This window comes from Narcine bancroftii, chromosome 7 (assembly GCF_036971445.1).
Source record: "Narcine bancroftii isolate sNarBan1 chromosome 7, sNarBan1.hap1, whole genome shotgun sequence".
Classification (NCBI taxonomy): Eukaryota; Metazoa; Chordata; class Chondrichthyes; order Torpediniformes; family Narcinidae; genus Narcine; species Narcine bancroftii.
The window spans coordinates 11,206,123-11,464,366 of record NC_091475.1 but is presented as its reverse complement, the minus strand read 5'-3'; the positions used below and the strand labels follow the sequence as shown (position 1 = coordinate 11,464,366).

Below are 258,244 nucleotides of genomic sequence, written 5' to 3'. Positions count from 1 at the left end.
CTATTTCCAAAAGGTGAGCTGCAAACAAACCATTCTTTCCCCAGTTGTGAATCAATTAATACACTGCCCAATTTCAAAGCAAATAATGCCACAGAGTCTTTTGTACTCACTTGAAAAAGTAAATTAGGCTCTAATACTTCTGCCAGAACAGAGACCTCTTGATGGTTTGACAACATGAGAAAAAGATATCTGAAATTTCAAATTTACTCCCAAGATGAAATAAATTGGTGAAAAAATGGCCAGCAAGGAACGAGAACAACATATCTCAAACAAATGGGATTCATTTTTGGAATTGGAGGAAAATCTTCCCCACAATCATTTTGATTTGTTGTTCTTTAGGTGAAGGGTCAAATGCTAAGGATCTAGTTCCGATGGTACCTTGGACCATCCAATTTGAAGGTGGTCACCTTCAAAAAAACATGCAAACCTCAAATAGAAACAGAAACACAGAGATAAAAGATGGGTCAAAACTTGAGCTGCTGAACTTGTACCAGAAGCATAAAGGAATACCAAACTTCAGCTCATCTCACCATGTTTAAATTTAAATTTAGACACAGAGCACGGAAACAGGCCCTTTCGGCCCATGAGCTCGTGCTACCCAATAACACCCAAATGACCTACAACCCCCACCCAGTATGCTTTGAAGGGTGGGAGGATACTGAAGCTTCCGGGGAAAACCCACGCCAGCATGTGGAGAACATGTAAACTCCTTACAGACCGTGCAGGATTCGAACCCCGGTCCTGATAGCTGACACTGTAAAAGCTTTGCACTAGCCACTACGCCAACCATGTCGCGCCTACTGTCTAGTTCAAGTGTGTTTTCTTTTAACTTGATAAAGTCAGAAAGACACGCTTGTTTAGTCTTGCTATCTGTCACTTTTTTTTCTCTTATCGCCAATGCTCGGACGTTTGATAGGGGCTGATAGGTGTCATTTATTTTTCTTCTGACCTCATTCTTCAGGTGTTGGCTGGTAGAGCAAAAAAGCTTTTTTTTTAAATAAAAGCATCCCCTTCTTACACTGATACCAAACCCTCAGATCCCAGGCTTGCCTTCTTCTTTAATTATTTTTTAACCAAGCTTCTAGGTTTATATTTGAAACCATTGTGTCAGGCTCATAATTAAGCCATGAGTCAGTAGGCCGCAGGCATAACCACTGGTGCCAGACATGTTCTGCTGAGCTTCTTTACCACCTGTTAACATTAGTTTTTGTGTGGGTGGAAAGACAGTGAGGTGCAGTAAGATTCACTGGAATGACATAAACATCCCAAGGAAGCTCGAAGCACACTGGAGAGAATTGTACATAATTACTTTCAGCTGCTGATGTGTAAGGACCAGACAGTTCACCACTGGCAACTTACCAGTGCTGATCAAATTAAGATTTGCTTTTATTGTACATTTTTTCCCATACAAAAGAGGTTATTCAGTTTGTTTTTGAAGTCCTTCAGTTCCCTCCTCTCGTGAAGGCACTTACATCTTTGCTATGGTAAGTTCTCACAGAGGTGGATTTCCCTCCAGTATTTAACCTCAGCTTCACAAAGGCGACAATGCAAATGCTGGAGGATTTTAGAACTCGAGGAACATCACAGGCTGTGCCTAGAATGGCCCTCAACCATAGAGCTGTACACCTGCACAAATCAGAGTTTCAACTTGTGCATTGGTACAGAACTATTGTTTAGACTTGCTCAAGTATCTCGACCATTTTTACCCTTGGAGAGTGCCTGACTCATCAACTCCCTCCAGTTTCTCTGCATTTGCAGATCAATTCATTATTTATTTCATGGATGTTGCTCTGGTCAAACAACTCTGTGAAATCCATTTTACTGGGCTTGGTGAAATGTTTGTGATGAGCTGATTACCTCTGTAATCCCTGGTAAACATTTATTGGCCAATTAGAAATTAAGCAATTGAGGCTGCAATTAAAGGTTCTTTCTACTACCTCCTTTGCACATTCTTGTTCAGTCTGTGCTCTGTTCCCTCCCTCCCACCTCCAGGCCTTGCCCCAATCAGAAAAGAATGTGCACCAGTCGGAAAATTCTGAGTCTATGAATGATAACTCTTACATAACACAAACTATTTAACATTCTTTCCAAGTGAGGCAACGCTTTGCTTATGTATATGCAGGAGTGATCTACTGCATCCAGTGCTCCCTTTGTGGTCTTCTCTACATGGGAGAGACTGGGTGCAGACTGGGAAGATCGCCTCGCTGAGCACCTTTGCTCGGCCTGTATCAGTGACAGGGATCTCCCAGTGGTCAACCACTTCAATTCCGTGCCCTACTCCCATGGTCTGTCCATGGCCTCATGTACGATCCCACCAAGACCACAACAACATTTGATTTTCCATCTGAGCACTCTCAAACCGGATGGCATTAACATCGACTTCTGCTGTTTCTGCTGGCCTACTCTCCACTCTCCCTCCCTCCCCTTTACCTTTGTCTTCTTTCCTCAGCTCTCCACCCCCTTGTTTCTCCATTCACAGAGCCATCCCTCCTCCCCCTGCTTGCTGCTGTGTTCTCCCTTCTTCCCTTATCCACCTATTACCTCCTGCCTTTGGGACTGTGCTCCTCCACCTGATCCTCCCCCCCCCCCCCACCCCACCATTTTGTTTTGGGCGCTTGACAACATTTGTCCATACCTTGATGAAGGATTCAAGCCCGGGACGTTGGTTATGTATTGTTACCTTTATTACATAAAGTAAACTGTTTGACCTGCTAAATTTCTCCAGCATTGTTTTTACTTCAACCAAGGTGACCGCAGACTTATGTGTTTTACAACTATTTTATTTTACATAGCTAACTTGGAAAGTAAAAGGGCGTCAATCAAACTACAGTGAAAATAATTTAATTTTTAACTTAGACATACAGCATGGTAACAGGCTCTTTTAACCCACAAGCCTGTGCCACCCATTGACTTGCAACCCCCAGAATATTTTGAACGGTGGGTGGAAACCTCTAGGAAACCCATGCAGACACAGGGAGAACGTGCAAACTCCTAAGACAACAGGGGATTTGAATTGAACCCTGGTCCTGATCGCTCGATCTGTACCAGTGTTGTACTAACCATACTGCCCTACACTAACCATGGTACCCCTATGAACTGGCAACTATTGATTAGACTTCATTACCGTGCCTGTCTGTCCCGCATCGGACTTGTCAGTCACCAACGAGCCTGCAGCAGACGTGGACATACCCCTCCATAAATCTTCGTCCGCGAAGCCAAGCCAAAGAAAAGAAGAAGAATCACAAAAATGGAAAATAAATGGTCACAACAATTAAAAGCACTGATTATTGTCTGGGAATGCTCCTTGCAATTTGACCTTGTCCTCAGTTGAGATGTCTATAAATTCTATATCCTGACAGTGGGCATTTTTTCTGCAACCGGCACTTCCAATCAATAAGCAGAAGAGCAAAGCAAGTGTGGTGATATGCTTATACTGCTACGCATATGTGACTGGCCTGCCCACTGATGACCCGCTCCGCAGTAGCCTCTCCTTGTGACCTGGTCATAAAGGTCCCTCCCTATCCATTCATTCGAGCACATGGAGTCGGGCCAGCTACAATCTAAAGTGTATTAAAGCCTATCGTCTCCCTCTCAGTCTTTGGAGTCATTGATAGAGCGTATCGGGAAGACTGTTACTGATATTACACAGGAGCTTTGGTTTAAAATCAATGGCTTTAAAGTGTTCTTGTGCAGCTGTCACTCCCTCTCCCGCTGTCCCAGTTGACCTGTACCAGGCAGCAACCCAAAGACAGAAGGCACTGCTCAGTAACCCAGCCCAATTCAGGAAGTGAGTTACAGGGAAAAGTTATTCCCTAGAGCGCCGAAAAATCAGGGGAGATTTGGTAGAAGTGTTTAAAATGATGAGGGGTATAAGCAGAGTAGATGTCGGTAGGTTTTTTTTCCAAACCAAAGGACCTTGGTTAAGGGTGAAAGGGGAAAAGTTTAGGGAAACATTAAGGGGAACTTCTACACAAGAGAGTGGTGGGAGTGTGGGCCGAGCTGCCAACTGAAGTGGTGAATACAGGCTCAATTTTATCATTAAAGAAGAATTTGGACAATTACATGGAAAGCAGGGGTATGGAGGGCTACGGACTGGGTGCAGGTCAGTGGGACAAGGCAGAATAATAGCCAGCACAGACTAGAAGGGCCAAAAGGTCTGTTTCTGTGCTGTACTATTCTGTGGTTCTATGGCTGTATTTCAGAACTGCTACCTCGGAAGAAAGGATAATCCTACGTGAGACTGGGATAAACTCTGAAGAGAGCAGGCCAAGGCAAAAATGGAGAGAAACAATTCTTCTTACCTTGCTAATTGTTTGACTCATAAGAAAAAAGTTCAGATGCTATCAGACCATTTTCCTCATCCTGCTTTTCACTCCTTCCTCCAGTCCTGCAGCTGAGTTGAGGAGCCAGTCGGTTGCTTGCTGGGGGCCTATGTTGAGTCAATGCTTTCAGTGGGTCTCATTAACAAAGCCTTTGATGTGTCTCCTCTTGATCTGGGCAAGTTAAATCATGAGCCTGATGGTGAACTTATACCAGTAATGGCACGAGTCATCCAATTCAATGAGTAACAGCTACACAAATAAACGGATGGCTGCAATCAAAGGTTGAGTTAGAAAATGAGGCTTAGGTTCAGTAACGAGTGATAATGTTGAAGAAAGCCAGGTAGAGACTGGCAAGGTTCCAAGGGAATTTTGTCAACATAAAAATGCAGAATCAGTTAAAGGTACATAAAAGAATAGAAAGCATTTCGTCTTAATTTTTGAAGTTGAAGATTTAAGTCGAAGAGAAAGAACGTATGACTTGAAAATGAGGAAACCTTAACTGGAGATACAATGAAAAAGGGAATGGAATGGAAACAGTCAATTGTCTGGAATATCAAAGTATTTCAGTGAAGTTAAAGTAATTCTCACCCTCTTCCTGGGAACAGATAAATCATTTGACTTCAATTCCTTCTTGTTCAATTAGCTTCAATTCCTTCTTGTAGCTTTGATGCCAAATTCCCAACATGAGTTCAAATCCAATGCTTAATATCCTGACCACCATGCGAAAAGGTGGACTTTGCCATGCAAGGGTCCCCATCGTCCAACCCTTTGTGCTGGCTAGACAATCCCCCTCAGCAATCATCAGAAAGAAATTGAACAAAACCACTTGTATTTACGCATCACTCTTAACAAATGGCCTCAAGGAGCGTCGCAGGAGCATAGGTAAAGAATACTTGCTACTGAGCTGGAGATATTAGAAAATATGACCAAAAACATGACCAAACAGCCCTTTAACCCTACACATTCCTGATTTAATTGCTCCAGCCCTAAATTTGTGTAATTTATCTCCTGAACCTCTCCTTCTCGCTAATTCTCTTTCCTCCTTGAGTGAGTTTTAAAATCGAGGCATAAAATACAAACATCTGCAGATGCTGTGATTGAAGTAAAAACACAATGCTGGAGAAACTCAGCAGTGTCCTTTATATAGCAAAGATAAAGATGCAGAACCAACGTTTTTGGCTTGAGCCCCTCATCAAGATGTGAGCAAAATTTAAAATCAAGGCAATGTTTAAACAGCTAATCTACAATGCCTTCTTTTCAGGTTCTGTACCTCTTGTGCCAGCCAGTCTCATGCCTTTCTCCTACTTTCCAAATGTACATTGCTGACCTGTGCCATTATCTATAAACAAACCCTTAGTTTCCCCATGTACACTTAAGAGAAGGTTGGATGAGTGCATGGATGTGAAGGTTATGGACAGGGAGCAGGTCGGTGGGACTAGAGGAGATCACTTAAATTGGTGCGGACTAGAGGGGCCAAGATGGCCTGTTTCGGTACTGTAATTGTTATGTGGTTATACACTTGAATCCCACCACCATCTCTTTCACCCCATCCTGAGGAAGTGGTAGAGATGTGTAGAATATGGCATGTAAAAGCAGATATATAGGAAAGGTTTAGAGGGTTACAGATGAACCAAACACAGGCAAATTGGACATCTTGGTCAGCAAGGATAAATTAAACTGAAGGGCCTACTTCAGTGTTATTACAACTCTAAGACACTTATGGTTAACTTATTGCAGAAATGCCCAGATTGGGTACAGAAGAGAGTTCCAGCAAGTCAAGGAATTCATGATTGTTTCAAAGCTGTATTAATTTAATCTTTAATGACTTGATGGTTTAGGAAAGTGCCCACCAGCCTTTGTATGAAAAGCCTCCCTTTAGGACTCCTAGAAATTGTTTCCCTCTCATCTTAAAGTTATGTTTAGTTTTGGAATATGATATTGGGAGGATACAATCTGTGACAATCCACCTTATCAATACTCCTCATTACTTTATAAACCATTGACAGGTCCTTTACACCAGAGAGAACTGTCTGAACTTATCCAATCTCTCCTTATATCCTGAAACATCCTCCTGAATCTTTTCTGCATGCTCTCCAGCTTAATCACATTCCTCCTACAGGACAGTGATCAAAACTACATATTGGACACAACTTTATACACAATATGGTTTCACCTATACCCTGTACAACTGTAACATTTCATCATAACCTTTATACATTTAATAGGGCAGCACGGTTAGCATAGGGGTTAGTGCAACGCTGTTACAGCGGTAGTGACTGTGACTAGGGTTTGAATCCCACGTTGTCTGTAAGGGGTTTGTAGGTTCTCCCAGTATCTGTGTGGGTTTCCTCCAAGTGCTCCAGTTTCCTTCCACCGTTCAAAAATGGTGTAGGTCAATTGGGTATATTTGGGCAGTACAGGCTGGTGGGCCGAAAGGGCCTGTTATTGTGATGTATGTCTACATTTAAAATACTCAGTACCCCACCCCGTCTATGACAGTAAGCAAGCTAATTGCCTTCCACACTGACCTATCAACTTGTGGTGCTATTTTCAGTGAGCTACGAACTTGCACCCCAGTGTCCTTTTGGACATCTATTGTAAATGACAATAAACACAGAAGGAATATTCAAAGTTATCCAAGTGCACAAAAAGGTGGCATTACAATACTGCTGATAGTTCTCCTGTGGTATCAGAGTGGTCCAGAATGCGTGTAACAACGGGTGGTTTATGCCTGAAACCTGCTGGAAAGAAACTCTTCTTGAACCTAGAGGTGCTGGTTTTCAGGTTCCTTTACCTCTACCCGAAGGTAGCAGTGAGAAGAGGCTGTGAGCAGGGTGATGGGGGTACCTCACGATGTTGTCTACCTTCTTGAGGCCCCGACTCACACAGACGTCTTCAATGGATGGGAGGCCAGAGGCTCTGATGACTCTGTCTATGCTTTCTACCTTCTGCATTCCTGAGCATTTACCGAAAATTACCGAACCAGGCTGTGATGCAATCATTATCTCATGCTTGTCTGGATTAAATCTGCCTCTGCTCCCTGTAATTTTCCAGCAGATCTATGTCCCTCTGTATCCTAAGGCAGCAATCCTCACTATCTACAACTCTATCAATCTTCATCTCATCAGCAACTTACTGTTCAGACGTCACCTAAGTCATTTTATATATATGACATATAACAAAAGTCTCAGCAACAATCCCTGTGCTACATCACTGATTCTAGACACACTCTCCTCCACCACTACTCCCTGTCTCCTATCGGCAATCCAACTTTGGATCCAACTTTGCTAAAACACCTCAATCACCATGTGGAATGAAGTACTACCATACAGTAACATGGTGATGTTTGGTCAAGCCCTGCCGTGAGGAAATCCAATAGACAGAATCCATGCAAGGTAGCAATGTTTGTAACCATGGCAGAAAACAATGAAAGGGGAAACACAATTCCAGTGAAATTTCTTGGATTTAGTTTACTGAAAGAAAAAGGCATTGGTTTAGAGCTAGGCCTCTTAGCTAAAAATAAATCCTCTTTTAAGTAATGTGATTTTGCTAGGGTGGCCATTCCAAAAGGAGGACATGGTCATAGGTTACCATATTTCTTTGCATTTGTTGTTTTTTTCAATACAGTTTACATTTTATTAAAAATTGTATAATTTTTGTTGAAACACTCTGTCTATATGGTAACCTATGACCATGTCCTCCTTTTTAGAAATTTGGAAATAGCCACCCTAGATTTTGCTCATCTTACTTATCTTTATTCTTCCTTTCAAAATGTTTTGTCCATATTCTTTTGCACAAAATGTTGCCATATACCTGTCTACTTCATCACTTTATCTCCTCCTAAAGGCTGTTCAATCTTCTTGCTGTTTGATACATTTCTAGACTCTGTGTCACATTTTAAACCTGGAAAATATGCCCACTTTCCTTGAGTGCAAGTTGGTGATATAAATCAAAAAGAGCATTGGCACCAGGTTGAGAAACAACCATTGATGATCGCTCTCTGCAAGTTGTCTCTCTTTTGATTTCATCCCCACACTGGCCCTGTCATGCCAGGAGTTTCCAATTTGTTAATGTGTGGCACATTATCAACCGTAATATGACAGTCCATGTACACAGCATCAACTACACTACATGTGTCAATTAGTCAATCAATGGTTCCCCTTTCCCCATTACAAAAGGAGGGAGTCAAATGAACAAAGTAAAAAGCATAGATGTCACTTGCATCTGTATTTTAATGATATCGAGCAAATAAAAACTGCATCTGGCGGTGCTTTGAAAATAATGAATAACTATCCACCAGAGGATATTGAGAAAAGAGCTGGCTGAACCTGTTTAAAACTTTAGAAAGTATTTGTGGTTAAAATGTCTGTATTTACTTCCTAATTATGGCTATTAGTGGGGTTGACCAAGTGATGTAATTAGGGATTATGCATCCCCACAGGCTGACTGCACAAAGCTACAATATCTGAGGTTATTTGAAGGCACGTGCACCTAATTCAGAGAAAAATCCCTTCAATAATAAGGGCTAATTCTGGTTTAATAAGTATTGCTTCTTCATTTATGGGCTCACTCTTGCTCTGTACAATTAAAGTGTGTTCTGCTTGTATTAAAACACCAAAGTGTGAAAACCATGAACCCTGCTCAGCTTGCTAAGTCCTCCCTTTGGAATTGGTGTGTCTTTAAAACCCACCTGACCACAGATTTTTGATTCAGCTCGTGCTGGGGTAGGGAAGATTCGCAATACCAAGGTGGACGGGACAGTACAATTTTGCAAATACTGTGGGAGACACAAGTACACATTCCAACTCCTGGATCCACGTTCATACTCTCTGGAGAAGAAACATGGAAAATACAAAGCTTCTTTCCAATTGCACATGGCTCCCTGAGAGACTATTTAAAAACCACAAAGTATTTTTTTTAAAAAGTTGCACAACAAATATAATTACAGCGTCTGAACAGACTGGCTGAGTACCTCAGTATAATTAGACATCAGCTCTTCCTTAGTGGCAACATTCTTAATTCTGACTCAGAGACTGTGCATTTCCTTGCATTTCAGTCTCCAGACTAACACCTCAATGCAATCTAGTGGGAGAGAGTCAGTGGTGGGGCTGGATTTTAGACGAGAAATTAGGTAGAAGTAGTTTGTTTTTTTTGCAGATGAAAGTAAAATCTTATATCAAGTGAGAGAGAAAGTATGCGCAAGGTCCCTCATTCAGACGACAAAGCCTCCTCCTTGATGCAAGAGAAGGGGAGAAGCACATGATCCTGAATTCTGGTGTCATCACACCTTGGAGTCTTTTAATTCAAGCAGATGATTTTCAACTGCCTGAAGATATTCAAGATTTTTTTCGTTGTCATCTAATACACAAAATTGCATTTGGTCTGCCATAAGTCAGACAAAGGTTCGCCATTCCAAGAAATTGCCCAGCGCCCTTTACAGTCGGAGAAAGAGAAGCAAAAGAGACTCCCTTCAGAGTCACTGAGTGTCTGTGGATTTGTCTCCAGCGCTCCCGCAGCCTCTGCAGCCGCACAAGACTTCTGCCCAAACCATCGGTAACCCGAGCTTCAGATCCAAACCTCAGACACGATCAGGAAGCCTTTTAAAGAAGGTTGCTGCTGGGTGCCTTCTTGCTGCATTATCTCTGCCAGCTTTATTTTGGCTGATTGCCTTAGTAGTTGCACGGTGGTGCAGTGAGTCGAGCCACTGCCTCAAAGCAGCAGGGGCCCGTGCGCTGTCTGTGTGGAGATTACACATTCTCCCTGGGATTGCGTGGGTTTCCTTTGGTGCTCCCACATCCCAAAGATGCGTGGGTTGGTAGGTCAATTGGCCCCTGTAAATTGCTCCTTGTTGGGTGAGAGTAGAATCTGGCGGAAGTTGTTTCAACGTGGAGAGCAAAAGTACAAGATATATATTGGATAAGTGTAAATGGGTGATTAATAGTTGATAGTGGGTCCTAAGGATTTCTATGCCAGATCACTCCATGACTTTATGAGAGATGTACAATGACCTTGTCACAACTGACCAGATGCTTAACTGGATGAGTCCTGCAAACATCAAGGCTATGGGGGTGTCATGTGTGAATAAACAAGTTTGACGAGTCCTAAAAGCAATGAGTCTGAACATAGGATGGCTGAACAGTGGGCTTTATTTACACACGCAGGGGTGTCTCAACAGGAATAAAACACAAACACACTCAATGGATTATATGACACACTTGCCACCACTTGGAGACAGAAAGCTTAATAATCAAGTTACAACATACAATATCCGCCACCCCTTGGCACAGCTCTTAACTAAACTAGGGATAGTGATTTCTCGACACACAATGCACAGCTCCCAACCCTTTGTCTGCGCACACCTTGTCATCACCTTTCCAGGGTCACCCACGATTCATCTCAGGAAAGAAAGATGCAGATGGTCCACACATGGTGGGCTTTTTATCGGATAGAGAGTCCACTCCAGGCATTGATGAGGTAAAACGGGCCAATGATCAGGTGTCTGCTGACCTGTGGGTGGGGTTTGACCTTGACTGGCAGGTGAGGTGACTTCCGGCTAGGTTCCAGCTGGAGAGGTCACATGACCCTCCACAATCCACATTCCGACCAGGTTCCAGTTGGAGAGATCACATTACCCTCCACAATCCCCACTACTGGGAGTATGTCAGATGCTGGGTATCCTTCGGCAAGTTCTGCAACTCCTGATACCCTGAGGCCTACAGATCAGCTACAGAACAGGGCAGGGTTGTAATAGAATGCTCTCCATTTGCTTAGGTTTAAATATGTCTCTGATAACTCTCGGTAAAAATCAAGACAATTCAGGAAAAGTTAGGTGTTTCCCCATCAAAATTCCCAAATATTAACTCCTTCCACCACCAACACATTAACAGTAATGTGTACGTACCATCAATAAAATGCATTCCAGTTACTCAACCAGGCTAATGTGATCCTCCACCCAATTTGGCAACCTCGTCCACCATTAATTTTAAGGGTAACATGGTGCCTGGAAACACTTCCACTTGCAAATCAGTCTCAAATGGAAACATATTGTCAGTCCTTCACCCTCAACGGGACTAACCCTCAAACTCCCTACGCCACAACCCCTTAACCAGAAAATCAATAGTAATTAAATCACCACCATTTGTCAAAGGAAATTAGTGATGGGGAACATGTCAGCAATGGCCACACACTCCGCCCAGCCCAAAAAAGAAACAATGCAGGGTATGACAAGAGAGAATGGTGGTGCTAACTGAGGGTGTGGAAGATCTGTTGATCACCATTGCTCCATCTGAATAAAATGTAAATAGGAGACGAATGAAGCAGTAGAAAAGGTGTGATGAAGGAGTTAAACATAAAATTGTGCAGATGCTTGAACTCTGAAATAAAATACTGGAAATACTCAGCTGGTTAGGAAGGCTCTGGGAAGATTTTTTTAAAGTTAACATTACCACTTGACAACCTTTTATCAATAATAGCCAATTCCGGCACGAACTGGAAAAGCGGGTTATCGGAATATTATGGGCTTCAAGACCCTTAGATATTCGGAACCTGTTAGATGGGGAACAGAGGAAGATGTCATATAGAGTGGGAGTAGGTTGGAGAATTAAGGTACAAACTGTAAGCTCAGTGTCACCATTGAGGAAGCAAGTCATATGCTGCACCGCCAACTAAGTGTGCTGGGAAACTGTGCATGAGATCTGGTGATTTAATTTCTAAAAATAAAATGACAATACCCCTCCCTACTCAAAATGATGTGGATAGGTGCACCTCGCCTTGGAATATCTCAAGTCCAGTTTATTGTCATGTGATTGCATAAGTACAACGGATGAAACAGTGTTCTCCAGCCCTCAGTGCAAAAACACGCAGACACACAACCAGACTTAACACACATACAGACAAGCAACACATATGCAGGACAAATGCAAATAAATAAATATTGTCTGGGATGGTTCCTGAAAGCAATTCCTCTGCTCATCTGACAGGGAATGTCACTCAACCCCAGAGTTGATCGATTCCAAAGGAGATTGATGGTTAATTAAGAGAGGGAATGGGAAAAGGGAAGAGAGGGGTGGGGGCTTGTGGATGAGCTTTTTGCTTAGTCGTTTCCCTTCACTTATCTTCCATTGCGACATATCTGTCTCTATATGAACTCAACAGCTGCAGCAAGGCTTGGACGTCCCCCCACACCTATACATTTCAGCCACCATCATCAACATGGACGGGCGGTAGGAGAGAGGTTCAGATTTCGGCACCGGCCCCGCAGTCCGCTCTGCCCTTCCATCCGGGAGCACCCCTCGCCGCTAAACCTGCGGGGGAGTGCGCGACGGGGCCAGTCTTCATCCCTCGTCAGTCATCCAGCCGGCTCCTCCCCATTGAAGATCGGACCCCGGGAGAGGTGGCGTGCCGGCTCCTCCCCAGTGAAGATCGGACCCCGGGAGAGGTGGCGTGCCGGCTCCTCCCCAGTGAAGATCGGACCCCGGGAGAGGTGGCGTGCCGGCTCCTCCCCAGTGAAGATCGGACCCCGGGAGAGGTGGCGTGCCGGCTCCTCCCCAGTGAAGATCGGACCCCGGGAGAGGTGGCGTGCCGGCTCCTCCCCAGTGAAGATCGGACCCCGGGAGAGGTGGCGTGCCGGCTCCTCCCCAGTGAAGATCGGACCCCGGGAGAGGTGGCGTGCCGGCTCCTCCCCAGTGAAGATCGGACCCCGGGAGAGGTGGCGTGCCGGCTCCTCCCCAGTGAAGATCGGACCCCGGGAGAGGTGGCGTGCCGGCTCCTCCCCAGTGAAGATCGGACCCTGGGAGAGGTGGCGTGCGGCTCCAGATTCCACACGCTCGCCCGTCTGCTGCCTTCGGAACTCGGCACGGAGCCAAGGTTGCAAGACCACCCTGCAGGCAGCGATCCTATTGCAAGGGATGGCCTGCATTTCAAAGCCAGGGAAATGCTATACAGTCGCTGCACGCTTTTATCCCCTGGAGGTCCTGTAATAGACCTTTATAGGTTGTTCGAACATGATTTGCCAGTCGGATAGTTGCAGATGGCACGAATTAATTGACGACCCCGCACGGAGACGTCTGTGTGATGTGCCTGCTTGCTTTCAAGATCCACCTATTTTTCATGAGCTTCTCATTGCTGTGGGGGGTGGGGGGGGGGGGGGGGGTGTAGAATTCCACGGCTTTATGATTTGAAACTCTGCACTCATTCCCAGGCACTTCCTTGGAGGGATGATTTACTTCCACTTAAACATCTACCCCCTTTTCAAATTCTCTCATGCCCTCCACTCACTCCGCCCCCTTCTTTATCCCTCTTTCTGACCTACTTCTAATTTCCCCTTTTGATCTTCCACCTCCTTCCATCTGACCTCCCTTTCCTGCTCTCCCTCTACTGGCCTGTTCATTCTTCAGCTGTCGGCTGCTACCTCCCTCCCACTACTCTTTCTCCTTCCCCAGTCCTGTAGCCTCAACTAAATTTGAATGCCTTGACTACATTTTCTTAATGTTATCTGCTCCAACGTTTTCATAGGATTAATCATCTGAAGCCCAGTTGGGAGCTCCCATAATATCTCACTGGGCTAGACTGCTACAACAGTGAGGCCCATAAGGCCACAAAAGGTCAGTGTGGCCACGAAAATTCTACATCCGAATGCAGTGAGTGATCCAGTAAAATCCAATAAAATAGTTTGATTTAATTCAATAAACGGACATCTTTTTAAGATGATCTAAGGGAGAGCTTATTGACGCAGTGATGAGACCTGGAATACATTGCCTGAGAGACAGGTAGATGCATAGAATCTGCTTGGCATAGAAGTTGATTCAGCTTCAGATTTTAGGTTTATTGTCAGAGTACGTGCATAACATCACATACAACCCTGAGATTCTTTCATCAGTGGGCAAGGTAGTGCAAAAAAATGTACACAACATATAAATGAAAACAAATAAAGAAATGCAAACAAACTGACTGCAATGCAGAGATGAAGAAAAATCAATAAAGTGCTCAAGTAAGAGTCCTTAAATGAGTCCCTGATCGAGTTTATTGTTGAGGAGTCTGATTGTGGAGGGGGAGCAGCTGATCCTGAACCTGGTGGTGCAGGTCCTGTGACACCTGGACCTCTCTCCTGATGGCAGCAGCGAGAACAGAACGTATGCTGGGTGGTGTGGATCCTAGTTGATTGCTGCTGCCCTCTGACGGTAGCGTTCCCTGTCGATGTTCTCAAAAGTGGGGAGGGTTTTGCCTGTGATATCCTGGGCTGCATCCACTACATTTTGCAGGGCTTTACACTCTGGGGGGGGGGGGGGTTTTGGTGTTCCCATATCAGACCGTGATGCAGTCTGTCAGCACACTTTCCACCACACATCTATGGAACTTGGCCAGGGTTTCCGATGTCATACCGAACTCCTGCCAGCTCCTGATGAAGTAGAGGCACTGACGTGCCTTCTTCACAATACCAATAGTGTGTTGGGTCTAGGAAAATTTGCTCACCCTCCCCACCTCTGATCTCCCAATGATCACTGGAATGATCCATGGTGGATTTATATGGATGGGTGACCACTGATTGTGATTTGCCAAACAGACTGTTTCCATGTTGGATGACTCGATGTAGATATGACTATTAAAAAAATGACTTCTTGAGTTCAATAAACTGCTATTCTACTTCAAATACTCTACAGGAAGGCAAGCCATTGTGCTTCTGCTTGTTTCACAACATTAACCACAAAAAAACTAGTATGTCACTGTGGCCAATTGGTTTCCTCTGGCATCATGCAAAAGTAGATCCAAAGGGTAGTGGTTTCTGAAAAAAAGTTACCCTAAATGTGACTTGAAGTCACTGAATACCAGTATCTATCTGACTCCTTCAACCTGAACATGCATTTTGGGATTGGGAGAAACAGAGTGTAAATATTGAAAAATGTTACACCCATGACTATGTCAGAAGAGTAAGTCTAAAGTTTTGCTTCTAACAATCCCAAGTTCATTGTTCATTCCCAAGGGAGAGAGTGTTAACAAGATGTGACCCTTCTGATCATTTGGAACTTTGATCCTTGAGTGAATCATTCTGCGTGAGAGTTCAGCCTAGTATTGGGGGTTGCTGCTCAATGGGACTCCAGCACCTACTGTCTACTGTCTAATTTCCTGGGACTTTCTAAAGAGGCAAGAGACCCACAGCTTGTTATTATTGCATTGATGTTTTGAAATGCTCCTAGTAAAGTTGTGACCTGAGAGTAATCCAGGGGGATTTCAGAGATCGTGACAGAGGCTCGGTCCTGTAGGTCACCGGGACCAAGGGGGGAGATCGCGTTGGAGGCTCAGTCCAGTAGGTTGCCAGGGCCAGGATGGAGACCCGTGTCAGATGTCACAGGGGCAGCAGTCTCCAGGGAGGCCAACTTCATGAAAAAGGCCTCGGGGCCCGAAACATCGTTCATATATCTTTACCTCCTATGGGCATTGCGAGGCCTGCTAAGTTCCTTCAGCATTTCTGTGATTTTACCCTGAGAATAATTCACCAGCCAGGCGTCACATGGGGAGGTATGCCAATCCAGAATCAAATATTTTGCAACAGCCCCTTTACAGCACTGACTCTTTATAGTCTTGAAGTGACAAACCAAACAAACACGAGTAGAAATGTTTATTTCAGTGTTACACAATTGAAACATTCTTTTCCCAGAGTGAAATCCAATTACAAATTTTAAAATTAAGCATTCGGCACAGTAATAGCCCCTTCTGGCCCATAAGCCTATTGTATGGTTTGAAAGGTGGGAGGAAACCAGAGCAACCTGGGAAAACCCAAGCATCACAAGGAAGAATATACAAACTCCTTACAGAGAGCCCATGTCGCTAGCTCTGTCATGCCTTATTTCCCTACACACAAGGAACATTTTTAACATTGGCTCAACTGTGTTTGAGGTCTTTTACTGAGTTGTTCGTTGGCATGCCTTGTAATGACCATGTGTGGTGAAACGACTTCAAGGTCACTGCACAATTACCATTAAACAACACGGGAGAATAGATTCTCTGATCAGCTATTACAACGCATTACTAAAGACTCTCGAACATTTCTACAGGCGTATCGTGGAGAGCATTCTGACTGGTTGCATCACTGTCTGGTACGGAGGTGCCAATACGCAGAAGAGGAAAAATCTACAGAGAGATGATAACACGACCAACAGCATCAAGGGCACCAGTCTTCAGTCCCTCGAGGACATCTACAAGAGGCACTGTCTTGAGTGCCCCCACCACCCAGGCCATGCCCTCTTCACACTGCTACCATCGGGAGAAAGATACGTGAGCCTAAAGACGAGCACAAGGACAGCTTCTTCCCCTCTGTCATCAGATTTCTGAATGGCCAATTAACCTCAGACACTACCTCACTTTCTCCTATTATCTTGCACTATTTATTTATTTTAAAATGTCATTTATAGCAATATTTGCACTGTAAAGTGACCCCAAAACATTTTGTGACACGTTCATGACAATAAATTCGGATTTCTGATATTGGCAGCAGATTGGTGAAACCTCAGCAGTGCAGAGGGAAAGCACCCAGTGTGAGCAAAGGTTGATCTCCATGTGGTTTCTTTGATGATGGTTTGCATAAGTAATTGTTTTTGATATGTAAGATAATGCAGGAGCATTCTGAATCACCCCCGGTCAAAACAAAAATGATACTGAACCATTACTCAAAATCCCCCTCTGAGTTTGGGACTGTCTAGATCATTACTTCAGAACAGAATTTTTTAAGATTTCCTGCTATTTAAATTCCTTGAAATATCACGAGTTACTGATTTTCTGCTTTGTCACTTTGTAAAATCCAGTCTGTTTGCTAAAAAGAGAAATAAAGTTGCAGCCAGTACATGTCCCTTCTACCCAATCTCTTCCTGCTTCATTGGAAATGTCTCCTTGCCTTGAAACGTAAAAGTAGGAGAGCCTGATCTTCCACTTTCTGAGGCAACATTAAAATAAGAGATTGGGGAAATACTCTTTTTTAAAAACAATTTACATTCTACAATGTCGGGGATTTTAGTCTTTAGATCGGATCATTGCACAGATGACGTTTGTGGTTAAACCTCAGAGTTTAGTGTCATATTTTCCAGAAATGGGCCTGATATCCGATTACAGTTCAGTGGGAGATACCAGTTAGGAAAAAGACAGTACTCAGATAGGAAGACTGCGGGCCTAGGGAGTATTAGTAGGGGATGGGTGTCGTGGTGGCAATAGTACAATTGTGGGCAGAGGTTTGAGGTCAGCACTTGGTCTTGCAGAGTGGTTGCTGAGGTCAGGAGATTGCAATAGGAGTGGGATCAGCCATGATAGCAATTTTGGAAAGTTCTTTGCTCTGTAGATACAGGACTAGTGTTGCAGATGTTTGGATCAGCAGACAAGCAGGGTGCATTTCAAGATTCTTTCCAACAATAAGAGATAGGAGATGGACCAAGCATGCTTTGTTCACTTTTCCTGTATTTGCTGTTGTTTCGCCAACCACAGTAAACTTTTTTAATTCAAAACTAATGACTGAACAATTAAGATTTTGCTTCCTGAATACTTTTGTGTGTATTTTCTGGAAATTGGGAAGCTAATCATAAAAAATCACCTTAAATTTTTTGTATTGTGTACTTTTTTTTTAAAAAAAGTATAAACTACTTTTGTGAATTCCAGTCATATTTTAGGTCTACTTCAAGCATGCAAAACCATGAAGTGTCACATGCCATTGAAAATCCATTTTCTGCATTCACACTTGGACGTCTTCCCTCCCAATCTTGGTGCAGTCAGTGATGAACAGGGTGAAATGTTTCACCCGAATATTGCGAATATGGAAAAGCAGCATCAGGGCAACTGGAATCCATCAATGGTGGTCAACTATTGTTGGACACTGACATGAGAGGCATCAGATGTTGAGTACAAACAAAAACCAGCAGGAAAACATTTTTATGTCAGTTGAACTAATGCAATGCTTTCGATTGATACATAGCTCTCCACTGATATATACTACAACCCTCCAACTCCCACAACTACCTGGACTACACTTCCTCTCACCCTACTCCCTGCTAGGTTTCCATCCCCTTCTCTCACAAGGCCCCCCCCAACTCTTCCTCCAGTATTCGGACAACTACATCGGGGCTGCCTCATGCACCCATGATGAGCTTATCAACTTCATCCACTTTGCGTCCAACTTTCAGCCCAATCTCAAACTCACCTGGCCCATCTCTGATAACACTCTCCCCTTCCAGGATCACTTTGTCGCCACTTCAGGAGACAAGCTTTCCACTGATGTATGCTATAGGTGACACTTCCCTTATTCTAATATATCCTAATTTCAAAGTGTCATCTTCCAAAGCATGAGCTCCAATATCCCACATTTAGATCTCTTTAATCTAATAAATCATACTCTGTGGCTGTTACTTTATGTAGTTTTAATTCATTGATAGGACGGATTAACATTTTGCATAGCTTCGCCACAAGACTTGCATACCGATGAATAACAAAGCATTTACTGTATGATAGAGATACAAAAGGTATTTAAAGGTACAAAAAGAGATGCAAAAATTCAAAGAAAATATTCTCATTCTCACGCTTTCTTCCTATCTTGAAGAATGAAAGGCAAATCGTTAGCCTGAGCAGATATTACGACATATTACATCATAGTCACTAAGGTAACTCGACAAACAATAGTTCTCTTAAAGAGACAGGCACAAAATTAACTAAGAATCGAAAACACAAGGTTTTAACATATATACTACAAACCCTCCAACTCCCACAACTAACACTTCCTCTCAACCTGCTCCCTACAAAGATTCCATCCCCTTCTCCCATATGACCATGGACTAACCCAATGTGTCAGCATTATTAGACAATTAAACATGTTAAATTCAATTAAATTTAATTTAATGGTTCTCCAACATCCTACGTGATGCACCAAATCTGAAATTATCTTTGTGTTCAGCTTGAAGTTGTCTATCATGATCCCCATTTTTTTTTCAAGAAGCAAACATTTTGAAAGAAAAAAAAATCAATGTTATTCATTCAAGTTAACAGCTGGTCTTACCATAACAGCCTGCTGGTGTTGAAATCTGCCGCCTTTACCCAGTCTGCTCTGGATTTGACCACACACCTGCATCAACAAGGTTAGTTCTGACCTCTTCTGCAGATAAGGATGCATAGAAAATGATGGCCTCGTTGCCGATCATCCCCTCCTGAAAATAAGTGAAAAAAATTGGCTTCAAAGATGAGTCCATGCGGTTGCTAATTCCTTTTTTCTCAGGTTGAGAAAACACACACAAATTGTGACACCTGCGGCTCAGAGGAAAATATACTGTATATTGTTATGGAAATGTGCAAACATGTAGCTATCTAAAGACAGGACAAGTGTGGATATGCATAAACCACAACGTATTCAACATTTCATGTTGTGGTTTTGTTTTTTTTATATATATATATATATATACACATTTTCTACAAAAGTAAATTACCTTATGTCAATGAAACGGAACAGGTAAAAAAAAAATTGGAGCCTATGCCCTTTGCTTTTCTAGCAGAGTTTGGTGGATTCAATGACTAATTTCCTGAGGCTGTGTTCAATTTTGTCAGTTACCATGAGGTGATTCTGTCTCCCTATTTCACTTGCAACATTCAGGCTAATAAAATAGCCATCGGATTCCTTGCAAGTGTCACTTTTGAAACCAAGGCATTTTTCAAGATCCTCCCCTACAAAGGAGGGCAGGAGATGGGCTAGGCATTACACCACCGGTTCTCCACCTTTTTCTTTCCACTCACATACCAGTGAGTGGAAAGTAATCTCTATGCCATCAGTGCTCTGTGAGTAGCAAGGGATTACTCACGGTGGTATGTGAATGTGAAGGGAAGACTGAGAATCATTGCTTGAGACCCAAATGTTACTGAAATATTTTGCTTGAGAAAAAAATGCTATTGGTCCATTTCCTTTGGAGTTAGGAAACCATGCACATAACGAGTCAATCGGGTACAATTAAAACAGTGGTTTTCAAACGTTTTCTTTCCACCCACGTACCACCTTAAGCAATCCCTTATTAATCACAGAGCACCTATGGCATAGGGAATACTTAAAGTGGTAGGTGAGTGGAAAGTAAAAGGTTGAGAACCACTGATTACACAGTGCACATTTTCTGGTGTTTTTTGCAGCCTCACCAATAGCAGTCACCTAAATTAAGGTAGTGGTATCAAAATGTCTGACAATGTCACTGAGAAAGAGATCACTGGAAATAGACCCACAATGTCTATTTCGAATTTGTGGATGGGCACTTTGTGGCCAGTGCAGATTGGTGGGCTGAAGGACCTATTTTCAACTTGCATGACTGTTTTATTCAGTAATTCTATGACTCTCAAGGTCTGAGACCAGTCATTTAATCTCCTCGTTAATAATGGACTTCCATCACTCTCGGTTAGGTTGTTAGCTGTAAGGTTACTGGACTAGTAGCCAGAAATGATTTTATCAAGCTTGATTGTAATTAAATAAACTGGATTTTTATTGTTTTTTTTTTAAAAACTGCATGGAATGACTCTCCAGTTATTCAAAAACTTTCTGCTTTATGTCATAACTCCAGAACCGGTAATATTCTCGTCTTGTAACTGCTTCTAGTTCAGGAGCGATAAGGAATGGATGATAAATTTCAACATGGGTAGTGACTTCTCCATACTATAAATGTCAATCCATCTCCAGCCATGATTTGCACATTTTTCTAGGCCATGGTACATTATTTAAGACACATCTGCTGGTTTGATTTATCAAAGTATCAAAAGTAAGTGCATTTCAGGCTCAGACAGAAGAGCTAAATGTTATCTATAAACAATATGTAAAGTTTTACCAAGACATTATTTTATTGCTAGCTTCAGTGCCTTTGGGCTTTGCTTCCATTTTGTTTTATTTCGATGTGACAATCTGTTATTTTTTATTTTCCTTAACTCTTGTTTTGTAAGAACAACTTTGAAATCTCATAATCCTTGAGTAGAATCATATGTTCCATCTGTCTTATCAAGAGATCCATCTGATAAAAATGCCTGTGATAGGTTGCAGATCAAAATTGTCAAGGAAACAATTAATCTAAATGCCAACAGTGAGAGAAAGGAAATAAGGCACAAGGAAACAAATTGAACCTGAACTATATCACAACGAAAAAGGGCAGGTACGTGAAATCGTTGGACAAAGGCAACAAAGTCATAGAGTGTGGAAGATGGGAGACGATACTGTAGACTCATCAGGTCACCCATCTCACTGCTCCTGGTACCATGTTACCCAGTAATACCTGTCACATGGTGGGTGGTCGGCTTGCCTGGTGCAGAGGGTGGGCTAGACACCCTGCAGGATGAAAAACAAGACTTGTCAAAGGATTGAAGAACCCTCTCGTAGGAAAAACAACCATCTATCAAACACGCGGTGTGAAGTATGGAAATGGCAGCTCTTGCATCGAAGCTTGGCCTGGCCATTCACTGCAACAGAACTTCCCCCAGCCGTCTTGGACCTCACTCTGCTGCTTGATCTGGGAGGGGATGTCAAGAGGGTAGGTCTGGACCTGTGCAACCCCCCCTACTCACCTAAATCCATTCACACACATGCTGTTCCTTTCTGAAGAGAGGGGTATCCTCATATCAAACCCCACAAACTGACTGAAAAGAACCATCATCATCCTTTGGGATGGATGGCCAGAAGCAGAAGATACTGGGGAATTCATGTCTTGAATAACAGAGGAATGGAAGAAGATTTCAGCAAATCAGCTGAGACAGGAGTGATGTGAAAGGTGTTATTTGCGATATCTTCCTGTATTGAATGTGGCTGCCATTAGTTTTTTTTTTAAATTACAGCTGCGCCCACAGTTCAAACATACGTTATTAAATGCTGACCCTTTTGAGTTCTGTTCTTTTTTACCCCCCCCCCCCCCAAAACTTTATTCCTTATTCTCTTTGGGTTTCTGTCCAATAAAGGTTCCAAAACACAATTAAAATCTCCAACTAAAATATTTTCATTAGCTCAAGTTAACAATAAAAAAGCTTCTGAAATTATCATCTATTTTAGGCGCATAAAGATTAAGCAAAGTCGAAGATTCAGCAAAAATTTTACAATTCACCCATAAAACTCTACCTACATTTCCCTCTGAAGATTCCAATTCAAATGGTAAATTTTTATGAATTAAAATCGCCACCCCTCTTGCCTTAGAATTAAAAGAAATTAAAAAAAAAACATGTCCAACCCAATGTCTTTTCAATTTCAAATGTTCCTTTTTGGTCAAATGTGTTTCTTGTAAAAAGGCAATATCAATTTTCATTTTTTAAAATATATAAGCCAATACCCTCTATTGCTTAATTGGATTATTTAATCCGTGAACATTAAAAGTTGCAAAATTCAAAGTAGACATTTTAACAAACTACTAATATATTTACACTCTAAAATAATGCTCCCCTTTATAATTCTTCAAAAACAAAAAAAAACACCCCTCAATAAACAAAAAAATTTTTTTAAATAACCCAAAAAATTTAAAAACCAACCAGAGGTAGTAACACCCTAAAAATCTGGATATGGTAAACCCACTAGTGGTAGATGACAGTTAAAGCTTTCAGTGTCATCCCCCCCAGCCAGATACATATTATGTAATTAAGAAAAATCAAATATAGTAAATATATTCAACCCAATGATTGTTCCAGATCTTCAATGTTAAGAAGACTTTGTGTCAACTCTCCTTTCTTTCCATACCCATTCCCATTTCCCCTCCTCTTAGGAGACAATGGTGAAGACTGCCCATTTCTTCGCAATTCTGGCAATGAATTAGCAAAAACCAAGGCATCGTGATCTTGAGTTCTGTTCACGTTTATTGCCATGAGTGCCAAGGAACAGTGAGAAACTTTATTTTGCATGCAAACCAGCAAGTCAACCCATACATAGTACACCAATTAAAAACAATTTAAAAAGATCAGTCAGAACAGAGTAAAGGCTACAATAGTTTACATATTTCATTCTGGAGTCTGTTAATGGTGGGAAATTAACTGCCCTTGAACTGATTTTGGATGAATCATTGATAAAGATTGAATTCTAACAGTAATGTTGATCCTGTATTAGGTCAAATGTGAGCTTATTTGTGCCCATATTTGTGTTATTGTGTGATCAAATGTGATCTCACAGCTCCCAATTTTTTTGATAAATTTGTCAAATTAAAGGAAAATAGATTGCCATTGTGATACATCTGCAAGTTTTCAGTGAACAATATTCTGGGTGGTGATCCACGGATTTCTGACAGCAGTTCATTGAACCTTACAAAAGAGATTTCGGCAGGTTATAGGCAAATCTGTCTACTCTCTCTGCTTGGACCCCCTCTTTACCTTTAATCAAGGTAATTTCCCCCCAATTAAAAACTCAATGCTTGTCTTTTATGCACATATTCTGCATCTTTTATGATCTTCACAAGTCTCAAATTATTTTAGAGCCAAATCAATTCTTCCTGAAGTGCAGTCCCTGGTATAATATATAGATGCAGAGGCCATTTTTAGCAGGGCAAGATCCCACCTACAGTAACACCATCATACCTAGATTGGATGTTCTACACATTAACCAGGAGAATGAGGAGAACCCCACCCCGACTCTTCCTTGAATTGTGCCATGAGATGTTTTATATCCTTCTCAGTAAGAAGACTGGGCATTTGTTAAATATGTGATATAAAAAATGCACACAACCACCCCCCCTCCTCCGCCAAACACGCACTCAGTACTGTGTAGCTCTGTCAGTTTAGGTTTTCAGATTTATTCTCAGGGTACATATGCAACATCACATACAACCCTGAGATTCTATTTTCTGTGGGCCCGGCAGAGTTACCACTTATTGGTTGTGCAAATAAAACGATATGCAGTGTAAAGTGGCTCCCAAGCACTTACATTTGCTCACCCTCTCCATCTCTGATCCTCCAACTTCCGACCAAAGCCACTATATTATGGAATGACTGGATTGTGTGACCCATTGACTGTTGGAGGAATAATTTCCAGTCTTCACCTTTGGCTTTGGTCAGATCAATGGCGGGATTTGCTGGCCATCTCCTGACCATCACCTCTCTGGTACAATTGGTCTCTCATTGCACCAGAGTGAAATGCAACACCCCCCAACCCCCCACATACACACACCAAGACTTTGAATTAGTAGGCAGCCCTAGCCATCCAGCAGTCTAGATTGGGTGTAATATCTCAGTGCAAACAGACAAGTGGGTGACAGGAGTAACCTGATGCCTCTGGCTCACTCTGGGATTCCAGGAAGATTTGGGGAATTGTTAACCCAAATTACAAGCCAACATAATAGAAACTGTCCTTAAACATGTTTTTGCCCAAGATTTTTGTATTATTCCTGTTGAATAATTGACATTGGGACCCCAGTGACATTTCTCAGTTCTGTCCTTCCATTGGTTGGGTGCTGTGTATTTGCCATCTCCGATCAGAGTTCAAACACCATATCACCAAGAGTTTCCATGACAACCATCTGTGAAGAGAAGGAGGGTGCACGAGAGCCAGTTATTTGACAATGCATCCCTGGGCACTAATGGTCAAAGATGGCCTGTGGTGGGGGGGTATTATTGCTGATGTTGCCCAAGTGGCCTACATTGCAACTACAGGAGTAGTGAAGAGACATTAAAGTTGAAGGATCCAGCCCATTGTTCTCCCTCTATATTGGTGAAGAAGAAGTCGACTGTGTTTTGAAAGTATGTACGGTTTTTATCAGGAGTGCATGATTCAGAAGGAAAATTAGACAGAAGCAGGCTACTGGACAGATTGTGACTTGGTTGAAATTTTGTTAGGAGGAATCTAAAACCGATGCAATTCTGTGTGCTTTCCCCACTGCCCCTGCCTTCCTCTGAGAATTATCCAGCGTTTCCATAAGTGATGCTATGGTCTCTGCCTCAGTCATTCCCCATGTAAATGCATGTGTTTATTTTTAAGTAGTGTTTAGTTTTAAATAACTCCAGAAGGAATAAGGGCGAGACGGTATCATTGGAACTAAGTTGTGATGAAAGATCACATAAACATCAAAGACTCTGGCTTAATCCAGACCACCATGTGTGGATGATACGAGGTGGACTGGGTGGAAGATGTGGCTGCGGGAGGGGTGGGGAGTGCAGGCAAATCTAACGAGAGCAGTGTTGAAACTCCTCAATTCGTCCAGTGCTCCTGCTCTCTACTTATTTCGCTCATTTTTTAGGAATTTGGAGGTTGCCCGTCAGAGGGGGTCGACTTGTTGGCATTAGATTTATTAAATATGTGTGCTCACATTTAATGTGGGCACCAGTCTCCAGACCATCGAGTTGGGCCAGGGATCTCCTGTTAGGTACCTCAAACACCCATTGCAATATTTACATAAACATCAAGAGATTTTCAACTGCTAAATGTAGTTGGCTGCTCATTTTGGCCATCTTGAAGTTCATAATTCTGCTTCCTGTTCCCCATGACCTTTGAACACTGAAGGTATTCAGCAGCAGGCAGGTCCCTTTCATTTAATCAATTCCCTCCCCACTCCCTGTTGTTGCCTTCTAAAATACACACATTAGCCCTTTATGTGATATAGTCCAACTCACTGTTATGGAATATAGAACAATGGTTGCTTTCTTTATTACTACACGCAAGATTCTGGGCATGTCAGAATGAAACAATCTCAAAGATATAATGCATGCTGTATTCTGTGAGTAAATGAGATTAGTGTGGACAGGTAAAAAGGGTAGCATTTACAGAGTGGGCAAAATGGCCTGTTTCTGTGCATTATGATTCCATGTCTCATCTTACTAATATTACAAATCTGTATTCTCACATTAATTAATAACCATTCAAAACCTTTGAGTCTTCATACAATTTCAGAACAGAGGCACTTCGATATGAAGGTTTCCACTTGTTCTTACCTGAGCTGAAGTCATTCACTGTTGCATCAACTGAGGTTTCTCAGATTCTTCCTCTCTTCATGCCCCTCCCATCCATGGACCTGCTCAAATTATTGTTAAATGTTAAAATTGGGCCTGCATCCACCACTTCAACTGGCAGCTCATTGCATGCTCCCACCATTTGGTTTGAAGAAATTTACCCCTCAATTTCCTCGAAAACTTCTCACCTTTCACCCGCAACCCACGTCCTCTGGTTTATATCTCACCTAACCTCAGTGGAAAACACCTACTTGCATTTACTTTATCTGTACCCTTCATAATTTTGCATACCTCTGTCAAATCTCCCCTCATTCTTCTATGCTCCAGGGAAAAAAAAGTCTTCATCTGTTTACAGCATATCCTGTAGCTCAGTTCCTCAAGGTCCAAATAAATCCTCTGATTTTGTGGTGGTAACAAACTGCATCATGTGGCATTTACCCACTTGCCAAATGGTTGTTGCACTTCATTAAGGATCTTGATCCCAAAATAGATCTGACTTTAGATGGACCTGTCTCCTATATATGTTTGTGATGCCTTGATCACATTCACATAAAATGTTGACTGTCTAACCTATGGGGGAAGAGGGGGGGGGGGGGGTGACAGAATGATAATGATTAGTTGAGGAATATTTTTAACATATTAGATTTAGTGTCCAAAGTATAATATGTCATAGCCTGTGATCTGAAGTATATGGTGAATTTTATACAAATCTTACAAAGTTATACAATATGACTAGGAAAGGCATCTGTGACTCATTTTATTTGGGACAACTAGTTGAAGATGCTGCATAATATGAATGTACATCTCGCTGATGCACAAATGGTTGTTATGTCAAAACCTAGAATAATTTTTACAATCATCTGGGATTACAAAATGCTACTTCTGGAATTGAACGTCAGTTGCGACAAAAACTTTTCTAGAACAGCCAAAGCTGTAGTACGATTGCAAACAATCCTCCTGACAATTCTTCACCGAGTTGGAGAGAGCCAACCTAAAAAAATGATTAAAGGTTTTTTCACTCATCATGTTGAGATGCGCAAATAGTGGGAAGTTAGTTGGATTCGGTGAGTCAGATAGTATCCAGGGAGAGTCAATTTCTTGATAAAAGGTTCCCAACTCAAAAGGTTGATTCACCATTTCTCTATGGATGCTGCCTGACCTCCAGCTTTTCTGTTTGCTGAAGCTTCCAACATCTGCAGGGCCATTTATTTATTTATTTATTTTTAAGGATGGTAACAGGCCATTTTGGCCCACACATCGGTGCTGCCCAATTTATACCAAGTTAACTTACACCCCCAGTACATTTCAAGCAATGGGAGGAAACCAGAGCCCCCCCAGGGAAAACCCATGCAGACACAGGGAGAACTCCTTTCAGATAGCACAGGATTTGAACCCAGGTCCTGGTTGCTGGCACCAAAAAGGCATTGCACTAACCACGACACCAACACGGTCATGCTTGTTTATCATGTTGATACATACATCTATATCAACTGATATTGATTTACTGGCTCCTAACATTCACTTCCATGGATTTAAGAGCCCTTGATAAAGGTAATGAATAACAAAAGATTTATGATTGTCAGAATTGTCAATGTTTTTGCATCGACTTCAAAACTTGCCATGATGAATTTTAAATTTGCCAAACAACCAAGTTTTCTGAAGTATTAGAATTTTTCGCACAATTTCTTCCAATGGGATTTCAGATTTATTGTCAGAGTACATACATTACATACAACCCTGCAATTCTTTCCCCACAAGTGAAGTAGAACTGCCACTTGGATAGTGCAAACACAACTATACATTTCTATATCTGTTTACATATACATTGTGTAAACAAATTAACTTTTACACTTGGTTATTTTTCTGTATTGTACAGTCAAAGGAGTCCCTGATTGAGTTTGTCATTGAGGAGTCTGATGGTGGAGGGGTAGCAGTTGTTCCTGAACCTGGTGGTGCGAGTCTTGTGCCACCTAAACCTCTCTCCTGATGGAAGCAGCGAGAACAGAGCGTGTGCTGGGTGATGTGGATCCTTGATGATTGCTCCTGCTCTACAGGGAACAAGCACTGTCAAAGAGGTTCTCGATGGTGGGGAGGGACATTCCCCGGTGTGAGGAGAGCTGCCACCACAGGAAGAAACACCATTCAGTGTTCAAAAATTCCAGTGATCATTCTGTATTGTCAATTTTGAGTCAAAAGTTCAGTCTTTGGGTATCTTTCTAATACTTTGCACAATGATAACTCTTCCCAATGTCAATTTCTGAAAGATAAAGCAGTTGAGAATGATTTTCCTAACTCAACCAGTTGGAAATCTTTTCCTAAAGGTCAGAAAATTTGCATTTGCCTGCAAGTCATCTGGGACTTGCAACTTTGATCAACTGTACTTCTTGCATCTTATCCATTTGACCACAAATGGAGGAGTTGTCGCATTCTGCTCTGGAGTGAAATAGGCTGTCAGTGAATCTCCAGCTTTATTGGAGTTAACAATTGTGTATGATATTGTTTCATAAATATCTCATAGTATCAGTGCTGTTTGACAGATGTACATCTTTTCTTATATCATCTTAGATTCCAAACCTTGCTGTTTCCCCAAACTCACCACATTGCTTTTCCCAGCAAGATAGACATGTCAATGTTCTAGAAAGTACATTAGAAAGCATGTTAGGCATGGCTCTTGCTACCTTAGATGTATCAGAATCCAATATTGCTGCACTGAATGCATCACACCTCGTTACTTATATGGGCACTGATTAATTCCCAGTCTCAGTGGCTGCAGGATTAAATGGCAGCAGATTTATTTGAATACATGAACTTACAAACTTGCATTTTGGGCAGTAGGCATACAGGCAAAATGTTCAGATATTAGAAGTAGCATTTTGTTTGATCATTCTTCTTGTTAGTGCAAACAGATAAGTTTGATGCTTGAGATTCATTATCTACACTCACTGCCAGAACGACATAGAATAAAGGCTTTCTTCATTACCAAAGCCAATATATTGGACCAGCTTGGATCAACACTGCATTTAAAAGGAAATATACATTGTATTCCTGAAAAGGAAATGTACTCTGATTTATAATGTCCTCTTGGGACACTCATCCGATCCAATTATCCTATCCCAAATCACTGCATTTCAAGTTCAATACTTCACCAGAAACAATTGCATCCATGCCTCTCTGCCAACATTTTCATTACCATGAAACCCTTAATCGCACATGACCCATGGCCCACAAGGTTTTCACTCATTTGCTCCACAATTTTACAGTCTCCTTTCATCCAAATTTCAAAACTAATTGCTGAATGTTTCCAACATTTTCTCTAGCATCCTGCTGGGTGACCTCTGTCCTCTCTCCCTTCTCACCCTCATTTGATAGCCTGTGAACATTTTTAAGCAACTTTTTCCCTTGGGTCCATCTGCTTCACAAGACCAACCTGGTTCACTATAGCCTATACTTCTCAATGAATGAGGTAGGGCAGACCAGTGTGAGCACTGAATTCCAGTAATTTAGCAGTTTTAAATCTGCAATATTTGCTTGGAAAGTTTTAAAACTGACCTCAGATGGGATAAGTGTGGGACAATGCTACCAAGCCTGAATCATGGTATAGGGTTCCTCTAACATGAGGAAAACAAATACTATGGATGCTGGAGTTAAACAGGTTTGGTGCAAGTACTCAGCGGACCTGGCTGTATCTGTGATGAGGAAGGAGGCTGAACATTATGGATTTTCAACATTCTGATTTCAAGCAAAAGTCTTTTCAAACTCACCAATAACACAAGGGTAAATGATGCAAGTTGAACATGCCTATAGAGTCAGCACCCAATTACTTTACTTTAATTGGGATGCAAACAAAATCTTTGTAAAATGATTGCACAGTAAAGGCTTCCTGCACAATGCCAATTCTTGTCACACAACAGCTTCTGTGAACTGACCAGAAAAGACAAAGGTGAAACCATTTTGGGTGGTGCCATAAAAAGCCTTTTCTGTCAGTGAATATTGTAGACTTTCGTTTTTCACACCTGTCAAACAGTCATAAAAGCACACAAATGGGTGGAGGAACTCAGTCTCACAAAGTCCATAGGAGGTAAGGATATAATACTGATGTTTCAGGCCTGAGCCCTTCCTCAAGATAGAAGCAAAAAACAGGGTTCAAAGTATAGGCAAAAAGCCGATCTGGTTTTTGCTTCTACCTTGAGGAAGAATGTCAGTAAAATATCATTACCTCTTATGGACACTGCATGACTGGTTGAGTTCCTCCAACAGGTGTTTTTTTTTTAAAAAACTAAATACTCACTGAAGCAATCCTCTTGCCTATCTCCCTGTGTGGTTAGTTGGTACTATTGGTCCATTAAAGGAGAAAAAAGTTTTAATAGTTTGCAAGCTTGACAGAAGGAGAATGTAAACCCTTGACCCTAGAATATCAACACCACCATAATGCAACTTTGTTTGTAATTCAAAGCCAAGAAATCAATTGCTGTCCCTTCTTTCAGTCAAGCCTCATCAAGTAATACAACGACTCCACTAAAAGGAAGCATTATTGAGCCTTGAAATCTAGTAGGGATTTTGAATGCCAACGTTTCTGTTTTTAATGCTCGTTTCTATTCAATGCAAGGCAGCAGGAATTCAATAACAGTGCATTGCAGGGTTTGATTCATTTTTTTGTCAAATATTAGCTTGCAAATTGAATCATAACATGCATTAATGACAAACCCTTGTTTCTTGGAGCCCATTGTGCCTGAACAGACTGCTGCATTTTTCTACAACATCTCACGTGCCTCAGTGGCTGTGAAATGCTTTGGGGCATCCAAAGGCAGTTGTGATACAAAAGCATTTCTAATTTCTTTCATTCTGACGCCTTTCCACACCGGTTATTTACCAAGTTGAAACAAGGGAGCAACATAAACAGCATTCAACTCCTCGAACATTCCTTAGGCTTGAGGTCGGGTTACTTCCACTCTGGTTTTGAAAAGCCCAATGATCCCAAAGTGGGAACGGAAAGCTCTTCCATGGATGGGACAGGTGAGTAGGAGGTTTAAGGTGGCAACTGTTGCTTATCTGTCTATACACAGTCCCATGGTTCAGAATAACAAAGGCCAGAACTCAGTGAGCTTGCTGTATTTCTAAGGAGGCTTTCAGCATGGCTTTGTTTTTCCCATCATTTTCTTACTTCAATATTTTTATTGAAATTCCACATTGAAAATACAGGACATAAAGATACATATTAAAAGTCAAAAAATGATGCATTACACTTGGATCATCCCATTTCATCCAAGGTTCCCTCCATTCTCAAACAAATTATAAAAAATCTAATCCACTTCCAAAAACAAAGTTGTTGGAAAAGAGAAAAAAATCCTCTGCATTAATTCCAAATCAAAGATTTTAAAAAGTAATTCACAGTGTTTGAAAATTTTAAGTCGGAAATTGAGCATCGAATCTTTAAATTTAAAGATGATATAACATTGCTATGTAGCCATTGAGCAATGTCCTTCTATCATTTTCCGATGCAATAGCAGACCATTTAACCCATGCTTGCGTTCAAAACTTTTCCATCAGCTCCATTCCTCCAGTCATTTCTCTAACATTCTCTCTCATGACCACACAGATTTTCAGCCACCCAGCTATATCTGGGTGTTTACAGGAGCCCATGCCACCCAATTAGCCTACAGCCCTGGTATGGGTTTTGATGGTTGGAGGAAACCAGAGCACCTGGAGGAAACCCACAGACATTGGGAGAACATACAAACTCCTTACAGTACTGTGATTTGAACCCCATTCTCTAGCGCTGCATTGCACTAACCGTTCTGCTAACCATGTCACTCTTCTTTGGGATATGAGAAAAATGAAACAAGTGGGGAAACGGTGCTAGCCATGCAGAAGCTGAGGTCCAGCCAGAGTCCTAACTGCTGAGGGAGAGGGGTTTGGGGAAGGAATTCCTTAGTTTTGCAAAACAATCTGCTGGAGGAACGCCGTGGGTCAACCAGCATCAGGGAAAGATAATAATTCTCAATGTTTAGGGCTGAAACTCTAACAAGGTAATTATTTTTTTCAGTGATGCAGCAGACTGTTTTGCACAGGATTCTGGGACCTCCATTCCTGAGCTTAGGTCAGTATAACCCATAGATGGCACTTTTTAAGTTCTAGTATTTCCCAATTTCAAAACTGGTCATCTTCAAAGAAATGTAAGTATTGATATTCCTAATTACTATTTCCAATAAACCAAACTTTAGAGGGTTTAATTAGTTGATAAAAATGGATAAACATTTTACATAACTTTGCACCAATGAATAAACAAAGCATATGGCTACATTTAAAGACACAACTATATACAAATTTAAACAGATAAAAAGAAATTAAGACAAAATAAGATGAATTCAAAGTATCGAGCTTACATCTGTCATGAATCTTCAAAGAACAAGATACAAACTCTAGGTCAGCTCGGATATTATGACATATGATGACATAGTAACACTACAAAAACAATTTTTCTTAAAGGGATAGACACAAAATATAAAGCAAAAACACAAGGTTTTAACCTTTACATAACCAAAAGCATGGGCAATAAGATTGGAGCGCAAGTAAGCAATATTATCCAGAAGGCAAAGTTGCCAGGAACATTGCCCAGGGTCCCCAACAAGAGGAAAAAGAAACAAAAGAAAGTCCCTTCAGAGACATGGAGTGCCTGTGGATTCATTTCTAGTGCTAAATCAGCCAATTCAGCTACACAGGCTCCAGCTTAAACCATCAGTATCCCAAGCTCCAGATCCAAACCTCTGATATGATCAGGAAGCCCTCAGCACCTGAGGCCTTTTGGGAGCTCTTCATGCCTTCAGCACCTTAAATCCAGGTTCTGACACCTGGTTCCAGAAGCCCACAGCCTTCAGCCAGTATGACTCCTTTGACTGCAAGTTGCCAGCAGCTCAGCTGCTTAGCCCACCCGCCCGCCCGCCCACCCACCCCCCAGGCCTATTGCCGTAGTCACTCTCCTGTAGGGTTGTCTCTTAGGAGACTCCTGCTCACTGGGGGAAGAGGGGTTGTTCTCCCTGTTGCTGGTCCCCTGGACCAATCTGCATTTCCCCTGGAGTTTGCAATCCCTTGTGGCAGGATGCCCAGACTCAGTGGTTGCAGGATTTAAAATGACAGCGTCGGTTAATTTAACAGGGCATGTGGAGCCATGTCACCACTCCCCTCCCTCTCTGGTCCACACCAGCAGTAGAGCTGCCATTACAGCAGTTCCAATGGTACCTTCATTTTTCTTTTTGGACTCAGAAGGGGCTGTTACTGTGCTGTATATTTTGATTAAATTAAACCAAATGGACATGAGAATTTTCTGTGGCGAGTTGATACGTGCCTTTGAGAAGTGGGTGGAAACCGAAGGACCTGGAGCAAACCCATGTGTTGATATGGAAAATGCCCACAGTTAGCACTGGGGGTTAGGATTGAACCAAGATCACTGGAACTATGAGCTGGAGGTTCTGTTGGTGATGCCACAGTACCATCACAAATCTTAACTTAAAATGTTCTTAAAACCTGGCTGCTGTAAAGGAAGGTAATATCCAATGGAAGAAAAAAAGACCCATGAAGCCAACCATTAATCTTTCCCAGCTATCACTGATAGTCCCATTGATCTCTGACAGGTTGCCTTGGGATTGTAGAGCCTTTGCTGTGAGGAGGTTCCTGGTCAGAGACAGCAAGGGAAGATTCCCACCCTGCCATAGATTATATCACACAATGCAATACATTCACAGTTTGGCGGGCAGCAACCTCCTTTGAAGAAGACCGCAGAGCCCACCTCACTGACAAAAGGCAAAAGAGGAAAAACCCAACACCCAACCCCAACCAACCAATTTTCCCCTGCAATCGTGTCTGCCTGTCCCACATCGGACTTGTCAGCCACAAACGAGCCTGCAGCTGACGTGGACTTTTTACCCCCTCCATAAATCTTTGTCCACGAAGCCAAGCCAAAGAATACATTTATATGAAACCTATTTCTTATGGCCAGAGGGGGAAAAGAAATCTTGCTCTCATCATGTGCAAGACCACGAGACAGGAATAGACAAAAGAGGTGTACCATTTAATCTTGCAAGCTTCATTGAAATTGACCAGGTGTCCCTTTTGTCTTAGCCAGATACCAATGACTAGATTGCTGCATTAGGGAGAGTGTAGCAGGAAGGTGTGGCTAGAAGCCTCCAGGAGCACTCCTTGGCAAGGTAGGCAAAGGGAAATACCATGTATTCCAGGACAATGTCAAAGGACTCTTCTGATCCAGGATGTGGCCATGTGGCTTCACCTGGTACCGCAGAGGGAATAATTTATAAAAATCAAAATTACTCTTCCTTTCCCATTTTCCCATCCGGCTGGTACTTGGTTTCCATAGCAATATGGGTGTTAATGTCATTTGCCACAGATTGAAATGCAGAATGTACAACCCCATCATTTTCAAGTCTGAAATATCCTTGTTTAAAATAGTGTGGTGTGCTGCAAAACTCTGGAGAGAATCAGGCTGCTGGTATTTTATACCCTCCTCCAAATCTCCCCAGTGGATGCAAAGGATTAAAACTAAAGCTCTGCTTCACGGAATGTCATTGTTGGCCAATCCCTCCACTCCAAGTCAAGATGACACTCCCAGCATCATGCCCTTTGATTTACTTAAGCTGCTGCATAGTAGTGCTGAGATCACTGAGGAGCAGCCTACAACAGGTGTTGAGGGTGGATTGGAGGAGATCAGTGGTGCCAGCACGGCCGGGTTAAGCAGACAGGTGCCAGCACCAACTCGGCATGCTGACTCAGTGTTTAACAGGATGACTCAATGCAATTTAAATTCATCCCTTGTGTAGCTCTGATACTCACACGGAGGTCAGCTGGTTCTGTTCTGGATAATCCTGCTGTCCACAACTGAAAGCCACGGACATGAGGGGTTTGCTCATAGTCTGTTAAATGATTGTTTGTTCTTCCTCATACTGTATGGTTTCCTTTTTACAAACTACTAACCAATGGAGATGTTGGTGGTTGAATAAAATTGGTCCTCAGTAGTGGAGAAGGCAGATATTCTATTGCTTCTTAGAGTTTCTCAGGGTTTAAAGTCTTTCAGGCTCTGCTGGATGGAACAGATAGTAAAGGACAACTATTAAAAAGTGTACTGAATTTTTTTGATAGATTAGAGCACAGCAGATACAGGCTTGACAAGTCCATAGTGGTATTTCTTCTTTGGCTTGGCTTCGCGGATGAAGATTTATGGAGGGGTAATGTCCACGTCAGCTGCAGGCTCGTTTGTGGCTGACAAGTCCGATGTGGGACAGGCAGACACGGTTGCAGCGGTTGCAAGGGAAAATTGGTTGGTTGGGTGTTGGGCTTTTCCTCCTTTGTCTTTTGTCAGTGAGGTGGGCTCTGCGGTCTTCTTCAAAGGAGGTTGCTGCCCGCCGAACTGTGAGGCGCCAAGATGCACGGTTTGAGGCGAGATCAGCCCACTGGCGGTGGCCAATGTGGCAGGCACCAAGAGATTTCTTTAGGCAGTCCTTGTACCTCTTCTTTGGTGCACCTCTGTCACGGTGGCCAGCGGAGAGCTCGCCATATAACACGATCTTGGGAAGGCGATGTTCCTCCATTCTGGAGACGTGACCTACCCAGCGCAGTTGGATCTTCAACAGCGTGGATTCGATGCTGTCGGCCTCTGCCATCTCAAGTACTTCAATGTTAGGGATGAAGTCGCTGCAATGAATGTTGAGGATGGAGCAGAGACAACGCTGGTGGAAGCGTTCTAGGAGCCATAGGTGATACCGGTAGAGGACCCATGATTCAGAGCCGAACAGGAGTGTGGGTATGACAACGGCTCTGTATACGCTTATCTTTGAGGTTTTTCAGTTGGTTGTTTTTCCAGACTCTTTTGTGTAGTCTTCCAAAGGCACTATTTGCCTTGGCGAGTCTGTTGTCTATCTCGTTGTCGATCCTTGCATCCGATGAAATGGTGCAGCAGAGATAGGTAAACTGGTTGACTGTTTTGAGTTTTGTGTGCCCGATGGAGATGTGGGGGGGGGGGGCTGGTAGTCATGGTGGGGAGCTGGCTGATGGAGGACCTCAGTTTTCTTCAGGCTGACTTCCAGGCCAAACATTTTGGCAGTTTCCGCAAAACAGGACGTCAAGCGCTGAAGAGCTGGCTCTGAATGGGCAACTAAAGCGGCATCGTCTGCAAAGAGTAGTTCACGGACAAGTTGCTCTTGTCTTGGTGTGAGCTTGCAGGCGCCTCAGATTGAAGAGGCTGCCATCCGTGCGGTACCGGATGTAAACAGCGTCTTCATTGTTGAGGTCTTTCATGGCTTGTTTCAGCATCATGCTGAAGATTGAAAAGAGGGTTGGTGCGAGAACGCAGCCTTGCTTCACGCCATTGTTAATGGAGAAGGGTTCAGAGAGCTCATTGCTGTATCTGACCCGACCTTGTTGGTTTTCGTGCAGTTGGATAACCATGTTGAGGAACTTTGGGGGGGGCATCCGAGGCGCTCTAGTATTTGCCAAAGCCCTTTCCTGCTCACGGTGTCAAAGGCTTTGGTGAGGTCAACAAAGGTGATGTAGAGTCCTTTGTTTTGTTCTCTGCATCCCAAGGTAAACAACTGCCTGCACCACCTCTCTTCCCACACCCTATCAACACATTCCCTTCTTGTCTAGTATTTATCCACAATGAAACAATTGGCAAGCTCCCTTCACATAGCACACATTTCTTCACCTGGTCTGAGTGGCGACATTCAGCCTGGTCCCTTACTGTAGCAAGTACTCTCACCAGGAACTCAGAAATATGGCAGTGAGAAAGAACTGCCAAGTTTTAGGTCATCAGCATTAAAGCTGCCATCTCCCTGGTGAGCTTGGATCCAGTCAGGATCTTTTGATCTCCAGCCATGTGCACTACTGGCCAATATCATTGGGAAGGCTGTTGTTGTGACTGAACAGAGACTGGGGTAATGGTTCAGTGCAATTTTTTTTTTTTTTTTTTTTTTTTAAATTATTCTCCAAGTACAGATATTCATTTAAGTATACAAAAGTTCCTTTGGTGTCAACTTAGACTTTTAGTAATGGGTATGTTTGATATGACATCATTGCATTTGTAATCAAATGCCTGCAGCTTTTCTCACTTTACAAGTCAATTAAATACCATGGAAACTCAACATTCTCTCAAACGGACTCTAACTGGTAAAATTCTCACAACCTGAAAATTCCAGAAAATAAAAACCCTGCAAATCATTTGTATATAAACAATACAGAAGATACTCAGCAGCTGTGGAAAAGGAAACTGACATTTCAGGTTAGAGATGCACAGGACACTCCGTGTCCCTTTGGCTTCTCGTGCCCCTCTCTCCCCTCGACTGGCACCTGCCAATCTCCTGCCTCTATCCATCATCCTTTGCCTCTCTCTGGTCCATCAATCTCACGTGGGTCCTTGTCTTGCTCCTCCCATCCTGTCCTCTTTGCACTGGCTTCTAATCTCTGCACACCCAGTCTCGATGAAGAGTTTCAGCCCAAAACATTGACCATTCTTTTTCTCCCACCAACATTGCTTGACCGCTGAGTTCGAGTGGATTGGGTTACCCCTCCATCACAACTGATCAGATCAAGTTCAAGTGTATTGTTCAAATCTGTGTGCAATCCAGCTAGTCAACCCAGATATAGTTAGAACAGAGGAAAGAATATTTTACTCATGTGAGATCAATTCACATTTCAGGAAAGAAGCAATCTTTGAATCTGATGGCATATCTCACACTCATGAATCTTCTTCTCAATAAGACATAAGACAGGAGCAGAAATAGGCTATTCAGCCCATTGTGTCTGCCCTGCCACTTAATCACTAATTGATCCATTTTCCCCCACTCAGCCCCACTGCCCATCCCTCTCCCCATAACCTTTGATGCCCTGGCTAATCAACAACCTCTCAATTTCTGCCTTAAATACACCCAATGAGCTAGCCTCCACAACTGTCTGGCAACAAATTCCATTGATTTACACCCTCTGGCTGAAGAAATTCCAATACATTACTGATCCAAGTTGTCACCCTCCAATCCTGAAGTTGTGCCCTCTTGTCCTGGACTCTCCCACCACGGGAAACCACCTTTTTACATTATCCATGCCTCAATGTTTCAATGAGATCACCCCTCATTCTCTTAATCCAACACTTCACATTTCATTCTGGAATCATCCTAGTGAACCTCCTCTGAACCTTCTTCAATGTTAGCACTTAAATAAGAAGCCTCAAACTGTTCACAATACTCCAAGTGAGGTCCTACCAGTGCCTTAAAAAGGCACCGGATGAGGAGATAAGAATATGGCCAGGGTGAGAGGAGTCATTAAATATATTGGCTGCTGTTCCAATGCAGGGGAAGTGTACATCAAGTTGAAGGGCGGGGGGGGGCCAGGTGGTTTGTATGATGGTCAGAGCTGTGTTCACAACTCTCTGCAGTTTCTTATAGTCTTAGTAGAACATTCCTGTATCACATGGCAATTCATCCCAACAGGATACTTTTGATGGTGCATCTGTTGAAAATGTTGAGGGATGCCGATGACATGCCACATTTTCACAGGCATCTGTGGCAGTTGAGGCACTGGTGTGCTTTCTTGGCCACCACATTGGTGTTGTTGGATCTGACAGGTCATAGGTCCACACCCAAGAACTTAAAGCTGTCTACTTTCTCCATCTCAGTGCTGTTGATGCAGACAGAGGAACATGCTCCACCCCTCTTTAGCACATTAACAGCTTGTTCCTTGGTGACATTGAAGGAGAGATTGTTGTCCTGGCACCAACCCACGAGTCCCCCTCTCTCCCCCTTTGTTCATGTGAACTCTGAAGGAGTCAAATTTGATCTGCTATCTTCTTCCAATAACCTGATCTGACCCAATCCTTCTGCTGGTCAGTGGCATTCATGGCAATACAAATATGGGTGAGCACTGGGTGATACAGGATTGAATTGAAGAAACCCATTGTGGTTGACTTTCCATTTAAACTAGAATAGGAGTTTGGAGGTTTGGTAAAACATCAAACCCTGGCAAATGTCTTCAGATGAAGGGTGGAAAGTCTGCTGACCAGCTGCATTACAGTCTGATATGGGGACACCAATATGCTGAGCAGAAAACCCTGCAAAAGGTCGCGACACAGCCCAGCACACAGACAAAACACTTCCACCAACAACATCTACAGGGAATACTGCTATCAAAGAGAGCAGTACTCATCAAGGATCCAGACCACCCAGCACACACACTGTTCTCACTGCTGTCATCAGGAAAGAGGCATCAGTGCCACAACACCCACATCAGGAATAGCTGTTATCCCTCCACCACACAAACTCATTCAAGGACCAACTTTTGGATTTTATTGTTTTCCCCCTCTCTATGGCACAGAGAGTTTGTTTACATTTCTTTATTTGTTTGCGTGTGTACAGTATTGCACAACCAGTGTGGTAATTCTGCCTTATCCACAGGAAAAAGAATCTCAAGGTTGTATGTGATGTCATCTAAACTTAGATCTTTGAATATGCAGAATGAAAGTGCAGAACACTGGCCAGGCACCCTGGAACAAAATCCCAGGACTACTACGCCTCGACAAAGGGCTGCAGCCCACTTTTCTTCCTAAAGATGTTGCATGACCCACTGAGTTTCTCCAGCACCTTTTTGTATTGCCCCAGAAATACTTCAGTGCTTACCCCAGAGGAATGGCAGAATGCTGGAGATGCAAAGTCAGAGGACAACATGGACTACTTTGGATAATCTTACTAGTGAAAATACCACTTGCCAAAACAGCAGAAACTGGGCTAAAAGTATGTTCAATCCTGTCACACCATTGTTTTCCCAATGTGTGAGAGCTGTTTATAGGCTCCAAAACTCAGCAGCAATAGAAATTCACCAAGACAAATGGTTACTTAAAAGTTCAGAAAATTTCTTTGAATCCAATCTCATTCCTCCAAGTTCACTGGTTGCAGGCAATTCTTATACTGTGCATATAATTTAACAGTTTATAAAGTTCACCAAGCTTTGGTGCTTCAAAGATAAATGGTTACCACTGAAGGTTCTTGTCAGTTTTCAGAGAGATTTGTTACTCATTGGACACCCACAACTAATTCCTTCTGATCATCCATTTCAGGGTCTCGCTGAAGAAACTTGCTCCATCAGGGTTTTCCAAATGATAACCTCCTCCTTTCTGTCACCACTGAGTGCCTTTTTGTTTCTCTTATTCCAAGTGAAACATTATATAGACAGCCATCTCCTCTTGTATGGACCACAAGGGCTTTGAACAGCCTGAACCAAGAACTCACAAGCCATCTTCAAAATGGGGTTTTCTCCCCCAAACTTGCCATGTTCCAGGCCCTGCTGCTGCAGCTGAAGAACTGAATTCTCAGGTTTTCCTCTCCCTCACGATCCTCAGACAGACTGCAGCACCAGACCTAATCTTCCGAGTTTGTTCATCTGTTGCTTTCCAACACAATAGGACATGCTGTGGAGTAATGGATTATCAACACCTACTTGCGAAGTCCTTATAGGCTTTCTACAAAGTTTTTGCAAAGGCACTCGGAGCCTGGACTGTCTGGCTTGAGCAGAGCTCCAGCATTTTAAATGAGATCTGTTTTAAAGTGTTTGCATCTTTGCGACCCAACTAAAAAAACAATTCATCTCCTTCAAAATATAACAATCTGTCACAGAGAATTGTGGTCAATTTACTGGGCCAGGCTCCATATAGGGCTAATGATTTGTTGAATTGTTCAAGACTCAGACAACTTGGGAACTTAAATTCAGATCATTCAATAAACTCAGCATTTTGTATATCTACAAAAAGGCCATTACCAGTAATAATGATATACAAAAAAAAAACTACGGAAAGTGGTGAACTCAACCAGTGCCATCACAAGCATCGGTCTCTACTCCCTTCAGGACAGTGTCTTAAAAAAGCAATTTCTGTTCTCCAGGACCTCCACTACCCCGGCCATGCCCACTTCACACTGCTACCATCAAGATCCCAAGGATGAACATTCAGCGACACAAGGAGAACGTGCCCCGAGATTTCTGAACAGGCAATGAGCCACAAGACTACCTCATTTTCTCACTTATTTGTTCTTAAATGTAATTTTATAGCAATATTTGCTCTGTAATGAATGACATGTTCACAACAATAAATTTTGGGTTTTTTTTAAACTAAAAATTGTAATTTAAAAACCACGGGGTTGTATTAATATCTTGGTTTTTCCAAGAACTTCCTTCAGAGAAAGTTTTCATATATAACCCTACAGTTTATTCTTTCTCACATGGCCACTAACTTCCCCTTTACATTCAAGATCAAGATTCAATTTATTGTCACAGTAATAAAACAGCATTGTATTACATGAAATTTCTTTTCGCCTACTGTAAGGCGGACAGATTCGCCACTGGCAGCAATTGCCGAAAATGCTTCTTACAGTCAGACTTAGTCAGAGAAGCAAAAGGGTCTCCCCACCCCACCCCCCCATCCCGAGTGTCCGCAGCCACAAAGAGTCCAGTCCATAGCATTAGCAACCATGCTCCAGACCCAAACCGCCAACAGTCAGGAACTCCAGCTACCACCCCCCCTCACATCCTAGTTCTGATACCTGGTAGCCCTCCAGCCAGTCTGCAGCAGCCCACAGCCTAGCGCGACTTCCTCTGGTGCCCTGCTCTGGTCTTCCACTTACCCAGAGTGCAGCCCCTCGTGGCTGCTGCCGATTAATGGGTGCTGCCATCTTGGGCGCAGACCCGTGGCCGCAGGATTTCAAATGAAAAACTCCTGTCAGCTCCCTTAATGGGTCATTCAATGCCCAGATAGAGCCGACAGCAGTTGACTAGGCAGCTGGACCCCCATGGGAGCACTGCATCTCTTCCCGCTTGCTCCCCAGGTGTTGGCCCCAGTGGCAGCTCCGCCATCTTGAATTAGCATAGAGTTTTAGCCTTATTGATATCTACAAGATGGGCTTACAAAACAAACATTTGTTGTAATAACTAACTACAGGGATATTTTTACAAAAATAATAAATTTCTGCTGAAACTGTACAATTTTTATATACAAATGTGTGGTCCTAACCCCCCTAGTGACGCCAGTGCATTAACAGCAACACCGGAACAAAACCCAAGCACACGTTTGGAACTTGGAAGACAAACTCCCAATGACCCATTGTCTCTTCTCTTACAGAAGACAAATGCTCTATATTTAATAGTTGCATGCCTTGTTCCTGGATTATTGTGTAATCCAGACAACAAGTGCACACATTCTGAAGGCATTTAGTCATTTTTCCATATCTTTAGATGCCTTTTCTGTTCAAGTATCACACCTGTACATTTTTCTCTTCCCACTCACAGCCAGAGTTGTATTCAGCACACATCCATTAATTTTGTTCAGCATTTAATACATCAAAAAGATAGTGTATTCTGGCTGGTCTCACATTACATAAAGAGGCAGTTACTGCTCAGATCTTTTTTCTTATTCAAGCAAAGTGCCTCTGGTCATTTGGGTAGGCTACTGACAGACTCCCGACTTTCAACATCTGCATTTTGAACGTGAACGTGCTGCCCCAGGGCTGTCTGCTGTAGGTAAATGGGAGCTAGCACCTGGTTTCTTTCACTGGCAGTCCATGCAATGCTATAGGTGCAGAGATGCCTTTTGTATGGAGTCATTATAAACTGTCAAGATTAATAAAGGTAAAATATAGAGGTTTAATCTCATGCAGATTAAAAACAAAGGTGTTGAATCAAATAAAAGTTTCTTTAAGGAGTATCTTCTAATGTTGGCTTTAATTCTGGAAGCTCATCCTGAGCACACTTTGCCCCAGGAATTTTGAGGCTATATTTCTTTCCAGTAAAAGTATTTTGTTCTGTGGAGCTTTGAACCTTTTAATAATCAACAGTGTTGATGAATTTATCCTTTAGAGTGTGGCCACGCTGAGAGCACTGGGCAGCCATCAGATACAACAAGGATTAGCTATTGATCAAGCAGCCTACGTTGGAGAAGGCAGCTGGGGAATAAACTTGCTTATTGTGTTGACTTGTTCCTGGAACCGGCATCAGAGAAACAAAGTGAACCCACTGTAGATTCTGCATCAAGATGTTTACAAAAATTAGAATTCCAACCTGTATGCTGAGGGAATTCAAGTAGTTTATTACAAATCTGCAGTAGGGACAAAACAGTTAGTTGACCCTTGCACCACATTGACAAGGAGCACAGCCCAGGGACTGTCAGGAAGCACATTATATACATTTCTGAAATTTATCATGTTATAGAAACAATATCAATAACAGAAAGCAATTCATATTGTTACAATTCTGGCTTTAAGGTAATTATAGACCACCTGTTCCCCAACACAAACCTCTCATCTGATCCATCTCATTCCCTAATAGGAGATCCAATACTGCCCCCTCTCAAGTCAGTTCTACATATTGATTAAGAAAACTTCCCTAAACACACAAACTCTAACCCATCCAGCACTCTGGGTGTCACAGTTAATGTTCAGAAAGTTGAAATCACCCACATCTACCATCTTGTGTTTATTACACAATCTCCTTACACATTTACTCCTCTAATTCCCTCAGCCCATTTGGTGGTCTATAATATACTCCTATTAATATATTCATGCCTCTGCCATTCCTCAATTCTACCCAAATAACCTCACTGGACAATCCTACTAGACCGTCCTGCCACAGAACTCGCTAATAAGCAATGCAACTCCTCCACCTTTTATCCCCCGATCTATCATGCGTAAAACAATAGAATCTTGAAATATTTAATTGCCAAACAGGTCCCTCCTGCAACCAAGTTTCAATGATGGCCACCATATTATATTTCCATGTGGCCATTCATGCCTTAAGTTCATCCTCTTTACCAGCAAGTCCTCAACTACAATAGCCCTACTCTTTTCCCCTTCCCTTCTCTTCTAAGCAAAGGCTCCAGCCCCTGTGCCAGAGACCCAACCTCCTTGATTTGTCCCCTGTAGATCATTTTCCCCAACAGTATACTTGTTGAAGGGAATGGCCACAGGGGTACTCTGCTCTCCCTCCCTTTCCTCACAGTCACCCAGTTCCTTGACTGTTGGGGGGGGGGGGTGACTGCCTCCCGATAACTCATATTCATTATCACCTCTACCTCCACAGTTCACCTAGCTGCAACTCCAGTTCCCTAACCCAATCTTCCATGAGTTGCATCTAGATGCAGGTGTAGCCATCAGGAACATCTGTGCTGGCAAGGACCTCCAACATCCTGCAATCAGGGCACTCAACTGCCCTAAATGCCTCCATCACCCACTCTTCAGTTTAAATTAGATAAACTTATAAAGAGACTGACCAAACCTTACCTCAGCTCCTGCACACTGAAACCTCTTGAGCAAAGCCTTGAAGTCCCACTCCTCCACTGAGCTACTCCTCACTGGCCACTCCTTTAGCAAGCCCTCCTTTTTATTGGTCCCTACTAATTTTCTTAATTACCCAATTAAACCCTCCCACAAAAAATAATTATTCACCTGGCTGAAGGCTCGTCACCAAGTGAACAGCAAGGTAAGCTGGCCTTCCCTTTTTAAATTCTCCCGTACTAGGCCCCCACCCAGTTTTCAAAATTGACCTGTAAATAAATAAATAGATGGATAAATAGATGACAAGCAATAAATAAACAAATAAATGGAGAGATAAATTATCTCTTAGAATTAAATAAATAAATATCAGTAAACACAATAACCAGTGAGTCTTGTAGCTGAAGAGTTCTCAGCAAGCTTTGATGGTAGACTACTGAATTGGACTGTACTTCTAAGGACCATGCATTGTTACCCACCATAGCCTAGTTGTGGTCTAGCCAGAACTTCTTAAAACAACAGCATTATTTTTATTCTTTACATTGTAACCATCAGCTTTTTAAAATATCTGTATATGTTAGAACTGTCTCTAGAGATTCAGATCCAGGAATCCCACCCTTACTTTCTTTAGAATTCTATCACCTCAGTTAAATAATAACGATTTTTCTTGGCTCAAAGAGCAATGCATGTGATCAGTCATAAGGCCCATGAGAGGAATGCCTTCCTGTAGACAGTGGTCATACCAGCACCATTTTAAGAAAATCAAATTCCTCAGCACACTAATGTTTCCTAGTATTTCATCTTTTGAAAAATATTTTGTTTTTCTTTCGACAAAAAATAAATACCTCCACCTGCCACCGCCTTGTCCATTGACCTAATCACTCGATATCCCTCTTGTCTGGCATCCTCCTTTTGGCTCATGGTTATAAACCCAGCTTATCTTTTTCTTCCCTCTTGGTCAACTGTATAGTATTTGATTAGCCGATTATTAATCCCAGCCCATTCTTCTGAAGTCATAGTAGAGGTTCAAGTTCAATTTCAAGTTTATTAATTTTGCAATTGCAAAGTGCAAATGGACGAAACTGTGTTGTTCAGTCCTTGGTGTAAAAAAAAAACCATACAAACACATCGATAAACATGGTGCACATAATTACAAAGAATTTAGAGGTAATGTGTCCGAATAAAAATGACCTGTTAACACTAAAATGTTTTAATACATTTTTAAAATTGTTGGCATGCAGTACGGTAGCAGACCATTTTTGCCCACGAGCCCGTGCCCCCCAATTGACCTACAGCCACAGTTACATTTTGAACAGTGAGAGGAAACAGGAGCACCCAGAGGAAACCCATGAGACACAGGGAGAATGTACAGACAGCGCGGGATTCGAACCCTGTTAGCTGGTGCTGTAATGGTGTTGCCCTAATCATGACACTAACTGTGCCACCCATGCACGCGACATGATCATCCTTGATAAGCTACCTGCCATGTGAACCTTTATTTATGTGACAACATTTTGTGTGATAACTTATCAAAGACAATCAAAGCTTTCTGCAAGTCCAGATATACCATATTCAATTATTTCTCTTTCACCACCATTAACTAGATTCTTTAGAGAATCAATTACATTTTTCATAATCTAATTAATTCTTTGTTTTATTAAAAAAGAAACATGTGGACTCTGCTTAATTATCTTTTTAAGTGACTTGTTACTCTTGTTGGAATGACGATGTCCAACTTTTCCTAAGGTCTGATGTCAGGTGAAATGGTTGATAGCTTTCTGTCTTCTCTCTTCCTCCTGTCTTGAATCAAAGAATGGGTGACTACTTCTTCCCAATCTGTTGGAACTGTTCCTGAGTCAAAGGGAGTTTCATTGATCATCATGAGTTCATCCACTATGTTGCCACTCCAATAAAGAGTCTAAGAATGGAAGCCAGCCCTAACCAAAAGCAATAATGACCTCTTTAGTCCCTTTGATTTTTTTTTCCCAGAATTCTTTATTAATATTTGGCATATAGGATCTTGGGTTGCATAAGTGAGCTGTTAAATCTGTAAAAAATGCCCATTGGTCCACAATGGGAACATTGTGTTTGATTCTGGACATTGCATCTTAGTAGTTAATGCCCTTGAGAAGGTACAGAAAAAAAAAATGACAGGCACAAGGATTTCGCCTTCAAAGTTGGACTGTCGAAACTTGGGGCAAACTGAGAGAATGTGCTTTCATTTGCGATTGTTCAATAACAGTTTGGGGGGGGGGAATAGGTGGAATCTGATGGAAGTCTCATAGCAGGGAATGGTTATGAAACTGTGTAAATGTGGTAGTAAAGATTGGAGGTCAACCTACAAAAGAGTGGCAGAGAGGGATCACTGGAGATCGTTCGTACCCACCCGCCCCCACCCCCCCAACATAGACATTATCTACTGGGATAGTTGTCTGAAGAGGGTGTGCAAAATAATTGAGGACCCCTTCCACCCTGCACACAGCATCTTTCAGCTGCTCCCATCGGGCAAGAGATACAGGAGGATCAGAGCCAGTACCGCCAGGTTGAGGAAGAGCTTCTTCCCAAGGGGAGTGAGAATGGTGAACGACCAAAGGAACTGCTCACACTGACCATCAGTGACTCATTTATTTATTTCTATAGATGAAATACTTGACCTACATATTTTTGTCTCTGTGTGTGCGTGTGATGTCTGGCTGTGGGTCTGCATGGTTGACATCAATTACTGGAGAAGGCTGTTTTGTCAGGTTGCATTTGTAGAAATCAGATGGCAATTAACCTTGACTTGTCTAGTTTGCCCCATTCAATGGGGTGAATAGCCTTACTCTTATTCTGGATGTGGCCTATAATTTAATTAGACTCTTAGTTTTCCACTGTTCCTAGTACATTCATTGCACCTTCAACATTCCTTAAAACACAATTGAAATCAACTTGTTCTCTAATGACTTCCATTGTCTGGGAAATTATCGTAATTAAATTACTCTCTAAAGAACATATTTTATGCAATCCAGATTTAACACCCTCCAATTGCACAGTTTACATTAAAATTAATTTAAATTACTCTCGCCAATGCTTTTGCATTCTGTAACCTTCACCCCAATCACTCGTGTGTTCTTTTATTCCGAATGACCATCGAGGACATCGACAAGAGGTGTCTTAAGAAAGCAGCCCTTATCCTCAAGGGCCCCCACCACCCAGGCCATGCCCACTTTACTCTGCTACCATCGGGGAAAAAGTTACAGGTGCGGTCGGTGTGCTGTGCAGCGAATGAAAGATAAACCACACGGAAGCTGTGAGTGAGCTGAACGACCCAACTTTACTGGAACTCTCCAAGAGCTTGTCACCATGACACCCGTGGTCCTTTGCAGCCCCCTCCCCGGGTCCGTTGTGACATCGGACCTGCACCTCGTGTGGCCTGGTTCACGGCGGATCAGTGCAGCTTGCTACGCAGTGACTCGAGTACTCAGTGGCATAAGGACAGATTCTTCCCCTCTGCCGCCAGATTCCGAAATAACCAATGAACCACCTTACTTAGACTTTTTCTTGCACTGATTTGTTTATTTCTTTTGCAAGGTCTAAATGTTTGCATTATGATGCTGTCGCAAAACAACAAATTTTGAGGCAATAAATTCTGATTCTGAATTATTCCACCTTAAGTATCATTCTTCAAGACTGACTAAGTTTTTGTAACAGTTATTTACTCATCTCCATTTTGTTAATTTTTTTCATTAATTATATTTTTATTGGGGAAGCTTAAAATATTCAAATGAAGCATCATTAACATTAATTTCTTCAGATTGTTCAGTTGTATGAAATGACAGTTTACTCTCTCTTTTCATTTCCCAAATTGCTCCTTTTATCCTTCTTCAACCTAACTTCCAGTTTGAAGCTTGATAAACTACCAGCTATCTGACTTGCCAAAACCTTGTCCTTGTTTGCTTTAAATAGAGCCAATGCCAAAGGATTGGCTCCTTTTCCCCTTGATTTAAAAGCCCTACCTCCCACATCAGTCTTTGAGCCAAACATTCAACTCTCTGCACTTTTGCTTCTGATATCCCCTTGGATTTTGCTCAGTCAGAGACCCCTTTAAATTCTGCATTATAATTTTAACCTTAACTCCTTAAACCTTCTCTGCATAAACTGGTTGCTTGCCTATCTCTGTTTTTTCTGAACTGCACTGTTTGATACACCTACAAAGTTCCTCTGTACTCTTTAAATTTCAATGGCATCAGGACAGAATGTTATGCTCCAATTGGAGCCTGCTTTTATAAAGACAACTGGCATCCAATTGGACAGTGGCAAAGATGCCAATTGTCATTCCCCTGTATCCTCATCACTGTTTACCTTATCTGCTCCATCATCCTGCCCCTCTGGTCATTGACAACATCCAGTCTTTTGATCAATCCATTACTTCCTAAATGCTTGATAATACCTGCAGCTCGTACTGTAACCCACCATATCAAAGGTTGTCTATGGGCATTTTTTTCACAGAAATTTTGAAATTATTAAAAAAAAGTAGCATACTTTCCTCCGATGTGGTCTTTTACACAAGAGCACTTTTGCATAGCCTTCCTGTGTGGCAGAGTTTGTCGGAGGGGGACCGTCGTATTCATTAGGCCTGTTCCTTATGGAGTGGCTGTGGTCAATTTACACTGCAGCTGCTCCGTAAAAATGTGTAAGGGTACGAGTGGGAAAAATTACAGGATGGAATTTACATTTTAAAAAAAATTCCATCCGACATTTTTACTCTTGTCACCGGAGCAGAAACTTTCCTGAAATTTTCTGTTGTTCGGTGGCTGTGTAAAATGTGCCCTACGGTTCAAGCATCTGAGGGAAACGTGGCTGTCATTTAATACAATCCAGACACGTCGTGCTCGTGAGGTCGGTGAAGGAATGATACCGACTGGCAAATTGTACGTGCTGGGGGGGAACACTGAGGTTTGGTTCAGCCAAGGAAAGAACTAGCCTAGGGTCCTTCCGTTACTGGGCATTGAGGGGCTGAGATCGAGGGGAAGCCCTTCAAACACAGAGGGGGAGGGGAGTAATGTCAAGGTGCTTCAGTGTTTGCGATGCTGTTGAACGGAGAATGAATGTTACAATGTACAGTGATGGAAATGTACGGATACGACGCGAAGGGTGTGAAGAGACTTTGAACGGTTTTCTTTTTGTAAATGATTGATTGTGAATAAAATATATCATCAAAATACCAAGTGGTTAAAAAGGAGCAGATTCACTTCAGATTTCAGAGCTACCCTGCAAAGTTGATTCTCATTGGTAGTAAGGGAAATTGGCCAGGAAATGGCTAGTGTAAGGGACAATACATTTTCATACATGATGTGGGTGCTCAGATGGGGCAGAGCAGAGTTTTAGACTGGACCTAACTGCCACAGAATAACCAGAGACCCCATTATGTTGTTATGAAGTCTCTCCTAGCATTGATGACCCACACCACTATGAAAAAGTATGCAACCCACCTACCTCCCCGTCACCCTTCAGCAATAAGGTGTTACCTTGCCACAAGCTCAGCAATAAGGAAATCCACACACCTGCACACAAACTCTGACCAAAGAGCAGAGATTCAAAGCATTGTGAATGAGACCTTTCCTGCCTTTGCTAATGAACTCCTGGTGGGAAATGTGTTTGCTTAAAAACAAAATCAAGTGCACTTTGGCTTTGACGCCTGATAACTTCCTCACACAGCATAGCAGCCAATGTAAAAGCAGGCACGGGGTGAGATCTAACCATGGAGGAGAGGAAAAGGTCACTCATCCACCAGATTCAATTGCATTGTCTGGGGGCTGCTGCAGCTCATCTGGTTGCAGTTCTGTTCAACATGTTCCTTCCGCTGTAAGGGTCTACGTTGGCAGGGACGTGTGTGTGTTATCCCCCTTTCTGGGCAAAGGGCCATTGCTGTGATGTTATGTGAGGTGGCCAGATGGATATGGATTGGTCTCTTATTATGTAACAGCCACATGCCTCGCATTAGAACTATTTAATCAGATCACTTCAAACAAGCGGCACAGAAAGGAAGAGAGAGAAAAAATTCCTAGAATGGTGCTGCTTTTTATTCTTCCCCAAACCACTTCTCTGTTTTGATTTTGGTTTGTGGTCATCCAAGTCTATAGCTGTCGTGTTTTAAAGATCGCCTTTGCAATGAGATGACCATTATGCCTCTCAATTATAAAGTTGCAAACATTTTCAGAATTTAGGTGAAAGAGCGGTTTCTTCACTGCTTCTGATGCATTTACAGGCAGCAAACAGAAGCAGGAAACAAAGCTGAATGATTGATCCTTAAAGAAAGGTTAAATGCAAAATATGAGGTCATTTGTTCACTGTTTAGTCTTCTCTCCTTTGTGTGACTAAGAATGGATCTCAGCCACTTCTCATTCCTTTGGGCAGATCATTCTTTGGACCTTATTAATGTTTTGCCATCTTGTTTGTGTTAAGAATGATTCATCTCCAGACTGAACACATCAATTTATAGACTTTTTTTAAAAAAAAGTGTCATTTTAATTCTTTCTGCAAAGTGACTCTCTCTGCAGTACTTAAAGGGGCTGGAGAAAATCGTCAGGGTCACTTGGGTGCTGCGTGACCTACTGAGTTTATCCAGCACATTTGCATGTTGCACTCGACCCCAGGATCTGTAGATTCTCCCTCCTCTCACGAGAAACATTTTGCTGTGAGTGTATCACTTGGTCTGTAATTACACTCGTTAGTTCCATCTCCTTTCTCTTACTCAGTGGCTTTCAAACATTTTCTTTCCACTCACATACCACCTTAAGTAATCCCTTATTAATCACAGAGCACCTGTGGCATAAGGAATACTTAAGGTGGTTTGTGAGTGGAAAGAAAAATGTTTGAAAATCACTGCTCTAAAATGATCTTTAATTTTGTTAAGACCCCTTCTTTTGGGTATATTTGTCAGACAGCAGGTTTCTGCCTATCTCTATTTCCATTTCTTTCTGTCTTTGTCTGGCTATTTCATTTATTCTTTCTCTCCTGCACTTTTTAAAAGTTTCTGCTGTTTTTCTCCCATCACTCTGTGGTTCTTGTAAATTAACTGCTAATTTGCTATTTAAAGGCACTCTTGGCCTTAATTTCCCCTTACTCCGAGAGAGATGAGTCAGGTGTGAAACAATGGGAGGGGTTAACAGAAGCACAGATCCCCAGTCCCTCGCACAAAAGGGGAAGAAATTCAAACTGGTAGAATAGAAAGTCTCAGCTGGATAAGGAAAGTTATTTATATGAAAATGCAAAATAAAGGATTCTAATTCTTATGCTGTTGTTTGGGCAGAAGGAAAATTGGTTTGAATCAACATGTGTGGAACATGGAAGATGCATGTGAGATCAACACTGCCTGTTCTTTTGTGTTGAGAAGATGGTGATTACAAATTAAATTAGACATACAGCACTGCAACAGGCCAACTCGGCCCTATGAGTCAGTACTGCCCAACTTGCACCCTATTGACCTACACCACCAGTATGTTTTGAAGGGTGGGAGGAAACTGGAGCCCCCGGAGAAAACCCACACAGACAGCGCCAGATTCGAACCCAGGTCCAGTCCTGATCGTTGGCGCTGTAAAGGCATTGCGCTAACTGCTACACCAACAGTGCCAACATTATTGTAGCCATCTGATGAGATATTAAACTCAGCTTCCTGAATTGAGGTCTGGAGTTGAGTGCAAGACAAACAGATTGGGTGGTTAACTGAGTGAGGTGTAACCTACTTGTGTGGCAAATTTCATTTTCTAAATTTCAAATGATCGCGCCAAGCAATCATTATCCACCATACACACTGTGACTCCCATGTTCATCTTCTTCTTCTTCTTTCTTCTTTGGCTTGGCTTCGCGGACGAAGATTTATGAAGGGGTAATGTCCACGTCAGTTGCAGGCTCGTTTGTGGCTGACAAGTCCGATGCGGGACAGGCAGACACGGTTGCAGCAGTTGCAAGGGAAAATTGGTGGGTTGGGGTTGGGTGTTGGGTTTAGATAGATACTGGAAGTGTGGTGCGTGACAGAGCGACGTTGTATTCATTAGCTCATTGGTCACGGAGTGCCTGCAATTCAGTTTAGACTGTAGGCATTCTGGGAAAATGACAAGGGGTCGAGGAGGTAAAAAGTTGGAACTGGAATAGCACCCTCATTGCCAATCTGAGCCATGCATTCTGGGAAAATGGGAATAATTTCCCAGAATGCAGCAGCTGTATATAAAAAAAACATAAAGGATATCTCTCCTTGACTGGTGGAGTACTTGATTGGATCCATCTTTTGTTCGGCACTCCTGCCTCACTATTTTCCACCCTCCAAGATCCAAAGTTAGGATCCTGTTGTGTTCATTTCCACACCATCAGTTTCTGTCGTATCATTCGGCATAAAGCCACCACTTCTCATTCCCTTTTGTCAATCTGAAGGGGCTATTTTATCCTTGACTATCTTTTCTCCCTTTCTCAATATCTGAAACTTTTCTCAGGCCACCCTCCCAGACATCACCCACCCACCTTTTCATTCACATTAGTACTGGAAACAAACCATCCTCAATCCTCAAGGAGTCTGCCTAAGAACAAGAAGTGGATATAGTTGAAATAGATAATGTGGTTGATTGGTGCTTGAGACAGAGACAGTTTAATGATGTAGATAATTGGACCATTGCTACGAAAAAGGAAAGTCGAGCAATATCCAAGTCATGCTGGAAGTTGGTTCCCTTTTAAAATATGTCATTTACTAACTAGGTTTTAAATTAAATGTTAACTTTAAATTTAATTTTAAAAATGTAAATTTAGACACTCAGCATGGTAACTGGTCATTTCAGCCCATGAGTCTGTGCCGTCCAATTTACACCCAATTAACCTACACCCCCAGTACGTTTTGAATGGTGGGAGAAAACCGGAGCCACGGGGAAAGCCCACGCAGACACAGGGAGAATGTACAAACTCCTGACAGACAGCGCGGGATTCGAAACCTGGTCCCGATCGCTGGAGCTGTAAAGACATTGTGCTAACTGCTACACTTTCTCAGCTTTCCAGCAAACTAAATTTTAGTGACTTAATCACTGAAGTCAATGTTTCAATACTTTTATTTTGCTACTCAATATTACAATAAAAATTTGTTAACCTTAATACAAGGGTCTACACATCTAGATGAACAGAACATTAACGTCTGGGAATCTTAGAACAAAAAATGAGGCCTTTTGACAAGAAACCATTGCTGTTGCATTTTCTACTGTTGCCATTTACAGCTCCTATAGACATGTTGATCATCCAATTTTTGTCTGCCATAAAGCAAAGTTGCCATGAACATTGTCCAGTGCCCCTCACAAAAGGAAAGGGAGAATCCCCTCAGAGACGTCGAGTGTCCGTGGATTTGGTTCCAGTGCTCCCTCAGCCTCTGCAGCTGCACGGATCTCCCATTCAAATCAGAACCAAATCTCTGATATAATCAGGAAGCCTTCAGTGCCCCAAGGCCTTTGGGAGCCCTTCCCGCCCTCAGCACCCTCTCAAATCCTAGTTCCAATACCTGATTCCATCAGCCTGTCTCCAGCAGCCTGCAGGCTGGTTACTTTTTAAACAGAATTCTGACAGAGGCCTTCAGGCATCATGCTGCTGTCCTTCCATTGTGGTCTCCTCTACATCAGAGTGACTGAGAGATCACCTGTTGAGCACCTTGGCTCAGTCCATCACAATAGTGTGGATCTCCTGGTGGCTGCCCATTTCCTTTCCTTGTCCCATTCCCTTACTGACATGTCTATCCATGAGACCTCCTGCAAATTGGATAACAAATGGTACCCGCCAACTGGATGGCATTAACATCAACTTCTCTGGTTTCTGTTAAATTTCCCCCCCCTCCCCCTTCTTCTCTCTGTTGCCTTTCCCCCAGCTCTGTCTCCATGTCTCTCTCTCTCTTCCCTTTTCCATGTGCCTCCTTTCATAGAGCCAAAATCAATTCTACATTTCCTCTTATCATATCTAATTAAGACTTTTTAGCTGTTGGTCTGGGCTCCTGCCCCATCCATTCTTCTGTCTTTATTCAGATACCTTGCTGTTTTTTGTTTATTCTTTGAAAAAAGGCTCAGGCCCAAAACATCCATAATATATCCTATGGCTTCTGCAAGACATAGAAACGTAGAAAAATAGGTGCAGGAGTCGGCCATTTGGCCCTTCAAGCCTACACTGCCATTCAATAGGATCATGGCTGATCAGTACCTGGTTCCTCCCTTCTCCATATACCCCTTGATCCCCTTAGCCACAAGGGCCAAATCTAACCTACTCTTAAATATTGACAAGGAACCAGCCTCAATTACTTCCTGTGGCAAAGAATTCCACAGATCCATCACTCTCTGAGAGAAGAAGTTTTTTTCTCATCTCAGTCCTAAAAAAAACTTTCCTCTTATCCTTATACTGTGACCCCTGTTTCTTGTTTTTCCCAGGACTGGAAACAACTTGCCTGCATCTAGTCTGCCTAAACCCTTAAGAATTTTATGTCTCTATAAGATTCCTCTCAATTGTCTAAGTTCCAGAGAATACAAGCCTAGTCTATGACTTGCTTTCTTCGTATGCAAGTCCTTCCATCCCTGGTATCAGTTTAGTGAACCTTCTCTGCACCCCCTCCATGGCAAGGATGTCCATCCTCAGATAAGGTGACCAAAACTGCACGCAGTACTCCAAATTGGTCTCACCAAGGCCCTGTACAGCTGTAGCAGGATCTCTGTACTCCTGTACTCAAATCTTCTCTCGATGAATGCCAATATAGCCATTTTTACCTGCGAAGCTACATTGGCTTAGCGAACCCTTGGTTTTAAAATGCTTGCCCCTGTTTTCAAATCCCTCCATAGTCTCACACCCTTTCTAATAATCTACAACTCCAAGACCCTACATTCGGTCTGAGCTTTTCCTGCAAAATGTAAACACTTCAGAATTGACTCAGAGATCATGTTTTCAATAATATTCCTTAAAGGTGCTATATAAATGTAGGAAAGTGGGATCTGGTTGTTGTTGCTTGAGATGTGTTTTATGATTCTTTAGAGGTAAGTACATAGTACTCTAAAGCTTTCATTGAAATCCCTTCTATCTCAGCCTCTACTGAGTTATCCTTGGAAATTCTGATGGATGATCAATTTTAGAAGTGATTTTTTTTTAAAAAAAAGCTCTTCCCAGATATTATTTTAATTTTTAAAAAAATTCTAGCTCTTAGAAAACACTGATTCAGCGAATGGAGGAAGTTCTGTTTCAGAAGCTATAAGAAAGATACAAAATATAGGCTTCAGTTCTTATATTTTATCAACTGCAAGTAATTTGTTGTTCAATAAATGGCACACGACGGAAATGGTTTATTTTTTCCAAAATGAGTTCCCCTTTTCACTTTGGAAATTGTGCAAGAACCTCACCATATGGCCTTGGGGATGCGAGTGGAGATTCTCATGTGTTCATCAGCAATGAAATCACATCTAAGGCCCAGACCATAAGCTCAAATGTGCCCTTTATCTTGAAAATGAGTCTGTATGTGCCTACAGCATTTTACCTGTTCCTGAAAATGCTTTTATTCAGAATGTTCTAACTTGTGAAAATAAAACAGACAGCAGTTTTATTGTGAAATTTTATTAATGAAGATTAGCAAGAATGGAAAAAAAATGATTTCAAAATATAGAGGGAGGATTCAGACGAAAATGACCAAATTCAGGCAAATGGTATGAGCCAGCATGGATAAGTGGGACTGAAGACTGTCTCTATGGCTCCCTGACTCCAATAAAAATCCAAACTGAATCATGAAGCATTTGACTGGGCAGTGTTTTGTCTGTTCAATTAAATCAACCAGGCAAAGAGAGAACTCTCTTTTGGCCAAGAGAGAACTCTGATTTATTAATCACACTTGCAAGAAAAGCTCTATTCCAAAATGTGCCCTGGTGGTCTCCTTCAGGAGTTCTCAGAGAATTCACGTCAGGGATATCAGTTCACTGTCATAAGCTTGATTCTCCAAGACCAGTGTAAGACCATCCATCACCCATAATATGGATCAGCGGCAGGACAGCATCAGAATAGCTGTGGCCCACATGTCTATGTTGAAAACGATACCCAAATCAAATTGAAACTCTGCTGCTTGAACTTGATAGATATCCCTCTATTCCTTTCATACCCATGTGCCTATCTAAAAGCCTCTTGAATACTATAATTGTATCTCGTTGCACCCTCTCAGCTCATCCTAGGCATCCTACACTCTGTATAAAAGAAAATACATTCTGCACATCTCGCTTCAACTTCCTCCCCCCTCATCCTAATCAGTGCATGGCACTTTTACATGGGGTGGGGGGGGGGGGGGGAATTCTGACTGTCCACCCTGTGATTTTCTGGACCTCTAACAAGTTTTGTAATGGATAAGTGCAGAATTAGAGATAACGAGACATGCTTTATGCATGCTGTTATCAGTTGTGAGGGAAATGGTTTCAGCAATTACAAATCAGGGACAATCCTTAAATTTAATTTGATTAATTTTAATTTTTCTTTACAAGTACCTGCCTGCAGCCAGTAAAAATTTTGGTCTATTGTATATTGTACAATATGTATGATAATAAATGTATCATTATCATTCAGAATCTTGGTGAAATAGGAAGCAATTTGGCACAATATTTTTGTTGTCTCTGGTCAATTTAATCCCACTCATTTGCTGCACAAAACAATTATTCTTTACAAACATGAAGCACATTCTTTATTGGCACAGGAAGTGAAAATTTCTCAAACTGCAACTGTTTGGAAACATGCTGAATTCCTCTATTGGCTGCAGGAGAATATATACTTAGAATCTCTGTGGTGGAAAATGAAAGCTCACAGTCATTTTTGAATTCTAGAAACAGAAAATGACAGCACAGAAAAAGGCTTTCAGCTCAGCTCAGCCTAGTATCATTGACCTGCATCTGGGCCAGAGCTCCCCATACCCCTCCCATCCATGTACCTATCCAAACTTAAATGTGAAAATCGAGCCACGTTCACCACTTTAGCTGAAATATTTTAATAGCTCATTCTGATTTCATTTGCCGCAGACCATGACCTTGATAAGATGTGCTGTTATATACACATATTATCTCACGAAGGTCCAAAAGGTCAAAGGAAGAAATGTTGTGAGAAAATATGAAGTTCAAAATGTTCCTCCATTTTTTCAGGCACTCTTGACAAAATAATATACCTTGTCAATTTGACGATAGCAATACTCATTTTAACCAATTGCAATTGATCTTGTTTAAAAAACCACAGCAACAAAAAAAATTCAAAATGGAAAGATGATTGTAAAGCAAATGAATTGAAATAAATCTGATAAAAAATGAAGGATCTGGGGGCATTTTGCAGTATATTTGGACATGGTCAAGCAACACTCTATAAAGTAAATGGAAACATTTAAGAAAACAAATGAAATCTGAAACAGTGGACAGAAGAATAATGAGTCTTGTGATTCTCAAATTTATCAACAAGTCCAAGATCAAAAGTTGAAGCCTCAGTTAATTATTTAAGAAAGTGATAGCTGCCAGACATTCCTTGTTGTAACATGGCAGCAAAGTTAGATTATGGAGCCAGTAATCCAGAGATTTGGGTTGAAAGTGTGGATATCCCTGTCACTACAGTAGAATTTCAATCTTGCAATTAAATATAGCTAAATGATAAAACAGTATTAATGATCTTGATCAAGAAGCAACTGAATTAATGTAAAATCCCAACTGTTTCACACACTTTCGAGGGGACACAAGTTTGTTGTCTAATCCTGGTCTCACCTGACATTCATCTCCAGGCTCACAGCAATACTCTTGACTTAACTGCCTCCCTGAAATACCACTGTGAGCCATTCAATTCAAGGACAAATCAGACTGAACAATCAGTACCACCCTTGCCAGGTGATGCCCAAATAATTTAGAAAATTTTTAAAAAATGTATATAATTTATCAAAAGATTAGAGATGCTTGAAATCTAAAATAAAAAATAAAATGCTGGGAACATTTGGGAGATCAGTCAGCATCTGTAGAAGGTGAAGCAGAGTTAGTATTTCATATCTGAGGCTTGTGGTCAGGGGAAGAATTCCAGCCCAAAATGTAGTCTGGGTTATTTTATGGCAGTAGAGCAGGAAGTTATGGTCTCAACGAAAAGCTTTGTGTCACTTCATCCTGCTAAACTGCTGGCCCTTCCCATTTTGGTGGAAACATTCTCTCATTTTTAATTTGCTTGTTGATTTATCTAGCATTTATTTGGCTGCAATTTTCAGTGAGTTTGCACCAATGTTAACACAAAAAGGCTATTTTTTAAGAGGACCATCATTTAGATGCCTCTGTAGATTAGTGTCAGACATGTCAGCTCTGACCATCTTAATGTCTACCTTTCCAAAAATCTTTGTTTTGGCAGAGTCGGAGTTTGGCACATGACACAAATCCTTGACAGGTAGCTTGCATGTTTTGGCACATTCTCTTAATGTCAACATCTATCACATTTTATTTCAAATTCCAGCCTGTCAAACCATACAAAACCAGGTCTTCCTTTTCAAGACAGGGACACCATGTAACATTTATTGAGATGTTGTCAATACTTCAGCCTAAATTTGTCCCAGGTTTTCATTTCCCCTTTCACTCTGACAATTTCTGCATATTAATATGCCATCTTCTGAAAGGATTTATAATGTAGTGAAGCTACTAAAAATATGCACATAATTAAAATAAAAGGAAGATAAATTCTTTAAAACTATTAATTACATAGAAATTGATTTACACTCTCTTTAATAGTCAGATACCCCTTTTACACAGAGATCCCACTAAATCAGTGTGCCAACGACCTGTGTTTAAGGCCAGGTTGGGTCGGATCAGAGCCTTCACACTGAACCATGAAAAGCCCGTTCAGTGAGACCTTTTATATAGGGACCCACCATCCTAGTGAAAAAGGAGGCGAGACCTGCAGCATTACAGCATTGGTGTCCCAGGAAGGCAGGTAAGTCTTTTACATTGGAGCCAATGCAAAATGCATCAGCTCTGAAACTACCTACATTGGAGAATAAGTACTGGGATGAAAATGACCCTACCCCACCCCCCCACCCCCACCACCATCCCTGTTTTGTCAGGTTCACACAGGTAAGTAAAGCAGTTAAAAGGCGGTCATTACAGTCTTTCAAGGGCAGTGTAAAAGGACCTAATGATTGAGGTATTAATAGTGTCCAATGGCATTATTGACAAGGGTATGTTCACACCTTAATGATGCTCAGTCCATTGAAGTACAGAAAGATCTTCTTGCATTGGATTTCCCAAGAATAACTGATTTTCTAACTTCAGATATCACTCAAGTCATTAGTTGAAAATTAGTTTACCCTCATACCATAAACCAAAACCAGAGATAGAATAACAGAGGCAACACTATTTGCTAGAATCAGAAATGATCAACACCTAATTATCTGAGAAAACTTAGCAAATAAAATATTGTTCAAAGTGTCAAAATCACTTCCTTTACAGTGTTCAAAGGTTATTGAAGACATCATGTCTACGGGTCACTTTTGCCCCAAATTCACCATAGAATGGACAATCCCACACATTTTAAGTGAACAGCATAAAAACACAAAAGCTATGAGCAGGAATAGGCCTCAAATCTGCTCCACCATCCAATGCTATGGCTGATCTTTTCTGGTCCTCAGCTCCACACTGCAGGACCAATTACTCTACTATAGATTAAACTCCAGGCAATGAGTCAACCGTCTGGGAGAGAGAACTGTTTTCACTGGGCCATCTTTAACTGGGACACTGACTGCTTTTCCACTGAACATAACTCATCCCCAGGGATCAGAGAGTCTACCTTCCAATGGAATGGATGGAAATTGTCCTTTTCCACTGGTTTAATCAACGGACGCTGGAGATATGAGTAGGGGTAGAGGTTGTCAATCCCCAGTTTGATTTGACACTGGCGCGCTGATTGTTTTCCCAATGTTGACACGTAGGCTTGAAATTGATACAATACAAGGGCTTTAAATGCATGAAACACTTAGGCCTTAGGTGGATGCAACACACAGGCTTTAGATGAAATGAGCAGTTCATGAAGTGGGTGAAAGAGACCAGGGGCGACAGAATGTTGATTAACTCACGAAACCCTTGTTGAGGTTCTTCCAATTAAATGTCCTTTCAAGACGAGTGCCAATCAAAACTCCCCTTTTCTTTGGCATAGGGAAACACAAAGCATGTGATGCTCAAAAAGCTTTCAGAACCATTTTTGTGGGTTAGCTGAGTGCAAGTGGCTCTCACTCTGGTTACCATCCAAGTGCAGTATTTCTTCTGCAAGTAGAACCCTTTTTGTGAGTCAGTCAAACAAAAGTGATCAACTATGAAAGAAATAGGGAGGCAAGTAGAATTAACAAGAATCCCTAAAGGTTTTCTCAGTACGTTAGAACCAAGAGAACAGCTGTGGAAAGAATTGGACTCCTCAAGGTCCAATAGGGAAATCACAGTGTGGAGCCAGGGTATACAGAATTATGATGGGTATAGACAGAATAAAGGTGAGCAGGCTTTTCCATTGAAGTGAAACACAAACCAGAGGGCATGGGTTAAGGTTGAAGGGGGAGAAGTTTGTGAGTATAGCGAGAGTGTGGAATGAGCTGCCACTGAGGTGGCAAATGCAGATTCAATTTTATAATTTGAAGAAAATGTGGCACAGGGCTCGGAGGATATGGAGGGATCCAGACTGGGTGCAGGTCAGTGGGACTGGGCAAAATAATGGTTCGGCACAGCCTATTTCTACGCTGTAATGTTTTATGGTTCTATGGAGACGAGTGAGGTCCTAGATGAGGACTTCTCATTAGTATTCACCTGGTGAAGGACAGAATTAGGAAAAGAGTGCACTGATATCCTGGAACATGTGAGTGTCAGCAAGGAGGAAGTGTTTTGAGATATTTGCACACATTGAGGTGAATGCATCCACAGGGTCTGACAGAATGCTTCGCAGAATGTCATCAGAAGCCAAGGAAGAGATTGCTGACCTCATAGAGAACTTTGCACCTTTGTTGGCCAAGGGTGAGAAACTGTAGAATTGCTAATTTTGTTTCTTTATTCAAAATGAGACAACCTAAGAAGTCTTATCTCAGCAGTAGAGAAATATTAGGAAAAATTCCAAGGAACAGACTTTGTCTACTTGGAAATGCAGCCTCCAGCCTCTTTTACACAGCACTTGAAAGCTGCATTTTATCCACCTTTCCAGCGATGTGTGAAACCATTGAAGGTGGATTGGAGGGAGGGGATCTAGACTTACCTGGCTTCGATCCACCAAGGTAAGTAGTTTCAGCGGAGGAGTGTATTGGACTCATGGAGCTGGCTTTTTTTCAGTTCTGTGTGAACAAGCAAGCAGCTTTCAGAGACTTTGGTCATGTACATGGCAATAACGTAGCTTTACACTGTTTAAAGGGCTAGCAATTAAAAGGAGTCAATATAGCCTTGTGCAGGGAAATAGTTGCACAAATCAAATGGAGCTTTTTGAGGTCATAATCAAGAAAATTGATGAAGGTGCTATGGTAGACATGGACTTTAGCAAGGCTTTTGACAAAGTCCTACATGGTGGTTTGGTCCAGAAGGTGAGGACATAAGGGAACAAAGATGTGTTGGCAAACTTGATCCAAAACTGGCTTGTTGATAGGAAGCAGAGGGTAGTGGTTGAGGGGTGTTTAACTAATTGTAATCAGTGGTGTATCACAGGAATCAGTACTGGAACCATTGTTGTTGGTCAAATCTGTATCAATGACCCAATAAGATTGTAGATGAATTGATTGGTAAATTTATTGACAACAAAAATATTGGTGGTGTGGTACATAATGAAGAAGCTGTGAAAGATTATGGAGGGATATAGAGAAATTGGAAAGTTGCTGAACTGTGGCAGATGGAATTTAATTCAGGCAAGTGATGGTATATGGGATTATCTGGTAGAGGAGGTGGAAGATCATTCCATATACAATGTTTACAAGATATTTGGCCAGGTATTTGGAAAGGAAAGTGTTGGTTGCACATGGGCCACATGCAGGCAATTAGGCAACTTGATTGGCATGGGTAACTTCGGTCAAAGGGCCAGTTCCCCTGTATCTATGTATCTGAGGTAAGCGTGAAAAAATATATTTGAGTGTGTCAAATACTAACAGGATATATATTAGAATAGTAGGGACATGTTGAACAGTGTTGATGTACAGAGGGACCTTGAGGTGCCAGTTTATCATTCACTCAAAATGGCAACACACAAGGCATTTGGCAGGCTTGCCCTCATTAGTTGGTGTACTGAGTACATGTGTTGGGACATGATGTTGCAGCTATATAAAGCGTTGGTCAGTTTGCACTTAGAGTATTGCGTACTGTTCTGGTTGCCACATTACAGGAAGGATGTGATGGCATTAGAAAGAGTGCAGAAAGGATTTACTAGACTGTTAGAGATTGGATAGGTTGGGTTTATTGTCCACATTAGACATGTATCTGTGACAGAATATATAGATATGTTTGTGGGAGATAAATTTGGAAAAGTTTGTTAGTGTAGGTCACATACAAACAAACACTTTAAAACAGATCTTATTTGAAATATTGGAGCTCTGCTAATGCTAGAGATATCTGCCCCAAGAGCTTTGGAGAGTGCTCAAGTGATTTCACTAATGGATGGTTGTTTAAAAAAAGGCAACAGATGAAAGAATGAAAGAGATTGTTGGAGCCGCATATTGTCTGGAAGAGAACTTGCTGTTCTAAGAGGATCAGGTGGTTTTGCAGAGAAAGTCAAAAAGACTTTGTGTGAGAGAGGAGGAGAGAGGAGAAGAGGAGGACAGAAGAGAGGAGAAAGAGAGAGGAGGAGGAGAGAGGAGGAGAGAGGAGGAGAAAGGAGGAGGAGAGAGGAGGAAGGAGGAGAGAGGAGGAGAGAGGAGGAGGAGGAGAGAGGAGGAGGAGGAGGAGAGAGGAGGAGAGAGGAGGAGGAGAGGAGGAGGGGGAGAGAGGAGGAGGAGAGAGGAGGAGAGAGGAGGAGGGGGAGAGAGGAGGAGAGAGGAGGAGGAGAGAGGAGGAGGAGAGGAGGAGGGGGAGAGAGGAGGAGAGAGGAGGAGGAGAGAGGAGGAGAGAGGAGGAGGAGAGAGGAGGAGGAGAGAGGAGGAGGAGAGAGGAGGAGGAGAGAGGAGGAGGAGAGAGGAGGAGGAGAGAGGAGGAGGAGAGAGAGAGGAGGAGGAGGAGGAGAGGAGGAGGAGGAGAGAGGAGGAGGAGGAGGAGAGAGGAGGAGGAGAGAGGAGGAGGAGGAGGAGGAGGAGGAGGAGGAGGAGAGGGAAACTGGAACAGGACAAGCTGGCAAGTTTGTGGAAAACCCCATTTGGAAGATAGGTTGTGAGTGCTTAGTTCAGCCTGGTCAAAGCCCTTGTGGGTCATGCAAGAGGAGAGGACTGGCTGTCTAATGTTTCACTTGGAATAAGAGAAGCAAGAAGAAACTCTGTGGTGATCTGAAAGGAGGTTATCATCTGGAAAACCCTGATGGGGCACGTTTCTTCGACAAGACACTGAAGTGGCTGATGGAAGAATCAGTCACGGGTGTTGCCGTACAACGAATCTCTCTCTGAAAACTGACAAGAGCCTTCCTGAGCGGTAACCATTTACCTTTCAAGCACCAATGCCTGGTGAACTTTATTAATGTTAAATTCTGTGCACAGTATAAGAATTGCCTGTAACCAGTGAACTTGGAGGAATGAGAAGTGAGATTGGACTGTGAATCAAGGAACTTTTCTGAACTTGCACACATGGGAATCGAATCTCTCTTTTGCTTCTCTTTCTCTTATTTGTTAGGGGTGTTGGGCCATGATCATGGCAATTCTGCCTTTTGGCAAATGAAAAGATGTACATGATAATACTTCAATTTATTTATTATTTCTTAACAATAAAAGGAACCTTTGTATCTGCCTCTGGCAACTCAGTCCAGACAATCATTTCATGAAAAAACTGCTCCAATGGGATGGAGGAGGTTGAAGGTGACATTTAGAGGTTTACAATTCCTGCAGATTGGATACAAGTTAGCTACTAATGATCTCAACTCCAGATGGGATTAAAACAAACAGTATCTGCCACCTCTACGCCAACAAGCAGGCATGGCACACCATTTGGCAAAGGTATACACGTCTAGCTACAATTTACAATGGGTGAGACACAACAGTCTGTCCTGGGTGTATGCCACAATAGCCCCTACCCTTTACTAGCACAAACTTTACAATTGATCACACGTGGCTTGCAATCTGGTGTGGAGCTCAGGAATAATCTAAATGGAGTGAACTAGCCCAAGTGCTGGATTTTTATCCTGTAGCCAGCTAAGAGGTTGGCCCAGGTATCCTTGGGTGAGGATGAGGACCAATTGGAAGGTGCCTTCATCTGTGAGTGGTAAATGGTTACCGCTCAGGAAGGCTCTTGTCAGTTTTCAGAGAGAGATTCGTTGTACGGCAACACCCGTGACTGATTCTTCCATCAGCCACTTCAGTGTCTTGTCGAAGAAAAGTGCCCCATCAGGATTTTCCAGATGATAACCTCCTTTCAGATCACCACAGAGTTTCTTCTTGCTTCTCTTAATCCAAGTGACTATGATTCACATGGGGAAATGACTTTTGACTTGCTTCCTGTCTGACTGGTCAGATGACCCTGCAGGAGCAAGCTCATGGAAATTCCTTTGTTTGGAGCAGTTTCCTGACTGACCTGTTGATAATCCTCCAGATAATGTGTCGGCATGGATGAGTTGGACCATAAAGCCCCTTTGGTACAGTTCCATGATTCTTTATTGGTGGAGATCTCCTACTCTTCCAAATATTCCATGGGACCATCTCCCTTTGTTTGGAAAATATTTCCTGGAGAAAGTGTAGTTGAAGTAATTTTGAAGTACAATCTGGAAGATTAGTTGCATTTTTGATAGAAGATAAGGATATATACTTAAACATTTTGAAAAAAAATGCAACACTCTTGATGCAGAGCATAGAAGTAGGCTGAGGAGACTAGTTGGGTTATCCTTCAGAGAGCTAGGATTGGGACACTAGGCCGAATGGTCTGTAATGATCAATAGCAAACTAGTCCTGCACCTTGATTACATCTTAAAGATGGGTTGTCAGTTCAGGGAAGCCTCACTGTACTAAAGCCAATGGTTACTAATTAACATTCTTGTAGCCAGTGCAACTCTTGTCAATCTTACTGAGGCAGCTTCAAGGCCCAAATTCCCCTTCTCTACAACAGCCCACATCACTGGATCACTATGAGCCATGGGCTTTCCTAAAATGTGCACGGCAGTGGGCAAAATTTTTATCCAAGGAAGACCTGTGCTCAGTTATCAGAATGAAACCACATTTGGTGAAAGGTTGCCTTTTTTCTTAGCTTACTCTTCCAACACAGTAGCAGTTAGCAACATCTGGGTTTTTTTCCCTCTTCAAATCCCATTACATCACAACTGAAACCAACTTAAATATCTGGCCAATCCCCTTTCCACTGTAAATAAAAGTGATTAAAGATCAGCCAGGTTTTTTTTTCTCTAGTATAGGATCAGGAATATTCTGACAGCAATTTATTTTCTATTAAAATGTGTTTTTTTTTAAAGTCCCTTCATAGCAAGAATTTTAATTATTATCATTAGGGCTGCTTGCAGCCCTGGGCAATCAACTAAAATGATCAGCGGCCCACATCCTCATCCTAATCAGCATCGCACCTTACAGTCATCTGTATAAATTTTCTAATTATGTTCTGGGTTTCAGAAGCAGAGCTTCATTATGGAAATAATTTGGAAGCCAAAAGTCTGGCAAACCATCGAGCCTTCTTTTCTTAAAACCTGGCTATGTGGCCGTAAAAGCACAGAAGTCATTCTCAGAATGTAGTTGCTCAGGGGTAAATCTCAAGTCGGCTACCATGTTACGGAGAAACAATCACCAAGAAAATTAGAATTGTTTCTGTCGATCTCCTCCATCCCTCGATTGGTCTTTTGTCTTGATATGCACTGCATAGTTTGAGGAACACAAACTGGTTCTTCTTTGCATCCAAGCCTGGGGAATGAAAATTTGGAAATGAACTCACTTGGTGAGGAACAGAAAAGCAGAATGGAGGAAGAACTCAGAGCTGTGCAGCATCTGTGGGCAACAGCTGTCAGTCAACCATTTGGGTTGCGATAAACGTTAAAGCACAATGCTGGAGAATCTCAGCAGGTCAAACTGTACTTAATACAGCAAAGATAAAGATATATAACCAATGTTTCAGGCTTGAGGTCTTCATCAAGGTATGAAAAAATGTTGGCAGGCACCCAAACAAAATGGTGAGGGTGTGTGGCAGGGGGAAGATAATTGCACCAAAGGTAGTGGCCCTGTAACAGTACACTGTAAGCAGCCAGAAACCATCTGAGTTTGGCCACAAGGTCATTCAACTCGCATTCCGGTTTTCACCAATGACTCTAACAGATAGAAGTGGACTTACCCAATAATTGCCAGACCCAATCCAGATCCTGCCTAATAATGTAGCAACAAGCCTTTCCCAATTTAGACTGAAGTGGGCAAGGCTGACAGCCACCATTATACCAACCTTCTACAGGAGCTCTATCAAGAGTGCCCTGTCCAGCTGTATCACTTGCTGTAGAAGAATAGATTGGAGGTCAATCCACAGGACCATAAGAGTCACTAGAGTCTTCCTTTCCCCCATCGACGTGATCTACTGGGATCATTGTCTGATAAGGGCATGATCATTTAGGACCCTACCACCCCGCAAACATCTTTCAGCTGAACCCAACGGGAAAGAGATGCAGGAGTATCAGAGCCAGCACCACCAGGCTGAGGAACAGCTTCTTCCCATGGCCAGTGAGAATGCTGAATAACCAAAGGAACTTCTCACACTAACCATCTGAGACTTTCATATTTACAAAACAATATTCATTTATTTGTTTGTATATATGAATACTTTTCCTACTTGCATATTATTTGCCTGTATGCATGTTAAGCCTGGTTATGTGTCTGCATGTTTTGCACTGAGGATCGGAGAATGCTGTTTCATTGGGTACAACCAAATGACCATAAACTTGACCATTTGATTTGAGGTCTTTGCCCTGAGACCTATGTTTATCCATAACTATCTGAAAACTTAGAGTTAAGATTACTGTTCCCCAGATATTCTTCCACCAAAACTCCAGTCACTGAAACTCCATACTTGTACTTTGGCCCTTTTCTTTCTTGGACTATCTACATTCTCTTTCACAAAACCCTCCTGGATGCACCTAAAATATCCTGCCCCATCTAAGCCACTGGTACTAAGGATATTGAAGGCATCCTCTGCAACAACCCTATTTCTTTTGCATCTTTCCATGATCCTATGACATATTTGTTCTTCTATTGCCCACTGGTTACACTGCAACCTGAACAAAGCGATTGCATCTTTGCTATTTTTGAGTTCTACCTTCCCTGATGTCCTCTCCAACAGTAGCTGTCACCTTCTCCCTAATTAGAAGTGCAACCCCCGGCCTCTTTGACATCCTTCTCCATCACATTGGAAACACCTAAACCTTGGAATGTTGAGCTGTCAGTCCAAATGTACATAATGGCCACAGCATCACAATTCCATTCACCAATCGAAGCTCCAGGTTCATCTGCCATGCCTTCAATATTCTTTGAAGTTTACACTTCAAAGCAGAAGTCCCACCATCTTCATTAACTTGGGGGCACCCTGTACTTCCTTCAGACTTAATAATGCCCAGCATCTTCCTTAATTTAACCACTCCTTTCCCCTCAATTCCTCCACTTGCTGACCTACAGCTCTGTTTCCCACCCCTACTACTGCTAGCTTAAACCTCCCAAGTATCACTAGAAAACCTCATTGCTAGGATATTGGAGGACCTCCAGTTTAGATGCAACTGTTCTCCTTGTCTTATCTGCACTGGAAGAGGGCTCAATGATCCATGCACCTAATCCATGAACCCTGTAACAGCTCTTAGCTATTCATTCAAATGTAATCAATAGCCTCTTTTAAACTGCAGCACCTGGGTCACCCTCCTGGGACCCGGGTGTGATTACTGGGGCAAGGTGCTGGAAGCACTTTTCAAATTGCAGGTGGATCAACCCATTAAATCGCCAACCCGGTGATTTAAGGGGGATCCCGCCCCCACAATGATGCATCATGCACTCACCAGAAGTACTGTCAGATGATCAGATGCTGACTTCCTGGTGACGCACGCACGCACCGCTGACATCACCGGAATAAGCGGGTCGGCCCTTTTCCTGTTCAAATCTCCTGTGGACGCAACCTAGGGAAGTTTAACTGGGTTCCCTGACTACTTCTGAGGTAGGTCAGGGACCCGGTTAGATTCTGACGGGATTGACTGGGTTGGATTCTTTCTAACTGCCATGTAAGTGGGGTGCTAACCGGGCAAACTGCCTGGTTAACCCCATTTTACATGGCAGTTTGAAAGGGCCTACTGAGTATCCTCTCAATCCATAAGCCCCATCCTATCATGCCCAGTAGATTCAAGATTCAATTTCATAGTAATAAAACAGTGTCCTAGTACATGAAATTCCTTTTGCCTGCTGCAAGGCAGACAGATTCTCCACTGGCAAAAATTGCCTAAGTGCCACTTACAGTCAGACTACCTGCAGGACAGTGAAATATCACAAAATTGAACCATCTTTTGTACACACACAATTACTTAAAAAGGTACATAAGAAAGCAATCCCATAATGCATTGATTTTCAGAGGACAGGCCATGGTTACAGAGAGACCGGTCAAAATGTGTCTTTAAGTGTTAAAATGTCCCCTAGAGACTGTTTACCTGATCCGAAAGGGCCATTGTCGTGTCGCCATCAAGGCCAGGTTTCCCGGCATCTGCTGGACTCTGGATGTTAAATTCATTCGCCAGCTTTTTTAAAGGGAAACCACCTCACAGTTCACCATCTCTCGAGGTCGAAGCCATGGCATCATCCCCACGAGGCCCCAGCAATCCTGGACAAGCATCTTCAGGACCCCCGAAACTGGCCTCGACTCCCACTCAGAACACCTCAGGACACCTCATCCAGCTCTGAACATCTTGAGACACCTCCTCTGACTGCACCACACCATCTCCATGACCTCCCGGCCACAGGCGCCAAAGTCTGAAGACCACGTCGCCCCATCAGAGGCCTCAATCCCCTCAGCCTTTCGAGTCTGTGCCGTAAGCTCCTGGTAGTCGAGTGTGCATTTTGCGGCCTTTGTCGGAGGTTTGCTCTTGCTTGACATTCCCCAAATTTCACCGTCTGACTCCCTGTGTTCCAGTCTCCATCCTAGCCAACTCAAAGATTGAACATGGCACCTACTTGGGGGTTGTGGGGTAGTGGCAAGGTGGTTCCTATAGCACCCAGTCCGTAGAGGCCACTGTGGGCTACAGCCATGCCCCCATCTTGGGTTTGTCTCTCTATTTTCCTTTATTTTAAACTTTATCATCTGTAAAATTGGCAGTACTCTTCGCTTCATCCACCCATTCTACTTAATGGTGAGTCACTGTCTCGAGGGTAATAAATTCTTCCAAGATTTTATTTGACTTGTTACTGCTCATGTTGTTGAAGTTCCCTTTGTCTGGATTCACACACAAGGTTTCTCCAAACCCACTCTAAAGAACATTTTCATCATATGAAAAAATCTTCTCCATCATGGGTTGCCAGAGGTGGTGTCAATTAGGAATGAAATTAGATCCAAGGGCTATCAGTGTGTTCAGATGGTTTAAGTGTGTATTAACATTCCTAGACCACTATTCAGCCTCTGAGTAATGATTATGCTTTTTAAAATCCCCATTTGAAAGTATGCATTCATTTCGGGGTCTTTATCAGTTTAGCAGTTGGCATGATGCATGTATCCCTTGGAAGGATTCTAAATGAGTTTCATCTGGGTGTCTATGAAATGCTTTATCATTTATTTTCTATCCATAAATGAGAAGAACAACATTTTACATTCCATCTTGGCATCAATATTGGCTTTCAATTTTCTGTTAACGCCCCCCCAACCCCCTTTCCGTTGGTCTCTCCCTTTCACTGTCCCCTTGTCTCCGTTCCTCCAGCTCCCCATCCCTCTCCCACCAGAGAGCTACTTTTCTGCCCTCCTTCCCCATCACTTCTCAGCTTCCTCTTGCCTGTATCTACCTAGTACCTCTCTCCTGTGCTCCCTCCTCTCATCTTCTCCTCCCCGGCTCTTATTATTTAGGTGTCTACCTGTTTGTTTTCACCTTCCCAATGAAGAGCATAGGCTCAAAATGTTGACTGCTTTTACTTCCGACGGATACCGCGTGACCTGCTGAGTTTCTCCAGCATTTCGGTGTTGCGCTTGGCCCCTGATATCTGCAGTTTTTGCTCAACTCCATTTGGCTGATTGAATATAGAAGGAACAAAATAAGATAATGCAACATATGATACAGAAATGATTGTCTGTTTACTAATTTGTCTAATTTTGTTTAGTTGTATGCAAAATTGGAGATGATTGCAGGTGCTAAATGCCTTGATAGTCAAACTACTCTAATGCATTTATCACAATATAATAAAGTCCTTCTATTGTTTCCACCTTTTATGAATACATTTTACATGTTTGATTCCTTCTCTTACAGATGCTACATTGTTTAACCTTCTGGCTTTGCCTCATTCTTTCTCTGTAACTCTCCATTCACCAAAAACCCCCTCCCGCCATTATCCAATCCCCCAAACTCTCAATTCATTTAACTCTGGATTCTTTGGCATCATTATCTGCTCCTCATATTCAGCCACTAAATTCATGGGCCTGTGGGACTCCTTTGACAGTAAATTGTTGATGACTTGCTTTCAGCGTTCCCGGAGTAAATCAGCTGCACCCTTCTTGTCAACAGAACTCACAGATTTGGTGCATGGATATAAGGAGTTGTCTAAAAGAGGCCAACAGCCAGACAATAGCCCCTTTTCCACTGGAACCTTGTCCCAGGAATTGACAGCCAATTTACTGGTTAAGGGTCCAATCAATTGGCACGCCAGCAACAAATCACTCCAGGGATTGACATCCTTGACCCCCTACTCACATCCCCAGCATCAGCTGATGTTGACGTGCCTATTAACCCAGTGTGAAAAGGACAAGTCACACGGGACATTTCTGGTTGAAGGTAGACTCTCCTATCCCAAGGGATGACTTGCGGCCAGTGTGAAAGCTGGTAGTGTCCCGGTTAAAAGTGGCCCAGTGTGAACAGCAAAAAAATATCTTCCTGAACCAGGACACTGAATGACTAACTAACTGGGATTCCAGTAAGAAAAGGCTTAGTGTCTCAGAAAGGCTTCATGCATTGTATCTCCCTAATTTATCTCCCTATCTTCTTCACTTTGATGACCCTGTTTCTTTGACAACATATCACAATGTAGCAGCAGAAGTAGGCCAATCACCCATCAAGTCATCTCTACCATTCCAATCGTGAGCTGATCCATTCTCCCACTCAGTCCCACTTCCCAGCCTTCTCCCGTAAATAATGGCCTAACTAATCAAATGCCTGTCGATCTCTGCCTTAAATATGCATCTCTGTTTTAAATTAACACCCTTTTAACCTGAAGTTGTGCCCTCCTTTCCTGGACTCCCCTACCTTGGGAAACAATCTTGCTATATCGATTCTGTCCAGGCCTTTCAACATTCAAAATGTCTCGGAGGTTCCCCCCTCTGCCCCCATCCTTCTGCACGAGCTGACAAACATTTCATTTCTGGTATTATTCGAGTCAATCTTCTCTGAACGCTTGCCAGTATCAGCACATCCTTTTTAAAATAAGGTGCCCAAAACTGTACACAGTACAGGCAGTCTCTGGGTTACAAAGCATCCGGGTTATGACCAACTCGTACTTACAAATGGGCTGTTCCCCAATTCACGCATGCGCATAATTGTGCCCCAATTCACGCGTGAACATAAATGTGCATGATATTACCTCACGAATGTTAAATAATGACTGCAAGTAACTGTCCGGCCTTAAATAAAAATTCACCTTGGGTACAGACCCAGGTAACGGAACTTGTTCGTAAACTGGAGACTGCCAGTATTACAAGTGAGGTCTCACCAGTGCCCTATAGAGTTTCAACATTACATCCCTAGAAATCCCATTACTTCTAAATGAATGCTCACATTGCATTCACCTTATTCACCACCAAATCAACCTGGAGGTCAACCCTTAAGATGAGGGCACCCAATTCCCTTTGCACCTCAATTCTGAATTTTCCCCCCATTTTAATAATAGTATGCATGTCTATTGTGCATGACTTTACAACATTGTATTGCATCTGCCCTCTCTTTACCTATTTCCTAATCTATCCAAGTCTCTCTGGAGCCTTTCTGTATCCTCAACACCACCCACCTTACCATTTATTTTAGTATCGTGACAGAATATATAGAAATATTTTTTGGAGATAAATTGGGAAAAGATAGAGTAGGTAACATACATACACACACTTTAAAACTTATCTTATTTGAAATACTGGAGAATTCAGATCCACAGTGACTTTGCAGAAATTGTGAAGAGTGCATATTGGAGACTTCACAAGTAGGTCTTAATTGAATTGAATTAATGGACTATTGTCTTTATAGCAACAGCAAGACCTACTGTCTCCCAATACCTCTTTGCAGAGTTTTGAAGAGTGCTCACATAGAGTCACTGATGGGTTTTTGTTTACCTAAAAACAACAGATGAATCAGAAGACTGACTTCTATTGTTTGATGGAGAAGGTCAGGTGGTTTTTTGCAAGCAATCTCTGGGTGAGAATGTGTGTGTGTGAGAGAGAGAGAGAGAGAGAGAGAGAGAGAGAAACAAGTTGTCTCAGTCAGTTTCAGAGACGTTTGCTGAAACTGAAGCAGGAAGGTGGTTGGAACTGAAACAGAAGCTCCAGAGTGGCGGATGGCTGGAAGTACTGGCTGTCTGGTATTTCACTTGGAATAAGGGAAACAAAAAGGAACTCTGTGATAACCTGAAAGAAAGAGGTTATCATCTGGAGAACCCTGATGGGGCAGGTTTCATCAGCGAGACACTGAGGTGTCTGAGGGAAATACCTCAGTTGTGGAAATCCTGCAGCAATACATCTCTCTCTACAAAACCTACAAGAACCTTCCTGAGTGGTAACCATTTACCTTTGAGCACCAAAGCCTGGTGAACTTTATAAATGTTAAATTCTGTGCACAGTCTACGAATTGCCTGCAACCAGTGAACTTGGGGGAATGAGAAGTGAGATTGGACTGTGAATCAAAGAACTTTTCTAAATTTATATACACACGCATTACATACATGTGCACTTAGAATTAAAAGGGGGCTAAGTTAGGTTAAGTAAATTAAAAATAGAGTTAAGTTAAAGTTTGATTTTGTTTTCATGTTTAAAGATGATTTAAAACAACTTTTGTTTAAGTAACCATTTGTCGTGGTGAATATCTATTGCTGCTGGGCTTTGGGATACTTTGGGCTCGTAACAGTATCATCTGCAAATTTAGCCAAGAAATCATCTATTCTGTAATCCAAATCATTTATAAACAACATTAAAAGAAGCCTGAGGAACCGACACCTGAGGAACACTACTAGTAACAGGTATCCCTTCAGAATAGGATCTCTTTATTCCAGTGGTTCTCAACCTTTTTCTTTCCACTCACATACCACCTTAAGTATTCCCTATGCCATAGGTGCTCTGATTAGTAAGGGATTGCCTAAGGTGGTACGTGGGTGGTAAGAAAAAGTTTGAAAACCACTGTTTTAATCGTACCTCATTGACTCGATATGTGCACGGTTTCATAACTCCAAAGGAAATGGGCCAATGACAATTTTTCTCAAAAATTGGGTCTAGAGCAATAATTCTCAACCTTCCCTTACAACCCACATACCACTGTAAACAATCCCTTACTAATCACAGAGCACTGATGGCATAGGGATTACTTAAAGTGGTGAGTGAATGGAAAGAGAAAGGTTGAGAACTACTGATCTATTCCCATTCTGTCCTTCTCAGTTTGCCAAGTTACATCAATGAATGGTGCATGATGTTTCTATTTGAAGGTACTATGCAAATGGGTGTTGTTACAGCTACAAGAAACCACAGGTAAGGACAGCTCAGGGTTGAAATTATAGCAATTTGGATTGAGACTACAACAGGTTGGCATATTAAAATATCTGGGATCTTGGTACAATGAACACTAAAAGCTAGTATGTAAGTACAACAGGTAATTCAGAAACCTAATGGAAAGTTGGCCTTGATAACAAATGATATGGGCCATAAAAGTAAAGAAATTTTCATGCACCTTTGCCAGTTTTGATTCTGATGAGATAGCATCTGGATTCATGTGTAAAGTTTTGGTCTCAATATTTGAAGAAGTTATTGGAGGCAGCGTAGAGAAGAGTTGCCAGGATGATGCCTAGGGTAAAAGTTGACGTGAAAAGAGATTGTAACATGGCCATCTTTCCACCTTAATATAATTGTCCAAACAAGTACAAGAATTCAAAGTAGAACACTGTGGGTGCTCTGTCTTAGTTACTCCTTGGGAACGCTGATGTTGCAAGTAAACACATTAAATGATAAGGATCTTTCAGTGACTGCATCTGAACTCACACATGTGGTCCAAAATAATTCAATATTGAAGAGGGTCATTGAAAGAATGGACAGAGTTTGATCAATGTACAGATATAGACCTCAAAGGTTCTACGATCATTGAGATGACTTTTTTTTTAAAATTAGACATACGCACAGTAACAGGCCATTTTGGCCCATGAGTCCATTCTGCCCAATTTACACCCCATTAACCTACATCCCTGGTACGTTTTAAATGGTGGAAGGAAACCGAAGCCCCCAGAGAAAACCCACACAGACACAGGGAGAACGTACAAACTCCTTATAGACAGCACAGTATTCGAACCCCGATCTGGACTCAATCACTGGCTCTGTAAAGGCATTGCACTAACTGCTACACCAACCGTGCCACCTTATAGAATAGTGATATCAATTATTCCAAGAGAAATTAATTTTTCCCAAATTTCACAGTGAAAACACAGATATATATAATGAAAAGCCATTGTAAGAGGCTTTGTTTACTGTCCTTCCTTGGACAGTAACATCTAATTGTTGGAAAACAAATGCAGCATTTGCAAAAACTGTCAGAACAGGCAACAAAAACTTGTTTGCAGATGCAATGTTGGCTATTAGTCCTTTAGATAGATTTTGTGAAAATGTGAATGATATCTTCATTGTACTGACTAATAGGTATTCAAAGTAATTAGAAGTGCTTTGTATGGGTCATGGATTGGAATCTATCGTATATGGTTTAGCTGAGATCTGTATTTGTCTGTTGTGCCTTTACTTGAAGGACATGTTTCTGATTAGTGAAACTTTCAATTTCAAGCTGTTTTTACACAAAGTTTATGAGATTGAACAGTGTCAACCATGCTCTTTGTTTAAATTTAGCATGCAAAAAAAGGTAGAGGCCGAGTTCTGTCCATTAGGAAGTTATTTATATTGTTCAGAATTACCATGAGCAGATGGCTATAAACACAGCTGTACAAAAAAAATCTATCAAAGTAGCACTTATCAAAGGTCAAACAGTGACCCAAACATACCATGAGCCTTGCCAACTTCAGGACAATAACAAAGGACTACATAGATTCAATTTTTATATGTATAATATGTTCTTAATTACATTGGACAACAAAAGATTTTCTTCCTGAACATTTTTTGGCTGCATTTTATGGATTTTGGGGCTGTTGGTCATGAAAATCAACTTAACATTTTCCTTTCACATACCTTTTAAAAAATATATAATCTATTTTTGTGAATTTTTGTCATATTGTAAGCCTACTTCAAGCCTATAAAACCATGAAGCGCAACGTGTCATTGAAAATACATATTCTGCATTCGCACTTGGACGTCTTCCTTGCCAATCTTGGTGCAGTTAGTGATGAACGTGGTGAAAGGTTTCACCAGGACATTGCGACTGTGGAAAAATGATATCAGGGCAACTGGAATCCATTAATGCTGGCCGACTATTGTTGAACAATGACATGAAAGGCATCAGATGCTGAGTACAAATGAAAAGCAGCGGCAAAACATTTTTAGGTCAGTTGAACTAATTGCAATGTGTCAGTATTATTGTGTGAATAAACATACTCAATTTTATAAAAGTTAATTTACTGTTTCTCCAACTTCCTGTGTGATACAGCAAATCTGAAATTATCATCTTGTTCAGCTTGAAGTTGTCTATCAAAATCTCCCATTCCTGTGGTCAAGAAGCAAACCTTTTGAAAACATTTGTTGTCCAGTGTTATATGCGTCACTATATTTCTGTTTGTTCACATCACCTAACTTCAAAAGAATGGCCAAAAGTTTTGTCGGAAATCTCACTCGTCGCAAGTGGTGCAGGGAAATTCAAAATGGAGTATAAAACATTGCTGAGTTAACTTCTTGCTGAAGTATGAAACAATTCCTTGTGTTATCCAGGAGGATACCTTTGCAGAACTCCCTAATAGGGAAGATTGAGAACATGCATCATTTACCTGAACTTTGAAGGGCGAACAGAACTAATATGATGTCATTTTTGTTTCTAAATTCCAGATAATTAAATTTAAATTCCCATTGCCACAATGGGGCTTGGACATTGTAGGATGGCTAGTTCAGTCATCTGTTTAATGGATTTATATTCATCTTTAATTTAATGTTAAATTATATCTTATAAAAATGTCTTACAATATTTTAACTCTATAATTTACTTTATCTGTATTCTTAGTAAGTTAGCTGTGGGTTGGTACAGGGTCACACACAGCTCATAGCACATTTATAGAGACCCATTGTTTTCAGAGAAGAGAGTTCATTCTTGGAGTTGACATGACTTGGACACCCAGAGGTAATGGATTTCAAGTGAACTGCTAAGGAACCCATTTGTTTTTAATCAAAGCCACTTCATTCTCTTGAACAGAGATAAGGTCAGGGGTTGTTACGGACATGGAATAGTTTTGAAAAAGGAACAGAATTTTGGTAGAAATAAACTGATGGTCATGTGGTTTCCAAGAATTGGGACTCACCTTAGTGATGATGTAACGGTCACATGATTTGGAGAAATATATTACCAAATTCAGACATTTTGTTTACAGTTTTGCATCAGTTTAGATTGGAGTTCACAGAAGTCAAACCCCTGTAACATACAGGGGTTGAAACCTTGTGAAAGACAGGGTTGAGTTGTAGTAACTAGAATCAGTGCTTTTTTGTTTTTTTACTTCGAGAAGAAGAGGAACACAGAATCTGTGGCTTTTGAATTAATGAAGACCACTTTGCTGTCTCTTTGGAAAAGAGGTCAGAATTCTACTGGATCTATTTTTTGTGTTTGGCCACTTTAACCATATATAACCATATAATCACTTACAGCACAGAACAGGCCAGTTCGGCCCTACTAGTCCATGCCGTAGCAAATCCCCACCCTCCTAGTCCCACTGACCAGCACCCAGTCCATACCCCTCTAGTCCCCTCCTATCTATGTAATGATCCAGTCTTTTCTTAAATGTAACCAATGATCCCACCTTGACCACGTCTGCCAGAAGCTCATTCCACATCCCCACCACCCTCTGCGTAAAGAAATTTCCCCTTATGTTCCCCTTATAATTTTCCCCCTTCAATCTTAAACCATGTCCTCTAGTTTGAATCTCCCCCTTTCTTAATTGAAAAAGCCTATCCACATTTACTCTGTCTGTCCTTTTTAAAATCTTAAACACCTCTATCAAGTCCCCTCTCAATCTTCTACGCTCCAGAGAAAAAAGCCCCAGTCTGCACAACCTTTCCCTGTAACTCAGACCCTGAAATCCTGTCAACATTCTCGTGAACCTTCTCTGCACTCTCTCTATTTTGTTTATATCTTTCCTATAATTTGGTGACCAAAACTGTACACAGTACTCCAAATTTGGCCTCACCAATGCCTTGTACAATTTCATCATAACCTCCCTACTCTTGAATTCAATACTCCGATTTATGAAGGCCAACGTTCCAAATGCCTTCTTCACCACACCATCTACCTGAGTATCAGCCTTAAGGGTACTATTTACCATAACTCCTAAATCCCTTTGTTGCTCTGCACTCCTCATTTGTCTACCATTCAATGTATATGACCTATTTAAATTTGCCTTTCCAAAATGTAGCACCTCACATTTATCTGTATTAAATTCCATCAGCCATTTCTCAGCCCACACCTCCAGACTTCCTAAATCACCTTTTAATCTACGGTAATCTACCTCACTGTCCACAACACCACCAATCTTTGTGTCATCCGCAAACTTGCTTATCCAATTCTCCACCCCTACATCCAGATCGTTAATATATATAACAAATAATAGTGGACCCAGGACCGAACCCTGAGGAACTCCACTAGTCACCGGCCTCCAATTGGACAAACAATTTTCTACCACTACTCTCTGACACCTCCCATCCAACCACTGCTGAATCCATTTCACTACCTCCTTATTTATACCTAATGCCTCCACCTTTTTTCCTAACCTCCTGTGGGGAACTTTGTCAAAAGCTTTTCTAAAGTCCAAATAGACAACATCCACAGCTTTCCCTTCATCAACCTTTTTTGTAACCCCCTCGAAGAACTCATTCATGTTTGTCAAGCATGATCTACCCCTGACAAAACCATGCTGATTACTCCCTATCAATACCTGTACCTCCAAAAATTTGTAAATAGCATCCCTCAGAACACTTTCCATCAACTTGCCCACCACAGACGTCAGACTTACAGGCCTATAATTCCCAGGTTTGCATTTGGACCCTTTCTTAAACAGAGGAACCACATGCGCCACCCTCCAATCCTTTGGTACCACCCCCGTGGCCAGTGACATCCTAAATATCTCTGTTAATGGCCCCACTAACTGTCCACTATCCTCCCTGAGTGTCCTAGGGAATATTTTGTCCGGTCCGGGAGATTTATCCACCTTTATCTTCTTTAACACAGCCGTCACTACCTCCTCAGTTATCCTTATATGCTTCATGACCTCTCCACTATTTTTCTTTACTTCAACTGGTTCAACATTTTTTTCCCTAGTGAATACCGAGGCAAAGAAATCATTCATAATTTCCCCCATTTCCTCAGACTTCTCACTCAGCCTACCCTCGCTATCTACAAAGGGTCCAATTTTATCTCTCACTAATCTTTTACTTTTAATGTACTTATAGAAACCCTTTGGATTTATTTTTACTCTGTCAGCCAAAGCCTCTTCATGCCTTTTTTTGGCCTTTCTAATTTCTTTCTTAAGATTCCTTCTACACTCCTTGTAGTCCTCCTTCAACTTCTCAGCTCCCTGCTCTTTATACCTCTTGTACACCTCCCTTTTTCTCCTAACCAAATTTCCAATATTCCTCGAAAACCAAGCCTCCCTATGACTTCCAGCCTTTCCTTTGATCCAGACTGGGACATAACTACTCTGTACCCTCAAAATTTCTTTTTTGAATATCCTCCATTTTTCATTAACATCCTTACATGAAAATATCCTGTCCCACTCAATACTCCCCAAATCCCTTCTTATTCCTTCGAAATTTGCTCTTTTCCAATCCAGAACCTCAACTTTAGGCCCCTCCTTGCTCTTCCCTAAAACTACCCTAAAACTAACAGAATTATGATCACTAGACCCAATTGGTCCTCCAACATTAATGTCCGCTACCTGACCTAGCTCGTTCCCTAACAGGAGATCCAGTATTACACCATCCCGAGTCGGTTCTTCTACTAACTGATTTAGAAAACAATCCTGAACACATTTAACGAACTCCAGCCCATCCAGCCCTCTAACCGTATGGGTATCCCAATCAATGTGTGGGAAGTTAAAATCTCCCATGATCACTACCTTATGATTTTCACACATATACGTTATCTCCCTACAAATTTGTTCCTCTAATTTTCTTGGCCCATTTGGTGGTCTGTAATACACCCCTATTAGCACCCTCTTGCCTCCTCCACCTCTCAATTCCACCCAAACAGCCTCACTGGTTGATCCCTCCATACCATCCTGCCAACTCACGGCAGTCATGTCCTCCTTAACCCTTGTCTGCTTTGTGAATTCATTGTGGAATAAAATAATCAGATTCGCTGTCTTTGAGAAGAGGGCAGATTCTTCGTGTGGGAAACATAATTGTGAGTAAAAGAGGCCTCAAGATATAATGTTTAAAAGCACTTTATAATTATTTCTGAACTTAGAATTTAAGATGTTCAAGCAAGACTAAAATGATGCTGAACTTTTAAAGATTGACTTTTCAGAGTGGGGCTTTGAATTGTATATATACACACACACACATTTACATTTGTGCATGGTGGGGTTAAGTTTTAGAGTTAAGTTTAGGGATAAGTAAGAAATGTTATGTTATTAATAGTTTAATATAATCTATTATTTCGAATGTGAATGGTGAATTTTCCATTGCTGTTCTTGTGTTAGTGCCTACAAAGTCCTTTTAGTCCAAAACATAATTAAAAGGGTTGTTAGTTTGTAACATCTCCATTACAAGCCAAATAGTTTTCTATTTTATCATGATGTTTTGATAGGGAGTGAATGAAATATCCCTGGTGAGATAGAACTGGCATCTCCATGGATTGTCACCTTGTCGTGGTGGAGAAGCTTGTGTGGTCCTGTGATCCCGAGAACGATGCTGTCTGGAGCTTTGCTCCAGACATTTCTCAGCCCACACCTCCAGCCTTCCTAAATCACCTTTTGAGAAATGGGTGAGGTCCCTGCTAAATAACAATCCAACCAAGTCCTCAAAGGTGGAACAGACGGACGAAGTTACTCTGATCTCAAAGGCCCTGAAGGCGGACGAAGGCTGCAACAAATCCATCAGCTCCACTCGTGGTTTTCATGCCATTGGAATTAGTTGGTTGATCTGTGAAGTATCGTGTGCTTCTGGGAGTGCAACATCAAGTACACGTTAAACAAATACGCGCACAGGCGTCTTCGCTCCATGATCAACGGAACGAAGGCCATCATCCTCGACTACGAGGGATAGCCACGAAGATAGCACTGGACAACTTTCTTTTATATAAAAGGTTTGCTTCCTGAAAAAAAAATTGGAGATTTATGTTAGACGGTTCCAAATTAACCATAAAGATAATTTCAGATTTGCTATATAATGGAGGAAATTGGAGAAACATTAAATGAACTTTTATTGAATGCTTAATCGCAAATGATGCTGACACATTATGTTAATTCAACTGACCTAAAAATGTTTTGCCACTGATTTTCTTTGTACTCAGCATCTGATGCCTCTTGTGTCAGTGTCCAACAATAGTCGGCCAGCATTGATGGATTCCAGTTGTCCATGGTCACAATGTCATAGTGAAACCTTTCACCATGTTCATCACTGACTGCACCAAGATCAGCAGGGAACAAGTCCAAGTGCAAATACAGAAAATGAATTTTTAATGACAAGTTGCCCTTCGTGGTTTTGTATGCTTGAAGTACCTTAAAATATGAAAGGAAATCACAAAAATAGGTTATAATCTTAAAAATGATATTTGATGAGAACATTTTAACACTTTGGACTCCAGCCATTTTTAACCTTCCATAATATATACTGCAGATTGGGTCCTTGGGTAAACTACAGTCTGAAAGGTTAAAAATCAGTATGAACCATCAGTATAAAACCAATTCTGGAAAATGAAGACATGATATCCAAAGGGTTAAAGTGATTTTCATGACCAGCAGCCCAAAATCCATAAAATACACCCAAATGTTCAGGAAGCCAAATCTTCGTTGTCTAGTGTAATTGCCTACAAATATTTATGAGATTGCCATACCATTTGGTGAAAATATCCAGGACATGTACATTTCTAAAGTTGGCTTTTCTTACTAGTTATTTTGCAGGAATTAACTATGGAAGTAAGAAATGAAATTCCAAAAATGCCCAGGGACCTGAACTACACACTTCATTCTATCAAACTGGAAATGATACTTCTTTGGAGAGATTTCTACCTCCAGACTTCAGTTTTTGCTACTTTTGTGGTGACAAAGCTAATTTGCCTGTTCCTAGCCTTTAGGAAATTGCTCTGTTAATTAGGAGCGATTCAAATGGAAATCCTGAGTTAATTTTATGATGATTGCTGCTGTGATATGAAAGTGAACTGTGTGACTGTCAGGGTAAAGTGGGAGCTCTGAGTCCTTTCATTTACTGCCCAGCAGAGAGTAACCCCCCCCACTTGGGCAGAGTTCAGGCAGCAGACTGTTACACTTTGAATAGAATAATTGGTCTCCCGAGAAGCTGTATTTTTGCTGCTAAACAAGATTAAGTGAAAAGGCATGGTCTGGGATAGATAAATGGATCCGTGCAAATGCTTCCAGATTGCTGTTGGCGCTTGGCAAGGGTGTCAATGTCACATGAAGATAATCTCATGTCGCCATTATTCCTAATCCCTTTTGGAGAATCTGAAGCATATGGTTTTGTAATGATAATTTTGAACTTTAATTTCCTTCTGACAATTCATCCCTCGAGTGATTTTTCTTCCCCTAGCTGCCATTTGCCAGAATTCATACCTTATCTGTTTCCTTCTTGCCCCCTGTTTTTCATGCCCAGCTCCTCACTTTGCCCAATGCCCAACCAATCATTTTGGGTGAGATGAACCTTGTATGTTGGTTCATGACCTGCAAGTGGTTACATATTTTCGCTTCACTGATCACAATTTTGTGCTTTGGAGGTACTGCAAAATCAAATTTGAACATCAATTCCTTTCCCTCCAAACCTTCCATATAATGCCAGTGTCTGGCTCTCAAGGTTGTTTGTCCCACTCCAGCAGTTCAGTCCAAGTGAGACTGCAGAAGAGAGGCTTGCTCAATAAGACTTCATATCAGTGAATGAGGATAATCTGCTCTCTCTCCCTCCATTCCCCCCACCCCCCACCCTTGACATGATGCACCAGGATCATTGTCTGAAGAAGGCTCACAAATTCACTGAAGACCCCTTCCACCCTGCACACACCATATTTCAGCTGCTCCCATCGGAAAGAGATACAGGAGTATCAGAGCCAGTACCACCAGGCTGAGGAACAGCTTCTCACGGGCAATGAGAACCCCAAACAACTTAAGGAACTGCTCACACTAACCATTCAAGACTCTCATATTTATGAAATATTAATATTCATATCTCTATTTATTTATTTGTATAGATGAAATACTTGTTCTGCACATGTATTGTTTGTCTGTATGTGTGTTATGTCTGATAGTGTGTTGGCGTGTTTGGCACTGAGGATCAGAAAACATTGTTTTGTCGGATTGTACTTCAACTGTCAGTTGACAATAGACTTTACTACCCAATGGCAGGTGTTTTCAGTCTTCTGATAGCTTTCCAGTGATTGATAGTGAACATTAAGCAAGTATATTGGCTACCAATTATACTCACCTCCCAACCTTTTTCACAAATGTTTACAGATATCTGCTGACCAGTTGTATCATGGTCTGGTTTGGGAACACCAATACCCCTGAGCATATAGCCTTCTAAAAGGTAGTGGTCGCAGCCCAGGGCATCGCTGGCAAAACTATTGAGTACATCTAAAGGGAACACTTGCCGTCGGAGAGCAGCAGCAATCATCAAAGACCCTCACCACCCAGCACACGCTCGGTTCTTGCTGCTGCCATCAGGAAAGAGGTCTAGGTGCCACAAGACTCACACAACCAGGTTTGGGAACAGCTGCTCCCCCTCCACCATCAGACTCCTCAATGACAAGCTCAATCAGAGACCCATTTCAGGACACTTACTTGTGCAATCTGTTGATTTTCTTTTTTCTCTCTCTGAATTGCACAGTTGTTATCTGTTTACAGTTCTTTTATTTGTTTGCATGTTTATACTGTGTACAGTTTATTTTTTGCATGACCAATCAGTGATAATTCTGCTGTGGCCACAGGGAAAAGAAATTTCAGGTTTTGGGTGTGATGTCATGTACTCTGACAATAAATCGGAATTCTGAAGTATGACTCTTTGAAGTTCATGATTTTTAAGAGAAGGTTGTGTCCTGTATATGTTCTGCCTCACTCTTTTTTGCTCTAACCGGCTTTTCTTGTTGCACTGACAGCGAGTGCCCATGGGGAATGTCATATTAGTTTCTGACATACATATACTTTGGATGAGCTGCTATTTCCTTGCGACTCCTGGAAGCAATGAGAGGGAGGCCCAGACAATGTCGGCAGAATGCCAAAACAAAACTGCTCCAAAAAAAATCTTTCCAGCTGTATCGGTCGCTACTGAAACCCTTTACAGTTCAGATTTGAAAGAGCTTCATTTTGCTTGTCTCACTTTATCAGCGACAGCTGCACTTTGTATCTCGCATCTCACCATGAGCGTGATAACTCTGTGCAGTTTATCTGTACGATATTGTAACAGGAGCCACTCACAATATTATGAGCCAGGGAATATTGATGGCTTTGCTGAGCTCTTTGTGGCAGAGGAGATCTAATACACGCTGCGTTATAACCGTGAGGGCAATGATTGTCTGCGTTTCTTTACAACTGATCTATCTGTAGTGATGCCATCTATCACATGAGCAAAAACAAGCAGCAGATGCTGGTAAAGACACAACAGGTCGGGCAGCGTCTCTGGAGGCAGGAACAGGGTAATGTTTCAGATTGATGACCTCGCATAAGAACCAGGAAAAGTTAAAAAATAAAGTGAGCTTGTATTTATTTCTAACAAGAGTTACTGGGATGTTGCCGCGTCTTCAAGAGTTGAGTTACAGGGAAAGATTAAGCAGGTTAGGACTTAATTCCTTGGAGTGAAGAAGAATAGGGAGGAGATTTGACAGAGGTTTACAAGATTATGAGAGATAAAGGCAGTGGATGTGAATAGGCTTTTTCCACTTAGATTGGGGGAGATCATTCTGAGAGATCATAGTTTTAGGCTGAAAGGGGAAAGGTTTAGTGGGAACATTATGGGGAAGGTTCTTCGCTCAGAGAGTGGTGGGAATGTGAACTCAATCTTGTGTTTTAAGAATAAATTGGATAGGTACATGGATGGGAGAGGTCTGGAGAGTTATGGAATGGGAGCAGGTCAGTGGGACTCGCGAGATGATGGTTGACACAGACTAGAGGGGCCAAATGGCCTGTTTTCGGTGCTGTAACGTTCTATGATTTGACCCAGATTAAAAGTCATTGATCTGAAACATTAGTCCTTTCACTACACTGATCTGAGGAGCTATATTAATACATGTTATTTTTTAACTAACATGGTGATGGTTTGCATGCTATTATACAACTGATAGGTTTCTGTAGTACTTGTTGTACGTAATTGTACATAATTATGATGATACTTTCCATGATAGCATTGGCAGAGATGTTCAGTAAATCGTGCTGTACCACCCACAGGCCTAGAATAATCAATGAGATTATGTTTGTATATGCTACTTTTAACAGTAATACATGCGGTGACAAACTAGTAGGTTTATGCAAGTATATGCGATCATATCACTGGCAGAATGGTGTGAAACAAGCAAGCCTGCAGGCGCTGTGATTGTATATAATACACAAAAATAAAACTAAAGATACATACAGTAAAATCCCTGTTATCTGAATTCAAGCAACCAGCAAAAATATCACAGAAAATAAGGGCGTTTATATATTAAAAAAAAGTTTAAAATTGGCACGCCTCGCTGTTAGTTCTCTGTTCCCGCCACACTTAATCTCCAGCAACTGGAAAATTTATTTATCTGGCAATTACCAATCCCCATAGGTGCCGGATACCAGGGGTTTGAGTGTACTTTGATGAAGGGCTCAGGCCCAAAACGCTGGATATATGTCTTTGCCTCGTGTAGATGCTGCGGGACCTGTTGAGTTACTCCTACATGTTTGTGTATTAACTGGAAGATTGGTGCTGAGACATGCTATTGCATAACAGGCAGGGGTTTTCCAGCATTTGCTTGAGAAGTATCAGCTGCTTATGAATGCTGTAATATAACTCCTGGTGTGGTGCTAACCGATATCAGTTCCGACAGTGTAAGGGATCGTATTGCTCAGATAGAGGCTGATAAAAACGTGGCCTGGTGCATTCCATGCACAGCACCAGGAAATTCAGGACAACAGAATCTCTGGCCCCTCAGTTATTGCAACAAATGAGATCACTCAGGTCTCAGTAATGGATCATGGGAAACCCCAACGAGCATGAAATCATTCAGAGAGAATCTAATTTGGCAGTGAAAATTGCTGACAATTCCTTCTCATTGTTTTGGCAAATAAACGAGTTACTTCATTGGGGAAAAAAAAGGCTGAAAAAGCACCACATATTTTGGAAGGAATGATGAGAATAAAATACAAGAAACCAATGAGCAGGAACTACATCTTTTCAGCCAGCCGATTAGCTCTATGTATAACATCTCAAATGAAATAAGCATATGTCTTTCACCACGTATAACTTGTTAAAAGATTTACATACGATCCTGAATATGAACAACTTAACTTTCAATTATCTAGCACATTAATCCTGAGTTCCTAACTCTGACAATATTTTGTTTCTTTGTTCTTTTGTTTGATCTTTCATTTCAGATGGCATCCAAATTATTATGTTAGACTGGAATTTGAAAGAATGAATACTGTTATAAAATCTCATCATTTACAGTAATTGTAACAGGTTGTGGGTTACCACAAGATTGGACTATTATGACCAAAACCACATGTTAATAATCTGTTCCATGTAAGGTATATAACAAATCAGTAGTGCTTTGAACACAAAATTAATATGAACATATTTGCACTAGAGCAGAGCATGTAAAAGCGTTGAAGGCATATTTAAAGACCACTGCAGGCAAGATGACATGAAAGGGATGGTTGGAGAGCATGGGACCAAGTAGGAGTGTGGGCAGGGGGAGAGGGAGGCCCAATCCTCATCCAATAAAGACAAAGTTATCAAATCAAGTCGCGTTTACTTGTCGTTCAGTCCATAAACCTTGCAGTGTCCAGTGAAAATGAGATCGTGTTTCTCCGGACCGTGGAGCTGGTTATTTACATGGATAAATGACCTTGGAAATAATTTTTATACATAACATAATTTATTAAATATCATGTTACGCATGCTAGCCCTGTGTCCCTGGCTTGGAGAAAAAAGCTGTCTTGTAATCTGGTCGTGTAATGGCTTGGGGGGGGGAAGCTGTCTTGTAATCTGGTTGTGTAATGGCTTGGGAGGAAAAGCTATCTTGTAATCTGGTCATGTAATGGCTTGGGGGGAAAAGCTGTCTTGTAATTAGTATTATATAGTGAATGTATGCATACATTCATAACTTTGTCTTTATTGGATGAGGATATCTCTACAACCTCCTGATGACTGTTGAGTCACTATTTCAGCTTACAAGTCCCCGCTCATTCTCTCAAACAGATGGAAAAATATTCTCTGAAGAATGGGAGATTTCTCCTCTGTGTCCTGGACTGTATGATTACAGTAAAAGTCCAAAAATCCAGATGTTTGAAAAGTATCAAACTTTTTTAACTTCGTGGGCTTTTGCACAGCGGCATTTTTCTTTTTCTTTAAAACTACTTGTTTTGATAAGTGAGGCATACTGTATTTGCTAATGAATAAACTACCACAATTTGCCTGTTTGATTTTTCTTTATTCCTCCTTAAATTTGAATTTTAAAAGTACTGCCCAAGAATCTGGAAAAATCCAGAACGACCCAATCCCCAAGCAGTCCGGATTTTCAGACTTCGACTGTAAAAAGATTTTAATCATATTTCCCTGCCGGTTTGGGACTTTGCTCCAGAGTCATGAAGATAGAGTTCTTCAGCATAGCTTACTCAGGGCATTGTCAGATATTTTATGTCAATAATAAGAATGGAATGATACTAGGAATGAGAATTCGTTTTTAAGGATCTATCTTTTCCCCATTCCTATTTCTCATTTATATGCAATGTCTCTTTTAAAGGTGTGTTCCACTGCTATCCTGATCATTCCCAGCTCTACCTCTCACCAATACCTCTCTTTTCTGATCCAGAGTTTCTAAATAGCTTGCCAGACAGACTGCACAGGATGAGCAGCTCTCTCTTCAAACTAACCCTGAAGTCATTTTCTTTAGTCCCTGTATTCTTGTTACTGATGATATGGCCATCGTTAAAAGTTTTACCAGATCATTCACAAGACGGGTATTGACCTGACTGTGCTGTGATCATCTGATCTCAAATCTGTTCCATTCACCAGACTGCCAATTCCATCTCCAGAACTTTACCCGTTCTGCCTCGTTTCATCCAATCTTCTGGTGAGACCCTCATCTCTGGCATTATAGAAGCCTCCATCCCCTCTGAGCTGTCTTGCCATCTTACTTCTATAATCCTGAACTCATCCAAATGTAACTGTTTGTACCCTCTTTCCATTATCTGGTATAAGATCACTTTGAAAACGCACAGGAACAGTTGTAACATGAACTACTAATAGTTTATTGTGTTTAACTAATTCATGAAAATGTTTTCTTACCCATGTAATTCTAGTGTTAAGTAACCATAATGATCCTTTAAATGCATGAAGTTAATTGCTTAATCTTCAGCCTTCAACTGATAATGTCCAAAGTTTTGGATTTCCCTCTTTGGATCTCTCAACCTCTATTTCCACCTCAAAGGAATACCGTAAAATCAGTCTCCATTCATGTGACTGGAATATCCTTTGTGCTTCTATAACTGGGTATGAATTTTTTTTGCATGCACCCGCATAACTGTGAAGACACTTGGGTCATCCTTAGTAAGTGAAAAGAGAAGTACAAATGCAGGGTGCTTCTGCATCAAAGCACCTCTGCTGAGAGCAACTAGATGTGGGAAATAATTACAATCCTTTATTAGTGTGTCCATGTGCTATAAATTAACTTTAAGAAGAGAAACAAGGAAGCAAAATAATGGTTAGAATGATTTGTGAGTTTAAATAATATGTATTGGATGTAGTAAAATACTAAAAATATTAAGATGTCTAATTCTACTGGTATGAGTAATCAATAATTTAAAAGTCTTACCCAGATTTATTTTCATCAGGAAGGATTCCTTATTTAGCTCTATTAAATCATTTCTGATTTAGAAGTCCTGTAAAGGTGTCGCTTGGAATCTATGAATGAACACTCTGGCTGATGGTTTAACTACCCTGAAGGTGAAATTTATTGCAATTTAGCAGTGAGATGATAAGGGAAAATGACTTGGCTCGAGCATGTCTTGTTCAAACCACAGTTAGACACCCTGACCCATGTTACTTATTTGAATTGTGATTGTATTTGCCTGATCAACTGCAGGGTCCCCCCCCCCCCCCCCCGTTGTATCTAATTAGGGTAAAAGACTTGTTAATCTGTTGAGTTGAGATTGTGGTTAGGCCTGACAGCCCAAAGCAGTTGATGCTTAAAACGTCCTTTGAAGTGTGGCCATTAGTGACAGGTGAAGTTTTGGCATGAAAAGTGTTGTGGGGACTGTGGTGACAATGACGTCGGGCAGGTGGCTGCAACAAGGTGTGCCCATTGTAGGTTTGAATTGTCCCATTGTAAGGTGGTGGCAGGTGCACCATGTCTACAGCTGCTCCGCAAGGTCGGTTCCATTGTGCGCCAGAGTGACTTACTTCAGGCTACAGAGTAATGTTGGTTAATGTGGTATGGGATTATTGTGCTTTCATCATCTGCTGTTTTAAAGATTAACCCAAACTAGTTAGAAAGCGGCTTTATTTTTTTTGAAGGGAGTAACTCCTGTTTCCCATTTACCGGTATTTCTTTTCTGGAACTAAAGGTGATAGCTCAGACGGGTGTTTAAATGCACGGTTAATTGTTATTTTTGAACATGTAAGGCAGAATATATGAGAATAGGACTTCTGGTATCCAAGTCCTGTCTCCAGGCCTACTCCCTATAAGAAGCACTGAAAATACCCAATCTCTTGCCTATGACCAATTTGAACTTAGAAGGGTAGATTGAAACATGGTGTGTTTGTCTGAGGATGGACAGACTCATCCCCAATTTTTTACTTTCCTGTGTCTCACTGACAATATGCCAGGATATCTGTGTAACTCCTTGAAAATGACAGGTCACATCGAGAGAGTAAGTTGTTTATGGAATCCTGGGATTTGTTAGCAAAGGAATAAAGTAGGTGGACAATGTGTACTGATCTTTTAGCTAACATAGTTTAAGCCACAATTAGCACGTAATATTCAATTCTGGTAAATTTATTTACAAGACATTTCCTTGGACCTTGAGGGAGGCTAGTGTAGAAATTACAGGGGCCCTGGCAGAAATATTTAAAATGTCCTTAGCCATGGGTGAGGTGCTGGAGGATTGGAGGGTAGCTCATGTTGTTCCGTTGTTTAAAAAAGGCTCCAAAAGTAAACCAGGAAATTACAGGCTAGTCAGCCTGACATCAGTAGTAGGCAAATTATTGGAGGTTGTTCTGAGAGATCAGATTTACAAGTATTTGGACAGCCAAGGGCTGGTTGTCAGCATGGCTTTGTGCATAGTAGGCCATTTTTATCAAATCTTAGAGTTTTTCAAGGAGGTTACCAAGAAAGTACATGAAGAAATAGCTGTGAATGTTGTCGACGTGGGCTTTAATTAGGCCTTTGACAAAGTCCCACATGGGAGGTTAGTTCGGAAGGTTAAGACACTAGGTATCCATGGAGAGATTATAAACTGGATTCAAAATTGGCAGAATGGGAGAAGACAGAGAGTAGTAGTGGGTGATTGCTTTTCAGACTGAAGGCCTGTGATTAGTGGTGTGCCTCAGGGATCAGTGCTGAGACCATTGTTGTTTATATATCAATTATCTGGATGATAATGTGGGAAATTGAATCAGCAAGTTTGCAGATGACACTAAGATTGGAGACATTGTGGACAGCGAGGAAGGTTTTCAAACCTTGCAGAAGGATCTGGACCAACTGGAAAAATGGGCCAGAAAATGGCAGGTGGAATTTAATGCAGATAATTGTGAGGTTTTGGATTTTAGAAGGGCAAACCAAGAAAGGACATGCACAGTAAATGGTAGGGTACTGAGCAGAGTGGAGGAACAAAGGGATCTGGGAATACAGATACATGATTCCCTGAAAGTGGTGCCTCAGGTAGACAGCGTTGTAAAGAAAGCTTTTGACATTTTGGTCTTCATAAATCAAAGTATTGAGTACAGGAGTTGGGATGTTATGGTAAGCTTGAATAAGTCATTGGTGAGGCCAAATTTGGAATATTGTGTGTAGTTCTGGTCACCAAATTACAGAAAGGATATCTGTAAAATTAAAAGAGGGCAAAAAATATTTACTAGGATGTTGCCGGGTCTTTAGGAGTTGAGTTACAGGGAAAGATTAAACAGGTAGGACTTTATTCCTTGAAATGTGGAAGAATGAGAGGGGATTTGATAGAGGTTTACAAAATTATGAGGGGTATAGACAGAATAGATGCAAGTAGGCTCTTTCCATTTTAGATTAAGAGAGATAAATTTGAAAGAACATGGCTTTAGGGTGTAAGGGGAAAGGTTTAGGGGGAACATTGGGGGAACCTCTTCACTCAGAGAATGGTGGGAGTGTGGAATGAGCTGCCATCTGATGTGGTAAATGTGGGTTTACTTAAGTTTTCAGAATAAATTGATAGATACATGGATGGGAGAGGTCTGGAGGGTTATGGAATGGGTTCTGGTCAGTGAGACTAGTGAAATGATGTTTCAGCACAAACTAGAAGGCCAAATGTCCCATTTTCTCTGCTGTAGTGTTCTATGGTTCTAAGAATTTTACTAAAAATTTTAACAAATTTCAATCCATTTTGCTGGAATGTTTTAAAGGATAAGGAACAGCAGCTATAAAGTTTAACTGGAGAAGCTAGTGTTGTTCTTGAAGCCAAAAATATTATGAGGAGATCTGATGAGAATGTGCAAGATTATGGTCATTACTCAATGGTTCATTGGGCATAGATGTAAAATGTTGGGGAAAAGATCGAAGAGGGATGTGAGAAAAATCTTTACTCAGAAAAGAGTTAGCATCTGGAATTCACTTCAATGGGTCATGGAAGCAGAAGCAGAGCTTTCAAGATGGAATTGAAAAGACAGTTAAGAAAAAGTAAATGTCTTGATAAAGGAGAGAGATCTGGGAAACGAAACAAGAGATTGTTCTACCAGGAGTCCACACAGATAAGCGGCACAAGTTGCCTCCTTTTGTGCTTTGATTCTAAGAACAGGAACCCAAAATTACTTCTCCTTTTCTTGTCTAAGCTGTCTATTGGTATTATTTCTGTCCTGATGAGAAGAGACTAACACGTTAAGGATTAGAGAGCTTGCTCATGAGTGAGATTCTGTAACAGACCATCTATCAACTCCTACGAACAAAACTTAAAAAACAGCATAACTTTATCTTGTATCCTCCTTAGACATTTGCAATCATCTTACTAGAGGAGGCCAATGTTGGCTTCTACTGTAGTTCATAGAGTTATTGAAAGTGTTTATTCTTCAAATCGTTGACCCCTTTGATGGACTGCACCCAGAAAGCGTCCCATATCTATTCAAACAGATGAACTGTGTCTTCTCATGAAGGCTGCAGAAGCGAAATGTTTGCCTCCAGCTTTGATACGAGTTGAGAGGGGACGAGGTTCTCCCGAACTATGTCATTTCAGTACTTCATGAGACTGGAGCTGAGTGAGTGTATCTCTTCCTGCTGAGTTAGACGAGTGTTTTGGAATGGGGATTTGTGCTGGAGGAGGCCAGAATGAGACAGCTGGAACTCCGTGTACTTGACTTTGTTCAGCTGGCAAATCCTCTGTTAACTTGTAGCCAAGACGCAAGTTCAGAAATTGTGGGTGAAGGACAGTAGGCACGACCGGTGTCGTAGGGCGGATGGGCTGCTTTGGCAGATCTATGTTAATGGGCTGCTTATTGTCTCTCATTTGTTGTTCAAATGAAACATTTCAAACAGCTGCAGAACCTGAGACGCCTGTAAGGAGTTCTGACCCAGTGAACACAAGCTACCCACTCATTAATGGTTTAGGACTCTAGTTGATCCAGCTCTGTAAACCTGCACAGCTGAAATCATTCTCTGACAGCTCCAAAAAAAAAAACTTGAAGTGATTGCGCCTGCAGTGTTCTCGTTGCAGTTCAAAGACGAACGTTTACGCACATGATCCGAGAGAGAATCTCTGAACTTTAGCCCTTGGAGAAATACATACTAGCATTTTCAATGCCAAGCAGTGGCAGAGAAAGTGCAGACTTTCTCTAACTTTGTCCAGGCAACCTGGCTCAGTTGGCAGCATTATTATTTCAGAGTCAGAGCCAATGAGTTCAAATCCCACTTCTATTCCAGCACTTAATTTAAGTTGACACTCCATTACAATATCAGAGGAGTCATGATGTGTTAGAGGTGCCATCTCTCAGATAAGACCTTAAGCGGAGGCCCAGTTCAACTGGATATTAATGATTTCAGAACATGGTAGGGAGTTAATGTGCCAAACAATTCTCCCCAATCTGCCATTTATTTAAAAAAAAAAGAACCAGCTGGTAATTCATCTCATCCTTGTTTGTAGATTCAACACATGAAGCATTTTGATTCATCTTTGTGATAAATACAGGATTTCTATTGCCTGACGAGAATTTTGACATGGCAATTTAGCTCCAGCAAAAAAAAAATTCTGGGTCAAAATGACTTGTTAATTTTTAAAATTTTTCCAGCATTTAAAAACTTTACTGACAGTTTGGTTTAGTGGAGCTAAAAAGTTTTAGCATGTTCTTCCACTTTGCCTGAACAGAGGTAGATCCTGTTGATTCATGCTCCTCTGAACCAAACAACTCTAAAATAACACACGTTAAAATAGCAAGTCTTGACCAATTGGGTTAGTGTTATAAAAATCTTTACTTTGTGTCAAATAATAAAAAAACAATAGAAAACTGATGACCCAAATCAGCCCAAATTTAATTGACCACTTCATAATCTATCCTTGGTTCTTACATTTTTGATATAATGACTCATGCCTTCATTTTCCTTAGCATAAATCTCTGGGATTATCTATTTCTCCCCCAATCTTTCTTCACTCTTTTTTAAGTAGTCCTGGCTACCTGTTTCTTTTAGGCCATGTTGTTGTTCACTGTTCTAATATCAGCTTTTATGGTTTGGTGTCAAATGTTATTTGGTAATTTTACAATTAAGCATTTTAGGACATTGTGGCAAATTGCTTTTTTTTATGGGGTGACTATTCTAGCCTCGAGATAGTGGTTTCTCAACCTTTTTTTCCGGTCTAAGACCTACCTGGCCTCTGGCCTAACATGCCATGATGCATTAGTGGCAATGACTGAGCTATATTTTCACGTCAAAGGCAGCTCTGTAAGAGGCACATCTTTATCTAATTTAAAGTATTGTAGTGTCTGCTAACGGCAGCGCTACTGAAATGAAACACACACACACACACACACAACACACACACACAAAAGAGTGAATGAGTAACTGACTATATTTGAATTTCACTCGCTGCTTTTAGGGCACAAGCCACTTCTTGTCTGGAACGCATTGGTCTGTGGGAGTGACGTCAGCGCGTTGCGGAGTCACTGCCTGCTCAGCGCTAGGCGACATTACCCAGGCGTCGCATGTTGCTAAATGCAGGCATCTCCTGAGAAGAGAAGGGGGGCCCGCGCCATCTTGCAATCTTGGTGGCGATTCGGCCCATCTAATCACGTAATCGCTCGGCCTGCTACAGTATTTTATTTAACATTTTTAAAGACCCACATGGAAACACGCTGGGGCCCACTGGTTGAGAACCTCTGCTTCTAGAGTGTCATAATTTCTCACTTGCCTCCATTGGCCACATCCCACCCCTTTTCATTTATCCAATCACTTTGAATTGATTCTCAGCAAGAAAAAAAAACAAATGGCTTTCATCAGATAGTTGGTTTGTTTAAAACATCATCAAAAAAATTACACGTGAAATATTTTACATTCCTTTCTGCCCTCTTTATGCAGGATTGCTGAAAACCGGGCAGACACCAAGATAAGAAAGTGGGGGAGGGAAGGAGAAGGGGGAGGGGGCACAAGCTAGCAGGTGATGTGGATACAGGTGGGAGGAGGGAGAAGAAGAGGAACTGAGAGGAGGTGGGGGTGGGACCAAGGGACTCGGAAAGATTCTCTCTGATAGTGAAAGGAAGGGATGGGGGTGGCGGGGATCCTGAGATGGGGAATCAGATGAGGGAAGGTGAGAGTACAGGAGGAGAGAGTTGCCAGAAAGTGGAGGACGATATTAATGCTGTCCGGTTGGGGGGGGGGCTGAGACAGAATATAAGGTGTTGTTGCTCCAATCTACATATGGCCTCAACCTGGCCTGGACAGACAATTCAGTGTGGGAATGGAATGTGGATTTGAAGTGGTTAGCTACTGGGAGGTCCTTGTGAGCTACATTCACCACTTTTTGCAGCTTCCTCCGATCTTGAACAGAGCAGCTCCTGTACCACACTGTGATGCATCCAGCAAGTATGCTTTTGATAGGGTCTACAGAAATTGATTTCATTTCAAACAGATATGGCTGACCAAACATAGTAAGTCTATGCATCAACTTATCAAAAGAGATAAGAAATAAGGCTCTTGTTTTAGAAATGCAGTCAGGGGCTGATTTTTATTATTTGTTGGGCCGTGAAATTAAATGAATAAAATGTTTGGCAGTTCAGACCCCTTGGGTTGTGGTCTCCAGGGGATGCATAGTGGACTGGCACAGGGAACCAGAGAGAGAGAACACCATCCCGCCAAGGAGGAGAAGCCTGGGAGAAAGAGTTACAGGGTGTGAGACTGGAGCAGTTGACCAGCATGGGCTTGGCGGCTGAAGGACTCACACCAGGCTGAAGGTTGCCTGGGGGAATTTGGAGATTGTCTGGTGGGACCCTTGTATCAGTGCCAATGGTGAGAAGGGCTCCCAATGGGCCTCAATCATATTCAGCTTCCTAATCTTATTGGGGGGCCATATAGGGTGTGGATGCACGGAACTTGAGTTTGCGGCTGGAACACACAGAAGTCGTGCAGCTATAGTTACAGGAACACAGGAGGCAGCGGCATTGGAGGAAGTGGCAGGTTCCATGGACACTTGATGTCAGGACATGGCAGGATCTACAGATACTTGATGTTGGGAGGTGGCTCGATCCAGGGACACTTGAAGGGACTCTCTTTTGACCCTCTTCCTCTTTCAGTAGGGGTCCTGGACTAGTGGCGCCTCTTATTTGACATATAGGGTGACATGGTTAACGTAGTGGTTAGCACAAGGCTATTACAGTGCCAGTGACCTGAATTTGAATCTGGCGTTGTCTGAAAAGAGTTTGTACTTCTCCCTGTGTCTATGTGGGTTTCCTCCGGGAGTTTAGGTCTCCTCTCACCCTTCAAAATGTTTGGGGTTAATTGGGCAGCAAGGGCTTGTGGGCTGGAAGGCCCTGTTACGGTGCTGTGCATCCAAATTTAAACATTTCAAAGTAAATAAATTTTGTATATTTATATACAGGGTTATAAAGGAATCTTGAACATCACAGAAACCTCCCTCCCCTCCCTTCCATGGACTCCACCTATACCTCCCACTGTTATGACGTTTATGAAGAGGATAACATTATCCTTTATGTTCGCCTGATATCATTTTAATGCTTCATTTGGCATATCTGACAATGCCGTACTTCTTTAGTGTTGTATCTCTAGAACCCACAACCATTTCAGTTAGAGTGCAGAATGCTCCATTTGGAATCATTGCTAACACTTCAGTGACCAGAAGGGATCATAAGACAGATAATAGTCACATTTACAATGTGATTTGATGATGAATAATTCAAGGAAGGAATTTCTGTAATGAGCGCAGACCCTCGTTGACACTAACCCTATAGTCTCCGTTTTCTGTAAAGATCCACAGGTAATTTATCAAAGTTGAATTTCACTTGCTCACCACATAACATTCTACTTGTATCTTCACTCATCACCCCTGCATCCCCTAATAATATTAACTCCAAACTATTTGAAAACAATTTTATCAGAATGAGGCAGCACAGAACTGAAAGGACAACTGGTCAAAGTGGAACATTTCTAGTATGCCCAAAGGAAGCTGCAATTAACTGACAGCTCACGTATCACTGAGATGGTCTCTTAAATATGTGGTTGGCAAATTAATGGCCAGATTAAATGGGTAATAAATACCATAGAGCTGTTTGATCCTTAAGCAATGTTGATATGACACAACCTGATCTCACCTTTTTTTATTATAGTTAGGCTTGTTGATAAAGTTACTTCAAAGCTTGGATTGTGTGTTGCATCTGATGACAGATGCTCAGGTTTGGCTGATTCACTTAATAGATTTAAAAAAAAACAGGATTTGTAATGTTTGCAATTGTCCTCAGAGGTAATGTCATATTACATATGCTCACTTTTCAGAGAAAACGTGGGCCCTTGGCCTATAGAGGTCTGGAACCACATCAAAGTCTCTCTGTACAATACCTTTATACACTCAACAGCCTCTGGACCTAAATCAGTTTATAATAACAAAGGGAAAATGCATTCTGCCTGAATGCAGCACCAAACAATGTGCCTATTATACAGAGAAAAACTGAGCAGTTATTATTTCAATCACCAGGTGTTAACAGTGCCGGATTAAGGTATTGCGGGGCCTGAAGCATTTATTTTAAAGGGGGGCCTAAATAGTGCATGCGCAATGAGGGGGAAGTGTGACGCTGGTCCCCCCCCACCACCCTGGAAGAGTTTCTGACGCTGATCCTGAATGTCTGTTTTGGTAAGTTTGAACAAGTCTTAATTATTCTTAACAAAATGATACTAGCTTTCTCAGATCACTATATATTCAGTGATTACCAGTGGTGTATCTAGGGAACATAGCGCCTAAGGTAAGCACTGAAATTACACATCCCTCCCCTGTTAAAACTTACACATTTTGTTAAAACAAAACTTATTGGCCGCCTTTGTTATCCATAATCCCTCACACCGCTGGGACCGCTCTGTGTTTCCCATTGTTATCTGCAGCACCGGCATGTAAACGAGCGAAGCCAGCCAGCTGACTGAAGGGCTAAGGTGAGGATTATTTTTTTGTTCCGCTAAGGCGCATTTCCTTTTGCATTTTAATTTTCAACTTTGCGTAGTGGCTAAGAGACACTGATTAAAGGTGATAAATGGCTAAAATCGCTAACATTAAATTTAAGGTTAGCAATTTTAGCCGATTATCACCTTTAATCGGTGTAATACCTCATCGTCGCTGCACAAGATGAAAACAAAAATGCTTCTCATAATTCATAGTAAATAAACACAGGGGGGCCCTTGAAAATCCGAGGCCTGTAGCATATGCTACTTTTGCTACTTCTTTAATCTGGACCTGGGTGCTAACAAGGAGGTCCTGGATTGACTGCTCTCAGCTCCGTTTTACTGAAACAATACCATGACATCATATCTAATGGTCATTTTTAGTAGAGACTGATCATCGAGAATTCTAACGGTTAGTAAAATTGTTTCAAAAGGGCTGCTTGGCTGCGCCAATTAATAAGGATGTGTCCTTCAGAGACATTTTCCCAAATGATAAATTTGGACTATAAATCTAAGTTTCACAGTGAAAATAGAAATATAATTGGTTAGAACAAGTTTACTGAGCATTTATGGATTAATTGCAGTTGGACTCTCCAAATTTCAAGGCATTGCCTTGGATGCTGAGAGCCTGCAGAACCTCACTTGCTTTGTCCACTCCTTGTCAGTGCCAGGCTTGGCTCATCATGCTCTGTATCACTGCAGGGATAAGCACTGGATTTCACCAGTGGTTGATTTTTCTTGATCAGTCTCAGCTGGGAATCTTGGTATTCACACCTTGGGCCTGAAACATTGATTATATATTTTTTTAAACTCTGCTGGGAATCTCCCTGGGGGCTTCTGCCCCACTCCATGAGTTGAGGAAAGGTTGACTAAGAGCATCCCCCATTGGCAAGCTGTTGCACAAAATTATGGGCACAGAATGGGAGGAAAACCAAATGAAATTCACCCCTTTCCACATCAAAAATATCACCTCCAATGGTGTCAATTGTTACATATTTTCAGTATTGATTTTCAAATGCGCAGTTCATCATTTTCATAAAAATATTTAAACAGTGATTATTGTAATATTCTCAAGATATTTGGGGATTAAATGAACAGTGAGAATGAAGGGCATGTGAATGGGATAAAAGCAGTCATTCTCAATGGGGGATCTAGACACCCTAGGGGACTACAGCTCCTTTAAGTAAATGCCTTGTTTTCTTTTCATCTCACGTAACATCAATATATATATTTTTTAATTTATGTAGTTGCTCCTTACACTGAATAACTGAATTACGGAGAGAAGGCGGGGTCGGGGTACTGAACTTTAAGATCAGCCATGATCTCGTTGAATGGCGGAGCAGGCTCGAAGGGTCGAATGACCTCCTCCTGCTCCTATCTTCTATGTTTCTATGTTAACTATGATTCCCAATACTTCAGTACCAAATGATGAAGGAATAAAATTTAGATTTTCCTTTCGACTTAATCTGGAGCAACTCCTTGTATGAACTCCATCTGGCCCAATGACATATTGTCGTCTGTGGCAACTATTCTGGGACCACCAAAAGATCTGTCTGCAAAATCACGTTTTCTTTAATTAAAAAAAATAATTTTAATTAAAAATGTATTCATACAGCATGGTGACAGGCCGTTTGAGGTTCTGCCAGTCATCTAAATGGATAGAAATCCAGTCAGTCTCCTTCACAGCTGGCCCCCTCACCTGGTGTCCCAATACCAGCTCTGCCCAGGAGAGGGTAAAGAAAAATCGGGCCTGTCTGTGCAATCTCACTGTAGAATAGTTCATTAAACAGTCCTCCAGAGGACTATCTGACAGGAGTCAGCAATTTCAAACAAGTGTGCAATGGGGCAAACACTTAAAATGAAACAATTGCAAACCGCAATAATGAATGTTGAATTTGATTGGGTAATTCCACTGCTCATCAAGCCTAGAGAGCTCATGTGATTAAGATTGGAGTGAGGCAGATTTGCCATGTTTAACCATCTACCCCCTGCAGTTCAGCCAAAGGTAATCTGTTTTGATTAGAAGTTCCTCTAATTACAATCATATGTTCTGCTCTAAAGGCAAAAGGTACAGGTTCCATTATTGTCACATAATACTAAATTTAGAATGTAACATACATTAAATTCTTTAACTTTTGTCTACCATCAGGAAGACAGAGAGTTGCCACTCTGTCAAGCGCCCCTCACAGAAACCTGGAGTTCCTAGGCAGTCTCCCCCTGCCCCCCCCCCCCCCCCCCACAAGTACTAACCATGCCTGAGCCTGCTTTGTCCGGGTTAATGATTGAATTTCATTGTTTATTGATATGTGAACCAAGATACACAGAATGTTTTTTTGAGCTAGCCAAGTAAGTCAGCATGTTGTTCAAGAATAAAGACAAAAGTGCTGGGTATATTGTTATAATAAAACAAATGTACAGAGTAAACATAATGCTCTGTCCTTCATCCAGGTATATTCATGATGACCATAGGAGAAAGGTAAGTTGCAACAATAAGTCTTGAATATATTGCAAATTTGCTTACAATTGGCAGCAGGAACAGCAAGAATTAATAACCTTCCTAATAGATATTATGATTTAAACCCCCAAGGGATTGCTTAAGGTGGTATGTGGATGGAAATAAAAAGGTTAAGAACCACTGCTTTAAACCATTACAGCAGCCCACTTGATTTCTCCTCCATCTGCAAACATGCACATTCATTCTCCCCGCCATCAACATGCCATCTATAAAATACATTTCTCTTATTTCCCTGGGTTTTTCCAACACCATCTGCCAAGTTCACGTCCTCCTTTGCCAAGGGAAGAGCTTCAGTTGCACAGGTACGCCACCACCTGCAGATTCCCCTCCAAGCTGCTGCACTCCGCCCTATCTTGGAAAGGTGTCGCCATTTCCTCATCGCCATAGGGTTTAAACCTTTGAAACTGCTCACCCAATAGAACCATGAACAAGGAGTTCTGCAGCAGCTCAGAAAGATGGCTCACCACCATCTTCTCAAGGGAAATTAGGACCCTAAATACTGCCCTTGCCAGCAACATGTAGATCCTGAAATTAAAAAAAAATCCATGAATTAATGTCACTGAAAACCACACCTCCTGGTTGTTAATACATTATTTTTTTTGTGGGACCTTCCTGTGCACAAATTGGCAGCTGCATTCCTTTCATTACAGCTCTGACTACAATGGCTGGACAATATGAAAGGTACGACACAGATTTGAGATATTCTTTTTTCTCTTCCAAATTTCTGTTATTCCTTAAACTTCCATGCGCCAAAGTAGACAGTATTATTCAGGAAAAGAACTCGAGCCATTTGATCTTTATGTTCATAGCCTGAAAGGACAACATCTGTGCTTCTGCTGTATCAGTAGATGTTTGCGGAGGCAAGGCTGTGGTCAGCTTCAATTTTCAAGAGTCAGGTTTATCTGTTGTGAGATGTGCTGTCAGAACACATCTTGAGGGTTTCTGAAGGAGGAGGATTTTTGCTTTGAAAGAGGGAACATTGAATATTGGTGCCTCTTTAAGATGTGTAATAGGGATCATTTACACCACTTTAGCCAGCACATATGTCAATTAATTTGGGTGAAGTGTGTCTTGCGATTTTTACCAAATGCATTTAGTCATTAATATAATTCCTTCATTAAAGGGCCGGTACGGTTGGCGTCAATGGGCAGTACGGTTAGTGTTGTGGTTAGTGCATAGTATTACAGCATCAGCGTCCCGGGTTGGAATCCAGCATTGTCTCTAAGGAGTTTGCATGTTCCCCCCGTGTCTGCATGGATTTCCCTGTGAAGCAGTCACATTTAGCAAGTTCCTTCTGTACTTCTCTCCAACTGACTACATGAAAACCATAAAAATATTTTAGGATTTTAGTCCGTGGCCCCCCCTTAAAAGTGCTCTGGCCCATGGGTGGGGGAGGAGGTGTTAAGGGCTTCCATTAACAATGGCTGCTCTAGCACATTCCTAAATCCCAGAAAAATAATAAAAGATATTTAGGAATAGTTGTTAATGGGGCTTGAGGGAGACTCACCTTTACTACCCATATCCTTTAAAGATCGAGCCCTTAGACAAGAATTCTGTCTAAGAACTTTGGGAGAGATTGAGCTCCATATGGCTGTGAAAGTTATCTGGGTGGTAAGCAGAAGGTAATTAAACCATCCAACTGAAAGTACCGTAAAACATAGTTCAATTTACAGCTGGATAACAAAATACACCAGTTGTCCATGATTAGTTTAGACTTAATTCCTCTGAATTAAGCAGATTGATTATTTGAATGTGGTTGGAAAAGTGACACTGAAAAGAAGACTTGGAGTTCATAAGTAAATATTTTCTGACTAGTCTTCAATACTCAAAATGGAAATAGCCAGATATATCAAAAGGTAATCATTGCAATATTGCAGATCAGTGACTGCCAAGTTGGTGAAGCATAAGGATTCACTGGGGGTGTTGCGGATTAGGGGCAGTGATCATTTCAGTAGCAGCGCACATGACTCTCTCCTTGAGACATTGGTGATACATAATTAGTTTTAACCTTGATCTTGAACCCAGGTCTTCCAATATAGAAAACACCTGGTATCCAGCAGCTATGGGGATTAATAGATGCCGGATGTGTATTTTCCCGTTGTTTGAGACTTAACTAATGCACCTTTATTAGAATAAACAGTTTAAAAGACAAAAGTACTATTCAGTACTTACATTGAACAAACTTCACTTGCGTGAATATATAAACCTGAAAGCATTTAACTTTATTTTCAGTCACATTCTTTGAAAACATTTAACCGTCGCTGCATCTGCAGGTTCCTTCCCCTCCATGGAACTGCCCGAAAGATGAACAATAACATAAAACTATAGATAATTAACACACCCCCCCACCCCCATCACAAAATGTACAGATAGAGTCTCTTACGGGGATGACTCTTACTAAGCAGGGATAAGTAGACACTTTAAGAGAGTTACCCCAACGGTGAACGGCATCAACCAGCTCTTCATCCTGGGTGACGCCATTGCTGTTTCACACAATTTTTTTAAACAGTTGCTATGAGCAAAGCCCGACCAAGGCACACCACTCCCATCTTCACCAAAGGTTTATGTGTTATTTTGGAGAACATTCACTTTTACAATCTTAAACTTACAAATTATTTTATTCACATTTATTTTAATTTTTTAAATTTATTTTCCTTGTTTTTTTTTGCTGGTTGGTTGAGGCTGCCAGTTGCTTGAATTCCAGATACCAGGGATTTTAATGTATAAGAGAAAAATTAGATATGTCGTTGAAAAGAAATACAAAAAATAAATGGATGAAGACTGGGGAAGTTTAAGTGGCAACAGCTGAAGTTTTAACAATTTTTTTTGGTGTAACTTTCATACATCTTCATTTATTGCTCCTCCAGATCTGTCTGAACTGCTATGACACTCTCGATGCCTCAAGTCACACTTTTATTGTGTCAATTCTATGGGCTGTAAGATAACGCTCCATTCATGATTGTAATATGAGTCTTTATTTCTCCCACTCAGGTCAGTAGAAATAAAAATCAGGGGAGTTGCTCAATGAGCTGACACTCCATTATTGTGGAACTCAAAAATAATCCCACAATCCAATATTATCTTACTACAAATTAACTTTCACTTTTTCTTAACATACAGCACGGTAACAGGCCTTTCCGACCATGAGTCCGTGCCACCCAATTACACCCAGTTAACCTACAACCCCTGTAAGTTTTTGAAGGATGCGAGGAAACCGGAGGACCCAGAGGAAATCCATGCAGACACGGGGGGAACATGCAAACTCCTTAGAGACAATGCTGGATTCCAACCCGGGACGCTGATGCTGTAATACTATGCACTAACCGTAACACTAACCATATTGCCCATTGACGCCAACCGTACCGGCCCTTTAATGAAGGAATTATATTAATGACTAAATGCATTTGGTAAAAATCGCAAGACACGCTTCACCCAAATTAATTGACATATGTGCTGGCTAAAGTGGTGTACATGATCCCTATTACATGTCTTAAAGAGGCACCAATATTCAACGTTCCCTCTTTCAAAGCAAAAATCCTCCTCCTTCAGAAACCCTCAAAATGTGTTCCGACAGCACATCTCACAACAGATAAACCTGACTCTTGAAAATTGAAGCTGGCCACAGCCTTGCCTCCACAAACATCTACTGATACAGCAGAAGCACAGATGTTGTCCTTTCAGGCTATGAACATAAAGATCAAATGGCTCGAGTTCTTTTCCTGAATAATACTGTCTCCTTTGGCGCACGGAAGTTTAAGGAATAACAGAAATTTGAAAGAGAAAGAAGAATATCTCAAATCTGTGTCGAACCTTTCATACTGTACAGCCAATGTAGTCACAGCTGTAATGAAAGGAATGCAGTTGCCAATTTGTGCACAGGAAGGTCCCACAAAAAAAAATGATGTATTAACAACCAGGAGGTGTGGTTTTCAGTGACATTAATTCATGGATTTTTTTTTAAATTTCAGGATCTACATGTTGCTGGCAAGGGCAGTATTTAGGGTCCTAATTTCCCTTGAGAAGATGGTGGTGAGCCATCTTTCTGAGCTGTTGCAGAACTCCTTGTTCATGGTTTCAGTGTGGCGATGAGGAAATTACAACACCTTTCCAAGATAGGGTGGAGTGCAGCAGCTTGGAGGGGAATCTGCAGATGGTGGCGTATCTGTGCAACTGAAGCTCTTCCCTTTCTTGGAGAGGAATCTGCAGATGGTGGCGTACCTGTGCAACTGAAGCTCTTCCCTTTCTTGGCAAAGGAGGACGTGAACTTGGCAGATGGTGTTGGAAAAACCCAGGGAAATAAGAGAAATGTATTTTATAGATGGCATGTTGATGGGAGGGAGAATGAATGTGTATGTTTGCGGATGGAGGAGAAATCAAGTGGGCTGCTGTAATGGTTTAAAGCAATGGTTCTTAACTTTTTTATTTCCATCCACATACCACCTTAAGCAATCCCTTATTAATCACTGTTTTAATTGCACCTCATTGACTCGTTATGTGCACAGTTTCATAATTCCAAAGGAAATGGGCCAATGACAATTTTGTTCAAGCAAAATATTTCAGTAACAATTGGGTCTAGAGCAGTGATTCTCAACCTTCCCTTCTCACTCACATCCCACCTTAAGCAATCCTTTACTAATTACAGAGCACCGATGGCATAGGGATTACTTAAAGTGGGATGTGAGTGGAAAGAAAAAGGTTGAAGACCACTGGTTTAAAGAATGTTGTTGAAATTGCACCCATCCTTGCTAGTGGACTGTATCCATCATACTTCTGCGGAGGAGATGCAGTGTTAAGAGATGGAAACATTCACCACAGCATACCTACTGAATGATCTGAATGTAGCCATACTTTGTTGAGTTTTGGTTCAGCAGATGCCCTAGGATATTGATACAAGGTGGTGATATTGATATTAAGGGTAGGAAATTGAGCTCAATTTTATTGGTGAAGATTATTGATCAAGTACAGAGAATAATACCGAAGAAGTCATGGGAATTAATAAAACCACCAAAGGCCAATACAGAGCCAGAATACATATTTATTGGCACAAAATCTGTTTTGTGGCAGCATTATTGTGCATTACAGGTGCTTCTTTTCTTTGGCTTGGCTTCGCGGATGAAGATGTATGGAGGGGTAAAGTCCACGTTAGCTGCAGGCTCGTTTGTGGCTGACAAGTACGATGTGGGACAGGCAGACATGGTTGCAGTGGTTGCAAGGGAAAATTGGTGGGTTGGGGTTGGGTGTTGGGTTTTTCCTCCTTTGTCTTTTGTCAGTGAGGTGGGCTCTGTGGTCTTCTTCAAAGGAGGTTGCTGCCCGCCGAACCATGAGGCGCCAAGATGCACGGTTTGAGGCGATATCAGCCCACTGGCGGTGGTCAATGTGGCAGGTACCAAGAGCTTTCTTTAGGCAGTCCTTGTACCTCTTCTTTGGTGCACCTCTGTCTCGGTGGCCAGTGGAGAGCTCGCCATATAACACGATCTTGGGAAGGCGATGGTCCTCCATTCTGGAGACGTGACCTACCCAGCGCAGTTGGATCTTCAGCTGCGTGGATTCGATGCTGTCGGCCTCTGCCATCTCGAGTACTTCGATGTTGGTGATGAATTCGCTCCAATGAATGTTGAGGATGGAGCGGAGACAACGCTGGTGGAAGCGTTCTAGGAGCTGTAGGTGATGCCGGTAAAGGACCCATGATTCAGAGTCGAACAGGAGTGTGGGTATGACAACGGCTCTGTATATGCTCATCTTTGTGTTGTTTTTCCAGACTCTTTTGTGCAGTCTTCCAAAGGCGCTATTTGCCTTGGCGAGTCTGCTGTCTATCTCGTTGTCGATCCTTGCATCTGATGAAATGGTGCAGCCGAGATAGGTAAACCGGTTGACCGTTTTGAGTTTTGTGTGGCTCGCAAATTACAGGTGCAAAATTGTTATAAATTACATTCCATAAAAACAGTATTTAAAAAAAATAAATTAGGGGAAAAAAAGAGAAAATATGTGAGATAGTTTCATTGTCTGTTCAGAAAACTGATGGTGAAAGGGAAGAAGCTGTTTTTGTCTTCAGTTTCCTTCCTAATGGTACAGTGTGAAGAGGGCATGGCCTGGGTGGTGAGGATTCTTGATGCTGCTACAGGCTACTTTCTTGAGCCATTGCCTCTTATAGATGACTTAAAGGAGTGAAGACTCATGCCCAAAATGGCACGAGCTGAATTTGCAATTCTCTGTAGCCTCTTCCTGTCCTGTGCATTAGCACCTCCATACCAGACAGTGATACAACCAATCAGAATGCTCTCCACGATACACCTGCAGAAATTTGCAAGTGTCTTTGGTGACGTACCAAATCTCCTTAAACTCCTAACAAAATATAGCCACTGGCGAGCCTTCTTCATTACTAATCAATGAAGGCCCCGGATAGATCTTCAGACATGTTGAAACCAGAAATTTGTAGTTCTTTACCCTTTCCACTGCAGACCACTCAATGAGGACTGGTTTGTGTTCTCCTGGTTTTCCCATCCTGAAGTCCACAATCAGTTCCTTAGTTTGCTAATATTGAGTGCAAGATTGTTGTTGTGACAGCACTCAACTAACTGATCTATGCTTAGATCTGTGATTTTGCTGACAACCCTGGTATCATCTACATATTTATAGATGCATTTGAATTGTGCCTAGCCACACAGTCATGCGCGTAGAGTGAGGTGAGCAGTGGGCTAAGCACGCATCCATGAGGTGCGCCTGTGTTGATTGTCAGTGAAGAGGAAACATTGTTACCGATCCGCATTGACTGTGGTCTTCCAATGAGGTAGTCAAGTTAGCCGCTGCAGAAGGAGGTGCAGAGGCCCAGATTTTGAAGCTTGCTGACCAGTACTGAGGAGATGATAGTATTTAAAGCTGTGCTGTAATCCATGAAAAGCAGCTTGATGTACATGTTTATCGGGTGATCCAGGGCTGAATGGAGAGCCAGTGAGATTGCATCTGCTGTGGAGCAATTATGGTGGTAAGCAAATTGCAGTGGGCTCAGGTACGAATTAAATCTGGCTACGACCAACTTCTCATAGTATTTTATCACAGTAGATGTGAGTGCTACAGGGCCTCAGATTGCCATCTCATCCAGTTCATTCCACAGTCTAGCACTGGAGTGCCAACCAAGGCATTTGTCCTCCAGTGTTTCTTGTGGAACTCGGAATAATAACCTTCTGAATACTATTCTTTTCACCATTCCAGTTAAATATGAAAAGTAGAAAGAAGAATCTGAAATACATTAATGAATGAGCACTGAACTGTATTCCTGCAAATATGGGTCAGCCTGCAAATAAATCCTTAAATGAAAACTGTGCATATCTCTGGTTGCATTGGCTCTCTGTCTCTTTCAGATATTCGTGTAGGAAGGCAAAGAAAACATTTAGAAATGTTTTACTTTCTGTTTGGATGAGAAGGTAATTTGTACTGAAGGAGCTGATAGATCTAATTTGCTAAGGAAAGCAGCAAATTCCTACTTACCAGCACGACTGAATAAGTTCTTTAAGCATCCCACACTTTATGGCAGATAATAAATCGACTGTTCTGACTGAGTTTTGTCAACATTGTCACATGCCAACAAGGTTCTTGTTTACTTGGGTGGAATCAAAACCTGAGTCACCGGACATTGAGTAAAGAGTGGGCCCCACTATCAGAGATATTTTAAAGCTGAAAGACTTGGAAACAAAACACGTCATAAACTCTCAAAATTCAATTAGCATGATTTATTCTCCCTCACTGTTGGGCTGGGTTCCCCTGACTTAACTTTCACCTGCTTTTACCATCCAACAGGGAATAGTTGGTTCTCAGTACTCCTCAATTCTCCACATTCTCCATACCAGCAAGGCAAGAATCAGTCTCCTCAACTTCATCAAAGTGAGGATTATTAGTAAGAATTATAATACAGAGTGAAGAATTGGGAGCTTCACAGCCAACCATGATCCAATGCAAATATAACATATATAAATTAAAAAGTGTCATCCATTTGCAGATCACACAACAGTAATTGGACTCGTCAGCACAATAGAGAAGAGGTGGAAAATCTCGATGTGGTACAGGATTAACAACCCGAGTCTCAACGTGGACAAGATGAAGGAGATGATCATGGACCAGAAATGATCACCTTCCATTACACATCAAGAATTCTGTAGCGGAGAGTACCAAATTCCTTGGAGTTCTCTTAACTGGTGACCTACTGACAGCTCCTCATTTGTCAGGAAGGCGTAACAGTGACTGCACTGCCTGAAAAGACTGAAGTGGGCAAGGCTACCAGCCACCATTATGTCAACTTTCTACAGGAGCTCTGTCGAGAACATCCTGGCTGGCTACATCACAGTGTGGTACAGTTGCTTCAAAGAAATGGATCAGAGTTCAACCCACAGGACCATAAGAGTGCCAGAGAGGATCACCTCCCCCCCAACATAGACGTGATCTTCTGGGATTGTTGTCTAAAGATGGTGTGTAAAATCACTGAGGACCCCTTCCACCCTACAAACAGCATCTTTCCGCTACTCCCATCAGAAAAGAGATACAGGAGTATCTGAGCCAGCACCACCAGGCTGAGGAACAGCTTCTTCCCATTGGCAGTAAGAATGCTGAATGACCAAAGGAACTGCTCGGACTAACCATCCAAGATTCTCATACTCAAGAAACAAAATTAATTATTCATGTGGTGATATAACCACTACTCTGGCCAAACTGCAGGGGGCAACCACTGTACCTGAAGGTACGCAACCTGAGAGGCTGGCCCCACCTGCTGGCTGTCAATCACCGGCCCGTGTAAAGACTCAAACTGTTCCCTTCGGGGACAGTCAAACACGTGGAGCCAGCACAGATACTAAAACTGGTGTATGTTGAAGCTAATTAAAGCCTGTTGTACAGTCTGTGAACTTTGGGTCAGAATTATTTGCACAGCAGCACTCATAATGTGTGTGTGTGTGTGTGTGTGTGTGTGTGTGTACTTGTCCTGCATATGTATTGTTTGTCAAAAGGTGTGTTATGGCTGGTTGTGTTCCTGCATGTTTTGCACTAAGGACCAGAGAACGTTGTTTCGTTGGGTTGAACTTGTCCAATCAGATGATAATAAACTTGAATTGATGGCCTTTGAAGAGGGGCTATAGAATGTTAGTCATAGAGCATAGAACAGGCTCTTTGGCCAAAAGGGTCCACTTTGACTAATATGGTCCTCTGGGCAAATCCCATTTGCCTAAACTTAATCTGTATCCAAGCCCCTCTTATCCATAAATCTGTCGAAATATCTTTTCAATGTTGCTATTGTTAGTTTTCATTCCAGATATGGATCACCCTCTGAGTGAAAAAAATCCCTCTCAGGTCACACCTAAATCTTTCCCCTTTCACCTATGCCCTCCAGTTCCATAATCATCTACCATTTTGAACATTCATTTTATCCATTTCTCCTTATGATCTTTTAAACCTCAAAGATTACCAGCAGCCTCCTAAATTCTAGGAAGACCCATCCTTTCCCTATAACACAGCCCCTCTGGTTCCATCAACATCCTAGTGAGTTTCTGAACCTAATTTATTGATGAATTTCCAAAAGCTGAGTAACCAGAACTGTACACAGTCCTGTAAGTGTGGCTTCACCAACATTTTGTACAGCTGAATCATGTGTTCTCAACTTTTGTACCCTGTATAGCATCTAATTATGCCCAATATGACAAATGCCTTTGCACCATCTGAGTTGACACTTCCGAATGCACCCTAGAGGTGTCTCCTCAACAACGGTCTTCCGTTCACCGTGCAAGTCCTATCCTAGTTTGACTTTGAAAATGCAACATCATACACTTGTCAGAATTAAATCCACTCCTTGATCCACCTTCCCAACTGATCTAGATTTTGTTATAAACTTAGACATCCTTTCTCACTGTCCAAAACACCATTAATTTTGGAATTATCTTCAGATTCACTAATTAGTTTAACTATATTGCCATCCAAATCATTAATATAGATGACAAACAACAGTGGACCCAGGAATGATCCCTCTGGCACATCACTGGGCATGGGCCTCCAATCAGAAAAATGCCCTTCCATTTCTTACTCTGTCTCCTTCCATGAAGCCAGTTCTGAATCCAAAGGGCAAACTCACTTTCGATCCCATGTTATGTGACCTTCCAGACTAACCAGCCGTGTGGGTTTTGATTACACTGGTCAACAAAGATTTTGCTTCCTGAATATTTTCATGTGTACTTATGGATTTTGGGCTTAAAACTTTCCTATCACATACCATTTTATTTTAGATATAACACATTTTTGAGAATTCCTGTCATATCTTAAGTCTACTTCAAGCATACAAAACTATGAAGTATTACATGTAATTGAAAATTCATTTTCTGCATTCGCACTCGGACGTCTTCCCTGCTGATCTTGGTGATGAACATGGTGGAAGTTTTCACTAGGACAAGACGACCATGGGAAATTTGTATCAAGGCAATTGAAATCCATCAATGCTGGCCGACTACTGTTGGACACTGACACAAGAGGCATCAGATGGTGAGTACAAATGAAAATCAGTGGCAAAACAGCTTTAGGTTAGTTGAATTAACGCAATGTGCCAGCATCATTATGTGATTCAACATGCTAAATTCAATAAAGCTAATTTAATGTTTCTCCAACTTCCTATGATACCTTGAAGTTGTCTATCGTAACCCCCATATTTTTTAAAGAAAGAAAACCTTGTGAAAAAACTTCTTCTCCAGTGAATTTATTGAGCTGATACAAGTCTTTGAGAGAGGAAGGGAGATAGATTGTCGTCTATCATTGCTATCTCACATGTGAATGGCTGAGAACAAGGTTTGCTTTGTACATTATTCTGAACATAATTTAAACAATGGATGTTGGAAACATTGTCAATCCAGAGAAAGGCTAGCTGGTGGAGGGAAAGTACAAGAAGTTTTTATGATCATTGTTGGGAATTTATACAAATCTCCTTTAGGCAAGAAGGGGAATAAAACTGGGAGAAAAGGAAACATTTTGTGACGTGCAAGCTTGAAACATTCATGTAGTTTATAAAGACCTTTTTTCCTGGACTGTTTCATAAAGTAGAATATTGAGTATGATTTGAAACCCAGATCACAAAGTAATTGTAATATTTTGTCAGCACCTTGGCTTTTCCTAGTACAGTAGCTTTATCCTTACGCTCCATCCAGATCTGGAACTTTACACCTAATGGGTCAGTATGTGATGAGGTCTTCACTGAGTAAGAACCACCATCTGCCTTGCATTAAATCTGGGCAAAAAAAAGCACATCCTTTGTTTTCTACAGCCCACGAATGGAATTGCCTCCTGCAATAAAATTTCACTTAAATCTCTCGGTCATTAAAGAAAAAGGGAAAAAGCAACACTGTCCAGATGTCTTGAGGGAATGTACATCTGTTCACATTATTTGCTGAATTTGCTTTTAAATGGATATTAAATTATTTAAACTGTTTGAAATGTATTACATCGAGAGGTCTTGATTTGGAGAGGTTTGTTTTCTTCCTCTCAAAGCAGGACCCCTGTGTTGAATTAGTTGTCCTTGGCTAACTTGTTTTTCTTAATCTGAATTGGGAAGATAGACTTCTCTGGACCACTATACCTTCTTTTTGCCTGCCCTGGTTCGAACAATATTCTTGTACCATTCAGAATCTTGCCAATTTACAAGAATATCCATAAATAAGTACTAGTCTGTATATGCCAAAGCATTTTACCATCCTTCATGTTGAATCTTAAAGTTTGGAGGCTTTGCAGAGGTAAAGTTCACACAAAATTTCAAATCTGATTTTTACCACAGATTTCAGGAATAAGACGCTGAAAGTATGGATGGACAATTGAAGCTGTGCAACAGGCATGATTGACCATCCTTTGATTTGCTTATTGTCACCTCTACCAAGAGGCAGTGAAAAGCTTGCTACCCAGACAAGGGACATCCAGAAGTAAAACACAAAAGTCTGCACACCATGGTTGAAGTAAAAACACAATGCTGGAGAAACTCAGCTTGGCAAACAGTGTCCTTTATAGAGCAAAGATAAAGATACATAGCCAATGTTTCAAGCTTGAGGCCTTCATCAAGGTATGAAAAATGGTAGGGGGGAGGGTCAAGAGGATGAGCATGGTCCAAAAGGCAGAAGGTAATAGGTGAATAAGGGGAGAGAGGAAACACCAGCAAGCAGGGGGAGGAGGGATGGCTCTGTGAATGGAGTGGGATAGGGGTGGAAAGCCAGAGAAAAGAAAACAAAGGGAAAGGGGAAGGAAGGGGAACAGAGAGTAGCAGAAACCGGCGAAGTTGATGTCAATGCCATTTAGTTCAGAATCAGAATTTATTGTCATGAACAAGTCACAAAATTCAGTATTTCGCCAAAGCATCATCGGGAAAATATTCATATTATAAAGGAAGAGGTTCCATTATTGTCACATAATATTACATTTAGAAAGTAACATACATTAAATTCTTTAACTTTGTCTACCATAAGGAAGACAGAGTCATCACTTTTTCCAGCTCCCCTCACAGAAATGAGGCCCCAGCAAGGAATGATCTCGCAATCCCTGGTTTAACCAGTGCTCCAATCACTGAGCTATCAGAGCCTCCATCTTATAAATCATCTTACAATATAAACAAATATAAAAATGATAGGGCACAAAAAGTAAGGTTCATTGATTATTCAGGAATCTGATGGCAGCGGGGAAGAAGCTGTTCTTGTACCGCTGAGTGCTCATCTTTAGACTCCTGTACCTTTTTCCCCAATGGTAGCAGAGTGAAAAGGACATGGCCTGGATGGTGGGGATCTTTGAGGATAGAGGCTGCTTTTTTAAGACACCGACTCATGTAGTTGTCCTCGATGGTGTGAAGTCTGGTGCCTGTTATGTCCCAGGCCAAGTTAACAACCCTCTGGAGTTTATTCTTGTCCTGAGAGTTGGCACCTCCATACCAGACAATGATGCAACCAGCCAGAATGCTCTCCACGGTACACCTGTAGAAGTTTTCGACAGTCTTCAGTGACATACCAAATCTCCTCAAACAGTTGAAGAGTGCCCAGGTGGAAAATCAAGTGTTGTTCCTCCAATCGATTGGTGGTCCCGGTGGGACAGTACATGAGGCCATGGAGAGACACGTGAGTGGGGCGCAGAACTGAAGTGGTTGACCATTGGGAGATCCCTGTCACTGATGCAGACAGAGAGCCCAACGAAGCTATTTAGTTACATCTAGCAATAATACAGCGATAAATCAAAATAGAAGGATTGCGTTACAGTAAATCAAAACAAGCAGGGTACAGAGATTCCAAACTGGTCCCGGCAAAATATCACAAATCTGGGCTTATTTCACTCTGTTCAAGTCTGAAAAACTCCTCAGGTCCAAACAACAGTAGCACTGTGGTTTCTCCACGATTTGCAGTGGTGACTAGACCACAGGCAGCAGAAAGAAAAATAATCAGACACACTTGAGAACAGTTGAGAAAAATGAAAAATGATTATACAAACATTTGAAGATGATGGTTATTTAAAAATGTAGGCAACTGCTGTTAATTAATTAAAAACAGAAGCATCGAAAAAAAGCCATCCAAATGGTCAGTGACGCTATTCAAATGAATGGGACCGCTCTTGGTACATTGGGTATCAATGGCATAAATCACAACAAAGTATATTCAGTTCCTCATTATACCTTTGCTATGTAAAGTAACACTGTTTGATTTGCTGAGTTTCTCCACTATTGTGCTTTTACTCTATTCAGCTTCTCTGCTGGATTCCGTGGCAGAGCAGAAGTTAAATGGGAGTATATCTGGTCACCAACATGTTCCTGTGTTCCGTATGCAAGGCATGAGGACCATTATACAGAAGCGGCTCAGCTGTCATCGAGTTCTCGTTCAAGGATGGTAATTACTGCCAGTGACACAGTTTGCATCAGCCACTGGAGCTTGTTGGTTCAATTCCAACCTGATCCTTTGAGCAGGCAGTGAAGCCACGAGGCTTAGGATTTTGAGATCGTTCTTTCAATCGGTTGATCTAGGTTTGATGATGTTATCAGATCCCAACAGCAATTTCAACACTGACCCGAGTAAGGAAGGTGTAAAGAGCCATTCAGGAGATGAGAGTAGGATGAGGTATAGGTAATAGTAGTGAGAATGCCAGATCATCTTATTTGATTTCCGTCATCACACTTCGTTGATGTGGAACACAGAAGAAAGATTTAGGTATCCCTATTTAGCATCCACCAGACCCTTCTGCAACCCTCCTCCACACAAATCTTCCTTTGGTCCCACCCAATGTTCCAGCTTTTCTGCCAGCTTTGCCCATCGCATGGAAAATGTGCTAGTTAGTTCTGGGATAATATATTTTCAAGAAGAATATAGATTGGTAAGTCCCCCCATGTCCTCTTCAACTAAAGACACGATTATGCTAAGCTTAGTACAGTAAAACCCCTGTATCGCGCACCTATGGGGATTGGTAGATGCTGGATAAGTGAATTTGCTGGTAGCTTGAGATCGCATGTTGCGCGACGAGCAAGCTGACTGCTGGGGGTGCCAACTTTAAACTTCTGTATTTTTTACCCATTTACTTCCCGTGATTTTTTTTTACCGGTTGCTTGAGGCTGTCGGTCACTTGAATTCTGGATAATGGGGATTTTACTGTACTCCACTTATGAAAGTCCATAGAAGAAACTCCAGATATGAATGCATTGTATAGGCCACACAGCAAGACTTTCTACCTCTTCTCTCAACTTACTGATGCCACGAATTTTCTCAACCCCAAGAATTCTATGCAAGAATGATGAATGAGCTTGCTTTGGCCTTCTCCTGAATGTAGCCAAATGACTTGCCCATATGCAACCACCATTTTCTGCTGGACACAAATAGCTACATTGACTATCACAATGCCCTTTTTTTCTATCTGCAGGAGTTCCAGAATTTCCTCCATGATTTTGATTCAGATTTATTGTCAGAGTGCATACAAGACATCACATCCAACCCTGGGATTCTTTTTTTCCTGTGGGTGCGGCAGAATTACCACTAATTGGCCACGCAAAAGATAAACTGTACACAGCGTAAACATGTAAACAGACAAAGAACTGTAAAAAGATCATGAATGTAAACAAACTGACTGTGCAATGCAGAGAAAACAAAAAGATAATCAATAAAGTGCACAAGTAAGAGACCTTAAATGATTGTCGTTCAGGAGTCTGATGGTGGAGAGGTAACAGCTGTTCCTGAACCTGGTGGTGAGGGTCTTTCATGATTGCTGCTGCTCTCCAATGGTAGCGCTCCCTGTAGATGTTCTCAACAGTGGGGAGAGTCTTACCTGTGTTGTCCTGGGCTGTGTCCACTATCTTTTGGAGGGCTTTATGCTCAGGAGTGTTGGTGTTTCTACACCAGACCATGATGCAGCCAGTCAGCACACTTTCCACCACACCTCTGAAGAAATTTGCCAGGGTTTTTGACTTCATATCAAACCTCCGCAAACTCCTTAGGAAGTAGAGGTGCTGATCTGCTTTCTTCATGATGCCATCGGTGTTTTGGGTCCAGGAAAGATCCTGAGCGATAGTGATTCCAAAGAACTTAAATTTGCTCACCCTCTCCACCTCTGATCTCCCAATGATCACTGGATTGTACATCTCTGGCTTTCTTTTCCTGAAGTCAACAATCACCTCTTTAGTTTTGGTGACATTGAGTGCAAGTTTAGTGCACCACTCAGCTAGGTTTTCAATCTCCATCCTGTACGCTGACTCATCCCCTTCCTTTATACAACCCACTACCGTAGTATCGTTGGCAAATTTGTAGATGGCGTTGGTATCATACTGAGCCACACAGACATGTAAAGTGAGTTGAGCAGGGGGCTAAGAATACTCCTCTGTGGTGCTCCAGTACTGATGGAGATTGTGGAGGAGAAGTTCTTACCAATCTTCACTGATTGTGGTCTGGAGGTGAGGAAATTCATGATCCAATTCCACCTTGGGGTGCTAACTCTCAGGTCTTAGAGTTTGCTGATCAGTTTTGAAGGGATGATGGTATTAAATGCTGAACTGTAGTTGATAAAGAGCATCCTGATGTATGCATTTTTGCTGCCATGTGTTCCAGGGCTTTATGTAGAGCAAGTGAGAAGGCATTCGCCGTAGACCTCTACTGCAACAGGTGAACTGGAAGACATTCATGTCACCGCTCAGACAGGAGCTGATACGCTTCATCACCAGCCTTTCAAAACATTTCATCACTGTCGATATAAGTGCTAGTGATTGATATCATTAAGGCAGGTTACTGCTCTGTGCTTGGGCACCGGTATGATAGATGCCTGTTTGAAACAGGTGGGTACCACACACTGCTGGAGTGAAATATTGAAGATATCCATGAATACCTGCCATTGTGAACTTCAAGACCATTATAGTTTTGTTACTGTTGCCATTCCTCTTCCAATCACTTCCTTCCTCAGGTTTGACAATCTATTGCAAGTATGCTGACAGAGTGAGTTTTGCTGATGTCCATTCCAGTTTTCCAGGCATATCTCAGGGATATTTAAGGCTTAGTGGGATATGGGCCATGCAGGAAATGGGAACTACTCAGATGGGCAACATGTTTGGCTGGCATGGCTGAGTTAGGCTGTAAGGCCTGTTTCCATGCTGTATAACTCGATAACTCTGTTATAGTCACCAAGCTGGCTTTGTTGTGGTAATTCATCAGTTTCTAATCATTAAAAGTAAGGTCAATGTTATTGTTATTTTTAAAATATACAATACAATCTCAGTAAATGAAGATTGGGGTGGCACAGCTGGTGTAGTGGTTAGTACAACACCTTTATAGTGCCAGCATTCAGGTCCGGACCAGGGTTCGAATCCTGTACTGTCTGTAAGGAGTTTGTGTGTTCTCCCTGCATCTGCGTGGGTTTTCCTCAGGGACTCTGGTTTCCTCCTACCGCTTGAAACCTAGGTTAATTGGGTGTAAATTGGACAGAAAGGTCTCGTGGGATGAAATGGTCTAATTATTGCGCTGCCTGTCTGTATATCTAAATTTTTAAAATAAATTTATTTTGATCACTGAGAATGTGGCTTTAAAAATACTTTCAAGCAGCTGGATTACCTTTGATAAAGATATTTAAATATGAACATAGAGAAATTCCATATACAATGTATTCGGAGATTCATCTTCACTGAAAGCTGTAAGTTCAGTTTGAGTGGAGAATGTTATTTTTGATGGATTGGAGAAAGGAGATGCAATATCATAAAATCATAAAACTTTTTTTCAGACATACAGCACAATATCAGGCCCCTGCCACCTAATTGCACCCAATTAACCTCCAACTCCTGATACATTTTGGACAGTGGAAGGAAACCAGAGCCTTTGGTGGGGGCGGGGGTGGGGGTGGAAAACCCATGCAGACACAGGGAGAACGCACAAACCCCTTACAGACAGCACAGGATTCGAACCCCAGTACTGATCGCTGATTCTGTAACAGCGTTGCACCAAATGTGATACTAACCATGCTGTGTAGAAGCAGAATTAGGCCATTCAGCCCATTGAGTTTCCATTCAAATCATAGCTGATATATTTTTCCTTTCAACCTCCATTCTCCTGCCTTTTCTCTACAACATTTGATGCCTTTACCAATCAAAAACTTATCAGTCCAATGCCTTGTAAACCCTCAGCATTAAATGCTTGTCTCTGTCGATTTTTTTCTTGGTATTTCCATTAATCATTTCCCTGAGTTCAGGACTTCAATAAGATTGGAGAAAAAAGTTTGGAGAAAACATGAGATAAATCAAAAAAAGTGAAATCTCGTTAGAACGCGATTCGTTAATCCACGGAATCGCTAAGAGCGTGGGTGTCTGTGGACCCCAAACATTGATTTTAGGATGCCAGGCTAACAGCCACAAACTCAAAAATGGACTCTTACGGCTCATTTACAAGATGTATATGTTAAAATATGTGGAGTTTAAAGGTCTTATTATAGGGTTTGAGTCACAGTATTCTGTTTTCCTGCTTCCTGAATCACGACATATATGCATCTGTTCCGCGACTCGGCTGAAACGTGGTATGAAATCTTGGACCCCAACTACCGCGTTCTAATGAGGTTTTACTGTAGCAGTACTTTACTGGCCGAATTGGAGAGCAGTATGTGACCGGTGAAAATAATCTTATACTGCTGAACATGGCCTGGAAACCAAATGGACAAATCCTGTATGTCATCAATTAAGGAGGAAACTCAAACAGAAATGAAGAAACATTTTTTTTTTAAAAACAGAAGTGTGCCAGAAGCTAGCAATGAGATGGTTTCAGCTAATATGACTGCAATGTTTGTTGCAATCAAACAGTGAGTGGGTGGACATGGGCTCTAAACTAAATGCCCTGACAGTTCCTTCTACTCACTTCACTTCCTGGAGAGTCTATTGGCAATCACCTCAAGTTGCAATGATAACTGCACCAAACCTTCCAAGAACCTAACAGGATTCTTTCATAAAATCAGCCAGTGCATAATCGTGTGAATGTATCTAACCGCAACCTGGACAGCACCAGTTTTCTTCCTGGTAAATGATGAGTTAGCTCCCATTTTGGGACAATAGCTTGAATGTCTATAACTTGGAGGACTATGATCTGCAGGGCTACACAACCAAGATGGAATAAAGCCAAGTAATTCTCAATGGGCCAAAATGGCTTCCTTCGAAGACATAACCTTTCACAATCCTGCTGCCAGCATTTTATCTCATAACTAGGTGGCCTCTTATCACACAGAGCATGCTTCTCCTCTCCATTTTATCCAACACTGTGCTGATTCATCTATCCCCCACCCTCTCAGTCCCTTTCTTCTAGTCATTTGATATCAGACAGAGGACTTCAGGCACCACAGCCACTTCCAGCAAAGCTGTGGCTCAGTGAAATGTGCCCTTTAAGAGGTGGATTCTTGGTGTCAATTAGCTCAGGAGCAGTAGGCAGGTGTGTGAAATTTAAGTAATCTTTGTCAGGACCTTCAGAGTTGCTCACTGATAGCTGTTGTGCATTTTAGATGCTGGGATATATTTTTTAATAGGATTGCAGTCTAAAATTACCACAGAAATGCACTGATGTGAATTAGTGCAGCTTACCGACTTTCATTCAGCTGTAGTAAAAGCTCAATGCTGGAGAAACTCGGCAGGTCAGTATACTTTATATCGCTAAGATAAAAGGTACAAAACCAACGTTTCGGGCTTGATATATCTTGATGAAGGGCTCAAGCCTGAAACATTGGTGGTGATACGACCACCAGCCTCCTGCAGGGGGCGATCTCTGTACCTGCAGGAAGACCACCTAAGGGGCTGACTCCACCTGGCCGGCTGTCAATCAGCAGACCCAAATATAAACCTGAGCCAGCCCCTCCTGAGCCAGTTACACAGGGAGCCACCAAGGCATGAACTGGTGTTCAGACTTTTACCTGAATAAAGCCTGTTGTACAGTCTTTTGAGTCTTGTGCTTGCTCGCTGCTACCTGAGCGCCCCACACATGTCTCTTTTATCTTTTCTATATAGAGAACACTGATTAACCTGCTGAATTTCTGCAACACTGTGTTTTTACTTCAACCAGTGTCTGCAGAATTTTGCTTCACTACATTTAGCAGTAATTGAATTTTCTCACCTTTCCTGTGTCACCTTTTCTCCTTCCAAAGGCCAGAAAATACTCAGTGCTCATTGCAGCCCTGGTGGTGGAAGCAGAGGGACGACCACGTTAGATGTGGGCTAAAGCATGAGTCAAAACGAAAATTAAAAACTTAGTGAATTGCTCGGATATACACTCAATTTCTTGTCATCTGAGAATGACCTTTAATGAACCATACAGGCAAATGATATTTTAATAAAGAAGTGTTGCAGAGAAGCCAACTTCCTGAATAATTGTAGTATTGAGTTAAAAGCATTCCTTGCAAACTCCCGAATAAAATTGGCCTTTCTAATGGAACAATAAAACTGAGTAAGACTGCTATCAAAGGCAGGTAACAAAATCTAGGCTGTCTATCATTGTCCAGGAATGCCTGGCAGACTGAGGATTTTATTTTGTTCTGCATTAGGAACAGCAGCTGTGGTCATTTCTCCACCCACCTACAATCCCCTGCGCAGGATTCACTGCCTGGGCGAGACTTAACACAACAGTGAGCGGGGCCATCAGGAATCTGCTGCATCAAGTAGCCATTTCTCAGACTACATTCCCCAGGCACCTCAGTGAACAGCATTAATTAAAAAAGAAAAGCACAGAAATGCAAAAGAACAAAGCTATATATTATCTTTATTTATGCGTCTTTGAGGAGAGATGACTTATAGTGAGTGGCTGAGGCCCTTATTGGACTCTTTGTTGTTGGAGTTATGTTTAAGCAAGTTATGTCTGGATGGTAATTGTCCCGATGTCTAGACATTGATGATATGATCACACAGCTATGTGTGGACATTCTATGTTTGTCACATTTTCCATGATTGCCTGCACATTCTGCTTCAGAGGACATTATTTCCTTTTGCAAATGTTTTGTATCCTATCTCTTACCCATTACCACTCTCTTCAATAATATCCCCATTTCCCCCAATGCTACAAGCAGTCAGCCCAAGACCCCCAGCATGAGCAGGAGAGCCAAACGATAGCAAAGATCTACCCTTATTTCAGACTTTAACCAATGAGTATTATTGTCTATCTTGATTGATTTAACCCTTTCATAATATATATTCAGGATTGAGTCCATGGATCCAGACAAAGTCCATGGATAAACTACAGTGGTGGTTGAGTATAAAACCCGTACTGGAAAATGGGGACACAGAGCATATGTGCTTGTCGGTAGTCCCCGAAGTCCAGGACACAGTATAGGAGCACGCTGGTGGTCCCTGAAAACAGAATCACGGACTCCAAAGGGTGCCGTTTAAAATTTTTGCCCTGGGCGACTTGAAGAAGAGAAACAAACACGGTGATTAAATTACTGGGATAATAGAAATCAGAATTAATGACCTGAAGAGAAGTGCTTGGAAACTGGATCCATTTCCACACCTTCTTAAGTACCATTTGCACTTGTAGGATGGTGGTGCTAATCATTTCTGGGTTGGTTATTGACTAATGAGAAATTGGTCAAGGCCCTTCCAGGCACAATGCACTTTGGCACAGCCGACCTTTCCCCAGTATCAGAAACCCACCCAAGGATATTATTGGTGTAGAGTGACCATTCATATTAACAGACAGAAATCGCTTGTTTGCAATGGGACCCTTGGCATATGTTTATAACTCAAGAACAGAACAGGGCGAGGTTGTGTAAATAAAAGGATCCCTGTAGCCTGTTCCAGGCACATTTTTTAGATGATTCACAAGAATTACTGACAACAATCATATCCTTGCAGTATTATTCATTGCAGTGCAATAATGCTGTCTTCACTAGCATATGGGTGAACTTTTGACTCAGTGGTTTGGGCCAGTCACTGCATGGGGGTTTTCCACCATGCCACAGAATGCCTTGCCCCCGCTCCGCCAACAGGTACTCCCCAACATACGTCCGTGTTCTCTTCTGGAAGACCGGGCGCATCTCGGAATGGATGCACGTTGGGGAATTGCTCTACCTGTGATACTGAAGTGTAAAATGATCAATTTCCTATCTCCGATTCCTTTTCATTCTCTTTGCTGCTGTGGACCCTGTAGACTCTACTGGCCTCTAAAAATCTGTCTGACCTTCAGAATATTGAGCAACAGAATCAGAAAAAAATGGGACACAAGGAGCTAAAATGCAGTGAAATATCTCAACATGGTGGCCACTAAGGCCAGTTCTTATGAAAGATTGGACAACAGCCAACATGGGGGGCCACCAAGGCCAGTTCTCGTGAGAGGTTGAACACCAGCCAACATGGCAGCCACCATAGGCCCAATTTTCACTGTAATCGTTATAGGTATTATATATTTTCTTTTTAAAAAAATTTTGGTCGTATGTGTAGATGGATACAAGTCAAACAGATTGAAAAATTGGGAGTACCTGTTCTGTGTCTGCTATGAGAATGGCGTTAAGTGCTGCCATGCATTCCTAAAGTCAACATGGCAATAACATAGCAGCTGCAATCACTTTATGCATGGGATCTGTAAAAGTTTTACCACAATTCAGTGTGAAAAAACACTCAACTGTCTCCACTGAGTTTGCTGTCAATTTTCTGATTTATTTTTCTGGGTCAGCTGATTGGGAGCAAACACTGCACAATTGAGTTCCAATTTGGCCCATTCATAGAATTCCATTTGACTATTCGGACCATGTTGGTTTCTAAAATAGCAATCTCATTTTTCGCCTCTTTCCCCAGAGCCATGATGAGCATGACATAATCAAATTGCTGGAAAATCCCAACACCTTCAGGAAGCACAATCTGCCCACATATGATTACAAACTCCTAGTAACCAGCTGGACTCTCCAAAGTGGCTCAGAAGGCCAATCAGTTACAGTTCCCTCTGTAATGTTTGGCAAAGACATTTTTCTTTTATTTGCCACTGGGCACCACAATTTTAAATTTGTAATCAAACAATTCATGTGATTAAAGTGCACATTTCAGATTTTATTCAATGGTATTTATATTAAAACATCATGTTTAGTACTTAGTTTCAGATCCCAGCACCTGATGACTGCGATTCATAGTCATCACCAGGTGCTGAGTGTCTTCTCTGGTGATGCTCTGCCAGGCCTCTACTGCAGTGGTCTTCAGCTCCTGCTTGTTTCAGGGGCTTGTCCCCTTAAGTTTTCTGGATTTAGATTGGCTTGGCCATTCAAGAATTTTCCAGTTTTTAGCTTTGAAAAATCTCCTTAGTTGCTTTAGCAATATGTTTGGGATCATTGTCTTGCTGTAGGATGAAGCACCATCCAATGAGTATGGAGGCATTTGCTAGAATCTGAGCAGATAAGACATTTCTATACATCTCAGAATTCATTTTGCTACTGGTCCAGGCACGTTTTTTTAGATGATTCACAAGAATTACTGACAACAATCATATCCTTGCAGTATTATTCATTGCAGTGCAATAATGCTGTCTTCACTAGCATATGGGTGAACTTTTGACTCAGTGGTTTGGGCCAGTCACTGCATGGGGGTTTTCCACCATGCCACAGAATGCCTTGCCCCTGCTCCGCCAACAGGTATATCATCAATGAAGATAAGTGCACTAGTACTCAGTCCCTGTGGCAGCCACACATGCCCAGGGCATAACATCCCTACCCACCATATTCCTGCACCTGTGGCTCCTTCCATTAACTCCTGAATAAAGGTAACTGCCCCACAGCCCCCTCCCCAGTTCAGGACAGTCAATATGCTTTGGATCTTGGGCAGTTCCTTCACGCCTCCACACTTTGGGTGGCAAACCACTATGTATATTTAGCTGTCTGGACATGCCCCTTTCTTTGGCTGACTGTACCTGTGGCTCATCCCTGAATAAAAGGTAATTGTTCCACTGCCCCTTCCCCAGTTCAGGACAGTCAATCAGCATGGATGTGACTAAATTCTATTGCTAATAAAAGCCCATCAGGTTTACATAACTCCTAGTCTTATGGAGTTATTGATGGTGTATCAATTTTATTAGCAATAAATGTTGATAAATCGAGCAGATCCCAAAACTGGTGAAGTTGGAAATTGATCCCCCCCCACCCCCAATCACCAGAGGTCTCCACCAGCTTCGAACTCTGGCTGCGTTGCTTCGAAGCGTTCCTGCAGGCACCATCTACTATTGTTCGATCAGAGAACAACAAACTGCAGGTACTACATTCCCGGGTTGGGACCCTGGTATATTCAATGATCAAGGACTCCAAATCATACCCAGAGGCAATGAACATCCTGAAAGGCCAGTACCTGAGGAAGATAAACAAGGTCTACACGAGACACCTCCTGACTACCTGAAAAGTGACCCGTAGAATCAAGCACTGAGTACTCCTGGGCCCTGTGAGCTCTCGGACAGGCCTGCAACTACAAGGCCGTGATGAACACCGAGGACCTGATCGGAGATGCTTATGTCGCGGGCATCAAGTCCGCCTACATCCAGCAGAGACTGTTGGAGCAATGTGAGCTCAACTTGTAGAGGGCAGTAAAACTGGCAAGCACACTAGTGGTGGCCCTCCAGAATATGGAAGCCTTGTGGTTTCCCCGGGTTCCACCATCTTTGGACGTGGGAGGACTGCTACCTGGCTGAATTCTGCCACTGCCATATTCTGCCAGCGACCAGACCACAGCCACTATACTCTGCAAGCATCCAAAGTACTACTTCTGTGGCCTGAACAAGCACACAAGGAAACACTGCTCGGTGAAAGATGTGGTTTGCTCTAATTGTGGATGAATCCACACCGTTCCAGGTGGAGAGCGATGTGCATCAGACTTTGCTCTGGCTACCACCCTTTACCAGACAAGCAGAACCGTAGCCTTTTTCCGCACCCTCCAGGCCTCTGAAATTTGACACTCCTCTATTGAAAAGGAGGCCCAAGCCATTGTCAAGGCAGTACCACTGGAGACAGTACCTCGCTGGAAAACAATTTGCCTTACTGACTGACCAAAGTGCAGTTGCTTTCATGTTCAAAAATCAGAATAAGGCAAAAATCAAAAATGACCAGATATAGAGGTGGAGAATTGAACTTTGCACCTACAATTATAATATCTTGTACCAGTCTGAGAAACTCAATGAGCCCCCAGATGTTCTATCCCACAGAACATGTGCCAGCACTCAAATAGACCAATTGTAAGCCCTCCACATAGCCTCTTGTCACCCCAGGATCACCAGGTTCTTCCACTTTATCAAAGTCCACGATCTGCCTTACTCCATTGAGGAGATCAGGACTATGACCAGAAACCACCTATGTGGTGTACCCTGATGGGCACGAGGACACGGTTTCTGGTCAGGACCTGGCACCCTCAGGGGTTCGAGATCATTATCAATCACCCCGCACCCCCTTCACCTATTGTTACCCATGATATAGCAGGGCCTTGTCATGTTACCCCAGCCGATGACATGCCAGATTCGTCACCATACATACACCAAGCCAACGCTGATGACTACATACTGGCATTCCAGGTCCAGGTCTCAACAGCTACACAACAGCCAATACTACAACGGTCACAGAGGCAACCAGTCCATCGGAAAGACTTAATTTGTAATAACATCTAATTCACTTCACCGCATTGAACTCTTTCTAAAACAAGGGATGAATATGATAAACCCATTGTCTGGACACACACCTTTGGCTGACTGCACCTGTGGCTCCTTCCACTGACTCCTGAATAAAGGTGACTGTTCCACAGCCCCCTCCCCAGTACCGGACCATACCTCCATTCTATTGCTAATAAAAGCCTATTAATTTTTACATAACATGGTCTTTGAGTTATTGATGGTGCATCACTTTGCTCTTGCCATCACTCTGATACAGGTTAATTTTGGTCTCATCTGTCCACAAGACCTTTTTCCAGAATTCTGCAGGCTCTTTTAAATACTTCTTGAAAACTGTAATCCGGCCATCTTTTCTGTGGTTAACTAATGGCTTGCACCTCTATTTCTGTTCATGAAGTCTTCTGTGGACACTAGTCATAGACACATCAACACCTGCCTCCTGAAGAATGTTTCTGATCTATCAGACAGGCGTTTGGGGATTTTTCATCATCCGTTATGATGAGAATTCATCTGTGATCAGCTGTGGAGGACTTCAGGACTTTTTTTTTTTTAAAAACCAGTCCCTTTGCGATTACGAAGTTCACTAACACACACTTTCTTCTTATGTTCTCAACTGTCAATATTGGTAATCTTAATGTTTGGGTGATGTCTCACTGTTTTATTCTTATTTTTCAGCCTCATAATGGCTCGTTTGACTTTTATTGGCACAACTCTGGTCCTCGTGTTGAAAGATGGCAACTACAGATTCCAAAGGTGATCAAAAGCTTCAAAGCAAGCCTAGATCTCTTATACCTGCATCAATGAAGCAATTAAACCTACCCGAGTACTCACAAACACCTGTGAAACCAAATGGCCTAAACAATATGGTGCCCTGAAATGAGGGAACTATGCATAATAAGTGCTGCAATTTCTACATGGTCAAACCAAAATAACCTTTAATCACATGTTTAATTAGAAATTTAAAACTGAAGCACAGGGACAAATAAAGGTGAAAAGTGTCTTTGTCCCAAAATCTTTGGCGGGCAGTGTATATAAAGCTTTACATCTCCCAGTCTGACATTACAAGGACAGCAGGGGGTTCAACGCAGGTCTCACCGCCATCTTCTACTGGGTACCTAATGTTGTCCTTTCCTGCTGGGCTCAAATTCTATGGAACAACTTTTAGAAATATATACTTCTCTCCCCAGAGCTCCATGGACAGAATGTGTGAGATTTGAACCATTCTAATAAATACAGATGCAAAAAGAGAAGACTTCCAGCATTCCATGCTTAATATTGGTCCACTTAACCACCAGTCAGGACCTTCACAAGTAAACTTTAAAATGCTGTTTATTTTAGTAGTGAGTGGACTGATCCAATGGGATCAAATTATTTATCAGTGTGGATTTTTTTTCCCCTCCCCAGATTCACCAAATAAACTTTTTTGTGGGAAATGGCATCTCACTGAAAGAAAAATAATTCCCAAGTATTCAGGGCAAAGCAAACAGGCCAACTTTTGTAACATCTTCATTTGAGAAACTGAAGGATTGTAAAGTTCTGCAATTTTGAGTGCAGTGTTAGAACACATTGTGATGTTGCCGGTCAAGCATTCTTGTTAAAATGCCACTGAATGATTTCAGTTAACATGAAAGCATTTCCCACTTCATACCTTACATTTCATTTAAATGTGTTTGAAGGAAAATCATTAATCAATCCAAGTTTTTAAATCTACACGCAACATTCATTCTTTGATGTACTAAACCCATTAATAGAACACAAGAAATAGGAGCAGGAGTCGGCAATCCGGCCCATCGAGCCTGTTCCGCCATTCAATAAGATCATGGCTGATTTAATCGTTGACTCAACTCCACCCACCTGCCTTTTCCCCATATCCCTCAATTCCTTTATGCAAAAATCTATCTAATTGAACCTTAAATAGGTTTAATGAAGTAGTCTCAACCACTTCCCTGGGTAGAGAATTCCACAGATTCATGACTCTCTGGGAAAACTGTTCTTTCTCATGTCCATCTTAAATCTACTCCCCTGAATCTTGAGGCTTTGTTCCCTAGTTCTGGTCTCACCTACCAGTGAAAACAATTTTCCTGCCTCTATTTAATCTATCCTTCTCATAATTTTATGTTTCTATAAGATCTCCACTCATTCTTCTGAATTTGAGAAAGTATAATCCCAGATGATTTAGTCTCTCCTTGTAGATCAAACCCCTTATCTCTGGGATCAACCTCCTCTGGACTATTTTAAAGATTCAGTTAAAGATAATGTATAAAACTCTGGTGCATGCAAGTCAATGTCAAGAGGCAATGGTTGAAGGATGGCGTGGAGTTGATGGACTGCATGCACCAAAGATTGCTTCTATGCTCTATCCAATTATGACTCGAGGAGAGTGGCACAAAACCAGTCGGCCATGCTCACAACCTATATATTTCGCAGTACTGCACCATTTTTAGTCAACTTTTGTGAAACAGAATCCTGGGTATTTTATTTATAACGGCAGCTGTATATGAAAACTAACCCTGATTAAAACTAACTCCCTTTCTTTGGTGGCACCATGGCAGCTTTTTTGGTGAATCAGTGTAATTACAGTTTGATACATTTAGATAGGCTACTCCCTCTCTTAAGTGTTTAAAATAGAATAATATCACACCAAGCATTAATGAAATATCTGGAATTCTAGCAACAGTCCAAAAAAGGAAATAAATAAAATTCGAATGAATAAAAATGTAAAGAAAAGTTTAAATTTCTAAATGTAAATGTTCTCCAAAGCAACACAGCCCCATAGTGATGACGGGAGCAAACATTCAGCCAGCGGAGCGTCCTGGTCGTGTCACAACCACTGCAGCTGTTTGAACAAGTTTTTGCTTGAATAAAATGGCGGCACCCAGGTTGAAGAGTTGGCTGATACTGCTTGCCGCTGGGGAGCAGTATCCCAAAGTGTCTTCCTATACCTGCCTCAAAGAGTTTTTAACCTTAGTATGTTATTAAGGCTTCATCTGTAAACCTTGGGGAGGCAGTCTGGGAGTCTGGGGGGGGGGGGGGTTTAAATTATGATGGCAGCACAGTTAGCCTACTGGCTAGGGCAATGCCAGTGACTGGGGTTTGAATTTAAATTTTGTAATTACAGGAATTATCTGATTAAAGTTAATTTTACATAATTAAGGACTACAAAACTGATTAAAAAAAAAACTTTATATTTTGCAGCCTTTTGTCTTTTAAACTGATAACTCTTAATGCAGGTGTATTAATTAGGCATTGTAAGAATGTGTCTCAGGCAACCGGAAATTTCACATACCAGCATCAGTGATCCCAGTGGTGTTGGATACCAGGAATGTGTGACTTTAAAATTAGGACTTTTCTGAGCCTGCAATTTATGATTCAATTTTTCCTAGTTTTCTGACTACATTTTACAATTCCCCATCTACATTACCACAGCCATCCACATACACAGATGTGTTCACATTTCCTTCAGTACTTACAGCTCAAGAAGAAAAATGAGAATGAATGCTTGCACCTCTCAAAACATAGCCCATTGAAGAGCTTTTATGAAGTTTAATCATTATTGTAAAATAAGAAACAAGCAACCAATTTGTTCTCAGAAACCTCCCACAGATGGAGAAACTCACCCACTGGCACGGAGATGGTACTTTTTCATGACTTCCAAGGGAAAGCATGTGTAAATAGATGAAGGCTTTGGACATGGAGCTGGGGTGCATTCATTCCCACCCTGCCTCTGCAATCTGGAAATTCTGCTCCAATGATCATTTAGTCATTGCCTGGCCTGAAACAAAGAACTACTCATGGAATTTGGTCCAACCAATGTATCATCACTTTGAGAAGGCAAGGGAGGAGATGTCATTAAAAAATTAGATTTCAAAATAAACCATGTGCTTTCTTAATATTCAACAACTGGCAAACAAAAGCCTATGGGGTGAAAGAATTAAGTCAGTCTGACTTTAAATGGCCTGTTAAAGGAGCTGATGGTGGTTTATTTTAAAATCCTGTGACCACGGAGTCTGAGCCCAAGATGGCAGCGCCTGTGATCAGCTGCAGCCTCGAAGTCGCAGATTCCAGGAAAGCAGAGGACTGGCGCAGGGCACCAGAAAACAGGAGACCACTTTCATTCAAGAAGCAGCAGCAGAGGAGAGGACCCTACGGGGCGATAACCGCAGCAGTGGAGCAGTGTGGGGCTCTGTGGATGAAGAACACAGAAGTGACGGGCTGCCAGCGACTCAAGGTGAGGAACCCATGTGGGATGTGAGAGGGAGCTGTGGGCTTCCTAACCGTGTCGGAGGTTTGGATCTGGAGTCTGCAGAAACACTGGAGGTAAATGCACAGACATTTGGCCGCTCTGGGGAAGGGGGGGGGAGGGGGTGACTCTCTTTTGATTCTCTTTCTCTGACTCAGAGGCGGCCAGCAATTTCTGCTGATGGTGAATTTGTCTGCCTTACTGCAAACAGAAGCAAATTTTGTGAAATATTACACCTCTCTTATTACATGATAATAAAAGAACCTTGAATTTTGAGAAGACAGCCAGTAACCTGTGAACTTGTGTTGGCTTACACCAGTGGGGAAGGTCATTCTGAGCTTTAATGTTAAGGTTCAAGTCTGAACCACACTCACCAGTAGCAATCATCCACACTGCTGGAGTAGCCTCGAAAAAAAATGTCTCCTCAACTTCGAGCTGTTGATCTGTTCAAAATAGAAAGTTCCAGGTCACAAGACATACTCCTTCCATTGTGATATCTTCAGATCCCTTATTGCCAACATTTTTATTTCAATATTTATCATTCTGCCACAAGCAAATCGAAAAAAGTAAAAGCATATCAATATTGCATAGAGGTTCCCAAAACTGTATTACCAAATTCTTCCCACTTTCCATATTTGCAGCATTTTCTGTAAACGATCTGGATTTCTAGATTCCAAACTCTTCATTAAAAAAAATCAATAAAAACTTTAGATGATGTTTCTGTAATAGCACTTCATGATCTAAGCCTTGCTCCCATTTTCTTTTTAACACCAGGCACAGCATTCTTGCTTGTGGATATTCCTGAAATCAAGATTGATCAGGACTGAAGTCTGCAGTGGGGCAGGTCCAAGAATCAAATAGATTTGTATCCAGGCTCTCAAAAGCCATAAAGTCCAGAGAGGCAGAGAAACAGGATCATCTCCTGACCCTGTTGATTCTGTAACATACCCCAATTATGGATTGTATTAATCAAAAATATATACAAAATATGTTGATAGCCAGTGCAGCTCGATAGGTTCTTAACTTACATGGACATTATGCTTAATGCCAGTGACTAAAGGAGGTTCGTTAAGGCTCCTCTGCATTAGTTTCTGTTTGGCTGCTTTATTAGTAGGTTAAGAATATAAAAATGGCTGATTGAATATGAACCACCTAATCCATTGTGCTTTGTTCTTCTCATTGACTATCTATCACTTGCCATGTAAAAGTTTTTCCACAACTTAATGGAACTGCTTACACTTTCTGTACACAGGCTGCTGGTGACTTGTGGTGGGGGGACCTGCATGGGCAGTGGGCTGCAGGACACTGGCTCACGGAAACCAGGCATCAGAGCCGGTATTCGGGATGGTACTGAAGGCTTCCCGATAGTGTTGGAGGTTTGGATCTGGGGCTCAGGGTGCCAGTGGATCAAACAGGGGTTGGTGTGGCTGCAGGAATGCTAGAGGCAAATCCACTGGCACCCAGCAACTCTGAAGGACGTTTCTTTCTCTCGTACTGGAAGGGGCATTGGCAATACCCAATGGTGACTCATTGTCTGGCTTATAGAAGGTAAAAAAAAAAAAGTACATCATGCAGGTTACATTTTTAATGTATTGTTACATGATAAAAGGAACCTCGAACCTTGAGTGGCAGGCTAACAAAGTGTAGCTATGCAAGGCATCTAATTTCATTCTTCCTCCTGCCCACTGAGTAATCAAATTAATACAGGACAGGCAGCAACCAGGTTGCACAAATGTCCAGATCCATGGTTTTTAGCCACAAGTTGAGGAATAAATATTGCCCAGGGGACAAGTGGGATTTCCACAGCTTTCAACAGTGGTAAGGCATTTTTATATCTACTCAAGAAGGACAGAACAGGCCTCATCCAAGAAACGGTGTTTCTGTCAAAGCACTACTCTCAATGCTACATCGGAGATCCAACCTAGTTTATCTGCACTGGACCCAAGAGGAAGAGAATGAACTAGGAACAGGACACTGCAAAAAAAAAAAGGACATAGCCAGCAGTGTTTGCTATCCTTAACTATGTCACTCACAGCAATTTGCACACAGTTAAATATGGAATTGCAAAGGTTGCTGTCAGTGATTCGCTCCTCCACAGAATACACTCTTTTCTAATATTCTCTGCCATAATATTCACCAATTTGTGATCTGAAAACTACTCTTGCCGTGAAACACTTAAAAATCTAAAGTTTAGTGGCAAGAGGTGTGGCTAAGATTTTGAGTGGTTTGCTGGACTACAATTACTGCTTCATAATCCACACGTAAATTTTTAAAACTGATTGGATGTGCATGCATTTCTTCCAGTTAAATGTTTTAAAGCATCAGAGTTTAGAATATATTATACACTTATAATTGTTCTGCTTCTACTTTTAGTAAGACGTATATCCCAACCTTTGTCTCACACTTCATAATAATGTTTCAAATGTCCATTAAAACCAAATTGTTCACTTAGTCTTCATTGTGAAAGGCATTTCTGCCAATTTGCTGGAATTACAAGGGCTTCTCATTGACTATCTATCACTTGCCATGTAAAAGTTTTTCCACAACTTAATCGAACTGCTTACACTTTCTGTACACATACTGCAGGAATCAATCTGAAATGACACCAGACAATGGTAAGAACTGGAAAGGTGAAATGCACCTCAGAGACAAATCTTCATCTTTTGCCTCTTCATTACTGATTGCAAAATCCAAGCTCTCTATACTTCACGAGATCAACTTAGATGGCTGACGAGCTCTGCTACAAGATTAGATGTCAGGCTAACTTTCTAAGTTGGTGCAATATTTAGACAAGATCCTTCTTTGCTGGTAATAAGCTTGCATTCGATTTAAAATTTTCAACCAAAACTTGTTCTTATGAGGCAAAATCAACAGAGCTAGGACTTCTCCCTAGATTATGAGGGGGATATTTAGGGTGGACAACCAGCATATTTTTTTGGGACCACTGAGAAGACCGACCGAGTTCCTCTGGCATTTCTGTGTTTTTCTAGCCAGCACATTTTTCCCCCAGGGGTGAGAGTAGCAAACACCAGAGGACATCTATAAAAGATAAGGGAAGGAAAGTTTAGGGGAGATGTCAGGGGCAAGTTTTTTCACCCAGGGTAGTGTGCGCCTGAATGCAGTGCCAGGTGTGGGGATGGATCATTTAGAAGACTCCGGCAACTGCACGGATGCAAGAAAAATATGGGGTTGTGGGTCTGAAGCTGGGAAGGTTTAGTTTGTGGAGTAGATTTCTGTGGGTCAGCACAACATTGTGGGTCAAAGGGCCTGTACTAGCTGGAGTGTTCTTTGTTTCAAAGCATCCATTGGAAATCAAAACAGCAGTTGAAATCAACAGCTGCAATCTCCCTGGCCACCTTTCTCATACTTAAATTTGCAATTTGGAACCATATTTTGTAACTCAGAATAAAAGCTCTCCTGAATATTTCATGTTTAGTATTTCCATATTTCTACCCTGTGGTTTAAATTCAAAAATGAACTAAAGTACAAGCTATCTTTGTCTCTGTTTCACCAATATTTCCATTCACTCAAAACCTTTCAATTCAGAGAAACAAATGCCTGTTCATTTTATTTTTTGCATTCTCACTTGGTGGCCCAAATTATACGTACAGCGTGAGGATTGTTCCTTTAGTGAGGTGGAAACTAATTTCTTGTGGTCTTGCTGTGTGAGCTGGCTGGAGTGTATTACATATGATCTGGTGGTATGAAGGCATCAAACCTCTGGGTTTGACTTTACAGCCTGATATGATGCTAAGACAGTTGCAAAAAAAAAAAATAAATAAAAAAAAAATAAAAAATCAGCCAGTGGAAAAAGAGGCTTCATATTCTCTTGGAGGAAGACAGAATTATTGTATCACCATGTCAGAAACTCATGCAAACTAGTCCTCATTATAAATCAGCGTCAAGGTCAAAATGGAAATCACATCACTAATCCCTTTGGCTGACATTGCCACAGAGTGTGTATACCCCTGAAGGTAGCCTATATGTAGGGTACTGTTGGGAACTACCAGTTCCCCCAATAATTATTAAGACAAAGACTAAGGGGAAGGATAGGCTTTATTTTATACAAGACTTGAGATGGCCCGGATCCAATTGAGGGAAGTGCAGGGTAGCTCGACCTTTATGGCCTAGGCCACAAGGGAGGAGTCCAGGAGAGAGGGCCAGCCCGTGCCTTTACCGGCCAATGAGTACATACAATCCATACCATTACAGGTACCCTCTGTAGTCAGAATCCCCTTTCCCTACAGGTGTATTCTGGGGTGATGTTTCCCCATCCTCATTCCTAAAACTTCTTCTGATTGCATACTGCTTCTAGGTTTAGGTTCCAATTGCTTGCAAATTGCCAATTGCTTTGTGCTGTTAATTGCTTCTGAACTTCTACTGTTTGCTGGGGTAGCCAGCCTGTTTGTGTTAATAAATCCTTTAGCTATCCATTCCCTGTGCCTGGACTCATCGTGTTGAGATTCGTTTGGGGCTCAGAAGGAAACAATAATATTGTAGGATATATCCAACAGGCCAGGTTATTAAAAAAGCCAAAATTATGCCAGGCAGAAATGTCCAGTCAGGAAAAAAAAGCATGATTTACCTAAAGTTACAGAATTTGATATTAATTCCAGAGGGTGACACTCAGGAAAAACAACTAGTTGTTCCTCAAGCTTGAGCTTTACTTGAACAGTACAGGACTTAAGAGTTGGATGGTGAACTAAAGCGACTCAGGGTTGTTTCTGCAGACTGAATGCGGGGTGCTCAACAAAGTTATCACCCAATCTGAATCAGGAGCTGAACCAGTTTCCCTCCTTTATAAAGAATACCGAAGTCAACTGAAGCACAACTTGGAGCTCTGGATTCTTTCCAGCAAACCACCAGATCAACTTGCAGTGCTTTCAAGGCAGCCTATTGACTCCAAAATGCATGGTTGGGACATGAAGGCACTTTTTTTTCTTGAACCAGAGGAAACATCAAATATTTAACAAATGAATCAACTGCATAATACACAAGTGTGAAAATTAAGAGTGGGCAGGTATTTGTTGGGTCAATGCTTAAATATTTCCATATTTAATGTCCTGTTAATGTCTTTTTCTGCCAATACCATGTAATTTGTAGCAGACTTTTTAGTCATTCACCATCCTACCTCTCCTGGCACCCAGAAACCTTTTGTCGCAAATAACTTGAAATGCAGTAACATATCTTCCTATTTCAAAGAAACAAGTAATGTAATTGAAGGTTTTCTTAACCTCCCCAACATCTCTTCAGCCATTCCTCCTCTTTTCCACACCTCCCCTTCACCCACACCAGCTCCCACCCCTCCCTTCATTCCTCCTAGCCTTAGGCATCTTTCTCAGCCCTCTGCCTCTTCCTTCCATCATCTCCAGCCTTCTTACATTTCCCCAACCCCCCTCCCCCCATTTCTTCCACCTGCATTCATGGGCCAACCGGTGTGCCCCACACTTCCCCTTCCTTCTATTTGGGTGTCTGCCCATTTCTTGCTGATAAAGGGTTTTCAGCCTGAAATGTCAACCATCTTTCATCTTCCGTGGATGCTGCCCGATCTGCTGAGTCCCTCAGTATTTTGCATATCTCTTCAAATGTAATTGAGATCACACCAAGGGTTCCTGATGCTGGAATTGGTTTTAGGCTCCAAATCTGTTGGAGGAAACTCAGTGGGTCAAGCAGTGAGAGAAAAAGAATGGTTGACATTTCAGGTCAGAATCTTTCATCAGGACAAAGTGCAGAACAGAGATAGACAGCATAATGAGGAAAGGGTGGAAGGAGTTGGACAAGGGTCAGCACAGGATTAGTGAACCAGGAAGTTCAAAGGTTCCTTTTATTGTTATATAATAATACATGAAACATACAATATATGCTTCAACTTTTGTCCATTGCAAGGCAAACAAAGTCACCATGAACAGTGCCCATTGCCCCTAGCAGTAGGAGAAAGAGAAACAAAAGAATCCCTTCAGAGGCACTGAGAATCCATGGATTTGCCTCCAGTGCTCCCGCAGCCTCTGGAGCCATGCAGTCTCCAATTCAATCCATTGGCAACGCGAACTCTAGATTCAAACCTCTAATACGATCAGGAAACCTCCAGTGCCCGAGGACCTTCAATAACCCTTTTTGCCCATAGCAGCCTTGCAAATCCCTGCTCTCATACCTGGCTCCCATAAACCAGTCTGCTGGAGGCCTGGGCACTAGCAAATCCCCAACATCTGGTGTGGGTCCCTCAGCCATTGAGCCCCTCGCTGGTCCGCCACTGTTGTCACCATCCTGTTGGGTCAACTCCTCTCTTTCTTAAGGCAAGGCACGGACCTCCATGGTTGTAGGAGATTAATTCAAAACACCATCGGCTCCTTTACCAGGCTGATTAAATTCTGTACAGATCTGTCAGCATTAGGTTGGATGAACAATTTCAAGCGGTACTGCATCTCCACTCTATGCTCTCGCGGAACTGCACCAGCACTGCTATTTTGAAGGATGATGGATAGATGGGAAGGTGAAAGAAGTTGATTGGCTGGTGCCAGACAAAGGAGGACAAGAGAAAAAGGCAGACAAGAGAAAAAGGCAGGTGGAATAAGATGTCATTCAGGGGGGAAGATAGAGATGGAGAGAGGGGAGATGATGTAGGGAGTCAATGTTACCAGTGCAGAAATCTGATAAACAAAGTATTAATGCTGATCAGAAAAATAAGGGGGGGGGGAAGGGAAGAGTAAAGTTGGTGAAATATAGTGGAATAAAATGGAACCAGAAGATGGAAGGGTATGAGATTGGGTGGGGGACTAGCTGGGGGTGTGTAGAAAGGGGAAAGCTAGATAGTGTTGTTGAGAAACCTAGAAGTACAAGTGCATAGTTTTCTGCAAGTCAGAACAGATAAACCAGGAAGGGAAAGAAAGTGTTTGGTATGTTTGCCTTCATTGGCCAGTGCGTTGAACATAGGAGTTGGGACATCTCATTGTACAAGGAACGACTACCCTCCACTTCAAAAACTGTAGTAGACAGAATGGAGACCATAGAATTGCTTGGAGTTCACTTAACTAGTGACCTATTGTGGACACTCAACATCTCCTCGCTTGTTGGGAAGGTGCAATTGCATATACTGAGAAGACTGAAGTGGGCAAGGCTACCAGCCATCATTCTGCATCATAGTGTAATACAGTTGCTGCAGATTGAAATGGATTGAAGGTCATTCCACAGGACCACAAGAGTGGCAGAGAGGATTACTGGAGTCTCCCTTCCCCACCCCCCCTCTCCTTGAGATGATCTACTGGGATCGTTAGGTGAAGTGGGCGCACAAAATAATTGAGTACCACTTCCACCTTTCAGGTAATTCCATCAGGGAAAGATACAGGAGTATCAAAGCCAGCACCACCAGGCTGAGGAGCAGCATCTTCCCAGAGGCAGTAAAAATGCTGAATGACTAAAGGAACTATTTTCACTAACTATCAAAACACTCATTCATGAAATATTTATTTACTTACTTGCATTTGTGGACATTTGTCCTGCTTTTGTTTGTCTGTATGCATGTTAAACCTGGTTGTGTGTCTTTGTATTTTGCACCGAGGACCAGAGAACTTTGTTTCATTGAATTGCACTTCTACAAACAGATGACAATAAACTTGACCTGACATTGGTGGGATGACATTTGGGGTTCTTGTCTATATCCTATTGTCCTATAGGACAACCTGCTATACAATCCACAACACCTCCAACCTTCTTGTCAACTTACTGACCCATCCCTCAATTCTTCATTCAGGTTATTTATAAAATTCAAAGACAGGGGTCCCAGAACAGATCCCTGCGGAACCTTACTGGTGACTGACCTCCAGGAAGAGTGCGTTCCATCGACTATTACCCTCTGCTTTCTGTAGGTTTTAAAAAAAATCCACCTACAGAGAGATCTTCCCTTCCCATTAGCATTCTGAAACCTCTGTCCATTTTTGTAACTCTGGCCTGCTCTTCCAGCTCCTTTTCCAGTCCCATTTTCCTGGCACTTTCCAGCAGAACATATAGCAATCCTTTGGGCAGAGTAAAAAGCACAGAGGAATTAAAGAAATGGCTAGAGAACTGACATTTGACCCTGGTGAGAGACACTAATAGTCTATGTACCATAAAACAACTCATTTATAAATCAATTCATTTTCAACAACACTTTAAAACATTCCTTTATAAGTGAACATGCCTTTGGAGCAAATCTACTTGCTAAAAATATAGACTTCCAAACCCGTTCTTCAAATCTTATTCTGAACATAATGAAATCAAAGTCCTATTATTTGTCTCATTTAAAAGCCATTGTTTGATAAAAGAATGGCCCAACACTGTCGACGGGGAGGTATGAAACATCTAGTGAGAGATGTTTCACTTAATATGCTCAATATTTGGCATCATCTTCCTGAACATTATGTTGATTGACCTAGTCATCCACCAACAATCCCAGACACTTCCAAGTATGCTTGAGCCCCTGATCAGTGCGTTGACAACAGTCTGTCATTATGCAGTGATCTGGGTCGTGGGCATGACCCAGATTACCACGTGAGTAACAGAATGTTTGAAGCTTGTATTCATTGTGGTTATTGGAGCCTGCCTGACTAATGTCTGGACAACTGTTGGATTTTTCTAAACAGCTGTATTAGTTAGCAAAGACTTTTAGAAAAAGGAACCATTTAAAATATAGATAAATGAAGGTGTAAAAGCAATGGATTAATATCCTTACATGATCAATGGGCTCAGCGAACTTTATGAACACATTTGCATGCTAACTATTCAGAGGTCTCAGTACTCCCATGCAAAGCTAATGGCTTCTTGGCACCATAACAGATGCTGATGTTAATCAGATTACTTGACCTGGGCAGCTGTCTGGTTACTCTGTCGAGTCATTTGACTGTTCAGTCATTTGCCTATCTGACAACGAGACAAGTGTTATCATAAAGCATAACTGACTGTTTATATCAACTGATTCATGTCTGATGCATTCAATTGTACAACAGTGTGAATGGACAGTGCTGGGAGTTATTCTGTGCAGGGGGGGGGGGTGAAGATAGTCTCCATGTGGCATTTTCCAACAGATTTGGTGGTCTTATTGTTCTGTGTTTAGGAAGACTAATATTTGAATTTGTACAAAGGAACACACTTGTAACCATGATAGAATCACCTCTCACTCATCTAAGTTATGAGAAGCCAACTTTATTAATGATTCAACCTGCCTCTTACATTATGATGTTAAAGTTGGTATTTCCAATATCAAGCTGCAAGGAGAACAAAGGCAACATTCTCAATATTTTGAGAAACTGATATCAAATCACTGCTTTACCCAGAGAAGTCAGTCATGGCATAAAAATGGCAATCCTGAATTCTCTGCTATATTAGTATCCAATAGGCTTTTCCTTCATTGTACCTCGATCAATTCATTCTCCCCAGGTCACATGAAGGGTCAATGGTAACCTTAAAGCCATGACAGCAGAATACTTAAAGGAAATGTTCAAGATTTGCAGAATGACTTTAGGAAAATAAACAAGACCACAAATACCTACAAGAAGCTGGCTACCCTATCATCCACTGCAGCCCCACGAAAGCTTCCCCAGAGGAAGAATTACAGCCCCCCAGTGAATCTCCTAATAAAGCATACTGTCTGTCAAATCACATAATGTCCAACTTGCAACCATTTCACATTTGGTCGTAGTTCTTTAATCTACATCCAGGAACTCCCTGTCCAACAGTACTTTGGGATTATCACCCCCATATAGAGAAAAAAAAAAGCAGAAGCAAGAGCATGCCATTTGACCCTGCTGCCCCAATCATGTTAGAATCTCTGTACCATTTTCCCCACTCAACATCCAAGGCTCTTGTGTCTCAAAATCAATCTATCCATAGCTAAAGTAAATTCAAACGACTTGGCTTCTGCAGATCTCCACAAGTTCATTATTCTGTGCATGAAGAAATATCAAAGCCCAGATTCCAACATCAAAACTCTTTGATCCAGACATCCTAGCCAGAGGAAATACTCTCCGTGTATCAAGCAAAGCCTGTCAGAATTTTTGCACGTTGTAACACTCCTACAGTAGTTCAAGTCAGGTGCAGTTTATGGGGAAATTAGAGATGGGCTGTAAAACTGGCCATGCCAGTGATGACCTCATGCTGCATTTGAATACAAAATGCCCTCTATTTTAATATTCAGTTCAAACTTGAGATTACAGCATGATGGACAGGGGAGACCAACTTGTGTGGTCCTGTAACCCTACAACAGCTGTTCCTCTAACCAGAGTGGAATGAAGGAAAATTCTGAAAATAGGAAATACCTTTTCAAAATATAGACTTTCTGGCAATTACACCTTTGATACATCATGTGCTATTGCTAGTAAGAGTGGATGTGTTTGCATAACACTTCCAGAGATTTTCCTTCAAGAACCCACTCCCCATCTTCCCTGATTTGTGGTATTTTATCTCTCATTGGTGGCCTGAGAGTGAGATTTTGCACTTGGCATACTTCTCTTCAGCTCTGCTGTTTTCACACCATTGGTTTGTGGTTTATTCCAGTGACATTTAAATATTCTGGTACATTTTAAATGTGGGTTTTTTTGTGTTTTGTTGCTACAAAGGGTTTTTAGATTGGTGAGGGCAAAACCTTGGCTGCCACCCATGAAGTATAATGCTCCTAGTCCCAAGGAGCAAGCATAACAGGGGACATCCTCACATGACAGTTGACTTCTTATGGAAGAAGCAGATAACATCCACACTTTGTTCCCTTGGAGGGATACAAATTTTCCAATTTCATAACTGAAATTTCTGTGGCTTTATTACATCTCACAATAAATGCTGCAGCTGTTAAAGTATGCCTTCGGTCATTTTATTTAACACTGAGGATACTGGACCATATTGGAAACCACATTTTGGTACTCCAGCCATCTTTGCATTCCCTCACAAAAGTCTGTTGAGGAAATGACCAAATTTCATTTTAGACTGTCATTCTCATTCAGTGTCACATTTAGGAGGTGCTCCTCCTAGCTATGAAGGCCCGAGGCCCAAAACACTGGTTACTCTTTACTTCCTATGGATGTTGCGTTTCCTGATGATTTTCTCCAGCACTTTTGTTTATGGCACTCAATCCCAACATCTGCAGACCTTCTTGTTTAACTCCTCTGAGCTAATGTCCTTTCTCTGTTCATTCATTTATTCTCCATGGGAGTCCATTATCTATGTTCCACAAGCAACTCCATATCCTGCCTGATTTGCCATCAATAATTCACAAAAGGCTGAATAGTGAAACAATCAGGCTTTTAATAGCTAAAGACTGGAACACTATCAACCATCCACCTCCTTGACTGATCAGAGCAAAAACGAAAGGGGTAGCCCACAAGGGGCTATGGATAGGATTGATCTCAGGAGGTGTGTCGAGTCAATAGCAGCCAATCACAGTGTAACAGTGGTTTACCACACTGTCCTGACTCAAAGTGACCAAATGTCAAGTCATCTACAGATACAAAAATAAGAATATCACAAATTGAATGAGGTCTATTTCAGAATATGCCATCTTCATGAGAAGACAAGTCACAAATACTTTAAAAAAAAATTAACTGATATCCTAGTCGCATAATTTGGTCAATAAAAATGGACAATTATCACTGAGTTTTGTCAGCTGCTAAAGACCCATCTCTGCAAGTGTCAGTAGACCTTGAGGCAACATTCTGAATTTATATTTGATATTTGTAATGAGAAAAGATGTGAACAAGCTCTTGGCATTTCTAACTATGTATCTCTATCTGTAGGCAAAGTTTTTGAAATTTTTCTCTTTAACAGAGAATTAAGAGTACAAGATTTCTTGTGCAAAGTCTCTTGACCTGACATTTCTCACAAAAAAAAGTGGAATCATCTACTGCAATACAATTCCCAAAATACCCATCTAAATTCATGGCTGTCTAGGTTTTAAAATGGTGTTGCAACATCATTCATCATGATAAACCAGATTCTGAATGTAACATTTATTTGCCTTGGTTGCCAGAAGTGCAAGGCCTCGACTCCTACACCTTCAGAACCACTGATATCAGTGTGGCAGAGTGCTGTAGTCAACACAACCTGTGCATGACACTTGCTGCAGTAGTTAAGGAGGAACTTCCTCACTGAATTTAAACACAATGTAAAATTTTAATTTTTAAAACTGCCAATAGCTATGCCACAAAGAGGCTGCTGAGATATTCAGATTTACAAATCAGATTCAGAATCAGAATTTATTGTCATGAACAATAGCAGCCAATCACAGTGTAACAGTGGTTTACCACACTGCCCTGACTCAAAGTGACCAAATGTCAAGTCATCTACAGATACAAAAATAAGAATATTACAAATAGAATGAGGTCTATTTCAGAATACGCCATCTTCATGAAATTCTGTGCTTTGTGGTAGCATCAGAGAACCACATAACCCAGAAACAGGCCAGTTTGGCCCGACTAGTCCATGCCAAATATCTTCTCCCTCCTAGACCTACTGACCCACATTTGGCCCATAACCCTCCACACCTCTCCTGTTCATATATCTATCCAACTTATCCTTTAATATTAACATCGATCTTGCTTCTACCACCACTGCTGAAGTTCATTCCATACCTTCACCACCCTGTGTGAGAAAATTTTCCCCTCATGTTTCCCCTTTTACTCTCGATACATGCCCTCGTTTGAATCTCCCCCACTCTCATTGGAAAAAGCCTATCCACATTGATTATCTGTCTCCCCTTATAATCTTGAATACCTTTATTAAAAATCAGTCCTCAACCTTCTATGTTCCAGGGAATAAAGTCCCAGCCTGCTCAACCATTCCCTTTCAAACCCTGAAACCCCAGCAACATTCTCATAAACCTCCTTTGCACTCTCTTAATACTGTTTATATCCTTCCTGTAATTTAGCCACCAAAACTGCACACAATATTCCAAATTTTAATGAAAACATTAATGTATTATAGACAACCAAATGGGCTGATGGAATTAGCGGAGTAAATTTATAAGGAGATTGCATACATGTGTAATAAATAGAAAGTAGTAGTTGTGGGAGATTTCAATATTCCAAACATTAACTGGATTGCCCATAGAGTAAGAGGATTGGATGGGGTAGACTAAGTGTTCAGGAAAGTTTTCTGACTCAATATGTAGAAGAACTGACTCGAAGGGGCAGCATTGGATCTCCAATTAGGAGATAAGGTAGGTCAGGTGAGAGGTTTGTGTTGGGGAACACTTTGGGTCTAGTGATCACAATACTATTAGTTTTTGGTTAGTAATGGAAAAGAATAGAGGTGGGCCAAAGGTGGAGACCCTTGATTGGAAGAAAGCAAATTTTGAGGGAATGAGAAAAGATTTGGAGGGGGTGCATTGGGAAAAGATATTTTCAGGGAAGAATGTAACAGATAAATGGAGGATATTCAAAGGAGAAGTTCTGAGAGGGCAGAGTTGATATGTCCCCATGAGGATAAAAGGAAAAGTTAGAAACTGTAGGGAACGTTGGTTTACAAAAGATATTGGGAACTTGGTTTGGAGGAAGAGGGATGTGTACAACATTATAAACAGCAAGGAAGGGATGAACTGCTTGAGGAATAAAAGGAGAGTTTTTTTTTTAAATCTTAAGGAAATTAGAATGGCTAAAAGGAAATATGAAGCTGCTTTGGCAGGAAAAGTAAAAATAAATCCCAAGGGTTTCCATAGGTACATTAAAAGTAAAAGAATAGTGAGGGATAAAATTGGACCCCTTGAAGACGAGGGGAGTAGGCTCTGTGAGAAGCCAGAGGAGATGGGTGAAATTTTAAACTAATTTTTTTCTTCACTATTCACTAAGGAAAAGAATATTGAGCCAGATGAAGTGAAAAAATATGGTAGGGACCTCATGAATAAGATAAGAATTAATGAGGAGGTAGTGTTGTCTATATTGAAAAATATCAAGGTGGATAAATCTCCAGGTCCTGACAAAATATTCCCTAGAACCCTGAGGGAGGTTAGTGAACAAATAGTGGGGGTGTTGACAAAAATATTTAAAATGTCACTGGCCACGGGGAAATTGCTGGAGGACTGGAGGATGGCTCATGTTGTTCTGCTGTTCAAAAAGGTCTCCAAAAGTAGTCCTGGTAATTATAGGCCTACAAGTCTGACATCAGTGGTGAGTAAGTTAATGGAAACAGTTCTTCGAGATGGTATATCCAATTATTTAGAAAGACAGGGATTGATTTGGAGTGGTCATCATGGTTTTCTACATGGTAGATCATGTCAAACTGATCTTAGTTTTTTTTCCTCCCCGAGGAGGTTACTAAAAAGGTAGATGAGTGAAAGCCGGTGGATGTTGTCTATTTGGACTTCATTAAGGCTTTTAATAAGGTTCCCCACAAGAGGTTAGTAAGGAAGGTGGAAGCATTAGGTATTAATGAAGTAGTGAGATGGGTTCAGCAATGGTTGGATGGGAGATGCCAGAGAGAGAATAGTGGTGGAAAATTTTGTAGAATTGAAGGCAGGTGACAAGTGGAGTGCTTCAGGGATCAGTATTGGGTCCACTGCTGTTTGTCATGTATATTAATAATCTAGATGATAGGATTAGTAAATTTGCAGATAATACAAAGGTTGGCAGTGTTGTGTGCAGTGAGGAAAGCTTACAGGGTGATACAGGACAGAAGAGTGGGCTGAAAGATGGCAGATGGAGTTTAATACTGACAAATGTGAGGTGCAACATTTTGGCATGTCTAATCAAAATAGGTTATACACTGAGGAGTGCAGTGCAACAAAGGGATTTTGGAGTAATGGTACATAATTCTCTAAAAGTTGAATCACATGTGGATAGGGTGGTGACAAAAGCATTTAGTTTGTTGGCTTTCATAAATCAGAGTATAAAACACAGGAGTTGGGATGTTATGTTGAAATTGTACAAGGCATTGGTGAGGCCAAATTTGGAATATTGTGTGCAGTTTTGGTGGTTAAATTACAGGAAGGATAAACAGTATTAAGCGAGTACAAAGGAGGTTTATGAGAATGTTGCACATCAACTCTGACCTCTCAGAACTTCTCCTTTGAATATCCTCCATTTATCAGCTACATTCTTCCCCGAAAATAATATATCCCAATCTACACCCTCCAAATCTTTTCTCATCCCCTCAAAATTTGCTTCCCCCCCCCCCCCCCCCCCACTCCACCATCAAGAATCTCAACCTTTGGCCCACCTCTATTCTTTTCCTTTACTAACCAAAAACTAATAGATTTGTGATCACTAGACCCAAAATGTTCTCCAATACAAACCTCTCACCTGACCTACCTTATTCCCTAATTGGAGATCCAATGCTGCCCCTTCGAGTCAGTTCTTCTACATATTGAGTCAGAATACTTTCCTGAACACAAACTCTACCCCATCCAGTCCTCTTACTGTATGGGCAATCCAGTTAATGTTTGGAACGTGGAAATCTCCCACAACTACCACCTTATGTTTATACATATATGCAATCTCTTTATAAATTTACTCCTCTAATTACCTCAGCCCATTTGGTTGTCTATAATACATTCCCATTAATGTTTTCATTCATCTACCATTCCTCAATTCCATTCAAACTGTCTCAATGGACAATCCCACCAAACCATCCTGCCACAGGACTGCTGTAATGTTCTCTCTAATAAGCAATGCAACTTCACCTTTTAACCCCCCTGTTCTATCATACCTAAAACAGAATCCTGGAATATTTAACTGCCAAACAGGCCCTTTTTGCGAACATGTTACACTGATGGCCACAATATCATATTTCCATGTAGCCATCCATGCCTTAAGCTCATCCTCCTTATTTACTATGCTCTTAAAATATGCACTTGGGAGACAGTCCTCCACATATTTCTTTTGTTACAACTACCTTTACCTTCTCATTCTGTTCCCTCCAGAACAAGTGTTCTTCCTCCCCACTCTCATTCTGATTCCCATCCCCCGCTAAACGAGTTTAAACCTCCCCAACAGCTCTAGCAAACCTGCCCACCAGGATATTGGTCCCCCTCCAATTCAAGTGCAGCCCATCCCTTTTGTACAGGTCTGACTTGCCCCAAAAGAGATCCCAATAATCCAGAAATCTAAACCCCTGCACCAGCTCGAGCTACTCATTCATTTTCCACAATTTCCTATTTCTATTCTCACTAGTGCATGGCAGCAATCCTGAGAATGCCACCCTTGAGGTCTTGCTTTTCAACTTCTTCCCTAACTCTAGGTAATCCTTTTCAGGGCCTCATCCCCACTTCTAATGAGGTCATTGGTCCCACATGGACCATGACTTCTGGCTGCTCCCCCTCCCCCTCCAGAATGCTGTGGACTCAATCAGAGACATCCCTGACTCTGGAACCTGGGAAGCAACATACCAACCAGGATCACCAATTTCATCCAGTAAACCTATCTGCTCCCCTAACCAGCAACCCCCCAAGTACAAGAGTGCTACTCTTCTCTCTCTTTCCCTCCCCCCCATTCCCTTCTGAGCCAAGGGTCAAGCACCTGTGCCAGAGACCCAACCTCCACGACGTCCCCTGTAGATTATTTCTTCCACCCCCCCTAATAGTATCCAAAGCAGTATATTGTTGTTGATTGGAACAACCACAGGGGTACTCTGCACTGCTCATCTTCCTCCCTTCCCCCTTTCCTCTGACTCCTGGGGGGAGGGGGGGGGACTGTCTCCCCATAACTCATTTCTATCACCATCACTACCTCTGCCTCCCTTATGATCCACAGTTCACCCATCTCCTTCCCTAGTTCCCTAATCTGGTCTTCCACAAATTGCAACTAGATGCACCTTTTGCAGGTTTAGTCATCAGGAACATCTGTGCTGACCAGGACCTCCAACATCCTGCAATCAGGGCATTCAACTGCCTCCATCACCCACTCTTCAATTTAAATTAGAGTAATTTAGATAAACTTAAAAAGAGACATAACAAACCTTACCTCAGCTTCTGCTCACTGAAGCCTCTTGAGCCAAAGCCTTGAAGTTCCACTGGGCTACTCCTCACTGGCCACTCCTTTAGCAAGCCCTCCTTTTTATTGCTCCCTGCTAATTTACTTAATTACCCAATTAAACCCTCCCACAACAATCAATTACCAGCAGTCACCAAACTCACCTGGCTGAAGGCTCGTCAACCAAGTGAACAGCAAGGAGTGAAATCTGGTGCCTGTGATGTCTCATGACACGTTGACAACCCTCTGGAGCTTTTCCTTTTCCTGAGATTTGGCAACACCATACCAGACAGATGCAACCAGCCAGTATGCTCTCCATGGTACACCTCTAGATGTTTTTGTGAGTCAGACATGACGTTACATACAATCCTGAGATTTTGTTTTCCCTGCAGGCGAGGCAGAATTACCACTTATTGTTTGTGCAAAAATATGTACACAGCATATATGTGCAAACAAATAAAGAACTGTAAACAAACTGTGCAATACAGACAGAAAAAAAATCAATAAAGTGCAAATGTAAGATTCCTTAAATGAGTCTCTGATTGAATATGTCATTGAGGAGGCTGATGGTGGAGGGGTAGCAACTGTTCCTGAACGTGGTGGTGTGAGTCTTGTGGCACCTAGACCTCTTTTCTTGATGGTAGCAGTGAGAACAGAGTGTGTGCTGGATGATATGGATTCTTCTTGATTGCTGCTGCCCTCTACACAGCAGTATTCCCTGTAGATGTTCTAGATGGTGGGGAGGGGTTTGGCTGTATTATCCTGGGCTGTGTCCACTAACTTTTGCAGTTCTTTACACTCAGGGGTATTGCTGTCCCCATACCAGACCGTTGTACAGCCGGTTAGCACACTTTCCACCACATCTCTGTAGAAATTGGCCAAAGTTTCCGATGTCATACCGAACCTCTGCTAACTCCTGAGGAGGTAGAGGCACTGACATGCTTTCTTCATGATGCCATTAGTGAGTTTGGTCCAGGAAAGATCTTCCAAGATAGAGAGTCACAAGAACTTAAACTCTCCACCTCTGATCCACCATTGATCGTACACCTCTGGTTTTCCCTTCCTGAAGTCAACAATTTGATATTGATGGAGCTATTATCAATAATATTAGAATCAGAATCAGGATTTATTGTCATGAACAACTCATGAAACTCAGTGTTGGGAAATTTTAATTGGGAAGAGCAAGAGAAAAGATATGGGAACTGAAATATGAGGAAGAAAGTGGATGTCTTGGACAGTGAAAAATCTCACATTCCTGCTCAGATCCAAAAATCAACATCTAAAGAACAAAAGAGTCGTAGACATTAGAAATCTGAAATAAAAGTAGAAAATGCTGAAAACACTCAGCAAGTCAAGCTGCATTTGTTGAGAAGGAAAGAGTTTCCATTTCTAGTCAATGGCTTTCCAACAGAACCAGGGAAAGTAATCGATAAAATAACCGAAACTTTAAGTCTATTTTCAAATGTTTCATTTTATATTATAAAATATAACTTTGGGTTAGGCCACCAGTCAGTGCTGATATTACTAAGTGCTGAACATATACCTGCAGCACAACACTAGATGTAAATGAGTAAGATCTGAAACAAAATGGAAGATATGGTCATTTGTTTTCAAGGATGATAGGCTCTTGAGCATTTGAATGTGTTTCTGTGCAAATGGGAAAATTGCAGATAATTTCAGGCCAAGATGCCACTGAGATGAAGAAATTGTGAGCTCATAGCAATTGAAAGTTTAACCCAAAATTTATGGCCAAGACCACAGAAATGTGGCTGAAGGATTTCCATTATTCCATAGGGCAGTTTAAAACCTATTGTTTAATTTAGTGGATCTTTAAAGAGAAAGTTCTTTCAGACAACCAAATGAGGAAGGCCCAAGAGTTTCTTAAACTGGCTGCCGATTGGATCCAATCCTTTCAAAGGCAATATGTCTGTTATCTCTCGGACAGATTCCTGATCGAGATATCTGGAGAACAGCGTCCCAGGATCTTTGTCTGCCACGTTTCACCTCATTTTATTTACATTTGTAAGCAAACCCTTGACTGGAAAAGGTACCACATTTTCTCCAGTGAGTCACTGTCTAACTTTTTAAGTTGTGTGGGGGTGTTACTGGTCTGAGACACTTGGGGGAATCTTGGAAGAGGTCTGAAAAAAAATCAAACACAATGTTTATAATGAGACCTCAGAAATGTCTGAACTATGGCCTTATCACCAAGCTTAATTAGAGCAACTCATGTCTTTGTCTAACTTACCATAAGACTCACTTCAGAAATATCAACAATCTCTAACATAGCTGTAATTTACTTGGTCAGGGTTATTTTCTCCCATGTGAAAGTTGACATAAACGTAGACAAGGCATATATGAGCCAACGTTGATGTGTCCTTGCCTCTGGATGCACATGAGTCGCATGTAACTAGGCCAATTCGTTCCATCATCAGAATAAGGCAGATGGAGCAGAAGTTGCTCTTCCAAAGTGATGGAATCCTACCTGGTGTTGGCTGAGGTGTGATTCCCTGGTTCTTATGAAGTTAACGGAGTTATTGTCCTAGACTCATCTGGTGTTGTACTAAAACACAATTAGACAGAAGGTTAAAGAGTCCATCCTTGTTCCCTGCTGCGTTAGCTGATTTTTTTTATGCTGCAGCTGATAGCTGTGTTTCAGTAGACCAGAAGGGTTGGATCAAAGCCAGAATCCTCCTTCCCTATCTTATGGTGAAAATACACATGTTGATACTGAGTGACCACAAGATGAATACTAGTCCAAATAATCAGTCAATGACCAGGTGCGTTCATGAAAAAGATCATTCGCATGTAGTATCCTAGCCTTGAGGAACACTCCAAGGAGAAGAAAAGGGAACATGTAGGGAAAGATTAATGTCTTCACGGCATCTCTTCTGGACAGACGTTGAAAAGCTTCACCATTCTCACTCACCAGAATCACCATCTCTTGTGTCATTCAATCTCCTTTGATCTTCACCCTCTACACCTCTCCTTTTATCCCCTCAGATTTTAAATTCATTGTCAAGAGGACATACATGACATCACATACAACCCTGAGATTCTTTTCCCTACAGGCCAGGGAGAATTACCATTAATTGATAATGAAAAAACTGTAAATGGTGTAAATATGTAAACAAATAAAGAACTGTAAAATGATAACGAATGTAAGCCAACTGTGTAATACATAGCGAATAAAAAAGAAAATCAATAAAATGCAGAAGTAAGAGTCCTTAAATGAGTCTCTGATTGAGTTTATTGTTAAGGGGTGTGATGGTGGAGGGGTAGCCGCTGTTCCTGAACCTGGTGGTGCGAGTTTTGTGGCATGTATACCTCTTTCCTGATGGCAGCAGTGAGAACAGAGCAATGTTCTGGGTGATGAGGGTCTTTTGATAATTGCTGCATCTCCAACAGCAGTGTTCCCTGTAGATGTACACAACAGTGGGGAGGGTTTTGCCTGTAATGTCCTGGGCTGTGCCTGCTACCTTTTGGATGGCTTTACACTCAGGGGTATTAGTGTCCCCATTCCAGACCATGATATAACCGGTCAGCACACTTTCCATCACACCTCTGTAGAAATTTGACAGGTTTCTGGTGATATGCCAAACCCCCGCAAACTCCTGAGGATGTAGAGGTGCTGATGTGCTTTCTTCACGATGCCATTCGTGTGTTGGGTCCAGGAATGATTCGCCAAGATAGTGACTCCCAAGAACTTAAATTTGCTCACCCTCTCCACTTCTGGTCCCCCAATGATCACTGGATTGTTATATGCCTGGCTTTCCTTTCCTTAAGTCAACCATCAGCTCCTTAGTTTTGGTGACATTGAGTGCAAGGTTGTTGTCGGTGCACCATAACCATATAACCATATAACCATTTACGGAGCAGAAACAGGCCATGTTGGCCTTTCGAGTCCGCACCGGTTCACTGATTTTGTGCGCCCTCTTCAGGCATTGGTCCCGGTAGATCTTCATTCAGTAACGATGGATTCAGCCAAGTTTTCAATCTCCATCCTGTATGTGACTCATCCCTTGCCTTTAACTGTGACTTGAAGCATATTTGACATTATTTTCATTATTTCTTAAAATAATAACTTTCAAAATTTTCTTAACAAAGGCTACTGGACATTTTTATGGGCCCAGGAGCCCATACTGCCCATTTACACCCAATTGACCTACAGCAGCTAGTAGGGGAGGAGGAGAGAAGACACGAAGAGAATGTACAAACTCCTTGCAGACAGTGCCGGATTCGAACCCGGGTCACTGGTGCTCTAACAACACTGTGCTAACCATGTCCTGTTGCATGTAAATCAGCTCCCTTGGGAAAAAAAAATCACCAAATGCCATTTGAAATAAAATAAATGGACCTTAAAACATTTTTACATATCCTGGGAATGTGAACGGGGCTGTAGAAATTATTATTAGATGCCTACAATGGGGCGTATCACCTTTTCAAAGTGACTTTGTCTTCTCTGTCTGCAATAAATAAGATTAGTGGTTTTTTTTTAAAAAAAACCACTCGTGACATAAGGAAGTAACAGGAGAGGAACTCAGTTAGGAGAAAGATTAGACAGTACCAGGCAGATGGAAACATTAAGTCAACTCTGTGAAATTTTAGACAGAATTTTATCATTTGTTAATACCCAGCAGATGTACTAACTTCAAAAAAAAAACAACCTTAGTCTGAGATCTAACAAAAGGATCCTCTAATCTAAGTCATTCAGATCCACAGTTATTTATATTATACCTGGTAATTACTGAGTTATTAGCTCATTTTTAAATTCATTCAAATGGATCACTAATAAGCAAGAATAGATTTAATTTCCATGGGATCAGATATAGGTTAAGCAACAATACAAGCTTTTTTTCCCATATTTTTTTAACTAGCTACCCAAACCACAGCTGCATAAGAGCTTTTCATCTCATGCCAAGCTGGCATCTGTAGTCATAACATTCGTAGTCTTGGTCTTTTCTGAAAAAGTACAACAGAAATGAATGAACTCTTCGAAAGCAGCTTTGAGCTAACCTCAGGTCATTCTGGATCTTGCATACTTATGGATACAGAGTGAACAACAGGCTTTAAACCTCCAGGTCCTATGCAAAATCTTAACTTCCCTCTGTCTTCCATACAACGTCACTTAAGGATGGGGCTTTCGAGAGACTTGAGTACACAAATGGAGGGTCCCAGAATCATATTAAAAGGTATTGCTGCAACTGGGGAATTTATTTTCAGTTAACAAACCAAACAAATATCGATTTTGTTCTTGAATAAAAAGGATTTGCATCACGGATTATATCCGGAAACTGATGGATTGTTGTAAACGTTTATCTGGCTCAACAGGAAAAGTAATGTACTGTGAAAAGTAATTATGTGACCTAGTCTAGTCTACATGTGATTCACTCTGGAGTTGATGATTAACTGCCCTCCGAAATGGTCAAGAAAGCAGCTCACCACCATCTTCTCAAAGGTAATTCGAGATGCCTGGTAATGTGTTTGTGTGGGGTTGAATTTATGATCAGATCAGATATAGTGAAATGCTCACAATGTCTGATCTCTTGCCAGGATTCTAAACTTAGAGTATAACCACAACCATTCTGGAAACTTCAGCAATTTGTTCATGGAAGAAATTAAATGATCTTCTGTGGGAGAACAATGCTTTTGTGCTAAAATCCATATGTTAACTTCCACTCACCCATTTTGTACCTTTTCAAACTGCCTGCATTTCATTAACATTACATTATCTGCTAGCCTTGCCAGCAACACCCACGCTTTCTAAACGAATGAAAGAAAAAATGTTGTATTAAAACCCAAATTAAATTAAATAAATTCACAAGGAATGTCTGGAGGTGCTGACTGATCTATTGGAAAGGGAATTAGCACAGAGAATTTCACATCAGAAGCAGGAAAGCTTGCACGAGTGTTTCAAATAAAAAGGTTTAATTTTAACCTGGTATCTAAGTTGCATGATCAGTAGCCATTAGTGATGGAGAACCAGCTTGTTCAGGATATGACCAGAACAGGAAGAAACTTCCAAATATTGTACAGAAGCCAATTCAAACTCAAAAATTGATGACTCATATGTTTGCTGCAGTGAAGCAAAGATGGGCCACAACTTTGGAGTTACAGAAAACTTAGAATAGAATTGTTTCTGAATTAGTAGCTTAGCAATGAAATAGTTTGTGCTTAGTGAACCAGCTGTGGATTAATTCACATGGGCACTTTCAACATCGTCAACCTTTGCACTGCCTTGAATGGTAACTTAACTTGGCTTGTACCAGTAGTTGTTTATCTATTGACCCAAAATTGGATAGCCCTCTCCCTATACTTACCCTGTTTATTTTTGAGGGAAGTAATTTGGATTCTGTAATGGTACAAAAAGGGTCATGTAATTTGACTATGAAGTCACCAAATCAATTTTAGACCAGAATCTGGGGGTTGTCTTTGTGAAGCATGTAGCTGTCTATAGGAAGAGATGGCCTGTCTCCAACTAATGTTCTTAACTCTTTGACTTCAAACTTGCTGGGGATCATTGTAGAGTTGAGTAAAGTTTAATACATTCACATGCTATTGGACCTTGCTAAAAGTTGGCACGATCTGATCTTCCTTGATATTTAACTTAAGTTGGAGATGGATCACCTCGCAGATTGGTCGATACATGTAAACTCAGGTCCATTATTTGTGGTCGATCAGAGACATGTGTATGGAGACTGATAGGAAATAGTGGGTGGTTCATAGTGCATGAGAGTTACCACAGTAAATTGGCAGGTTTCACCTACTTTTTTCTTGAAGGGTTTGCGAGACAGAAAAAGGTGAAGTTGTGGAGGGTGAACAAGATGATGATTCAATGCTTGGATGGGATTGGCTGGATGAACCTCCTTTGGCTTGAAAGTCAAGATTCAAGATTATTTTATTGTCAAGTAATAAAACAGATGTAATATTACACAAAATTGAAATTAGTCTGCCCAGACCCTGTGGTCACTGGATTTTATAATAACATTTTTCAGACAATTTCAGATTTATTGTCAGAGTACATCACACACAAACCTGAGATTCCTTTTCCCTGTGGGCATGGCAGAATTACCACTAATTGGTAGTGCAAAAAATAAACTGTGCACAGTGTAAACATGTAAGCAGACAAAGAACTGTAAACAAATAACAAATGTAAACAAAATGACCATTCAATTTAGAGAGAACAAAAGAAAATCAATAAATTCACAAGTAAGAGTCCTTAAATGAGTCCTCATTGACCTTGTTGTTGAGGACTCTGATGGTGGAGGGGTAGCAGCTGTTCCTGAACCTGGTGATGCGAGTCTTGTGGCACCTAGACCTCTTTTCTGATGGCAGTAGTGAGAACTGAGCATGTGCTGGGTGGTGTGGATCTTTGATGATTCCTGCCGCCCTCCGACAGCAGTGTTCCCTGTAGATGTTCTCAGTAGTGGGGAGAGTTTTCCTTGTGATGTTCCGGGCTATGTCCACCTTTTGGAGGACTTTATGCCAAAGGGTATTGGTGTTCCTATACCAGACCGTGATGCAGCTGGTCAGCACACTTTCCTCCACACCTCTAGAAATTTGCCAGGGTTTCTTGTGTCACACTCCTCCGCAAACTCCCAAGGAAGTAAAGGCACTGACGTGATTTCTTCATAATTCCATTGTGTGATGGGTCCAGGAAAGATCCTGAGATAGTGAATCCCAAAAACCTAAATTTGCTCACCCTCTCCACCTCTGATCTCCCATTGTTCACTGGATTGTATACCTCTGGCTTTCCTTTCCTGAAGTCAACCATCAGTCCCTTAGTTTTGAGTGCAAGGTTATTGTTGGTGCATCAAGTTTTCAATCCCCATCCTTTATACAACCCACTACCGTGATCTCTACCTCCTGCCCTCTCAGTGTTACAAGTTCCCTATAGTTAGAGCAATGCCATTACAGCGCCAGTGACCTGGGTTCAAATCTGGTACTATCTGAATAAAGGAACTCCAAAAGTCTTTTATCCTCCAAGTTCAAAAAAAATCATTTCAATCTTGAATTTCAAAAGTAGCTTGTGAATAGTAGTTGCTCAAAGACTGATTCCAGTGATGCTCCTTTAGTTACAGATTGCCAACCTAAAAAGAACATGCCCTTTGTTTTCTATTTTGTAAATCAACTTTTAAACCACATTAGTGTTACCCCAAAATATCTGTATTCTATCCTTGTTTGCTAGTTTCCAGATTGGCACCTTGTCTAAAGCTTTCTGAACATCCAAGAACACCACACACAAACTGGTTTCCTGCCATTGGCATGACTTGTGGCGAGCTCTCCCCAATACAAATCGGTCAGCTTCATTGAACATTGGGCGGCACGTTCAGCATTGTGGTTAGCGCCACATTATCCCACCACCAGCGAACGGAGTTCGGATCTGGTGCTGTCTGTAAAAAGTTTGTACATTCTCCCCGTGTCTGCGTGGGTTTCCTCCTGCTGCTCTGGTTTCCTCCCACCCTTCAAAAACGCATGGGGATTGTAAGTTAATTGGTTTACTTGGGGGCACAGGCATGTGGTCCAGAAGGACCTGTTACTCTACTGTTGACTACATTTAAATTTAAAGCTGAATGTTGCTTTGATATGTAATGCGCTGTTCCTGTTTAATTGTTTCTTCTAAAGAGGGTAATGGAAGGAAAGGATTTTTGATTTTAAGTAATTGTACTCACACCTACCTATCCCAAAATATGCATTTTCTCTTTTTTCCCCATTCACGATATTTGTTTTAACATTGGGTCTTTTTCCTGGGCCAACCAATGTTGCTTCTGAGGGGGGTGCGTTAAACTTGATTTACAGCACAAATTGTCTACCTGGGTCCTTATTGTTTCTCAGAATGATAAAGCCTCTTAATTTAAATACGTACAGCACACCTTAAGGGTAAGTGGCAGGCCCTCAAATTGGCAGAATTGAATCCAGTCAGAATGGATGAGAGCAGTGCTCTGCAGTAGCCATTCTCAACCTCTTCTTTTCAGCTATGGCCCCCTCAGACTCTACTCAAAGTTTATGAGCCCCTTTCCTGTGAAGCAGTCAAGTTTCGGTTTCTTCTGTGCTTCTCTCCTACTAACTCAATTAAAAAACTATTTATGTTACATGAGGTCTAAAGAAAACAAGGCTTTCACGTTACTGTGCTCTGCCCCCATGGGGGTGGGGGTGGCATAGGGCCCTATAGAGAATGGCTGCTCCAGAGGATAATCTCAAAACCATCAATTTTGCCTCATCATCTCTTAAGTCACCTTGTTTAATATTTATGTTACGTGAGGTCCAAAGAAAACAAGGCTTTCACGTTACTGTGCTCTGGCCCCCAGGGGGGTGGGGGTGGCATAGGGCCCGATAGAAAATGGCTGCTCCAGAGGATCATCTCAAAACCATCAATTTTGCCTCATCATCTCTTAAGTCACCTTGTTTAATATTTAAGTTACGTGAGGTCTAAAGAAAACAAGGCTTTCACGTTACTGTGCTCTGGCCCCCAGGGCCCTATAGAGAATGGCTGCTCCAGAGGATAATCTCAAGACCATCAATTTTGCCTCATCATCTCTTAAGTCACCTTGTTTAATATTTATGTTACGTGAGGTCCAAAGAAAACAAGGCTTTCACGTTACTGTGCTCTGGCCCCCAGGGGGGTGGGGGTGGCATAGGGCCCTATAGAGAATGGCTGCTCCAGAGGATCATCTCAAAACCATCAATTTTGCCTCATCATCTCTTAAGTCACCTTGTTTAATATTTATGTTACATGAGGTCCAAAGAAAACAAAGCTTTCACGTTACTGTGCTCTGGCCCCCAGGACCCTATAGAGAATGGCTGCTCCAGAGGATCATCTCAAAACCATCAATTTTGCCTCATCATCTCTTAAGTCACCTTGTTTAATATTTATGTTACATGAGGTCCAAAGAAAACAAAGCTTTCACGTTACTGTGCTCTGGCCCCCAGGGCCCTATAGAGAATGGCTGCTCCAGAGGATAATCTCAAAACCATCAATTTTGCCTCATCATCTCTTAAGTCACCTTGTTTAATATGTAATAGTTTGAACGTAAATCATAAATAGTCCATTACTGTGGGAGATTTTTGTTGAGGATGAAGCCTAATTGGACTTCCAATGCCCAAAATTGTTTGAATAAATGAAGTCTTCATAATGATTAGAGTGTTGAGAGAACATATCAGACCAGCTGATTGATACATTAGCCTTGGTACAAGTAGCCACAGATAAAGTTGACACTTGTCGACCAATGGAAGTGTTCAAAGAGAATTTGCATTGACCATTTCAATAAGAGTTAAATTGCGCATATTAAACCTCTTCTCAAATATTATTAATGAGATGATGAATTTGGAAATTATATACACAAGTATTCACTTATCCAGTCACTGGCACAGGTCCATAAGTCAGAAAGTATAGCAAATCAATGTACAGTGTTAGAACCACGCACTGACTTCCTTTTTCCTTCGCTGAACGTAGCCGGCATTTGCTGTTAATGATACTATACCTGGAGGCTTTGGGCATGCTTCTTCCACAAGCTTCTCCTAACATCCAAATGGAATCATTACAGTGTGCTGGGCCAGAAATGATCAGATCTCCTGTTTCATTCTGTTTTTAATAAATAGCAACTGAGAAACTTCTAACATCCAAGTAGGATACACTTGAAGAACTTATGCTTCCGATTACACTGGCCACAATTTTTTTTCCAAAAGGTTTGCTTCTTGAAAAAAAATTGGGGATTATGATAGACAACTTCAATGCTGAAGTGTTAGGAAGATAATTTCAGATTTTCTGTATCACATGGGAAGTCGGAGAATGAACTTTTATTAAATTTAACATGTTTAATCACATAATGTGCGTTAGTTGAAAATGATTTGCCGTTGATTTTCATTTGTACTTTACATCTGATGCCTCTCATGTCAGCGTCCAACAATAATCAGGCGGCATTGATGGATTATGATTGCTCTGATACCGTTTTTCCACGGTCGCAATGTCCTGGTGAAATCTTTCACCATGTTTGTCACTGACTGCACCAAGCAGAAAATTAATTTTCAATGGCATGGTACTTCATGATTTTGTATGCTTGAAGCATATGACAGGAAATCACAAAAATAGGTGATACCTAAAAATAAATAGTATATGATAGGAACAGTTTAAGGAGATTTTCATGATCATCCCCCCCAAATCCATAATACACCCAAAAGTGTTCAGGAAGAAAGATCTGCATTGTCCAGTGTTATCGAACAGTCCCAACTTAACTGCTGTAGTATTAAGGCATGATCTGAAGGAAAGCTTCAGAATTTCTCATGACTTGACTTACCACCAGTCAGCACACTGTAGTTAAATGATTTGGAGACACTGAAGTGTTGGGAAGATACCATCATAAAATATGAGGACAGGTGAAGTAAATTGGGAAGGATTCACTCGACAATGAACTTTAGCAACTTCACATGACCAGCCTTTCCTGTTTGTGTTGTAAGGTCATCTACCTGTAACATTACAATTATTTTCCCTTCTCAGATGTTACCCAAACAGTTGAACAAAAACAGCTTCTTCCCCTCTGCTGTCAGATTTCTCAGTGGACAATGAACCACAGACACTACCTCATTTTCTCTTATTTTGCACTTATCTATCTATTTAAAATGTGATTTATAGCAATTTTTGCACCTATAATGCTGCCACCAAAGAACATATTTCATGACACATGTTCATGACGATAAATTCTGATTCTAAATCTTTTTAAAATTCTGTTGCATTTGACCTCAGGATACTGTAATGTTTGGCATTTTTCTGTTTCAGTATTTTTCTCTCTATTCTGCCAACATTCAGTACATTTACTTTACACCTCCTCCCAAGACATCAGCTGTGATTAACAAGCATTTTCTGAAAGACAACAAACTGCATTTGCATTACCTGGTCACTCTTGGTCGCTGAAATATCACACATCCTGTTTGTTCTCTCCATGTCTCCCCCTTTTGGCAATGACTGCTTTTCATAATTTTGAAGTTGTGATGAAAGGTTATTGACCTGAGGCATCAACTATGTTTCTCTCTCCACAGATGCTTCCTAATTCCAGTGTTCTATGTGAAAACTGGATAAAGTTGGTAGGACTTGAAGAAGTTCATCAATCTGAGGCCCTGTGTACTCACACAGCTGTGTGTGTGTGTGTGTGTGTGTGTGTGTGTGTGTGTGTGTGTGTGTGTGTGTGTGTGTGTGTGTGTGTGTGTGTGTGTGTGTGTGTGTGTGTGTGTGTGTGTGTGTGTGTGTGTGTGTGTGTGTGTGTGTGTGTGAGAGATACATTTCCATCACCCAGTTTTATGGGTCTGGTATATATAATCTACGTCTAAGCCAAGTCAACCGTATCACAAGATTAAGGAAATATGCAGAAGGATAGGGATCAAATTTGCATCTGCAGTGTTGACAAAAAGATCAGCCATGGCTTAAATGAATGATACATTAAATTAATGGACTTAACGACCTATTCCTGAGTCTATGTTCTTTATATTGTGCAATTGGCTCACATTTGAACCATGGAGAGCTGGCAGGAGATGATATATGCGGCTGAAGCCCAACATTAAATTCTGATGTCAACACCTACATCGTGATGAATAGGATCACTTCATAATTACACAATGTCACATTTTCTTGGTCATAGTTTTGCACAAACATGGCCAAGATGGAACAGTTTATATCCTCACATACTTTGATATTGCTACGTACAGGTTCATTTACATCAGAGCTCACAGGAGGGAATGTTTTATACCTCATTTGCCAGAAAAGTACAAAGTCGTTTTTGGATCAAAGCTTGGCTGACCTACTGAGCTAGCTCATGACCCCAAACCTCAGCATATTATACTTAGTCATGGTTGTGCACTGTACACTTGTAATAATTAGCAAGAGTGACTCTTGTCGAAGACATTTTGCCCATAGGTTTTCAGATGTTTTAACTATTTTGAACATTGCATTGAAACTTAAGGAAATTGATCATTTGGATATGATTGTTTAAAGCCTGAGCAATAAGTGTACTCCAATAATAGTGTTCTGCAACTTAAAATGGGCACAGAAAGGATTTAACATCTGGATTTTGTAAGTTGGCCTCTTTGTGATATGCTTCAAAGATTTTTCTTTTTGATTTCCTTGAAAGTGACTGTGATCTCCCTTTGAAAAATCCAGGTTTCCAACAATCACATTTCCAGGGCATTTATAGTGAAAGGGACAGAGCTACTCTTGGTCAAACTGGGAGGGACGCATTAAAATGGAAAACATGATGAATTATTGATCCTCCTTGAGGACTTCCATGGTTTGTCTGCCTCTTAATATTGGGTGCAGTCTCTGTGCTTACAACATCCTTCTGGCCGCTGGCGAGAACTTTGTCAGGATAGCATTGCCAGATGTGATACGACTTGGGGGGGGGGGGGGGAAAGAAAATAACTTCCTGTTGACAGACATGGTACACTGCCAGTCTCTGAAGAGGATATCCTGGAGTGCTAATTGATTCAAACTCACCTGATTCAGCTCAACAGCCACGATTCCAGTTTTAAACCGTTCTGTTCCACATTCAAATCCACATTTGATGTCTTCACGTTAAGTTTTCCTTCCTTTATTTCCAGGTCTTCCTTTTATTTTTGGAAATGCTTGTATAAAGGTGCAACAATATTTTCTCTATTTCCCCCTTTTAATCAGCACCCCATTCCGCAACTGGATCTTAGACTTCGTGACCTGTAGTCCACAGGCAGTGAGTATTGGCGACAACAACTCCTCCATAATAATCCTAAACACTGGTGTACCACAAGGCTGCATGTTCAGCTCTTTACTATTCTGGCTACAGAGTCATAAGTGTATTGGAAAACACAGCTCTAACTTCATCTACAAATTTGCTTACAACATCTCCATCATAGGCCAGATCTCCAACAATGACAATACCGAGTATAGGAAGGAGAGAGAAAGTCTGGCGACATGGTGAAATGACAGTGACCTCTCCCCCTACATCAGCAACACCTAGGAGTTGGACATCGACTTCAAGAAACAGAGAGGAGCATACATCTCTGCATAGATCAAAGACGCTGATGTGGTGTATTGGGAAGGGTTGCGGCTGTTATGTGACAGCACTTCCCCCAAACTAGTCAGAGGACACACCAGCTGCCAATCAAGATTTAGTTCCATCCCACCCATTTGTGCACACTTTGCTGTTGGAGCCATGTAAATTACCTGGACTGGACTCTCCAGCCTGCCTGTACTTGGCCTTGGGCCATTGGCTGTTGTAATTGGATTAACCCTCCTGGCACCGAGCATATGGTCACTGCTAATGTCCTGGTTTCAAGCCTCCAGCACGATAAAGTGTTCTTTGTTCTCTCTCTTTGCCAGCTTGGGATCATCCTGCTTCATTCCAGGCTTAGAAATGTGAAAGGGTGCTGGAGAAACTGTTGGTAAGATGTGCACTGTTAAAAGGGTTGGGAGTGATTAATTGGTGCCCCTTGTAGTATAGAGCCGTGCCTGCACTGAGTCAAGGGGTGGTGGGGCATGTAGTGATTTTTCCTTCATCATTGTATGTATCAGTCGGTGTGCGTGTTCATTGCATCAGTTATGATTTCCCACACTTGCCTTCTGTGAATAAAATCCTTCCCTAACAAAACAGTGTCCAGAGTCCTTGCCTTTGAGACCTACCAAACCTGTTTCCTGACTCAGCCCGTGGAGAATTTCACATCACTAGCAACCTCTCCTGGTCCAAGCACATTGATGTTACAACCACGAAAGAGCACCAGGAGTCTACTTTCTCAGAAGCCTGTGGAAATACAGCATTTCCCCAAGGTCTCACACCAATTTTTACAAATGCACCTCCGAAAGCATCGCAGCTTATTATGGGAACCTCTCTTCCCAAGAAACTGCAGAATTGAAAGCTCACCTCAGGCCATCACGCAAACCAAGTTCCCCTTCATCGATTCCATCTGTTCCTCCCGCCCTCTTGGGAAAGATGTTAACATATCACAGGTTCCATAAAAACCTGGTCATACTCTCTTCTCCCTCCTTCTGTCATGAAGAAGATAATATGAGCTTGTTAACATGAATCTCCAGATTCGAGGAGAGTCGCTGCTGTTATCGGATTCTTAAATGAATCTCCCACTGACAAAAGATTATGCCCATGCATATTTTTTTAATTGCATTTTTTTCTAAACCCTGCATTATTTGACCTATTGTATACTGTTCCGTACTCTCTGGTCTTTAAGTTCAAGTTCAAATTTTTTTCATCCGATTGCACAAGTACAACCCAACGAAACAGTGGTCTCTGGACCTCAGTGCAAAATATGCGGACACACAACCAGACACAACACAAATACAGACAAACAATACATATGCAGGACAAATATACATATGTAAAGATAAATAAGTAAGTATTGCTTCATAAATATGAGAGTCTCAGATGATTACTGTGAGCAGTTCCTTTGGTCATTCAACGTGGGAAGAAGCTGCTCCTCAGCCTGGTGGTGTTGGCTCTGATACTCCAGTATCTCTTTCCTGATGGGAGAAGCTGAAAAATGCTGTGATTGGGGTGGTTGGGGTCTCAACAATTTTGCATGCCCCCTTCAGACAACAATCCCAATAGATCATGTCAATGGGGAGGACGGCGACTCCAGTGATCCTGTCTGCCACTCTAATGGTCCTAGGGATTGAGTCCCAATCAATTCTCTACAGCAACTGTATCACATTAAATAGAGGCCCCTGCCTGCTTTTTACTCATACCTTGAGGAAGGGCTCAGGCTCGAAATGTCAGTAATATATCCTTACCTCTTATGGAGCTGCGAGACCTGCGGAGTTCCTCCAGCATTTCTGTGTTTTTACTACAGACAGCATTTGCAAACTTTTGTGTTTTACTCAATATTTTTAGTTACCACCTCAAAAAATCAATCAGATTTGTATTTCCTCCTCAAAACTCATGCCTACTCCTATAATCAGTCTTTCCCTGTTCATGTAAATACAAATTTTCCCCCTTAGAATTTTTCCAATAATTTTCCCATCGATAATGACTCATCAGCTGTAGTTTCCCAGCTTGTCCCTTTTTAAATAAGGAAACAAAATGAGCTATCCTCCAGTCTTCTAATATATCACTTGACATCCACAAAGAAGCAAAAACACTTAACTCCATTGGAACCCCAGCAACCTCCCTTGCTTCCCAGAGTATCTTGGAATTAAACCTGTCAAGCCTTGGGCATTCACCTACCTTAATACCAACCAATATTTTTAACATTCTTTTTTAAAAAAAATGCAAACAAGTTGTAGAATATCACCTCTCCCCTAACACTCTATCCTTCACATCATTCTCCCAAGTTGTTTCTCGCTATAGACACTGCTCTCAATTCACTTTGGGCATGTCCTGTCTTATATTATTGAAATTGTCCCTTCCCAATTTAAGACCATAACTCTAAAACCAGCCTTATCTTTTCCTATGGTTATCTTGAAACTTTCTGAATTATGGCTGCTATTCCCAAAGGATTCCTCCACGGACATTTCTACTGTATGCCCATCCTTATTCCCTAATATAAGATTCAGTATTGTCTCCTTTTTTGAAGATGTTCACTGCAACTACATCTCTGAAGACATCTGGCATATCATTCTCCTCCCCAAAATGAGTAGGTTGAAGCTTTTGGCATCTGACTTGGTTCAGAATTTATGGTAGATGAGGCAGCTGTGACCCTTGCCATCTTGTTTGTTCTTGAGACCGGAATACCTATAGCATGCATCTCAATTCACTGGAAAACTATCGCCATAAAATCTTCCAAATCCAATGGTGACATTCTTTCCTAGGCCTATTTTTAAGGCGCTGAGACCCTAATTACATTCAATCACATCAATTGAGCAGGAACTCGATTTTGGGCTGTGCGGCGATGAGAGATTATCAAGCAGACTGTACAAATATTCTCAAAGCCTTTTTTGAGAAAACTGTCCCACCAGTTCCTGGTCCATGACTATACAAAGTTGGAGTGGAGCATTCAGGATTGCAGAGAGAACTTTGAGACCCCACATGAAGAATGCACTGAAGCCAAGCTTTGACAATGGAAGGAACACCCCCATCTCACAAACCATCCATCTTTCCTCATGAGGCACCATCTACCCCATTTATGGTGAACTCTCCGAGTCACATATCGGCCCCATCAGTCACGTATGATCCCAAAGAACTAAAATGAAAACAAGACATCCTCAATATTGAAGATTAACCTAAGGAAAGATATTTTTAAGCATTATACAGTCAGATGGAAATAAAACATTCAACAAGACTTTTTAAACGGTATAGCACAATTTGTTATAGTTGTCATTCAGCTTATGAACCCATTGAGGAGATACTAATTTTTCTGATTGCCAATCAGTACATTGCTTTTGGCATATATTAATTTCAAGAAGATGACTAAAAATAATCTGAAGCCATGGGGGATACTTCTGGTCCCAGAGATGCTGGGAGAGTTACTGGATGCTCTGTTTTTAATTAAAAGGGATTTCTGAACAAAGTAAATGCAATGGAAATATGATGAACAGTCTGCGTACCAATGGAAACACTATATTTATGGAAACTTTAGACCATTGCTTTCATCTGACAGTGGCACTCAGAAGAAAAATAAAATTAACCCCTTTCAAATAGCGAATAATTGAATCTAAAAAGAAATACAAAACCTTTTTTTTTGCATTTGATGAATATTATCTGAACGGTTGCGTGCATCATTTGCAACCTGTGACTTATAGGTGTGTTGAAAGCCTGAAAATCTGTCCTTTAACTTTGCCTGTAGTACATGAACACGTATCGAATTTGATCGGGTCAAAAGCAACAAAATTGCTTTCATATTGATGATGAAAGTGTCGCCAGTCAGTTATTGGTAAAATATCATGTACTGCAGTTACTGCACAAATATAAAGAACAGTTGAAGAGAAAGTTCATTCAGAATATTAGCAATTGACAATGTGAGGAGAAACCTCTCTCTCGTTATGGTTTAATTAAACCATAAATATATTCTTTGGAAATCTGTTTGTGATTTTGCTATATTTAGTACAGAAGAAATCATTCCTCTGCATTTTACTTGTAATTTTATCATGTCAAATTACATTCTAGTGCATTAAATCATTCAATACTGAGAGGGATGGTTGGTTCTGTGAGCAGTACATCCTGTGATCCTAAATTAAATAGATAACTGCATTCTCATGGTAAATATTAGATGCCAAGAAGAGTGATAATGTGAAAATACTTACTCCCACTGAAGGAAATAAAAAATGAAACATTTTTCCCATTAGACCCAGACTGAATGAAGAGAGAGATTATTAAGTTGAGCAGTATCATTACTGTACCAGGCTAATTAGTGACAGCTAAGCTTGGTTGTTGGTGATGTTCAAATACCTGCTACCAAATTTAATATGCATCTCCTGCCAGTGTAAGCCAAAAGCAAATCAGATTTCACTTTTATTGTCAGAGTACGTACATGACATCACATACAACCCTGAGATTCTTTTATTCCTGTGGGCAAGGCAGAATTACCACTAAAAACTGGATACAAGGGGTACACAGGTAAACAAACTGACTGAGCAATACAGAAAGGAAAACTAAAGTGCAAAAGTTAAGAGCCCTGAAATGAGTCCCTGATTGAGCTTGTTGTTGAGGAGTCTGATGGTGGAGGGGTAGCAGCTGTTCCTGAACCTGGTGGTGCGAGTCTTGTGGCGCCTAGACCTCTTTCCTCATGGTAGCAGCGAGAACAGAGTGTGTGCTGGGTGATGTGCATCCTTGATGATTGCTGCTGCTCTCCAACGGCAGTGTTCCCTGTAAATGTTCTCTATGGTGGTGGGGGGTTGCCTGTGAATCATTAAGTGGCTGTAAATTTTGTGTTTAATTCCAATTTTATCCATTAGTAACAAATGGATAAAAACTTCGAGTGAGAGTTTTACAGCACCAGTAACAAGCCCTTCCACCCCATTTGTCCATTGCTGACCAAATTGTCTTCCCAAGCCTGTGTTTAAGATTCAAGATTATTTCCTTGTCATGTAATAAAGCAGAGAATGTGAGATTACACAAAATTTCCTTTAGTCTACTGTTAGAGTGGCAAAGGTTCACCATCGGCACAAATTGCCTAGCATGCTTTACAGTCAGAGAAAAAGAAGCAAAAGAGAGTCACCCCAGGGTCACTGAATGTCCATGGCTTCACCTCCAGCGCTCCCGCAGCCTCCGCAGCCACACAGTATTCCATCCAAACATCAGCAACCCAATACTCCAAATCCAAAACTCTGACATGATCAGTGCCCTTAGTACCCACTTGCATCCAATTTCGATACCTGGTACCCCTTCAGCCAGACTTGAGCCAGTCTCCAGCAGTCCGCAGCCTGGTCTGAGTCCCTTGACCACAGTTGCCAGCAACCCACAGCCTATGTGGGTTTCTTGCCATGAGACAACAGCGATCCATAGCTTCGGAACCCTTCGCCTGGTCTGCCATCATCTCCCTGTTTCTTCTTCTCAAATGAGGTTTGGTCTCCCCATCTTCTGGTGCTCTGAGCCAGTCCTCCGCTTCCCTGGTGTCTGCAATCCCTTGTGGCTCCTGCCATATACATCTGGTGCCATTTTGGGCTCAGACGCTGTAGTCATAGGATTACACTGGCGGCTCCTTAAACGGGCCGTTTAAAGCCCGTACAGAGCCGACTGCAGTCAGACATGGCAGATGGGCCCTCTGTCTCCTCACCCCACTCCCTGCCGGTCCGCACTGTCGTTATGGCAGCTCCGACAGCGCCGCCAATCTTTTCCCATTTCACTCCAAACCTACAGGGCTATGAATCAAGATGTATAGACATTGGTCCAGACGTTGGTGGGTCAACTGATCTCTTTAGGTGACAAACATTTCTATGATGCTAATAAGATTCCAAGCTCACATGGCACTGATGATAGCTACCAAAGAGGAAGCATTCAATCCTATCACTTTTTACAGATATCTGACAAGCAGTTAACCAGTATGCACTTTGTCCCAGTGAGATTCAACCACTTGAGAAACAGAATTTCAGTTCATCAGTGAAAAAAAAACTGTCCACACAATCTGAAGTCAGCAGTGATCAGCTCCTATCACCCAAAGGAATAAATTCGACTGTAGTTGCACATTATCTGAGACCTGGTGGATTGTAGTTATCAGTTCCTGCTGATAAAGGTCATTTAACTCAGGAAGTTGGTTGTGCAGTCTATTAAATGGAGGTCTTTGACTTCTGAAATACGGTTTTAAATCCATTCCAAAGTGTGAAATTCCGTCATCTCAGGCATCAAGTGCTCGCCAAGAAAAGTCTTCGTACTTTTAAATTTGAGTGACATGAATCCACATTTAAAACTGCTTCACAATTGACATTGATTTGGCATTTCACTCAAGTGAGCTTTTGAAAATAGCCACAAGGATGTATTAAGTTTGTGCCCTACTTGTGGGCCTTGGTTTTTTTCCCCTCTTGGTTTCTGAAATTAAAAGTAGAGGGATGAGAGTATGTGAAAGATCACATGGAGGAAAAGATAGTCTTCCTTGTGATCATGGATGGTCACAAATGACCTATTGTGCTCAATCAACATCTCTTACTTGTCAGGAAGACACAACAGCAACTGCATAGAATATAGAACAATAGAGCATAGTACAGGCACTTGTACAAGGCATAGAGGAGGCCAAACTTGGAGTATTGTGTTCAGTTTTGGCCACCAAAATATAGGAAAGATATCAGCAAATTGGAGAGAGTGCAGAGAAGATTTACGAGAATGTTACTAGGGTTACAGGGTCTAAGTTATAGGGAAAGGTTAAATAAGTTAGGCCTTTATTCCATGGAGTGGAGAAGGTTGAGAGGGGATTTGGTTGAGGTATTTAAAATTATTAGGGGTATCGATAGAGAAGCTTTTTCCTTTAAGAAAGGGGGAGATACAAACAAGAGGATGCGAATTGAAAGTTAGGGGCAAATGTTTAGAGGAAACACGAGGGGGGGTTTCTTTACTCAGAGGGTGGTGGGTGTGTGGAATGAGCTTCCAGGCGAAGTGGCGGAGGCAGGCTCAATATTAGCATTGAAGGAGAAGTTGGATGTGTATATGGACGGGAAAGGAGCGGAGGGTTACGGGTTGAGTGTAGGTCAGTGGGGTTAGGTGGGAGAAAGTGTTGGCCATGGACTAGAAGGGCCAAGTTGGGCTGTTTCGATGTTGTAATTATTATATGGTCTGCCCAATTAACATGCCACATGATTATCTATCCTGTTCATTGAGAAGGAATGGGTTCTTGTGCTCGTGGTCACACATTTTTCTCCCTGAGATGTAAAGTTCTGAATCAAATTCAAGTGAACATAGTTTTATATCTGACAATGCCCTCGTCATGTTTTAGTGTAGTACCTGGTTTGATATTAAGAGCATTCCTTTTCAATACAGTATCATACTTCACTAAGCAATACATCTATATTTAAATAAAAAGGTCTACGTTTATTTCCTATCTCAAGTATGTTCTCAAATATTCAGATGTTCTCTGGCATCAACAATGATGAGTCAACACCACAGAGAAGAGGTAGAAAATTTTGTGTTATGTTGAGAGACAAACAACCCGAGTCTCAGCATGGGCAAGACAAAGGAGACGATCATAAGGCTTCAGGAGGAAATGGAACGCCCTTCAGCCCCCGATGTTGTACTGACCCATATATCCCTTCCTAAAAAAATTACTAAACCCTCCCTACCCTGTAATTTTTTTTTTCTTTCATCCATGTGTCTGTCTAAGAGTCTCTTAAATGCTCCCAGTGTTTCAGCTTCCTAGTAAAGCATTCCAGGATCCCACAACTTTCAGTGTAAAAAAACTTATCCCCGATGTCTCCCCTAAACTTCCCTCACTTTACTTCGTGTATCTGTCCTGTGATCCTGCCCTGGGAAACAGGTCTGGATGTTCACCCTATCTATGCCTCTATCATCTCATCTCATCCTTATACAGGGGTACACGCCAAAGTGTAAAGACCCAGCTCTGCCAACCTTGTCTCATAGACTTGTTTCCCAATCCAGGCCACTTCCTGATAAATCTCCTCTACACCTTCTCCAAAGCTTCCACATCCTTGCTATAATGAGGTGACCAGAACTGAACACAGTAGTGTTAGTCTTATCAAAGCTATGTAGAGTTGTAACATGACCTCTCTAATCCTGAATTTAATCCCCTGACTATTGAAGCCCAGCATCCCATAGGCCTTCTTAACTATCCTATCAACCTGTGCAGTGATATCAAAAGAATTAATGAGGATACAGTGGTAGATGTGGTCTACATGGATTTTAGCACCCAAGGTCACTCTGTTCATCCACACTCTTAATTAACCAACCATTAACCCTGTACTCAGCCTTCTGGTTAGTCCTTGCAAAGTGCATCACCTCACACTTGTCCGGATTGAAATCCACCTGCCATTTTTCTGACCAAATCTGCATCCTGCCTATATCATCTTTGACAACCTTCGTGTCATCCACAAACTTGCTGACCCATCCATCTTCCTCCATCCAGGTTATTTATAAAATCACAAAGAGCAGGGGTCCCAAAACAGATCCCTGCCACACTCTACTAGTCACTGACCTCCAGACAGAATACTTTCCTTCCACTACTACTCTACTTTCTTCCTACAATCTAATTTTCCACTGATCCCATGACTTTCTGGATGAGTATCTCATGGGGGACCTTGTCAAATGTCTTGCTAAAATCCATGTAGACCACATTTACTACTGTATCCTCATCAATTTATTTTGTTACCACCTCAAAAAACTCAATTAGACTCGGGAGGCATGACCTTCCCTTCACAAAGCCATGCTGACTATCCTTGAGTAGACTGGACTTCTTTAAATGCTCATAGATCCTAACCTTCAGAATCCTCTCTATTAGTTTACACACTGCTGACGCAAGACTCATCAGTCTATAATTCCAAGGATTCTCCCTATTACCTTTTTTAAACAAGGGGACTACATTTGCCATTCTCCAATCCTCCAGTACCTCCCCTGCAACCAAATAGGATTCAAAGATCATAGCTACTGCCCCGGCTATCTCTTCTTTCACTTCCCACAGCAGCCTGGGGTAGATCGCATTTGACCCGGGGAAATGTCCATTTTGAGGTTTTTAAGAAGATTTAACACTTCGCTTCCATAATCTCCACACAGCCTGTTCAATTTTGACTTTGAGGTGATCAAGGTCCTTTTCTCATGTGAATACTGATGCAAATAATTCATTTAGGACCTCCCCAACCTCCTCTGCCTCCAGCCACATGTTGCCTCCCTTGACCTTTAGCGACCCCACCTTCTTTCTCGTCATTCTTCTGTTCTTCACATACGCTTAGAACGCCATGCGCTTCTCCTTAATCCTACAGGCCAAGGCCTTCTCTAGTCCCCTTCGAGCTCTCCTATGTTCTTTCTGAAGTTCCTTCCTGCCTTCTCATGAGCCCTTCCTGTTACCTTCTTCCTTTTGACTTGTTGTCTGATCATTTTTGTCAGCCACGGATCCCTTTTCCTACCATCATGGGGCCATCGTGTCAATATAATCATGAAGGCACACCATTGGCTATCTTTTGTGAGGAGTTTGAGGAGATTTAGGACGTCACCAAAGAACCTTACAAATTTCTACAGAGAGCATTCTGACTAGTCACATCACTGCCTGGAATGCACAGGACAAGAACAGGCAACAGACCATTATAAACTTGGCCAGCTGCATCATGAGCTTTAATCTCCACTCCATTAAGGACATCTTTAAGAGGAAGTGCCTCAAAAAAAGCAGCTTGGGTCAACTGAGTGGAAAGCTCTGCAAAAGGTATTGGACACAGCACAGGAAATCACAAACAATACCCTCCCCACCATCAAGAACATCTACAGGGAATGCTGACGTCAGAGAGCAGCAGCAATCATCAAGGATCCACATCACACTGCACATGCTCTGTTCTTGTTGCTGCCATCAGGAAAGTGGTATAAGTGCTATAGACACACACCATCAGTTCAGGAACAGCTTCTACCCCTCCACCATTAGACTCAACAACAGACACAATCAGAGACGCATTTAAGGACTCTTACTGTTGCAGTTTTTAATTTATTTTCTCTCTGCATTGCACAGTGTGTTTACATTTCTTTATTTTAGTAAATAAGTCGAAACGCTGGAGGAACTCAGCAGATCTTTTCAGCATCTATAGGTGACAAAGATACGTTGCCGACGTTTCGGGCCTGAGCCCTACTTCAAGGTAAAATTAGAAAAGGCAGAATCAGGATCTATCAGAAAGTCAAACCATGGGGGAGGAATCCAGACCAACAAAAGGTGTTAATTTAATATGATAAGGGACTACATGAGAATTTATCATGTCTTTGTGAAAGGAGAGACAAGATGGGAGAAAGGGGTGGGGGGGGGCAGAGAAGTTGCTATTAATCCCATTGGAGGGTGCCCTGTCGAAAGATGAGGTGTAGTTCCTCCAATTTACAGGTGGCCTCAGTCTTGCAGTGGATGAGACCATGGACTGACATGTCGGCAAGAGAATGGGATGGAGAACTGAAATGGGTGGCCGCTGGTAGATCCATGCTACTGCAGTGGACAGAGCCGAGATGCTCAACAAAGCGATCTTCCAGTCTGCGTCCAGTCTCTCTGATGTAGAGGAGACCACAGTGGGAGCAGTAGATGACCCCTGCAAATTCACAAGTGAAGTGTTGATTCACTTGGACGGACTGTTTGGGCCCTGAATGATTTGTTCATATGTGTACTTATCTTCTTGAGTAGAGTTTTTTGCACCACCAATAGGTAATTCTGCCTCACCCACAGGAAAAATAATCTCAGGGTTGCATGCGATATCATGTATATACTCTGACAATAAATTTAAACTTTGAACTTTTTCTATCATCAAGGACCCCCATCACCCTTTTCTCACTGCGAGCATCAGGAAGGAGGTACAGGAGCCTGATGGCACACACTCAACATTGTAAAAACAGCTTCTTCCCCTCCACCATCAGATTTTTGAATGGATAATGAACCTATGGTCATTACCTCACTTATTCTCTTTTTTGGAGTAAATCATTTATTTTAAAAAACATCTTACACTTATGGAATTGTAATTTATAGCAGTTTTACAACTTGCTCTATACAATACCAATGCTACAAAACAACAAACTTGGTGACACGTGTTCGTGACAATAAACCCGATTCTGATTCACCTTTAGAAACATCCCGATTTCTTTCTGTTCCCATCAACTTCTGAAAGTTCCGGCCTTATTTCCCCCATATCAGCTTTGTCCCATTATGGACTTTAACTTACGCACTTGTCCTATCTTTCTAAATAAATATTTTAAAACAATTTTTTTTCTTTTGAAATATTTTTATTTACATTGAAATTTCACATCCAAAAGAATACATGTTAAAAGTGAAAAAGATACATTAGGGTCTGATAGTTCCGTGGTTAGAGCACAGGTCTTGCAAACCACATGATACGAGTTTGTTCTTTGCTGGAGCCTCATTTCTGAGAGGGGCACATGCAGCTCAGATGCTGTTAAAATTATGTCACTCTCTTCAACGATACCAAATAAAGTGGCTTAAAATTATAGTCACTCAACATAGAGTACTCTCTCACTGTCACTTCAGTCATTTGCCTGATCTTGTTCCTGAATCGGAAGTCCAGTGCTGCAGTATACAACCCATCCAATTCCATTTGAACAACAGGTGCAAGAGGGAATATAACATTTTTAATTAAATTTAGATATACAGTACAGTAGCAGGCCCTTTTGGCCCATGAGCCCATACTGCCCAATTACACTCAATTGACCTACAACCCTCAGTACATTTTGAACAGTGGGAGGAAACCAGAGCGCCAGGAAGAAACCCAGGGAGAATGTACGAACTCCTGACAGACAGCGCAGGATTTAAATCCTGGTTGCTAGCGCTGTAACAATGTTGCACTAACTGCTGCTTCAAAATAATACCTTTTTATTTTTGGAGCTCTCTACAATCTCCTTACATATTTGCTCTTCCAATTCCCATTGACTATTGGGGAGGCCTATAATATAGCTCCATCAAAGTGAACATTACCTTTTTTCCAAATTCTATTCATATAAGTAACTTCACAGGATGATCTCCAAAGAATCTCTTCTCTAAGCACCATGGTTATGACTTCCCTTATTTAAAATGCAACCTCCCCCCATGTTTCCCTGTATCTCTATCACACACGTCTGTACTCATTTGAAACCTGTAGCATCCATAAGACTATATGAGGACAGGGTAGATGTTGAAATGTTTTCACTAGTGGGAGAGTTACGAACCAATGGTTATACACTATAATGGACCAGCCATTTAAATCTGAGATGTGTAAACCTTTCTTCTCTCATAGGGGTAGTGAATGTTTGTAATTATCCACCCCTTAGAATGGAAAAAGCCAGATCATTAGACATAGGGTACAGATTGACATTATTTGAAAGAATGAGGAATTGAGCGTTACACCACACTGCCACAGAACAGGAGTTGAGACCAGATTGATCAGCAATGATCTTATTGGATGGCAAGGCAAGCATGGGGAGGACAGAGAAAGTGGGGCATGTGTTTCTTTTTGCTCCTGGTTTCTTGTACTCTTATGACCTTACCAAATAGAAGTAATAAAGCTCCAATCGATCTCTGCCCTCATAGATTCAAATTGTCTAGTAATCCATAAGCAGTATTTCCATTACCTTTGGTACAAGTATCTTAAGAATAAAACTTGAAAAATAATAAAATTAACTTGTCTAATCCAACTTTCCATTGCAAAATCTTTCAAAGGAAATATTTTCTATTGACCCTAGTGAAGCCCTTACTAGTTTTAAAAACCTTTATTAGATTACCCTTCAGTCTTGAACAGTCAAAGGAATCTCAGCCAAATATTGCAGCTCATTCTGTTGATTGAACTTGTAAGTCTTGCAGTTTTTCTCGTAAATCTGCACCATTCCATGTCCAAGCACAAAATACCTCTTCTGAGGCGTCTATAACAGGAGAATGCTGTACAGTGTACATAATAGGCTTTATCAGTCTCTCCACTACCAAAAGCATTACCGGCTCATTTTTGCATTCCAATTCTATTGAGATAAAGATGAATATTTTATTGGTACTTATAATTTCTTTCTTATGGCTTTGAGACCAGTGTTTAACAATTCTGTCCACATGGATCTCTTTGTTCTTCTTGTTTGCTCCTCCAGGTTTTCCATTCCCTGGGAAAGACTTTCCAGCCCAGAATGCCTGGTTAATATGTGTGATAAGGTTGAGAGATGTATACCTGGGGAGGGGGGTGATTTTTGGCAACCTGTGAGATGGCTGGGATAGGACCTTAAAGTAAAGTGTCTGCTAGGAATGCCTGGCTTGAGCTCTTAAAGGCTCTGATTACTACTTAAAATGACCAATAATGCTCATTGAGGAGGCGATAAAGTTGTTTGGTGGTTGGCACCTGCCCTATTGCCCACTCGTAATATCATGACAAAGGGAGAACAAAGCCTTAAAGCAAATTTTAGGAGCTTCTTAAAAAGAAACTCCTGATTCTCTATTTACGTAACTAAAACAAGGGAAAAGGTTTTTGAAACGTTTCACTGGAATATTTCACCATGCACTCAACAACATGAATTCTCTGAACAATTGCCAGCAAAGTGAAAGAGAGTACTTCGTCATTAGGAACTGCTCAGGGTCCATCTTAGTGTGGAAGGAGAACATAAAACCAGATGGACAACACCAGCAACTGCTAGGGAGGATTCAGAGTTGCGACTCGGGCGTCAGGAGCTCCAGTAACAGGGAAGACAGGAGCTCGCCGACTCACCAGTGAATGTTCCACTGGTTGTTTGTTGCTGCTTAAACATTTTGATACAAGTGATTTTCTGTTGCTACTGGGCTGTTTTTAAAAAAATGACCAGTTCTCCAAAAAAAAACGTGTATCCGACCTAGGCCCAGTCCTAACAATTTCAGATAATGTGGGCAGGAGCCTTCCATGGTTTCAGCCCACTCCTGAACCCTCTCTGCAGTAATTTCCTTTCCAAGAAACTGCGAGCATTTTTCTCCTGTTAAACATGACTAATGCAACATGAAATTGCAATACATCCTCCGTGGGTGACATGTCCACCCATAAAGATGACTCAAATATGAATTTTAGAACACAGATCATAGACTGTTATAGCACAGTACCGGACCTTCAGTCCATGATGTTGTGTTCACCTACGTAAACCTCATCACCCTCACACCCTTAACCCCATATTTTCTTATATCCATGTGCCTGTCTAAGAGTCTTTTGAATGTCTCCACCACCACCCCTGGCAAATGCATTCCAGGCACCCATAACTCTCTGCGTTTCTAGAGATAACACAAAGGCTGATGAAAGCAAAGAAGGAGCTTTTGGCTTATCAACAATTCTGATGAATTGGCAAGAAGGATAGAGAAATACCAGACAGAATTTAATCCTGAAAAATATATGGTGATGTACTTTTGGAGGACAAATAGGACTAAGGAAGACATAATGAATGGTAGGACTCCAGAGAATATCAAGAAATGGAGGGTCCTTGACATCCAAGTCTAAGGGATCACTCAAAACAGCACTACAGATAAAACAAAAGTTATTTAAAAAGATTTAACAAGGCATATAATGTAAGAGTAAGGAAGTTGTGTCAGAGCTGTACAAAACATTAGTTAGGAGATAGCTGGGGTATTATGTTCAGTTTGATTTCCACATTATAGGAAGAATAAGAGTATACTAGAAAGGAGATAGAGCAGGGTGTGCATTTCAGAGAGAAGAGGGGACTGCATTGGCGGTGTTTGTCTTCTTTGGAGCAGAAGAGGCTGGGAGGGGAGCTGAATGTGGGGCACAAAATTATGAGGGACACAGCGGAGTTAGTGAGAAACCTGATGAGAGGCATCTCTAGCAGGATATCAATTTAAGGCAAGGGATAGAAGATTTAGAATTGTCTTAACCTTAGGGTGGTTGAAATCTGGAACCAGTGCCTGAAGCAGGTACTCTCACTACATTTAAGTACTGAAGCATCTCGATATGGAAGGCTATTGCCACCTGTGAGAAAATGGGAGTCATCTGGATGGGAAGCTGAACATAGTGAGCTGAAGGGCCTGCTGCACAAGTCCGTAAGAAAAGAACCTCAACTTGTACAGTAACATCTTTACTCAAGAATATAACCGCTCAGATTTGGTAATAAATCATCCCTTGTATCTGAACCCATGCCCCCATATCTTTTGTTTAAACAAAAGTGACCAGACCTATTCTATTATCTTCTCACAACAAGGGTTGCGATTGGAGTCACCTTGGAAATCCCCAGCAAGCGGTGTTAAGAATCCTATTTAATCTATTTTTTTGTGTGCTGCTGACTGGAATGTCCCTCTAGGGAAAGTATGAATGTCATGATATCATGTGAATGGATGTTTTTGTTACTAATCTGGTAAAGAAAATGTTGTAAGGAACAGCACTCAATCAAAGATCAGTCTTCATCCACAGAGCTATAGAAAAGGGAAAAATGAGTTGATTACCAGAACAAAGCTCAAAGCACAGGTCTTGCCTGCCAGTTGTATTTACCCTTACATACTTGTCTTCATTAGCTCTCCTCTTTCTCCCTCCTGCTCTGCAAAAACTGGAGTGAATCATTCCAGATTTCCACTATTTCCAAGAATTTTTTTGTTGAGCAGATCTCAGCAAAGGAGGAAAAACCCAACACCCAACTCCAACCAACCAATTTTCCCCTGCAACCGCTGCAACCGTGTCTGCCTGTCCCGCATCGGACTTGTCAGCCACCAACGAGCCTGCAGCTGACGTGGACATTTTACCCCCTCCATAAATCTTCATCCGCGAAGCCAAGCCAAAGAGAAAGAGAATTCACACATGTTATGGCAGAGTCAACTGATACGCCCACGTTAAACCTACCTCTGGTAGAAATAAAGTTGATCAATTTTTCCACCGGACAGAAGGAATTTCCTCCTTGTCTATTGACGCATAATTTTAAAAAAAAAAACAATCTCAACAGTTTAAAAGAAAATTGAATGTTCTATGACAAATTGTCAATCTGTTTCTAAATGTTAAATTTTGTTTTTTAAAAATGATGTATACTGAAAGGTAAGATTTTCTCCTGTACCCCACCCCAATTTAATTGCTAGGGTATTTATTAAGGTAATTCAGCCTTTGACAATTTAAGGTGTGGCTTGATGATGTGATGAAAGACAGTCTGAACCTAATGGATGATCTCACCCGACTGGTCTTGTTACCAGCAGTTTGCTGGTCTTATCACTCACTCCTGTCTCTTCAGCTTGTGTGGTCATTCAGCATTTAATCCTGACATGTGTTTAGCATTTTTAGTTTGATCACACCAAAGGCAACTCTGTGCAGCTGGGATTCAATAACTCTATTACTCCAGTGTTTAGTAACTACCATTTAACTTGTCTTAAAGTTAAAGGGGTATGTTTAAAAATATTTGCTCAGGGTGCAGCTGACAGGATTCAATCAACTGTGCCTAATGGAAGTTCAAGTTGGGGCGGCTGTGAAATGGACAGCTGATCCTAACCCCTCAGTTTCCTGTGAGACAGAATAGGTTAAAATTGCTCTGAGGTTCTAGTTTAAGGTGCGCCATGAGATCCCCTTTTGCCCTTTGCTCATTAAGTGTCAGAAACGCAAGGTTTTTATTGAAAAATCTGTATCACAAATGTCCTTGTAGAAAAGTGATGAGAGGGATTGGTGGGGGGAGAGATTTCATTGAGAGCTGGTTGTAACCTTTGCTTTCTAAAAGGTTTAAGATTATGCTGGCTGATGGACCTGATGCATAACATGTGCTATGAGTGCTTTGACCTTGGGTCAAGCTATTTACATCAATCAATTAATGCTGTTGAGTAGTCACCTGCTTGATTCACTAGATAGTGTAATAGCTTTGGCCCCAATCATCACAGCTGAGAGTACTGCATCTTGGCTGCTCCTGTTCTCAACAGAGATGGAAAATCTTGTGAGTGTTCGCTCCTAGGGCAGGTGGTCTTAGTTAGGTCCAAGTTCAGGCTGTTGAAATGATAAGGTGTAGCGGCGGCTACCGTGCTCCTGCAATAACACATGCAACCAGACGGGTTGAGCTCAGTGAGCAGACTAGTTTATTGCAGGCTGCTGGGCTACATTTATACTCCCAGCCCAGACCTGGCTGAGAACTGCGCTGGAGGGCGCTGATGTCATCCGGGTGTCACATGGTCCCCCAGCGCAGGTTTCTGAGCCCCGAGCTGGAAGGAAGGGAAACCTCCGACGGTGCCATTTTGGCTGGCTGTCCCGCCGCGTGGCTTACAAGCGGGGCCGGTTCACCTGCCTTGTGTGAGCTGCCACAAAGGTTCCTGTTCTTCGACCTCCAATAGTTTTTTTTTCGTGCAAGAAGAACAATCCATTACACATTGGGGCTAGATTTTGCCACCAAGCGGTGGGTGGTCAGACATTTATCCAAAGTTGCTGAAACTAGGAGCTCCCAATGGTGAACTGATTAAACAGCCAATAGTCTGAATGATTGAGTTACAGGAGTATCAGAGCCAGAACCAACAGGCTATGTCTCCCAGGCAGTGAGACTGCCAATTGAATGGCTCATACTAATCCTCCGAGATGCTACTATTTATTAAATCATTTATTTATTCTTATATATGTATACATTTCCTGCATATGTATTGCTTGTCTGTATGTGTGTTATGTCTGGCTGTGTGTTTGCATATTTTTGCCCTGAGGACCAGAGAAAATAGTTTTGTTGGGTTGTACTTGTACAATTGGATGATAATTAACTTGAACAAACAGGGCCTCTCCTTCACCAATCAGAACTAACGAACGTAGAGACAGTTTTATGTTGAAAAGCAATATAAGCATTTCACAACCGAGGACAAAATGCGGAGACCAAGACTGTTTGTACAAAGATCCCCGAGTTTCTGGATACCCATTATCTCTCAAAGTATGTTCAGAACTCGGTGTTTGTTGCTGTATACTTTACTGAAATAAGATAACATGCTTTTAAACGTCCATGTCCAGTGGCCAAGAAGATGTTGGCAAAAATGAACACTTAGCACACAAATAAGAGTTCTCTTAGAATGAAATGGGCAAGAATTAACTTTACTTTGGAGTTTTAATTAGACTCTTCTGCTCAAAGTAGGTTAGAAATTCTGCTCTTGAAAATGTAAACCAAAATATTAATGTGTCACTTTCATTTTGGGGGGAGGAGGAGGGGGAGGAGGAGGGAGTGAGGGAGGGGGAGAGGAAGGAGGGAGTGAGGGGAGGAGGGAGTGAGGGGAGGAGGGAGAGGGGAGGGAGGGGGGAGGGGAAGGAGTGAGGGGGGAGGGGAGGGAGGGAGGGAGGTGGAGGAGGGGGGTCATAGGACATGTTATGAGAGTAACAATGGATCCTAATGATCATGCAGCGTATCACAGTTTTAATTGATCATTTGAGAAGTGGGAACTCTTAAAGGGAACGGATGGTATCCAAAGTGGCATCCAAAGTAAGTGGTCAGTTTTTACCATCCTCCTTGGGTCTCCCTCCTCAGAAATGGAGGACAATGTCATTAGAATTGCAGAATTAGAAATAGAATTATAGAAGCCTGAAGACCAGCTCAAAAACAGTTTATTTCCAATAGCTATTGGATTTTTGAACCCCCCCCCCCCCCTTGTTTCTCTAATCACTGACTGCTCCAACCCCACTCAAGGACTGTCTGCCCAACTGCAAAATCACTTTGTTTCACACTAGGATAATTGTGAATATTTATTATCTATCTATCTTTTGTATTACCTCTTATTTTAATTTACTGTATACTATTGTGGCCTTTTCTTCTCTCTGACTGTAAGAGGCACCTGGCAATTTCTGCTGATGGTGTATCTGTCAGCCTTACGGCAGACTAAAGCAAATTTTGTTTATTACCCTGTTTTTATTACATGACAATAAAGGGATCTCGAATCCTGAAATACCTGTCTGGCTAGAACGCAGGGGTGGCGAACCTTCTCATTTTAAATTTTGACATACTGCACAGTAAAGGCCATTTCGGCCCACGAGTCCATACATCCCAATTAACCTACACTCCCCAGTACGTACGCAGGGGCTGAAATGGCCTGTTACTGTGCTGTATGTCTAAATTAAAAGGTTAGCCAACCCTGGCAAGAGCAAATAAGAACCTTGGAGTATATGTATCATGAACATATAATAAGCCCATTATTGATATTCGTATTGTTAACCACTCACCAGCCTGTTTCACTGGCAAACGTCCCAACTGTGGCTTGGATGGAATGGATCTCTTTACTTAATTATTATGACATTGAAGGAATCCACTTAGCTCTTTGGGTCCATGCCAGTTCCACTCTCCCTGTGCTCCTGCAACTTATTTTCTGACACACTTATCAGCGCTCATTGATACTTATGTCATCTGTCCTTGCTGAGGGTAACTTGCGGTTACCTATCAGCACATGGATGTGTGGGGAAATTGGAAATGCAGCAATCGGAAGAGAAAAGGCAGCCTCCATTTGCATCGCCCTGGCGGCCGGGGCCCTGGGAATGGGAGGGAGCAGCACCAACTGCTGAAAAAGCAAAAAATAGTTGTTTTTTTTATTAGTGTTCTTTTCAAGATTTGCTCCTGCACTTGAGACTGACACGGGTTCTTCTCCACATCACTGTAACTTAATGTTGCACTAGCGATATCATCGCCTCTTGTACACTTGAAGGACCTGATTAAAATCTGCCTTCTATGGTCTTGGTGTTCACTTTAAATGCTTATGTTACTTCCACAGGAGAGAAGTTTTAGCCCAGAGATTAATCTACTCTGGTGGTGAGGAAAAAATTTGTTTTCAGCAAGTTTGACTTGAGTGGTGCAAAGTGAACAAGTTCAGGATATTTACCCGAAGCTAACTCTAACCCAAATATGATTCACAAGTTCAGCTTAAGCTGCATGGACATGATCTCATGGGCATTATATTGATAGTAATTATAACCATTTGTACTCTAAACACTTAAGCACCATGCCTGCCTAAAGCACTAAAGATTTGATATTGCCCAGACAATAACACTTTTTTTGTAAAAAAATACTAAAATCCCTTCTCCTCTGAAGCTATTAAGAAGACTTTGCAAGCCCCAGTGCAAATGGAACCTGATAGCAAAGAGAACCTTCAAGGCCTCATCCACAAAATTCCATTAATATCTTGATAATGTATCATCAGGGCTAATAATTGAAATATTTACAAATGATCTTGCCTTGGAAATACAGTTCGCAGCTCTCCAGGTTTGTTATCTGCGTGTGATCCTGGCACGAGGCGCTCGGGAACCAGTCCTGCACGTAGAAGGAATCGTCCCCTAGTAACTTCACAGAGAAGGATACCTCAGGAAAATAGTCTGCGTTTTAAACGTGGAAAGATTCCTGTTCCAGATATGGCAAGACTTGACAGGTTTGATATACAGCATAACAGTAGATAAAGTTATTTTAAGCTGTGGTGTGCCATAGCCAAATGAGAGGCAAAGCAACTTTATCCGCCAAATAATCTTTGCTGTATTATCGGAAAACAAAATAACTATTTTGCACCAGAGAAAGAATGATAGAGGACAGTACCAAACACAGAAAAAGCCCTGACTATGTGTTACTTAAAAGTTAAACATTCTAAAACATGATTCTTACTACTGCTGAATGAAGCATTATATCTGGGGCTGGGCTAATGCAGAAAGTTTTTTTTCACTTCCAAAATATGCACAGATGAGTTTTTTTTCAGAATGCATTCCTCCAGCAACATATTTTCCTTAAAGAAAATATTTTTCATCCCAAGTGCAATTTGAAATTCTTGTGAGGATGCCTGTTAACGACTTAACTGCACTGTCTCTTCTGTATTTTGTTTCATGACTTGGCCCCCTTAATCACCTTAACTTTCTCTCTTCTGAGAAATCAGATTAGAGATCAGGAAACACAAGGAGCAGAAGCCTTAGTCGTCGTAGAGATGGTATGATAAGAGTGTTCCCAGGGATGTGCTGCGCCTATCTCTGCCTCAGCGCCACCATTTTCCTTCCTGTTTTGAAATTGCTCAAAAGCAATCTTTATAATCTGTCTGAAAAAAGATATGCGCTCGCGTGGCTAGAAATGGACTTGATTCAGGGGCTGTCAATTCCTTCCTCATATTGTTGAACATCTGCATGCTGATTGAAATTAAAAATTCATTTGAAGATTCAGTTGAGAATTAAAGCACAGGAGATTGCCTTTTCTTGCATATTTTTAAATCCCTGCAAGGCCTTAACACTTTGGGAGTGTTATGAAGCTATAACATTGCCCTGAAAGAACACTGCAGTCTCCAGTGCAACAGCAGACCATGATCACCAAGCCGTGCTTGGTTGAGGGGGGGGCGGGGGGGGGGGGGAGGTGTCAATGCAGGGGCTACAATAGTGTATACTCATTGCAAACAGGGAAACAGTACAGGATGCAAAAGGTGAGTTAAATGCTGGGCAGAGCATAAACCATCCAGCATCAGTTCTGGGTATCACAGGGCATCTCTCAAATGCCAAGCAGGCCATTTGGAATGTACCTGACCCTAAGACCAGACTGTGTAGAAAAGGGAACGAAATGGATTTGGCCAAAATCCAATTGATTCATAGTCACTAATTATTTATTCCAAATTGATTGAAATGAAATTCTCTACCTTTCCTTGTGAGCTTGAACTCGTATCTCTGGATTTTAAATTCAAGCTGCTGAATTGTTACCATATCCCTTGCTGACATTTATAAAAAAGATCTTGGCATGTTTTTAAACTTTATATAGTTAAATAAGGATAGCACTGTAAGCATAGCAGGTTCAAATCCCGCACTGAAAGGAGCTGGTATGATCTACAAGGGTTTCCTCCATTTTCCTCCCACCATTTAAAAATGTTACTGGAGTTGTAGGTCAATTGGATGTAATTGGGCCACATGGGCTTGTGGGTCAAAAGGGCCTGTTACTGTGCTGTATATCTAAATTTTTAAAAAATATATAATTATCCTAGTATATAGAACATTACAGAACAATACTGGCCCTTCCATGTAGTGCCAAACTATACTTTAAAAAAATGAAATCTTCCCTACCTCACGACAGCTTCTTCCCCGCTGCTGCAGGTTCCTGACTGATCAATGAACTAAAGACACTGCCTTACTTTTCGTGCACTACTATTTTAATTTTTTTATATATATTAGTGTTGCAATATGGTTCATAATATAAATTTTTGCATTACAATGCTGTCACAAAACACTGTATTTTTGTGTCTTGTTCAATTCTGATTCTGAACCCTCTATTTTTCTTTCATCCATGTGCCTGTCAGGGTCTCTTAAATGCCCCTGTTGTTCCAGCCTCCACCACCACCCCTGGCAATGCATTCCAGACATCCACTACACTTTATGTAAAATAAAACCATCCCTGATATCTCCCCTAAACTTTCTTCTCTTCACTTAGTGAAGATGTCCTCTAGTATTTGCTGCTCCTGCCCTGGGGGAAAAGTGTTGGCTGTCTACTTCAACTATGGTTCGCATAATCTTGTAGACCTCTATTAAGTCACCTCTCATCCTTCTTCATTCCAAATAGAAAAACCCCAGCTCTGATAACCAGGCCACATAAGGCACATTTTCCAATCCAGGCAACATCCTCTGCACCCTCTCCATAGCTTCCACGTCCTTCCTACAATGAAGTAACCATTATAAGATCATTATATCATCCTTCAGAGAATCAACACTTTTGTGATATGGGAAACGTGACAGACAATTCCCCACATCAAGATCCCACAAACAGCAATGAGTTGAGAGTCTATCAGTCTCTGAGGGATAAGCATTATTCAAGGCATTGAGGGAAAACTCCTGGACTTCTTCATTTGATGGCCTTTAATATACCAAACATGGAGTTATGGGGTGCAATAGATCTTCAGTTTAATGGCTCATACAAAAGACAATGTAACTGTAAAGAACTTGGATTAACCTTTGCATTGGGGACAAACAATTCTGGATTGCGACTTCAATCAACTATTCTCAAACCTTCCAGTAAAGAAATCACAAATCAGTAAAAATGTTTTATGCAGTCGGTTTATTTACATTTCTCTCTTGTACAATATATTTTCTTGAGTGTTGAGTGGGATTCCTTCAGGTACTCCGGTTTCCTCCCACTTTTCAAAACATACCGGGGTGGTAGTTTAATTGGGGTATTTGGGTGGCACGGACTCACCCAAAGTCTAAATTTAAACCTAATCTTTTTTTCCACTAGCAATAAGTACAAATGCTGGCTGGTCACAGGAAAAAGAATCTCAGGGTTGTATTTTGACAATAGATTTGAAATTTGAATGGTAAACAATTTTATCCTTACTTTTTAGGTTGATCCATGTCCTAATCGTACCCATCTTTTCAAACTACACAAACATGTTAATACACCTGTTGTGCTCTGATTCTGCTCTCATTCTCACATTCTTCCACCTCATCTCAGACATTTAGAACTATACATTGAATCCACCTCATTGACCAAGCTTTTTGGCATCTGTGGCATATGTTTTTTTTTAAATAATGTTGCTGCGAATGTAAGGTAAAACATCATGAGATGGGAATGTGTAAGGAGTTACCCTGTACAGGGCTGTAACAAGATGTGAATGCATCCTTGTACTTACAAGATAAGAGAGACATTGATGGATTGAGAGGCAGGAAGCTAGCAGGGAAAGGATAGCAACAGTTTTAGTCATTGGACAAGTAATGATATGATGATGTTCTAAGCATGTATCCAAGGGTATAAAAAATCACCATTTTGCTGATAACGGCAGAATGCATTCTCCGACTAACATGGTTAGTCGCAAGTGTTACAATCCGGTAATAAAGAACAAAGAACCCTGATTCCGACTCAGTCTGGTGTTTGTCTCACTCATTCATGAACAAAGCAGACCTAACACGAATCACTTTGGACCATACATTAATACATTAGGTGACTTAATTGAGGTGTACAAGATTATGAGAGGTGTAGATAAGTTAGAGAGCAACCACTTTTTTCCTAACCAGGGCAGCAGTAATGAACACCAGAGGACAAAGTGAAGGGAGGAAGGTTTAGGGGAGACATCGGGATAAATTTTTTTTACACAGATTGTTGTGGATGCCTGGAGTGCATTGCCAGGGGTGGTGGTGGAGGCTGGAACAATAGAGGCATTTAAGAGACTTTTAGACAGGCTCATGGATGAAAGAAAAATAGAGCGTTATAAGGTGGGGGGGAGGGGAGAGTTTAGTTTTTTTTTGGTGTATATATAGGTTGGCACCACATCATGGGCTGAAGGGCCTGTATTGTGCTGTAATGTTCTATGTTCTAATGTTGCCATGTAAAGATTGTTAGAAAGATTGTTGAGTTATTAATGATAACTAATTACAAAAGATCATATAGTTATTGATGATAATCAGGTTCCACAACTAATTAATGACTAAAAATAGAATTAATCACTCAAAGTATCAGAAAAATATGATCAACACCATTAGGGATAGATGGCGACCTTCACTATATTTGACATGGTAGTATTAATCTGTTTACAATATATGACTGCATGTGTTAATGTATTTTGCGTCCACCCTATAATGAAAATATAACTCAGCGACAGAAATTAAATATTACTGCACCTGTTTACTGTTTCTGGTTTTGTGACTTTCAATTATAGCAGAGAGAAAATTACCTTTATAGGACAGCAAAGCAACCTTTTGGTTGCAAAATTATAATCTTCAAGGACATGAAATAGAGTTTGGCTTTTTTTCTGTTTGAGGAAAAAAATGCAAACTTGAACAGCCACATTTTTATAGTGAGTTTATCCTTTATGTTTCAGTTTGCCTAAATATCCATCATCCATTTCAGATTATGGAAAATCTTTAAGAGCTGGCCACTTACCCTTTTGGGCCTGCAACGCTATTTAAGAAGATCAAAGACTACTTTCCTGCCTCATCTCACAAACTTCTTATTTCCCTTTAACTCAAAGCTCTTTTTCAGACCATCGAATAAAGTATTTATAATTTCAAAGGAAATTTAAAACCAGCTATTGAAAATATTTGTCTATAAGCTACCCACATCATTGGACCACTTAGATACCTGGTTCATTCCAGGAGCGCGCACGTGTGTGTGTGTGTGTGTGTGTGTGTGTGTGTGTGTGTGTGTGTGTGTGTGTGTGTGTGTGTGTGTGTGTGTGTGTGTGTGTGTGTAGCACAAGTGGGGTTCAAAGACAGGGTCCCTCTGCCCAAACGGAGAGATCTCTAGTTTTCTGGACATGTGTCCCATCATCAGTGAATTCATTACATCTTATCTTCCAAGTAGTTGCAATGCCGATGTCCATGAAGCAGAAACTGGAGTTCCTCCAGGGTGCCTGACATAACTGGATGATCAAAGAGGAGGACAAATCTGCAAAGTTTCCAGGGGAATGTCCCTATATTTTGTTTTTCAAGTTGATGTAACATTCTGAACAGGATTGAATCTCCAATTGTTTTCCTCTCCAAACTTGTTCTTATTCAAAAGGACAGAATTTAATGTAAAAATATTAAACCAAATTGAGGTGTTGCCATGGCTTTTGCAATAGTGCAACAAATTCACACAGGAGTCAGATGAGAGCCTAACTGAATATTCAGGAGTTGTCTCACTCCACCATTTGCTTTATGAATACTGCATAAAGTTATCTGGATCTCTTCAGAAGTTACTGGATAGTTGAAGTTCTTGCACTTCTGCGACTATATCTGCCACAGAAAGCTGAGTTGCCAGGATATCAACTGCCTTTCATGTCAATTACTGCCGGAAAAGTCCACTACTTAATTTTTTTCACACAAAATTGCTTTTACCTTTTGTTCATCCAATTTTTCTTTCTCTTTCTCTACTTGACATTGTTCTGAATTTATCGGAATGGTTAATGTAGTGGTTATCGCAATGCTGTTACAGCACCAGAGATCAGGATAGGGGTTTGAATCCCGTGCTGTCTGTAAGGAGTTTGTACATTCTCCAGTGTCTGCGTGGGTTTCCTCTGGGTGCTCTGGTTTCCTCCCAGCCAAAACATTCCAGGAGTTGAAGATCAATAGGGTGTAATTGGGCAGCATGGGCTTGTGGGCCGAAAGGGCCTGTTACCATGCTGTATGTTTAAACTGAAATTTAATTGACAATTTCCTCTCAATCCTTGGGCTATTAATTCTACACTCCATAATTTTGGTTCAGGAGATCATTTCTTTTACTGTTCAAAAACAAACTGCAGGAGGAACTCAGTGGTCAAGTCTATCAGTGGGAGAAAAAGAATTGTTGTCATTTCACTTGGAAGCCTTCATCAAGATACTAGCCTTGCTCAAACAGAAATTCTATTGCTTCGACTTGGGACATGTGACAATAAACTTGACTTGAAGCATCTGCAGACTCTTGTGTCTTCTTCCCATGTTCATTCAAACGGTTTGTTTCTCTTGCTACAACAGTATCGCTCACGTTGTCACTTGGAAGCCAGAGGAAAGGTTTAAACCCTAAGCAATGCAGGGTGAGTCCAACTCATGACTGACAACTTCGGTGCTTCATCCTCAAATAATTCGCTTTGTGGACCTCTGCTTCATTGCTCTGCCGATTGCTTAAACTGGGTCAAACTGCCATTTAGTTCAACTGGAGATATGAATTACAATCAGTTATTAATCCAGACACATTCATATGGCATTCCTCTGCGTACTATTCCAACAAAGACAAAGATGTTTCCTCCTCACTGATGATCAACGCAGCTACACCTCCAGACCGCAATGCGGAATAACAGGTAGTTATGCAGGTAGCATATATCGGTGTCACAATAAAAACCTTGCACTCAACGTTAGCAAAACCAAGAAGATGATTGTGCACTTCAGGAGGAAGTCAGGAGAACATGAACCAGTTCTCATTGAGGGGGTCAGCATTGGAGAAGGGTTAAAAAATTCAAATTTCGGAGTGTCAACATCTCTGAGGATCTGTCCTGGAACCTCCATTTTGATGCAATCACAAAAAGGCTCGCCAGCAACTGTACTTTGTGAGGAGTTTGAGGAGATTCAGTATGTCACGGAAGACTCTCTAAAACCTACAGGTTTACCATGGAGAGCATTCTGGCTGGTTGCATTACTGCCTGGTATGGAGGTGCCTATGCTCAGGACAAGAAATAACTCGATAGGGTTGTTAACTCAGTATGAAACATCACGGGCTCCGGTTTTCACTCCATCGTGGACATTACAAGAGGCAGTGTCTTAAGAAAGTAGCCTCTATCCTCCACCACCAGCCTCTATCCACAATGACTTCCACCACCAGCCTCTATCCACAAGGACCTCCACGACCCAGGCCATGCCCTCTTCACTCTGCTACCATCGGGGAAAAGGTACAGGAGACTGAAGACGAGCATTCAGCTGCACAAGGACAGCTTCCTCCCCTCTGCCATCAGATTTTTGGATGAACAATGAACCACAGACACGGCCTTTCTCTGTCTTTTTTCTTTTTCTTGCACTATTTTTATTTATTTTGCAAGCTGGTTGATATAAATGTGAAACTGCCGCAAAACAACAAATGTCATGACACGTTCACGACAATAAATTCTGATTCTGCTTCCGAAATGAAATTTCTATTCCTCGTTTAAAATTAATGAGATAACATTTGTGGTAGAATGACCTGCAAAGCATTAGGCACAATTTATGTGGTATCTTGCTAATATCAGCAGCTTTTAATTGCAGAATGAAAGCCATACGCTCCAGAAACAGGTGGATCGTATCCATGCCAACTGTCAAGCACCCATCTACACTCATTCCATTTTCCAGCACTTAGTTCATATCCTTCTCAATGACTTGGCAATTGGAGCAGTGGTTAGTATTTGGCTCTCCCTCAGCAAAATAAAAAGGGAGACGACAGATTGGAATAAAACAAGAAAGTCTGCAGATTCTGGGGTTGTGCCGTAATGCACAAAAGTGCTCGAGAAACTCAGCAGGTCACACAGCCTTTATGGTTCACAAACTTTTATACACTGTATCCACTCACCTCATGCCATAGGCGCTCTGTGGTGAGTAAGGCATTATGTAAGGTGATGTGTGAATGGGGGAAAAATAAGGTTGAGAACCACTGATCTATAGAAACTAAAGGGTAACCAATTTTGTGGGCCTGGGCCCTTTGTCAAGGTTATGTTGACAGATTATGTGCCTTTAAAGCAATGCATGAGCTAACCAGATTGTCACTTGTAGAGCTGGATGAATTCTTAATTTTAGATAAAACTGTGACCTTCTCATCACAAATGCACAGCAAAGGCATGACTAATATTTAACACAGCATTCCCACTACTCCTTAATAATAAATCATGCAATATATTTCCTGTTTGCTTTGCTGGATAGTCACAAGGGATAGACAATTAAGAGCTGAGTAGCACCAATATTTCCACATGAATAATTAACCCTTTTTCTTCATGATGATGGTTCAGTGGGATTTTCTGTGGCTTGAAGTTAGGAAATGACCAAAGGCTTCAGGTTGTATTAATAACCCAGCCCTACTTTCTTCTTTGCGTCAAGCCATGCATCCAGGTTTTCAGTGATGGAACTTGGAAGATCTCTCTTGTTCTTGAAGTAACTTATCACTGAAGCAGACCCTTCAGCTCACTAAGTACCTGCCAACCATCAAGCACCCATTTGCACAAATCTTATTTTATTCCCCCCAAATTCCTCTTCCCCCGGATTCAACCATCCTTCTATATACGAGGGGTAGTTTACAGTGGCCAAGCAACCTATTAATCCCTGAAAATTTAAGGATGTGGGAGGAAACCAGAACATACAGAGGGAATCGTATGGGAGATCATGCAAACTTCAATTCAGCACTGGAGATCACTAGAATTGTGATCCAACAGCCCTGCTAGCTTCACCACTATGCCATGTAGAAGAAGCAATCACCAGAACCACTTTCTAGTTTGTCCACTAACCACTGAAACACAATGAATAAATCTCTAGAGAAAGGGGCGAAGATGTATCCAACATGGATCTCATCCTGATATGTATCTCCAAACGTGGCCATGCCAAGTTGTGCATTAACCCTGGAGACACCATATTCCAGGGTTCTATCCTTCTCTAGTTTTGTGGGTCCGTCATGTTGTTAAAGAACATTCATTTCAGCTGGGTAGTGGTCTGCATGGAATATTGACAAACTCATGATGAGCAGAGATAAGGTAGCCATAGTCTGTTTCTCCAGAGTATGGAAATCTCAAAAGTGCTTAGGTTTAAGGTGAGTTGGTGAAGTTTGGAAAGGGAGCTGAGGGGAACCTTTCTCACACAGAGGGTGCTGGGTATATCGAACAGCCTGCTTGAGGAGATGGTAGAGTTAGGTATAATTGTAACATTTAAAAGACATTTTGACAGTTCAGGTAAGTAAAGCTATAGAGGGATTTAGCCAAAGGAGAAGCTTGGGTGGACAACTTCGTCAGTGTGGACAAGTTGAACTGGAGAGCTTGGTTTTGTGTTGAAAAAGTTCATGACTCCGTAACTCTAAACCCTGCAGACAAAAATAAACAATGATTGTTAAATAAAAGGAAATTTTTTAAAAATCTGGCTGAGAATCTCATGACCAAAATTTTCAACCAAGCACCAAAACCTTGCTTGGCTGGTGGTGAGAAGGCCACTCACTGTCAGAGGAAAATCAAAATGTTGAAAGTCCAAAATAAAATCAGAAAATACTAGACAACTCAGAAAGTATCCATGGAAAGAGAAACAAATTAATACTTCAGTTCAAAGTCCCTTCATGAGAACTGGGAAAGGGAGAAAACACGCCAGATTTTAATACCACAGAGGCTCAAGATAACAGAACAAAGGAAATACATCCGACAGAGTAAGACCAAATGTGACAGATAGAAGCAAATTTGGCTTCTTTGTCTGTTCCAGGTGTTGCGAAAAGTAGGGTTGTGAGACAAGCCTACAGGACATTGTGTACTAATGGAAGGAGAAAACTCAATTATCGGCTAGATCAGACTTAAATGGGGCAGAACCTATCTTGATAAAAGGTTTCAGCTTGAAACGCCGACCATTCTTTTTCTCCCACTGATGTTGCGTGACTTGCTTGAATTTTTCCAGTGACTGCATTTAACTTCGGATTCCAGCATTTGCAGTTTCCTGTGTGATTCTTGGACGTAATATTGACTACAAGGTGCCCAAACAGGAGGTAAGATGTTGTTCCTCAAGCTTGTGCTTGGTCCTATTGTAACAGAGTAGGAGGTTTGAAGCAGAAAGTTCAGGGATAGGAATGGGATAGAGAAAAGTAGAATCCTCAAATTTGCCTGTGCCAAATAGACGTAGATGTTCCAAAAGGTTACTGGCCAATGGATTGAGGGTGTTGTGAACATCCAATTGCTCAGTGGTTGGAGCACTGGTCTTGTAAACCAGGGATTGTGAGTTCATTCTCGCTGGGGCCTCATTTCTGTGAGAGGAGCTGGACAAAATGGTGACTCTCTATCTTCCTTACGGTAGACAAAGTTAAAGAATTTCCTGTATGATACATTCTAAATGTAGTACTACATGACAATAATAGAACCCTTACCTTTTTCCATCAAATGCACTACACTGCATTGGATGAATTAGGAGTAAATGCTGTTAGATCCTTCATACACAGCCGTAGTCTCAGCAGTGCTGCCCACTGCCTTTCAGGCAACTTTGCTGGAAACCAGACATTCTTCCTTTAACTTCTGGAACTTGTGTTTGTCTGAGACAGTGTGGAAGGAGATGAAGTAGTCTTTTTCAGTGCTGATCCCAAACAATAATATGATTATTTCATGTTTTATGGACCATCCCAGGGATATATCTGAGACAAATTATGAACTTCTGCTGGATGATTGTAAGTTTGCCCTGTAGATGGCTCAAAACTCAATGGTCTTTCAGAACAAGGATTGAATGCTAGGGATCTGGGAATACAGTTGCATAATTCCCTGGAAGTGGTGTCACAGGTGGATACATTGTAAAGAGAGCTTTTGGCATATTGGCCTTCATAAATCAAAGTATTGAATACAGGAGTTAGGATGTTATGTTAAAGTTGTGTAAGACTTTGGTGGGCCAAATTTGGAGTATCGTATGCAGTTTTGGTCACCTAACTGCAGGAAAGATATCAATAAGATAGAAAGAGGGCAGAGAAGATTTATTAGGATGTTGTCCAGACTTCAGGAACTGAGTTACAGGGAATTTTTTCCTTGAGCATAAAAGAATGAGGGGAGATCTATAGAGGTATTTAAAATTAGGAGAGGGCAAGACAGAGTAAATGCAGATAGGCTTTTTTCCACTGAAGGTAGGTGAGATACAAACCAGAGGACATGGGTTAAGAGTGAAAGGGGGAACTTCTTCACACAGAGTGTGGTGGGGGCTGAAATGATGAATGAGGCCTCGATTTTAACATTTAAGAGGAATTTGGCAGGTATATGAATGGGAAAGGTATAGAGGGCTATGGACTGGGTGCGGGTCAGTGAATCTAGGCAAAAAAAAATTGGTTCAGCACAGACTAGGTGTCAAAGAGGCCTAATTCTTTGCTGCTGAGCTCTATGTGCTGAGAAGAGTGGTGAAGTTTTGAATGACCATTTCATTGAATTCTGTGGGGAAAGTTAATACTGTGCCTGGAAATAATCTCATCTTATCTGATCAGAGGATATTTGTCAGGTTAAATTGAGGTTTGAAGTAAGGTAAATTAAATGACATGCTAGCATTGAAAATGGCATTATATAAATATTTTGTTTTATCTGTATGGTGACACAACCACAGCACTGGGCCATGTGCCCGCCAGCCTACTGCAGGGGTCAACCACTGTACCTGCAGGAAGACCACCTGGGAGGCTGACTCCACCTGGCCAGCTGTCAATCATTGACCTGCACATAGATTTGAGTCGGCAGTCACACATGGAGTCATCGAGACAACTACTGGTGTTCAACAGAAGTTAAGTGGATTAAAGCCTGTAGTACAGTCTTCTCTGTGTCTTGCCTGCTTGCTGCACCACAATCTACATTTGCAAATTTTATGATAAACGATTTTTAAAAAAGGAAATTACAGCGTCAAATATTGTTGGAAGACCATGAACTCATTCTTTTAAGAAAAGGACTTTGTGATCAACCCAAAACCTGTCAAGCTTTCAGCAGGAGGGACCACATATGATTCGTACACACTCAGGTTCAGGAGCGTATGTTTCGGGGCACCCAAAATTAGAGTTAAAACTGTGGAAAGAACTGTGGTGGGTGGGCCCAATGTAATTCCCCCCATTGCAGTGGCAGGAAAAAGGGCCCCGATGGTGTCTTCATAATAAAAATAAGATTTCTCACTATGTAATGGACTGTCACGATGCAAAACAAAACTGAGACACACTTGAACATATTGTACTGGAAACTGTTCCATGAAAAAAGCTTTTTGAAAAACAAAATCTTGCATCTTTTGGCGGTTCATTTGTCATATATATACTGCTTAATCTGGGATTGAACCGAATATAGCAGATACTTATAATTAAAAATGCAGGCTGGAAGCATTACCATCGACTTAAACCTCCGACAGGACTTCAGGGTCAGGGGGAAGTAGCACACTTACAATTGACTTGAGGAGGATGAAAATCTCACAGGGCTCTTGATTGCTGTCTGTTGACCCCTGCTGGAAAGAGTGCACATGAGAATATATACAGTAAGGGTGAAGCAGACTGTAAACATGTCTTTCTTCAGGCTGATTGTTTCCGTTCTTCACACCTTAGGAACAATGATCTGGGGGAAAAGTCACTGCTCACTGAAAGTTGGTGACAATTTTTAAACAAATAAATAGAAGGCATTTGGATTATATTTCTAATGGATTTAGGTAGCTAGTCCCCCCATTCCCCATATCTTTTTGTATTCAGGCATTTGCCTGTTTATTTTTCCCTTATTCCTGACAAAGGGCTCAGGCCCAAAACCCTAACCCTAACCCTTCACTTCCTGAGAATGTTGCGTGACCTGCTGAGTTTCTCCAGCACGTTTGTGCATTGCACTTGACCCCAACATCTGCGGATTTTCTAGTTTAACATTGCTAACCCATTTGAAAACAGTTGGAAATAAACTAATCTTCTGTAGTATTTCCAATTCTATTTTCAATACTATGTGATACAAAAAAAAAATCTTTTCTATGTGTCGTGGCTTGGGTTTTTCATTGAAGTTGCAAAGATACCCAATGAAAAGTTTTTTTTAAAAAGAAATAAAATATGGATTCTCTCTTTCTTTGTTTCTGTTGCTTCAGGAATCTTTGTTAATACCACAAACACAAACAAATATTACTATTAAGAAGTGTCTTGCTGGCCCAATTTGTGAAGGAAGCAACATTCCCTGTAAAATGTCATGACATGCTTGGATAACATTGCTGCCAAGGGTAATTGTGGGGATCAGTGATTAGAACTCCAACAAAGCATATGAAGGGTTCTTTCCTGCTCTCTAGCCTGCACTGCAGTCAATTGCTTGTAAGTGTTGAGCAATGCAGATATAAAATGATCAGAAGTGCCCTGCAGAAAGCTGTTGGTTTGGTGTGCTAAACTTAAACATCACTGGCACGATCTGTTCCTTTTCCAAATGTTAGTCATTAAGAGCTCTGAAGTAATACAATATTGGCCTGTCCCATGTGTGTGTCTCCCCCCCCCCCCCCCCCCCCATTCGATGAAACAGACTGGTAAACTGTGAAAGTCTCTGGGTAGTTTGTATCTCCTTTAGGCTCTTATGTTGTCATCTAATATTGCTAATTATGCACTAGTGACACTTAATTAGTACTTCTACTGACAAAGTTGTTCCATTTTAGTTTCATTGAACAAAAGGCATTGAGTTGGGGGCAGACGATCAACTAAAGCATTAAAAGGAAGGGGAATGATGAAACTGTCGGTGCAAGTGGCCCCTCAGCTCTCATTACATTTCACAGAGACTTGGTCAAGCAGATGCAGAGCACATTTCAACTTGTCTCTTAACCGTGCCCAATTAAACAATAGCTGCAGCTTGAGAATTGCATCTCTGTTCAGCTTGCCACAGTTTTGTGACATCATTGAGTAATTGTGGAATGAAGTCCCACTCTGGAGATTTAAATGTATCATCTTGGCTGGCACTCAAGTGCATCCTATGGCTGACAGAATGACCATCTCGTGAATGAAACCAATTCTTATCTTTTCTCTCGGCGAATGTAAAGCTCATTATCTAGAAGAAAGCCAGAACCGTTCACCCAGTTTTCTAGCCAATATTTCTCAGCACAAAGAGCAGGTGAAAATCACCAGCCATAATTTTTTATATATGTTTTGTTTCGTTCATTCACGGGATGCACATGTTGTGCCCAAGCTGAACTGCCCCTTTCTTGTCATCCTGAACAGCGAAATGGCTTGGCAAGACAAAGGCCAAATAGATTTTAGCCCAGAGGTTCTTCACTCATATACCACCTTAAGTCATCCCTTACTAACCGCTCTATAGTAGGTGCTCTATGGTATAAGGCACACAGGTCAAACTCTGGCCCGCGGGCCAAATTTATAATTATATTTGGCCCGCAAGATCATTTCAAAAATGTATTAGAGGTGGCCCGCTGGCCGCCGGGCCAGTATAGCGCATGCACAGTAATACAACAAATCCCAGAAGGCATTGGCGTCAGCCCGCTAATCGCCCCCACCTCCTCTGTTTACGTTGCAGGGTCTCACCGTGGACTCTGGTTTTGGGGCCTGGCCGGTGTCAGGGGAAGCCAAGGCCACTTCCCAGCATCCGGAACCGGAGGCCTCGGGCCCGACCTCGCCAGGACCGTTGCCCACTCCCCCTCCCTGCCGCAGGCCGACCCGCGACTCACGGTGACGGGGCCGCTGATCCGCCGAGATGCCGCCCTGCAGCGGGAGCCGATGCCCCCGCACTGTCGTTGTCCAACCCGATCGCCCGCAAACCCCGCCCTCCTGCACACAGGCCTGAGTAAGGATTATGAATTTTAATCTCAGGATAAAACGATCTTCCAATAGTTTCATGTCACAGTGATAAATATATTCCTGGTTAAAAATGGTACTGCACCTGGATACAAGCTCATTAGGCATAAAACTTGAAAAGTGTGTAAATCAAAGGATATCTGCACCAATGGAAAAAGGGCATGCCAAATAACCCTGCTAGAGTTCATGCCCACAATCAGTCACCCATTTGATTGTTTCAGGAATCATGTTATTCTCCCACATTCTCAATAGCCCTCAGATTTTACTATTCGACAGCACACTAGCAACATTTGACAAATCCTCTATAGAGAAATATTATTTATTGAATATTTTATTTCTCATTTGTTAATGCTTCTGGAAAGAGTTTATCCAAAACTATTATTAAACATTTATTTTAATAAGAAAAAGTTTAACATTACATATGTTGAAAGCAGAGAAAACATGCAGATGTTGTTGAAAATTTTCAATCAATATTTAGTTCGGCCCTCGACTTAGTCCAATTTTTTAATTTTGGTCCTCCGTGAATTTGAGTTTGACACCCCTGGTATAAGGGATGACTTAAGGTGGTATGTGAGTGGGGAAAAAAAGGATGGAGGATCACTGTATTAGCCACATTGCTGTGAATCTGGAGTCACATAGAGATTCAACTGGGGAAATAAGCCAATTCCTTTCCTTGAAGAATATTAATGAACCAAATGAGTTTATGGAAATCTAGCAGTCACATGTTAACCATTACTGATGTGGGCTTTTTATTCCAGATGCCCACCAGTTGGAAGGTGAGATGATATAGGGCATTTTCCTGTGCACCTGTATCAGAAAATCTGGTGTCGGAATCAGCTCACTTTTGTTTTGCACTATCACTTTTTCACAGGTTTAGCGCCAAGTCGGGGTGTGGAATCCGCGGGCATTGTTCCTTCAAGCGAGGTGCTGTGCCCCCCACCCCCCCCAATACAGTCGTGGCCATCTCTAGCTATCAAACATGCCCCCACCCTCCGGCATCACTAGTGTGCAGCAAGGGTCTCCGCACCCACCCCAGGCCGCGTCACTAGCAAGCGTTAAGTGTCACTAACACTCTCAACACGTACATTGGAGGGGCAGATGATGTTATGATGTTAACAGCAACCCCCCTGCCCGCCGAGCGAGTTTATGAGCGTGGGACTGTGCGCCCCTTCTAACATACATTCTGGCACTGACCCTGCCCTTTCATCATTTCACCACTCTTACCCCACTTCAGCCCACCAGAAATGCCTCTCCATAGAACCATTGAACAGCACACAAAAAAATGCCCTTTGACCCTTCTAGTCTGTGCTGAACTATCATGTGCAGGTTACACTAACCTGCACATGGTCCATAGCCCTCCATACCTCTTCTATTCATGTATCTGCCCAAAGTTTTCTTAAACATGAAAATTGAGCCGACATTCACCACTTCAGCTTACAGCTCGTTCCACACTCCTACTACTCTCTGTGTGAAGAAGTTCCTGCTCATGTTCCCTCAACTTTTTCCCCTTTCACCCTTAACCCATGTCCTCTGATTTGCATCTCACCTAATCTCAGTGGAAAAAGGTTACTTGGATTCACCCCTCATCATTTTAAACATCTCTATCAAATCTCCCCTCACTCATTCTTCTGTGCTCCAGGGAATAAAGTCCAAACCTGTTTAACCTTTCCATGCTATTCAGTTCATGAAGTCCAGGCAACATCCTAGTAAATCTTCTCTGCACTCTTTCAATCTTATTGATATTTTTTCTTTAGTTAGGTGAACAAAAATGCACACAGCACTCCAAAATTTGGCTTCACCATTGTCTTATACAGCTTCACCATAACATCCCAACTCCTGTACTCAATTCTTCGATTTATTAAGGCCAATATGCCAAAAGCTCCCTTTACAATCCTAGGGAATTATGTATCTATATTTCCAGATCCCTATGTTCTATCACACTCCTCCCTTTCCAGTGGTTCTCAACCTTTTTCTTTCCATTCACATACCACTTTAAGTATTCCCTATGCTATAGGTGCTCTTTGATTAGTAAGGAATTGCTTAATGTGGTATGTGGGTGGAAAGAAAATGTTTGAAAACCACTCTTTTAATCGTACCTCATTGGCTCGTTCTGTGCATGGTTTCATAACTCCAAAGAAAATGGGCCAATGACAATTTTTCTCAAGCAAAATATTTTAGCAACAATTGGGTCTAGAGCAGTGATTCTCACCCTTCCCTTCCCACTCGCATCCCACCTTAAGCAATCCCTTACTAATCACAGAGCACTGATGGCAATAGGGATTACTTAAAGTGGAATGTGAGTGGAAAGAAAAAGGTTGAGAAACACTACTCCATTTTTTTGGCTCTGCAAAAACCTGAAGAAGCTATTCCCCGTGCATATGAAAGATTTTATTCTGAGGTTCCTCTCTCCTTTCTTTGGTGCATCCGGATGTGAATGGTGCACTTTAGAGGTTTGAGTGAGTGCTTGAATAATGAAAGGGGTGAATGAACTTGCTGGACTGTGGCTGAGGCATTTACTTTATCTGATCCATGCATTCTGATCGTACCTACTTTGTGAGTTGTAGATTGTAATGATGCGTGATAGCAATGGCTGCGGTTAATGAATGCATTTGTTTTATCTTCAGGTATTCCTTTGATTCCCGATTGGTCCCATGGATTGCAAAGAAATAAAGACTCAGTTCTGAAGTAATTTTCTCATCTCTTTCCAAAGTCTTTGCAGCCAACAAAGTACATTTGAAGTGTGCTCACTGGTTTAGGAAATGTGGCAACTAGTACAAGCTAACTTCCACAAGCATTACTGTGATATTGAACACTTAACAACCATGGCTTAAGTAATGTTGGATAAAGGATCATTATTTACCAGAATATTGGCATTACTTAAGGTGGAATGTGGGTTTAAGAAGGTAGATGGAAAACCACTGCTTTAGATTCTCCTCCCCTGGGAAAAAAAAATACTATGACAGTTTACCTTATTAATGCCTCAGCCTTCTATGCCCCAGGGAGAAAAATCCCAGCTGTTTAAGACCCTCCTTATAATTCAAGCCCGCCAGTCCTCGTAATACTGTCTAAACTTCTTGGAGGTCCTGAAAGGGTAAATACTGCGAACAGTACACACAGGTGCGAAGGAACTCAGCAGGTCACGCAACATCCATGGAAAGAAATATGTATTCAGGCATAACCCCTTCTTCAGATATCTATATTACAACAGTAATTTCATTTCATAAATCGTTCATTGACTGAAGAGCAATTTGGAATGGCTTGACATAAATATGTTTTCCTTCAAAATAACAGTTGTATGCACAGTACGAATTCTTAGCTTGCACAAGGAAAGCAGTGAAAATCGAATGATACAACTTCAGGGATCCCTCTTTATAATCCCCAGTTCATTCAGTCTGACCTGAAGAGTAACTTGTATCTTGACCCAAGGGCTCAGCACAGCAGCTAAGGCGTTAACGAGAGCTAAAATATTTTTTAAAAATTTAGACATATAGTACAGTAACAGGCCATTTCAGCCCATGGGTCTGTGGCACCCAATTTACACCCCATTTAACCTACGTCCCCATTATGTTTTGAGCGGTGGGAGGAAAACCCTTGCAGACACAGGGAGAAGGTATAATCTCCTTTTGGAAGGGTGCAGGATTCACACACCTGTCCCAGTTGCTGGCACTGTGAAAGCATTGTGCTAACTGCTATGCCAACTGTGCCTTTTCACCCTTTAGGATTATTCAGAGGGTAATCCAGTGCCATGCTTAACATGACTAAAAACTCTTGTGCTAGTTTGCCAAGCTGGATAGACTTCAATGCAGTATAGAGTCAATGGTACACTGTCAGAGGTGCTAAGGGAGGATGTGAAAGGAGGGAAATTTAGGGGAAAAATTGGGGTGTTTTTTTTTAACTCAGAGAGTTGTGAGTGCAGGAATGCATTGCCAGGGTTAATGGTGGAAGCTGGATCAATAGAGTTATTTAAGTCACTCTTAGATAAGCTCTTGGATGAAAGAAAGAGAGGGTATGAAGTAGGGAGGGTTTAGTATTTTTTTGATAGGTATATATAGGTCAGCAGAACATCATGGGCCAAAGGGTCTGAAGTGACCCATAGTCTTCTCTGTTCTATGTTCTAAGCTGATCAATTCTTCAAGTAATGTAAAGGACATCAAGGCATTATTTTGATGAAAAGCTTAAGTAATGCCAATATCCTGGCAAATAATGATCCTTTATCCAACATTACTTAAGCCATGGTTGTTAAGTGTTCAATATCACAGTAATGCTTGTGGAAGTTAGCTTGTACTAGTTGCCACATTTCCTAAACCAGTGAGCACACTTCAAATGTACTTTGATGGCTGCAAAGACTTTGGAAAGAGATGAGAAAATTACTTCAGAACTGAGTCTTTATTTCTTTGCAATCCATGGGACCAATCGGGAATCAAAGGAATACCTGAAGATAAAACAAATGCATTCATTAACCGCAGCCATTGCTATCACGCATCATTACAATCTACAACTCACAAAGTAGGTACGATCAGAATGCCTGGATCAGATAAAGTAAATGCCTCAGCCACAGTCCAGCAAGTTCATTCACCCCTTTCATTATTCAACCGCTAAAGTGCATCATTCACACCCGGATGCACCAAAGAAAGGAGAGAGGAACCTCAGAATAAAATCTTTCACATGCACGGGGAATAGCTTCTTCAGGTTTTTGCAGAGCCAAAAAAATGGAGTAGTGTTTCTCAACCTTTTTCTTTCCACTCACATTCCACTTTAAGTAATCCCTATTGCCATCAGTGCTCTGTGATTAGTAAGGGATTGCTTAAGGTGGGATGCGAGTGGGAAGGGAAGGGTGAGAATCACTGCTCTAGACCCAATTGTTACTGAAATATTTTGCTTGAGAAAAATTGTCATTGGCCCATTTCCTTTGGAGTTATGAAACCATGCACAGAACGAGCCAATGAGGTACGATTAAAAGAGTGGTTTTCAAACATTTTCTTTCCACCCACATACCACATTAAGCAATTCCTTACTAATCACAGAGCATTTACGGCATAGGGAATACTTAAGATGGAATATGAGTTTAAGGGGGCAGTTTGAAAACCACTCATCTAAAGCAAGAGGCATAGATTTAAGGTAACAGAAGAAAGATTTTAAAGGGGCACCTTTTCCCACAAAAGATGGTAAAAATGTTGAATGCGCTGTGAGAGGGAGTGGTAAAGATGGATGCAAATGGATTTCAGATTTATTGTCAGAATACATGACATCAAATACAACCCCGAGATTCTTTTTCTTACAGCTGAGACAGAATTACCACTTATTGGTAGTGCAAATGAAAAAATTGTACTCAACGTACACACGTACACTAATTAAAAAAATCACTAATCAATAAAGTGCAAAGGAACAATTCATAAAGTAGTTTCTAACTGAGTTTGTGGTTGAGGAGTCTGATGGTGGAGGGGGAGCAGCTGTTCCTGAGACTGGTGGTGCGAGTCTTGTGGAACCTGGATCTCTTTCCTGATGGGTGGTGTGGATCCTTGATGATTACTGCTGCTCTTCGATGGTGGCATTCCCATTAACTGTTCTCAAAGGTGGGGAAGGTTTTGCCTGTGATGCCCTGGGCTGTGTCCACTACCTTTTGCAGGGCTTTATACTCAGGGGTATTGGTGTCACCTTACCAACCGTAATACAGCAAGTCAGCACACATTTCACCACACATATGTAGAAATTTGCCAGGTTTTCTGGTGTCATACCAAGCATCCGTAAACTCCTGAGGAAGTGGAGGCACTAACGTGCTTTCTTCACAATGCCATTGGTCCAGGAAAGATCCTCCAAGATAGTGACTTGTAAGAACTTAAATTTTCTCACCCTCTCCACCTCTGATCCCCCAATGATCACTGGATCGTACAATCATAACTTGTAAAAGACATTTAGGTTGGTGCATTGAGAGGTAATGTTTAGAGGTATTTGGTCAAAATACAGACACTAGTGTCCGGCTGGATTAGACAACTTGGTCAGCACTGACAAATTGTGCTGAGGGGCCTGTTTCCATTCAGTAGAACTCAGACTTTAAGGCTATTCAATGAGTTATCTTTCATTTATCTTAACTCCAGAGAATATATGCCCATTGTTATCTGCATGGTAGCCCCTTGGCAATATGCCGAGGTAACCTTTTCTGCAATGTCTCCAAGGCTAGTAAATTGTTCGTTGGTTTGAGAAGTATAATGACTGAACTTTGTTCAGAGTTTCTCAGATTAAGGAAAGTACCAGCACAATAAAGTTACTGTTCTTAGTTGAAGAATTACAAAGATCAGATGAAGAAGATTTAATGGCTTAGCTTTGGAGGACACAGTGGTCCCATAGTAGAGCCACTGCCTCAGGGGGCCAGGAACCCAAATTCAATCTTGACCTCCAGGTAAGCCCATGGTTATTAACTGTTTGCACAATTGTTTGTGTGGAGAATGTGCAAACTCCACACAAATTGCACCACAGGTCAGGATTGAACTCAGATCCCTGGTGCTGTGAGGCAGTGGCTCTGCTAGTGACAATTTGATTTCCTCCTAGTGGTCTAGTTTCTCTTGCATTCCGGGATGTTAGGGTTGTTAGGTGAATTCCCCACGGTAAATTTCCCCTAATGTGGAGATGAGTGCTATAATCTAGAAGGAATTGACGAGAATGTGGGGAAATTAAAAATGGGAATCAATGTTGGATGTTTGACACTCAGTATGTGCTCTGTGGACCAAAGGTTTCAGCTCCACTCCCCTCCATGATTCTAAGATTCTTTAGAACATTTTTTAACTGCAGACTTGGACCACAGGAGTTCTCAAAAGATTAGCTGAGATAGCACACTTGACACTTCTTGAAAGAGTGTGCATAATATCAGGCTGCAGATACATCCCTTTCGATTAGAATCTGTTTCCTGTTTTCACTTGTGTTAATGGGCGGGACTCCCCTTCCTCCAGGATCAGGTGCTTAAATTTTAAAGTGGGAATTTGTGGCAGTGCTAGGTCTCAACTGCTATCTGACTGTCAGGGCAACATGTCACTAGTATGAATTTCCATTGAATTTACAGTTTGCTTCAGTCAAGTGTCATTGTAAAGAAAGACACATTAATGTCATAATCTCAGGCTATTCTAAATTGCTCTTCAGCCAATGAACTATTTATGAAATGAAATCACTGTGGTAATTTAGGATACGTAGCTAGCTCTCAACACATCAATAACAAATATACCATATAAGTGTTAAATATTGGCCAGGAATGATGTCAATGCTCTTCTTTTGAAATAGTGCTGAGGAAACTGCAGGAATTCTCCTCCTGCACTGTTCCATCACACACTCCTGGGACCGGGGAACTGCTGTACTGCCGGAAGAGATATGAATCGTGCTACGGTGTTTACTTATGCCCATTTGGAAGAAAACACATTATACTATAATGATTGATAATACCTCCTCTGGCGTTGTACCATTGGTTCAGTACTACACTGGATGATCAGCCTAGATTTTTGTGTTCAGTTCTCCAGCGGGCTTCCCGAGCACAGGAGCTTTTGATTAAGAGGAGAACCTTATCCCAGTAAAATCATAACTAGCCCATTAACATGTTGGTCAACAGAAGCTGAAGAAAGTATCATGGGACTCCAGTTTCCTACGGCACTTTCACAACAGTGAAGGATTTTTGCACAATGCGATGTTCGTGTGGTTACTGATAGGGTTCACCACCTTTCCGTGTTGACCAAGTTGTGGCAAATCAGACATCCTGTCATCAAAACTTAGTAGGAAAGGAAAACAAGCTGTTGATAATGCTGGTGATAAAGCAGTAGACATTTCTTTGACTGATCTATGCTTGACCCAGAGCAAGGTCAATAACCCTGGAACGGTCATCCTTCAGCATTTACCATTGCCAGGTATTCTACCGTCAGATTACTTCAGCTGTTACCTGATTCATTCACTAAATCCAGCAAAAGGCATCCATCTCAAGAGGTTGCCTTGAATAACAAAGAATCATTGGGCTTCGAGGGACCCCCCCATTTCTCCCAGCTCACCAAGAGGAGAAAATATGGCAAGCTGACCCTACCGATTTTAGAGTGGGACAGTTAGCGCAACGGTGAGGGCAACCCTGTTACAGTGACAGTGATCGGGATCAGAGTTCGAATCCCGCGCCGTCTGTAAGGAGCCCCTGTGTGGGTGTTTGTGGGTGTTCCCGTTTCCTTCCACTGTTAAAAATAAAACATGCTAGGCCCTGTAGGTCAATTGGGTGTAATTGAGCAGCACAGGCTCATGCTGTATATCTAAATTTTAAAAATCGAAATTTAAATGGATATGCAGCTCCTGTTCCAAAGAAACTTATTTCACCAACTTTCCTATTAACAAAGGCTGGCAACGTGGTCCAATGTGAGAAGATGTAAGCTGTGAAACAATTGGATGAGGGAAATAGAAGATATGTGGGACTTCTTCACCTTGCCCACCATTATCCACAGGATTACTTGCTCTAGTGCAATTGATTTCACTACATAACGAAGAAAAGAAAATGCTTTTACAATACATCCTCAAAGGCCAGATAGAAATCATGCCCGTTCTGATGTGCATAAATGTTCAATGTTCTATGCTTAATGTAGCTTCTTATTCTCAGAGGTCCTCCATCAGCCAGCTCCCCACCATGACTACCAGCCCCCCCACATCTCCATCAGGCACACAAAACTCAAAACGGTCAACCAGTTTACCTGTCTCGGCTGCACTATTTCATCAGATGCAAGGATCGACAATGAGATAGACAACAGACTCGCCAAGGCAAATAGCGCCTTTGGAAGACTACACAAAAGAGTCTGGAAAAACAACCAACTGAAAAACCTCACAAAGATAAGCGTATACAGAGCCGTTGTCATACCCACACTCCTGTTCGGCTCCGAATCATGGGTCCTCTACCGGCATCACCTACGGCTCCTAGAACGCTTCCACCAGCGTTGTCTCCGCTCCATCCTCAACATCCATTGGAGCGCTTTCATCCCTAACGTCGAAGTACTCGAGATGGCAGAGGTCGACAGTATCGAGTCCACGCTGCTGAAGATCCAGCTGCGTTGGGTGGGTCACGTCTCCAGAATGGAGGACCATCGCCTTCCCAAGATCGTGTTATATGGCGAGCTCTCCACTGGCCACCGTGACAGAGGTGCACCAAAGAAAAGGTACAAGGACTGCCTAAAGAAATCTCTTGGTGCCTGCCACATTGACCACCGCCAGTGGGCTGATATCGCCTCAAACCGTGCATCTTGGCGCCTCACAGTTTGGCGGGCAGCAACCTCCTTTGAAGAAGACTGCAGAGCCCACCTCACTGACAAAAGGCAAAGGAGGAAAAACCCAACACCCAACCCCAACCAACCAATTTTCCCCTGCAGCCGCTGCAACCATGTCTGCCTGTCCCGCATCGGACTTGTCAGCCACAAACGAGCCTGCAGCTGACGTGGACTTTTACCCCCTCCATAAATCTTCGTCCGCGAAGCCAAGCCAAAGAAGAATTCTCAGAGTATCACCGGGATCGCCAATGCATCTTTTTTCCCACTTATCGTAAGTGAGAAGATGCCAGTTTTATTGCCCTGCAATGCTTGATTAGTTCACCTCAGAGAGTATTTAAAAAGCATTTAGTGTCTGCGGTCTCACTGTTAGCACTCGAGTAGATGGCATTTTTTTTTGTAGGTTAGCTGTTCAGGAAGGTTACGTGCGATCAATACCTTCTATGTTTAATGCGGTATCACTATGTGTTCTCATCTAACATTTTGTATCTGGACTTGTGCAGCCTCAATCACATTTTAACCCTACACTCATTACTGGAACATGGATCAACTATGTTGCACCATTTTCAATCTTTCAAGGCACCTGTTAATCTCAGTTATAAAAGAGCTGGCTCCAAATAAAGTAGGAATTGTGGAAACTGAGGAGTGATGTCAGTAGCTCTATTTTCCTAACCTCCCAGAATGAGGAGGGTAGAATTTCATGGACTTTTTTCTTTTTTTTTTCGCTGTGTCGAATAAAAAGCTTTCACCCCCTCATCAACATGTTTGTCTTTGTTCTGGTTTCGGTATCAAGCCCATCTTTCCTTCAGTTCCTGTTTTAAGAATACACAAACCTGAAAGCCCTCATTTGATAAAACAAAGATTGAGCTTTATTTGAATGTATTCTGGCCTGTGATAAAATGGCTTTCTGTTTCTGCGACATTTGCATTCTGCTTTGGGAGAAAAGAACAGGCTTCATTCATTTTCTCTTTATTTGCATTCAGCCCAGCTAGACAAGATACCAATGACAGAAACAAATGCAAATATTTTCATTCGTGATGCAAAAAAATGCTTCAACGGCAACCAGCTCTTTAATATATAATATATAATAGTTTATATTTGAGTTCAATTGCTAAGGATTTATCTTACTGCAGAATTTAATCACATGTTCAAGAGCAATTTCCTCTCAAGCTCAAAAATATTTCTTATTTATTCTATTCTCATATCTGTTAGTAAAAGAAGCAGTTATTTGTACTGGTTAAACAGCTTGGCCTACTGACTACAAGCAGTACCCTTCTTCATTTGCTTACTAAGAGGAGTGCAAGAATGACTCAACTAGATCCCCATTTAGAATCTACAAGTATCTAGTGAAGTTCTCTGTTCTCATTTCCCACCAGGATCAAAACGCGGGCTTCCCACACAATAGCAGCTTGTGATTGTATTATCCTTTTAAATTCCCAAACTGCTACACAAACATATTTACCAAACACGATTTGACGAGCAATAGGGAGGCATGAGGAGAGATGACCAAAAGCCTAGACAAAGAGATTAATTTTAAAGCAACCCTACAAAATGCTGAAGGAATGCAACGGGTCAGGCAACATCTGTGGAGGTGGAAAAATAGTCGATATTACAGGTGATAATTGAAACATCAACTATCTTTTGCCTTCCACGGATGCTGCCTGATCCGCTGAGTTCCTCCAGCAATTTGTGTGTTGCTCCAATTTTCTAGCATCTACAGCCTCTCGTGTCAATGTGGATTTTAAAGAATGTCTTTAAAGGAGGTGAAAGGGAGAGAGTGGGAAGAGAAGTTCAGGGAGAGAATTTTAGTTCTTCAGGGTTTGGCACCTGATGGTAGGGCTGTCAATGGTGAAGTACTTAAAATTGAGAGAGGACACTGGAGGAATGTCTCAACATCGGGAATCAGAGTTACCTATCCCAGCAACTGGTAACGCATCTGTCGACTGAGGGCCTGATGACTGAATTTCATGTACAATCTCCTTTTACTTGGGTATGCTTCTGTGGATGCTACCAGCTCTTAATCTACTCAAGTTCAATGGAAAATCCTTATGCGCAAACCTTGAGAGAAATTAGAATTCACACCCTTTTGGTGCATTAAATAGCTGCTATAATTTACAATGTTGCCCATCCAGGTGATCTTCAAATAAAATCAGGAATTAAGTGAGAAGAAGCATTATTTTGGTCGTTTTCACCCTGTCTCGTCAGCTAAAATTTTACCTGCCTGGTCCTTAATGATAATTGCCATGAAACATGGAAAAACTGTCAGAACTCTCCATGGCAGTTGTAGACAAAGATGCCTTGATTGATGTGGGAAAGCTAGGTTGAAGAGAAACCCATGTTTTCAGTGAGCAAGGCCACACATCACCCTTCCCTCAATCGTCCACACAGATTAAGTGGTATGCCGCAAGGATCTCTCAAGGTTTGCTGCTGCAGAGCATGGGCTTAACATTTTGGCTGAGACTACAACATGTATCTAAGCAGACAATTCAAATTTATTGTCATACAAATGCACCTACAACCTGATGAAACTGCGCTCTCCAGTCCTTTGTGCAAAACACTCAGGCACATGACCAGACATAACACATATATAGACAAACAATATAGATGCAGGACACAAATGAATACATAAATATTGTTTTATGAATACTAGAGTCTCGCATAGTGAGTGTGAGCAGTTCCTTTGGTCGTTCAGCATTCTCACTGCCTGTTCCTCAGCCTGGTGGTTCTGGCTCTGTATCTCTTTCCCAACGGGAGCAGTTGAAAGATGCTGTGTGCAGGGTGGAAGCAGTCCTCAATTATTTTGCGTGCCCTCTTCAGTCAACGATTCTGGTAGATTTCGTCGATTGGGGGTGGGGTGTGGGGAGGGTGATCCTCTCTGCCTCTCTTATAGTCCTATGGATTGACCTCCAGTCCATTTTTCTGCTTCAACTACACCGCACTGTGAGGCAACTGGCCAGACACTCTCAATAGAGCTCCAGTAGAAGGTTGACGTGATGGTGGTCGGTAGCCTTGCCCCATCAGTCTTCTCAAGAAGTGCAGACACTGTTGCACCTTCCTGACAGGTGAGGAGATGTGTGTCCATGATAGGTCACTAGTTAAGTGAACTCCAGGGAACTTGGTGCTCTCCACTACAGAGTTGTGGATATATAGTGGAGGTTTGTCATTCCTGATCCCCCTGAAGTCCACGATCACCTCCTTCATCTTGTTGACATTGAGACTGAGGTTGTTATTCTCACATCATATCATGAGATTTTACACCTCTTCTCATCATTGTTGCTGATGTGGCCAACTAGTGTTGTGTCATCTGCAAACTTGATGGCACTGTTGGAGCAGTATCTGGATTTGCAGACGTAGGTCAGTAGTGAGGTGCGCCCGTACTCACCAAGATGGTGCTCGACGTTCTGCTACCGACCTGGACAGACTGTGGTCTTTCTCTTAGGAAGTCCAGTTTCAGAAAAGGGTGCTAAATCCCAGCGAGGACAGCTTCTCCCCAGCCTCTGGGGAATGATTGTATTAAAGTCAATGCAAAGCAGCCTGATGTATGAGGCATTATCCAGGTGGGTCAGGACGGAGTAATTAAATGAGTCTCTGATTGTATCACATCACCTTGGTGATTTGCCCCTCGTCTTTCTGTCAGTTATAAATGCAGGTCACATTTTGCATATTCAGCAACCCATTTTCATTGGTAAACAAGAAGTGACATAGAATCACAATGACATTTTATTGGCTTAAAATAGGTAATTTATTAGAACAAATAACTGGAGTAAGATTTCATCAGGATCCAATGTTATTTTTACTGGGAGATGTTAGAGGGATTAAACCTCAATTAAAACTGAATATGTATCAAATAAAATTTGTTCATATTGCCTTGGTAATAGCTAGAAAATGTATTGCTATAACTTGGAAGTCAGATTCTGATTTGGGACTGGATAGATGGCATGCAGAAGTTCATGAGTTGCATTCCACTTGAAAAACTGATGGTATTAAAATTTAACTGAATCTCAAACATTCCTTTTCTCTTATAGGTCTCTATAAAATATTTATATGTTTAAAAGTATCAGAAAGTGAAGTCTCCTGTTGTGGTTTTCTTGTCCCTTTTTCTTTTTTTTTAGTTTGTAGGGGGTTGGGGGGAAGAGGGATTAATAGGAGGTTTTTCGTTCTTTTGTATTTCATTACTCTCATTTTTCTTTTTTTCTGATTGTGTCTTAATTTGGATTAAGTTTGAAATATTGTGATATGTTTGCTAAGTGGTTTTATATTAAATAAAGTATATATATATATAAAAAAAGAAGTGTAATAGATTCAAATAGCAGGAAGAAAGGCCCTTCAGCAGATCTACCACCAAGCACCCACCCCTACTAATTGAACACAAATTGAATTTTGTTCTTCCCACATTCCCTTTGATTTTCCCAGATATTCTACCACCCAATTGCAGAAATGAAGAGGCCAGTTAATCTATCAAGGCCTTATCTTCAGGACAAGGAATGAAACAGAGCACTCGGAGGAAACCCACGGCACTACAAGGAGAAAGTGAAACTTTAACACTGTCAACATGGGCGTGTTAGGTTTAAACTTGATTGATGGATGCTGTGAGGTAGTAGCTGCACTCGCTCTGCCACTGTGCTGCTCAACCGACCATTTTGCACGGGTTGATGTCATTGGTCATGTGCCTGGCACTGTCGGACAGAACGGAAGCTAAAAAAGAAAATGTGCGGATGTCGGGGTCAAGTGGAATATGCTGGAGAATCTCAGCAGGTCATACACCATCCCTAGGAAATAAAAGGTAACCAGTATTTCTGGTAAGAACCGTTCATCAAAAAAGAATGACAATCCTGACAAAGGGCTCAGGCCCAAAACTTTGGTTACTTCTTACTGCTTATGGATGCTGCATGGCCTGCTGAGTTTCTCGGGCACATTTGTGCAGTGCGCTGAAGGGAATCACACTCAAAAGAGAACAGGTGTATTGTACGGAAACTCACATTTATCTCTCTTGAATATTAGAAGCCAAACAACAATAGAACGTTACAGCACAAAAAAAAACCAGGCCATCCAACCCTTCTGGTCAGTGCCGACCAATAAAGCTAGCTAGTCCCACTGACCTGCCCTCATTCCATAACCCTCTGCACCACTCCTATCCATGTATTTATCAAATTTATTTTTAAAACTCAAAATTAAATCTACATTCACGACATCAGATGGCACAAATGGTACCATCTTCTTGGAAAAAAGAACATATTGAGATCAAAGAAACATGGGACACTGATTATCATGCACTTATCAACATACTCCATACAGTTTTGTTCCATCTCATTCACAAGATCAGGATTGAACCTGAAACAGCTAACTGCAATGCCAAAAAGGATAACCTGCAACTATCCACATCTTTGCTTACACACACTTACAACAAATGCGATGGACAGCAATCACATGACATAGACAGAAATGATGGTTTTTGGAGCCATTGAAGTGGTCATACAAAACTGTAAGCAACGGACAAGTGCAAACCAGCAAAAAAAATCAAGTTAATCAATGAACATGTTGTAAATTCAACTGCCAACATGAGATCTTTGCACAGATAAAACAAGTGAGCATATGGAAGCAAAATAGATGTTGCATTGTCTTTTGATTTGCATATCATGCATTTCTGAACAACACCAAGTCTATTCTAAATATTATTGTGCCTCCTGCAGCTGTTCCAAGAAATCTACATTCAGACTTCCCTTTTATTTTCTTGGAAGAGATAAATATAGACAGAACTATCACATCATAATTTCAAATGGGGTTAGGCAAGGGGTACATTTAACAGTTCATTAATCAAACAGATCTAGCATACAGAAGCTTAAGTTGCTATATCTGCGTTCGTCATAAACATACCTTTGCCGTCTTTATTCTTGTTAATTATTTCCTGACGCAAAAACAATATTCATTTCCAAGGGGTCTTGCGGAAATGCAGTTGTGTTGTAAACATCTTAACCTGGAAGTTGTTCCCATTAGCCTGACAGGAAAATTGGCGGTAGAGATTTACACAATTGGAAAATGGTTCCTGAAAAAAATCTGAAATAAAAACAAAAGACCTGGAGCTATTCATCAGAGATGATAGTATCTGTAGAGAGACAAACTCAGCTAAAGTTTCAGGGCAACAATCCTTTATCAACAATCAACCACAAGATTTACATTTTAAATTTAGACAAATAGCATGGGAACAAGCCTTTTTGGCTCACGAGTCCATGCCATCGAGTTGACCTACATCCCCGGTACATTTTGAACGGTGGGAGGAGACTGGAGGCCACGGGACGTAGACCCACAGGGAGAATGCACAAATTCTTTAGACAGCGTGGGATTCGAACCCTCATCTCGATCACTGGTGCGGTAACAGCGTTGCACTAACCACTACACTAACCATGGCTCCCATCACTAACCGTGATGGCTATACGTAACTTAAGGATCCTCTCAGGACCTATAAATGGGCAGGGAATAAAGGGATGCAGTCCATTCGCAGACCAATTAGCATCATGACTGGAGCAGACATGATGGGTTGAAGGGCCTGTTCTTACTCCTGTTTGACGTTGGATGACGACGTCTCCTAAATATCCCTCACTTATGTCCGCACATTCAGATGAAACCATTTTATTGGGCTGCCTTCAAGCAGAGCGTAACAAGCAGGTGAGGCTTCTCAAAAAAAATCCTCTCTTCCATTTGTTATTTGAATCTCATTTGTTAACACGCATTGATTCAAATTGGTCATTTCTAGGGTTGGCTGAAAAGAGGCCTCAGATTTTGGGCAACTACTCACAGCTCCTACATTACACACAAGGGCATCAACCTTTTAACATTTATTGTTTGAAATCAGCAGGTGCTTGAGAAAACAATACAAATAGGAATGTTGGAAAAGTTGGGCTGGTGGTTTGATAATCGTTTTTCCCTGTGGTTCACAAAGACTGTCCTGCACAGGGTTTATAAGTCAGCAGGTGGTTTATATAAATGCTGAGCTTTATTTATGGTTTTGTATTTTACTTGAAATGCATTTTTGTTTATCATTATCAACACTAATTAAAATTAAGCCAAAACTTGACTGGTCAGGAAGCTAGCCAACCTATCTCAAGGGAAGGAGGATAACAAAAGGCAGAATGGCTGCTGCTAGCCTGCGATGAGCACTGCTCAATCCCATGAGTTCTGCCCTCTGTTTACTCTCATAGAAACAACCCACTTTATCTCCCTCAGAAGGAAGCCCAGGCTGAGTGAACAATAACAGGAATAGAACAGAAGGACTAGACTCCAGGACTCAGCCCTTGAATTATCAAGTATTTGACATGCCTGGAGTTTTTAAAATTAATTATTTTGGCTTCTTTATTCGAATTTCAATGACCATAAAGATCCGTCAAGTCTTATTAAGTGAATCAAGAACTTTACCTGATGCGCTGCATTGTTGATTCTTCCCTGACTTGGCAGCCTGCATACCAAGAAAGATGAAGAACAAAATGAGAAAAGACAAGCCACATGGCAGCCACATACAGAGCAGTCAAGGTTTAAGCAGTTGGCTGTAAATTAAATAGGTTAAAATGATACCATCTGAATTTTGGGCTGTTATCCAGGAGCATTACATCAGTTCAGTAGTAAACCGTTTAGTCTTCTGTTCAGCTGATGCAAGTTTCCCTTCCTTTTCAATTACACGGGTGGCGTGTACATTTCACAACTTTCTCTCTCAAGGTTTGACAAAATGGTTTGCGAAACCCTATTACAACGCCAGTGACTCCGGTTCGAATCCAGTGCTGTCTGAAAGGAGTTTGTATGTTCTCCCCTTGACCTATGTGGGTTTCCTACCATCATTCAAAAACATACGGGGGTTGTTGAGCTAATTGGTCCCATGAGCATATTTGGGTGGGACATGGAAGGGCCTGTAACCGTGATGTATCTTTAAATTAAAATTCAATTCAAAACCCAGCCAAGATTTACACAAAACCTTTCATCACATCACCTACATTTTATGGCCAATGAGATGCAATAGATAGATGGGTGGAGTAGCAAAGAGTCAGTGAAAGCGATTAAATATTCTACAACATGGACCATGAACCCAATCCACCATCCCATGTGTTTACCACCCCTTTTGCAGTGAAAGAATATGTGTCACACATGTGGCCCGATCTGGATAAGAGGGAGATGTTATTATTAGATTTAAATCCAACACTCACTGTGAAGTTGGCAGCCTGATTTCACATTAATGGGCCTGAACACAAAACAGGATATTTTGAAGTCATCACTGTGTACATCGCAGGAAGATTAGCTGGTCACACCATGTGGAAGGCACATGTACAGTATATCATTTCTGTAAGAAGCTTTTCATTTAGGACCTCCTGTGTCCTTTCTGGTTGCCAATGAGAGATCAGAGAAGAATTTTACCCTGAGGACTTTAGAAACATTGACATTGCTTTCAATCAAGTGCACTGCATTTGGTGCTCAGGATGTTGCCTCCTCTAGGTCAGAGAAAACAAATGCAGATTGTGTGACCACTTTGCAGAGCACCTGCTTTTAGTCCACAGGAGTGAACAGGAGGTTCCTGTTTTCTGTCATTTTAATTCTCCATCCTGCTCCCATTCTGATCTCTCAGTCTCTGAGACCTCTTTGTCTGAGATCTCCTGCACCGTTACAACAAACCTCAATGTCTGCTTGAGTAACAGTACTTCAGCTTCCCTGTGCTTGTTATCTTTTCCCTCATTAATCCCTCATCCGATATCTTCAACAGTTTATCGTCACGGCAATCCTGGCCTCATTCTATCAGAAATGTGCCATTTTTTCCGTCCATCAAGAGGTCCAGGCAACTTAAAACAAACATCTCTCTGTCCCAGTTCTGAAAAGAGATATTTGACTTGAAACATTGACTCTTTCCACAGTCGCTGCCTGGTTTTATTTCAGATTTTGAGAACATGCAGATTTTTAACTATCTTCCAACAGGAATTTCAAAGTTCTTCATTCTGATCCTTCAAAGAAATGCTGCAGTACCACATTATGCGTGTTTTCTTTAGTGTATTTAGATGTGGACAAACACATGATTTGACTGAAGAACCAAAGGTTTGTCAGGCCTACTTACTGACAATGCTGTAGTTTTTTTTTAAAGGGATAGAGTAAAGTTGCTCCCTCATAAATATGTGTTCCATTGTCCCTTCTGATAATTGCATCCAAATTTCTGCATATATAATTTCAAATATATCTCAGGGTGGAAGTGGTCCAATTGTTTGAATGATATTGATGCTTTCTGGGCCATAGCATGGCAGCCTCCAATAAACTTTAACTGGCTGCTCTCCATTTTCTACATCAGGGCTTCAAGTTAAAGCAATCTCTTGCTGTCCAATCAACCCTTACTTGATAAGGGTTACGATGTAAGTGCATCGTTTCCAGTGCACGAACACTCAATGAGAGTTTCAGCCAGTGGGGATCTAGTTCCAATGCAAATAGGCCAGGGTTATCAACAAAAGTGATCGGAATAAGTGATCCCTCACTTACATTTGTTTCTGCGTGATGTTCCAAAACATTTGGCGGATATTTCAGTTCTAAAATCGATTGCAACTTGCATGTTTCCTGTAAATTAAAGTTTGTTGAACCTTCATTCGAATTATTTTGACTTATTTTTGTGTACATTGCCATTAGATTAATAAAACATTTGGTATTCAAGCTTGTGTGCACATAAAATATCAAGAGCAGTACTACTACAAATGAGCCCTCTTTTTTCATTAATGATAGTGGATTTTGATTGAATGGAAATTTCGGAAACAGGTTGGCTGTCACTCATTTCTATAGTGGACAATCCATTTATGAAACTGGGAGGATATGATTGATATCAAAGTCAATATTTAGTTAAAATATTGAATAATACTGCAATGCTGAATTTTTATACATGTATATATAGAAATCAAATCATGAATAAAATGTTGGCAGAATTTAGTGCCATATAAGCAACATCTGTAGAGTTCTTTGATGGCTGTTTCACAAAAGAAATTAAATACACACTTTGTACTATGAGCCAAAAGCGATTTCCAACAATTACAAGAGAACTAAACTTAATTGTGTGATTAACATTGAAATTTCACTGACATCTAGCGAAGAGAATACAGTAATTATGTTGTTGAATCTGAGAATGAACCTTCCCATCTTCCTCAAAAGCAAGGTAGAAATGATACTTTGGTCCTCGAGTGTTAATGATATTGTTGGGGCCTCTTACTGCTGCACGTACCAACAGTCTTGTGACTTGGATATGAGCAGGAGATAGTTAGATTATATTGTGTTGTTCCCTATGCAAAGTGAATTAAATGCTCAGAGAAGAGACAAGTTATCTGGTGCCAGAGCTTCTTAAAGGGGTTTCAAGTATCCTTAAGATTGACCTCTTATAGATGGCAGGAACAACTGGAGCCTATTCATGGTCTTCCAGGTGCTCAGCTATCTGAATATGTGAAACATTTGTAATGAGGTAGATGAGTTAATAGCACAAGAAGATGTATATTACCATTATGGAGACATGGCTGTAATATGACCAATATCCATGGATATTTGACATTTAGGGCAAGAAAGAGAAAGGAGGTTGCACTGGAAGGTTGATCTGTCTTCAGATCAACGGTGGGAAAGTATATTGGCTCAGATAGTGGGGAAAAACTTCTTGTGTTCATCATGGGGGTCAGGGTCAGGTTGACCACATGCCTTCAGGCATGTTTGCTGATTGATGATCACACTGACCTACAGATGGTCACATCCATATTCACCGTTTATTATTTGACCTTGCATAAATATAATCTTACCTTTGAATGCAATTACAAGTTTTAAGACAAAAAGTCTGAAAGTCAGATTAGTTTAATTCACATCATGTGTTATTAAAACCTCTTTGGTCTCCACAATAAGTCAAACTCCATTTATTGCCCTTCCAAACCTTGCACAAATTATCCCTGTTCTTTAATGCAGGGGGTCCAAGAATCTTCCATTCAGTTTGAAGAGAAGGAGAAATACTGGACTGATCCTTTCACAAACCATTTTGTTTTATTTCCAACAAAACAATCCGTTGGAGGATCTAAGCAGGGTAGGGGGGGGGGAGCAATATCTTCCTATGTGACTTGCCGAGTTTTCTCCAGCACTCTTGTGGATTGCACTGGACGCCAGCATCTGCAGATTTTCTTGTTTGTCTTGATGAAGGGGTCTGATTCAATGCATTGTCCATTCTTTTTCTCCTGCTTTTGATGCCTGACCCACTGAGTTCCTCGAGCAGATGGTATTTTTTAATCCGAATCCCAGCATCAGCAGTCTCTTCTTTCCCCCATCTCATTTTATGGAAGCCTCTTTCATTACGATGGGAACAATGTCATTTTCATGGAACAACCGGCAAAGAATAGCACCAACTATTTCCATCACACTCAATTTAGTGACACAGGAGATAGTTTAACTGAAGCTTGATTTTGGACTTTTAGCTGACCAGGAGTTACCATGATACCAAATCACAATCTCACAAACTTTGAGTACACAATACAGAGTGGGGTTAACTGCTTTACAGCTTTTCTTGACTGAGAGCATGGAATGTCAATCAACTATGACCTTTGCTGAACCTGGTCCAGGTACTTCTTCGAGCGGCTAATCAACTGGCCCCTGTGCTGTGGGGGATTGCTTTACTCCACCCAGTACCTTAATCAGACAAGAATACACGTACAACAGATCCGAGATCCATTCTTGCCAGTGATAATACCCACAAATGGGCCCAATTTAATCTTTCAAGTTAAATTGCCGTCATTTGACAATTTACTCAGATTTGTGCATTTCTCACGAACAAAACATAAATGTCCAGACAATAAATGTCACTAATAGACGGCAACAGTTTTTTTTAAATTTTATAAAAGCAGCTCGCTTTAGGAATTTGTGATTTGGCATGTGGAAGCTCCACTCCAAAATTTGTGCTACCTTACTGAAGAATGTTTTTTTGGGCTGCAAAGAAAATATTATGTTGCATCCTGTTTGTCCTCATTCATCAGTAATTGGGTTGATCTATTTTGAGGCTGGTGGAGTGTGGGGCTAATTAGACAATCAAAGTAAGAGCCGAATCTTGCGATGAACAAGAATGGTCGATATTTGGGCCATAGAATAATTTGAATCATTATGTACACAAGCTGTGCCAGACAGAACATTCAAAACAGTCACTTTATTCTGCCAAGCCACTGAGATTTTTTTTATTGAAGTTTTAGAGATAAATAACAAGTAATGCAAAATATGAATCCAAAACCACCAGCATAAATATTGACAGAATCCCATGGGATAAAATCTAATTTGATTTATTAACTGTTCATGATCAGCGGCTTTTATCATGGATCAAAATTCTTGATATCAGTTTGTTCTCTGCTGGCTTTCTCATTCCATGGGAAATAAGGAATCCGATTCCCAAATCATGTTCCGAAGCTTTCAAATGCAAGCCAAGAATGAAGCGGACATCTAACGAAGAACTGAGTTGTAGTGGTTAGTAGATGTCATCAGGACATGACCGTGAATGGAATGCAAACTGGATCAAGTTCAGAAAAGACAATCTTCTAATCAGAGGTAAAAAAAACACAATGCTAGAGAAACACAGCAGGTCAAATATCATATTTTAAGTAGCAAAGATACGTAACCAATGTTTCAGGCTTAAGCCCTTCATCAAGGTGTGAGCAAAATGTGGGCAGGTGTGAGAAAAAAATGGTAGGGGTGGGGGTTGTGGGGGGTTGAGGGGCAAGGGAGGAGCATAATCCCACAGACAGAAGTCAGAAGCTAATAGGTGGATAAGGGAGAGAGGGAACACTAGCAAGCAGTGGGAGGGGGATGGTTTTTAATCAGAGTACCTGTTACGTACTAGACAAGCAGCAATGGAAATATACCAAGACAATGATATCTTCAAAACAATATTTTTTATTAATAACTATTAATAACATAACACTTCTTACTTAAATCTAAACTTAAGTCTAACGCCACTCTGCACAAATGTGTGTGTGAGACAAAATCCAAACCATTATATTTCAGGCATAATTCTGAAAAGATGATTTTGAAATTCAGTCAGTTTTGTTTTAAAACTCAGATTCTTCAATTGTTGCTCAACAGAAATTATGGAGTAGGTGTGAGGCCTCAGACTTCTCAAAACTCATTAATTTCTTGTAGAGTAGTTTTCAGAGAATAGTTTCTTCATATGAATGATTTCCCATCTTGATTTTCTTCCACGATGATTTCACAAACCTAGGCAAGGGTTTAATGAAGGAACCATTTAAAAATGGATATGTTTCAGATGCAAGATTTATTTTCCTTTCTTAATCAAATGGGATAATTTCAATGGACACAACAAGACAGTTCTCTCTCTTTTAAAGAGGCAGTTGGAAGTGGCTATTTTCTTTAAAGCCAGTTTTTCGGTGTTCCTCCTTTTCATAAGGAGAACACAAGGAGCCTTTTGTTACTGATTTTCAATCCTGTGTGACATACAGGATGGTCAAGCACCTTCTTCAACCCTGTGTCTTCTCCTTCAGTTTGAAATTAGTTCCTTAATATTCAAAACATGCTTTATGTCTTGAAGGGTCTTTACTACATGACATAACATCATTGGTGCCTTTGAAGTTTATTTCAAAGTTACCTCACATCAAAATGCTAAAAGCATATGTCTTCCGCTTAGACCTACAATTAAATGACTGTTTTGTCTGAAGTTTAAATTCTAAAAGCATAGGTAATCAACAGATGGTCTCTTGTTTGATCCACAGTCCTTCTTGAGTATTTCAGTTTTTAATGAACCATTTTTCTAATTCCATTGCATGTTTACACAGTTTTTACTGGACAGAAAATCAACAGACATTTTGACTTCCAAAATGGGTAATTGTATGTGTCTGTGTATCCAAATCCACAAAATAATTTTACCCAAAAATATATATTTTATAACTAAAGATTAATAATAACACAATTCCATCACAGTACCAGCTCAAGGGATCGTTTAGCCATTCAGCTAAGAAATTGGATTCTTCCTTTCATTGTCAGGAGGGTGATACTTCTGAAGTGTTTCATGAAAAGATGTTCAAAAAACAAATTACAGAGCCATAGTACATGTGAAAGACTATACAAAAAGATAAAGAATTGCAAGCAGTGGGACACTAACAATGATTTCCAAAAGCCCTCCATCTCATTCATTCATTCCACTCACTCTAGCATTTACTGGTCCATATGTCCAGCTTACTTCTCATAATGAGTCACAGATTTTTGCTTGAAGTGGGGCTCATTGTTTCTGTCAAGTGACAATTGTAACTGACAGTATGTCCTTGGTCATGATAGTGAGATAGATGGGGTGGGGTGGATTCAAGATTGAGGATGTGGTTTTGACTGCAAAGGAATTTACTAACAATTTCAGGATGGGTAAGAATATTTTCTTGTATGCTGGCATCAGCAAATTGTGTCTCTTTTTTTTCTATCTCTGTCTCTGTCTCTCCTCTGTGCATGCATTTTCATTTATGTGCACTTGCTTGCACGTAAAGGAGAAGTTAGATGGTGCAGATTAGACTACCTTAACAATTCTAACCCAGATTCTCTTTGCATATATGGAAAATAACTGATATCTCAAAACTGTGTGGGCCACAGGATGAGCATACCAGGAGGACAACAGCATAAATTATCAAGGCTTTCTCATGTCCCCTTCAAGCTCTCCTAAGTCCTTTCCTAAGCTCCTTATACTTCTCATCAGCTGTTCTTGTTTCCTGCTTCCTGTATCTAATATATGTTTCCTTCTTCCTCTTGGCTTGCTGCCTCACCTATTTCATCAACCATGGTTCCCTTTTTCTACCATCTTTTCATTGTCCCAGTGGGACAAACCTATCTTGAACTGAACACAAGTGGTCCCTAAACTTCCTCCACATTACTTCTGTGCTTTCTCCCTTGAACTTCTGTTTTTCACTATTTCCTGCCTCATCCCATCATAATTAGCCCTTACCCGATTAAACACCCCCATTTTGTCTGCTTTTATCCTTTTCCATTGCAATGCTAAAGATCAGGGAGTTGTAGTCATTCTCACCAAAATACTCCCCCACTGAGAGGTCCACCACCTGATTACCCAGAATTAGATCCAGCATTGCCTCTCTTCTAGTCGGCTGGTCCACATCTTGGACACACCTAACCAATTCATCCCCATCTATCCCTCTTGCAGTAAGGAGGTGCCAGTCAATATTAGGGAAGTTGAAATCACCCATAACTACCACCCTGTATTTCTTGCATCTTTCCAAAATCTGCCTGCTTATCTGCTCCTCAGTGTCCCAAGGGCTATTTGGGGGGCCTATAGACTATTCCCAGTACAGTGATTGCTCCCTTCCTATTTCTGACTTCCACCCACACTGACTCAGTGGACACCTCCCTCTACAGTCCCCTCCCTTCTATAGCCATGATACTATCCCTGACCAATAATGTTACCCCCTCTCTCTTACCTCCCATCCTATTCCTTTTAAAACACCTAAACCCAGTACCTCCATCAGTCAATCCATCTAAGTCTCTGTAAAAACCACAACATTGAAGTTTCAATACTGATCCATGCTCTAAGTTCATTCCTTTATTCCTAATACTCCTAGCATTGAAATAGAGACATTTCAAACCCTCTAACTGGCTAGATTTATGTTTTTCCCCCTGCATGTCCTTCCTCACCAACTCAGAACACATAGGATCATGCTTTTGATCTTCTGCCCTATTCTCTGCACTCACATTCTGGATCCCACTCTCCTGCCAAGCTAGTTTAAACTGTCCCCAACAGCTCTAGCCAACATGGCCACCAGGATATTGATCGCTTTGCAGTTCAAGTGCAGTCCATCCTTTTTGTACAGATCAGACCTTCCCCTGAAGAGATCCCTCTGATCCTCAAATCTGAACCCCTGCCCACTTCACCAACTCTTCAGTCATGCATTCATCTGCCACAACTTCCTATTCCTACCCTCTCTGGCACGTAGCACAGGCAGTAATCCCGAGATTACCACCCTTGAGTTCCTGATTTTTAACTTCTGACCTAATTCTCTATATTCCCTCTTCAGGACCTCATCCCTACTCCTATTTATGTCGTTGCCTCACACGTGCACTGAGACACTTGACTGCTCCCCTCGCCCTCTAGAATGCTGTGAACTCGATCAGAGATGTTCCTTACCCTGACTCCTGGGAGGCAACATATCATCCAGAAGCCTCTATCTCATTCACAGAACCCCCTATCCACTCCTCTAACCAACAAGTTCCCAATCACCATAGCTCTCCTCTTCTCTCCCCTTCCCTTCTGAGCCAAGGGGCCAACCTCTGTGCCAGAGATGTGACCACGATAACTTGTTCCTAGTAGATCATCTCCCCCAACAGTATCCAAAAGAGTACACTTATTGTTGAGGGGAACAGCCAGGGGTGCTCTGCACTGTCTGCTCATTCCCCTTTCTTCTCATGACAGTCAGCCAATTACCTGCCTCTTCATTTTTGGGGGTGACTATCTCCCTGAAGCTCCTCGCTATGACTGCCGCTGTCTCCTAAATGATCCAGAGTTCATCAGCTCCAGTTCCAGTTCCCTAATGCAGCTAGATGCACCTCTTGCAGATGTAGGCACCAGGGACAATTGTGCTGTCCCAGATTTCCCACATCCTGAAATCGGAGCATTCCATTGGCCTAGCTGTCTCCATTAACTCTTCCTAATTTAAATACAAATATCTTATCTGACCTTGCCTCACTAGAATCAAGCTCATCCTCATTCTCTGCTCATCGAAGCCTCATGAGCCAAAGTCCCACTCCTTCACTGGGCCACTCACACACCGGCGGCTCTGCTTGAACTACCCCTGTTTTTATTTGTCACTTCCCTCCTTATCTTTATTACTCTTCCCACCAATCACCGTTCTGTTTAACCCCTAACTTGCCTCGCCCTCTAGAATGCTGTGAACTCGATCAGAGATGTTCCTTACCCTGACTCCTGGGAGGCAACATATCATCCAGAAGCCTCTATCTCATTCACAGAACCCCCTATCCACTCCTCTAACCAACAAGTTCCCAATCACCATAGCTCTCCCTTTTAAACTGCACTCACCTCCAGCAGGTTCCCGTCACGCAGAGCTCTCCTGAGTCCCTTGCTCCTCCTCTTTCACCAATGGTCCCCAAATTACAATGCCCCATGTCCCTGGTTCACTCCCTTTTAAACTGCACTTACCTCCAGCTGGATCACAACACTCACAGCTCTCCCAAGTCCCTCACAATTTGCTAAAGTTCTACATAAAAGAGCTTAAAGTCATGAGAATGCCATGTGAATCAAGGGTCTCTATATGAGAAATAAACAAAAACATTGATAATACCAGCCAATGCAATATCAGAATGGGAGGACCATAGCTGTTTATTTCCATTAACTGATTTAGAAACTTAAAGCAGATGACACCAGACCAGGACAAGCCACGGAGATCAACCTAGCAGCAACTGATGTTACAGAACAAATTAAACTAAATGTCTAGAATTTACAGACACATTGAAAAACAAGGCTGATTGAAATTAAAATTGCCCCTAAAGTAAATTTTTATTGTCTAGGTTCCTCCCATGACAAGATTATAGCCAATTAAACTATACTCTTTAATCAGTGCTACAGAAAAATCACAAGAGGTGGGTGAACATGGTCAATCCCAAGTCTTAGAGGGTAGACGTACCCTGGCCAGAGAATTCTGGTGCATGTTGATTACAGTGTTTGCGGCTGAGTTCTAGGAAGTCTATAACCACAGTTATGAAAGTGGGACATTAGTGCCGGCCTGGGCTTATCATTCCTTCTGTCATTTTCCTGACTGCTTAAGCATGTGATCTACTAATATGGAACCTCACAGTGTGATATTTTGCAGAGAAACTAAAAAGTATTTAAAAATTGTTGACTGAATGAATGGGTTCCAATTGCTTAAAGAATTAAATGAGCAAGTGGATCACTGTGTCAGTTGAATGTTCTTTTTTATTCTTTCCCAATCACATAGAGTCCAAACATTGATCATTATTATTACTTCATAAAATTCAATGTCTGCAGGTCTCCAAACTACTGAATTCCAAAAATCAGAACCCTTTGAGTGAAAAAAAAATCATTATAATTGTCCTGTTTGATTAACTTGGGATTGTGACTTTTAATGATAGGTGAAGTGTGGGGGTTGCCAGAGCCACTGTGTAATTGTCGGTAACACTGGCCATTGTGTTTTTCTTCAACACTGAGATGAGAATGGCCTTTTTAAAACAGGGAGGGACTTCAGCCTGTTGCAGGGAGAGGTTAAAGGTGTTAGGGAATTCTCCCACCAGCTGCACTGTGCAGGTTCCATGTGCAGTTGATAAAAATGTTCTTAGAGATTTTGGAATGCGTTCCTTTCTTTTAAAAAAATGTTTTTTCACACTGTCAACCAAAATATGTACAAACGTTTCTCATTAAATTTACACAGTGACCTTTTCTCCCTTTTTTTCCCCCTTTCCCTCCCTCCCTTCTACCCACCCCACCCAAAACACATTAGTATTCAACATATACAATACAATAAAATCATAAAACAATATCTTCACACAAAGGAAAATAAACAAGAAAGATGCGTCGTCTATTTATTACACACTGAATCTCGTCGTTTTGTCTTCTTATCATTTTCATTTTAGGGGGTGGAGGTCCGAGGCAAGCCCTCTCTGATATGTTCCATGTATGGTTCCCAAATTTGTTCAAACATTGTGACTTTGTTTTTTCAAATTATATGTTATTTTTTCCAATGGAATACGTTTATTCATTTCCATGTACCATTGCTGAATACTCAGGCTCTCTTCCATTTTCCAAGTTGACATTATACATTTTTTTGCTACTGCTAAGGGTATCAGAATGAATTTTTTTTGTGCTTTGTCCAATTTAAGGCCTAATTCTTTACTTCTTATGTTATTTAAAAGAAATATCTCTGGTTTTTTTGGTAAGCTATTTTTTATAATTTTATTTAGTATCAGATTTAGTTCTTCCCAAAACGTATTCACCTTCGCACATGTCCAAGTTGCATGTAATGTTGTGTCCATTTCCTTCCCACAGCAAAAACATCTATCTGATAATGATGAGTCCCATTTTTTTAATTATTGAGGAGTGATGTATACCCCGTGTAACCAATTATACTGTATCATGCGTAACCTTGTGTTTATTGTATTCTTCATAGCTCCAGAACATAACCTTTCCCATACTTCATTTTTTATCTTTATGTTTAAATCCTTTTCCCACTTCAGTTTAGGTTTATAGCTTATTTCATCATTTTCCTTATCTTGCAGCTTAATGTACATGCTCATTATAAATCTTTTAATTATCATTGTGTCTGTAATCACATATTCAAAGTTGCTTCCTTCAGGTAATCTCAAGTTGTTTCCCAATTTATCCTTTAAATAAGCTTTCAGTTGATGATATGCAAACATTGTACCATGAGTTATTCCATATTTGTACTTCAACTGTTCAAATGTTAATAAATTATTTCCCAAAAACAATTTTCTATTCTTTTGATTCCTTTTCTCTCCCATTCTCTAAAGGAAAGGTTATCTATTGTAAAAGGAATTCGCGGATTTTGCGTCAATAATAATTTTGGTATTTGGTAATTCATTTTTTTCTTTCTAAGTGGATCTTCTTCCATATATTAAGTAAATGATGCAATACTGGTGAGTTTTTATCCAGTTTATCATCCCACTTATAAAGTATATGTTCCGGTACCTTCTCACCTATTTTATCTCGTTCTATCTTAGTCCAGTCTGGTTTTTCCCTTGTCTGGTAAAAATATGATAAATACCTTAATTGGGTGGCTCTATAATAATTTCTAAAATTTGGTAACTGCAAACCACCTTGATTATACCTCTGTTAATTTATTTAATGCTACTCTCGGTTTCCCCCCTTTCCACAAGAATTTCCTTATTATTCTCTTTAGTTCATTAAATAATTTCTCTGTTAAGGGAATTGGCAATGATTGAAATAAGTATTGTATCCTTGGGAAGACATTCATTTTAATGCAATTTACCCTCCCTATCAACGTTAGCGGTAATTCTTTCCAATGTTCTAAGTCTTCCTGCAATTTCTTTATTAATGGCTGATAATTTAGTTCGTACAATTGGCTTAAATTATTATCTAACCTGATCCCTAGGTATCAGATTGCTTGTGGTTGCCATTTAAATGATGATTCTTTTTTAAATTCTGTATAATCTGCGTGTCTCATTGGCATCACTTCACTTTTATTTGCGTTGATCTTGTACCCTGATATTTCTCCATATTCCTTCAATTTCTTATGTAATTCTTTTATTGATATCTCTGGTTCGTTAAGTATACTATAATGTCCTCTGCAAATAAGCTAATTTTATACTCCTTCTCCTTTATTTTTAATCCTTTTATTTTATTTTCTATTCTTATCAGCTCTGTCAAAGGTTCTATTGCTAAGGCGAACAATGAGGGGGATAGTGGTCATCCCTGTCTAGTTGACCTACTTAATTAAAATTGATTCGATGCATATCCATTTACTGCTACTTTCGCCAATGGTCCATTATACGATGCTTTAATCCAATTTATATGTTTTTCTGGTAGACTGAACTTCTGTAATACTTTAAATAAGTAGTTCCACTCTACTCTGTCAAAAGCTTTTTCTGTGTCTAAAGCAACAGCCACTGTTGGTTTCTTATTTCCTTGAACTGCATGAATTAGATTAATAAATTTACAGACATTGTCCGCTGTTCGACTTTTCTTAATAAATCCAGTTTGATCTCGTTTTACTATTTTTGGTACACAATCGGCCTATCTGTTTGCTAATAATTTTGCTATTATCTTATAATCTGAGTTAAATAGAGATATTGGTCTATATGATGCTGGTGTTCATGGATCCTTCCCCATCTTTGCTATTACTGTAATTATTGCTGTCTTACATGAATCTGGCAAGTTTTGATTTTCTTCTATCTGGTTCATTACTTCCAGGAGAGGAGGAATTAATAACTCTTTAAATGTTTTATGAAATTCTATTGGAAATCCATCCTCTCCTGGTGTTCTATTGTTCAGCAGCTTTTTTAATATATCTTGTACTTCCTCTATTTCAAATGGTTTTATTAATTTGTTTTGTTCCTCTTCTTGCAATTTCGGCAGTTCAATTTTAGCTAAAAAATCCTCTATTTTGTCGTCTTTTCCCTCATTCTCAGTTTGGTATAATTGTTCATAAAATCCTTAAAATTTTCATTGATCTCTGTTGGGTTATATGTAATTTGTTGTCCTTTTTCCTTGATGCCAATATCATTCTTTTAGCTTGTTCTGTTTTAAGTTGCCAGGCTAATATTTTATGTGCTTTTTCTCCCAGTTCGTAATACTTTTGCTTTGTTTTCATTATGTTCTTCTCCACCTTGTACATTTGTAATGTTTTGTATTTTATTTTTTTGTCTGCCAATTCTCTCCTTTTCATTATATCATCCCTTTTTATTAGTCCCTTTTCTGTACTTACTATCTCCCTTTCCAACTGCTCTGTTTCCCGATTGAAGTCCTTTTTCATCTTAGTCACATAACTTATTATCTGCCCTCTAATGAAGGCTTTCATTGTGTCCCATAATATAAATTTGTCTTTCATTGATCCTGTGTTTATTTCAAAATATGTTTTAATTTCGCATTCAATAAACTCCCTAAATTCCTGCCTTTTAAGTTTATGTTCTTGGTGGGATGTCCTCCAGTTCTATTGCTAATAATAAGGGTGAATGATCAGATAGTAATCTAGTTTTATATTCAGTTTTCCTAACTCTCCCTTGAATATGGGCTGACAACAAAAACATATCAATCCTTGAGTAAGTTTTGTGCCTACTCAAATAATATGAATATTCCTTCTCTCTTGGGTGCTGCCTCCTCCATATATCCATAAGTTTCATTTCCTGCTTTCATTTAACCATAAATTTGGCTACTTTATTCTTATTACTTGTCTTTTGTCCAGTTTTATCCAACAATGGGTCCAAATTAAGGTTAAAATCTCCTCCTATCAATATATTTCCTTGTGTGTCTGCAATCTTCAAAAAAATATCCTGCATAAACTTTTGATCCTCCTCGTTAGGTGCATATATATTGAGAAAATTCCAAAATTCTGAGTATATCTGACATTTTTTCATTACGTACCTCCCTGCTGGATCTAATATTTCCTCCTCTATTTTACTTGGTACATTTTTGTTAAATAGTATGGCTACACCTCTAGCTTCTGAATTATAAGATGCTGCCACTATGTGTCCTACCCAGTCTCTCTTTAATTTGTTATGTTCCACTTCAAATGCTATATCTATTTTTTCCTTCCTCAATAAATTTAGAAGCCTCTTCCTTTTGATTTGGTTATGTATTCCATTAATGTTTATAGTCATATAGTTCAACATGGCCATCTTAAATCTTGCTTATATTTCTTTTCCACCTCTTCACCACTTCCATCCCCCTTTTCCCCATTTTCATCTCTTAGTTTTCTCTTATTAAACTTAACATACGACAACACATTTAAGACATAAAGTACACCCCCGGTTTCGTTCCCTTCTTGATTTTCCTTTCCTGCCTCTTCCATTTTCTCATAGTCATGCCAAGATACAGGCCCTTTTTCTTCTTAAGATTCCACTAACCATTGAATACAGAACAATACAGCACTTTTAAGGCCCTTCAGTCCACAATGCTGTGCTGACCTATGTAAGCCAACTCCAAACAATCTAATTTTTCCCTCCTTCACACCAACCCTCTATTTTTCTTATAAATATGCCTATCAAAGATTCTTTTATCTTAGACCATCAACCACTTATTTACATTATCCCTACATTATTGTTTTTTTAAATTATCTCCTTCCTCTCATCGAGTACCCCCAGATTCTACCACTCACCTTCCCACTGGCGATGAGTAATCAATTAGCCTCACAGCTTTGTGATGTGGGAGGAAACAAGAGCATGTGGAGGAAGCCCGCATGGACACAGGGTGAGCGTGTCGGCTCCACACAGGAAGAATCAGAGGTCAGAAAGGATTGAACCTGACCTTTCCAAATGCAGATCAACGCTTCACTCTATTTTCATCCATATTATTTTGCTGTTTCCTGGGTAATTGCTAAATCTGATTTTGTTTGTAAGGGTCTAGCAAATGTCATTTCATTGGGGATTTCACTCTCTTACTTGATAGTTATCATTAATAGAGAAAACTCACTGGCTGCAACATGAATCCAGTGTGAGCTACTGAGAGAGATTAAGACTTAATAAAGAAATGTTTTTGCAGAATTAAGCACGAACTTTTCCATGTTTTGCAAATTAAATGAGGGGTGATTCTTTCCTTGATTGGAATTTCAGCCATTTTTTTTCCACATTTGCGCCTTGACCAATATTTAAATTTATTTACATTTTAATTTTTAAATATAAACATACAGCCTGTTAACAGCCCCTTATGGCCCATGAGCCCACTGACCAAATGCAGCAATAGACCTCCAACCCCTGTACATTTTGAAGGCTAGGAGGACACCAGAGCACCCAGAGTAAACCCACGTAGACATGGGGAGAACATACAAATGTTTTAAAGGCAGTGCTGGATTCAAACCTGGATCGCTGGCACTGTGACAGTGTTGCGCTAACCACGACGTGAACTGTGCTGACCCTGTTGAGGAATTCCATCATTTTCTGCTTTTATTACCAGTTTGTAAACTTTAATGTAACAAGAGTGAATCATTTTTCATCCTGAACCATTTTGTTACACACTAGATCAGCAACAATGGAAATATACCTTGACAATGGTATCTTCAAAACAATAATTTTTATTAATTACATAATACTTCTTACTTAACTCTAAACCTAACGCCACTATGTGCAAGTGTGTGTGTGTGTGTGTGTGTGTGTGTGTGTGGGTGTGACAAAACCCAAACTATTTCAATTCAAGCTTAATTTTGAAGAGATTATTTTAAAGTTTGGTTACAGAAAGCTTTTGTGTTGAAACTCAAAGTCTCTATTGCTGTTCAAAACCAATTCTGGAGTAAATGTGAGGCATCAGACTTCTCAAAACTCATGAATTTCTTCTAGAGTTGTTTTCAAAAAAATGTTTATTTGTACGAATGATTTTCCACAAATCCCCCTCTTTTGCATGGAGGTTTCAGTACTTGTTTTTCTTCCATGATGATTTCACAAACCCAGGCAAGGGTTTCACGAAGTGCCATGTAGAAATGGACACAGCAGAACTGCCCTCTTTTGCAGAGAAACAGTGAAGTGGCTCTTCTTCATGGCCACTGATTTTGTGGATTTCTCATGATAAGGAGAGCACCACAAAAGGTCCTTCGCTTGAGAATGTCTCTGTAATTTAGTAATATGTTCTTTGAAAATGTTTTTATTCATGTGACATGACATTATTGCTGTCTTTGAAGTTTTTCTCTTCCAAAAGTTTTACGAGCCAAGGCCTCTGATCTTCTGCTGACCACAAGCAAAAGCCTGCTTTTGTTTAAACAGATGCCATCTAAGTTTCCATTCTAATAACATAGGTAAGCAAAGAGTCTTTTGTTTAATTAGATGTCCTCCTTGAGCAACCCGATTGTCTGAGATATTTCAATGAACAAACACTTCTAGTTTTATTGGGGTTGCTTACCAGACTTTGCCACTCCAAAAATGACTTCTCCATGGGTATAACTGCATGTGCCTATGTGTCTCTGTGTCCAAACCCACAAAATAACGTTACTAAAAATATACATAGAATTTTATATACCTAAAGTTTAATAACACAATTCCGTCACAATATGACATGACCCTATGCACCCTATGCATTTAAGGAAGCTTAGTTCCCCTTCGTCAGTTTGCATTGTGGTTCCATTAATGTACACATGAAGTGAGCATAAAATGAAAATCCACCAGACATTTCCAGCACGAATTAAATAGTGTAATGTTGGCTTATTAAATCCAATTGAACACCGCTAATGATTTGAGAACAGCAGACTTCTTTTGGACAATGTCTGTGTGTGATGGCTGATTGTACCACCCCCACAATCCTATCTTGTTTCTGCCTTAAAGACTGCTGCATTGCATGTGATGTATGAAATAAAGGATGAGTGTATATTCTTCATATTAATTGAAACACCAGGGTGAGAAAGAATGTCGAGACAAAGATTGCTTAGGTCTGTGCTTGACCTTCTTTTGTTCCTCAATGGTCCTCATGTTGATAGATCTGTAACTTCCAAGAAATTTAAACAGAATATTCTGAAGCTTGTTATATGTAGCAATGGCTCATCTATTGCTTCTGGACACTTTACAGAGGTGCTCAACTTTTTTCTTTCCACTCACATACCACTGCCATCAGTGCTTTGTGATTCGTAAGGGATTGCTTAAGGTGGTATGTGGATGAAAAGAAAAAGTTTGAAAACCACTATTTTAATTGTACTAATTGACTTGTTATGTGCCCAGTTTCATAACTCCAAAGGAGATGGGCCCAATTTTTCTCAAGCAAAATATTTCAGTAACAATTGGGTCTAGAGCAGTGATTCTCAACCTTCCCTTCCCATCCACATACCACCTGAAGCAATCCCTTACGAATCACAGGGCACCGATGGCATAGGGAATATTTAAAGTGGTATGTGACTGGAAAGAAAAAGGTTGAGAACACTGCTTTATCATTTCTAACTGTTGAACCCAGAAGGGGTTTTTGTCAATTAGTTAGCAAGAGACAAAGAAATATACTCTAATCTAAACCAATGTTTATCAATCATTGAATGTTAGTGTTGAGTGCCATTCTTAATAATCTATCAGGGATAAATCGCACAAGAGGTCAAAAAGGAGGAAATAGTTGTTTATTTGTTCAACAAGGAGATGCTGTGAACAAATGAAACATAAATTAAGCCAACAGTGAAAATCTGGCAAGCTACTGAAAGAAGGAAAAGTTACTGAATTCTGTCAGGAAACAAGAGAATTGAAGATTCTCAAGTTAAACTAATCTGAACAATAGGGATCGTGCATTGCCTCTTCTACGAAAATTTAATTGAAATAATATTTACTTACAGGAAAGCAGTTACAAAAAAAATTGGTCAGAGCCAGATTTTGAGAGAACTGACAAACTCACTGCAGTAGGGATCACCAGAGATGTGACCAAATCATCTTTGCTGGAAGTGGCCCCAATCTGCCTGGAATGGACAGAGAAACAAAGTTGAACTGATACCACATGTAGAAGTTGCTTCTAAATATGGGTCCAACCTGCTCACTAAATGGAACCACAGGCTTGAGCTGTGATCAGTCTCCCTACCATTCAAACAAAGAGCAAAGTAGTTTCACAGAGGTTTTCCACTACATGGAGATGTACAGCACAGAAATGGGCCCTTCGACCCACCATGTCTATGGGATCCTTACTAATCCTATTTGCCTCTAGGTTTGTATCACAAGACTGCAAGAACTAGGAGCAGATTTAGGCTATTCGGCCCATTGGGTCTACTCCACGATTTGCAACATGGCTGATGTATTTTTTCTCTCAACCCCATTCTCCTGACTTCTCCTGAGAACTGCTGACATACCTATCAATTAAGAACCTATTAACCTCCACCTTAAATATACCCAATGACTTGGCCTCCGCAGCTGTCCAGGGTAACAAATTCCACAAATTCACCACCCTCTGGCTGAAGACATTACTCCTCATCTCTGTTATAAAGGGACATCCTTTTATACTAAAGCTGTTCCCTCTGGTCCTCACCCATGCCTGGAAACATCTTTGCCACACTCACTTTTTAATAGCTTTCAATTAGATCACCCCTCATCTTTCTAAGCTCCAGAGAGTATGGGCCCAGAGCCATCAAACTCTCCTCATACTTTAACCTTTTCATCTCTGGGATCAGTCTCATAAACCTCCTCCGATGCCAGTAGATCCTTCCTTCGATGTGGGACACAAAACTGCTTACAATATAGGAAACGAGGTTTGACCAATGCCTTATAAAACCTCAGCATTACATCCTTGCTTCAAGTTCTAGTCATCTTGAATGCATGCTAACATTGAACTTGCCTTCGCTACTACTTGCTCAATCTACAAGTTAACCCTATAGCCAATTTAAGTGTCTGCCTCAATGACTGGCACAGAATCTGGATTCTGTGTCAAAAACTTTCCCATCAAATCCCATTTAAAGCTCTTTCATCTCACCTAAACCTATGCCCCTTGTTCTTCATGCCTCTACCATGGGAAAAAATTCTAACTATCTGCCCCAACTAATAATTTTGAATGCCTATAACATGTCAACTTCCTTTGTACCTGGGAAACAAAACCCAGCCAATCCAACCTCTTCCCATCATTAAAGATCTTCAAACCAGGCAACATATTGGATTAGGAAGTTTTAAAAGAAATTGTAGAAGATAACAAAAAAACTCATAAGGAAGGAAAAGATGAAGGCTACAAATAATATCAACTAGGATACGAAAAAGCTTCTTCAAGTATATAAAAAGTAAAAGAGAGGTGAGAGTGGGTGTAGGACCATGAGAAAATGATGCTGGAGAAATAATTATGGGAGACAAGGAAATGGCAGAGGAACTAACTGAGTATTTTAGATGCAAAGGGACATGAGTGTCCTCGTGTAGGATAGCCTAAAGGTAAACTTGCATGTTGAGTCAGTGGTGAAGAAGGCAAATGCAATGCAAGCATTCATTTCAAGATGTTGTGGCTTTATAAGGCACTAGCAAGACCTCACTTGCAGCATTGCGAGCAATTTTGGGCTCCTCATTTAAGAATGGGTGTGCTGATGTTGGAGAAGGTTCAGAGGATGTTCACAAGGATGATTCTGGGAATGAAAGGATTATTATATTTAAATTTTAAATTTAGACTTTGTGATAGTACAGATTCTATCACCAATGTGTATATGTCCAGATGGTCGTGTAGGATGACTGTGATTGGCTGAGAGTGTAGCCACACCTACTGACAGGTTTTAAAGGATTGCTCCTAACCAGACCAGGTCATTCTGGACTGGTCGACCTACATGTGATATGCTCCAGTCTTTTAGTTAATAAAAGCCCTGCCACCTACTGGCAGGTCTTAAAGGATTGCTCCTAGCCAGACCAGGTCATTCTGGGCTGGTCGACCTACTTGTGATATGCTCCAGTCTTTTAGTTAATAAAAGCCTTGCCACCTACTGGCAGGTCTTAAAGGATTGCTCCTAGCCAGACCAGGTCATTCTGGACTGGTCGACCTACTTGTGATACGCTCCAGTCTTTTAGTTAATAAAAGCCTTGGTTTAGATCAACAAGTCTTTGGTTCTTTCGACGCACTCTACAGAGTTACAGCATGGTAACAGGCCATTTTGGCCCATGAGTCTGTACCATCAAGTTTATACCACATTAACCTACACCCTGGTAATATTTTGAATGGTGGGAGGAAACCGGAGCCCCTAGAGAAAACATATAATCTCCTTACAGACACTGTGGGATTCAAATCCCAATCTGGTCCTGATCGCTAGCGCTGTAAAGGCATTTCACCAGCTGCTTTGCCAACTGTGCCACCTGTAGAACATTTGACAGCTCTTGGCCTGTACTCACTGCAATTTAGGAGAACGGGTGGTGATCTCTTTAAAACATGGACAGAGTAGATGTGGAAAGATTGTTTCCCATGGCGAGAGAGTCTAGGACAAGAGAGCTTAAATTCACGATTGAAGGATGTCCACTTAGAACAGAAAAGTGGAGGATTTAGCCAGGGAGTAGTGAATCAGTAGAATTTGTTACCACAGGTGAGTGTGGGAGTCAAATCATTGGGTGTATTTAAAAGAGAGGTTCTTGATTTGCCCAGGGAGAAGGCTGGGCAGTGTAGCAAAGTGGGAGAATGGATCATGATTGAATGTGAGGCAGACTTGATGGGCTGAATAGCCTATTTCTGCTCCTATGTCTTATGGTCTTATAGTCTTACAGGCTTTCCTCTAGAACCAACCCTTCCTTTAATGTGGGGAGCAGAATTGCACATAAAACTCCAAATGCAGTTTTACTTGTATCTTGTAAAATTTCAACATTACTTCCCAATTTTTACATTCTATGCCCCACCCTAATGAGAACAAACTGGCTAGATGCCTTCTTCACCATTCTATTGACCAGTGTTGGCACTTTCAGGTAACTATAGACTTGAAAGCCATCTCTGCTCATCAATGTGGTCAGTGCCCTGTCATTTATCCTACCTTTGTTTAACTTCCCAAAGTGTATCACCACTCACTTGTCAGATTAAATTCCACCTGCCACACTCTGCCTAATTTGATGTTTGATTTATATCCTGGTGTAGCCTGAGACAACTGCTTCATTATTCACAACATCACCAACTTTGCAAGAGAAACACGATAGACTGCAGATGCTGTGATAGAAATGTCAGCAATATATTTTTGTCATAAAGATCCTAGATCAGTGGTTCTCAACCTTTCTCTTTCCACTCACATCCCACTTTACGTAATCCCTAGGCCATAAATGCTCTGTGATTAGGAAGGGATTGCTTAAGGTGGGATGTGAGTGGGAAGGGAAGGTTGAGAGCCACTGCTCTGGACCCAATTGTTATTGAAATATTTTGCTTGAGAAGTTGTCATTGGTCCATTTCCTTTGGAGTTAGGAAACCGTGCACATCACGAGTCAATTAGATATGATTAAAGCAATGGTTTTCAACCTTTTTCTTTGCAACTACATCCCACCTTAAGCAATCCCTTACTAATCACAGAGCACCGTTGGCATAGGGAATACTTAAAATGGGATGTGAGTGGAAGAAAAAGGCTGAGAATGACTGTCCTAGATGCTGAATAAATTAGCTGAGTTCCTCCAGCATTTCAGTGTTTTTACCACCAACTTTGCATCCTCTATAAACTTGCTAAGTCACCTCTTACATTGCGAATGATCACCTATTCAAGTGATTATGTTAGTCAGCATTGCTGAAGGTAAATGAATGCTTCAGTATTAAGCAAAATTTAGATCTTGAGCATGCAATGTTTGGCAGATGAATCAAATCATTCTGATATTAACTGGTTGTTCTCAATTTCTACTTCAGAATTTAATTCAACATATTTCATTGGAGTTTGAGTTTTGTGGTATCAATTGCATGTCGGCTCTGGAATGTTATCTAGAATTTCCATTGCCTCATACAGTTTAAATGAGTCCCTGGCAGCCTACTGTAAAAGGCATTTATAATGTCCACTTCTCTGCTTGTAGTGGGGGTGTGGTGGAAGAGAGTTAAAGTTTAAACCTTTAGGGCAATTCCTGGAAAGATTTGTCTTAATATTCTAATACATTCTCCATTCTGCCTATAAATAACCATATAACAATTTACGGAGCGGTAACAGGCCATGTCGGCCTTTCGAGTCCGCACTGGTTCACTAGTTCAACTCCACTAGCTAAAACCTCCCGCTCTCTGCCAATAACCCTCCAACCCCCTCTCCTCCACGTACACATCCAACTTTCTCTTAAATGAGGGACAAAATAGAGACGAGGCAAGATGATATCAGTTTGATGGGGCAGTAGTACACAGAAACAGTCTTTCCACTGATAATTTTAGTAATTTGGATGTTATTCGTTCAGCAGTGGGAGTTCCCGCAGGGGTAAATACTTTTAAAGTTCAACAGCCAAATTAGATTTTTTTTCCATATCTTATGGCATCAGATGGAGAGTATTCCATCACACTACTGATCCATGCCATGTCAATGGTGGAAAAGCTTTGAGTTGTCAGACAATGAGTCAGTTGTCACAGAATACTTGGATACCTTATCATTATATTATTACTCCACACTTTTTGCTTTTCTTAAAATTTCTCTTTAATACTGTGCTTCTGACTGTGGTAGTTAAAGGGCTCAAAGAGGAAGGACCTGCGAGTAAACTGATGCCTGTGCGGGACACACGTGATGATAGGCTTTCATTTACAACCGTGGAGAAAAAAAATAAAAGGTAAGTAAAAAGGACGTGAAGGTCTTAGTTAGTCTAAAAAGGCAAACAAGGTGAAAATTCTTGTACTTCAAAAGATTCTAGGCAGAATTGAAATCACCATTTCTATAATCTCACGTACTATATTATTTATTATTGCACATCTTAATTCGTGTCCACATCTCAAGTTTCTCCATAAAATTTTAACCTGCTTTCCAAATGAAATGCTCCAACTTTACTGCTTGTGTGTTTGCGTGTGTGCGTGCGTGCGTGTTGGGGAAAGGAAGAGTCTCATGAGAATGGTTTAAATGCTTTAAAGACTCAGGTTTATTTTATTCTTTTTCAATATACTTCCTTTGTGCTAGCCAAGATGCAGTTGGGATGTGGGCAAGAGTTTAAGAGATACCCGTTTCAATTCTGAACATTCTTATTCCAGTGCAGGAGAGGGGCATCACTGGCAAGGCTGGCCTGTATTACCACTGAGAAAGGGGTCAGTGAACCATATTGTAGAGTTACTGCAGTCTGTCTTCTGAAGGCACGATCACATAGTGGATGTGCAGAGAGTTCTCAAAATTTCACTCAAAAGAAAATTACTACATCTGAGTCAGGATTAGATGTAACGTGTAGAGCAACTCACAAGTGGTCTCATGGATCTGCTGCTCTTATCATTCTTAATGATTGAGTTTGTGGCTTTGGGAGATACTATCAAAGAAGCCTTGGTGTGAACCTGCAGTGCAATTTGTAAATGGCCTACACTACAGATTCTGAGTTCACAATGGAGAAAATGAACATTAAGGATGGTGAAGGGGTTTCCAGTTAAATGGGCTCCTTTGACTGGATGGAGAATATTTCATTATTGTCTTGATTTATACCCTGCAGATTGCGGAAAGACTTGGGGGTGTCAAGAGCCAAGCTATTTGATTCTAAATTTCAGTACACCTATGGTGCTGTGTGGCCTCCTGAGTTTCTCTAACACATTTGTATATTAGAAAGGTGAGTTGTCTCTTTAACACCAAATTCCCTTTCAGCCTGTAAAAATGCATCTGCAAGTCAGGTCATAATCCAATTTAATTTTAATTTTAATATTCAATCATATTGAAGTTTTAATTTTATACATATATTTAAACATATGGAAGAAGGTTGAGGGGGGATTTGATAGAGGTATATAAAATTATGAAGGGAATAGATAGAGTTGATGTGAATAGGCTCTTCCCCTTGAGGGTAGGAGAGATTGGAATGAGGGGTCATAAGTTAAAGGTTAGGGGGAAAAACTTTAGAAGTAACATAAGAGGAAGCTTCTTCACTCAGAGAGTGGTGGCTGGGTGGAATGACCTTCTGGAAGAGGGATTTGGAAGAATAGGGGCAGGAAGCAGGTAGGTGGAACTAGTGGAGTTCACATAAATCGGTGCGGACTAGAAGGGTCAATTATGGCCTGTTTCCGTACTGTAATTGTTATATGTTATATGGTTTATCTTCAGCAAGCAGCTCTCCAAAGTCTCTGCACACCTCTTTTGTTCAACAAGGGAAGACAACTTAGTGTAGAAAATGTTATTACTTCTCCTCCATAAACAAGAATTTCCCAAAGAACAGAAATGAAATCTGTGAGTATGGGACTGGTCTCATCCTTTAGAGTCCAGTGCAGGGCTCATGGTATTTGTAAAGTGTTCAGACAGGCACGATGAACACACACCGGCAGCTTCAGTTCGGCTTGACTGCACGCTCTGTCAGGAAGCTAAGATTTCTCACCAGTCTCCTGTCCCCCAGTGCAACTCTGTTCATGATTTTTGCTATCTCAGCTCTGTCATCTCTGCTCCCTTTTGGCTCATTTGTAGCAAGAGTCCTTCTGAAATCAGCGATGGAGAAACTTGCTGTGACAAGCCTCTCGTATGTAAAAGGTTTCTGCCAGGGCATCTTGTCACAGCAGCTTCACGCAGGAGAATCCTCCAGGAGAGAGAAGCAAAGTAGGTACAGAGAGTATTGAGAAAAAAAATGACACTCTGTTTAATTAACTTTTCTGTTTATTTTTTTCTTGCGGTACATTTGGTTCTGGATCATTCTGGGGTTAGTAGCTCCAGGGAGTGAATCTTCTCTTCTCTTTGGCTTGGCTTCACGGACAAAGATTTATGGAGGGGTAAATGTCCACGTCAGCTGCAGGCTCGTTGGTGGCTGACAAGTCTGATGCGGGACAGGCAGACACGGTTGCAGCGGTTGCAAGGGAAAATTGGTGGGTTGGGGTTGGGTGTTGGGTTTTTCCTCCTTTGTCTTTTGTCAGTGAGGTGGGCTCTGCGGTCTTCTTCAAAGGAGGTTGCTGCCCACCGAACTGTGAGGCGCCAAGATGCACGGTTGGAGGCGAGATCAGCCCACTGGCGGTGGTCAATGTGGCAGGCACCAAGAGATTTCTTTAGGCAGTCCTTGTCCCTCTTCTTTGGTGCACCTCTGTCACGGTGGCCAGTGGAGAGCTCGCCATATAACACGATCTTGGGAAGGCGATGGTCCTCCATTCTGGAGACGTGACCTACCCAGCGCAGTTGGAGTGAATACATATGTGGTATAGTACAGACCACAGATCTTGCCACAGATCTATGAAAAGCAACAGCACTTACCTTTCGAGTACTTACTTCAGTTGTTTGGCTGTCATTGAAAACAGGAGTTGGTGCAACTAATCTGTTTATTTTTAAAACTTATTACAGGGAAAACAGGGAACATTTATGATCAAGCTCTGGAATTCCTACTCAAAACTTCTCTGGGTCTCCTTCTTCCTTATAAACTACGCTTTGACTAAATTTTTGCTCATCTGCCCTAATATCTTTCTCTGCTACTCAGTAATGCTTCTGCTGCAAAGAATTCTGGGACAGTTCCATCCTATCAAATGCCGAAATTTTTGTTGCATGTCACAAATTAATTAAGCATTACGATAAAAAAATTAAAAAAATAAGTAAGGCAGTGTCTTTGGTTCATTGATGATTCAAGAATCTGATGGCAGCGGGAAAGATGAGCCTCTGAGTGCTCATCTTAAGGCTCCTGTACCTTTTTATCGATGGTAGAAAAGGGTGTGGCATGGGTGGTGGGGGTCTTTGAGGAAAGAGGCTGGTATTTTTAGACACCACCTCATGTAGATGTCTTCAATGGAGTGAATCTGGTGCCGAGTTAACAAGCCTCCAGAGTTTATTCTTGTTCTGAGATTTGGCACCTCCATACTAGACAATGATGCAACCAGCCAGAATGCTCTCCACAATACACCTGCATAAGTTTACGAGATTCTTCGGTGACAGGCAGCAGATAAGTTTTAGTTAGGTATTGTAAGAGTAAGATTTAAGCAACTGAAAAATCTGCTTATAGGTGCCATAGGTACTGGATACCAGGGATCTTTACTGTAAAAGTTTGTATTTCCCATATACAACATCACCTCTACATTTTCCACTTCATATTTTCTTTCAGAGGTAAATAACCTGAAGAGAAAGTCTAATTATTTACCCTTGATTTTCAGTGGCTTTACCATCACTAAGATCCCCATAATCAGCATCCTGACGGCCTCTGTTGACCAAGAGGTCCATTGAATCAATGAACATCATGGATACAAGAGCTGGGCAGAAGATGGGGATCTTGCAACAGATGTCTCACTTCCTGACACACTGAGATGTCTTCAAGACACAAGACAGGAGTGCAATGGAATTCTCTCTACTTCCCTGGATTGAGTGTAGCTCGCAACTTTCAAGAAACTTGATGCCTTCTGTGACAAACCAGCCTACCTGACAGGCATCCTGCCAACCATCAGAATAATCTATCCTCTCAGCACAGTGCTACAGTGTTTGGCAGCTGCAAAATGTTTTGCAATTGCCCACCCACTCTCATCTGACAGCACCCCTCCCAAATCCATAACCTTTGTCATCATGAAGTACAAGATATTTGGACGCATCACCAACCGCAGGCTCCTCTGCAAGTGGAACTCTATCCTGATTTGGAAATATATTTTCAATTCTTTACATCACTCAATCTAAATTCTAGAATTCCCTGTTCAACAGCTCCATGAAGTCCAATGATAAAAAGGACAGTTTAAGATGGCAGCTCACTAATGGTCAATGGGGATGAGCGAAAAATGCTGGCCTTGTCAGATCTCCAAAAGCGAATTCAGAAAGAAGAACCTTAGTAAGAATTCCAGTGGATTGAATTGCAGCACACAAAAGTGCTAGAGAAACTCAGCAGGTCACGCAGTATCCAAAGGAAGTAAAGGGCAAACAAAATTTCTGGCCTGAGCTCTTCCTCACCAATGAGATATCTCATTCCCAATGAATGGCTCAGGATGCCATGATGTCACAAAATTTATGATTTGATTTCATGTTGTAGAAAAATTACATTGATCTTTCTCTTTTTCTTTTTAAATGATATGTCCCAATATTCTTGTGTCTAAAAAGGCAGATATTCTATCACCAATCCTTGATTCAGACAGTGAATTTCTTGAATGAAAGGTCTCAGTAAATGTGGAATAAAAGATGCATATATTGTTATGGTATGTACAGGATCTTTGGTACTATTGTTTAATAAAGAAAATGAGCTAGCATTACCAACAAAATACCCTTTACTGCAGTCAGTTAAGCATGAATTTAAGCTACCATGAATTTCTGAGCCTGACCCACTCCAGTTTGCATCTCACCAAAACAGCTGGCATGTCTCTGCCCCCTATTTATTAACTACAGCTCCACTTTCAACCGAGCAGACTAATCCCCAAGCTAAGTGACTTTGGTCTCAGCATCACTCTCTGCAATTGGAGACACAACTTTCTATTCTACAGGTCATAATCAGTGAGGATTAGTGGCAGGACCCCCTCTGCAATCACTCTCAGCAAAACAAGGCTCTATACTCAGTGTCCTACTCTACTCCCTGTACAACCCCAACATCATAGCTAAACACAACTCCAAATTCATCTCTGAATTCACGGGTAGCACCACCATCATGGGTATGATCTCCAATAATAGTGGAATGGAGTACAGAAAAAAGATAGTAGGGGCTTGTGGTTTGATGGCTGGACAACAACCTCTTCCTTAATGTAAGCAAGACCAAAGAGCTGGTTATAGACCCAGATGAAGTCCACATCAATGGCACTGAGGTTTAAGTTCCTGCAGGAAAACATCTCCATGACTTGTCTTGGTCTACCCATGCTGATATAATGAACATAGAAGAGCACCAGCACCTCTACTTTCTCAGAGGCCTGAGGAAATATGGAATATCATCAGCCCTTCTTCACAACTTCTACAGATACACCACTGAAAATACCCTATCAGGGTCCATCACTGCTTGGTATAGGAACTGATTTATTCAAGACTGCAAAAAAAAACCCACAGAGGCTCAATCCATCACACGTACACCCCTTCCCTCCAACAACTCTAACTCTCACTCAGCCAGTCCCCTATACATTCCCCTGATGAAGTGGTTTGAGAGGTTAATTCTGGACCAGATTAACTCCTATCTCAGAACTCAGAATACTTCAATTTTCCTGTTGTCACCATAGGTCCACGACAGACGAGGACTCACTGCACAAGACCCCGCCCCCCCCAACTCCCACTCCACTTTAGATTCTTCTTCTTCTTTGGCTTGGCTTCGCGGACGAAGATTTATGGAGGGGGTAAATGTCCACGTCAGCTGCAGGCTCGTTTGTGGCTGACAAGAAAACCTATGTCAGGCTGTTGTATATTAAGTACAACTCAGCCATCAAACCATTCTACCAACAAAACATGACTATACTAAGGGATTTGGGTCTCTCTTTGTCTCGCAGCAATTTTACCCTTGACTTCCTCATCAGCAGACACCAATTAGTGTGGACTGGCAGCATTCCTTCCTCCTCGCTGACCATCAACACAGGCTGCGAGCTTCATCCCCTCCTCTATCCCCTGTATACCTTTGACTGCGTAGCCAATTTCAACTCCAACAAAATCTATAAATTCACTGACAAGACCACTGTTGTTGTCTGACCAACTGGAAATGGTGATCCAGAATAAAAGATGAAGTTCAAGAACCTGGTGGGGTGGTGTCAGAATAACAATCTTGCTCTCAATGTCACAAAGACCAAGGAGTTTATTGTTGATTTTAGGAAAGGGAGGCCAAGGATCATGCATCTGTCCGCATTGGTGGGACGGAGGTGGGAAAAGTTAGTACCTTCAAGTTCCTGAGAGTCCCTGTACGTGAAGTCCTCTTCTATTGAAGCAACTATGACAAAAACACCCCAATACCTCCGCTTCATCAGAAGTCAGAATTATTGTCATGAGCAAGTCCTGAAATTCAGTTCATTGCGGCAGCCTCCTCACGTGAACATTCATATTATAACCATCTTACAACATTACTGTAAAAGAATAAAAATAACAGTGTATGAAAAGTAAGGCAGTGTCTTTGGTTTATTGATTATTCAAGAATCTGGGGCAATGGGGAAGAAGCTGTCCTTGTGCTGTCGAGCGCTCGTCTTTAGGCTCCTGTTCTGCTTTTTCCAAATGGGTAGCAGAGTGAAGAGGGCATGTTCAGGTTGGTGGGGGTCTTTGAGGATAGAGGCTGCTTTTTTGAGACACCGCCTTGTGTAGATGTCCTCGATGGAGTGAAGTCTGGCGCCTGTGATCTTGTAGGTTGAGTTAACAACCTTCTGGAATTTATTCTTGCCCTGAGAGTTGGTGCCTCCATATCAGGCAGTGATGGAATCAGCCAGAATGCTCTCCACGGTACACCTTGGAAGTTTACAAAAATATTTGAACATACTGAATCTCCTCAGACATCTCACAAAGTATTAGTTGCTGGCGAGCCTTCTTTGTGATTGCATCAACATGCAGTCTCCAGGACAGATCCTCAGAGATGTTGACACCCAGGTGTCTGAAGTTATTGTCTCTCTCCACTACTGAGCCCTCGATGAAGACTGGGTTGTGTTCCCCTGACTTCCTCCTGAAGTCCACAATCGTCCCCTTGGTTTTACTGACATTGAGCGCAAAGTTGTTGTCATTACACCATTCATCGAGCTAAGTTTGAGAAGATTGGGCATGACATCAAATACTTGATTAAACTTCTACATATGTACTGTGGAAAATATACTAACTGGTGGCATCTCAGCCTGGTTTAGTTATTTGAGTGCCCCAAAAGGCAGAGGCTACAGAAGGTAACTGATAGAGCCAGATCTATCAACGGACCCGACCTCTCATCCATTGAAGGCATCTATATGGGGCACCTCAAGGTGGCAGCCAACATCGTAAAGGATCCCCATCAACCTGGTCACAACTTCTTCTCATGGGAAGAGGGGAGAGAACAATTGCATGGAAATCTGAATCTTGTCTTAAAATTGATTGTTGGCAAAAGGAGATTAGAAAAGGTGACTTATAATATTAGAAATCAGTATGATACATACTTAAAAATATGGAAACCATATTTAGATATTATGGGTTTGGATATCTAATGTCTTCTCTTCTATACCCCACCACCACTTTTCTTTTTTAAAATCTTAATGGTTGAACCTTACCATGTTGGTTTAATCCTACAATTTTATTAATATCTTGTCTTTTTTTTGAGGGGGTAGTTATCACAGTAGCTTTGCACATTTATCAGTATTCTTTTATCTTATACACTCTTTTCTCTTTTCTCACCTTAATGTACAGTACAACCATTTATTTTTTATTCCATTTTGATAATTGTATCATTTGGATACAATTCTGTATTATATTTTACTGTATACAAAGCTATAATTTTTTTTCTGAGAAAGAAGTCTGAAGACCAACTCTTCTTCTTTCGTTTCCATTGTCTATCCGAGAACCTCGCCTTGTTGCACTAATAATGGACTGCCCCAACTCCACGAAAGGCCTCTCTGAACTATGGTAGCACCACCTTTGTCTTGCATGATGTTAACTGTGAATATTTATAATCTATACATCTTTTGTATTTATTATCTCTTTCCAACTTAATTTAATGAATACCATCACAGGTGTCCTTTTCTTTATGAAGTACCTGTTCGACTGGAGCAAGTAAGAATTTCAGTGCATATGTACATGTATATGACCATGAACACATTATCATTATGTGGCAATAAACTTGAACTTGTATTTGATGGAGGCTGACTCCTTTTTAAATTTTCTGAAAGTCTTTGCCATTTAAAATTTATTAGTAATGTGCCAAATTATGTTAAAGTGAGAACTAAAACACTTCAACGTGATCAAAACATTTTCTGTACAGAGGAGAGAGAAAGAAGACATTTAACGCCTTCCAAGGTAAGTAAAGTGAAATTGTTATTCTGTTCTACTATGCAAATACGACTGGGTGTTACTAAGCACAGTCCTACCATCAATATAACAACATTCTTGAAAGAACCATGAGAACGAGAAGAGGTGAATATCTGAAGGTAGGATAGACTTCTTCTCAACTCTCCCCCCATGAATTCTTTCATATTCTCCACTGTAAAGAAATATAGGTGGTGGAAATGATCTTAGAAGCATTTATATGTAAGACAATTACCCAGATCCACACCCCCATGCGGACAGCCCTGGTGTGAATGCACAGCTATGCATGCGGTTCAAATGACAGTGCCTGCATTGGTGGTCAGTACAATGCATTTTGTTTTTAAACGTTGATTTCATGTAGAACTTTGGCATCATAACAATCAGCGACAAGTAATTTCAACAGGAAATGAACGATTCTCCACTTTTGGTTGGATTAGCAGGCAGAAACTTATCTGAGATTAACTTCAGAATTTAACCTTTAAAGCACAATGGTGAAAAGCTGGAGGGATACAAAAGGTCTGTAAAGGAAATATATTTAAAGGCCATTACTTCCGAACAATCCCTTAGGCTTTTATTTTAACAGGGGGTCCGGGATGATAAATATTCAATGATACCATTTTCTATCCAGTTAAATACATTTGTGAATAATCTTATCTGCAAAAGTTCATTAAAAAATTATATATGATTGACTTGAAGCCGTTGTAAGAAATTTATATTGACCAATAATGGCCAATAATCAATTCCTTGCTGACAGCTCATGCATACATTCATGATCCAGGAGCTGTAATGTGCATTATCTGTAATCAAGCGATTTTCAGAAAGTGCATGGTGGAGCAAAGCTTCATCTTGTAGTTCAGACTTCATCCGATCCATCTCACTTCAAGTACAGCCCAGTACAAATTCTAAGATGGCTCTCTCAGTCGGGAAATTGTCCTCACACGGAAGGTTATTAATACTTCCCTTTGCTGCCTAACGATTTTAAGCAAACTCACTAAAATAGGAATTTATCTGAGCATGTTCAGCCTTTATGGAATGATATCATCATCCATATTTTGAGGCTTTGAAGGTCAATTCACTCAAAATTACATGCGTGGCACACATTTATTACAAAAGCATCTGCAAGGAGAACATAAGAGGACAATTACAATGAGAGAAATGCCAGCCCATTATGGAACTCATGGATATTCTTGCTTCTTACTTGAGGGGACAGAATTTTACTGACTTGAGCATGAAAATAGGTTTACCTTGCAACTCCCTGGGCAACACCTATGCTTACCTGAATCGGCAAGGTTCTATCTCATGGCAGGGCATTGCACAATGTTAACCATCTTCAGCGTGAAGCAAGATTAATCCCATCAATGATCAATAATAAAGCCACCTCACTGAGCAATTGGTAAAATACTTTAAAGTAATCAAAATATTTTCATAAATGAAAACAAAGTAAATAAAAGTAGATTGGCTGAGATTTATCTTAATCCTTTACCAAATAAATGGGGTTACTTTTCTACATGAGGTTGTGGGTTGTTTGGGCATGTGTCCCAGCGTATGCATTGGGGAAATGCCAAATTTCCATGCTGTTTGTTGGACGACTTGGGAGGAAATCAATGTGGGCAACAAGCTGGCAAACTTCTCTCAGCCAGTTTGGGATTTCACGTCCACATCAAAAGGCACTTGTTAGCAAATATCCTTGCCATCTGTGTCATCTTACTTTCCTTCAGGTGTTCTTTCAAAGCAATTGTTTAATGTTGTCATCTTTCAGTTCATGGTGAGTCTACTGTCTTCTCTGAGTGATTATATGCTCCAATCCAAGGACTTAACTGCACATTTAAGGTTCAGAGACATAGCATTTCTGATAACACGTTAAAGCCAAGTCCTAACTGTCCTTTTGTATGGGCATAAAAGAGTTCATGGCATCATACCATGGAAGGAGAATTCGTCTGATTGTCATGGCTTATGTTTATACCATAGCCCAACATCAATTCAACAATTTAACAATTTATCATTTAGAAGTAGTAGAAATATTAATTCTGTGTTTCTGTTTCTGTACAGATGTTTTCTGACTTGACAAGTATATAGAACATTACAGCACCATACAGGCGCTTCAGCGCACAATGTTGACCTATGTAAATCTACACCACAACAATCAACTCTTTCTCTACCTCACAGACATAACCCTCTATTTTTCTTATATCCATGTGCCTATCTAAGAGTCTTTTGAAAGCCCATATTGTACCAGCCTCCACCACCATCCATGGCAATATTTTCCAGGAACCCACCACCCTGGGTAAAGAAACTTACCTCTGATGTTTCCCCTAAACTTTGTTCCACTCACCTTAAAATATGTTCTTTAACTTAATGTTTCCAGCATTTTGTTTATGAATTAATCAGTTATTGTTTTTCTGGTATCTTCTTTGTGCAAATTAGTCAGAGCTTTTGCTACATTGCTATGTGATTACAACATTACTTCTTTGGTTTTAAGAAGCTTTAAAATGCATGCAGGTCGGCCACAGCACCGAACAACTACTACTTGTCTCTTCCTTTTACAAGTCTCCTAATTCCAAGAAAGCACAACTCACTGTCAAATTGTAAGTATTTATTATGAGAGGGTTTGATGTAGGAATAAAGTTGTCTTATAGTTATATTGAGTTTTAACCAGACCACACTTGGGCACATTATGTAGAGTTTTGCTTTGTTTACCCTAAAAAATTGCATTTTCTATACAGGAAGTGCTGGAAAGTTATATCATACTGGTTTTAGGGATGACCTGCATGTGGAATTTTAAAATGTTTTTACATTTAGACATACAGCACGGTAACAGGCCCTTCTGGCCCAGGAGCCCATGCTCCCCAATTACACCCAATTGACCAACAACCCCTGTGCATTTTTAAAGGGTAGGAGGAAACTGGAACACCCACACAGACACAGGGAGAACATACAAATTCTTTACAGACAATTCCGGATTCAGACCCAGGTCACTGGAACATCGTTGAGCTATGCTAACCATGCCACCCGGATAGATTTTTGGAACTCTATGACTCGACTTTATTCAAAACAGAGATCCATAATTTGGGGATATTAAGGTATTTAAGGGTTAAGTGGAAAGTAAAGGAAGATGAAGCTCATATAAATGATCTGCCATGACCTTAATAATGGCGAAGTAGACTCAAAGGGCCTTTTGGCCTATTCCTGTGTCTATTTTTTATGTTCAGTAAAAAAGAAGAAAGATTACTTTTTTCATATTTCTTGGCTTTCATTTAAGACACCACATAAAAGCCAGATGGGTTTGTCTCTCTGACCACATTATTGGATCCGATGGTACATGAACTGACCACCTCTCAGCCTTTGTGTTATTACATTTTCAGTTTATTTTCATTTGAGTGGGACTGTCAATTTAAGAGAACAAATTAACCTGCAAGATTTGGAAGACTGTGAGCTAACAAACTAGGACAATGTGTACTCAAATCGGATACTTCTGAAGAGAGAGGGGGAGCCTGGAGGCACAGGTGCAGGGACCATGTGACCAATGTGTTGAAGACACAGTGCACTGTTTGCTCAGGGGCCATTGTAAGGAGACAGCACAGGAATAACAGCTCTTGGAAGTAATATTGTGCCAAGGTGGCCCCATGTGGTGATAGACAATTAGTCTGGTTTCTCCGTGGTATAGGGGAATGAGTAAGGGGAATTTCAAGGAGACAGCACAGGAGCAAGGAGCTCTTGGAAGTAATACTGCGCTGAAGTAGCCTTGTGTGGAAAAAGACAATTTGTCTGATTTCTCAATGTTATAGGGGAGGTAGTATGAACAAAAAGGAAAGGTCTCTTTGATCGGCTGTCCCACGAAAGGGTTCGGGAAGCTTTGTGGAAATCACTTGTTTTGAGCCCCTATGCCAGAAGAAAGGAGAGTTTTGGTTGCCACTCATCTGAAAAGGACATTTCTCTGGAAGCATCTTGTCAAGAATTTTGTTAGTTTATAAACAGTCTCTCGCACCTACTTTGTGAACGTCTTCGTCTCCATTTAAAGTCTGCGTGTCAACACTGAATTTCTGAGACTGAACTTGAAGAGAACAAATCAACCTGCAAGATATGGGAGATTGTGCCTTAACTGTAGTGGCTTGGGGTATTCCACACACACATATATAAGTATATTTTTGCATAGTTGGGGCTTAAGTAGATAAATTTAGAGAAGGTGCTCTATTAATGTTAATAATGCCTCACTCACTACGTCTCATCATTGGGGTTGGACCCCTCTAAATTGCCGGGGAGGGCAAATTACAGGGAATTTGGATCATGGTGAGAAAGGCCCGGGAGGCCCTGCCTTCCCAGGAATTTCACCATGTCCCAGAAGGGTCATTGCTCGCCCTCAGTGTGAAATGGCCTGTTGATTGACCAACTGCTCCAAAGTTCACTGGATGTATCAATCAGCCCTTTTTCAAAGGACTAATAACATGTCATCAGGCCAGTAAATCCAGTCATGCAAATCCTGAGTGTACATTTAAAAAATAAACATGGAGAAAAATAGAATTGCCAAGCTGAGAAAGAGGTAAAGAGAAGAATTAAAGGAAGCCATCAGCTCGGAACATGAAAGCCTGGCTTAATCGTTAAAGAGAAAAAAGCCATTCGGTTTAAACTTTGTTGAAAGTATCACAGTCTTGACATGAATGAGATTTCAGAGAAAAAAAAAAGAAAATGATTCAGGATCACAGAAATGCCCCTAATATCAAGGCACCACGTGGTGAGTTTGTTCCTTGGCATTAGGCCATTTCATGACAGTCCTCCGCCTGGAGGCTGGCTGCAAGAGTGGATCGAAAATTTAAAACTTACCTTGCAGACAGCAGCCCTAAAAGGCTGCTCCAGCGTCGCATTTATATGGAGTGGCACCTCGTAGCGCCCTCTGGATCTGATGGAGGCGGGGCGATGGGTGCCGTAGCGCCACTGTCATAAATGCATAGCAGAGCAAAGGCCATCTTCCCTACCCGTAATCCCTCATGCAGCTGGAACCACTCTGTGTTTCCCAGAACAATTCCAGCTGCATGGGTGATTATGGGTAGGGAAAACAGCCATTGCTCTGCCACATTTTGAGCCATAGAGAGAGGCTCTGAAGGCTAAGGTGGGCCAGTGAGGCTATCACAGCCCATACTGGCCACCCCCTGACAGCTCCCGCCGGCCGCTGCTGCCTAACGGCTCCCGATGGCTCCTGCCCGCTGCCCCTGCCTTGAGGGTGTCATGGAGGGAGAGGGGTGAGTGGGGAGATGGGTCACAGGCTGACGTCATCATCAGCCCGCTCCTAACCAGCTGCTTGCAGCGGCTGTACATTCAGGTAAGGCGGTGGACCGCAGCACTCTGCCGATTATTCTTCTCCGAGAAGGGTTGGAATCAGTGCCTCAGAGCTGGCCACAGCGCATTCAGAAAGGTACATCTTTAGGCGTAAGGGCGAAGACCCTCCGCCTTTACAGACAGGTGTTTTCCCTGTTTGAAAGTGCCTGTTGATGCAAATGCATCTGAATCAAATTAACAATAGTTGACCAACTGCTGTTAAGATAAAAAAAAACAATGGCACTCAGTATTTATTTTAATCACTGTTCTGCCTAAAGAACGCTGCAGTCAAAAATATCTTGACCAGCATCTGCTTTGCTCCCATTTCATTTCTATTGGTTATACTCTGTTTTAATGCACTGGGTAAAGAACCTTCTTTTTACTGTGATTCTTTGGGAAAAGTGTTGCTTTTCAACGTCTTCCCCAAGCAATTCTATACGAGCTGCCTGGTGCATATATGTATGCAAAATATCAAATACTTGACAGATATAATTGCTGTGTTTGCATAACGTGGGAGCTAAGTTAGACTCCCAAATGAATTATGAAAGACAGTTTGTCTTCATCAGACTGTGGTTTGTGTGTACTACATAACCTTCTGAAGTGGTTACATGCACAACAACATCTTCAAATGTAGTGGGTGTTGTAGGTGAAACTGCTACCTGAAGCTTAACCACACCTGCTTACATCAACGAAGACCATTCAGCATTGCTCAACCAGCTCCATTTCAAAAAGTTCCTGCCCACTTGCTTCTGTTCAAAATGATAAACAAGAAGGCAAGAGAGGGGACTTCTCTCTTATGTTTGTTTGACGTCAATGTTAGAAAATATGGGGTTCCTGATCATCTGGACCCAAATCCTCAGAGCAGCAGAAGACTGCAAGTGATTGAGAGGTGGAAGAATCACCACAACTAATCCTTTGCCCTGGCCTAATATTTGGAGCAAACCACCATCATACGTCACAGCTCTGCTTGCTCTGGCCAGGATTAGGAATGACCACCCTCCACTGCACATCAACAACTCTGTAGTGGAGAGAGTGGAGAGCGCCAAGTTCCTTGGAATTCATTTAACTAGTGGCCTATTGTGGACACGCAACATCTCCTCACTTATCAGGGAGGTGCAGCAGGAACTACACTTCCTGAGAAGACTGAAGTAGGCAAAGCTACCAGCTGTTATTAAGCTAATCTTCTACTCGAGCTCTATTGAGAGCATCCTGGCCGGCTGCATCACATTTGTGGCATGCCTGCTGCAGAGAAATGGATTTGAGGTCAATCCACAGGACCATAGGAGGGTCAGAAGGCTCACAGAAGTCTCTCTTCACCCTCCCCCCCACAAATCCCCATTGATATGATCGACCAGGATCATTGAGGACTCCTTCTACCCGACACACAGCATCTTTCAGCTGCTCCTGTTGGGGAAGAGATACAAGAATATCAGAGCCAACACCATCATGAAGAAGAACAACTTCTTCCCACGGGCAGTGAGAATACTGAATAACTAAAGGAACTGCTCATACTAACCACCCGAGACTCTCAGATGGACATGAATCCACTGCTTGGTGATAAAGCATGTGAAAACTTACATCTAGTCAAGAGTGTGTACTCATCAGGGAAACTTATTTTGTTAGCTGATGCATTATCTAACAACGCAGAGTGAAGCACACAATGAGAGTTCCACAGGGACAGATGTGAATCTCCAGGTGAATCTGATCACTGAATCTCTTCCCGTATCTGACATAAAATCCAAGCAGAATGCAGCTGAAACAGAAAAGGACATAGTTCTACAGAAGGTCATGAAGAATCTGAATGGAGGAAGGCCCAGAGGTGAACGTCAGCCATACTACATCCGAGCTGAGCTGAATGCTGTCAATGGGCTTTTACTCAAACAGAACAGAATTATCATTCCTCAATCATTGCATCGAGAGATGCTGAAAGGGGTGCATGAGAGGCACATTTGATGGAAAAATGCAAGAGGAGAGCCAGGACTGCTGTTTATTGGCCAGGGATAAATGCTGACATCAACAGGATGGTTTCAAGCTGTGAGACCTGTTTGAAACATCATGCAAAGCAGACAAAGAAACCCATGATCATAACTGACATACCAGAAGAATTATGGAACAAAGTTGGAACTGACATCAACAGTATAGTTGTTTTAAAAGAACCCAAGTTTCTTTATTACAATAAAAGAAACATCACAGACCTGACTTGATCTCAAGTTGAATCTTAATGCATGGAATCATTGATGGGTTGGACCTCCAATTAATCCATGGCAGTGGTGTGGCATTCTGTACATTGATATTATTAGAGATTTGCCCTCCCTTCCTCCTAGCTCCATAAGAAAGGCTTTATAAATTTAAAAAAATTGGTTAGCACAGTGGTTCTCAACCTTTTTCTTTCCACTCACATACCACTTTAAGAGTTCCCTAAGTATGCCATAGGTGCTCAGTTATTAGTAAGGGATTGCTTAAAGTGGTATGTGGATGGAAAGAAAAAGGTTGAAAACCACTGTTTTAATTGTCCCTCATTGACTCGTTATGTGCATGGTTTCCTAACTCCAAAGGAAATGGGACAATGACAATTCTTCTCAAGCAAAATATTTCAGTAACAATTGGGTCTAGAGCAGTGACTCTCAACCTTCCCTTCCCACTCACATCCCACCCACCTTAAGCAATCCCTTACTAATCACAGAGCACTGATGGCCTAGGAATTACTTAAGGTGGTATGTGAGTGGAAAGAGAAAGGTTGAAAACCACTGGGTTAGCGGTTATGAAAACAGTTTGTTTGATATTCCTTAATAATTGTAACACAAACGCCGAAAGATTTGTTTTGCTTGAGTTTTTTGTACCAATTAAAACTGGTATTTCAGAAATATTTTGAAATTTTAACCATTCATTTTTCTTCAATATTGTTCACTGAGGAATTGTTTTTGTTTCTGGATGTAGCTGGGTAACCCAGGAAGGGGGAAGGAGGAGGAATTCTTAGACAGATGAAAAAATAGATGTCTTTGAATGTGAAATATTGTTATTTTGTTTTCAAATCAATGAGAAATCATCATTAAAAATTTTAAGCATTTATTTTGAAAATTAATGTTAATTCAAAAAAACAGGGCATTTTTTAAATTTTAAATTTAAATTTAACAACCCGTGCATTTTGAATGGTGGGAGGAAACCGAAGTACCAGGAGAAAATCCATGCAGACATGAGGGGAAGCGTACAAACCCCTTACAGACGGCGCCAGATTCGAACCCCAGTCACTAGTGCTGTAGCAACGTTGGACTAAACCTACGCAAAACCCACAATAAAACAGAAAATTTCATCCAAATAATGTGAACATTTTTCATATGAAGCAGTTCTCTGTGCAAACATATCCACTGGCGTTCCCAAGTACAAGAGTTCTAATCTTTCTCTAAAGGCTTGCTGCAATTGATTTTCACATAATTTTGGCAAACAATTAGTCAAAATGAAACCACTTGCAATATTTTCCAAGCCTATTGCAGAGTCTATTAATGCCGAAAGCTTAAGAAATTGATAAAATGCCTGGGGTGATGAGGTTCAGCGATGAAGTAACCATGCCCTGTGAAACATTAGTAGTTAATTTGCTTCTGTAATGATCACTCTCCAATGGAGTTATTTTTCTTTTTGATTTAACTGATGAGGTAAGAAATATATAGCAGTTTTTGATTTTTTTCCTAATAATATAATACCTATTATAATTTTATGAGGTCCATATTAATTACTGTCCAATAACTGCACTGAATATATAGGATGGAAGCAGGACAGTTAAACAAGATGGGGCTGCATAGTTGGTGTAGCAGTTAGCGCAATGCCTTTTCAGAGCCAGTGGTCCAGACCGGACCGGTCCTGGGTTTGAATCCCATGCTGTCTGTAAGGAGTTCTCACCGAGTCTGCAACGGTTTTCTCTGGGGGCTCTGGTTTCCTCCCACCCTTCAAAATGTACCAGGGGTGTAGGTTAATGGGGTGTAAATTGGGTGGCACGGACTCAAAGGGCAGAATTGGCTTGTTACAGTGTTGTATGTCTAAATTTAAATTTAAAAAAAATGTGTCTGCAAAGGCTGGGGTCAAATGCAATACACAAACGTGCTGGAGAATCTCAGCAGGTCTCCAACTATTTGTAGGAAGTAAAAGGTAATCAAAGTTTTGGGCCTGGCTTTTGTCATAACTGAATTTCTTTGGCACATTTATGGAAGTAGGCCATTTTGCACAAATCTTATACACATTAACAACTCCATTTGTCTCACTTCCTTGTACTCCTTAACTTTTCAGCTTTTACACTTTCCAAGTAATTCCCCTTAAATTCTTTATGCCCATTAATCTCGAGGGTAATTTACAGCAGTCAATTAATCTTCCAGCACATCTTTGGACTGTGGAAGCAAACTAGAACATCCAGAGTTGTCATAGGGAGAACATGCAAACTCCGCAGAGATGGCAATCAATATCGGGATTGGGCCTGGGTTTCTGGATTTGTGAAGCATCATAATGCAGTCCTCAGATATGGGCCAACTGATTCAAATCAGAATTTATATCATAAACCTCTTACTACAATCTACCATTGCACTTTCTACCTCCAGGGATATATAAGCCAGATGATCCAGAGTCAGGATAAGGTGAATAAATCTGGCCTAACTGCTGCAGATCACCAAGGTCACAACACCAGCAGCATTTCTACTGGTCACATGGCTGTTACTCAGGTCCTCTGCAAATCCGGACCACTTTCAATTACATCAAATGCAGCATTCAAATCAAATTCCAGCAAAAGTCTCACAATAAAAATGCCCAAAGTAATGTCAAAAGACAATGAAATTAATTCACAATCACAAACTTTCACATGTGGTATTGTTCACTATCTTAAATATAATCATTCTAGAACAGTTTTGTATATTTGAAATAAATGAAGAAAATGTTGGATATATTCAGAATCTGCGACTTTGAGCTTCTACTGTCCAAATAAATTCAAGGCAGATGTTTTGGTGCTACCATTGTGGGCATAGATGTATATACGTGCTGTATGGGCTGGCCCGCCCTCTGAACCTGTGACTCCTCCCTCCCAGATATCCCCATAAAGGCTGTAACGCCCAAACCCCTCCCTCAGTTCCTGTCTTTGAACCAGGCCAGCAACATGCAAGCTGTGCTGATACTTTAAGGGGATTAAAGCCTATTAATCACGATTCCCTGTCTGATTGTGGTTGATTGGTAGTACAGAAGTCATATCACTGGCTGTCCACTCATCCCAGAAGCACCTGGATGCCAAGTACACCTCTAATGGACAACTGTTCATCGACAACTGCTCCACCTTCAATACCGTAGCCCTTGGCCGACTCACTCCCAAATATTGGGATCTTAGCATCAGCACTCTCTCTGCAATTTGATCCTTGATTTCTTGTCTAACAGACTGTAATCAGTGAAAATGGGTAACATGACCTCCACGATCACATTCAACACTAGTGCTCATCAAAGACATGGACTCGGTCCTCTGCTTTACTCCCTCGACACCCACAGCAACATAGCAAAGTACCATTTCAGCTCCATCTTCAAATTCACCAAAAGCACTGCTTTAGTGGGCCAGGTACCAAATAACAAGAAGACAGAATGCAGGAGAGAGACTGAAAGTCTAGCCAAGGTAGCAATCTCTCTTTCTCTCTTTCTCTATTTCAATAAGAGAAAGGAGATGATCAAAGACTTAAAGAGGGCCTGTATGTCTAAGATCTAATTTTAAGTTTCCTCCCACATTCCAAAGATGTGTGGGGACACATGGGTGTCTTTGGGCGGCAGGAATCAGGGGCTAGAAGAACCTAATGCCATTCTGTATCTCTAAATTAAATCAGAAAATCCTGGAAGTTTAACTGACAGGGACTTTGGAGAAAAAAACTCATCACCCACTCTCAATGTTGTCTCAGAGTTAGCCTCAGCGACTCTATACAGAATAATCTGTGTGACAAAAGGCTCCTGGTCTATGTGATACCAGAGCCTTGTGCATAAGAATCATGTCATAATATACCCCACACAATAAACAGCTGAGAAAACCTTTGACAGCTGTCAGTCGGGGTACCAGCTTTCCTGTTACCCAAAACTATCATCCCAATAAAGCTACCAATTCAGAACCATGCCGAATGATATCACGCCATTGGGGCAAAGAGATCAGATCAGTTGATTGGTACCAGGAAGTTCTCATTGCTGACAATATTCTCTGATCATTCTTTTTCTTCTTTGTTAATTTAATCAAAATCATCCCCCTTGTTTATGCACATCTTACTTGCAATTTAACCAAACTTTCGAGAAGGACTATGAGTTGGGCAAATTGACAAAGTGTTCCTTCTGCCAGTCATCTCTTGTATTATTTGGCCTACAGTCGTGGGCAATTTGAGGCTTGCTCCTCTAGCCACTGAATATTGCTGGTCAAGTGTGTGGTACTCTTAACCAAGCCTCATGATCAATATATTGTGGCTGTTGCTATACTAGAGCGATGCTATAAATATTTTCATGAAGTGCGAGTGGGAGGACAGCCAATTCTGCAGCAATAATTTATCATCCTATTTCTATAAAACCTCAAACATTAGATGATTAAAAACATCTAGAACATTTGGTGCATTCACAAGACATAAAACAATAATTAAGTATGTACTTCTGAATGGCTGTTGGCAAATTGGCAGCTCATGTAAATCAAAGTCTAACTTTCCAGCTATAATAGATGTAATAAAATGTCAAAAGGCCCGCAGATGCTTTCACAAGAAGACAGAGTTTAAATACAAGAGGCCAAATTGCCAAAGACTGTGTATTGATACTGCCTCATTACATGGATGAAGTGTGAAACAGGAAGCAGACCTTCCGCACGGAAGTGAGCAACGAGTTTCCACTGTAAATGTCAAATCCTTTTCAAGTCACAGTAAATCATAACAATCCATGCCAACATTATGCCTGAACTTTATTTCTCTTCAGTTTTTACTGGTGACATTCTCAAAAGGGTTTTCTGACCAATATTCCTCCTTTCGCGGACAACACTTGACACTAGAACAGCAGGTGCCCAACCTTTTAGGTGCTCTAAGTGGCATCCTGCCACAATAGATGAGACCACCATCACTTCCTTTATACCTTTGCAGCAGACATCAACTCCAAAATTCCCAGCTTTAGTCCGGGTTAACCTGGGAGAGACATGGTATTAGCTAAGGTCACTACAGACCACCTTCAGCAGGTTGGCAAGCTGACTATAACCAGGCCAACGATTTACATGGCTTGAATTACAATTGTAAAGGGCAATTCTCATTTGATCTGACACCCTTACCAACACCAACCAGAAGAATACTGAGGATAAATAATGAAGATCTGAAACAAACAAAACAACTTTAAAATTGGATGGACAGAAAAGACAAAAGGAGCAGATAGATGAATGAAGTTTCCACATCAAAAACATGCTTAAAGGGGCAATTATGCAAAACTGGTTTTCAGTCTCTCCCATCTCAATGGAATGCAGGTATACCCCACTTTATGAATACTTGCTTTACGTAAAATCGCTTTTATGAAGAAACCTGTATTTGCTATCTGAAAGAAATTTGAATGGGTTTTCACTTTCATGAAAATAGCCTTCAATAGTAATGAAAATATGTCATATTGGCTTACAAAAGGTTTCAAAAGAACCCTCTACTTTCGCAAAGTAGGGTATACCTGTATTAAGAAAAGATGAATGTGCTTCGTAGGAATTTCTACAGGTGGCATCATTGGGAACTTGAGATCAGATGCCTGATGCGTGATCTCAATAAGCCTGGGAAAGTAAAACTCTACTCATGGAACCAATTCGTTAGCTCCCCATGACTTTGCTTCTCTGGCAATCGACTGAGCCTTTAGTTTGCCAGAAACTAAATGTTTTGGATACTTTTCTTCTTTCAGCCTTGGCAATGTTCTGAGAATTACAGATCCTTAGTTTAAAACAACTCATCTTGATGAGCACATATAAAATAACAAGTCAGGAATGAGATCTTCAGACCAGAGGAATATCATGTAATGAATGTGATAAACCTCCAAGGTTTTAGATATTAAGCAATGTTCTGGAACATGTTATTGGTCCTGCATTAAGTGATTTCATTGGGAAATTATTTACGTAGTACTGCCAAACTTCCAAGGCCTGAATAAAATGTGAATAATGCAAGCTGGAAACAATTTCTGATCAGCTTCATTCAGAGACAAGGAAACTGAGCTTGCATGGATGTTCTCATGAAGTCAAAAAGTTTTACAGGATAGAAACAGGTCCTTTGGCCCAACTTTTCCACTCCAGCCAAGTTCACCCTAGTTGCCTGCACTGGGTACATATCCCTCCAAACCTTTCCAGTTAAGTACCTCTCTAAGCGTCTTTTGAATGCTACAATTGTCCCCATTTGCATCTTTCAGTTACTCCTGTAGGGAAAGAGATACAGGAGTATCAGAGCCAGAACCACCAGGCTGAGAAACAGCTTCTTCTCATGGGCAGTGAGACTGCTGAATGACTGATGAACTGGCCATACAATCCCTCCGAGAGTCTACTATTTAATTATTTTTTTATAAATGTACTGCACATAAATCACTTGTAAATATGTGTGCTATGTCTATATATACATTTGCATGTTTTTACACCGAGGGCTGAAGGACACAGTTTTATCC

General features: G+C 41.3%; 1 long non-coding RNA gene across 3 annotated transcripts; it reads right to left on the bottom strand.

Moving 5' to 3' along the window:
• Window positions 1-100,778: 100,778 nt before the first annotated feature.
• LOC138739774 (uncharacterized) lies at window positions 100,779-212,879 on the bottom strand. Of its 3 annotated transcripts, XR_011342411.1 has the most exons (8): window positions 212,814-212,879; window positions 212,658-212,697; window positions 211,122-211,301; window positions 193,620-193,679; window positions 130,631-130,699; window positions 129,634-129,788; window positions 120,515-120,575; window positions 100,779-101,453 (listed from the first exon to the last, which is right to left on the bottom strand). It is a non-coding gene; the product is annotated as an uncharacterized lncRNA (long non-coding RNA). The 3 variants fall into 3 exon arrangements; XR_011342409.1 differs by lacking the exon at window positions 129,634-129,788; XR_011342410.1 differs by lacking the exon at window positions 129,634-129,788 and having other exon boundaries at window positions 193,620-193,676.
• Between the last annotated feature and the right edge of the window lie 45,365 nt (window positions 212,880-258,244).